We start from the raw sequence: 288,358 nt of genomic DNA, 5'->3' as shown, positions 1-288,358 counted from the left end.
AAATGTGAAGAGGTTTAAGTCTCCTCATTTATAAGATCTCCAGGCCCCTTAGTTTCCTAATTAGACACTCAAGTTTAAAATGTTCCTAAGTATTCTATGAAGATGCAATTTGTCTCCCAGCTTCATTCAGCGTGCCCCTCCCTGAAGTTACCAGAACAGAACTGGAACCTAGACAATCTGGTTCCCAGGGCTGTGCCCTGAACCTCAACACTATACCTTCTGGCTAAATCTCAAGCCCTTCCACAAGGGTCATGTCAGCTTCTCTACTCTTCACCTGAAGCCAGCTATTCAGATCTTGTTACTAACCAGCATCTTCTATAGAGAAGGTTTTTGAGGGTATTTGAAGATTCCAAGGATTGTAACAGGATACAGAAAACTACTGTTCTGAAATGAATCGTCTCCCCATATTTCATATGACATTATGAACAAATTCAATTATTTTAATGAAAGCCTGTTCAAGGAGCCGAGTTAGCTTTTCTTAAAAAAATTTTTTTAACCCCTCAGTCATTTTACCATTTTTGGAAAAAAAATTACATTTAATCTTTCCTTCTGAGAAAAAAAAATACCAATATTATTAATACAGAGATAATGCCCATACTTTCAAATGCTTGTGAAGTACAAAAAAGCCAAATGACTTCATAGTTAGAAAAACTCCCCTCCCCCAAATCTATAAACTTTCAGAAACAAGGCAGGAATTGTAATGTTTTCTTGTTAGACTCCATAAAGGTCACTTTAGTAAGTAACTTATAAGTTACAGGCACATATTACCGTTGAGGGAAAAGTAATTTGTTGTAATCGTTTTTAATTATAGTTATTTTTAATTATCTTTGCTGTATGTGTAAACATTAAAAATACAAACAGTGCTGCTATAGCACAGATGGTTGGTGCTTGTTACCCAGGCTGTCAGGCATCATTTGAACACCATTGCCTTCTTTTCCCTAATTGTAAGGAAAAGCAATAAAGTTGCTTCTTGGAAACAGTGTTCATGTTTGAGAAAACTGGCTGCTACTAAGGAGGGAAGAAAGAAGTTATGGAAAATTTTGTCACCCTTTCTCTCTATCTGGACAATGCTTTTGAACTCTTCTACATCTGAGACCCTCTGCACACTAAATGGTTGTGGGTCACCCAGTGTTCAAACTAGACATGTCCATTCTTGGTTTTGCTCTAACTCAATCAACTAAGAGCTGGAATAGTTAAAAAAAATAAAGTTCCCTTTTAAAACCTGAATATGAGCATTGAAGTGGCAAGATAAAGTGTGCATACGAACGAACATTCCAAATATCTGTTTCTATTCAGGTCCACATACAAAAACTAAAGTAACAATCTGACATTCCAAAGTTTAAGTGCTGTTAACTCACTGGATGTCAACATATGGTTAAGGAAAAATCTCAATTTTTTCAATTAACATGAGAAATATTATATCTATCACCTGGTGTTGCCAGCAACAGAGCAGGTTGAACTCTAGTTTGAATGCCCTCAAATAGAAGATGAATTTGCTCTGTGACAGAGGAGTCAAGTCAAAGACTTCATCATAATCCAAATGTTAAATCCCTCAGATCAATGCAAAGAAAAAACTGCTCTTGGCTTAGCTTGACGTTGGTCAATATATTATATTACCATTTACATATTTTTAAATGATTGTTCAATATTTAATATTGTCTATTCAGGCATGCTGGACTGCAGCCATGGCAAAAAAAGAAAAGAAAAGAGAAACAAAACTTTGATAATCAGTATTGCATAGAAAAAAATATTCTCTATAAACATGAAATTGTAACCGAAAGAATAATTCAGGTTTCTCAAAGAAGAATTCTATCTGTAAACATAAGCATAGGCATAAGATGCTAAAAAGAGTATGGTTTACTGGCAGTTTATATCAGCTTTGGAGGAAATAAATGGGGTAACTGCTGTCTACAGTGACCAACCAGCTTTACTACCAATCATTCTAATGATCTAGGAGAACAGAAATAACCTGGAATAAAACAATATAATATTTTCCCTAACATTTGGTAATTTTGAATGTCTGAGGGCATTTAAATATTAATATTGTCTGAATGTTTATGTCTCCCCAAATTCGTATGTTGAATCTAGTCACCAGTGTAATGGTATTAGGTGGGGGAAGTTCGAAGGTGATTAGGTCATGAGGATGAAGCCCTCATAAATGAAATCAGTGCCCTTATAAAAGCAGTCCCAGAGAGTTGCCTTGCCTTCCTCCACCATATAAAGACACAGTGAGAAGGTGTCATCTATGAAGCAGGAAGTGAGCCCTCGCTGGACACTGAATCTGCCATCACCTTGATCTTGGACTTCCCATCCTCCAGGAACTGGTCAAAATAAACTGTTGTTGTTTATAAGCTGCCCAGTCTATGGTATTTTGTCATGGCAGCCTAAACAGTCTAAGACAAATACTAATCTGTAAAAAGACACACAAAACACAAGATATATATGTATATATTTAGATAATATTTTTTCATACGCAGATATACGAGAAATGAATGTGATAGAACAACATTTACTCAGAAGTTGAGGAAGAAGACTCTAAACTTGAAATAAAATTGCATTCTTTTTAAAATTGTTAATGGTAACTATTGCAATAATTAAAAATCAAGTTTTAATTTGTCACTGAAGGTGCCAGATGGACAGTCCCGGAGTGCATGTCTGTTTTGATCACAGAAACAAGTTAACAAAGACTGCTATGCCATTTCATGCCAATTTTATATTTAATGATGAAATTGCCCTTATTAAAACCATAGTACTTTGCTGAGATGTGGATGAGTGATAGAGTGCTGTCCTCTTAACTTCAAGATTGCAACACACAGTGAAGTGCAGACAAGATTGTGGTTACTTTGAACACAGCACATAAAAGATAAGCCAGAAGCAAACAATTTCACATTCTCTGATATTAAGTTAGTGTCTACTACATAAGCCAGAATTTCTAGTTTGAAGTCTGTGCTGTAAAAGCTTACTTTCGTTTAAGAACAACTCTAGCAACATATTCTTTAGAAAACAATTAAAGGGCCTGACATGAAGTCTAAGGGCTTCTGACCTACAGTCTTTGATAATACAGCTACACATAATGCATACATTTTTTTAAGCAAAATAATATTTAAAAGCACCATTGAGTCTGTAAAAATATAAGAATAAAACAAAGTTGAATGGAAAATAGGAACTCAGAGAAATAAGTCACTACCAAATCTAATTTTGCCCTGAGGACAAAGGTCAAAATCCAGTGATGTGGAGCTTGCAAAGGAAAGTGTGAGACTTCCTTTAGTACCAGAACAGTCCTAGAACACTAGAACTATAAACAGTACAATGAAGAATGAAAGGGTAAATTTTTTCCCCACAGAAGGGTAAAACAAAGAAACTTTCTTGTCCTAAATTTTGAGCTAGATGGTGGAAAAGAAGAATCTCCCTTGAGAATGCATTACCACACACTATCACAGGAGATTATAACACCAATTCACACTTTCATTTGTGGTTCCAAAAATCCCTTAAGCTTCATATTTGTTGGTCATGTTTTAGGATCAGTTGTGTTCCCAGGATCTAGAAGAAGTAAATGTAAATCTTCATGGGAAAAACTTAACTTTCACTCATATGTAAAAAATTCTCAGAAATAACCAGGCACAGTGGCTCACACCTGTAATCCCAGCACTTTGGGAGGCTGAGGCGGGCGGATCGTGATGTCAGGAGTTCGAGACCAGCCTGACCAACAAGGTGAAACCCCGTCTCTACTAATAGATACAAAAAACTAGCTAGGCATGGTGGTGTGCCCCTGTAATCCCAGCTACATGGGAGGCTGAGGCAGGCGAATCGCTTGAACCCGGAAGGCAGAGGTTGCCGTGAGCCGAGATCGCACCATTGCACTCCAGCCTGGGCGTGACAGGGCGAGACTCCATCTCGAAAAAAAAAAATTCTCAGAAATGAAGCTCCAGAGATCATAAGCTCACACTGAAAAATAACAACATACACAAGTCAACACAGCACTTTTGTGCAAAATCCTACAGAAATACAAATTACATAATTAAATATTCAAAGACCTCCAAATGACAGGTACATAATGATAGGTATGATTACTATATATTCAAATATAATAAATTATGATAACAGCCTTTTCTTAAGCTGTTTCCTCATTTATGCTATTGTTCTCCAGAGCTCTGATAGTCACTAGGTTTGTATTAATACTTACACATCTGGCCCTCTTTGTGCTTGGAGTCCACTGAAGTACTATTTTCTAACCTACTATTTTCAGCTGGTCCCACTTCATATTTAACTCCAAATATTTCCCTGATCCAGTAAAAATGAAATTGCATGTAAGAAATTACTCTACTTTCCTAATGGCTGTGAACTTCTCATTGCAATTTTAGCTACATAACCCTTCCTTGACTAGCCTTCCAGCCAAGAAGGTTAAATGGCTTTACCATTATACATTAGCCTTGCTTTTTCATATCCACTCATTCTAGACTGCATTCACACCTTTGCTTAGACTTAACCAAATCCTAATCCCAGCTCCATCATTTGTTAGCTGTGTCTTGTTAGTCTCCTGACCTTAAATATGAATTATTTGCTGGTCATGCTCATATTTCTACTCCTGCCTAGAATTGTCTCCAAAATGTGACACTCATATATCCAACTATCTACTTAAGATCTCTATGTGGATATCTGATAAACAATTTAAACTGGATGTCCAAATGGGCTTTGTATGTTTGATTATGTTGTTTGTGTTGTCCAAATCTGAGCTCTTGATCTTCCTTCCAAAGCTGTTCTCCAAGTCTCTTCAGCTCACTTGATGTCCTCCCAGTGGCTCAGCCTAAAGCATGATTCAAGGATCATGCCTGAGTTTTCCTTTCTCTCACATCTCACATCTAATTCTTAAGGAATTTAGTGGGTTCTATCATTAAATTAAGAATTTAATTAAAAATTAAAATCTGACTAGTTTTATCTCTCAGTATTCTCTGCATAGACTGATGCTATTGAGGGTGTTTGCTTCATATTACTGTCTAGTGTTTCATTTCTCCCATTGGAAGTTCTGCTTTGAATCTCACCTTGTGGAGGCTGGGACTGGGGTATGTCTTTGAGCGTTCCCTAGCTTTACCAATTCTCTCCCGCAATAGAAACTTCTACTGAACATATATTTAATTTCTGGCTGGAATTCTAATCAGTTAGAAACATTGATATCCCCCTCCTGATCATGATGCAAACTTTGTATGTCTTATCTTCCATGTGCAGCTTCCTTGAATACCAGTGTCAGCTCAGAGTAAATATTAATTGGCTACTACACAATAGGCACCGCATATTAGACCACTGGCCTAAATGTCAAATGCCTGACATATAGTTAAGTCAAGACCCTAGACCCATTCTACTTAGTCTGGATTCTTCTACACAAACTCAGCTCACTATCTGTTTATTTTTTAATTTTTTAATTTTAATTTTTACTTTTTTATTATACTTTAAGTTCTAGGGTACATGTGCACAATGTGCAGGTTTGTTACATATATATATACATGTGCCATGTTGATGTGCTGCAGCAGTTAACTCGTCATTTACATCAGGTATATCTCCTATTGCTATCCCTCCCCTCTCCTCCCACCCCATGACAGGCCCCAGTGTGTGACGTTCCCCACCCTGTGTCCAAGTGTTCTCATTGTTCAATTCCCACCTATGAGTGAGAACAAGCTGTGTTTGGTTTTCTGTCCTTGCGATAGTTTGCTCAGAATGAAGGTTTCTAGCTGCATCTATGTTCCTACAAAAGACATGAACTCATCCTTTTTTATGGCTGCATAGTATTCCATGGTGTATATGTGCCACATTTTTTTAATCCAGTCTATCACTGATGGACATTTGGGTTGGTTCCAAGTCTTTGCTATTGTGAATAGTGTCACAATAAACATACGTGTGCATGTGTCTTTATAGCAGCATGATTTATAATCCTTTGGGTATATACCCACTAATGGGATGGCTGGGTCAAATGGTATTTCTAGTTCTAGATATTGGGGAATCACCACACTGTCTTCCACAATGGTTGAACTAGTTTACAGTTCCACCAACAGTGTAAAAGTGTTCCTATTTCTCCACGTCCTCTCCAGCACCTGTTGTTTCCTGACTTTTTAATGAGTTTGAGATGGCATCTCATTGTGGTTTTGATTTGCATTTCTCTGATGGCCAGTGATGATGAGCATTTTTTCATGTGTCTGTTGGCTCCATAAATGTCTTATTTTGAGAAGTGTCTGTTCATATCCTTTGCCCACTTTTTGATGGAGTTTTTTCTTGTAAATTTGTTTAAGTTCTTTGTAGATTCTGGATATTAGCCCTTTGTCAGATGGGTAGATTGTAAAAATTTTCTCCCATTCTGTAGGTTGCCTGTTCACACTGATGGTAGTTTCTTTTGCTGTGCAGAAGCTCTTTAGTTTAATTAGATCCCATTTGTCAATTTTGGCTTTTGTTGCCATTGCTTTTGGTGTTTTAGTCATGAAGTCCTTGTCCATGCCTATGTCCTGAATGGTATTGCCTAGGTTTTCTTCTAGGGTTTTTATGGTTTTAGGTCTAACATTTAAGTCTTTAATCCATCTTGAATTAATTTTTGTATAAGGTATAAGGAAGGGATCCAGTTTCAGCTTTCTACATACAGCTAGCCAGTTTTCCCAGCACCATTTATTAAATAGGGAATCCTTTCCTCACTACTTGTTTTTGTCAGGTTTGTCAAAGATCAGATGGTTGTAGATGTGTGGTATTATCTCCGAGGGCTCAATTCTGTTCCATTGGTCTATATCTCTGCTTTGGTACCAGTACCATACTGTTTTGGTTACTGTAGCCTTGTAGTATAGTTTGAAGTCAGGTAGTGTGATGCCTCCAGCTTTGTTTTTTTGGCTTAGGATTGTCTTGGCAATGTGGGCTCTTTTTTGGTTCCATATGAACTTTAAAGTAGTTTTTTCCAACTCCGTGAAGAAAGTCATTGGTAGCTTGATGGGGATGGCATTGAATCTATAAATTACCTTGGGCAGTATGGCCATTTTCACAATATTGATTCTTCCTACCCACGAGCATGGAATGTTCTTCCATTTGTTTGTGTCCTCTTTTAGTTCGTTGAGCAGTGGTTTGTAGTGTTCCTTGAAGAGGTCCTTCACATCCCTTGTAAGTTGGATTCCTAGGTATTTTATGCTCTTTGAAGCAATTGTGAATGGGAGTTCACTCATGATTTGGCTGTCTGTTATTGGTGTATAAGAATGCTTGTGATTTTTGCACATTGATTTTGTATCCTGAGACTTTGCTGAAGTTGCTTATCAGCTTAAGGAGATTTTGGGCTGAGACAATGGGGTTTTCTAAATATACAATCTTGTCATCTGCAAACAGGGACAATTTGACTTCCTCTTTTCCTAATTGAATAGCCTTTATTTCTTTCTCTTGCCTGATTGCCCTGGCCAGAAATTCCAACACTATATTGAATAGGAGTGGTGAGAGAAGTCATCCCTGTCTTGTGCCAGTTTTCAACGGGAATGCTTCCAGTTTTTGCCCATTCAGTATGATATTGGCTGTGGGTTTATCATAAAAAGCTCTTAATATTTTGAGATACGTCCCATCAATACCTAATTTGTTGAGAGTTTTTAGCATGAATGACTGTTTAATTTTGTCAAAGGCCTTTTCTGCATCTATTGAGATAATCATGTGGTTTTTGTCTTTGGTTCTGTTTATATGCTGGATTACATTTTTTGATTTGCGTATGTTGAACCAGCCTTGCATCCCAGGGATGAAGCCCACTTGATCATGGTGGATAAACTTTTTGGTGTGCTGCTGGATTTGTTTTACCAGTATTTTATTGAGGATTTTTGCATCGATGTTCATCAGGGATATTGGTCTAAAATTCACTCTTTTTTTTTTGTTGTGTTTCTGCCAGGCTTTGGTATCAGGATGACGTTGGCCTCATAAAATGCGTTAGGGAGGATTCCCTCTTTTTCTATTGATTGGAATAGTTTCTGAAGGAATGGTACAGCTCCTCTTTGTACCTCTGGTAGAATTCAGCTGTGAATCTGCCTGGTCCTGGACTTTTTTTGGTTGGTAGACTATTAATTATTGCCTCAATTTCAGAGCCTGTTATTGGTCTATTCAGTGATTCAACTTCCTCCTGGTTTAGTCTTGGGAGGGTGTATGTGTCTAGGAATTTATCCATTTCTTCTAGATTTTCTAGTTTATTTGCATAGAAGTGTGTATAATATTCTCTGATGGTAGTTTGTATTTCTGTGGGATCGGTGGTGAGATCCCCTTTATTATTTTTTATTCCATCTATTTGATTCTTCTCTCTTCTTCTTTATTAGTCTTGCTAGTGGTTTATCAGTTTTGTTGATCTTTTCAAAAAACTAGCTCCTGGATTCATTGATTTTTAGAAAGGTTTCTTGTGTCTCTATCTCCAGTTTTGCTCTGATCTTAGTTATTTCTTGCCTTCTGCTAGATTTTGAATGTGTTTGCTCTTGCTTCTCTAGTTCTTTTAATTGTGGTGTTAAGGTGTCAATTGTAGATCTTTCCTGCTTTCTCTTGTGGGCATTTAGTGCTATAAATTTCCCTCTACACACTGCTTTGAATTTGTCCCAGAGATTCTGGTATGTTGTGTATTTGTTCTCATTGGTTTCAAAGAACATCTTTACTTCTGCCTTCATTTCATTATGTACCCAGTAGTCATTCAGGAGCAGGTTAAGTTTCCATGTAGTTTAGCGGTTTTGAAACTCAGCTCACTTTCAACCATTCCAGCACATATAACTAAGATACTTTCATCACTCAAACATAAACCTTAAACCAACTGAAGTCCAGGAGTAGGCAGTCCAAGCCTCTTGTGATGGTTCAACAATTGCCATAGGAACCATGGCCTTTCTGCCTTTACCCTCCAATATGCAGATGTATGCCTTCATCTTCATGCCTGGGACCCCAAGGCTATAAAGTTATTGCTTGTCCTTCAGACAGCATAGCCACATTACAGGCATAAAGAAAAAAAGCACAGCCTCAGGAGCAATACCTGTACCATTAAAGTGACGGCTTACCCAGAAATCATCATCTTACCCTTTATGGACAGAAGTATGACATGTATTTATCCCAGTGCAAGGGAGCCTGGGAAACAAATATCTGTAGCTGATATGTTAGCTCTCTGAACACAATCAGGATTCTATTGGTAAGTAAAAAGAAGCAATGCATATAATATGTAGATAACCAGTTTCTGCTATATCTAGCAAAGAATACTGGGCCTGTTTCATACTCTATAAGAAAAATCACAAAAGTCAAATGAGTATTAAGCAATAGATTAAAAATAAGGTTCCCTTTTTGAACAAATAGCTCATACCATTAAAATTACAAAGATAATTGTTAATTGGATCATTCTTCCTTAGAGCCAACTAAATATTGAAAGACTATTTTATTCACTCTGATTACATGAAATTGGTCAGTTTACTTCAAAAATAGATGTCCAGAAGATTCAGGCATTCTGTTCCAATACATATTCCAATTCTTTTAAACTTTTTTGCCCCAGTGAGCTCCTTTTCATGGTTCAGAATTTGAAAACTAGAAACAGCCTAAGAACATTGGTCTAAGAATAGTTATATGTTTATAAATATGGCTATTAGACTATAAGTATAAGGAATACTACTTAGATATGCTATTCCTGAGCAGTTAGTTTGCTACTGTGTAGAATTTCCTCTACTTGTTGACTGCTAGAAAGCCCACAACCAAATTTGTGGTCTACTCTTATAAAGCCTATAGGACTTCAGTGATACATATTTTTTGGCAAACTTCTTTCTTGACTATATTTTTCAGAGATGCATATAATATACACCCTCATACCACATTATATATGTCTTCATAGGCCAAATACTTTTTCAAAAAGGTTAAATAAAAAGAAACTAAAATATTCATTTATATATAATGCATTAACATAGGCTGAATGCTTTCTGCACATAGTGCACTGTATTATGAACTCTGAAGGTACACAATAGAATTTGAACACATGTTATTTGTTTACAGGAATTAGAGACATGCATGCATGTCTTCCTTCCCCATGTCAAACAGTGAAGTTCAATTTGCAATGATGAAATCATCAGTGAGATTTAAGTTTACATTAAGAGTTAGTATCTATTAGAAGATGTCAAATGGGAAGTAAGTAAAGACAGGATTTTAACATGATACATATTTGATTACTTTTTGAAAAAAAGAGTGAGACATGGTTGAAGAAGTGGAGAGCCCTGTAGACAGAATGAAAGAGTGAAAGAGTGGGGCTGGGTGCAGTGGCTCACGCCTGTAATCCCAGCACTTTGGGAGGCAGAGGCGGGCGGATCACGAGGTCAGGAGATCAAGACCATCCTGGCTAACATGGTGAAACCCCATCTCCACTAAAAATACAAAAAAAAAAAATTAGCTGGGCGTAGAGGGGGCACCTGTAGTCCCAGCTACTCGAGAGGCTGAGGCAGGAGAATGGTGTGAATCCAGGAGGCAGAGTTTGCAGTAAGCCTAGATCATGCCACTGCACTCCAGCCTGGGTGACAGAGCGAGACTCCATCTCAAAAAACAAAAAGAAAAGAAAGAGTGAAAGAGTGAAAGGCACAGACATGGAAGTGAATATGTTGAAAGCGTGTAAGCCATAAAACTGCAAATCTTAAGCGTTCATGAAGATACTTTAGGCTGATAAAAGCAAGATTTAAAAGGAGAAAAGTGGATAGCCTTATATTTGATTCAGCAAGAAACCAGGAATCACATTATTCTGGAAAAGAAAAGAGAGATGATGAACCACTGTTTCAGGAAGATTTTGTAAGCACTATCAAGGATGGACTGGCGTAAAACTGAACTGAGGGACAACAGATAGGAGTCTGTTGAAATGATCCATGTATGAAGTTATGAGAAGCAGGACAAAAATGGTTAACTGCTGAAATGGAAAGAGGAAGAACAAGAAAAGAGTCATTACAGAAAGCACTGGCAGTCTCCAACTTTAAAGTGAATCCAGCTGAGAACCAGAGGTTAAACTGACCACGTGGCAGCACCAGGCATGCTTATAATAGTGCATGTGTCATTATCTAGTTCTACAGGCAGACAGGTTTACAAAAACTGAACCCCATGTCTACGATTCTCACCAATTTTAAAATAATCTCCCAATTGCTATAATTACATTGGTGCTTTCTGAAATAAATCACTGGTTGTATCAAATCTCTGAAATCTGTCTTGCATTTGACCTCTTCTTTGCAAAGTGTTTTGGTTTGTATGAAAGACTAATGGCAAGTCCAAAAAAGTTCAAGGTATTATGCCACTCTGCATAAAGGTCATAGTAATAGATATTTTTAAATGACACCAGATAATCATATCTGAAATCTCCAACAGCATTATACTTGCTAGGTATGGTGAAAGTGGCTATTTACCAAAATCCATGTTTTCCTCTGTTCCTGGAAACCAAACTTGATCATATTTCCCTTAAGTGTGGTTATGTGACTGAGTTCTTGCCAATAATTGTCCATAGAAGTGATGTTCACCATTTCTGGACTGCACCCATATAACCACCCACATCCACTCTTCCGTTCTATAAATTTCACAGAATTCATTCTATGGATTTCAACCACATATTGAAGTTGTCAGGACCTCAGTCACTCTGGGTCTCTGAAGGATTGTACAAACCCTCCCAAGGCAGATGTGTTACAATCTTGAATTTGTATGTGAATGACATACAAATTTCTCCTTGTGCTTAAGCTGTTATACATGTTAGCATATATCTGTTAGAGCAGTTAATTAACCACCCTTACACATTAACACCGAGGTATTAAGTTTTTCCATGAAAACATTATTTGGCATAACTGAAATCATGGCTGTGATTCAGTCCTTTGAGATGATAGTTCCAGATTTCACCTTGATACACAACGAATTTCAGCAAAACTGGAAATGATTTTTTTAAAAACTTATCTGATTTTCCAAATTTTGTGGATCTTTCCTCTGATCTTGCAGCTCAGGGGTGTTGTTGGGTAATTCACAGCACTGAAGGTCTTAGGAGTCACATCTAAAAAGCAGATCTCAAAACCACATACAAAAGATAAAGCTGGTAGGAAGAAGCAGATCCAAGGAAAGAAGCAAGAAGAATAAGGAGTAAGTGCATCGAACTGAACATGTTTAAATGGTGGATAATGGATTGGTAATGAAAGATGTTAGAGGAATGTATTGGAACATATGTGGGTCTCAAGATTGTGTGCTCAAAAAGAGGACTATTACTGATATCCTACCTCCTTTTTATTCTTTTGTAAATATTCCTGATGTATGGCATATATAAATACATAAAGTATAAAAGTATAGTTGGATGAATTCTTAAACTGTAACCTAGTCTCTTGACCACTTCAGTCATTCTCAGTCTCAGAGCTAATTACTCATCTACCTTACTATGTTGTTGGCTCCAAGGTGCTAATACATACATTTTATTCTTGATATTTGTGGAAGTTATGCTTCTTAAAATTGCCACAAATACTGAATTTGTGAATATGGAACCACTGCTATTAGAGGACAGAATTAGGTTCCTATAAACTGCTAGTCACTACATTTTCATCAACCAATCAACATTTAACCTTGTTTCATGTGTATTTCTGTTCACATATACATTGAACAAAATATACCTTGTTGGTTCATTAACAATGAACTCATGGCCAACAACACTATAACTCGCCTGACCAAAGCTTACCTAACATCTTTATCTTTTCCTGAAGTTACATCATAGACTTCTTGCACTCAGGAGCACTTGAGCACTATGTTTAGGAGCCATTTTAAATTGCAAAACTGTTAACAAAGAAACCACAAAAATGTGAAAAAATGTGGGACTAAATAGACTGTGAAAAAAAACCCTGGTTTACAGCAAGGGACCCCAACCACCAGGTCATGGACTAGTACCGGTCCCTGACCTGTTAGGAACCGGGGCACACAGCAAGAGGTGAGTGATGGGCAAGTGAGCTTTACCTGTCAGATCAGTGGCAGCATTAGATTATCGTAAGAGCACAGACCCTATTGTGAACTGCACATGCAAGGGATCTAGGTTGTGCGCTCCTTATGATCTGAGGTGGAACAGTTTCCTCCTGAATGCCCCCCTCGCTGCCACTCCCCATCCCTGTCCGTGGAAAAACTGTCTTCCACGAAACTGGTCCCTGGTGCCAAAAAGGTTGGGGACCACTGTTGTAGAGTATGAAACCTGAAATACAAAGGCAGCTGGGAACATGTGCATTTGGCGACTCAATTTTTTACTGTTCTATGCCCATCTGCAAATGACTATGAAAGCACCCGGAGTATTGATTTTGGAATTACAAAAAATTTTTGGCAAATAGAAAAATTCACAAATATGGAATCTGAATCATAAAAAAAGGATAAGCTGTATTTTGGTAAAAAATTTTTTGTTTAGGTTCATGAGTGACATCAATATAAAATTCTCTTTTCTTGTGATACTTTGGACAGAATTTAGTGTGAGGATTATGCTGGCTGCCAAAAATAATCCTTCTTTTGCCCCCTTTTCTTCTTTTTCCTGAGGGAGTTTTTATAGTGTATTATTTCTTCTTTGTTGATGGAAAAATAAAGTCCAACCAGTGCTATAATTGGACTTGAAGGTCTATTACTTGAAGTGCTGTTTCTTAACATGCTTTCAATTTCTTTAACAGACATGGCTAATTTTACTTTTAAAATGTCTTCTTGTGTTAATTTAGCTAATTGTTTTTTAAACAGAATTTATCTATTTTTTCTGATTTATTACCAATAATAGCATCAATTTATTCATATTTTCTTATCCTTTTGATATGAATAGAATCTACAGCAATGTTGTCACATTCAATCCTTTATTACTAATTTGTGTTTTCAGTTTTTTCATCAATCTTACTTTTGAATGTATTGATTAATGTTTCTTCTATTTCTGTTTTATTTTCATCATTATATTTCTTTCATTTAATTTAGGTTTAATTCATACTTATTTTTCTACCTTCTTAACATGGAAACTGGAATCATGGATTTTACATTACCTTTTACCAAGAGAAACATTTCTCTCACACATTCTAATATGCTGTGCTTTTATTTTCATTCAAATTAAAATATTTTTAAATTTCTTATAACCTATTTGTTATTCAAATTTTTGAAACATGTCCACATATGTTTCTGTTATTGGTTCCCAAATTAATACAATTGTTGTTAGGAAATATATTCTGAATTATACAGTCCTTTATCATTTATTTAGACTTGTTCTATGGACTTTCTGAATTTCAGCATATGCCTATTAGCTCAATTTTAATAAACTCTTGAAATTTTCTATATATTTTCCAAATTTAGGTTTACCTGTTCTAACCAGTTATTGAAAGGGTTCTATGAAATCTCTAATTAATGGATTTATTATGTGTTCTTTTATTTTTATGTTATGTGTCCTTTTAGTTTCTTTTCATTTGTTATGTGTCCTCCTGCTATGATTTTGTAAATTGTATCTATGCTTTGGCTTTCTCGTATTTTTCTGTTGAATTTCCCCTTTTATTACAATAAAATATTTCCTTTTACATTTAGTAATACTTTATTTGTTCTAATATTAGTATTGCTACAACATACTTACAACATACTTTGGACTAGCTTTTGCCTGGTATGTTTATCACATTATTTACTTTCAAACTTTCTGTGACCTTATATTGATAGCTTGTCCATTTCAAGCAGCAAACCCAGTGGTTCTTTATTCCTGTCTCAGAGTGTTGTCTCTTGTTTTGATTATTGAGATTATTCGGATTAAGTTTATTTTCGTTTATCTATCTACTGATATTTGTGGTTTTAAATCTCCTGCTTTACTATTTGTTTTTCACTTACCTCATTTCCTCTTTGTTCAGTTTTACTATCTTTTATTATTTTGTCTGCCTATTTCTATTACTTTCTTTTAATAGTTACATAAAAACATGCTTTCTTTTCTGCCTTAGACTAGCATTATTATCACAATCAGGCTAATTCAATGTCCTTAAAAACCTTTTGGGCAATTGTTTTAAAGTATGTTAAATCTCTCTCTATATATATATTTTTGAAACCCAAAAGATCTTTAAGGACTCCATATATATTTAGGTTTACTCAAAAGATTTTGGATTCTGGTGGGCTTCACTCCTTCTTGCTTTTCCAAACTTCCAGCTGGAATAATTTTGATTCTTTCTGAAGAACTTCTATTAGAATTTCTTTTAGTTTGATCTTGATGCTAACCAGTGATTTCACCTTTTATTTGTAGAAAAGCATCTTTCACCTTCCTTTTTGGAGATTTTGGTTGGGTTTTTGTTAGCAGTTATTTTTCCCCAGAATATTAAAGTGAATATTTTATTATATTATCTTTCTATTGAAAAATATGCCATCATATTGTTGCTCCTAGAAAACATAATGTCTTTCTCTGTTTTTCATTGAGATTTTTTTTCTTTAGTTTAGTAGTCAGTTTACTATGCTCTGTGCCTATGGGTATATTTCATTGCATTGATCAGTTTGATATGTTTCATCAGCTAGCAATATTTTAGCCCATTTTTGTTGAAATATTTTTTTTCCTCATTTTCTCACGTCTCTTACAGTAGGGAGTAATAGGGCATGGTATGCTTAATAATGTTATAATGTCCTATATGCCATTTATCTTCTTTTTAATATTTCTCAAGATATTTTTTGTTGATTTATCTTCCAGTTTGTCTTTTTCAATTTGTCCTGCTATAAGAGAATACCACGGAGTAGGTAATTTATAAAGAATAGAAATCTTCTCACAGTTCCAGAAACTGTGAAGTTTAAGATCAAGGCACGGGCATCTGGGGAAGACTGCTTTCTGCCTTCAAGATGGGACCTTAAATGCTGTGTCCTTCAGAGGGGAGAAACACTGTGTCCTCACATGGCAGAAGGTAGAAGGGCACAAAGGACCAAGCTTCCTCCACCAACTCCTTTTATAATGGCATTAGTCCATTCATGAGGGCACTCAGTCTTCATGACCTAAACATCTCACAAAAGGCCCGACGTCTTGACCTGTTTAGTGTTGCTGTGTTGCTATAACAGAATGCCTGAGGCTGAGGGTAATTTATAAAGAAAAGAGGATTATTTGGCTCAAGATTCTGGTGGCTGGAAGTTTCAAGATTGGGCTTCAGTATCTGGTGAGGTCCTCGTGTGCTTGCACGCATGGAGGAAGGTGAAGGAATTCTGGTATGTGCAGAGATCACATGAAGAGAGAAGAAGCAATAGAGAGAAACCAAAGAAGCCAGACTATTTTTAACAATCTGCTTTCCCAAGAACTAATACATTTTTTCAAGAGCCAGAACTCACTCATCCCCCACCTCCACAGAGAGTAATATATTCATTAAGGATCCACCCCATGACCCAAACACCTTTCAGTAGACTCCACCTCCAAACACTGCCACATTTTGGGAATCGAATTTCGACATGATTTTTCACAGGGATAAACCACACCCAAACTGTAGCATCCACATCCCAACTCTGATGCATTGGGAATTAAGTTTCTAACACAGGGATTTTCTGAGAAACGTTCAAGTCGTAACATAGTTCATTGATGATATATTTTTTTTTTTTTTTTGCTGTATCAAGTCTGCTTTTAATGTGTTTACTGAACTCTTAAATTCAAGTATTTTATTTTACAATTTTATATTTTTATTGTCTACTTTTTATAGATTCAAGAGGCTGTTGAAATTCTTATTTTACTCTATATTCTTAACCCTTTTCCCATTTGTTTCAAGAATACTCACTGGCGGCACTTGCAGCTGCGGCATTTATGCTAAGATAACTTTGCCACGAAATATCTCACTTTTATTAATTTTTTTGCATCGTTCCAGTATATAAACTTTGGAAACAAAAGACATCATTCTATTTATGAGCATTCTGTTTTTAGTGTTCATATCTCCATTTGCAAAATATAGTAATTCCTGATCACTGAAAATGTCAAATCCTAGACAATGTAGCATTCCTACACATGATGTTAACATCGTTCTCAAACAGTTGTTGGCCAAAAATTCATTTGATGAATCCAATTTTCCAAAATAGACAATTCTGATGATTCTGATATTATTTCTGTTTAGAAATAACTCCAAGAACAGTTTTTATATTTTATTTTCACAATGAAAATCACTCAGATTTGCTTCAGCCTCAAAGAGAGTGTTAATGTAAAATTAAGAGCACTGGCAGTGAGTTGCACTTTTGTTTCTAGATGGGAAAATGATTAAACATATTAATCACAGTTATTTTAAAGGCCATAATCTGATTTGCCTGTATTAAATGTCTGTTTTTTTCTCATGTTTTCTTTTGGTCCTCTTTATGTTTTAGTGAATGTTAATAATTTTATATAAAATAATTATAAGGCTATGAATGTTATTCTTTTCTCCACAAATAATTTGTTACTTCTGGACATCAGATTACATAAAAACAGTGCATATTGATACAATTGAGGCTAGTCTACCTCAAATGTGTTCTTTTTTCCTAGTCATGGCCTCTCTACTTTATTAACTAGAAGGGTTTCCCAGGGCCATGACACCTTGGAGAGTCCTGAACTCCAACCTTTGTCTCTCTATCCCCTTAAGCTTATTGAGTTTTTCCACTTAGCTTTTATCAATTTTGCCCTATCTGTGCTCATTTGAAAAGCCAGCAAATGTTCTATAGAGAAACTGCATACAGAATGTAGGCAAATATTTGTGTGTGTGTGTGTGTTTCTTCTGAGACCTTGGTGTTTCAAATCCTAGATACCTTAATAGTCTCAAATTTCAGTGTTTTTCTCCCCAGACCAGAGATTACTGAAAACTCTGGGCCACTAATTTCTGCTAGGTCTCTGTGCTTTATATTGTGAATCAGCAAATATCATGAGGGGAAAGCAGGTACAAACGTATGGCTGACCTCAATAAATTCTCCTTCTCATTAGAATGCTGGCCCTTTAAACCCTAAATGACTTAAATTTTCCTCATTTAAAAAAATCTAAGTATATAGTAAGTTTTGACAAGATTAATCTGACAAATACTACTTCATAATAATCAAATTGTTTTCTCTTTGGTTCCCTTCTCTCTTCCCTACTCTCACTCCTGTCCACATACCACCACTTTTCTGGGTACTACTATGACTTTTGTCTACTACTGCTACTGCAGCAGTAATATCACCTTTCTTGGTGGGCACCTTCATATCTCCAAGACAGCTCTTCTGCTACTACTAAGTACCACTGCTAATGCACCAGAAGAACTCTCAAAGTGACACAGGACAAAGCAAAGGATAATTTGTCTCATCTTTTTTTTTTTTTCAGTTCTACTAACCTTTGGTAGAGAAATGCTAAGACAAGAGAGATGGACACTGCCATCTCTTTAATGAAAATAAGTTTCTCTCTAATGCCCATGGGCATATGCTCAGAGACATAGGCCCAGGAAATAACATACTGTTTTTCTTTTATTCACCCTTAATATTAAGACCATCATAAATCATATTTTGTTGTCATATTCTCTCTTTCTCAAGTTAAGGTAAATATCCCAAGAATTTCCACAGACTTATGCAAACAGAGTTTTGGTAGCCTACTTTCTAAGTCAACTTGGGCTGCTATAATGTATTATTTAGACTGGGTAACTCATCAACAACAGGAATTTATTGCTGACAGTTCTGGAGGCTGGGAAACCCAAGATCAAAGTGCCAGAAGATTCAGGGGCTGCAGAGGGCCTGTTCCTCATAGATAATTCCTTCTATGTGTTCTTACATGGCAGGAAGGGTGAATGAGCTCTCTAGCCCCTCTTTTATAAGGGTACTAGTCCCATTCATGAAGACTTCATCCCCTAAAGGCCCCAACTCTTAATACTATTGCACTTGGGTTTGGGCTTCAACATACAAATTATGGTGAGGCACAAGCATCTAGACCATAACATTGATTATATAATTTTGCTAAACCTTAACAAACACATATAGCAATGGTTACAGCCTAGAATAGTGGCTCTCAACTGTGGGTGATTTTGACATCATATTCAGAAGAGATGTGGCACTCTCTGGAGACATTTTTTATTTTCTCACCTTGCGAGGAGAATGTTGCTACTAGCATCTAGTGAGGAGAAACCAAGGATACAGCTAAACATTTCCTAAACATCTATAGGCCAATTTCCAGCTCCTTCATTCTCTTCAAAGAGTGAGCTGACCTAAAATGTCAATAGTGCCAATATTTAGAATCCCTGGCCTAGAGTTAAGTTGGATTCTTTCTGCTTGATAGTAAACTGGCAGAGCTTTTTCAAAGGTAATTGGGAGCCAATTATCAAACGCTTTTGAATGACAAAGAAGAATAGTAATTACCAACATTTCAAATTGTCATATTACAGAGTACTAAGTGCATTTATATATAACAGTAGTGGTGTAGAATTCTAGGAGCTCAATGTTTGTCTATAAGTGACTGACAAGACTTGATAACTACTTGATGTTGGACATAGCAAATTTATAATATCCCCAACATTGAAATTTATGTATTGTTTTTCCAATATCATTCAGCATTTGAAATCTGTAGAAGGAAAGAATACTGATAGTTGGAATGATTCAAGTTTGAGAGCTTTTAGAGCAGATGTGATGAAAAGTAAGGCGGTTCAGAATGGTCAATGTGCTGACAGCGATTGAAATGATACACACTGGGATCAAGGTTTAAAAAAAGGAAAGCTTTGAAGTCAGATTGGAAAATAGACTAAGATTAAAAATGAAGGGAGGAAGTCTCAATGAGGTCAAACATCAAGCATTTTGAGGAAATTAAAAGTTGGAACAATAAGAACGTGTGATAAAAATTAATATATGGGAATTTAAGAAGTTAGAAGTGGTACAACTTATATGATAGCAGCATTCAATGTTTGGCCAGGAGACTAAATTGATAAAATTGAACAAAAATAAATGCTTATATTTATTTGAGATATCTTTGACTAGGTAGTTGTTAGATGGTGTATTTGTCAGAGAATGATCCATAATAAATCACCCTAAAATTTAGTGGCTTAAGCAGTAAGTGTTTTTCTCTGTCATATTGCTACAGTCATTTATGAGGCTCTGTTTCAGGTTGTAGATTGGTTGTGATTGGCTCAAAACTTTGGTTTTGAATCAGAAATCTTCACATCTTTTTTCCTTTTCATTGGTTCAACAGCTATCCAGGGTATATTCTCATGGAGAATGGCAACCACACAACAGGGCAAGCAGAAAAAAACTCAGTGTTTCATGATCCCTGCCCCAAACTAGCAAATTGCCATTTCTTCCCATATCCTATTGGCCAAAGCAAGATGCACACATAAAAAGTCCAATAATAATAGAAATAAGAAACATACACTACCCTAAATGCAAGGAATTGCAAAGGCAAAAAGAAAAGTGCATTTTGTTAGAGAAAGAGCTTTACATTTTCCAAAAAATGATTCACTGTATCACAGATAAGTAACCCCCCCAGGCTATCAAATGCACTATGTTAGACACTTAAGAATTTATTCGAAGAAATAACTATGAAGGGAAAGAGGAAGGGGAAAGAAGCAGGCATAGGTAAGAACTTCAGACCACAGTGCTGGTCTGACACATCTAGCAAGAGAAGGAAAAGGAAAAAGGATTAGGTCAGAAGAGTCTCACATTGCTGTAAGAAAGTCATGGCTGGAACAATGGGAAGTCCTTGAGCCAAAGCTTCCCAGATGAGTCTCACTTACCATGGGTATAGCTCAGTTTTTGCTTAGGAGTAGCCAGGGAAAAGCATAGCTTTAATATAAAGGCAATGATGGGCCGAAAGAGTTGATATCTGGGGCTGTCGGTCAACTCCACTTCCCCCATTAGAAAATCTAAATGGTGCAGTTTCACGACTGCCATAGTCCCACTATACATTGGTGTGTGGGAATCAACAAAGTTCTCAATGAATGAAGGAAAGGTACCACCAAGTAGATGAAGATAATAGTGCTGACAGTAATGAGAATGATTAAAGTACAGTGATTTGATATAGAGCACAGAGATTTTGAATAGTTTATTTGAATGAAACCCATGATGGCTGCAAGTGATCTCTTCTTAATAGTTCACGTTATCACTTTAATAATGCTTTACCATATTGCCAACAAATATTATCCATTTCACCAATTTTCATTTTTTGCCACCTTCTAGAAAAGTCAATATTGATCTTTCATTCATTTCTAAAAATCACACTTCTCTAGGAATACTTGAATATTAATCTTGAAAACTGTTGGACTAAATATTACAAATATTTCCCTAAGTTTAGCTATAATGTATTTGGATATAAAAACATGAGCTTATTTAAGCACAAATCCTTCTTAATAAATTAGAACTTTAGTTATTTGGTTGCCTTTGTATAAATTTCAATATTTTCTTCTCAGAGTTGGTTCATCCAATTGTAGTTCTTTGCTCCAAATTTAAACTTGCGTGACTGAATCATTAGCATTTTTCATAAGTCACAGCTCATTCTGAGAGTAATTTTTTAAATGTCTTATTGAATATATACTATTCTTTCTGTCTTTTAAATATGCTTAGCACAGGCCAGGCGTGGTGGCTTACGCCTGTAATCCCAGCACTTTGGGAAGCCGAGGCAGACGGATCACAAGGTCAGGAGATCGAGACCATCCTGGCTAACACGGTGAAACCCTGTCTCTACTAAAAATACAAAAAATCAGCCGGGCGTGGTGGCGGGTGCCTGTAGTCCCAGCTACTCTGGAGGCTAAGGCAGGAGAATGGCGTGAACCCGGGAGGCGGAGGTTACAGTGAGCCGAGATTGCGCCACTGCACTCCAGCCTGGGCGACAGAGCGAGACTCCGTTTCAAAAAAAAATGCTTAGCACAATGGATGAAGGACCACAATGGATGAAGGAGTACAATGGATGAAGAAGTGGGTTTTGGAGTCAGACAAACCTGTGCTTGATACCTGGCTCTGCCATTCGATAGGGCACGCTTCTATTGGTCCCTTATATCCCTTCATCGGAAGGGAATAGTGCTTGCTAGCACAACCCACACTCCTGGCCTCTTCTATAGGAGTAATTCAATTATTAAGTGGAAGGAGAAATCGAGGATCCACAGCCTAGCCTCTGCCTTTCTCCTTCATCTAGGGAAATGACCTGTCTCTCACATGTCTTAGTTAGCTCATCTTTGCCATGCAAAGGAATCGCATTCCTAAATGAACAGCCTGTGGTAGCCCAGTAATGCCTGTAATTTAGCCCAGTAATGCCTGTAATTGCCTGAATTTAAAATGTTGTGTCTAATTATAGGATTGAGTTTCACTAAGTTCACTCACTCACAGATATATTTTGCGTTCTTTAAAATTAGCTTAGCCAGTAATAAAAGTAAAAATTAAAATTTACTACTTGACATATTTCATTTATTCTAAACTACATATTATTTTGAGATTTTAATACCTCTAAAGTTAATTGAATCTTACCATCACTGCTAGCTACCCTATTTTTGTGTTTATTTACCTTTGAACTTCTCTAAAAATTGCATGAATCTTAACACTAATTGGGTCTTAAATTTGGTGAAAGATGCCAAATCACTATACACTTCTTGACGTTATTTCTCAATTGTCTCAGAATTCAGACAGAGGAATGCATGCTATTCATTGGCTCCTTATTAGCTACATCTCAAAACTTTAAGGAATATTAATTTATCTTCACCTCAATGTTCTCATATGCAAACAAAAATTTATTACTATTTGCCAGATACTATATCATGTGGTCTACATATTTTAGCAAATGTAATCCCTCATAGCATCACCATGAGGGAACTAAAGAAATGAAAAATTTAAACAATTGACTTGGGGGTCACATGGCTAGTAAGTAGAAAAGTCGGGATTGGAAACCAGGCTATCTAGTTTTAGATAAGAAACTTTTACCTAAGAAACTCTATCTCGTAGGGTTATCATAAAGCTTAAATGAAATAATTTATGGAAAGCATTTAACACATTTTACACAGCAAAGAGTAATTGTTTCATAAATGATATGATGCTTATTTTTGTTATCAGTCCTTTTATACATCGAGTTAATCAGACATCCTCTTGGTATAAAGGGAAAAATATGTTGAGGTAAGAGAAAGCAAAATCCAAATTCCAACTTTGCAATTAGTTACACTATAATCTTCAAAAATTATTTAAACTTTGTCTTTTTCAGTTTCTTCTGCAGTAAAAAAGAGTTATAAATGTTATAGGGTTGTCATGAAGATAGACATTTCTTTAGCAAATATTTACCAACTTGGATTATGTAGCACACACTACATAATTCTAGGCACTGATGGTAGAGGAAAACGTATATTCTAGTAATATAAAATAAAACAGACAAAAATCTGTTTTTCAACATTCCAGGGGTGATAATGTATGACATACAATAAGCACTCAGATTTACCTTTTAAATATTAAAATTTTAGGTTGCCCCTCTTACCGTAATGAATAGTAAATGTCCTAGTCTGTTAAAATATAAAAGGACAATATCCATCTACCTAAGTGATGTAGTCTTTTCTGATCTGCCTTTTAATTTTATAACTTTTATCTTTCAGATAAGGAAATAACACTCTATAATAATCTTTACCAGGTAATTTTACTTACTGATATTTTATTCTTTACTTTGTTTCCCAAAGGTTTATAGTTCTTGTTTTGCATATAGTCATATTTGTAAGCTTACTGAATAATCATTTTTATTTTTTCTCAATGGAGCTATGATTTGATATAAGAACTTCTGTGATAGCTACAATCATCTTTGAATATGTATTTTACCAAATACTTGATGTGACGTTTGCTCTAGGTACCTGCCAAGTTCTAATATGTTCTCTGATCATTCTATTGTGCCTGATTAGATATGCTTTGAGTAGTGTCACTTTAAACTTTAAAAAATGCCAGCCTTATTAGCATCAGCACTGACAAACTTCTTCATTAAGCTGCCGATCCCATCAATGATTTAGTTTACAGGAGCTTAAAAAGTATAAGTTGTAAACATTTTCCTTCTACTACATTTAAAAATTTTTAAATATTATAGACTCAATTGGTTATATATACACATATATATATATATATATATAATTTATTTATTTATTTTAATTTTGAAAGTACTTAGTTCTGAAAGTGACTTTTGGATGTCCGCTAATTTCACCTTCATTTTTTGCCATTGAACCGTGAGGCTCCTTGCAAGATCACCTAGGAAATAACAGGAACCGGGACTTGATCTGAGTTCCATGCCATTTTCTCTCTACACTCTGTACACGCTGTTCTTTTGTGGAGATCTACATTTTTCTCTCTTGCTGCCCTTTTCTTCTTTATTCTCTTTTGCCCTATTTCTGTTCTGTCTATGTAATTTTATTCTATGTTTTAAACTCAAAGCTTTGTGTCTCTTTTTCCCTCTCCTTTGTTTCTCTGTCCATAAATTATATTTATTTACAGTACCGTATATGTTGTGTGACAAATTAATTGCAAGACTATTATGAAGCAAATTGATTCCTTGTATATGAGTTACCAAAGTAGCATAAAATAGCTGTACAGGAAGTTTAAAATCAAACTAAAAAGACTGGATGCTTATAAAATTAGAAAATAGGAAGAGCATGAGTTAAGTAACGACGTAGGAAAACATCTTATATACAAAAGAAAAAAAGCAAAAAATAGAGGATCTTAGCTTTCAGCTACCTTATTAGCTCTTTGCAAAAACTATTTAATCAAATCCTTTTGTAACACTGTCAGGGAATTATTATTGAGGAAAATAATCTCAGAAAAGTCAGTAATAGATTACTTAATTCCATGAAACTACTTGTCAAGGCTGAGAATTAAATTCAAGTCTATGTGTCTCCAAAAATCCACATTCTTTTTGAGCTGCTTGCCCTTTCTAATGGTGGCCCTAATCATTTCCACAGGGAGAAATATAGTAAAGTTGGTTATTTGGCTAATTATATTGCCTAAATCATTTTCATTGAAAGTGAAGAGAAAAAAATCAAATCAGTTAAATCAAGTTGATCACTTTTTTTCTTTTGATCTTGATACACTGGCTTTATACCTAATTGGCTAGTTCTTAGAACTGATTGGCAGGTGTGATAAAGCTCATTAAATCAACTCTTGTTAAAAAAGAAATGATTGCTATCTAAATATGGTATCAAGTTTAAGGATTCTCATATGTGTCACAATTTCCTCAATCTTCAGGGATGTAAGCCAACTTTGCATATAAAAATTTGCACATGTCGCATGATGTCAATTTCCAGTCATTAGGCTCTGACACACTTTATATGATACTTTCTAACATATACAACATATAATGCATTGATAATGAGAATCCTGAATTGTGCATATGATTTTTTTAAGTAACAAATTAGAGGAGATTAGAGTATTCCTATAACAAAGTCACTTGCTTTCATTTGCAGTACTGAATCTTGAGAGACAATTCTCTTGTGTTTCTGCATATCTTGTGAGCAGACGAAAGATGATCTGACTGCTCTTTGCTCTGGACTATCATTTAAAGGGTAATTGTATAGTGAACAGCCATGGAGCATTATGATAGAATCTCTCCTTTTAGCAAAGGGCAGATTTACAGCCTTGGGAAACAGAATCAATGATTCCCTCTAAAGCAATGAGAAGGCATATTCATGGTGCAGTGTAAAGGATTCAGAGTCCATGAAAGCAGAAGCCCTCTCGTGAACCCTACTTGTGAGTGCAATTGTTAACTGACAGCCTTCTTGATGTTGTTCTGTAGGAATTAGGGATCAGGGAACCAGAGCAAAAATATAATAATGTGGCTATTTCTATTCTATGAGTAGTAATGTATCCTTTGTCTCTGACCCAGGAGACTTATGTCTTTTGCCAACATCCATGAAACTGTGGCAAGCTAACATGTTAGCTTACAAGTAGAGGAAGCCCTTGCCCTTTCACAGTTATAGACTGAACAGAAGACTTGCTCCTAAAAATACTTCTAGAAAATAATAGCAAGCCCTTGACAGAGGAAGCAGCTTGGAAAGGAGATAAGCTTAAAATTTTTTGATAGGGTTGTTTTGTATAGAGCTTGTGGCCCTAGACTTGTTTTACCTTACCTTGTCTGGAGGTAACTTAAAAATGATTCATTATTTAACATGCTGTTATTGCATTTCAAACTTTCTTTGGTTTAGTATTTTAGGGCCAAATTTAAGCATAAGTCTAAATTTCTTTCTTAAAATCTTCCCTTATAATTTTTTATTTTACCAAATTTATCATAGTTTAACCAATCTACCAAAGACTGTGTAACTCCTTTTCAGTAGAAAGACTTAGAAAAGTTCAGACTTCTATAAAAATAATTATTGTGAAACAATATTATAGTATAATAAAAGTAAATTAAACCTCTTGTTTGAAACTGCTATCTTCATTTTATATTTTACAATTCAGTAAAATTTTTACATATTTTAGTTCACTATTTTTTATTAGTCATTGTTTTTAAAAAGTAATTGGCTTATTCTTTAAAAATGTGTCATTTGATGCTTAGTTTTTAAGAAATATCATGGGAAGTCAGGATATTTAGAATATAAAATATAACAGGCCTAAAAAATCAGCATAAAAATTAAAATGTTAATTTTTTAAAACTAACATTAACATGGAACAGAAAAATAAAAGTTTGATTATTTATAATGTCAGATTGCATAGAATCTATGTTTTTCCTGTTTAGATCATTAACACTTAACATTCATTGACTTATGGTAGATTGTAGTCTCCAAATAAAGTCAATTGTATAGAGAAAATGTCACTCTTTTCTCTGATGTAAAGTTTTGTTAGAATTAGAAAAATTACAGATTTAAATATCTAATACCAAAAACAGCACGTAGTTTCAATCAAAAATTACCTTTCCTCATGTTGACATTTGAAATCTCAATGTACTTATAAGGAAGAATTTAATTATCTCCTTAACACTTTAACCCTAGTTTCTGCTGCATTTTTCTGTAGAATGGTTATATAACACTAGACATTAGTGAGTGTGAGCAGAACCTTAGAAAGTGTGAATATCACTTTCATAGATTTTTCTTACAGCCTTTCTTTGCTGCCTGCTATTAAACCCACTTAATCAGCACCCTGATAAATGGTGCATCCACTTAATTGGAACAATTTCCAAGGAGGAGAATTAGTGTAGTTCATTTCAATGACTCCAAACAATGGATAAATTGCACACAGAGTCCATTTAAATAGCACCCCTGATGTTGTCTGTAGGCCTAAAACAGGTGTGAATTGGTATTTGCCAGCATGAACTTCCCACTGTATAACCTTTTTTCTGGTGTCCTGCTGCTTTCCTGTTCTACTACAGCTGTTAAATTAGGTTATCTCACTTTGGATGAGATCGTTAAAGTTGCTGAAGCTCTCATTCCCCAGTAACATGGTCACATGAGCAATATGCCAATAATAAAGGAAAGTAAGCAAATTGAGACAGAATAATTGAGTAATTATATTCTGAACAAGAGAAATGAAATGCAGTCAACATACTTTTTTTTAAGCTCACAACACCACAATATTGGAATAATTCTCAAGCTAATGTGAAAAGAATATCAGGACCCTTACATCTCAATGTATACATCTTCTGAAAGTTGTAATAGAAGCTTGGAATAGGTTTTCAAATGAGGAGCTAGGTGGGAAAATATCTTGAATTTCTGGTTTACATGTTGTTGCATATATGGGTATGACCTTTTGGTAATCAAGACAAGTGATTAATTAACACATTTATTTTTTCAGAATCTGTGCTAATTAAACATATTCTATTTTTCCGGTTTCCTTTAAAACTAAATCCATATGCAAAATGTCTCTGTCTTCCTACATGTTTGTTTATTTATCTTGTGAATCTGTTTGTTGAAATCTGTTCATAAAAGAGGTTGAGACTAGAGATCTAAGAGTAGGAGTTAGGAGAATTAAGACTAATTTCCCCTAAATCCCTGATGTACATTCTCACTGTAAACTTTGGCACCCTTCGAAGTGATGAACTTCATGAAACTCTAGAAGGAAGGGGTAGATGACATGCTAGAGATCATTTTATGCGAGTTCTTATTTTGCACATGAGAAATTTAAATCCTAGACAGATTTAGGTTTGTTTCAAGTTGTCTCAGACAGTTAGTGGTGGAGCCAGACTTCTTGGGTCTTTTTCAAGACCTTTCTCATTCTCTCCTTCCTCCATATGACAGTGTCAGTTTTATCAAACATCAAGTAGATAATAGGAATTGATGAGTATAAACTGTTTACATGTTCATTGATCTATGGTAGTATTTCTGCAGGCTTTAGCATTCTAAGTAATTATTCTTGCATTCACCTACTCATTCATTTATTCACCCTTCCAGAAAAAAATGCATGAGTTCTTGCCATATGTCAAGACAGTGATAGGCCCCAGAGATTCTAAGAATTTCCATATCCCTGCCTTCAGGGATTTCACAGTGAGATCAGCCCTAGTATTTGGAGAATTATACATTTAATTACTACCCTTTATGACTTTGCTAAATAACAGGCATTGTTTACAGCCTTTGCATATCATCTCATTTAACCCTCACTACAAACTTAGGAAATAGGTATCGTTGACTACATTATGCAGGTGAGAAAAATTAGATTCAGAGAAGGTAAGCACCACCCTTTCAAACCTGCTCAGCCAGTAAGTCACATCTGAACTCAAGGTGCAGGCTCTTTCTGCTTCCTATTCCATCTCCCATAAAGAATGACTGGAATTTAATATGTATCTACCTCATGGCATTATAGGAAAATTTGGCCGTGGAAAATGAATGTGTTGATGCTGTGAGAAGCTAACCTCACTCATTCAAGAGTGGGAGTAGTCTGCCCTAACAGTACAGCAGTGCTTTAGCTCAGGACACAGAGCTAAAAGAAAAAGGGAACTCAGGTATTTCTTTCCACTCTAATTAATAAACTAAACCTGAGTATGTGCTTCTCTCAAACCTTTCCTTTTCAATTTTGGAAAAGCTAAAAAGATGACTCTGAAAATAGAGGCTTAACATTGAAGTAGGACATTACCCTGGCCATTTTGCAGGCAGAAACTGGAGTGCAGGGGCACTGGAACTAGCCAGCCACTCTGGCGCTGGCAGGGGCGAATTCCACTCACTCAGACCCTCTGTGCTTCACCCCTCTCAGGATGGGGAGTATGCAGGTGAGTGGGTGCAGAAGCCCGGGTGAGCACTTTTGGGTGCCAGCAGGAGGAAAACTCTGTGTTGGCCCCACAGCAGCATCTAGTGGCGACTGCCTATGACCCCAGAAGTCCCAGAGGGGAGTGTTACAGTCAGTATTCTTTTAGCTTTGTTGTCTGTGGATGGCTTAAGTGTTAACAGCTCAGTGGAGGGTCAGTGTGACAGCCTTCTGCACCCACACCCAAGTTCTTGTCCAGTATCCAGGAGGAACAAGGTCACACAAATGAATTGAAGACAGTAAATGTGGGGGATTTTATTGCTGATGAAAGTGGACCTCAGAGGGAAGGGAAGCTGAAAAGGGGACAGAGCGGTTGGGAGGTAATCTTCCCCTGAAGTCAGGCTGTCGCCAGCCAGACTCTTCTCCAAAGCTATAAGGCCAAGCCATCTCTCTGAAGTCAAGCTGCTTCTCTCTGATATCCAACCGTAGTGTCTGATGCCCAGCTGCTTCCCAACTCTCTCTGCTGGCCGAGCCTGGGGTTTATATGGGCACAGGATGGGGGGTGGTGCGGGCCATGGGTGGTTTTGGAAAGGCAACATTTGAGCAGGAAAACAGAGATGTAAGTTCTCCCGTTGGGCACTGGTTCTAGGCTTGAGGGTGGGGCCCTCACCAGGGACCTGCCCTCTTCTGTCTAGAATTTCCCTGCCTTCTGTCCCTATCAATATCACATCTTTTAGCCTTTCATTTGGATGTCACAGTTATTTCTTGAAGGTGTAGAAACTGAGATAAATCATCACTACTATTGCTGAGAACATTTATTCAGGTGAAAAACAAAGGCAACAATGCAAAAGAATTGGGCTAAGGCCAGGCAAGGTGGCTAACACCTGTAATCCCAACACTTTGAGAGGCCAAGGCGGGAGGATCACTTTCAAGACCAGCCTGGGCAACCTATTGAGACCCCATCTCTATGAAAAATAGACAAAACTAGCTGGGCGTGGTGGTGCACCCCTATAGTCCTAGCTACTCGGGAGGCTGAGATAGGAGGATTGCTTGAGCCCAGGAGGCAAAGGCTGCAGGGATTCAGGATCATGCCACTGCACTCCAGCTTGAGCCACAAAGTGAGACTCTGTCTCTAAAAGAACAACAACAACTAAACAACAACAAAAGGGCAACATGTACACCTGAGCAGAAAAAGTGGGCCTGGTTATAGGAACATGGCCCATTTACATGTATATATATGAAGATGAAGCCTTTGGAGGAAGAAATTGTCAGGCCTCTGAGCCCAAGCCAAGCCATCGCATCCCCTGTGACTTGCATGTATACATCCAGATGGCCTGAAGTAACTGAAGATCCACAAAAGAAGTAAAAATAGCCTTAACTGATGACATTCCACCATTGTGATTTGTTTCTGCCCCACCCTAACTGATCAATGTACTTTGTAATCTCCCCCATCCTTAAGAAGGTACTTTGTAATTCTCCCCACCCTTGAGAATGTACTTTGTGAGATCCACCCCTGCCCGCAAAACATTGCTCTTAACTTCACCACCTATCCCAAAACCTATAAGAACTAATGATAATCCACTACCCTTTGCTGACTCTCTTTTCGGACTCAGCCCGCCTGCCGCCAGGTGAAATAAACAGCCATGTTGCTCACACAAAGCCTGTTTGGTGGTCTCTTAACACGGACGCGCATGAAATTTGGTGCCGTGACTCGGATCGGGGGACCTCCCTTGGGAGATCAATCCCCCGTCCTCCTGCTCTTTGCTCTGTGAGAAAGATCCACCTATGACCTCAGGTCCTCAGACTGACCAGCCCAAGAAACATCTCACCAATTTCAAATCCGGTAAGTGGCCTCTTTTTACTCTCTCCTCTAACTTCCCTTACTATCCCTCAACCTCTTTCTCCTTTCAGTCTTGGCGCCACACTTCACTCTCTCCCTTCTCTTAATTTCAGTTCCTTTCATTTTCTGGTAGAGACAAAGGAGACACGTTTTATCCGTGGACCCAAAACTCCAGCGCCAGTCACAGACTGGGAAGGCAGCCTTCCCTTGGTGTTTAATCTTTTCAGGAATGCCTCTCTGATTATTCACTCACATTTCAAAGGTGTCAGACCACACAGGGACGCCTGCCTTGGTCCTTCACCCTTAGTGGCAAGTCCCACTTTTCTGGGGGAGGGGCAAGTACCCCAACCCCTTCTCTCCATGTCTCTACCCCTTCTCTGCTTTTCTGGGGGAGGGACAAGTACCCCTCAACCCCTTCTCCTTCACCCTTAGTGGCAAGTCCCGCTTTTGTAGTGGGCAAGAACCCCCGATCCCTTATTTCCACACCCCAACCTCTTATCTCTGCACCCTAATCCCTTATTTCCACACCCTGACCCCTTTCCCACTTTTCTGGAGGGTAAGAACCCCCGAACTACTTCCCTCCATGTCTCTACTCTTCCTTTTCTTTAAACTTGCCCCCTTCACTATGGGCAACCTTCCACCCTCCATTCCTCCTTCTTCTCCCTTAGCCTGTGTTCTCAAGAACTTAAAACCTCTTCAACTCACACCTGACCTAAAACCTAAATGCCTTATTTTCTTCTGCAATGCCGCTTGACCCCAATACAAACTTGACAGTAGTTCCAAATAGCCGGAAAACGGCACTTTCAATGTTTCCATCCTACAAGATCTAAATAATTCTTGTCGTAAAATGGGCAAATGGTCTGAGGTGCTTGATGTCCAGGCATTCTTTTACATGTTGGTCCCTTCCTAGTCTCTGTGCCCAATGCAACTCATCCCAAATCTTCCTTCTTTCCCTCCCGCCTGTCCCCTCAATCCCAACCCCAAGCGTCACTGAGTCTTTCTAATCTTCCTCTTCTACAGACCCATCTGACCTCTCCCCTCCTCGCCAGGCTGAGCTAGGTCCCAATTCTTCCTCAGCCTCTGCTCCTCCACCCTATAATCCTTTTATCACCTCCCCTCCTCACACTCCGTCCGGCTTACAGTTCTGTGACTAGCCCTCCCCCACCTGCCCAGCAATTTACTCTTAAAAAGGTGGCTACAGATAAAGGCGTAGTCATGGTTAATGCTCCTTTTCTTTATCCCAAATCAGATAGCGTTTAGGCTCTTTTTCATCAAATATAAAAACCCAGCCCAGTTCGTGGCTCGTTTGGCAGCAACCCTGAGACGCTTTACAGCCCTAGACCCTAAAAGGTCAAAAGGCCGTCTTATTCTCAATATACATTTTATTACCCAATCTGCTCCCGACATTAAATAAAACTCCAAAAATTGGAAGCTGGCCCTCAAACCCCACAACAGGACTTAATTAACCTCACCTTCCAGGTGTACAATAATAGAAAAAAGTTGCAATTCCTTGCCTCCACTGTGAGACAAACCCCAGCCACATCTCCAGCACACAAGAACTTCCAAACGCCTGAACCACAGCAGCCAGGCGTTCCTCCAGAACCTCCTCCCCCAGGAGCTTGCTACACATGCTGGAAATCTGGCCACTGGGCCAAGGAATGCCCGCAGCCCAGGATTCCTCCTAAGCCATGTCCCATCTGTGTGGGACCCCAATGAAAATCGGACTGTTCAACTCACCTGGCAGCCACTCCCAGAGCCCCTGGAACTCCGGCCCAAGGCTCTCTGACTGACTCCTTCTCGGCTTAGCAGCTGAAGACTGATGCTGCCCGATCGCCTCAGAAGCCCTGTAGCCCATCACAGATGCCGAGCTTCGGGTAACTATCACAGTGGAAGGTAAGTCTGTCCCCTTAATCAATATGGAGGCCACCCACTCCACAGTACCTTCTTTTCAAGGGCCTGTTTCCCTTGCCTCCATGCCTCCATAACTGTTGTGGGTATTGATGGCCAGGCTTCTAAACCTCTTAAAATTCCCCAACTCTGGTGCCAACTTAGACAATACTCTTTTAAGCACTCCTTTTTTAGTTATCCCCACCTGCCCAGTTCCCTTATTAGACTGAGACACTTTAACTAAATTATCTGCTTCCCTCACTATTCCTGGACTACAGCTACATCTCATTGCTGCCCTTCTTCCCAATCCAAAGCCTGTTATCACTCGCCTGCTACAGAATGGCCTTTTAAAGCCTATAAACTCTCCTTACAATTCCCCCATTTTACCTGTCCTAAAATCAGACAAGCCTTACAAATTAGTTCAGGATCTGCGCCTTATCAACCAAATTGTTTTGCCTATCCACCCTGTAGTGCCAAACCCATATACTCTCCTATCCTCAATACCTCCCTCTACAACCCATTATTCTGTTCTAGATCTCAAATATGCTTTCTTTACTATTCCTTTGCACCCTTCATTCCAGCGTCACTTCGCTTTCACTTGGACTGACCCTGACACCCATCAAGCTCAGCAAATTACCTAGGCTGTACTGCCGCAAACCTTCACAGACAGCCCCCATTACTTCAGTCAAGCCCAAATTTCATCCTCATCTGTTACCTATCTTGGCATAATTCTCATAAAAACACACGTGCTCTCCCTGCTGATCGTGTCCCATTAATCTCCCAAACCTCAATCCCTTACAAAACAACAACTCCTTTCCTTCCTAGGCATGGTTAGTGCAGTCAGAATTCTTACACAAGAGCCAGGACCACACCCTGTAGCCTTTCTGTCCAAACAACTTGACCTTACTGTTTTAGCCTAGCCCTCATGTCTGCATGCAGCGGCTGTCGCTGCTTTAATACTTTTAGAGGCCCTAAAAATCACAAACAATGCTCAACTCACTCTCTACATTTCTCATAACTTCCAAAATCTACTTTCTTCCTCATACCTGACGCATATACTTTCCACTCCCTGGCTCCTTCAGCTGTACTCACTCTTTGTTAAGTCCCACAATTACCATTGTTCCTGGCCCGGACTTCAATCTGACCTCCCACATTATTCCTGATACCACACCTGACCCCCATGACTGTATCTCTCTGATCCACCTGATATTCACCTCATTTCCCCATATTTCCTTCTTTCCTGTTCCTCACCCTGATCACGCTTGATTTATTGACGGCAGTTCCACCAGGCCTAATCGCCACCTACCAGCAAAGGCAGGCTATGCTATAGAACAAGCCACTAGCCCGTCTCTTAGAACCTCTCATTTCCTTTCCATCATGGAAATCTATCCTCAAGGAAGTAACTTCTCAGTGTTCCATCTGCTATTCTACTACTCCTCAGGGATTATTCAGGCCCCCTCCCTTCCCTACACATCAAGCTTGAAGATTTGCCCCCACCCAGGACTGGCAAATTAGCTTTACTCAACATGCCCCGAGTCAGATAACTAAAATGCCTCTTAGTCTAAGTAGACACTTTCGCTAGATAAGTAGAGGCCTTTCCTACAGGGTCTGAGAAGGCCACCGCAGTCATTTCTTCCCTTCTGTCAGACATAGTTCCTCAGTTTAGCCTTCCCACCTCTATACAGTCTGAAAACAGACCAGCCTTTATTAGTCAAATCAGCCAAGCAGTTTTTCAGGCTCTTAGTATTCAGTGAAACCTTTATATCCCTTACGGTCCTCCGTCTTCAAGAAAAGTAGAATGGACTAAAGGTCTTTTAACAACACACCTCACCAAGCTCAGCTACCAACTTAAAAAGGACTGGACAATACTTCTACCACTTTCCCTTCTCAGAAGTCAGACCTGTCCTCAGAATGCTATAAGGTACAGCCCATTTAAGCTCCTGTATAGACGCTCCTTTTTATTAGGCACCAGTCTCATTCCAGACACCAGACCAACTTAGTTAGACTGTGCCCCAAAAAAACTTGTCATCCCTATTATCTTCTGTCTAGTCATACTCCTATTCACCGTTCTCAACTACTCATACATGCCCTGCTCTTGTTTACACTGTTTCTCCAAGCCATCACAGATGATATCTCCTGGTGCTATCCCCAAAATGCAGCTCTAAACTCCTGAAGTAAATAAATAATCTTTGCTGGCAGGACTATGCGGAACCTCCTTAGGCACTCTCTAATTAGATGTCCTAGGTCCTCCCAATTCTTAGACCTTTTATACCTGTTTTTCTCCTTCTCTTATTCCATTTAGTTTCTCAATTCATACAAAACCATATCCAGGCCATCACCAATCATTCTATACGACAAATGCTTCTTCTAACATCCCCACAATATCACCCCTTACCACAAGATCTCCCTTCAGCTTAATCTCTCCCACTCTAGGTTCCCACGCCGCCCCTAATCCCGCTTGAAGCAGCCCTGAGAAACATCGCCCACTCTCTCTCCATACCACCTCCCAAAAATTTTCGCCGCCCCAACACTTCAACACTATTTTGTTTTATTTTTCTTATAAATATAAGAAGGCAGGAATGTCAGGCCTCTGAGCCCAAGCCAAGCCATCGCATCCCCTGTGACTTGCATGTATACATCCAGATGGCCTGAAGTAACTGAAGATCCACAAAAGAAGTAAAAATAGCCTTAACTGATGACATTCCACCATTGTGATTTGTTTCTGCCCCACCCTAATTGATCAATGTGCTTTGTAATCTCCCCCACCCTTAAGAAGGTACTTTGTAATTCTCCCCACTGTTGAGAATGTACTTTGTGAGATACACCCGTGCCCGCAAAACATTGCTCTTAACTTCACCGCCTATCCCAAAACCTATAAGAACTAATGATAATCCACCACCCTTCGCTGACTCTCTTTTCGGACTCAGCCCGCCTGCACCCAGGTGAAATAAACAGCCATGTTGCTCACACAAAGCCTGTTTGATGGTCTCTTAACACGGATGTGCATGAAAGAAATCACAAAATCTCAAGAAGTCACTGCATATCACCTAGAATGTGGCACAAGGTATAGGGGGCATGAAGTAAGAACTTGAGAGTCAGGACCCAAATAACACTTCTGATTGGCATTTTAAATGTAAACATGGAAACAACATTGTGGGTTTAATCATACAATCTATGGAACTGAACAAATATTTAATGCGTATAACATTGCACATGCCATCACCAAATCTAAATTTACACCCCTGGAACATATCCCTCCAAATTATACTTTATCTACTTTAAATATTGCCCCAAAGTATGCTGTATTGCCTTACAATATTTCCATTCTGATTCCTTAACTGTATATTATAATTTTGGTACACAAAGTGTATCTATAGTTTTAAAAAAGTGAAATAATAAAAAAGTATTAGGATTAAAAAGAAATTGTAAAAAACATCTAATGTAATGGTGTCTTTTTTGAACAGATGGCAAATCTTAACTTTTATTTTTGCAACGCACATATTGTTAACACTTGACCTGGTATGTTCCCTTTGGATGATTATAACATGTTAAAGCAAAGAAAAAACAACTAAAACTGTTATCCCGTTAGCAACTAAGATTCATTTGATATAGCCAAGCATTGCTAAATTATCTGGCAAAACGAGGTATTTTGTATATCTATTTTAGGAACATAAACTAGTCATTACAAAGGATAGTGACAAGCAGGTATGTTGCAAATTTCAGATTAATTAAAATGCTGTTTAACAAGCCCTATTAGAATGCAAATGTTTTTCATGATTGCTGTCACAAGCTGGCTTTTTTTTTTCCCCTGGATTTCCTATCCATTTACACCTTTCTATTCCCCCATCCCCAGCCTCCATTCATTTGCATTGAAGTGAACCCAAGCAAAGCAACATTAGCCTAATGCATGAGAACAATGAGGTGAAGAAAAAAAGACAGAAGAAGTAAGTCTAATTACTCTAGTTTCATAGAATAAGCTTTTAAGGCTAAGTTCACACTAGGGCAATTACCCACCTAATTGCTCTAGTTTGAAGCTAGTTTGAATAGATGTTTTCAGCAATGTGAGGAGAAAACATGCAAATTCAGTGGATTAGTTTGATCTCTATTGCCCTTTTTATTAAAGAAAAGCCCCTTGAAGTAGTGAGATGACATTCCTTGAACATACTTCTAATGTACCACAAAGCCTTTCCTGATAGACTGCAAACCAGTGGAATCACATCTAAATCCATGTACTAACTTTAATAACCCATCAGTGAACAGAAAAACAAAAGTGTTCCTAAAAATACATTGCCTCCATTTGCAGAGATGTATCTAGCAATGTGAAATGTAACAAATGCATTATTTTATATTTCAAAACACTTTTATTGTTTGTTTAAAAGAATTCTCAAAAGTGATGTCCTAATATAACTGGTTATAACATGAGCCCCTTAACTGCAAGCTTGATGTATTTATGAGTTAAAATTGATTGATAAAATATTCAATGAGATGCAGTTCTTAAATAACAGCTGATGAAAGAGTCTTTCATTAAAAGGCAGGAAGGGGGAAGGAAGGAAGGGAGGGAGGGAAGGAGGGAGAGACACAGGGAGGAAGGAGGGAGAATGGGTAAAGTGGGTTGAGTAAAGAGAAAATTAAAAATGGTGAGGGGAAGTGAGTCCTGAAGACAATAAAGTTCAGGCTTCTGGCAAAGCATATGCTGCTGCTATGGGTTGAAATCTCTTTCAGAAACTTCTTGGATGTGAAGGTAGAGAAAGATACAAAGAGAATCATTCAAAGCTTGAATTAAATTGTCTAAGCAAACGTCCTCATTGTAATAATAAGAAAACTACATTTCAGAGAACTGTCGGAGTCACAGAAATAATTAATTGTACCGCCTGCTCTTAAAGCTAGGTCTTCTGAATGCCAGTCTGTCTAGTAGAGGTTAACACATGGGAAGATCAAGTAGAAGCCCACCCAGATCAGTTTACCGGGCTAGGAAGAGAGCAGGGATGCCTCTTAACTGCAGCCTACCTTTAGGGGACCAGAAAGTGAATATCAAAAAAATAAAGCAGGGAACCTGAGTCCTATAAGTCAACAAGCAAGAAATGCTGAAGAAGACCTACAGAAGCAATGTTCCAGAGAATGAAGAAAGTATCAGGGGGTCCGTGATAGAGGGTTGAAGGATTCTGTTCTTGTCTAATGCTGCAGTTCTATTTTGTTTTGTTTTTTTGCACATTCTCAATACAAGGTTATCTGGATGTATTGGATGCTTTTAAAACGGTAAAGACAGGATGTTTAAAATATATACTTAATTCCACTCTGTCATGTTATCACTTTTCTTCCAATGTCCACCTCTGTAAGAAGTGGGAGAAAAAAAATAGATTGTGGCACCAGACAGACAGGAAAAGAAGTGTTTGGCTCTTTAATTCATAAAGCCATGTCTTTATAAAAAGTAACTAGAAAGGCATTTTGCTCAAATTTTAGAGTAAGGAGGAAACACATCTATCATTTATGGTTCATGGTAGTCAAGAAATCATGAGAAAGGCAACAAATTGATTTTTTTGTCCTAATTATATTATTTTAAAATGTGTCACTATGCTTAGCTCTTTCAAAGATTTAAGGAAAAGGAAATTAACTGACCTATTTTCTTTGACTCAGTTTGTAATTATTAAGGAAATACTATTTTTTTAGACAAAGGATGGCAAATATCTAGCCTAAATGTCCCCATAGCCTATTATTTCACCCATCACAGACATCATTAGTCACTGTAATAATGACATTCAATTGATTGCTGTTAGCTTATCATCCCTGCTTTAGACCAGCAGTCAGAAAACTTTCCTCTAAAAAGTCAGATATTATACATTTTAGACTTTGAAGGCCATAAGATGTCTGTTGCGATTACTCAATTCTGTTGCTGTAGCTCCAACACAGCCATAGATGCTATATAAAAGAATCCTATTTTATTGCCACAGAACTCGTTTACAAAAACAGGTGTTGGGCCAGATTTGGCCTGTAGCTCATAGTTTGTGGACCCTTGATTCAGAGGTATTAAGTATTACTATTCACCTGATAGAAGCAATATGTTCATTTCCATTAAAAAACTTATGAGAAAACCATCATAAAAACCAGATTCTATGAGGTGACTACAGCCTATCAGTTTCTCCTAATCAGCAGCCCAAAATTTAATGTGGTTAATGAGAGTGATGGAAATACTTCACCTATGACAATGTACCTATCCAATAAGCAGGGCCACATATGACTTGTAAACCGTAGCCACTTTTATCTTTGTGGGCTCTTTATCTGACTATCATATTCAAACTCATAAGAGAATCAGAAAGAGAACTGTCTTTCAGAGAACTAAAAGAGAGAAGTAGAAATGAAAAATAATCACCAATAAGATACATTCTTTGGAGACCTTTAAATCATTAGAGAAATAAATGGAATAACTGCTTTCCTTTCTTCTCAAGTAACCCTCACTGCAAATCAACTCACCTCACATATCATTAATTCAGCAGCTGATCATAATCCTGAAAGACACAGTCTCGATTACCATAATTATAAATGTTGAAATCCTGAAAGATCGAAATCCCAAAAATGTAATTCCGGAAGAAATAATTTTAAAATAGATACAAAGATACTTTTAAGAGGTGATTTATTTGACAGTTGTATAAAAATGACAGAACATGGACGGGCGCCATGGCTCACGCCTGTAATCCCAGCACTTTGGGAGGCCGAGGCAGGCGGATCACAAGGTCAGGAGATCGAGACCATCCTTGCTAACACGGTGAAACCCCATCTCTACTAAAAATACAAAAAATTAGTCGGGTGTGGTGGTGGGCGCCTGTAGTCCCAGCTACTCGGGAGGCTAAGGCAGGTGAATGGCGTGAACCCGGGAGGCAGAGCTTGCAGTGAGCCGAGACCGTGCCACTGCACTCCAGCCTGGGCGACAGAGGGAGACTCTGTCTCAAAAAACAAACATTAAAAAAAAAAATGACAGAACACTTTATAGGCTACTTTACACAATAAAATGGACGATAATAATATACATATTTTTGCAAACAAATGCTCAGGTATACTAAAAACAATCTCATGGGTGTGATGGTTATAAACAGACAAATCATATTCATAAAGAAATAGGTCAGCAAGTAAATGTATAAACATGTATCTCTATGATTGGTAATTTTGTGCTCCCAGCTTTATAACTGCAGTCGTCTGAAACACCATGACAGACAACCTAAGTCTTTTGATGAGATTGATCCAAAACCCACAATGAGTCACCGCCACATATGCCATCACTCAAAGGGCAGAGATCTTCAGAAATCATATCTTCACAAATGTAGATGTACGAAAAGAACATCTCTTTGTTTACTGAGGAAGTTTTAGCTTTTTACCTACATGCACAATGCTTACACACAAAGTCAACATTGTGATAATGCACTTTTGTGGAGTCAAATTCCTGATGTCTAAGGGAGCAGAAGAAAACTCCATTTCAGCTCTGAGAGAGAGACAAATTATCTTTCTGCATCTGTTCTCTCCATGTCCCTGGCCGATTGGATGGTGCCAGCCAACAATAAGGACACGTCTTCCTTCCTAGTCCACTCAGACTCACACGCTAATCTCCTCTGGAAATACCCTCATAGACCCAAAATGACACTTTATCAGTTTTCTAGGCATCCCTTAATCCAGTCAAGTTTTCATTTAAAATTTAGTCCACAAGTCCACTCGTTGTCAACTAGGCACTCAAATGCATCTCCTTAAACAATACTCAATTTCTAAATAAAGATAATAGTTGTTTTTTGGCTTTTTCCTCCAAAATGGTAGATTGGAAGCACCGTTAGCATGTTTCCCTACTTGGAAAAACAAAACAGTGTATAGTGATTCACACTGTGAACTTTTTTCCAAGAAGCAACACAGGAACTTAACACGGAAACTGAAAGAAACTGCAGACCCTTTGAAATAAGCAGCGGGCTACAGCCTACACTGTGATACAGGTGGAAAACTGAAAGTCCCAGAGTGTGAGAGGAGAATAACTGCCTCTGGCACATACACTCCCGCTGGGAAAACTGGCAATTCAATCCACAGGGAAAGGTCTTAACCGTACTCAGCATTGAAGCTGATTTAGTAAGCAGTGGCGAGGATATGAGAAGGGGACAATATGAGAAGGAGAAGCTCTGGATATGCTTTGCACGCACTCCTCCCCACCTCCAGTAGGGATGCAGAGAAGCCATTCCTGATCCTACCTCACAGAGGACCTCAGGGAAGTCTGCCAGCTTACTCAGACAGCAGTCACAGGTTGAGAGAAGCTCCCAAATGAGATTCACAATATAATCTTGCATGGGGATGAACCCCCTTGGCCAGAACAAAGGAGTAAGTAGGAACTGCACAATAGCCATTGGTGCAAGAGGTAGGCACCGTTGTTCTGCAGGCACACGGGGAGAAGCGTGGCCTAAAAGTTGTGGTTTCTGTCTCCATGGGGCAGTTTTGAGTTCTGAGTGCAAACTATTTGGAACCTAGCTAGCTGCAGCCCGTAGAACACTGTGGGTAAGAGGCCTGCCTTGACAAGTGCCTGGGAGCTGGGTGGGGCTCATTGCTGCCTACTAATCCCTACTTCCTGTATAGACTCTTCTGGGCATCAGAGGCAGCTGCACTCCTCCTTGGAGCATTACCTCAGCAACCAGAGAACTGCCCTCTGATGACCACTGAGGCCACTGCTTGCACCCACAAATAGAGAACCAGAGTGCAAATGGGCCTGAACCAGCCCACACTTGACTTTGCCTCTCTAACCACTCTGGTAGCTTAACACAAAGAACAGAAACTTTTGGGAGCTTTATGGCCCTGCCCATTGCCTGAAACAGCAGAGTACCTCCACTGGGTAACATAAGGCAAGCACAAATCCCACCACTACCACTGCAGCTGATGCTCCTTTGCAAATGCTGCCTCCTGGTTGGAGGCCAACTGACACAGCCTATTACAGCATCTGCAGATATAATAATACAGTGCCCAGGAAGGAGAAACCTCGTGGGGTGACCTCAGCTGTCACCATTGCCTATAGCACCCTGGATAATCAGGAGGTCCTGACTCTGTTCCTGTGACCAGTTCATTAATACTACAAATGGCATCTGATAAAGACAACCCACTAAGGCTATGTATAACCAAGGAATTTCACAGAGTCTGTCACTCCCCTGCCACACCCATCAGAGCTGGTACTGGTTAACCACTGCTGGGGGACTTGCAGACAGGTCACATCACTGGATCCCACACAGACATTCCCCAGCACCAGCCTGGAGAGTGACACTCACTGGATGGCTGGATCAAAGGAGTAGCAGGATTCACAGGAGTCTGGCCTTCAAGGACTCCTACTCCAAGGGTAAGGAGGAGCGCACCCACATCAAGGGAGTAAGTGACCCTTGGGATAAAAAAATTCAGCCCCAGAACTTTCTTGGTGGGAAGTTTCTTTCAGTAGAGGCACAGATGCAGCACTGTGCTTAGCAAAGTTCATGGCTATACCCTAACAGTCAAGCAGCCCTGGTGCTCATGAAGGATCTTGGAAAATGGTACTTCTTTTTCCATTTGCTGACCACTGCAGACATAGTTGGGGATTTTCCCATGGGCCCTTGGCATGGGTGCATCTATGGACAGCCCTTGTGGAGCACTTCAGGGTGACTATATCCTCACAGGAGGAGTGGCCTCCAGGTTCAGGCTTCCATAAGGGGTAGAACCACAACTCCTCAACATGAACATCAGAATTTCTGCAGATGAAAAACAGGGGCCTGTCTGAGCTGAACAGCCAGAACACTGGGTCAAGAGAGTAACTGGAAGATGCAATTCCTTTCCTCCCGGCCTGGCAGAGGAGCTGAAGTGGCTCCCTCACTTACCTCTGAAAAGACTTCAGTGCATTTCACCGAGAGCTCCCCCAGCTACTCTGTCAAGGCTGGGATCTCTGTCCACCCTTGGGTATTGCATTCACCCACCTACTTTAGCCACAGTTAGTTTTTACCCTAGGACACCTTCTCTACAGCCTGAAGCCTGAACTGTTCTATCCAGTAAATAAAATACTGGGGAAAAAGTAAATAAATAAAAAATGCAAACCAATGAGGAACAAGATAAGCTTCAAGAGACTTCTGGCATTACAACTCCACAGAAGACAGAGAAGCTGCACACACACCAAGCACATTGCTACCACAATCAGCATCTGAGAAAGTCATCATACAGAGAACATAATCAAGGAACTCTTAATGACTCTTCACCCCTAATAGCAACCAGAGCTAAATTAGGTTACAATAAACTATAATTATTAAATTCACATCTTTGAGGGGGAAAAATAAATCTTTTTAAAACACAGTTGAACAAAAATAAATTTAAAAATATTTTTTAAAAAATAGTCAACCAAAGTGAGAATAAACCAGAAAAATAATTCTGGCAGTAAGACAAAACAGGGTTCTCTAATACTCAAAAGAACACATAGCTCTCTAGCAATGGATCCAAACCAAGATTAAATCTTTGAAATACCAGATAAAGAATTTAAAAGTTGATTATTAAGTCAGTCAAAAAGATACAAAAGAAAGGTGAAAACTAATATAGAGAAATGAAAAAAAATCAGTATATGAACGCACACTTTCTATAGAGATAGATATTTTCAAGGAAAATCAATAAAAACTTCTGGAAATGAAAAATAACATTTAGGTAATTACAAAATGCAGCAGATAGCTTTAACAATAGATCAGACCAAGTAGAAGAAAGCTTTTTAAAGTTCAAAGGCAAAACTTTTGAATTAACCCAATCAGGCAAAAATAAAGAAAAAAGAATTGAAAGAAATAAAGTCTCCAAGAAATATGAGATTATGTAAAATAGCCAGACATATAAATCATTGTTGTTCCTGAGGGAGAAGAAAAATCAAAAAGTGTGGAAAACTCATTTGAGGAAATAATTGAGGAAAACTTCTCTGCCTTTGCTAGAGATGTAGACATCTAAGTACAACAGAAATCCTGGGTGATTCATTGCAAAAAGGACATCACCAAGGCATATAGCCATTAAGCTATCTAAAGCCAATGTGAAGAACTTCAAGAGCAGTGAGATAAAAAGCATCAGGTTACCTATAAAGAAAACCTATCAGATTAACAGCAGTCTTCTCAGTAGAAACCTTACAAGCCAGAAGGGACTAGGGTCATGTCTTTAGCCTCCCTAAACAGAATAACTATCAGCAAAGAATTCTGTATCCAACAAAACTAAGTTTCATAAATGAAAGATAAATAGTCTTTCAGATGAACACATGCTGAGGGAATTTGTCACTACCAAACAAGCACTATAGGAAATGATAAAAAAAAAAAAACCTAAATCTTGAAACAAAAGATTGATATGCACCAGAATAAAACTTCATGAAAGCATAAAATTCCCAAGCCTTATAAAACAATAACACAGCTGCTCTGCCTATGGAGTAGTTATTCTTTTATTCCTTTACATTCCCAATAAACTTACTTTCCCTTTACTCTAAAAAACAAACAAAAACCAGTAACACAATGAAGAAAACAAAGTATCTGGGTAACAATCAACATGATGACTGGAACCTCATATCTCATTAATAACATTGAATTTAAATGGGTCTAAATGTTCCACTGAAAAGACAGGGATTGGCAGAATGGATTAAAAATTTACAAACCAATATCTACTGTCTTCAAGAGTCACCTAACATGTAATGATTTTAATAGACTCAAGGTAAAGGAGTGGAAAAAGATATTTCATGAAAATGGAAACCAAAAACCAGCAGGAGTAGCTATTCTTATATCAGATAAAACAGACTTTAAAGCAACAGCAGTAAAAAGAGACAAAGAAGGTCATTATATAATGATAAAAGGATCAATCCAACAACAAGGTATTACAATCCTAAATATACATGCACCTAACTCTGGAGCTCCCAAATTTATAAAACAATTACTACTATACCTAGAAAAGAAATAGCAACACAGTCATAATAGGGAACTTCAATCCTCCACCGATAGCACTAGACAGATTATCGAGGCAGAAAGTAAGCAGGGAAACACTGGACTTAAACTGCACTCTAGAATAAATGTACCTAACAAAATTTACAGAATGTTCGACCCAAGAACTGCAGAATATACATTTTTCTCATTAGCATATGGAACACTCTCTAAGATAGATCCTATTATAGGCTGCAAAACAAGTCAATAAATTTTTTTTAAAAATCAAAATCATATCAAGTGTCTTTGCAGACCACAGTGGAGTATAAAACTATAAATAAATTCCATAAGGGATCTTTAAAACTACACAAATACATGCGAATTAAACAATCTGTTCCTGAGTGGTTTTGGAGTTTACAATAAAATCAAGATTGAAATTTTAAAATTCTTTGAAATGAATTATAATAGTGACACAAGTTGTCAAAACCCCTGAGATACAGCAAGAGCAGTGTTAAGAGAAAAGTTTATAGCACAAAATGCCTGCATCAAAAAGTCTGAAAGATCACGAATAAACAACCTAATGTCACACCTCAAGGAACTAGAGAAACAAGAACAAACCAAACCCAAAGCTAGCAGAAGAAAAGAAATAACAAAGATCAGAGCAGAACTAAATGAAATTGAAACACACAAATAATACAAAGGATCAATAAAACAAAAAGCTGGTTCTTTGAAAAGATAAACAAAATTGATCAACATTCACTAGATCAATCAAGAAAATAGGAGAGAAGATTCAAATAAACTAAAATAGAAATAAAAATGGAAACATTACTCCCAACACCACGGAAATGCAAAAGATTATTTGAAACTATTAGTACTTTTTCTTTTGAAACTACTAGTACTTTTTCCATTTGAAACTACTAGTACTTTCTCTTTTGTACTACTGGTAGGACCTAGTAGAACAAAAGATTATTTTAAACTACTGGTATAATTTGGCTGTGAATCCATCTTCCGTTCTTTTTTATTTTTGTTGTTGGTGGTGGTGATAATTTTTTTTATATTACTGATTGAATTTTTCTCATTCTATGAAGCTAGCATCACCCTGATACCAAAGCCAGAAAAGAACAAAACAAAAAAAAAGAAAACTGCTGACAAATATCCTTGATGAATATAGATGCAAAAATCCTCAACAAAAATCCTAGCAAACTGAATCCAACAGCTTATCAAAAAGATAACTCACCATGATCAAGTGGGTTTCATCCCAGGGATGCAGGGATGGTTCTGTGTCCGGAATTGGTGGGTTCTTGGTCTCACTGACTTCAAGAAAGAAGCCGCTGACCCTCGCAGTGAGTGTTACAGTTCTTAAGGTTGGCGTGTCCGGAGTTTGTTCCTTTTGATGTTTGGATGTGTTCAGAGTTTCTTCCTTCTTGTGGGTTCATAGTCTCGCTGGCTCAGGAGTGAAGCTGCAGACCTTCCAGGTGAGTGTTACAGCTCATAAAGACAGTGCAGACCCAAAGAGTGAGCAGCAACAAGATTTACTGCAAAGAGCAAAAGAACCACCCATCCACAGTGTGGAAAGGGACCCAAGCGGGTTGCCATTCCTGGCTGGGGCAGCCTGCTTTTATTCCCTTATCTGGCCCCACCCACATCCTGCTGATTTGTCCATTTTACAGAGAGCTGACTGGTCTGTTTTACAGAAAGCTGATTGGTCCGTTTTGACAGGGTGCTGACTGGTGCATTTACAATCCCTGAGCTAGACACAGAGTGCTGATTCCTGTATTTACAATCCCTTAGCTAGACATAAAGGTTCTCCTAGTCCCCACCAGACTCAGGAGCCCAGCTGGATTCACCCAGTGGATCCCAGTGGTATCTCTTCAAAGGAAAGGAAATTATATAAAAAAGACACCTGCACACATATGTTTGTTGCAACACAATTCACAATTGCAAAGAAATGGAACCAACCTAAGTGCCCATAAGCTGATGGGTAGATAAAGAAAATGTGTTTATACACACACACACACACACACACACACACACACACAGACACCCGCACACAGACACACACATACAATGGAATACTAATCAGCCATAACTAAGAATGAAATAATATCTTTTGCATCAACTTGGATGGAGCTGGAGGCCATTATTCTAAGTGAAATAACTCAAGATGAGAAAACCAAATACTGTATGTTCCCACTTAGAAGAGGGAGCTAAGCTATGGGTATGTAAAGGCATACAGAGTGGTATAACGGACACTGGAGAATCAGTAGGTGGGGAGGGGAGAAGAGGATAAAGGATAAAAAAAACTACATATTGAATAAATGTACACTACTACTCAGGTCATGGGAGCATTGAAATCTCAGACCTCTCCACTATACAATTTATTTAAGTAATCAAAAACCATTTGTACCACAAAAGCTATTGAAATAAAAAAAGAAACATTAAAAACAAAAACAAATAAAGACAATAATAATTTAATAGTTGTGCCTAACATGATGCAACTAACCTGAATACAACCTTAACCATCCGAACCTCTTTCCTGGAATTCAGTTTTCAGGATTTCAACATTTGGGATTTTAATCTTTTGGGATAGTAATTTTTGAGATTTTAGATGTTAGGAACTTTAGACTTTAGGGATTTTGACTGTTGGGAATTTCGACCTTTTGAGATTTCAACATTCAGGATTATGGTGTTTGGGGTTGTGTCTTTTAAGATTATGATCCAAATCCCATTCATTTATATTAATATAATGAAAGCATGTAATCTTTATCTCTAGCCAATATGGTGTCAAGTAAATGGCAAAAAGTTGTGAGCTGTTTCTATAATTCTGTGGATAATAGCTAAGGATTATTTAGATATACTCAGACTTGATTGAATTAATTGAATCACCTATTAAGCTGCAACATGCTAAATAAAAATATTATTTCATTATAACTCTGATTTGTTAATAGCAGCATGTTGTGGGCGGTGCACAGCTCACTAACAAGGCTCAAAGAAGCCAATCACTATATGCAATAACAAAAAAATAAGTTAGCACAAATGATAGTTGCTACTTTCACCAATACCTGGTTTACATTGTAGATAGCAGAAACAGTGATATTCCCTAACAGGTACCTTTGGAAGATCGGTACAAACTTGATGATCAGGCTGTATGTCTCTTAGGTTATTAGTGGTATATGAAGGAAAGTCAGCCACCACAGTGGGATTGACAAGAAAAAAATATAACAAGTAAAATAAAAAGAATCTTTCGGGAAATTTAGAGCAATGTATAGCCAAGAAATGAAGTGATGCTTGGCAATTATTAGCAGACTAACCTTAACTGATATCAGGTTAAACATACTAACTGCTTTTTTTGGTGTGTAGGAAGCTTACAGAAAGAGGAAGCATTTTTTTACCCATGCTTACTTTGAAAGCTGTTATGACATACCGTAGTCCTTGTATATTTCTGAAAAAAGCTAATTTTGTAATCAGTGGTCTGAAAAGCAAAAATTAGATAAATAAAAGGATAAAAATATAAGATTCTTTTATATTTAATAGAAGATCAATTCTATAAAACAAGAAACTAAAATAAAGCACAAGAATTAAAAAGGAAGAAAAATAGTCATTTACCAAAGAGAATAAAGTTGTTTCTGCAGAAAACTAAAGAAAAGCTAAGGACATAATGAGAACTAGTAAGAGAGTTCAGCAAGATTGCAAATGCAATATTAACATAACAAAGTTCCATTATAGAAACTGTGTAATGAAAAATGTAACTCCCTGTTACATTTTGTTCTTGGCAATCCCACTGAAGTGGTTGATTTTCCTTCAAATACCACTAATATACTAAGAGACATATAGCCTGATCATCAAGGTTATGTATATCATCAATAATGTTGCCGTGCAGAAAGCAATTATAAAGTAGCAAGTAGAATAATTATTTTTAAACCATCCAAAGAATAAAAATGATGTTATCTAAGAATAAATCTGAAAAATAAAGTTCAAAATTATATGAATAAAATTACAAAATTTTATTCAATATTATGAACAACACCTAAATAAATGGGGAGTTATACTATAGTCATATATGGGGTGCTTAGCGTTAGAAAATATCAATTCCCGCAAAAATAATCTGTAAATACAAGTAAAAATCCCATCAAAATGCCACCAGGGCTCTCCATAAAACATAAAATTTGATTAAAATTCACACAAGTTGAACACTGGACCAAGAATAGTAAAGAATATTTTGAAAAACAAGAATAAGATGGTGTGTCTGGAATTGGTGGGTTCTTGGTCTCACTGACTTCAAGAATGAAGCCGCCCACCCTCGCCATGAGTGTTACAGTTCTTAAAGGCGGCATATCCTGAGTTTGTTCCGTCTGATGTTCAGATGTGTTCGGAGCTTCTTCCTTCTGGTGGGCTCGTGGGCTCGCTGGCTTCAGGAGTGAAGCTGCAGACCTTCGTGGTGAGTGTTACAGCTCATAAAGGCAGTGTGGACCCAAAGAGTGAGCAGCAGCAAGATTTATTGCAAAGAGCTAAAGAACAAAGCTTCCACACTGTGCAAGGAGACCCCAGCGGATTGCCACTGCCGGCTTGGGCAGCCTGCTTTTATTCTCTTTTCTGGCCCCACCCACATCCTGCTGATTGGTAGAGCCCAGTGGTCTGTTTTGACAGGGCGCTGATTGGTGCGTTTACAATCCCTGAGCTAGACACAAAGGTTCTCCACCTCCCCACTAGATTAGCTAGATACAGAGTGTGGACACAAAGGTTCTCCAAGGCCCCACCAGAGTAGCTAGATACAGAGTGTCGATTGGTGCATTCACAAACCCTGTGCTAGACACAAGGTGCTGATTGTTGTGTTTACAAACCTTGAGCTAGATACAGAGTGCCAATTGGTGTACTTACAATCCCTGGGCTAGACATAAAGGTTCTCCACGTCCCCACCAGACTCAGGAGCCCAGCTGGCTTCACCCAGTGGATCCCGCACTGGGGCTACAGGTGGAGCTGCCTGTCAGTCCCGCGCCCTGCGCCCGCACTCCTCAGCCCTTGGGTGGTCGATGGGACTGGGCGCTGTGGAGCAGGCGGTGGCGCTCATCGGGGAGGCTCCGGCCGCTCCGGAGCCCACGGAGGGGGTGGGAGGCTCAGGCATGGCGGGCTGCAGGTCCCGAGCCCTGCCCCGCGGGAAGGCAGCTAAGGCCCGGTGAGAAACCGAGCACAGCGCCGGCGGGCTGGCACTGCTGGGGGACCCAGTACACCTACCGCAGCCGCTGGCCCAGGTGCTAAGCCCCTTATTGCTCCGGGCCGGCAGGGCCAGCTGGCTGCTCCGAGTGCGGGGCCGCCAAGCCCACGCCCACCCGGAAGTCCAGCTAGCCCTCAAGGGCCCTGCGCAGCCTCAGTTCCCGCTCGCGCCTCTCCCTCCACACCTCCATGCAAGCTGAGGGAGCCTGCTCCGGCCTTGGCCAGCCCAAAAACGGGCTCCCACAGTGCAGCGGTGGGCTGAAGGGCTCCTTAAGTGCCGCCAAAGTGGGAGCCCAGGCAGAGGAGGCGCCGAGAGCGAGCCAGGGCTGTGAGGACTGCCAGCACGCTGTCACCTCTCAATGGGAAGAAATGTTCTGTAGGTATTGAAAGTTATTGTAATTCTAAAGAAATTAGAGGTGATTAATAGTAAGAATAAGTAAAAATATGAAACATGATAGAAAATTCCGGAAGAGAGTCACGTAAATACTACATAGAAACTGGTGTAAGTTATACAGTGTTATAAAAAATGAGAAAGAAAAACAGACATTTTATAAGCCCTTAAATACTCATTCAGGAAAAATATAGACTTATGAATAAATTGCTATATCTATGAAAAGTAAACAAATGAATAAATTAGATTATCACAAATAGTTACAAATAGTAATTATTACAAATAGTTCTAACTAAAACTATTTAAAAATAAATTACAAATAAAGTAAAGGTAGATGTGGAGAACAGGAAAAAGAATAAATGAAATTAAGAAGAAAATTGTTTTTATGGCATAGAATTGCTCATTTTTAAAAAAAATCCATAAAAGAAAAATTGATTATATAACATTTTAAATTTCTGAAAGACAAACATATAAGAATATGTAAAAATTTACCATACACTGAGTTTATTAATAGAGCATATAATCCACAGAGGATTAGTACTCAGGATACACCATTAGTAAAATCAAAGCAAACAATAACCAAATGAGGAGATGATTTGACTTGGCAGTTCATGAGAGGTGAACATGAATAGTCTATAAATGTACAGAGATAATTACAAATTTATTAGAACTTAAAAATACAAATTGAAAAAATAATGAAGACTTTTAACACCCATTGGGTTAGCAAATGTGAAAGTCTCCTGATGTCAACAGTCTAAAGGTATATGAAAAAATGGAAATGTTCTGAGTAAGTAAATTGTTAAAAATCTATAGAGATCCATTACGCAAGATTTATTAAAGCTAAAAATGTATAAAAATCTAAAACTCAGGAAGCACATTGCTAGATATATAATCTAGGAAAAGATCTTGCTATGTACAAGAATGTTGGTTTTAATGGTGAAATCATGGAATTGACTTAATGTAGAATTATAGGGAAATGACGTATTCACACAACTGAATACAATACACTCAGCAAAAATGAAGTAGATTTACATTAATCAACAAGATAGATACTTATTGAAAAAATCCTAGGTAAATAAACTGCAGAATTATATGCTCTCTTTAGGTAATTTTAAAGCATAGATAGTAAAAATATGAAAAAAAAAGTTAAGATGATGGCTTCTGCCCAACAGAAACAGTGGGAAATCAGACAGTGGGGAATAAATGTATGTTTTAATTTCATCTATTGTGCTTTGTTATGGAAGGAAGAAATGAAGGAAGGCAGAGAGACTGGAATGAAGCAAAAGAAAATTATCTGTGTCATAGATACAGGAGTGCATATAATATTTTTTACATGTTTGAAGTATATCATTACTTTAAAAATCTTATACATAAGCCCTGTGTTCACAGTATTCACATACTAAAAGTGTAGTTAAGACAATGATGCAATAAACTGATACAAGTATTGGGGCTCAGAAAACAATATACCAAATTGAAGGACTCAAAAGCAAAAGTTTTCTCTGACCTTCTCCTGTCCCACTGTCTCTGTCACATTCCTTCTCAAGGCTAATCATAGAAGCTGGAATCTTTCTTGCCCAATACAGGTCATAGAAACCAGAACTCATTTTCCCCAAAGCTAGCCATTAATCCTAAAACTGTAACATTTTTATTTTCTATTTTTTCCTCCACCTTTCTGTGTAAAAACAGGCCATTAAAACTTATCTGACCAACTTTGTTTGACTGTAGGTCAAAAAACTCCATTCTGGAGAGGGTCCTGCCTCATACCCAGAAGGAAGAAATGCTGCACAGACAGACCTCACGGGGTTTCCCCACTCAGTCTATTGCATTAGACCACGCCCTTTTATTCCAATCATCTTTCTATATGGCTGTCCACGATTCATTGAACCTAAGCATACAAATGAACAATTTCCCCAGTATCTTTGAGTCTTCATTCTGAAGGTTCCCGTGCATGCAAATTAAATAAATTTATATGCTTTTTCTCTAATTAATCTGCCTTTTGCAACTTGATTTTTCAATGAAACTTTGGAGGGTCAAGGGGAACTTCCACTTTCCCCCTACACGATTGTATATTCAACATACCTACAAATGTGCTGGGAACGACAATATAAACCCAGACGGTAGACTGGTCCAGGCTTATTCAGGAATAAGAGCAAGAAGATCACAGGTTTTTCTCTAGGTTTTAAGGAAGTAAAAAAGTTTAAGTTGGTAGTAGAAAGATGTTCATCCTATAAATATTGAGATCAAAATGTCTAGCTTGGAAGAGTGATTATGGATGAACTGAATTATTAAGAGACACATTATAATAAAGGGTTTAATCGTATTATAATGTGTAGGTATTTATAAATAAAATGTGCTAGAAAATGTGTTAGAGGCTTTTTTCTTACCATAAATTTAGATTTTTTTCCTAGTAAATTTTAAAGAGCTCAAATCCTATTGCCAAGTGAATAGTATATTAAAAGTAGTTGTTACACTTTTTCTGTGTATTTTGAAACAAAGTAAAGAACTTGCATTATATGTAATTGGCATAGCTCATTACAAAAATATGCTTTACCTCTCAGGTACTATTGCCACTCGATTATTTATTTAAAACTTTATATTCTTTTTGTGGTATTTTTTATTCACTTTGTCATACTTTCTAACATTAAAATATTTTGAAATAAGAATCATTCCTACATTATCTGGAAATTTTTGATTCTGCAAAAGCAGGTGTTTTCAAGTAAATAATCATTTATGTTACATTGGTATGAATACTACAAATCTTGCACTTAAGATTATTCTGTTTATGGCTTAAATTATAAGCTTTATCTCAATACAATTTTGCTAAAAATTTGATTCATATTTTTATTTTGTCTTAATTCTAATGTATAAAGGAGAAAAGTTTTCCAAAGCTCTGAGTAAACTGTTTTTTTTTATTATTTTTATTTTATTTTATTTTATTTATTTTATTATTATTATACTTTAAGTTTTAGGGTACATGTGCACATTGTGCAGGTTAGTTACATATGTATACATGTCTCATGCTGGTGTGCTGCAACCATTAACTCGTCATTTAGCATTAGGTAAATCTCCTAATGCTATCCCTCGCCCCTTCCCCCACCCCACAACAGTCCCCAGAGTGTGATGTTCCCCTTCCTGTCTCTATGTGTTCTCATTGTTCAATTCCCACCTATGAGTGAGAACATGCGGTGTTTGGTTTTTTGTCCTTGCGATAGTTTACTGAGAATGATGATTTCCAATTTCATCCATGTCCCTACAAAGGACATGAACTCATCATTTTTTATGGCTGCATAGTATTCCATGGTGTATATGTGCCACATTTTATTAATCCAGTCTATCATTGTTGGACATTTGGGTTGGTTCCAAGTCTTTGCTATTGTGAATAGTGCCGCAATAAACATATGTGTGCATGTGTCTTTATAGCAGCATGATTTATAGTCCTTTGGGTATGTACCCAGTAATGGGATGGCTGGGTCAAATGGTATTTCTAGTTCTAGATCCCTGAGGAATCGCCACACTGACTTCCACAATGGTTGAACTAGTTTACAGTCCCACCAACAGTGTAAAAGTGTTCTGATTTCTCCACATCCTCTCCATCACCTGTTGTTTCCTGACTTTTTAATGATTGCCATTCTAACTGGTGTGAGATGGTATCTCATCGTGGTTTTGATTTGCATTTCTCTGATGGCCAGTGATGATGAGCATTTTTTCATGTGTTTTTTGGCTGCATAAATGTCTTCTTTTGAGAAGTGTCTGTTCATGTCCTTTGCCCACTTTTTGATGGGGTTCTTTGTTTTTTTCTTGTAAATTTGTTTGAGTTCATTGTAGATTCTGGATATCAGCCCTTTGTCAGATGAGTAGGTTGCGAAAATTTTCTCCCATTCTGTAGGTTGCCTGTTCACTCTGATGGTAGTTTCTTTTGCTGTGCAGAAGATCTTTAGTTTAATTAGATCCAATTTGTCAATTTTGTCTTTTGTTGCCATTGCTTTTAGTGTTTTAGACATGAAGTCCTTGCCTATGCCTATGTCCTGAATGGTAATGCCTAGGTTTTCTTCTAGGGTTTTTATGGTTTTAGGTCTAATGTTTAAGTCTTTAATCCATCTTGAATTAATTTTTGTATAAGGTGTCAGGAAGGGATCCAGTTTCAGCTTTCTACATATGGCTAGCCACTTTTCCCAGCACCATTTATTAAATAGGGAATCTTTCTCCATTGCTTGTTTTTCTCAGGTTTGTCAAAGATCAGATAGATGTAGATATGTGGCATTATTTCTGAGGGCTCTGTTCTGTTCCATTGATCTATATCTCTGTTTTGGTACCAGTACCATGCTGTTTTGGTTACTGTAGCCTAGTAGTATAGTTTGAAGTCAGGTAGCATGATGCCTCCAGCTTTCTTCTTTTGGCTTAGGATTGACTTGGCGATGCGGGCTCTTTTTTGGTTCCATATGAACTTTAAAGTAGTTTTTTCCAATTCTGTGAAGAAAGTCATTGGTAGCTTGATGGGGATGGCATTGAATCTATAAATTACCTTGGGCAATATGGCCATTTTCAAGATATTGATTCTTCCTACCTATGAGCATGGAATGTTCTTCCATTTGTTTGTATCCTCTTTTATTTCATTGAGCAGTGGTTTGTAGTTCTCCTTAAAGAGGTCCTTCACATCCCTTGCAAGTTGGATTCCTAGGTATTTTATTCTCTTTGAAGCAATTGTGAATGGGAGTTTACTCATGATTTGGCTCTCTGTTTGTCTGTTATTGGTGTATAAGAATGCTTGTGATTTTTGTACATTGATTTTGTATCCTGAGACTTTGCTGAAGTTGTTTATAAGCTTAAGGAGATTTTGGGCTGAGACAATGGGGTTTTCTAGATATGCAATCATGTCATCTGCAAACAGGGACAATTTGACTTTCTCTTTTCCTAATTGAATACCCTTTATTTCCTTCTACTGCCTACTTGCCCTGGCCAGAACTTCCAACACTATATTGAATAGGAGTGGTGAGAGAGGTCATCCCTGTCTTGTGCCAGTTTTCAAAGGGAATGCTTCCAGTTTTTGCCCATTCAGTATGATATTGGCTGTGGGTTTGTCATAGATAGCTCTTATTATTTTGAGATACGTCCCATCAATACCTAATTTATTGAGAGTTTTTAGCATGAAGGGCTGTTGAATTTTGTCAAAGGCCTTTTCTGCATCTATTGAGATAATCATGTGGTTTTTGTCTTTGGTTCTGTTTATACACTGGATTACATTTATTGATTTGCATATATTGCACCAGCCTTGCATCCCAGGGATGAAGCCCACTTGATCATGGTGGATAAGCTTTTTGATGTGCTGCTGGATTCGGTTTGCCAGTATTTTATTGAGGATTTTTGCATCAATGTTCATCGAGGATATTGGTCTAAAATTCTCTTTTTTGGTTGTGTCTCTGCCCGGCTTTGGTATCAGGATGATGCTGGTATCATAAAAGGAGTTAGGGAGGATTCCCTCTTTTTCTATTGTTTGGAATAGTTTCAGAAGGAATGGTACCAGTTCCTCCTTGTACCTGTGGTAGAATTCGGCTGTGAATCCATCTAGTCCTGGACTCTTTTTGATTGGTAAGCTATTGATTATTGCCACAATTTCAGAGCCTGTTATTGGTCTATTCAGAGATTCAACCTCTTCCCGTTTTAGTCTTAGGAGGGTGTATGTGTCGAGGAATTTATCCATTTCTTCTAGATTTTCTAATTTATTTGCGTAGAGGTGTTTGTAGTATTCTCTGATGGTAGTTTGTATTTCTGTGGGATCAGTGGTGATATCCCCTTTATCATTTTTTATTGCATCTATTTGATTCTTCTCTCTTTTCTTCTTTATTAGTCTTGCTAGCAGTCTATCAATTTTGTTGATCCTTTCAAAAAACCAGCTCCTGGATTCATTAATTTTTTGAAGGGTTTTTTGTGTCTCTATCTCCTTCAGTTCTGCTCTGATTTTAGTTATTTCTTGCCTTCTGCTAGCTGTTGAATGTGTTTGCTCTTGTTGCTTTTCTAGTTCTTTTAATTGTGATGTTAGGGTGCCAATTTTGGATCTTTCCTGCTTTCTCTTGTGGGCATTTAGTGCTATAAATTTCCCTCTACACACTGCTTTGAATGTGTCCCAGAGATTCTGGTATGTTGTGTCTTTGTTCTCATTGGTTTCAAAGAACATCTTTATTTCTGCCTTCATTTCATTATGTAACCAGTAGTCATTCAGGAGCAGGTTGTTCAGTTTCCATGTAGTTGAGCGGTTTTGAGTGAGTTTCTTAATCCTGAGTTCTAGTTTGATTACACTGTGGTCTGAGAGACGGTTTGTTATAATTTCTGTTGTTTTACATTTGCTGAGGAGAGCTTTACTTCCAAGTATGTGGTCAATTTTGGAATAGGTGTGGTGTGGTGCTGAAAAAAATGTATATTCTCTTGATTTGGGGTGGAGAGTTCTGTAGATGTCTACTAGGTCTGCTTGGTGCAGAGCTGAGTTCAATTCCTGGGTATCCTTGTTGACTTTCTGTCTCGTTGATCTGTCTAATGTTGACAGTGAGGTGTTAAAGTCTCCCATTATTAATGTGTGGGAGTCTAAGTCTCTTTGTAGGTCACTCAGGACTTGCTTTATGAATCTGGGTGCTCCTGTATTGGGTGCATATATATTTAGGATAGTTAGCTCTTCTTGTTGAATTGATCCCTTTACCATTATGTAATGGCCTTCTTTGTCTCTTTTGACTTTGTTGGTTTAAAGTCTGTTTTATCAGAGACTGGGATTGCAACCCCTGCCTTTTTTTGTTTTCCATTTGCTTGGTAGATCTTCCTCCATCCTTTTATTTTGAGCCTGTGTGCGTCTCTGCACATGAGATGGGTTTCCTGAATACAGCACACTGATGGGTCTTGACTCTTTATCCAATTTTCCAGTCTGTGTCTTTTAGTTGGAGAATTTAGTCCATTTACATTTAAAGTTAATATTGTTATGTGTGAATTTGATCCTGTCATTATGATGTTAGCTGGTTATTTTGCCTGTTAGTTGATGCAGTTTCTCCCTAGTCTTGATGGTGTTTACATTTTGGCATGATTTTGCAGTGGCTGGTACCGGTTGTTCCTTTCCATGTTTAGTGCTTCCTTCAGGAGCTCTTGTAGGGCAGGCCTGGTGGTGACAAAATCTCTCAGCATTTGCTTGTCTGTAAAGTATTTTATTTCTCCTTCGCTTATGAAGCTTAGTTTGGCTGGATATGAAATTCTGGGTTGAAAATTCTTTTCTTTAAGAATGTTGAAAATTGGCCCCCACTGTCTTCTGGCTTGTAGAGTTTCTTCCGAGAGATCCGCTGTTAGTCTGGTGGGCTTCCCTTTGTGGATAACCCGACCTTTCTCTCTGGCTACCCTTAACATTTTTTCCTTCATTTCAACTTTGGTGAATCTGACAATTATGTGTCTTGGAGTTGCTCTTCTTGAGGAGTATCTTTGTGGCGTTCTCTGTATTTCCTGAATCTGAATGTTGGCCTGCCTTGCTAGATTGGGGAAGTTCTCCTGGGTAATATCCTGCAGAGTGTTTTTCAACTTGGTTCCATTCTTCCCATCACTTTCAGGTACACTAATCAGACGTAGATTTGGTCTTTTCACATAGTCCATATTTCTTGGAGACTTTGTTCATTTCCTTTTATTCTTTTTTCTCTAAACTTCCCTTCTCACTTCATTTCATTCATTTCATCTTCCATCACTGATACCCTTTCTTCCAATTGATCGCATTTGCTCCTGAGGCTTCTGCATTCTTCACGTAGTTCTCGAGCCTTGGCTTTCAGCTCCATCAGCTCCTTTAAGCACGTCTTTGTATTGGTTATTCTAGTTATACATTCGTCTAAATTTTTTTCAAAGTTTTTAACTTCTTTGCCTTTGGTTTGAATTTCCTCCTGTAGCTCGGTGTAGTTTGATCGTCTGAAGCCTTCTTCTCTCAACTCGTCAAAGTCATTCTCCGTCCAGCTTTGTTCCGTTGCTGGTGAGAGACTGCGTTCCTTTGGAGAAGGAGAGGCACTCTGCTTTTTAGAGTTTCCAGTTTTTCTGCTCTGTTTTTTCCCCATCTTTGTGGTTTTTTCTACTTTTGGTCTTTGATGATGGTGATGTACAGATGGGTTTTTGGTGTGGATGTCCTTTCTGTTTGTTAGTTTTCCTTCTAACAGACAGGACCCTCAGCTGCAGGTCTGTTGGAGTTTGCTAGAGGTCCACTCCAGACGCTGTTTGCCTGGGTATCAGCAGCAGTGGCTGCAGAAGAGTGGATTTTTGTGAACCGCGAATGCTGCTGTCTGATCGTTCCTCTGGAAGTTTTGTCTTAGAGGAGTACCCGGCCATGTGAGGTGTCAGTCTGCCCCTACTGGGGGGTGCCTCCCAGTTAGGCTGCTCAGGAGTCAGGGGTCAGGGACCCACTTGAGGAGGCAGTCTGCTCGTTCTCAGATCTCCAGCTGCATGCTGGGAGAACCACTGCTCTCTTCAAAGCTGTCAGACAGGGACATTTAAGTCTGCAGAGGTTACTGCTGTCTTTTTGTTTGTCTGTGTCCTGCCCCCAGAGGTGGAGCCTACAGAGGCCGACAGGCCTCCTTGAGCTATGGTGGGCTCCACCCAGTTCGAGCTTCCAGGCTGCTTTGTTTACCGAAGCAAGCCTGGGCAATGGCGGGCGCCCCTCCCCCAGCCTCGCTGCTGCCTTGCAGTTTGATCTCAGACTGCTCTGCTAGCAATCAGTGAGACTCCGTGGGCGTAGGACCCTCCGAGCCAGGTGCGGGATATAATCTCCTGGCACGCCGCTTTTTAAGCCTGTTGGAAAATCGCAGTATTAGCGTGGGAGTGACCTGACTTTCCAGGTGCTGTCTGTCACCCCTTCCTTTGACTAGGAAAGGGAACTCCCTGACCCCTTGTGCTCCCCAACTAAGGCAATGCCTCACCCTACTTTGGCTCGCGCACGGTGCGCTGCACCCACTGTCCTGCGCCCACTATCTGGCAGTCCCTAGTGAGATGAACCCGGTACCTCAGATGGAAATGCAGAAATCACCCATCTTCTGCGTCGCTCGTGCTAGGAGCTGTAGACCAGAGCTGTTCCTATTCAGCCACCTTGGCTGCCCTGTAAACTGGTTATTTTAACAACTGTGTAACCTGTATAAAGTTTTTGGTTATTAAACTACCTAGTTGTATAATCCATTCTAGTAAATGTTTAATGACAAGATTTTAAAAAAATCATATTATATATAATTATTATTATAAAAATATATCTCTATATAAATACCTCTAGGTTTTATATACATGTCATTCTATGCACACATATATGCTTAAATATACACATATAATTTATGTATATGCTTTATTATAAATGTTAGTAATATTAAGAAATTATAAATAGCAATGTATATACACAATACAGCTGCCTTAAATTCCATATAGAAAATTAATTTTCATAGAATGTTTTCATCATTTTTTCTGAACTTTCATATGCCTAACCAGCCTATAATTACAACTGATAAATGTTGATTAATGTTATTGTTTCCATTCATGAGTAAGACAAACACGAATCAATAAAGGCATATGTCAAAACTACACTTTTGTCAATGATGCCAACAATTTCTTTGCTGAATCAGATAATAGTTTCAAATGCTGGAAGAATACTTACTCCGTTTTTTTGTGTTGTTGACAATGGAATGGCTATATCCACAGCACACTTTTAAATTTAGTCTGCATTATTAACATTTTCCCCATTACTTTAAGTTTAGTCAGTCAACAAAACTATTCCCCTAGTTTAGCATTTGCCTGTTTCCATGATGTATTTGTATTCTGTCCAGTTTCAAGCTATCAACTCAACTATACTGAAAATGGAGTTAGAAAGAGGTATGCCTTACCATTCCATAGTACTCCCACAATGCAATAAACAAATACCAAAAAATCTCAAGAGCATAGATAACCGTAAAATGTAGTAAAACATTTTGAGTACTTGTAATTACTTTGTTTTTACTTTATTTAATTAAAAACTTGTATGGTTTCATTTTTAATTGTACCTGAGTTTAATAACCACATTGCCAGATTCCTAAATACTTACCAATGAGTTCTTGCTAGATGGTATAAATTGGCTTTGTATGTATACCACACACACACACAGACACACACACACACACACACACACACACTCATGTATGTTTGCAGGAGCCTACAAACACACACATACAATATTGTGCTCATATAATATCATGGTCAGTAGTTACTGCTTCAATTTGTCTAAAATGTTATATTGATATTATCTTATTGGTATTTCAGTGTATTTGCTAACTAGGTTTGCAATGACATGGACAAATTAATTCATGAAAAAAATTGAATTGTCAGTTACCCCAGTTTGATTCAGGTTGATATGGACAAATTAGAGGATGTAGACTTTATTTCACTGTATATCATTAGGTCATCTTTAAAATATCCTCAAACATTGCTTTTCCCCCTTGCAATCTGCCGAAACCTTAGACACAAAGGAATTACCCCCATTGGAAAGGTAAGTTTCCCTACAGAGATATGTCCTCTTTCTGAAGTTTCAAATTGTGCCCTGCTGAACTGAATATTCTATGAACTATTAAGTATACCGTTATGATAAAAGAGCAATAGTCATTAAGGTCATTGCACTTGAGGCTTCCATTTGAACTTCTTTTGGGTTCAAGGCAAACAAAAATCTTTTGTTTTACCTACTTTCTTCCCCAGCCCAGAGGCAATGTAAGGGAGGATGAGAAAGAAAACCCTTTCTCCCTAGATTTTTGAAAACTTTAAAATCTAATGATGGAAAAGGGCTGCAGTTTAAAACATGAAAGGTCAAGGTAGCCTACTAGAGACACAGAGAATATATAACTTCTTATGGGAATCTCCCAGGCGTGAGATTATTCTGAGATTTCAATCTTATAGTTAAATAGTAATATATCAAAAAGATGGTGAAAATAGTTGCTTTATAAAATGTTGAGGAGTCAGTCATTTACCTCTCACAAAATGTCAGCAGCTTTATTCACAAACCTTAAACTTAGGAAACTTGAGATATGAGTATTTAAGAAAACACTTCAAAAATAAACAAACCTCCCTTAAGATTAACTTGGAATGAAACATTAACTGAGTAATTTTCTCAAAGCAACCATTTGCCTATTTTTAACCTCTGATAGAAACTATACAGAAACAAACGGGTTGTCATATTCTTGCATCTGCCACCAGACAGCTACGTGTGTACAGTCTCAGGGGATGTAATAAGAAATTCATCAGAGATTCTGAGAAGTTGAAATACAAACTAAAGCATCTTGGATTCCATTCATCAATAAGCCCTGAGCCATTGGCATCACTATTGGTGTCTGATGTATCTGATGCTCTGGCCCACTATCGGGCAACCCTGGACACTTTTGCGCAGGTTCTACTCACTTTTCACTAACAATGTTTTTCCTCAACTGTTGGCATCTTAGCTTTCTGCATTGAAGTCTTTTTACACATACTTGAATAGCTTATAAGTGTGGGGGAATTGATGGGATGGCCCTCAACCAGTGGTGAACTTGAGCTCTGCCTCCTGTCCTTTGGGTGGACAGTTCTAAAAGGCATGCTATACTCTTGTTTAGAGTGAGCTCAAGCACCAGTTGCCCACACTGGTCAACTTGATGAACTTTTCTTCCTTCCTTTATTCTCATCTCTCTTTTGACTCTCCTGCTCTTTAGTGTTACCTTCTAAATGCCATCTGGAAATAAATCAGACTCTGCTTTCAGGGGAACTCAAGCTAAAATACAATCAAACCATCATCTATGCATTTGTTACACAAGGTTTATCTCCAAAGGGAATTCATTTTTTTTTCCTGCACTCTCACCCTCACTGAGGAATAAAACCGTCCTTATTTTGGTACTATATGTCATTTCTTTTTGTTCAATAGTTGCACAGATTTCAGCTACTATTATGTTGACCCCAATCTATCCATGTATGAAACTATGGATTCACCTCAACTTGCCCTATTAAGAACGCACTTCATCCTTCAAACTTTTTTGACTACTCTCCCCATCCAAGTTTTTTAAGTCTGTGTCCCTGGCCCTAGAAACTTTCTTTGTATATGACACCATGCAGATAAAGAAGTAGAATAACAGGAGATAAAACTAGACCATTGGTACTATCAAAAGTATCAGTTACATTCTGAGGGCAATGCCCTTTTCTTTATGTCAAACATAAAGGAAAAATTCTAGTTGTAGAAATATTCTAAATCTTGTAAAACTTACTTAATCATTAACTCTGGAGAATAAATTGATCCCAGTGGCAAAACTAAAACATAAATTAACTGTAGAAAACTACAAAATATTTACCAGTAGTAAGCTATTTTTGTTTTTCTTAAGAAAAACTGACAACACATTTTTTAGTGACCTGGAAGCCTGTTCTCTCTCAGAGATGCTTTATTTCACATATGTCCTTCTTTTCAAGAAAATATTTATTACCATATTGATAATAAATTTATTATTATATATTATTTGCTAGAGTTTTTTGTCTTTTAGGCTAGTTTCTTTAGAATGTTATTATTCAGTTAACAAATATTAGTTGAGTGTCAGCTATGCGCTAGTAACTGTATTATGTATTGGAAAACACATATGAAAATAAATTTTGGATCTCAAGTCCTTCATGCTTTGGTAGGGGAGGCACGTAGCAAACAGGAAATTTGAATGTAACGTTTAAGGCCTCTACAATGTATAATGAAACCACATGTAAGGATAACAGAGCTGTGAGTTAAGCCACCCTACCTCTTTTTTCTCTCTGCCTTTTGAGAGATACATTCTAATAACTAGTAGCCATTAGTTATTTTTCCTGATTCTCCCTCCTCCCACCCTCCACCTTCTGAAAGGCCCCACTGTGTGTTGTTCCCCTTTATGTGTCCATATGTTCTCATCATTTCACTTCCACTTATAAGAAAAAAATGTGGTATTTGGTTTTCTGTTTCTGTGTTGTTCTTTTTTCATAAAAATAAATTTACATATTTCTAGACAATACTAAACAACTGTTTCTTTTCCATTTTGTTTACATTTGGGGTATCAGCTCAACTCAGCATACATAGTTCTATTCTTAAATGCAGTGAGGTAGACAAAATTACACATCTCCAATAGGGTAACAGTTTTCCTTGCATGGAGGAACTATGTTTCTGTTAAGCAATTATTAGAAAAGATCCTCATTAAGTACTTATGTACAAACATGGAAATATATGTGCATTTTAAACTCTTTAATTCTCATGCCAAACTGCTTGTTTATTTAGATGTATGAAAACAGATATGTTTTATTACCAAATATTATTTATTCAACACAATACATTTCTAAGTATAAAATGAAGATAATAGGACTAAAATATTTTTGAGGAGAAAATTTAAATGTTGGTGTAACTCAAAGCAATATCATACACACCTTGCTCTAAATGTAATTGACTTTGGATTTGGGATGCGGAGAGATAGTTTCTTAAAATCGCAGTAACTTTTAATAATTTTAATGCATTTTGAAAGGAGGAAATAGTATTATTATAATGGTGACAAGTATCGGATAATTTTTAGGAATAAAAATTCTCCTTAATGTTTTTGCCACTGTGAACATCTTTAAAGGTGAGGAGATAGAGAAATAGTGATGTTTAGAGAGACTCAGCAAATCTTATACAATAGTGCTGCAAATTTCTGAAAGAAGATGGTTGTAGTATCAGGTGTGCTTTGAGGGTTGGAAAAGTTTCTTTCTTGTTTCTTGCAACCCATTTCAACTACCAATTGTTCTTTTAAGACAATTTATAAAGGTAAACTGTGATATTTGATATTCCATACATAAGAAATTTGAAACATTGATAATTTTGCACAGGATATTTGTGGCTAAAAGTCAGACGTCATCTGCTGCAGGCTTGTTGGGTAGTGATCTCACATGTATACACGTATTTTGCCTTCACATTTATTTTCTAACAAGCAATCAAAGTAGAAAAATGGAAAACCAAATTAAAGAAGATTTATCTTCTACTATTCCAATAAGATAATTAAAACATTTACATTAAGGCAATGAAAGACACAGTTCATTGCCTCATTAGAGACTCAACAGAAAGCATAATGATAATGATTATTTTGATATGTATTCTTGATATAGATGAACAGAATAAATATTTACCATCTATTTTTCTATTTATTCTGTTTATATGTTGATGTAGGCATATACTTTCTTTGTTTATCTAAGTAATTGTTTTCTGTCTTGTATTGGACTGTAGTGAACACTTAATTGCTGAAGAAGGTTTTTTTTTTTTGTTTGGACCCAAGACAGAAGTCAATTTTCCTTAAAAAGAAGAAACATTTAAAAATCTCACCGTTTTGGCATATGTAGAAAATATTAACGGCAAAGGGAGGGATAAGAAAGAAATCAAGAGTAAACTGGGACAAGTAAGAGTAAAGATAATATTTGGTGGTAAGCAGATAGCTGAATGCATTACAGGCAATCAGTATCTTTCAAATAGTTAATAACTTCTCAAATAAAATATGAGTGTTGAGATATTACAGACAGATAATAGTAAAAATTTGACCTAATTTGAACAATTACCCTTTATACCAAGAAAGGATTAGTAGAAATATGGTGAGAGAGGGAGTTAGAGAAGTAAGAGAGAGAGAGAGAGAGAGAGAGAGAGAGAGAGAGAGAGGCTGAAACAGAGAGAAAGAAACATACTGATTAAAAATAGAGAATTAATTTTGAAGTCCATAAGCAAATCTTGTTAGTTCTGATTTCTTTTTTTTTCCTCTTAAACTTTGTTCTAATGGGTCTCAAAATTCTGTGACAGATTTTTCATCAAGTTGTTTCCATTAAAAAAGTACTGATTTTAGGCTGGGTGTGGTGGTTCATGCCTGTAATCCCAGCACTTTGGGAGGCCGAGGCGGGCGGATCACCAGAGGTCAGGAGTTCAAGACCAGCCTTGCCAACATGGTGAAATCCTGTCTCTACAAAAATACAAAAATTAGCTGGGCATGATGGCCGGTACCTGTAATCCCAGCTACTCAGGAGGCTGAGGCGGGAGAATCACTTGAACCTCGGAGGTGGAGGTTGCAGTGAGCTGAGATCATGCTGTTACACTCCAGCCTGGGCAACAGAGTGAGACTGTCTCAAAAAAAAAAAAAAAGTACTGATTTTAAAAACTAATAACTTAAAACTGCCACACACACACACACACACACACACACACATACACACATGGTCCACAAAACATTCTCCTCTCCTTCTGACGGTTTTACGATGCATTGTAATCATTAAACCATTCTTTTACTATTAAACTTAAATGGCCAATGGAAACAAACAGTTCTGAGACAGTTCTTTCACCACTGATTAAGACTGGGGTGGCAGGTACAAGGGATAATATTCACTAGGCTTTGGAGCTTTCTGGGCAGACTTAGTGACCTTGCCAACTCCAGCAGCCTTCCTGTCCTCTGCTTTGATGATACCCATGGCAACTGTCTGTCTCATATGACCAACAGCAAAGTGACCCAGAGGTGGATAGTCTGAGAAGCTCTCTACACACATGGGCTTGCCAGGAACCATATAAATGATGGCAGCATCACCAGACTTCAAGAATTTAGGGCCGTCTTCCAGCTTTTTACCAGAACAGCGATCAATCTTTTCCTTCAGCTCAGCAAACTTGCATGCAGTGTGAGCCGTGTGACAATCCAGTACAAGGGCATAGCCAGCACTTATTTGGCCTGGATGGTTCAGGATAATCACCTGAGCAGTGAAGCCAGCTGCTTCCATTGGTGGGTCGTTTTTGCTGTCACCAGCATTGTTGCCATGACGAACATCCTTGACAGACACGTTCTTGACATTGAAGCCCACATTGTCCCCAGGAAGAGCTTCACTCAAAGCTTCATGGTGTATTTCAACAGACTTTACTTCAGTTGTAACATTGACTGGAGCACCATACAGGGTTTGAGAACACCAGTCTCTACTCAGCCAACAGAAACAGTACCAATACCACCAATTTTTGTAGATATCCTAGAGAAGCAGGTGAAAGGGCTTGTTAGTTGGATGAGTTGGTGGTAGGATGCAGTCCAGAGCCTCAAGCAGTGAGGTTCCACTGGTATTGCCATCCTTACAGGTGACTTTCAGTCCCTTAAACCAAGGCATGTTAGCACTTGGCTACAGTATGTTGTCACCATTTCAACCAGAAATAAGCACAAATGCTGCTGTGTCAAGGTTGCAGCCAATTTTCATAATGTAAGTGTTGACTTCTTTAACGATTTCCTCATATGTCTTCTGGCTGTAGGGTTGCTCAGTGGAATCCATTTTGTTAACACCAACAATTAGTTGTTTCACACCTAGTGTGTAAGCCAGAAGGGCATGCTCATGGGTCTGTCCATTCTTGGAGATACCAGCTTCAAATTCACCAACACCAGCAGCAACAATCAGGACAGCACAGTCAGCCTGAGATGTCCCTGTAATCATGTTTTTGATGAAGTCTCTGTGTCCTGGGGCATCAATGATACTCACGTAGTACTTACTGGTCTCAAATTTCTACAGGGAGATACCAATGGTGATACCAGGTTCATGTTTAGCTTTCAGTTTATCCAAGACCCAAGCATACTTGAAGGAGCCCTTTCCCATCTAAGCAGCCTCCTTCTCAAATTTTTGAATGGTTCTTTTGTCGACGTCAATGCATTTGTAGATCAGATGGCCAGTAGTGGTGGACTTGCCTGAACCTACTTGTCCAGTGATGACAATGTTGATATTAGTCTTTTCCTTTCCCATTTTGGCTTTTAGAGGTAGTTTTCTCTCCCTCTTTTTTTTTTCCATAGGTGAAGTGTCTTTTTAATTGAAAAGCTAACAAACTGTCCAGTTACATTTCCCCAAAAAAACCATAAACTGGGTAGTAACTGAGTCTCTAGGCAATATATTTAAAGCCAAGAGGATTAAAAATAAAATTAAAGAAAGAGAAAACAAGTCCTCAGATGCAATGAAGGGAGCCCTGCTACATACAGGTTAATCAATACAGTGGTTCTCCTTGACTGCAGGAGGTTGGAAGACATTCTAGTAACTCCACTCAGAACATTTACTTCAAGAAGCCTTTTTCCAGTTTCCAACTCATGAATAAAAATAACATTTTGTTAATTCTAGTCCAGAAAACTTTTTTTGCAAGCTGGTTTATTTACAGTGCCAACTTTTAAAAGGTCACTAAAGTTAACTGGACAATAAACTAGGCAGACATTGCTTTACAAAAAAGAGGGAAAGGCCAAAATTCCACTTACAGAGAACCTACAGTTCAGTTTTATTCAAAGAAACTTTTGATCATACTGGAAGAAACTCAGCCATAGGTTTGGAATCTGTACTCAAACTACACATGCAACGAGGACAATATTCCGCTAATACCATTGACTTGCTGCTGCATTTGTCTACTGTTTGTCTAATACTAACAACTATAAATAGAGCAGTGCAACTAGTATTTGGAACAATCCTTACAGTGTTACAGTGTCAGGCATAACATTTCACTTCTCTTCACACTGCTGGTTCTCTTGGTGTACCTGGGCTTCCCACTCTTCAGTAAAGTAATTTTTTTTTTTTTTTTTTATTTTTAGACAGAGTCTCACTCTGTGGCCCAGGCCGGAGTGCAGTGGCGCCATCTTGGCTCCCTGCAAGCTCCCCCTCCCGGATTCACACCATTCTCCTGCCTCAGCTTCCCGAGTAGCTGGGACTACAGGCACCCGCCACCACGCCCGGCTAAATTTTTTGTATTTATTTAGTAGAGACGGAGTTTCACCGTGTTAGCCAGGATAGTCTCAATCTACTGACCTCGTGATCCGCCTGCCTCAGCCTCCCAAAGTGCTGGGATTACAGGCGTGAGCCACAGCTCCTGGCCCAGTAAAGTCATTTTTTAAATTGAAGGTCTTGTGAATCTCCTCAGGAGTTTTCCTGTTGACCATATTGGCAACAGTCTTGCATGTAACATCAAGCAAACCTTTGATGTCTAAGTAGTTTGCAGCCAGAATGAGTTCAAAAAGTGTTCCTTGGTCAACTTTCAGAAATTCTTGGTCCCAAACAGGGATATCGTCTGTTCGCTTTTCTTTGTTTTCATAAACTTTGGGAGGAGGTGAGTCATCCTCATGGTGGGTGCACCACTGAATGACCTTTTTTAATATTGCTGCATTAACATTTGGTAGAGGAACTGGGTCATGATCTCCTTCATCATTCATTCCCAAATCTTCCAACATGGTCTTGATAGTCACAGATTGTTTGACAATTTCCACATCAACTTCAAATATCTCTCCACCAGAACTCTGCAACTTAATTGAAGGCATGGTGTTCTGTGTTAAGGAGACGGCCGGCCGGAGGCTGACTAGAGTTGGGAGGCGACAGCGGAGGAAGAGAAAGGCAGAGGAAGAAGCCACTACAGTGGCGCGACACAGCATCTTTAGAGATAGTTTTCAAGACACCTGTGTTCTGCCAGCAACCTGTTGCAGAAAAAGTAGTTCTGTTTCCATATCTCACTGTTCTAGTCTTACTAGTTTTTCTTTCCAAAAATACTGCAATAGCATCCTAACTGGTCTTGTTGATTTATCACTTATTCTCCTGTGGTCTTTTATTTTCATTGTAACCAAAGGAATCTACTTACAACATAAATATATTGGCTACATCTAAATGCAAGGGTGGCTGAATATTAATGAGCACTGGTATTCTGATTCCATGTTCTCTTATCTCCTGGGAAATTATTTCGGGTTCTGTGTACCCATTCTCATAGCTTCTGTGTGCTTTCCACTTACGACCTTCTTCAGAGCGCTACCTTGTGTTCAGAAGTGCCAATGCCTGACTGCTGCAGAAGTGTGAAAGCTCATCTCTCTTACCTTAAAGCGGTACAGAATTTGCAATGTAATTTATATTACAGAACACCCAAAGAATTAGGATGAGGTGTTGATTTCCCCTGAACTTGCACTTTTGTTTAGCTTTTCTGCTTCCCCGTCCTCCTTATCAGCTTCTTAATAAATCGTTTGCACAAGAATCCACAGCTCAGGGGAATCGCACCTAAAGATGCACCCCTCTTTCCCCTCTTTCCTGATGCGTGAGTTTCCCTGCTCTTCCTTGAACCTGTGCCATGCCCCAACTTCCAGGACTTGTAGATGGTTTTCTTTCTGTCTGGAATGCCATTTTCCCACATGTCCACACAGTTCACATCTTTCCTCCTTCGTGTCTCCACTCAAATACCACTTTTGCAGGGATGTCTTTCATGACCACTCTGTTTTTTACCCTATCCCAGTCCAACATTCATCTTCATATATTTATGTTTGAGAACTAAGTGTTTTCCACACTTGAGTATACATCCCATGTGTCTTCATTCCCCAGCTGCATTCTAGCACACAGTGCAAGAGGCTGATTACATAAAAGGCATTCAGCACATGTTTTAAAATGAAATGTACAAATGAGTAACTATGCAAAACTTAACTACACAGTAAACTGAATAAAATTTTTATTCTATAATTAAGCATTATGTTGCCTGTCTAATGTCCAAAATTAAAGAAATCCTAAATGAACGATCACTGATAAATATCTGGACTAGTTGTGCCTTAACAATTTATTGCAGAAATAATTGTCATCTTCATTGTAGACCTGATAAGCACCACATGCTATAGAATGTTGCCTTAACTAAGCTTACATGGGAGCTGTGACAAATGTACTGCATAACAGTTTATGAAATCACAACTTCTGATAACAGTACTGAACATTAGTTAAATACTCTGCCTGAAACATGCCAATAAGTTGAATATATTTGCTGAAGATAAAATACATGGTATATGGGTCCTCTCACAGAGCTTTGCACTATTAAGAAAATAAAAACCTTTGTGACATAGAATAACCTTGAGAATTAAATTACAATACAAGGAATTGAAAGACAGTAAAACTTTCTCAATAGTTTTATGGGAATGAGCAAGCTTGGAAGGGAATGAGCTGTAAAGATAATGCTGAGGTAGTAAACGCATTAATAAATTAAAAGAGAAAGAGAATCAAAACATGAAATCAAGAGTGAATTTTAAAGGTAACTTGATCAGAACATCAGGAAAAGCTGATGGAGACAGGAGGCTGCTAGAGAATGCTCTGCAGTCAGACTGCAGCTCTAGGTATATATTATCCTTTCTTTCAATTTTGTTTTGTCCTGAAGAGACAGACGTCCTTTGTTACTGGTTTGACTGTCTCTTGGGAACACTAAAAACTGTATGGTAACCTGCAGTAAAGTTAAGTCAAGTTCTCTCTGAGTGACACAGAGTGACAGGGAGTCAGGCTGTCTGTCCATTATTATCCACAATGTGAGTGCCTAAGTTTTAATCTGAACAAGGGACTTATGACTGAACGTATATCACTATATTGGCATATCATATTGACTTTCTGATAATGTTCTAAAGCCAGTTGAGTAAGAGAGAGAAAATGCCACTGGGTACAAATTGTGGCATCAATTCTCTGCCAGACCGATCAATTGGATTTATATATTACCTCCAGCTACAATCTTAAAATCTATAGTTTTACTCTCTCTTCAGTGCACAGCTCACAGCTTAAATAATTGCAGATTCAAATGAATTTTAAAAGGATCGAACAGTCTTAAATTAAAAATGTGTGAACATTGTTGTTTTAACCACTCTTAATTATTTACTAATCTAACTCAATGGATTCACCTTTTCTCCCTTTCTCTCTCTCTCTCTCTTCATTCTTCTTTCTTCCTTTCATTCTCTAATTCCTCTAAGAGCAAAGATTCCATATTCATCCTTCAAATAATTTATAATGATTTTAATCAATAAAATTAATATAATATATACACAGATTTATAGATACTTTAAACTGGCTTATCAAAAACTATCAGAAGTTCTGAATTACAAATTGTTTGCCCTCAGACCTAACTGCCTCTCTCTTGTAATTATAATATTTGAAAATCCATTCATTAGACATCAAAGTTGTATAAGAAAAATTAAAAATACATTTACTGAAAAATGCTTCCAGCAGAATAGAACACTGTAGCCTTTTTTGCATGAAATCTTTGTACAAAATTGCAAAGCTCAGACAGTAACCCAAAACATAATGCCACTTGCAGGAAATTCAACATATATTAGAAAACTTAGGCAAAAGCAAATAACATAAAGGCAATTTTAATGTGTCTCAGAATTTTCCTCCACATTTTTGGATGTTAGGAAACTTTACATGAGAAACAATCTTTTGTTAGAAAAAATATAAAACGTGAATAATTTCAAATTGCTTCAAATGGTGAGTTTTGATAGCTTCATATGTCATAATTTAAACGGATGTTTTTTTAGAATTATATTAATGATTAATATTTACTGAATATTTATGATTCACCAGGAAATATGCTAAGTCATTAATATATGTTAATGTAAACTGCTTTCATGAACATCCAGTACATTAGGGATTCTTATCTCCATTTTACAGATCTATAAACAGAGACCTAAAGATATTAAATAGATTTCTACACTATATGGGACATTGGACTAACATGGAAGACTCTACTCCTTAATAAATGCTTAGAAATCCACAATTTTCAGAAACTAAACAGAATCTCACTAATGCCATGAGTCAATGACGAAACAAAAACAGCTCAATGGAGTCAATGGCTCTATGTTTATGAAATAGATTTCCTCCTCTTTAGAGATTAAGGATGAAATCCCTAAGGTCTATATCTGGTCAGAGATACAGACATAAAGCCTATTTTAATGTGTCTTAAAATTTTTCTCCACATTTTGGACATTAAGAAACATTACATGAGAAACAATCTTTAATTAGAAGATTGTTCCTCTATATCTAGTCAGAGCCAGCTGTAGACCTTAGGGGTTTCATCCTAAATCTCTAATCAGGAGGAAATCTATGTCATAAACCTGTAGGATTATGAACTCGATCTATTTACATTCAGTAGGCAATTATGAAGAGCTATGTTATTCATAAAAGGACAACTAGGAAAATTAAAAGAAAAATATCTGTCAATTTCCTTTGGCCAAATATAAATTGACAAAACAGAAATCTATTTCATAAACCTGTAGGATTATAAACTCGATCTATTTACATTAAGTAGATCATTAAGAAGACCTACCTTATTCATAAAAGGAGAACTAGGAAAATTAAAAGAAAATATCTGTCAATTTCCTTTGGCCACGAAAATACAAATAGGCAAAATGAAAAAATAAAATAGAACCCTCGGGTTAGTCCACTTCCTGTGTGGGATTCAAATTTACACAGACATATACTGCCTAGAGAGAAAGCAGGAAGGACAGTGAAGCCTCCCAGAATGAGTGCTTCCTAACCCAAGGAATGCAGGTTTCCTAAACCAAAACCAAAACCAAAACAAAATCTTCACAAGATAAACTCATACCAATAAAGTATATGAAGAAATGAACCATTATGAGAGAAAGTAAAATGATAAAAGAATCATAATATTTTCACACAACGAATAGAAATAACAATAAAAAGGGATCAAAATATCATGTAGAAAACACAGGACAATGTCAAATTAGACTAGAATGGTTTAAAAAAGAAGCAAAAAATAGTCATAGAAATTACAGAGTTTATTAGTCTGCTCAGGTTACCATGACAAAATACTACTGAATGGGTGGCTTAAGCAACAAACACTTACTTTATCGCAGTTATGAGTGCTGCCTGTCTACGACTATGTTGCCAACATGGTTGGTTTCTGGTGAGGCCTCTCTTTTCAGCTTTTAAATGGCACCTCCCATCTGTCATCACATGACCTTTCTGCGTTTGTGTCCAGAGAGAGAGAGAGCACTCTGGTTTCTCTTCCTCTTCTTATAAGGACACTAGCCTTATTGAGTTAGAAACCCACCCTCTAACCTCATTCAACATTAATTACCTCCTCACAAGTCCTATCTCTGAATATGGTTATATTGAGGAGTAAGGCTTCAAGATTAATTTTGAGGGCATGTAATTAAATTTTTAATAGTTCTCAAAATAAAAAAAAACAAACAAATATGTGACTTGAAACATAGATCTGAGTAAATCATCAACCATGCAGCATCAAATGATAAGTGATAGGTTATATGTAAAGAAGTCATAAAAAAGACATAAAATTACTCTTAAGATTTTGTTATTCCCTTTAATGTTCTGCATTTCCACTGCTTTGTGAAGTCTTTATTTCAAAAGTATCTTTACCTCATTCTCTCCAGTAATTCCTATGAAAATATATTGGTAAAATTATGCCCTCTGGGTTTCTTGTCCAAAAGCCAATTGAAGAAATGTCTGAATAAATAAGCAAATTTGCAGAGAATCATGGTGGCCCATGTCTTAGTAGCATAACTAAGCTAGAATTAGAATTAATATTATTACAATATTGATCTAAAAATGCTTAAAAACCAATACTATTACAACCTTGGTCAAAAATGCTTAAAAACCAAAAATTATTTTAAAGGATTAACTTGCCCAACAAGTATTTTCTTTTTTGTTTGTTTGTTTGTTTTTGTTTTGTTTTTTATTTATTATTATTATACTTTAAGTTTTAGGGTACATGTGCACAATGTGCAGGTTAGTTACGTATGTATACATGTGCCATGCTGGTTTCTAAAAAAGAAAATTCAATGTTATACAAAGAAAGACAAAATCTGAATGCATAATAATGTAATATTCATTATGTATTAGCCCATTTTTATTTTCATGTGAAGAAATACTTGACACTGGGTAATTTATAAAGAAAAAGAGGTTTAATGGATTCACAGATCCACATGGTTGGGGAGGCCTCACAATCATGGCGGAAGGCAAAGGAGGAGCAAAGGCACATCTTATGTGGCAACGGGCAAGAGAGCGTGTGCAGGGGAACTGCCCTTTAGAAAACCATCAGCTCTCATGAGACTTATTTACTATCATGAGAACAGCACGGGAAAAACCCTCCTCCATGATTCAATTACTTACCACTGGGTCCCTCCCACAACACATGGGGATTATGGAAGCTATAATTCAAGATAAGATTTGGGTAGGGATACAGACAAACCATATCACATTACATACAATATCAAGTCAAAAAATAGTAGAAATAAGAGACGATTCTGTGAAGATAGTGGAATTAAAGATACCAGTAATCTCTCTCCACTTAGATAACAGCTGCATGGCCAGAAGCTGTCTGACTAGACTCTGGAGTCTCATGAAGCTTCGCAACTTCCAGAGGAAGACTTAAATGGTAAATCGCCATTACTTTTGGTCAAATTCAGCTCCTTTCTCAGCAGCAGCTACGCATTCCTCACCCTCCAACCTCTTGGCAGACAGTCCTACGCGTGTTCCAGAGCAATTTTCACACAGTTAGCAGGAACCAAGGTGGGTGTGATGGTTAATTTTATGTGTCAAGTGGATGGGTCATGGGGTGTTCAGATATTTGGTCCAGCATTATTCTGGGTGTTTCTATGGAATGTTTGGAATTAGATTAACAATTAAGCTGGTAAAATAAGTAAAGCAGATTTCCCTCTTTAATGTGGGTGAGTCTTATTCAATAAGATCAGGGCTTAAGTACAACAGAAAGGCTGATGCTACTCCAATGAGAAAGAATTATACCTGCCTTACCATCTTCAAAGTAAAACATTGGACCTTCCTGGGTCTTGAACTTGCTGACTCACCCTTCAGATGTTAGGACTTGTCAGACTCTATAACTGTGAGCCAATTATATAGATAGGTAGATAGGTAGATAGACTATATATGTGTGTGTGTGTGTGTATATATATATATATATATACACACACATACATACACACCATAATATATTAGTTTAATATATGCTACATATTGTATATGTAATATTGCATATATACAGCATATAATTATATATAAAACTGATTCTGACTAATTCCATGGGCAATAAGTATTCTGCCTTCCATCTATCAGTGATTCTAACCTCATATCTGTATTCTAACCTCATGTTTCTGATCGTGGAGGTACAGATACAGAGGCAGGTAGACATTTTGTACCCCGTAACCTTGTTGTAAGCCTCTCTCCTTAAGCTGAAGTAATTTTCAGGGATTTAAAAGGCTAATGCATTATCCACTCTCCTTTCAGTTTTTTTTTTCTTTTTTCTTCTTTTGGGAATCAGTCATTTAATACTAGGATATTAAAAAAAAAACAGCATATAGGGAAAATGAGAAGGTCTCCATGCATGCCCAGGGAAAGGTGCAGGCTCAGAAAACACCTCAGAAGATTTCAGGTTTACACTTCAGATTGATCCTCAGTATAAAGACAGTTGATAACAATAAAAAACATAATACAATGAAAACAAAACCAAACAAAAAACATGAAAAAGGGGAAAAATCTGATTACCAGAGTTACATTATTAGATGGAACGTACTATTTTTATCAAAAATATTACAGAGCATGCAAAAAATGAGAAACTAAGGCCCATTCAAAGGAAAAATACAAAACCTACAGAAACTGTACCTTAGAAAGACCAGCTGGCAGAACTACAAGACAGACTTTAAAATAAGTGTCTTAAAGATGCTCAAAGGTCTAAAGGATAATGTAGAGAAAGTTAAGAAAATGATGTATGGGCAAAATGAAAATATAAATAAAATGATTGGAAACCTTAAAAAAATCAAAGAGAAATTTCAGAGCTAAAATATAAAAGTACTGAAATGAAAATTTCACTAGAGGGATTCAAGGGCATATATGAACAGAAGAAAGAATCAGTGAATTTGAAGATAGGACAATTGGAAATAATAGTCTTAAGATAACAGAAAGAAAAATAATTGAATAAAAGTGAACAAAGCCTAAGCTAGCTGAGGACATCATGAAATGGACAAACAGCCACAACCCAGTAGTTGCAGAAAAGAGAAAGAGAGAGAGAAGTAGTGTCGAGGTTATTTAAAGAAATAATGGTTAAAAACTTTGAAAGTTTGATGAAAGACATGAATATAAACATTCGAGAAACTTAATGAACTCTAGGTAGAATGAATACAGAGAACCACACTGAGAAACATTACAATCAAACTATTGAAAGACAAAAAAAGAGAGAGCCTTGAAAGCAAGAAGATGAATGACTTAATAACAAACAGGATTTTCGATGAGATCATCAGCAGATTTATCACCAGAAATTTTGGAGGATGAAAGGGAGTGGGCTAATATTTTCAAAGTGCTGAAACAAAAGAAAACCCTGTGGACAAAGAATCTTATATCCAGAAAAACTATCTTTCAAAATTGACAAAAAAAAAAAACCACTAAGAAAGTTTGCTAAAGAAAACAGCTATAGAAGTTAGCTAAAGAAGTTTGTTACCACTAGATCTGTCCTGTGAGAAATGCTAAAGGGATTACTGAAGGTTGAAATAAAAATAATGCTAAACAGTAACTCAAAGTCATGTGAAGAAATAAAGATCTCAGTAAAGGTAAATGCACAGGAAACTATAAAATCTAATATTATTTTAATAATGGTTTATAACTCAATCTTTTTGGTGTGTGATTTAGGAGACTAACACATTTTAAAAATTATTAGTCTAAAAGATAGTATTATTTTACCTTTGGTTTTTAATACCACATTTTGTTTTCCACGTAATTTAAGAGACTAATGCACTAAAAATGGCAGTTTCTGTTTCTGGACACAGAGTATATGAGGATGTAATATTGTGACATTAATAACTCAAAGGAGTGAGGAGAGGGCTGTGAAGCAGAAGAAAATTTGTATGTTATTGAAGTCAAATTGGTATACATTCAAATTAGAGTGCTTTAACTTTATGATAATAAATGTTGTCTCCAGGGCAACCACAAAAAAAAATCCTTATACAACATACACAAAAGGCAATGAGAAGGAAATTAAAATCTTTTCCTATGAAAAATCAGTTAAGCAAACAGAAAAGAAGATAGTAATGCAGAAGATGCAGGACAAAAAGCTATATGGCCTGCAAGAATCAAACAGCACAATAACAGCAGTAAGACCTTTCTTATCAGTAATTACTTTGAATAGAAATAGATTCAACTCTCCAATCAAAAGAAAGTTGATAGAATTGATTTTTTAAAAACATAATCACTAGATGCTACTGTATATGGTGTCTATAAGTGATTCATTTTAGATCCAAAGGCCACAATTAAAGTGGAAGGATGTAAAAAGTTATTTCATGCCAATAGGAACTAAAGGTGAACAGAGGTGGTCATGCTAATATCAGACAGAATGGGCTTTAAATTTAAAAAGTTACAAGAGACTGAAAAAGATATCATATATTAATAAAATATTTGATACAGCAGGAAAATACAAAAATTATACACACATATATAACTAATAACAGACCATCAAAATATATGAAGAATAATTGAAAAAAAATTGAATGGAGAAATAAAACATTCTAATAAATAGTTCTAATAATAATAGTCAAAGACTTCAATCATGGACAGAATAATAATACAGATGAATAGCTCAATAAATGAACTATACCTAAGATGTAGAGACATATACAAACACTCTACCAAACAGCAACAGAAAACACATTCTTTTCAGGTGCATAAGGTATATTTTCTGATTGGATATTAGACCACAAATTCAGTCTCTATGGATTTTATTTATTTATTTATTCATTTGAGACAGAATCTCAAAAAAGACAGAGTCTATCACTCAGGCTGGAGTGCAGTGGCACCATCTCGGCTCACTGCAGCCTCTGCCTCATGGTTGTAGTGATCCTCGCCTCAGTCACTGTAATAGCTGGGATTACAGGCTTGAGCCACCACATCCATCCAATTTTTGTATTTTTAGTAGAGACAGTGTTTTGCCATATTGCCTAGGCTGGTTTCAAACTCCTGATCTCAAATGATCTGCCCGCCTCAGCCTCCCAAAGGATTGGAATTACAGGCGTGAGTCACTGCACTTGGCCTCTATAGATTTTAAAAGATTAATGTTGTACGAACTATCTACTTTTACAACTATAGGATGAAATTAGAACTGAATAATAGAAGAAAAAAATGGAAAATTTACACGTTTGGGGAAATTAAACCATAAATTTTTAAACAATCAATGGATAAAATAAATAACAAGAGAAATGAGAAAATGTTTAGATGAATGATAATGAAAACGTAACATACCAAAACTTATGAGATGCAACACAAGCAGTGCTAAGGGGGAAATTTATAGCTATACATGCTTACATTTAAAAAAGAGAACGACTGCCAACAACCTAATGTTACAACATAAGGAACTAGGAAAATAACAAAATAATCCAAAGCTAGCAAAAAAAATGAGATAACAATGATTAGAGAAAACGTAAATTAAATAGGAGATAGAAAAAATTGAAGGCAGTCAATTACTAAAATCAGAAATAAAAGTATGTAAAATAAAATATTAAAATTGTAAAAATCAGTACAAATTCTACTGAAATAAAAAAGTATTATGAAAGAGTACCATAAACAACTTATGATAAAATGTTGGATAACTTAGACAAATTGCACAAACTTCTACACATACGAAACCTACAAAAACTGAACCATGAAGAAATGGAAAACCTAAATAGACATACCTAACAGGGAGATTGAATCTGTAATTTAAAAAAATGAACCATGAAGAAATGGACCTAAACAGACATACCTAACAGGGAGATTGAATCTGTAATTTAAAAAAATGAACAGTTCTGATAATTTCACTCATGAATCCTATCAAATATTTAAAAATTAAAAAGAAGGAAATAGTAATTCATTCCATGAGGCCAACACTGTTTACATATGAGAGCCAGATAAGAACACTGCAAGAATAGAAAGAAACAAACACAAAAACAGACCAATATACCACATTAACATTGATGCAAAATTCCTCAATAAGATACTAGCAAACGAAATTCAGCAGCATATTAAAGCAATTATACATTATAGCCAAGTATGATTTATTCCTGGAATGCTGCCAGATGATTCAACATCAAAAAATCAATTATTCTAATATATCACATTAACAGGATGAATGGGAAAAACACATGGTTTTCTTAATTTATGCAGGAAAAAATTCAAAATGCTTTCATCATAAAACCTCTCAACAATCTAGGAACAGAAGGAAATTTCATCCATATAATAAAATCCATGTATAAACAACCCACAGTGATCCTCATACTCAATGATTGAAGACAAAATCATTTTCTCTAAAATCAAGAGCAAGGCAAGGATGCCTGCTTTCATCATTTCTATTTAACAGATACTGAAAATCCTAGCTAGAGCAATAATGCAAGGAAAAGAAATAAAAGTCATACAAATTAGAAATAAAGAAGTAAAATTATTTTTATTCACAGATAATATAATATGTAGAAACCCTAAATATTGCACAAAAAATTGTTAGAACTAATAAATGAATTCAGCAAAGTAGCAGAGTACAAAGCCCAAATCAATGGCATTTCTACACACTAACAATTAAAAATCTAAACAGAAAATTATGAGAACAATTTCATTCATAATCACCTTAAAAAGAATGCAATACTTGGGAATAACCAAGGACGTGAAAGACTTGTATAATAAAAACTAAAAAACACTGTTGAAAAAAAATTTTTTAAATAAGAACTGGAAATATAGCACTTTTTCATAGATTGTAAGGCTTAATATTGTTAAAGATGCCAATACTACCCAGTTATCTACAGATACAATGAAATCCCTATTAATATCCCAACAATGTTCTTTAGTTCAAAACTTAATTAAAACAGTGATACCAGAATTACAGACAGACAGATGGACTAATGGATTAGAATAAGGAGCCCAGAAATAAGTCCTCACATAACATGGTCAAAGGATTTTTAACAAGAATGCTAAGGCCATTCAATGGGGGAAAGGCCAGTTTTTTTCAGCTAATGGTGCTATAAAATTGAATATTATCTCAAAAAAATAAAGTTGGATCCTTACCTGCAACCATATACAAAATTAACTAGAAATGTATTAAACATTTAAACATAAAAGCTAAAACTAAAAATCCTAGAAAAAAACAGAAAAAATATTCATGATATTAGATGTGGCAGTGATTTCTTGATTATGACACCCAAGGCACAGGCAAGAAAAGAAAAAAAAAGTTTAAAAAGCTACATTTGTGTATCAAAGAACATGTCTATCCACAGACTGAAAAGGCAGCCTAGAGAATGGGAGAAAATATTTGCAAACCATGTATCCAATAAGGAAACAATATCTAGAATATTTAGAGAATTTCTAAAATTCAACAACAAAAAATGAAACAACCCAATTAAGAAAAGAACAAAGGACTTGACTGACATTTCTCCAAAGGTGATATACAATTTTAGTATATGTACTGCCGAAGCGAGCACCAAAGGGGATATACATATAGTCTTTTTGACACAAGAAAATATGCTCAATATCACTAATCATTAGGGAAATACATATCAATACCACAAGATACCATCTCACAGTTATTAGAATAGCTAGTATTAAAAAAAAGAAACAAAATAATAAATATTGGTGTGGATGTGGAGAAATTGGAACTCTTGTGCACTGTTAATTGGAAGGTATAATGGCTTAGAAATAACAGATGATGAAATTATAAACACTAAATAATAAACATTAAAATAACAATTTTAAAGACCCTCAATAATGTAAAGAAAACAAAATACGTGATGAAAAATTAAAGACCAAAAATTTAAACTTCAAGAGATTAAAAAACACAAAATCTGAAGTGATCAGTTCACTAGACAGACAAGGATAGATTAGATATTCAGAAATAAAGATGAATGAAGTTAAAGAATTAATGTTAGAAACTGTTTTAAATAAAGAACAGAGAGCACAAAGACTAGGAAAAAAGTCTCTATGATCTGTGAACAATTTAGGCAATTGCACCAATGTGTAATATGTATTCTAGAAAAGGACTAAGGATCATATATTTGATGATACAACTGCCAAATTGTTTGAAAACCCATATTCCTAAGAAGCTCAACAAACCCCAAGCAGAATAAAACAACAACAAAATACCAAAATATATTACAATGAAATTGCTGAAAACCAATATTTAATTGAAAAATTATAAGCACACTCAAAGAAAACATATATTTATGAATAGCAGCAATTTTCTCAACAGAAATTATGCAAACAAGAAGACAAATCATATCAACAGTGCTGAAAAAATACTGTAGATCTACAATTGCATATCTAGCCAAAATATCTTTCAAAAATAAAGGAAAATGAAAACTTTTTAAAAGGAAGGCTGGAATAATTAATGATGCAGTCTTACCTTATAAGACACGCTAAAAGAAGTGGAAATAGTGATACTAGTGGAAAATTGAATTTACACAAAGAAAGAAAAGTCCTGGAAATGGTGAAAATGGGGTTAATGTGGCATATTTAAAATCATTTTTAAATTATTTAAAGGATAATTAACTGTGCAAAGCAAAACACAGTGGTAACATTTTGCAGGATTTATAAAGAATGAAACAATACAAGGCATTAAAATGACAGCATAAATGATGAGATGGGGAAATTTCAGTATAATGTAGGGTGATATGTGAACTTGTATAATGCTATTGAAAGATGTACTCTCATAAATTAAAGGTATATGTTATAATCCCAACAGTATCCATTAAACAAAACAAGCAAAGAAAATAAAAACAAGGAGAGATAGCAAATAAGCCAATAGAGGAGATAAAATAAAATGCATAAAAATATTAATAATTTAAAAAGGGGAAAATTTACAAAAACAGATGAGAAAAACAGATGAGAAACAGCAAGATGAGATATTTAAATAAAACAGATTTATATTATATTAAATAGAGTCCAAACAAAAAAATTAAAAGAAATAAATTGTTAAACTGAATAGAAAGCAAGGCCCAATTACATGCTGTCTACAAGAAACTTGGCTTGACTACTGACAAAAATAAATTAAGAGAAAAAGAATAAAAATATTTTATTATGCAATATTTGCTCACAAGAAATGTGGAATAATTATATTGACATCTAAATAAACTTCAGAAAAAGAGATATTACCAAAGATAAGGAGGAAAATTTCATAATGATAAGGAGTCAATGCTTTGAAAGAGATAATTCTAAAAGTGTATATATTAAACAACTGAGCTCAAAAAATAGTGCAAAAATAAATAGAAATTAAAAGAGAAATAGATAAATCACAATCAGATTTGGAGAATTGAAACATCTCTCTTTCTCTCTGGAATTTTTTTTAAGTAGAAAGAAAATTACTAAGATTATAAAAACCTAGATAGCATTATAATATAACTTGATCTAATTGACATATTCAAAATACTATACCCAAAAGTAAGAGAATACTCATGTTTTCCAACTTTACATGAAACATTTACTAAGATATATTCTAAAACAGTACATAAGTCTCAAACAATATAGAAAAATTGAAAATATATAAAGTATATTCACTTATCATAATGAAATAAAAAAAAACAGTAAGGGAAAATGTTTGAAAAATCCCAGATTTACAGAACAGTCTTCTAAATATTCCATGGTGAAAGCCCCAAGAGAATAAGAAAATACTTTGTATTGACTGATAAAGAAAACACAATGTATCTCTAATTGAAGAATGCACCTAAAGTTTAGGAAAAAAATATGGCTATAAATGATTATATGGGAAAAAAGAAATTTAAATATTAATGAATTGTCTACCAAACAATTAAAGAAGAAATAATACCAATTATACACAAATTCTTCCAGGTTAAATTGGAGGGGATATTTCCCAAATTATTCTATAAGGTCCTAATTATCCTGATGCCAAAAACCAACAGTACTAAAATTAAAAAAAAAAAAAATCCCTTATACACCTAGATGTAAAATAACCTTGACAATGATTTAGCAAATTAAACTCAATAATATACAAAAAGGATAAAGACCAGGCGTGGTGGCACACGCCTGTAATCCCAGCACTTTGGGAGGCCGAGGCGAGCGGATCACCTGAGGTCGGGAGTTTGAGACCACCCTGAGCAACGTGGAGAAACCCTGTCTCTACTACAAATACAAAATTAGCCAGGCATTGTGGCTCATGCCTGTAATTCCAGCTACTCCGCAGGCTGAGGCAAGAGAATTGCTTGAACCTGGGAGGTGGAGGTTGCGGTGAGCTGAGGTTGCGGTGAGCTGAGATCGCGCCATTGCACTCCAGCCTGGGCAACAAGAGAAAAACTCCGTCTCTCAAAAAAAAAAAAAAAAAAAGGATAAAATATAAATAAGTGGGAGATTATCTCATTAATGCATGGGTGATAGCATTTAAAAATCAATCAGTGAAATTCTTCCTACTAAAAGACTAAAAAATGACAATCATCTTCATAGACATAACAAAAGCATTTGACAAAATCCATAAGACATTTATCATAAAACTCCAGCAAAGCTGGTATGAAAAGAAGCTTTCTCAACTTGATAAAAAGGTCATCTATGAAAAAATACCGTAGATATTATCATAACTAAGAATAAAATACTAAATCTGTTTTCCCTAATATCAGGAACAAGAAAAATGTCTACTTTAAGCACTTTTTTTTCAACATTGTATCAAAAACTGAAGGGTCAAAGATTTACTCCACTTGAAAGCTACTCAGCTTCTACAATTTTATTGATGATGGCAAAAGATATGAGACTCTGGGTCAGAGACAAAGAACTTTATTCCTCAAAACACAATGACCAGAATTGTTATCATCAAGATGGCTAATTAGAAGTGTTCAATGCTCTTCTTCACAAAGATAAAACAAAACAACAAATAGATAACTTCATTTTGAATGGAGTGTTTAAGAGAGAACACTGGAATTTTGCAAAGAAGTGACAAAGACTCTCTGAAACATGGAAACATAGGGTGGCATCATAGAGAGGAAAGCAAAGCACTCAGCAGGGATTGGCCCAGAGCCATTAGGGACTCCTCATTGTGGTAAATAGGTAAATGGGAGATCTCCAGCAGTCCCCATGACTAATTATTAATACCACCACAGATGCCTGCAATTCTAACTACAGAAGAGTCATACAATTTTCACGGGCCCTGAGCTTACTATACAGGGGGCCACCTGGGGCCCATATGATGAATTGCTCCAGACAGAAAACAGCTGGTTCCCCCTACTCCCCAGGACCCAAGCTGCTGTAGCATGGTATCATTTGGAGAATGGAGCCACTGCTGAAAAGCATGCTGTCCTGGGGGCTAGTAGCCCCCGCATCTCTATATCTGTGGGGCCCAGCCATCATCCCACCATGTGCACACAATAAGCTGTAACACCATGACTCCAGCTGGATCCAGCAGTATAGCTATATTCCTTGTACCTCAGCCTGTGCAACACGCTGTGTCCCCCAAACCAGGTGATCTAACATAGCAGAGAGCTGCCTCCAAAACCATAAAAACTGAAATGTGTGCTTTCCAAGGCCTCGGAGCTGGCTTCCTGGCATCTACCACCGCTAGCTAACCTACATGATTAGCTAGTGGAGCTATTTAGCAACATGCACACACTGCCTAGGGCTCAAGAACTGGCCTGTCAGGCACCTACTGTCAGTGACTTCATCTCCAGAAAAGTCACACCACTGCCTCCATAAACACCTTCAGTCTAGTCCACTAAAGTACTTGCAAATATCAATGACACTGATTACAGATGAAAAAATTACACAAAGATTACACTACTGAATCCACATAGAAGCAAATCTTAAGGAACTCACCCAACTGACACTATAGGTCACATATAGGAAAAAGTATTTCCCTACAAAGGCTGCTTCCTAAAATTGAAAGAAGCAACTGTTTCACCGGAGGCACAGATTTTAATGTTGTGACACAAGAAACATGAAAAAGCAAGGAAACAACACCCCAAAAGAACACAATAATTCCTCAGTAGTAGACCCTAAAGAAAATAATTATGAAATGCTTAAAAGAAATTCAAAATAATAATCTTAAGAAAACTCAGCAAGATATAAGAGAGTATAGATAGATAATTCACTGAAATCAGGAACACAATTCATTATCTGAATGAGATTCAACAGAGATAGATATAAAAGGAAACAAACAGAAATCTTGGAGCTGAATAATTCAATGAATGAAATTTTAAAATATAATAGTGATCTTCAACAATAGTCTAGATCAAGAAGAAAAATTTCTGACCTTGAAGGCAAGTATTCTAAAATACTCCAGTAGCCAAAAAGCAAAAAAAAAAAGAATAAAAGAAAAGTGTTCAGGACTTATGGGACATCATTAAGCCAGCAAATACTAGCATTATGAAAGGTTCAGAAAAAGAAAAGATGGAAAAAGCATAAAGAAAGTATTTAATGAGATAATAGCTAAAAAAATTCCAAAGTCTTGGGAGAAATATAGACACCTAGATCCAGAAATCTCAAAGATCCCGAAGAGATTCAACAGAAAAAGGTCCTTTCCAATGCACACTATAGTCAAACTGTCAAAAGTCAAGGAAAAAGACAGAATTCTAAAAATAGCATGAGAAAAGCATCAAGTAACACATAAGGAAATACCCACTAGATTGACAGTACATTCCTCAGCAGAAACCTTCCTGTCCAGGAGAGAAAAGGAAAATATATTAAAAGAGCTGAAAGGATAAAAAAAAAAAAGAAAAAGAAAAAGAAAAAAAACAGCCTACCAAGATTATTAGTCTCAGCAAAACTACACTTCAGAAATGAAGGAGAAATAGTCTTTTCCACACAAGCAAAATCTGAGGGTATTCATCACCACTAGACTAATCTTACAATAAATGCTTAAGGGAGTCTTAGATCTGAAAGCAAATGAAAGATAACTATCACAATTTAAACATGTGAAAATATAAAACTCACTAGTAGAGCAAATACACAAATGAGAATGAGAAATGATGCAAATGTAATTATGACAGAAAACCACCAAACCACAAAGATAAGCAATAAAAGGAGGAAAGATAAAAACAACAAGAAGACATTTTTTTAAAATTACAGCAGTAAATCCTCACCTATTAATAATAACCTTGAATGTGCATGAATTATTTTCCTCATTTAACGGTTAGGCTTACTGAATGAATTAAAAAAGCTAGATCCAACTGTATGCCTACAAGAAACTCACTTTACCTGGAAAGACAAACATAGATTTAAAGAGACAAAATGGAAAAAGCTATTCCACACAAACATAAATTTAAAATGAGCAGGATTAGTTATATTTACATGAGATAAAATAGACTTCAAGTTAAAAACTGTAAAAAGAAACAAGGAGCATCATTATATAATAATAAATGGATTAATTTAGCAAAAGTATATAGTAATTATAAATATATATATATATACACACCAAACACTGGAACACCCAGATATATAAAGCAAATAATATTCAATTAAAACAAAGAGATAGATTCCAATACAATAACAGCTAAGAACTTCAACACCCCACTCTCAGCATTGGCCAGATCATACAAACAAGAAATCAACAAAGAAATATTATATTTAAACTGCAATATAGACCAAATGGACCCAACAAACATTAACAAAATACTTCACCCAACTGCTCTAGAATACACATTCTTCTCATCAGCAAGTTAAACATTATTCAGGATAGGCCGTATATTCAGCCACAAATCAAGTCTCAACAAATTTTAAAAATTAAAAATCATATCTAGTATTTTTTTCCTGACCATAATGGAATAAGACTAAAAATCAATAACCAAGAGAAACTTTGGAAACTTTACAAACACATGGAAATTAAACCAAATACTCTGAATGACCAATGGGTCAAAGAAGAAATCAAGAAGGAAATTAAATATTTTTTGAAAAACTGAAAAGAGAAACACAGCACACCAAAACCTATGAGACACAGCAAAAGAAGTATTATGAGAGAAGTTAAAAGAGATAAATGCGTACATAAAACGGTAGAAAGACTTCAAATAAACAACCTAACAATTCACACCAAGGAAACTAGAAAATAAAAAACAAATTAAACACAAAATTAGTAGAAGAAAAGAAATAATACTGACGAGAGCAGAAATAAAATTGATACAAAAAACAGAAAAATCAATGAAATAAAAGTTGGTTTGTTGAAAAACAAAATAAAAACCTTAGCTAGACTAAGAAAGAAAAGGAAAATACTCAAAGTTAGAAATGAAGAAGGAAGCATTACATTTGAAACCACAGTAATACAAAGAATTATTAGAGACTGCTATAAACAATTATATACAACCAAATTGAAAAACCTAGAGGAAATGGGTAAGTTCCTGGGCACATAAAAACCTACTAAGATTGAATTCATTTTTGGTTTGTTTTGTTTTTCTATTTCAGGAAAATAGAAAACCTAAACAAAACAAAAAATGAGTTAGGCCACAAATCAAGTTGTCTAATGAGTATTGAGATTGAAACAACAATAAAAAGTCCCCCAACAAAGAAAAACCCAGTACTGGATGGCTTCACTGATGAAGAAAGAGGTTTAATTGACTCAGAGCTCTGCATGGCTGGGGAGGCCTCAGGAAACTTACAATCATGGCAGAAGGGGAAGCAGGCATGTCTTACATGGTGGCAGGTGAGAGAGAGCATGAGAGAGGGGACCTTCCAAACACTTATAAACCATCAGATGTCGTGAGAACTCACTCACTATCATGAGAACAACATGGGGGGACTGCCTACATGATTCAATCACCTCTCACCAGGTCCCTCTGTTATCATGTGGGGATTATGGGGATTACAATTCAAGATGAGATTTGGGTGGGTCCCAAGAGCAAATTTTAATCCAATCGACTTTTTGCTGGAATTCCACCCATAACATGTAACCAACTAGGCTGGCCTAGAGTTAGTGTTAGGAGAAAAAAGATTCATCATTCCCGGAAAATAACAGGGTGAAATTACTAATTTAAAAAATAAATACATACAACTTTCTTCCCTCTTTTTCTTGATGCTAACACAGAAAGCAGCTGAGAGGAGATGATCCCTTTCTGGAAACATGCACATTAAGTGACCCAAATACATTACTAAGATATATCAAACAGGGTTAGTTGAAGGAGGTAGACAGATTTTTTTTATTCTAATAGGTTAGAAGGTTATTTCAGTGCTTCCCAATATCAGATTCATGTTGATGGTATGAAGTGTGAAGGATCCATTAAATATCTTAACTATCAGGTCATTGTAGATATCTCTGAAAAAAATACTATTGTCAGCCGGGCACAGTGGCTCACACCTGCAATCCCAGCACTTTGGAGGGCCGAGGCAGGCGGATCACGAGGTCAGGAGATGGAGACCATCTGGCTAACACGGTGAAACGCCGTCTCTACTAAAAATACAAAAAATTAGCCAGGCGTGGTGGTGGGCGCCTGTAGTCTCAGCTACTCAGGAGACAGGCAAGAGAATGGCATGAACCCGGGAGGCGGAGCTTGCAGTGAGCTGAGATCGAGCCACTGCCCTCCAGCCTGGGCGACAGAGCAAGACTCCGTCTCAAAAAAAAAAAAAGAAAAAAAATACCATTGTCAAACAACAATTGATCTAGAAAACAAATGCATAACACAAATTAGTTTTAAGGGCTATAAACATCTGTCTATTTAGTCTTCTATTTTACTTTATAATGTTTTATAGGTTTCAATATACACATCTTAACACAACTTTGGGTACATTTGTTTCTACGTATTTTATTTTCATTTTTAATGGGATTGGTAAATTTCTTTTTCTAATTGTTCATTACTAATATTAACATAGAACTAATTTTTGCATAGTGAACTTATATTCTGTGAGCTTACTAAATTGACTCAGCCAAGAAGATTTTATGTAGATCCTTAGTGTTTGTATGTACATAATCATGTTGCCTGAAAATATGAACAGTTATACTCTTTGCACTATAAACTTTGTACCTCTTTTTCTTTTGCTTGCCTTCTTTCACTGGCTAGGATCACTAGTATAATGTTGAGGAGAGGTAATACACCATTATTGTTGTTTTCTCTCTGGTCTTAGGTATACCACTAAGATAAAAGTGTAATTTTATCTATGGTTTTGTGGGATTTTTCCTTTCTAACAACATCCATAGTCAGTTTAAGATGTTTTCCTTCTATCCCCATATTCCTATTTTGCTGAGAGGTTATTTTATTATCCTTACTTTCCTTTTTAAAATGTGAATGGGCAGAGACTTTTATTAAAATATTTATTTGGATCTTTTAAAGTCCTCTTAGGGTTTTTCTGTTTTCTCTTTTATTTTATCATGTGATGAATCACATTGTTTGATATCTTGGACTTTAAACCAGCCTTGCATTGATAGAATAAATCCACTTGTTTATTATGTATTACCTTTTACATATATCATTGACTTAAATTGGCTTAAATTTTAAAGTGATTTTCACATCTATGATTATGACAGATTTATAATTCTCTTCTCTTGTTAATTACCTCATTTTAGTATAAGGAAATACCAGCCTTGTAAATATAGTTGAAACATGTTTCCTAATCATAGTTTCTTTTTTTTTGAGGGAGGAGGTGTTTGTATTGGTAATGCTCTCTCTTAAAAGTTTGATAGAATTCATCTGTTAATCTATATAGCATTTTCTTTATGAAAGCTATAATTTCAATTTGCTTAATAGGGAAAGGAGTTTTCAAGTTTTAAATTTTTTCATTGGTCATATTTGGTAATCTGTGTGTTTCAAGAAATTTATCAATTTTAATTTTGCCATCTAATTCATTGGAATAAAGTTGGTTTATATGTCTCTGTTTTGTTATTAAAGTCTGTAGAATCTGTAATATGACCACTCATTTTGTCCTGATATTAGTAATTTATACTTCCCCCTGTATTCTTGGCAATCTACCTACAGGCATATACATTTTATTAATCTTTTCTAAGAGCCTGCTTTAGGGTTCATTGATATTCTTTATTTTTAACTTTTTTAATCTCATTGAATTATACTCATCTTTATTATTTTCTTCCTTCTACTTACTTTAAACTTTGATTTTTTTTTCTAATTTCCTAAGGAAGAGTTTCAATCATTGATTTTAAATTGTTCTTATTTTATTTCATTTAACAGTATGTCTTGCCCTCTAGGTACTTCTTTAGCTGTGTCTCAAAAAGTCCTATATGCTGTATCTTTATTATTATTTTGTTCCCATCTTTTAAAATTTTCATATCATTCCATTTTCAGCTACTAGATTTTTAGAAGTGTGATGTTTAATTTTCAAATATTTTGGGATTTATGGTTATATTATTGTTACTGATTTCTAATTTATTTCTGGTGATTCTGAAAGTTACCTTTCTTTGCTGTTTCAATTTTATGATTGTTCTCTGCAGATGGTAATCTTAAAAGGTCTGTACATTGAATGGAAATTATAAAGTTATGAGAGATTTTTAAAGAAAATAATCTTGTAGATAGTGAAAACTAAACATCAAAAATATGAAAAGTTTTAAATCTAAAAATATTAATAGAAAGTCATTCATATGTTTTTCATATTATAAACTTCAGGTCACTAATCCAAATATACTAAATAATAACGGTTATTATTGAACTTTGGTGCCTGTATTTATTTTTTATTTTATTTTATTTATTTTTTTGAGACGGAATCTTGCTCTGTTGCCCAGGCTGGAGTGCAGTAGTGCGATCTCAGCTCACTGCAGCTCCGCCTTCCTGGTTCACGCCGTTCTCCTGCCTCAGCCTCCTGAGTAGCTGGGACTACAGGCACCTGCCACCATGCCTGGCTAATTTTTTTTATTTTTAGTAGAGATGGAGTTTCACCGTGTTAGCCAGGATGATCTCAATCTCCTGACCTCGTGATCCACCTGCCTCGGCCTCCCAAAGTGCTGGGATTACAGGCGTGAGCCATCTGGCCCGGCCTGGTGTCTGTCTTAAAGGTACTATACATTTGTTATAGAAAGTTTTCTATTAATTATTAGAAAGATTGGGAAGGATCAAAGATAGATTAAAATTTAGAAAATATAGGGCCAGGTGCAGTGGCTCATGCCTGTAATCCCAGCACTTTGGGAGGCCAAGGCGATAGATCACCTGAGGTCAGGAGTTCAAGACCAGCCTGGCCAACACTGTGAAACTCCGTCTCTACTAAAAATACAAAAATTAGCCTGGTGTGGTGGCATGCACCTGTAATCCCAGCTACTTGGGAGACTGAGAAAGGAGAGTCACTTAAACCCGGGAGGCGAGAGCTGCAGTGAGCCAAGACCACGCCACTGCACTCTAGCCTGGGCAACACAATGAGAATCTAAAAGAAAAAATAAGAAAATATCTCTTCCTCTTTTATATTTCATGTTACTGTGCCTAAATCAAATATATTCAGCTCTCCACATCTGTGGGTGTTGTACCCACAGCTTCAACCAACTGCAGATTGAAAAATTTTTTTTAAATGCGGGCTTGCATCTGTATTAAACATGCGCAGACATTTTTCTTATCATTATTCCCTAAAGAATACAATGAAACAACTATTTACATAGCATTTACATTGTATTAGGTACTATAAGTAATTTAGAGATGACAAAGCATATGGGAAGATGTACATAGGTTATGTGCAATTACTGTGCCATTTTATATAAGAGACTTGAGCATTTGCAGATATTTGTATCTGTGGGGTTTTCTAGAAACAATCCCAAGTGAATAAGGATGAAGAACTGGATTGGACTGCTATAATTTCATTTGAATAACACTTGGTAGTGGAAAAGAATAAGAAATATATTCTATGTAAATTTATTTTAGTTAAGTTGTATTTTATTAGCATTAAAGTAGCACACACATGCACACCAGATCATACAGAAAACTTCTCTGATAGTTGTGTTTTCCACCTTCTGCAACTAAATAAAACTGGCTCAGAGTTAAGAATCTTAAAAAAGAAAAACAACCTGGTGCAGGGTGATTTTGTGGTATTTTTTTTGTTTGATTTCCATTATCTGTACCCCATTACTGATTCCATAGGGTGTGCTTATGACACTTATGACATTTAAAATGCAAAATACTAAAATATTAAGATAAAAGAGCCATTGTACATTACAACTTGAATATTAGTGCCATGAACCAAAATACAATTTTAGTTTCTACTGGTAGTCAAATTGTGTGTAAGCAATTTTTGAAATTTCTCTTTTCTGTCTTAATTAATATAGTGTAATAAATGTGCCTTTTTATGATTTAACAACTTTGTGTTCTGAGAACATATTATAAACAAAAATGCTTCTTTTCTGCTTTATTATAAAAAGAGAAATATACTAGATTTCTCTGTTTTATAAAGTTTTAATTTTTTTAACTTTTATTTTAAGTTTAGGTGTACAAGTGCAGATTTGTTACATAGGTAAACTTGTGTCATAGGGGTTTGTTGTACAGATTATTTCATTGTCCAGGTATTAAACCTAGTAGGTAAAATACTAATAGGTATTTACCTAATAGGTAAAAACCCATTAGGTGTTTTTCCTGATTCTCCCTCCTCCCACCCTCTACCCTCTGAAAGACCCCACTGTGTGTTGTTCCCCTCTATGTGTCCATGTTTTCTCATCATTTAGCTCCCACTTATAAGTGAGAACATGTGGTATTTACTTTTCTGTGTCTGTGTTAGTTTACGAAGGATCATGGCCTCCAACTCCATCCATGTCCCTGCAAAGGACATAATCTCGTTTTTTCATGGCTGCCTAGTATTCTCTGGTGTATACATACCATATTTTTTTTTTATCCAGTCTATCATTGATGGGTATTTAGGTGGATTCCATGCCTTTGCTATTGTGAATAGTGCTGCAGTGAACATGCACGTGCATGGAACTTTAGAACAGAATGGTTTATATTCCTTTGGGTACATAACCAGTAATGGGATTGCTGGACCAAATGATATTTCTGTCTTTAGGTCTTTGAGGAATTGGCACACTGTCTTCCACAATGGTTGAACTAATTTACCCTCCCACCAACAGTGTGAAAGCATTCTTTTTTCTCCACAACCTTGCCAGTAATTGTTATTTGTTTACTTTTTAATAGTAGCCATTCTGACTGGTGTTAGATAGTATCTAATTGTGATTTTGATTTGCATTTCTCTAGTGATCAGTGATGTCAGGCTTTTTTTTCACATGATTGTTGGCCACATGTATGTCTTCTTTTGAAAAGTGTCTGTTCAAGAATTCCCCCTGAAAACCAGCACAAGGCAAGGATGCCCTCTCTCATCACTCCTGTTTCTTTAGTATTGGAAGTTCTGGCCAGGGCAATCAGGCAAAAGAAAGAAATAAAGGGCAAACAAATAGGAAGAAAGGAAGTCAAACTATCTCTGTTTGCAGGTGACATTATGTTATATCTAGAAAACCCCATTGTCTGAGCTTCTTAAGCTGATAAGTAACTTCGTCAAAGTCTCAGGATACAAAATCGATGTGGAAAAATCACAAGCATACCTATGTGCCAAGAACAGGCAAGGGGAGAGCCAAATCATGAATAAACTCCCGTTCACAAGTGCCGCAAAAGAATAAAATACCTAGGAATACAGCTAAATGGGGAGGCAAAAGATCTCTACCAGGAGAGCTACAAACAACTGCTCAAAGAAATCAGAGATGACACAAACAAATGGAAAAAACATTTCATGCTCATGGATAGGAAGAATATCATTCAAATGGCCATACCACCCAAAGCAATGTATAGATGCAATGCTAGTCCCATTAAACTACCACTGACTTTCATCACAGAACTAAAAAAAAAAGACTATTTTAACATTTAAGTGGAACCAAAAATAAGCCTGAATATCCAAGGCTATCCTAAGCCAAAAGAACAAAGCTGGAGGCATAATGCTACCTGACTTCAAACTATACTACAGGGCTACAGTAACCAAAACAACATGGTACTAGTACAAAAATAGGCACATACAGCAATGGAATAGAGTAGAGAACACAGAAATAATACCACACACCCTACAACTATCTGATCTTTAACAAAGATCAAAACCTGACAAAAACAAGCAATGGATAAAGGATTCTCTGTTCAATAAGTGGCACTGAGATAACTGGCTAGCCACATGCAGAAGATTGAAACTGGACCCCTTCCTTACACTATATACAAAAATTAACTCAAGATGGATTAAAGACTTAAATGTAAACCCCAAACTATGAAAACCCTGGAAGACAACCTAGGCAGTACCATTTAGGACATAGGCATGTGCAAAGATTTCATGATGAAGATACCAAAAGTAATTGAAACAAAAGCAAAAATTGATGAGTGGGATCTAATTAAACTAAACAGTTTTTGCACATCAAAAGAAACTATCAACAGAATAAATGGACAACCCATAGATGGGAGAAAATTTTTGCAAACTATGCATCTGACCAAGGTCTAATATCCAGAATCTATAAGGAACTTAAACAAATTTACAAGAAAAAAAAACCTCATAATATGTTTTTTACATATTTTATCATATTATTGGCTTCTTTCTTTTAACATGAAATATACAAAATTTTGTTCATCACTTATGGTTAGCACAGTGCTCAAGTGGGATTAATTTTGTCTTTCAGGGGACATTTGGCAATGTCAAGACACTTTTGGTTGTCACAACTGGCAAAGTGCTATACTGGCTTCTAGTGGTTAGAGGTTATGAATGCTGCTAAACATTTTATAATGTGCAGGAGCGCTCCTCACAACAAATTGTCGCCAAAAATGTCAATAGTGCTGCTGATGAAAAACAAGTAAATTCTGGTTGTTATTATTTCTAACATAAGACATATTATGATGTAAAACTTGTTGGTGTAATATGGTCCTCCTGTGATATATGAGTAGACAAAATTATTTCAAAAAGTTAATTATTTTCCTAGGTTTAATGAGAAGGTATTCAAATACTGATCAAATTTATTAATCAAATTATAATATATTATGAAACAACAATATTTTCTTCATCAAAAGGATAAAGAAATATTTACATTTACAATGACAACTTCATTGTCTGCCTTAGTTAACTTAGGGACACAATTTTCAGTAAATAAATTTTAATAATATTACAAAAAATATGGGGGTTCTTTTTTATACGTAGTATTTTCAATACCTGATTCATAAACATATTGTTGCTTTTGTATTATTTTTACAGGAAAATCATTCATTTATAGAAGGTTGTAGTATTTCATTAGCCTATTCTCTAAAATGAAACTCAAGAAATAGAAACCTTGCTGATTAAAGGACAGAAAATAATGTCACAAAATAAATGGTTCATTAAAGTTCATGAGGTACTTCAAACTCTCATAACAGATTATTACACAATTACTACAAGTTTCTAGATGTGTCTTATTTGTAAATTTGGGAGCTGTCTTTCCTCCGTCTTCTTTTATTCCTCTAATGCCCATATTTTCATACGCCTCTTTGAAATCTATAAATTTTATATTCCAAGCCCATCAACAAAGCTCTTTGTAGCTATCAGAATTTTTGTTTGTATTTCCTGAACTATTACCGATCGTCTGAAGCCTACTCCTGTCAACTCGTCATGTGTTTCCTGAACTATATATAAAAATATTTAATAAGTAATAGTGGACTATCATATCTAATAATTTAAAATCTTAGTGATGGAATTGATAGAATTTTGATAAACATACAAATTTTAACTAGAATTTTACCTTTAGAATTTTATTTTCTTTAGCTTGGTGACCCACTTTGGATAGGATAATTGAATTGTGTGACTGCCTTCCCCATAGAAATTTTAAAAGATTATTTTTGTTTGTAATTAAATTTGAGTATTCAATGTGGAAGATTCTGAGGATGCTGACATTTCAGTAATTATACATTATAGGACATCCTTGTAGATTTACTTTAATTATAGGCTTTCAGACTTAGTTAATAATAAGTCATTTGACCATAAAAACATCAAATTTATAATTAACTATATACTAATTAAGATGAATACCTCTTGACACAAGACTTTGAAAAACATTAATTCAGATTATTTTATGTGAATAACATTTTGTTCATAAAAAATCATATTTTGTATGAATAATATTTTGTTATATTCAAATTTAATAGCAAGAAGTAAGCCAATAATATGTTTATTTCATGTTGATTTTGCCATAGAATGATATAGTGAGTATAATTTTTGCTTCAAAAATTGATAATATGTATTTTATTTATCTACTTTTGTACCTGAAATATTTTTCCAAATATATTATTTCTAACAATAATGATTTTATAAATCCTGTTTTTAGAGAAATTTTGATATTTTACTCTTCCACAGAAATTAACTGTAATTTCAAATTATGTTTTGGGAGACATGAATATATATATATATATATAGTAAACTGTTTAATATAGTAAACATTAATCATCAGTGTATATAACCCCCATTCATAGTACCCAGTTCAGACAAGTTAATCTATAATATATGAAAAAATTCTGTGAAATAGTAAGAATAATGGTTTCATGTGTATTTCAAAGTGAAAACAATGAATCACTAGCAAAAATTCTGCATGAACAAATAGCATTTGCTGCTCTTTCTGAATTAAAAGTCTCTGATAACTATAAAAAATATTGGCACTAAAGTCAATTATTTTTTTTAAAAAGAAAGCAATTTAAATCTTTCATAGTTAATCCACGTAGCAGGAAAGGTTCGTGCTTAGGGAGGGGCCATCTGGCCTTCCTACAAATGGGAAGATTTGTACATATGGGCTATAACGTATGCATAGCTAGCTGAACCAACCCCTGCAACTAAATAGTAATTAGCATGGGGCAGGTTTTTATGGCTACTAACACACTAGCAAGTCCTTCCTGACCTACATCCAACTGGACATATGATTTCATAAAATGGGTAGTTTCTCTCTCAAGCATTTATTTATGTGTAAAAATGTAGGATTTGTTTAACTGCCGCCAACTAAAGAACTGAGACCCATATGTTACCCCATAAACTTACCGGTTAGCAATTTGTTATAAGCAAGATGCAAATATTATGGTAAGCATTCAGAACATTTATTCAATGAACCTTATGTTGTAAATGGAAACAACAGTATGTCGGAAAATTTTGTAATCACAATTTCACCACTGGTCCCATTTTATGTGTAATTCAATGTTTCTGAATTCTACAGTTTTCAATTCAAGATGTAAAGGTCAACAGAGTTTTAAATATACAGTAATACATGATCCAATTTTGGGGGAGGGCCATAAATAGTAAAAAATATTCTGAGAGTCTGAGTGTACAATTTTAAGTAGCTCGTAGTAGACGTATTAGGTATGGCAGACAAAATACATTCTTGAATATGTGGTCAACTTTTGTTTGGATCTGCAAGGGATTTAATGAGGCACTAACATACAGGTGAGCTTTAGACTATAGACAGGCCAGAGAATTGTAGAACTTAATATTAAATCAAAGTTTTAACCATGTGTATGTATCTAAAAGTAGTTAATTTAGGCAACAATATTTTACAGGTGTAATTTGAATCTCGCTATTTTATTCTAGGTGCAAAGATATGGAAAGGTGGATGACTTTTAAATTTTTAAGAGCTTTAATTTTGCCAACACAAACCACAGATTTAGAATAAATAATCGGAAATTGTACAACGCAACAGGAATTTAAACACTGAAGTTTATTATAATTTTGAGTGGTTAAATTCTAGTTTGACGAATTGTTCCTCTTGCTTATAAATAGTCGAAAGAAATTTCCAATGCTTTTCACTCAATTTTCACATGTGAAAATGAAAATAAAATATAGTTGATTTCTAAATATATTCTTATTCCATGAATAGTTATTTTTATTATTATAAATATTAACACAAATAATATAGATGAACTTTTCTCATAAACTCAGACATCAACAAGATGTTGATCAACATTTTCATCTGTATCTTAAAATTTAAAAAATATTTCCGCAGAAATTAAGATTCTTTCACTTACAAGTGTTAGAAAACCTAGTTTGTAATAGCCTAAAAATGAAATTTCCTGACTCACATATCTTCAAGAATAATTCCAGCTTTAGCCACAGCTTAATTTAGAATATCAGAAAATGCCGTAAGTTTTTCTTTTTTGGTTTGTCTGTTTTCACCTGAATTTTTTAGCTCTGTCTTCTTTCTTCCATATTTTCCTTATTACTGGGCTAGCTCCTTCCATGATTGTAAGATGGCTGATGAAGCTCCAGTCTTCACATCTCAACACTTTAAAATCCAGTGGAAGAATCTCTCTTACTCATATACTCCATCAAACATCACCTTTTACCTTGCAAGCTCTTATCACCCATGGGGAAAGAGATAGGGCTTTTTTTCATCTGCCATTCATTTCTATATCTTCTGATTGTATAACACTGCCTGGCACCTGTAAATCGCTCAGTAATTCTTAAATGGGTGAATAAATTGTGTCCAAACAGTGTGGCTAAGAATAAGGATGAATGACGTCCCAAAGAAAATTTTGCTCTATTTTTAGAACTAGTGGAAATGAATACAGAAGCCAAATCAGCAAATACTAGACATCCAGTCTAGTATGTCCAATCTGTAGTTTGTAAAATCTGCCTTTCCTGGGTTATATTTGAAATTAACTCTATGTTTCTAAAACTTTATTTTATTATTGCTATAGTGGTCACTGGCAATGTTTCTTGGAAAAAAATTATTGATTCAATTTTTAAGAGAAAACGTGAAATGCTAAATTTTCAATCTATTAAACAAAACATGGGAATATTTTATGCCAAAACACTAAAAAATGAGGTTTATTTTATTTTATTCCATTTTCCTAGGATTATACTTCCATATGCCTGATAGAAATAATTTTGCAGCTATGTATTATCCAACCAACACACGGCTGGAGTTCTTAACCTACATCAGTATTTAGCTGATTTTTGTGTTCGTTCCTAAAAGCATTCTATGAAACTCATTGATAAAATATTTTTGAACTTTTCATGGCTCTATCAAGGTATCATGGGTTACATGGAGCTTTGGAGATCAATTCAAGAACAGAGTTCGTGAATCTGTCCCTGCTACCAAAGCAAAAGACCCTATTTACTCTGTTATATTAAATAAATGAGCACTTTATACAAACATCTGATGCTTAAATTAGCTTTAGAGCCTACCACAGTGAAAGCTGAGTAGAGTTATACTGACATTTTTGAAATAAGTAAATAAGACCTTGAACCTGATCAAGGGAATTTGATTTTCTTTTAAGTTTCTCTTATGTAATGATTACAGATACTAGAAATCTGTAAACATGTTCGCTCTCCACTTAGAAGAAATTGTACTATATATGCTTGTAATTTCAAAAAAAAAAAACCCTTTGCATAAACGTTTGTGAGATGTGTCTGCTTATTTTTAGAATATATGGAAACTCTCAGAATAATTATTGTTACATAGAAAATGATGAATAATTGATGTCCATGTTAATATATAGTATTATTACTATGTGACAAATATTATTTGTAGAAAGGGGAATATAGCTTGTTTAAACTTACAGAGAAAATGATCAGTGCAATCTACTGGCCCAAAATATTTAACACATTTCACCAAAGGGTGACCGTTTTGCTGTTCTACCTGAAGGAGTAGACAGTTGTCAATAAAGTTTTTGATCGCCATCAACATGACATCTACTCAATAGTCTGAAAGTTAAGCCTATAATGGTATTTTAACAATCTCAATTTCTCATGCTAATAATAAAAATATTACCCCTATAATATTTGTATTATATTTATCATTGCTATTTTCTATATTCTATTTTAAAAAAAAACTTTACCCGTCTATGAAGTGGTTCATACTTGTCCTAGTCACATATTTAATTTAGTAACCAATATTATGAAAATGTTGTCTTTGTCTGCTTGTGCTGCTATAATAAAATATTAATACCATAGACTGGGTATTAATAACTGGGTAAATTACTGACATGTATTTCTCACAGTTCCAGAGGCTGGGAGGTCCAAGATCAAGTTGCTAGAAAAACTTAGGTTCTAATGAAGGCCCTTCTGACTTGCCAGCCATCTTCTTACTGTGTACTCAGGGGCATGGCCTTTCCTTGGTGCATGTAGATAGAAAGAGAGAGATCTCAGATTTCTTCTTCTTTTGATAAGGGCGTTAATCTAATCATAAGGACTTCACTCTCATAATCTAATCTAATCCTATTTATCTCCCGAAGACCTCACTTCCAAATCACACTGGGTATGAGGACTTCAACTACAAAATTTGGGGGAATACAAACATCCAGTCCATAGTAGGTATTCAGAAATTAGCAGACTTCAATAATGAAAAAAGATAATGTTGAAAAAAGGAAACAAGGAAGGAAGGGAGGGCAGGCAGGCAAGAGGAAGGAAAGGGGAAGAAAAATGGAAAGAGAAAAAAGGAGGGAGATATGAGAGAAGGAGAGAAGTGGGGAAAGATAAAAGCAGATAAATAAAGAAAAAGGAGGCTGGGCATGGTGGCTTATGTATGTAATCCCAGCACTTTAGGAAGCCGAGGCAGGCAGATCACGAGGTCAGGAGTTCGAGACCAGCCTGGTCAACGTAGTGAAGCCTCATCTCTTCAAAAAATACAAAAATTAGCTGGGCCTGGTGGCACGTGCCTATAGTCCCAACTACTCAGACGGCTGAGGCAGGAGAGCTTGAACCCCGGAGATGGAGGTTGCAGTGAACCGAGATTGTGCCACTGCACTCCAGCCTTGGCAACAGAGCTAGACTCTGTCTCAAAAAAAAAAAAAAAAAGAAAAAAAGAAACAGGAAGAATGAAGGAAAGAAAGAAATGAAGGAAGTGAAAAAGGAAGGAAGGAAAGGGTGGGCTGCTCAACTACATATTGTACTAGGGGAGTAAAGGTACAAAGCCCTTCATAATTATGATGATTTTAAAAGTGTCATTTTTTTATAACTAAAGAATGTCTCATAGTATAATTTCCTATATATAAAATAGTGGTTTAAAAAAGTCTTGCATGAAATAACATTGTGTTTTATTTCTATTTGTTATCTTATTATTGGAATTACTTCTGACTATGGTTCTCTATCCCTACTTTTGGTAAGCATGACACTGGTTTGAAATTGAGCCATCATATCCTAGGGTTGCTACCTGCCTACCTGCAAGCAGTGTCTCTTTTCCTGTTTGTTGAAAATGCTAATCACAAAATGGCTAGCAAACCACTAAATTAATGTAAGCTTGTAAATGCAATTTACGTTAATGGACATCATACAGTTTAAAAGCAAAGATTCAAGGTTTTCAGACAAATCTCATTCTTGAGCACAAGCTATTACTTTTCAGAAAAAACATTTGTGATATAATTCAGCAAAATGCAATAAATGCATTTGGGTTTTGGAATAAATAAGTTTTTTTTTTTTTACATTGTACTCTAACCAGAAGATTATTTTTTCTCATCTGAGTCTGCAGAAATCTATAGTATCCTTCTCCATCTACCTCTTCCCTTTTCCACCATGTGGGAGAGTGTTTGTACTTAAAAGAAACATATCGTAAAGAACATATTTCATTTTCAGTTCCTGCTTGCTTGGATTTGTGCATTAGTGTTTAGGAATTTAGGTAAACATGAGAACAAGAGAAAAGTATATGCTAACAACGCAGTGAGGTAGAGGTAGAAAGTCTAGTGGTAAAGTGATGAAAACTATAATCAGAAAAGCGAAGAACTAGTTAAATTAGCCTTACCTTTGGTGATTCCAGAAAATGGGGACTGCAGAAACATGAACTATGTTTAGTAATATGAAAATGAGATAACAAAAGAAAGATGATATCTGGGCTTAGATCAGGATGAATTCAGGAACTCTATCATAGTTATTCCTAATTAAAGAGGGCCTATAGATTTTATTCCATATGATGCAACTATTTGTCCTTAAAGTACATATTTTTAAACTTGGTATCATTTATTTCAGAATATGGGCTTCATTTTTTTTTAAATTTTCTTAACTCTCATTTACTACTGAACTCACTCTGATTATGACATTTTCTTCTCTACTTTTTTCTTGTATATATCAGCACTTCCTCACTAAAACTATGCTCAAAATGGCCCAAAACAATACACTGTTACTAAATCCGATAAGTAATTTTAAGTCCATATTTTATTTGGAGTCCTGCATCATTTAGGTTCTGTCTGCTTTCTCAGGGACCAGTCTCCTGTGGTTTTCCTACTCTCTGGTGCTCCTTTTCAGTCTCTTTTGTAATTTATTTTATCCTTAGCTAGTCACTTAATGTTGGAATTACTCAACACTTCTTCATATGACTCACCCTCCCTAGACAGTCTTATTCACCCTGTAGTTTTCAGTCACTATCTTTATAGATCAACTCTGAAACATACATAGCTCCTCAATGATTAACAGCCTCCAACAAAGTGGTACATTTGTTACAATTCATGAACCTACAATGACATATCATCATCCAGAGTCCAGAGTTTACAACAGGGCTCGCTCTTGATATTGTACATTTTATAGGTTTGTGCAAACGTGTAATGACATATATTCACCACGATAGCATCATACAGAGTAGTTCCACTGCCGTAAAATTTCTCTGTGCTCAACCTATCCATCCTTCCCATACTTCCCACTAACACTTGGCACTCACTGATCTTTTTACTGTCTCCATAGATTTGCTTTTCCCAAGTTGCCATATAGTTGGAATCATGTAGTGTGTAGCCTTTACCGTTTGCCCTCTTTAAATTAGTAATATGCATTTATGTTTCCTTTATGTGTTTTCCTGCCTTGATAGATCATTTCTTTATAGCACTGAATAACATGCCGTTGTCTGCATGTACCACAGTTTATTTATGCATTCTCTTACTGAAGAACATCTAGGTTGCTTTTATGTTTTGGCAATTATAAATAACACTATAAACATTGTGTGCAGGTTTTTGTGTGGGCATAAGTTTTCAACTTTTGGAGGTAAATACCAAGGAGCACCATTGCTGGATGTTACGGTAAAAGTACATTTACTTTTGTAAGAAACTGCCAAACTGTCCTGTTGGACATAAAATTGGTTGTACCATTTTGTTTTTCTATAAGTAGTGAATCAAAGTACCTGTTTCTGCACATCCTCACTAGCATTTGGTGTTGTAAGTGTTCTGATTTGGGCCATTCTAATAAGTATATGGTAGTATCTTGTTTTTGTTTTCATTTGCATTTTCCTGATGACATATGATCTGGAGTATCTTTTCATATGCCTATTTGCCATCTTTACATCTTCTTTGGTGAGGTATCTTTTAAGGTGTTTGGCCTACATTTTAATCGAGTTCTTTTCTTACTGTTGAGTTTTAAGAATGTTTTCTATATTTCGAATACTAGTCCTTAATCAGATAGGTCTTTTGTAAATATTTTCTGTCAGAGTGTGTCTTGTCTTTATTATCTTGGCAGTGTCTTTCACAGAGTAGAAAATTTTAATTTTAATAAAGTCCAACTTCTCATTTTTTGGGATCATGGATTAATGCAAGGATGTCCAATCTTTTGGCTTCCCTGGGTCACATGGGAAGAAGAACTGTCCTGGGCCACACATAAAATACACTAACAATAGCTGACGACCAAAAAAAAAAAAAAAATCACACAAAAAAAATCAATGTTTTTAAAAAGTTTACGAATTTGTGCTGGGCTGCATTCAAAGCCCTCCTGGGCTGCCTGGGGCCCATGGGCCACAGGTTGGATAAGCTTATATTAATACCTTTGGTGTCACATCTAAAAAGTCACCACCAAACCCAAGACCATCCAGGTTTTTCTCTTATGTGATCTTCTGGGAGTTTTACAGGTTTATTTATTTACGTATTTAGGTCTGCAATACAATTTGAGTTAATTTTTGTGAAGGAGGTAAGGTCTGTGTTTATATTCATTTTCTTAATGTGGATGTCCAGTTGTTCCAGCACCATTTGTTGAAAAATCTGTCTTTTCTCCATTGTATTGCCTTTGCTTCTTTGTCAAAGGTCAGGTGATTATATTTATGTGGATCTATTTCTGGGCTCTGTATTTTGTTCCAATTATCTATTTTTCCATTCTTTTACTAACACCACACTACCTTGACTGCTATGACTTTACTGTAAATCTCGAAATCTGGTAGTGTCATTCCTCCAACTTTGTCCTAATTTTTCAATATCGTGTTCGCTATTCTGTATGTTTTGCTTCTCCATACAAACTTTAGAATCATTTTGTTGCTATTTACAAAATAACTTGCTGGTATTGTAGTTTTAATTTCAAATCCCTCTTGTTCATTTTTGGTATATCAAAAAGCAACTGGCTTTTGTATATTAACTTTGTATCCTGCAACCTTGCTATAATTACTCATTCAGATTTCCTCTTTTGAGATTCAGACTTACATATATAACTGCTTACTGAATGTTTTGAATGGTATTACACAAAGACTTCAAACTTAATCTAAGACATAATTATTATCTCACCCACATATTTTTGCCCAACACACCCTTTTTCCTATTTATTTCCTGATTCAGCAAGATAAATAACCACCCACTTATATAATCCATATAAAAAAAAACCTAAAAATCCTGTTTGCTCTCTGTAGCAGACATTGTCAGTGCTCTGCTGAGATCTTTAAATTAGGTTTCTGGCTTTGTTTCTTTGTGTCCCCTTCCAGGATCTTTGTACTTTTGTGTCCAATAGCCCACACCCCAATTTTTAAGAGAGCTGTCCTTGGACTACTAAAGCTGTTTTGCCTGAAATTTAGAGTTACCTGGGAATAATTCTGGGCCTATAGTCAATGCTTGGTTATACAGAAATATGATATTTTCACTAGATTTAGTTGACCTGTTATATGATTCCATAATACTTCAGATTTCTCTTTTGATAGTACTGTCACAAATATTTGTGCAATGGCTTTCTTTTTTCTTTTCTTTCCTTTTTTTTTTTTTTTTTTTTTGATGGAGTCTCACTCTGTTGCCCGTGCTGGAGTGCAGTGCCGCCATCTCAGCTCACTGCAACCTCCACCTCCCGGGTTCAACCGATTCCCCTGCCTCAGTCTTCCGAGTAGCTGGAATTATAGGTGCGCACCACCAGGTCCAGCTAATTTTTTGTATTTTAGTAGAGACGCGGCCATGTTGGTCAGGATGGTCTCAACCTCCTGACCTCGTGATCTGCCCGCTTTGGCCTCCCAAAGTGCTGGGATTACAGGCATGAGACACCGCGCCTGGCCGCAATGGCTTTCTTTTTCATTAGACTCTGAGTCTATGAGAGCAGGAGACACGTGTGTGTTTTCTTTTTCATCTTTGTGGTCTCAGCAAGTGACATAATATCTGACATATAATAGGTGCCTTATAAATATTTGTTCAATTAATAAGTTAAGAATTCCTTTAACTATCAACTATTGAAGGATTTTCTGAGAGATACCTAAATTGGACAGGTACAATTAGAATAAATAATTGTATTCCTTTGTTGTCAGGATCAGATAATTCTGTATAGGTGGGGGCATGTATGCACATGTACACAAATATCTACAGCCATCAGATATGCTGAGTTCTATTTTATATACGTATAAATGGAAGAGTTCTAGACAGATGGTTTATAAAATACCAAATGGCACTAAGTATTGTCTTGTGTAATTTTATAAAGAAAATCCTAAATTTGAAGCATTTAAAAGTATGATATTACATATGTCACTTCTTCCCATGTGTCTTACTTCCACAATCTTTCCCAACAAAAACAACAACAACTCAATTCAGATCACACTCATTTTTAATTTAGCAAACACACAAACTTCTACCTCTAACACACATTTCAAAAAGCATAATGTTAGGTTATAAAAGAAAACTATCATACATTAACTATACTAGATGTCTTTTAGAGTTTTATCATTGTGTTCATAAAAACCACAAAGAAGTAATACTGTTTCTACCATCTTTTTTTCTAAAAGATTTAACATCTTTAAAACTTTCCTGAAAATATATTCATTGTTTTTAGCATTGCTTCTTTGATTTCATACCAAACTTATGTTTATCACATGATTGCTCACCCAATTATACAACAAAATAAAAAGCATCATCAAATAGTTTAATAGGAATAGGAAAATGTAGTTTGGTTCATCAAATGATGCAGAAAATAATGTAACAACAAAAAAATCTGATTGCAAGTAAGATATTAGTTGTACTAGAATCTGTATCCCCACACTTGCTAAGAAAAGAAAATACTGGGCCTTGAGAATATAGATGATATATTATATATTGAGAATATAGATTACAATATAGACTAGAAGTGTGGGAACACAGTGAAATCATCAAGTTTTTTGAAAAAGTACAATGGAAACATAAAGTATTAATGGCAAAATGTTTAATGTGACATATTCTAGGTCATGTGAAGAGAAGACTATACCTTGTTCACATTGGTGGTTATGATATCATTTTGCGAAATTTTGTGTTCATATTAATTTCCACATGATTTTAAGGAAAAATTTGGTGCATAAGGAGAGGAAATAACCAATCTAAGGTCACTGCCTTCCTAAAAAAAAAAATAAGAAAAATATACCTTCACATGTGTATGAAAACATATGTATGCATACATGTATCTAAAATTTCTGCAAAGTTTCTGATTCTGAACTTTCATCTAATAAATTCTATCCCTAAATTATTTTGTTAGTGTTTATCATTGAAACCACATAGTTATAACATGATTTTTTAAACAATGTAGACATCCCTAGCTGAATCCTTCAAACAAAATTTAACGTATTTTCTTATGTTAGCACAGATAGTTAAGTATGCTGTTTCTTGGTGAACTTGAAGCATATGCTTTCAAAAATAGGATCAGAAATCTTTACTTTTTCTCTTCTATTTATGGAGCCAAGCAGGCCAGCAAACTATCCCTCAGTCTAATTAGGTCTCTTTAAGGCAAGACAAAATGCAAACTGGGGGAAGGGTGAATACCAAGGACTGCATAGACCCTCCAAGCAGCTGGGCTGGCCCAGGGAAACAGTGATAGGCCTCCAAGCAGCACAGCAAACAAACTAACATTATGTCCACGGGTTATCATTATCATCGTTTTTTTTTTTTTAAAAAAAAACAAAAACCTGATGGGTCTCTCCCTACTGCAATGATGCTTCAGGGCATGTCTCTCACTGCTGGGGAGTGATTGACCATCAGGTATCATTAAAGATGGTAGGCAGAAAGGAGGTGGGGAGAGGAGAGTGGGGAGATGGGAGAAGGGAGACAGGAAAGGCAGGGTCGGAGGCAGCCACAAGCTCTAGCTCCTCCTGGTGTCTTTTCCTCCCTCCTGGACTCTACTGACCTTTCACTCCAGAGCCAGCTGGAGCCGAGAGGGATTTAATTGAATGGATTCCTCAGATGTGTTTGGAGTGTGGGTGATGAAGAAAGGAGGAGGAGGGAAGGAAGGCTGGATACTGTGGTGAAAAGAGAGAAGGGAGGAGGGAACTTACCATGACCTTCAAAGGCTAATTGCCTGGCTTTTCCTAGGCCCTTATTGGAGCTAGACTTGCACAGGGCTCCTGTTGTCTGGTTTAGCCAAAGCTCTCCAGCCCCCTCCCTGAACCCCAGCTTCAGAAATGCAGCAGTACTCCCCCGTGACCTCCAGTCCAATCAATAGCAGGCCAGCCAAAGTGGCTGCGGCTCCCCTCTGCCCCTCTTGGGCAGAGCTACATTAATAGGCTCTGCTCATCCTAGTTTACAAAACCTCCCTCATTAATCTGAGCCCAAGAAAAATACAACAACAACCAAAAACAACAGAGGGGTACAGATTGACCACAAGCACTGACGTATGTGTTTGTGTGTGTATGTGTGTTTGTTTCGGTCTTCTTCAGTGTTAGTTTAATGGAATAAAATCAAAGCCAGCAAGAGAAATCCAGCCTCTCCTCTGGCACTTTCTCTCTATCTTGTTTCTGTTGTTTGTTTCTGAAATTATAAATCATGGATTAACCAGATTAAGAGTTTATCCACGAACACTGTCCCTCCCTACTTCTCCCAGCTCTCTAAACCCTGTCTTTATGGGGCTTTTGTGTGTGTGCATATGGGTTTTTTTTCTTTCTTTTTTTTTTTTGAACATAAGTAAAAAGGAGTCAGTGAATGTCAGCTGAGTTAAATGGGTGACAAGGGAGATGGAAACAAGAAAATTCATCCCTTCTTGTCTTTGAGAGCAATTTAATTAGGCCTGAGCCCCATGTGAGTGGGTAAGAAAAGGCTGGGGGTAGCTTGTCTAGGCTTCCTCTGAAGGCAGAAGCAGCCTTGGATGCTGCATAGATGCCTGTATACACACACAAAGGGTTTTTAAAGGATCATGTAGGAAGATCAACTGATAAGCAGCTAATTTTGTGTACTTAGGGAGCAAACGAGCGGGCACACTCCCACTGGAATACCTAGGGTAACAGGATTAAAAAAAAAAAAAAAGAAAGGAGGAAAGATCTTAAGTACTTTACTATTAACGCTGATCACTAAAATTAAAGATTTACACCACATGACAGGGTGGCTAGCTGTAGCTATTTGGAAGCCTGTGTGTGTGTGTGTGTGTGTGTGTGTGTGTGTGTATGTAAGTGCATGTATAGGGGCATGTATATATGAAATATGAGTTGATATAGTCAAATACATAAAAATATAAAGTTGTTTTTCATGAACTGCTCAGTTATTTTGAAAATTTTCATCAGAAACCACTTTTAAACTAATTGGAGTCTGCAGAAATGAAACCTCATTTTTGGTTCAAGTGAATTTTCTGAAATGTCATTTGATTCGGGAAATATGACTGATCTGCCCGATTTCTTGATAAGAAATGAAATGAGCCGTTGTCCTTCAGGATATCATAGACTTGAAATGGGGGATTTTATGGCTAATGCCATCAGATAGAAGTGTCCTACTTTGAAAGGAGAAGTCCATCAGCCTCAGGGAAAGGCTGAAGTCTGAATTCATCTTTAAATCCGCAACTGCAGTTAAAGCAGTATGGAGCAATAATAGATATTTTTTTCTTAAGTAATTATTGCAAAATAAATGGCAATAAATAATGAGATGGTTGGTATCAAAAAGTTAATAGTTTTGTACTTTCACATTTTCTATTCCACTTTTAGATCATAATGTTGGTGCCTGATATGGAAGTCAGGAGTGAACATAGAGGCTAAATTAGTATATTTGGGCCACAGTATAAGATATTAAATTTTTAGTGGTATGATTAATATAGTCATTCTTATAAAATGCTAATGTCACAATGGAGAGGGAAAACAATAAGAGAATAAAATTGGTAACAGTATACATGAAAAAGTACACATAGCCAGAAGCAAGAAGAAGAATATCTGGGTCATTGACCTCAGGCACAGATGAATAAAAAAGTATGTAGCCATGCTTAAGAAAAAGAAAGCAATGGAATAGACAGTCATCCCACATTGAGGTGGGTGTTTTAAATAGATTGCAACAGACAGGAGAAAACCATTGCAATAAATTTATCCCATATGAAGAAAACTCCTTGTGAACAAAGCTTGTATCTGCTAGCTCACAAAACTACTGACCACTATCTTTACTTTTACCAATCCCACTCTGCACTCCTGGACTGGGTGTTGATATCTTCTCTGTATATGCTTATACGGAGAGACTGGATACCATAAACAGGTATATTTAGAGTTCGGCAACAAATAAAGATTCCCATGAAACTTAGTCAAAATGCAATAGAAAAGGGCTGTGAGAAAGAAAAGATAAAATATAAGATAAGAACAAGCTATGTTTCAAAGTAGTATACTTCAATGCAGAGGGAAAGAGTGGGGGAGATAAGGGAAGAAAAACGTAAAGAGAGCCAGTAGGGATGCAAAATGAAAGAATAAAGAGAATGAAAGCAGCAAAATACACTTGAGAGAAAGGAGAGTGGGGATGGGGATAATGTATTTAACATGTTTTATATTACCTAACTCTTTATTTTTTTAAAAATACTAGCCTAATTACCACCTAGAAATGTGAACACTTTACTCTGAAAATCATATATCAATGTGTTAATGCTAGTCAGTATTTGCTTACATGTGAAAAACAAAATGCTTTACATTTTATCAATAAAATTGACATGCACATAGTTATGATATCAAATTTTATGCACTGACTATTTGTAAATGCTCGCATGTCACAGCTTTCTCATCACTTTCTTAGATATAAAATCTACTTTCTTCAAGGAAAATTACTTTTGGAAACTCAAAACTTCCTTGAAAACAGGCAATCAAAATTCTCAAATATTTAGGAGAGTCACTTATAGTCTAATCCTATATAAACCTAGAATAAGAGTTTTGCAGTTGGTTTGCTGATTAAGATGTGGCTATTCCACAAAATGAAAATATAGGCAAAATTTCAGCACCTCTGTGATGGCTAGATTCTTTTTTAAATGCAATCCCTCTTTTCCTGACTAATAATTTGTATATAGTTAAGACTTAACTACATCTGAGTTTTTTTTGTAATATTTATTCCCTGGCATGTATTTTTATGCCAAAAGCATACATATAAAAGAATGCTAGAAAAGAAGAGTACACAGGTGATTTGTAAATGATTTATTGTGGAAAAGAGATGATTTTTCCATTTTAAAATGTTTAATGTTAATAAGAAGGCATTAACTTCATGAATTTCAATTCCTTAAGCTAAATCAGCAAGTATGTATAAAACATAATAGGAGTGAATTTATTTGCCTTAATTTAAACCAGCCAAAAATGAAAATTGCATTTAGGACTTATATGTAAAGAGACATGCTGTACATTTTCTTTTTTTAACTCTTGGTAAATACATATGACATACAGTAGTCTTAGAGCATGACATACATTTATTTTGTCCCCCATTTTGTACAGCAACCACTGAATAAAGAGTAGCCCAGGAAGAATTACAATCTCATAGGCACTGATATAGCAGTGCTAAGAAGAGATGACATAACTCAGCTTTAGATTGCACCCTCAAGAAATCATGCTGAATTTCACAACAGGTAAGCATCTTGACAAATCCTTCTGAGTATGATGAAAGCAGCTTGCAAAAATAGCATGAGAGTACATCCTGGATAACATCTCAGATACATCAATTTTGTTCCAGGGACCTTTACAGCCCTGCACTTAACTAGAGGTACAGCAAGGTACTTCTTCAACCACATCATTGATCCTACTAAGCCCAGGCAAATAATCTTTTTTTATGCCCAATTTAACTTTTGTTTAAAGGTTTAATATTACACTTTTTTACTTTGGAAATTTTGTCAACTGTATATTGATTTACATGGAAAAATTATTCTGACTTTCACAAATACTGCACATCAGCTAAACCATAGAGGCTCCTTAGAGAGACACTATTTTCAAATTTAGATATTCTGTATGGTTTTTCTTCTAAGTATGATTATTTAAGTGTGCTTATTTGGAGCAGAACAGAAACTTGTTTTATTCCACAAATACCATTATCAAATATTCTAAAGTCTGCACTGAGTTATTCATTTATTTATTTTTTCCATTCAACATCTATTAAGTGAACCTTTTCTATATGCCTAATTGTGTGTAGTTTCTTCACTATTATATTACCAGCAGTTAGCATAATCCCTGACATATAGTAGGCACACAGCAAATGTATTAAATTATTGATTCAAATTTTGGGTACTGTTAAGTAATAGCAGCACAAAAATTGTACTTAAAAAACTAAAATTCTGTATGTTCTTTTTTTTTACTTTTTTGTTTGTACAAATTTATAGGATACATGTGCAATTTTGTTACATGTATAGATTTCATAGTCGTTAAGTCAGGGTTTTAGGTAGAAATTCCATATGTGTCTTATCTGAATTCTAACAGGAAATTATCACTCAAGCAAAGACACAATTATGTGGATAATAAGCACATATATTTACCATACACTGGATGAAAATGTATATTATCCTGTTGCTGAACTAAGCCTCAGGTGGACAAAATTATATATAATAGGGTTTAGAAATACGGCAAAATCCCAGATGTAACCCAGATCAAGAGATTACTCCATCGTTTTACAAAGAGTAGGGGAGGAAAATTAAAGAGTCCTGGTCAGAGAGAATGACAGAGACTAGAAAAGATGGTTCTAAGGACAGAGGCAGCACTGTTTGCTGAGCAAAGATCCTCTTATAGATGGAAGAAACAACTTTGGAGAACCACTAGGAGATATGAAATACTAACAACAGGCAAGTAGCTCATTAATTTCTACATCCTATGTCCTTGGATTAGGAAACAGTGGTTAAAGAATTCAATTGAGATGGCCCCCTCCATATATGTGCTGTTCAAACCTGCTGGTGTCAGAATGTCCACACTTATCAGGAGTACTCTCTGCACAAACCATCAGTATCTACCATAAAGGAGCAAGCAGCCCATTGAGTCTGTAACATAGACAGTGCTTGTTGACATTTCTACTACCATAACTCAGTCTCGACACTACTTCTGACCACTACAAATTCATGGTTAGAAATAAGGAAGTTTAAGGAAATTAAGGTAACTGGAAGGCCATATCACCCCCAAATTTTTCAACATTCTCTGAAGCCGATGAAGGCAGAAATCAGATTTATCCATGTAGATAGAAGTGGGAGAAATAGACCTTTACATTCTTTTCACTATTTTCAAATTATGGAGGCCACAATGATCATTTAAGACACTAACCAATTTAAAGTGAAAAAAAAGATGTGATATAATTTAAATTGATATTATATTTTCTTACATTTTTCTCTAGGACTATATACAAAAATAGTAGTTGGAAAAATGAATATGTAAGTGAATGAATGTGAATAAAAATACATCTGTTTATAAGAGACAATTTTGTGAAAAAACGAATTACTATTGAATGCTAAATATATTATTTCCTATAACATTACATATTTCATAATTTAAAAATTCTAATGTGATGATCCCTATATCTACGCTAATACTTTTTAAAATCAGGGCGAGAATGTTTACTGACCAGAGAACTTTTAAAGTATCAAACTACAGCTTTAAGAGACTCTTCACAATTTATTGATTACATAAATTAGGTTTTTAAATCATTAGAAAATGTACTGCACAAGACAATCCAAATAACTTGTGACCGTAAGTTGCAAAATCAAGTTATTTGTACTTATTTGCATAAGTGTTGCTCTCCCTAGATAAATCTGGCAGTGCTAATATAACCTAAGAATGTTGCATCAAATATAAATATTACAGTCATTTATTCTTATTATTGTGAATAATGTACAGGAAAAATAAACCTGAAAAATATAATTACAAAAAAAACGTTCAAAATTATTTGTGGCTTCAGCTTCTAAATATGGTAGAGTAACAGACTGAATTTATTTTCCCATCTTCAACACCTAGAAAATAAAATAAAATATATCAAATGATAATTTTCAAACGCTGGAAATAAAGAGAATGAGATTGAGAGAAGAAAAACAAATGAGTTGAGCCTTCTTATTGTGCCAGTGTATTGCCTGAAAGCAATTTCCAATCTAAGGGGTGGGAAAGGAGATTCCAAACAGCCCAGGACCCTTTGTGTTGTTGAGATAAAATGGAATTTGGGAAGAGCAAAGTGGCTGTAATTTGTAACAATAATGAAGAATATGTACTGAGAGAGAGAGAGAGAGAAAGAGAGAATGTCCAGAAAGCTTCAGTTTAATCCTTCCCTGGACATTTATTAGAAAAATCATGAATTTACCTAAAGTTGCAAAAGAAAACTACTGGGAAAGGGGGGCTGAACAATTATTATAGTTCACAGAAGCCTATATATTTGTTTGCTCACCAGCCAGAGAGAAAAGACCTATAATACAAGCAGCAGGAGTAGAGATTTTTAAAACGTAATGCATAAGCAGTGGGGCTAAAATAGTCCTAGATTAAAGGGTGCTCTGCATTTGTCATAAAAAACCTTAAGGGCAAGGCTCTAAAGAATGTATTAGATTTCTCATTCCACGACCAAATCAAAAAGTGTTTAAAGGAATACAACAAAATCTATCACCCTGCAATATAAAATACACATCGTACTCATCCAGTAAAAAATCAAATGTTCTATTAAATTGCATAGTTAAAATTTGCTTAAATGTTCTCAATCTAAAACAAAACAAAAAGGGTACTAGGTGAGGTGACATATTTTAACTAACTTCATAGTGGTAATCATTTCACAAAATATATGCATATATTAAATTATCATATTCCCCTTAAAACCATACAATTTGTCAGTTATACTTCAATAACGCTAATTTTTAAAATTCAAGTTTCAATACTACTTTCTGAGCAATTCAAAGAGCAATTAGAAAATCAGTAAGGTACAATAGAATCCAATAACACAATATTCTTGACCAAATAAATTGATATTTATGGAACACTACAGCAATTAGCAGCAGGTATGGATTACATTCAAGTGCAAATGCAACATACACCTAGTCTAAGCAATAAAAGTACCCACAAATTTAAAAGAAAAAAAAAAACTATGCAAAATATATTAGCTGACCCCAGTAAAATTAAACTAGAATCAATAGCAAACAATGTCTGAAAATCAAATATTTAGAAATTAAACAATGTATTTCTAAATAATCCACAGGTCAATAACAAAACCACAAGGGAAATGAGACAATACAATTGAATATAAATGAGTGCATAACATACTAATTATTGTGAGATGAAGGTAGAGCAGTTCGAAAGGGTACTTTATAGCAGACAAAGCAAGAAAGTTCTCAAATTATTGGTGTATGATTTGACTTTTAAAGACTAGAGAAAAAGGCTGGGTGCGGTGGCTCACGCCTGTAATCCCAACACTTTGGGAGGCGGAGGCAGGTGGATCACAAGGTCAAGAGTTCAAGATCAGCCTGGCCAAGATGGTGAAACCCCATTTCTACTAAAAATACAAAAATTAGCAAGGTGTGGTGGCGGGTACCTGTAATCCCAGCTACTCAGCAGGCTGAGGCAGAGAATTGCTTGAACCCGGGAGGCAGAAGTTGTAATGAGCTGAGATTGTGCTACTGCACTCCAGCCTGGGTGACAGAGCAAGACTCCATCTCAATTAAAAAAAAAAAAAAAAAAGACTAGAGAAAAAGAATAATTAAATAAAAAAACAATTAAAACAGTGAGAATAAATCAAATAGAAAACAGAAAAATAAGCCCAGGAAGCTCAAAATTGCTCTTTTTAAAGTTCAATAAAATTGCTAAATATCAAGTAGGATGGCCCCCTCCATATACATGCTGTTCAAACTTGCTGATGCCAGAATGTCCACACTTATCAGGAGTACTTTCTGCACAAACCATCAATATCTACCATGAAGAAACAGCTAAACTGTTGAGAAGAAATAAAGGGAAGACACAGATGACCAATCAGAATTTTAAAATAAAACAACAGTGCAGAACCCACAATATTTAAATGGTGAGAGAATATTATGAGCGATTTACTCAAATCAAGCAAACCACCAAAGCTCACTCATTAAAGAGCAACAAAAAAAACTAAATATTCCTATATTTAAAAGTAATTACATTTGCAGCAAAACTTTTCACAAAGAAACTCTAAGCCCATAAGATTGTAGTGGTAAATTCTAGCAAACACTTAAAAAAATACAAGTCTAGACAAGCTCTTCTGGAAAATAAAACAAGAGGGTACACATCTCTACTCCTTGTATGATGGAGTATTAATAAGATGCTTAGAATGGTTATTGCAACAAAATTACAAATAAATTACAAATATCTCTAAACATGGATTCAAAAATAATATCTCAAATTTAGCTTATTGAAGTTAGCCACATAAAAAGGTAACACATCATAACCAGGTTGAATTTGTCCTGGGAATACAAGGTGGTTTAACATTCATAAATCAATCATTGTAATTCACTCTAGTAAGAGACTAAAATATAAAAATATATAAGCATCACAATAGATTCAGAATAGATTTGTAAATGGCAATTATCAAAATTCAACACACATATTTTTGAAAAAGAAAACATTTCTTATCCAACTACATAAAGCACAACTCTATAACTTTCATCACATGTACAGGTGAATAACTAATTATTTTTCCCTAAGATCTTAAATACAGCACAATAATATCCATTATTCCCACTTCTAGAAAATATTTTAGTGGAAATCCTCATCAGAAAAATAAGAGAAAAGAAGAAAAAAGTAAAACTATAAGAAGGAAATAAAATATCTTGATTCAGATTATGAGACTGACGCGCTGCTGGCTGCACTAATAGGGCTCGTAAAATATCTTGATTGAAATGACTGACTAGACGTAGCCACAATACATCTCTTCCAGAGAGAGCAACCAAAATATCAAGTATACCTCACACTTTGAACAGATCTTTTGAGCAAAAGCATTGAAATCTGATAGGTAATGAAAGACACTGGAGATATACCTAATGTAAATGACGAGTTAATGGGTGCAGCACACCAACATGGCACATGTATACATATGTAACAAAACTGCAAGTTGTGCACATGTACCCTAGAACTTAAAGTATTTAAAAAAAAAAAAAAGAAATTGTGGTTGAAAAGGGAGGAAGAAGGGCAGCCTGTTTGGAGTCTTCAGGTGCCAGACTGGCCCCCAGACCAGGACTGGACCCAGGGTACAGATAAATGAAGAAATCCAGGGAACTACATTTCCACCGTGGACCTCTGAGATCATAGCTACAGGAGTTCCCATGAACCCTGCAGACCTCTGGACTGGCAAGAGGAGCTGCCTGGAGAACACACAGAGGTACTGCTTGAACTTGGTGGAGCCTAGAAGGCTTGGCTGTGAGAGGCAGCTGCAACAAAAGATGACTCTGGGCACTCATCCCCCAAGGCCCTACATCCTGCAATGAGTGGTTGCAGCTCATGCTGTTTTCCTTGCCAGAAAAGAGTGGGTCCAGGCATGCTCAGATGCCCCAGAAAGGACCTATAGCCATTGCCATGGGACCAAGGTGCATATGAACCAGGCACACCTTTCCCTGCCAACCCCTACCAAGGCTGCCTGCCTGGCTGTTCCCAGGGGAGTGGGGGCACCGAATTCCCTTCATTGTCCCATCTGAGTGGCCTGGGAGCAGCTTCCCCCTATCAAAGCTGGTGCTTGACCCCAATGGACAAGAGGACAAAATCGCTGGCCCAGTCCCAGTTCCTTAGGACTGGAGCACACCATCCAGGGGTATAGAGATGAGATTTATGGCCTAATCTTCAGCAAAGAAGGAGTTCCCACTGTTAGGACACAGAGAATAGTGTGACATGGGTTTGTGTGGTGGTATGGGAGCTGGGCGCCCTTCCATTAGTGAGATCAGACTGGGGACGATGTGGCTTGATAGTCCTTGTTTCTCCCCCAGGGAGTCCCATAGTCCAGAATGCCTGAAGTGGCTTAGTGATCTGGGTGTAGACAGTTTGGGACAAATCTAGCTGGTTGGGCCTGTTGCTGGGGCCAGAGGCTTGGAGAGAGACCCCTGGGTACAGGAACTGAGCTTATCACACTTCGTGGTCACCATTTAGGTTAAAAATCCCCAGGTTGCCACTCCTCCACTAAGTTAGATATGTGGCAAAGGAATAGCAACTTTGCCTCTCCTAGGAGGGTTGTTCCAGTCACCTGAAAGCTGCCGCTAAACTCCCAGCAAGATCAGTGCTTTCACCAGCCTTGGAGAGCCTAGTCATGAGCTTGTCCAACCCAGCCCCACCCAATTTGGCCCGATTCAGTCACCATGGTGGCAGAGTGTGAAACAGTAACCCTGGGATCCTCAGGTCCTACCCATTGCCAGGAACACCCAGGTACTTCCGGTAATCAACAAAGGCCAAGTAAATATTCCAATGCCAATATTGCAATTGCCTCTTGCCTGCAAGCACCACCTTGTGGCTGAGACGTTAACCTGCAGAGTCTGTCACAACTTCTGACGTATTTGTACAGCACTCAGCCAGCTCTCACCCACAATTGCCACCTACTGTCCAGTAGCATGTACTGCACAACCAAATATAATTTTTGCTGACAGAGAAAACGCTGGGAAAGGACACAAGCCTCCAGAGACCTCCACTACCTTTTTCCTGTAAAAGACAGTGAGCCTGACCACAAGTGCACCCCATCACTACTACAGCCACAAACAATTAACATTTAAGAAAGCCACTACACTATAGCTCTCTACAACCAAGGAATTCCAACAGACCCTTCTGGAGGATAAGGGTCTGTAGGAATTCCTAGAAGCAAAGCCAAAAGACCCTTTGCAGCATACACAATAGTTACATCCTCAAGGGTTGGGGAAGTGAATCCCACTCAAACAAAAATAAATTAAAAAATAAGAAGTAACGGTTTCTACAGGTGAGAAGAGACCAGCACAAGAATTCCAGCACCATGAAGAAACAAAATGTTGTGACACGCACAAACAACCACACTAGTTCTCTATTAATGGATGATAACCAAAATGAAAACTTTGAAATGACACATAAAGAATTGAAAATATGGATTGTAAGGAGCTCAAAGAGAACCAAGAGAAAGTTGAAAATCATCACAAAGAAATCAGAAGAGTAATGCAGGAGATGAAAGATGAGATAGCTATATTAAAAAATAGACCAAACAGAACTTTTAAAAATAAAAAATTCACTGAAGAAATTTCAAACACAGTTGAAAGCTTTAACAACAGACTAGACCAAGCAGAGGAAAGAATTTCAAAGGCTGTAGCCCAGAATTTAAAGTTAACCCCATCATACAAAAATGAAGACAAATAATTTTTTAAATGAACAAAGCTTTTGAAAAATTTGAGATTATGCTAATGGATCAAACTTATAACTCACTGGCATTTCTGAGAAAGAAGAAGGAAATGTGGAAAAGATATTTGGGGAAATAATTTAGAAAATATCCCTAATCTTGCTAGAGAGGTAGACATTCAGATATAAGAAATTTGGAGAACACCTGTAAGATACTATACAAAATTAGCATCACCAAGGCATATAGTTATCAGATTATCTAAGTTCTATGCTAAAGAAAAAAATCCTAAAGGCACCTAAGGAAAAAGACCAAATCACTGAGGAAGGTAATCCCATCAGACTAATAGTAAACTTCTCAGCAGAAACTTTTTCAAGACAGAAGAGATTGGGGGCCTATTTTTAGCCTTCTTTAAAAAAAAATTGCCAGACGAGAATTTTGCATCCTGCAAAACTAAGCTTCATAAATAAAGGAGAAATAAAATCTTTCCCAGAAAAACAAACCTAAAGGAAATGAAAGCACAATACTTCTGTTACCATAAAAAGCATATGTAAGCACATGTAAGTAAAAAGTTAACAGATTCTATAAAGCAATTATGCAATTGAAACTACAAAGCAACTAGCTAACAGCACTAGGACAGGAACAAAACCTCACATGTCAATATCAACTTTGAATGTAAATGGACAGAATACTTCATTTAAAGAATATACTATGGCAAATTGGATTTAATATATAAGACCCAATCAGGAGTTCGAGACCAGCCTGGCCAACATGGTGAAACCCCATCTCTATTAAAAATATAAGAATTAGCCAGGCGTGGTGAAGTGCATCTGTAGTCCCAGCTACTCAGGAGGCTGAGGCAGGAGAATTGCTTGAACCCGGTAGGCGGAGGTTGAGGTGAGCTGAGACCGTGCCACTGCACTCAATCCTGGGTGACAGAGCGAGACTCTATCTCAAAAATAATAATAATAATAATAATAATAATAATATACATATATGACCCAATCATCTGTTGCTCTCAAGAGACTCACCTAACCTGTAATGACACTCACATACTTAAAGAGACAGAGAAATACATGTCACACAAATGGAAACCAAAAAACAGCAGGGGTTGCTATTACTGTATCAGATAAAACAGACATTAAACGAACAACAGTTTTAAAAAAGACAAAAAGGGCATTATATTATGATAAAGACTTCAAGTCAACAAGATTTAACTATTTTAAATACATACACACTCAACACCAGAGCACCCACATTTATAAAACAGTTTCTACTGGACCTACAGAAAGAGGCAGGCAGCTATACAATAATAATGGGAGATTTCAACACCCTACTGACAACACTAGACAGATGATTGAGGCAGAAAACTAGCAAAGAAGCTTTGGGTTCAAATTGGACTTTTGACCAAATGGACCTTAGGCATCTACAGCACATTTCACCCAATGATGGCAGAATACATGTTCTTTACATCTATGCATGGAACATTCTCCAAAATTGACCATATGCTTGATCATTAACAAAGTCTCAATAAATTCCAAAATCAAAATCATATCAAGCATCTTCTCAGACCGCAGTGGAATAAAATTAGAAATAAACCCAAAAAGGAGCTCTGAAAACCACACAAATACATGGAAACTAAACAACCTGCCCCAGAATGACTTTGGGTAAACAACAAAATTAACGCAGAAATCAAAAACAAATTTTGAAATAAATGAAAGTAGAGGCACAGCACACCAAAACTTCTGGGATACAGCACAAATAGTGTTAAGAGGAAAGCTTACAGTGCTAAATGCCTATATCAAAATCAGAAAGGCCTCTTATTAACAACTTGATGTTGCACTTTAAGGAACTATGAAAACAAGAACAAACCAAACCAAAAGCTAGCAAAAGAAATGAGATAACAAAGATCAGAGCTAAACTAAATGAAATTGAGGCAAAAACGTCATGCAAAGGATTGATGAAACAAAAAGCAGGTTATTTGAAAGAATAAATAGAACTGATGATCTGCTAGCTAGATGAACCAAGAAAATAAGAGACTGGTTGGGTGCGATGGCTCATTCCTGTAACCCTAGCACTTTGGGAGACTGAGGCAGGAAGATCACTTGAGCTCAGGAGTTCGAGCCCAGCCTGGGCAACATGTTGAAACCCCATCTCTATAAAAAATACAAAAAAAAAAAAATAGCCAGGTCCAGTAGTGCATGCCTGTAACCTCAGCTACTTGGGCAGGTGAGACAGGAGGATTGCTTAAACTCAGGAGGTCAAGGCTGCAATGACCTGAGATCACACCACTGCACTCAAGCCTGGGTGACAAAGTGAGACCATGTCTCAAAAAAAAAAAAAAGAGAGAGAGAGAATTCAAATAAGCACAATCAGAAATGATAAAGGTGATGTGACAAATGATACCACAGAAATACAAAAGATCTTCAGAGACTACTGTGAACATCTCTATGAGCACAAGCTAGAAAACCTAGAGAAAATAGACACATTCTTGGAAACATGTAATTGCTCCTTATTGAACCAGGAGTACACTGAAATACCAAATGGACTGAATTAAGATTTATGAAATTAAATCAGCAATAAAAAAACCTATCAACCAAAAAATCTAAGACCAGATGGATTCACAGTCAAATCTACCATACATACTACGAATCTTACTGAACCAATTCCAAAAAATCAAGGAGGACAGATACTCATTTTATGAAATCAGTATCATCCTGATACCAAAACCTGATAAGAACATAACAACAAAAAATACTACAAGCCAATATCTCTGATGGACATAGATGCAAAAGTTTTCAATAAAATACAAACAAAATTTAGCAGCACATTAAAGAGATAATTCATCATGGTCAAATGCATTTTATTCCAGGGATGCAAGGATGATTCAACGTATGCAAATCAACAAATGTGTCACCACCCAAACAGAATTAAAAATAAAAACCAGACAGACACGGTGGCTCACGCCTGTAATCCCAGCATTTTGGGAGGCTGAGGTGGGTGGATCACGAGGTCAAGAGATTGAGACCGCCCTGGCCAACATGGTGAAACCCCATCTCTACAAAAAAATACAAAAACTTAGCTGGGCATGGTGACGCAAATCCGAGCTACTCAGGAAGCTGAGGCAGGAGAATCGCTTGAACCTGGGAGGTGGAGGTTGCAGTGAGCCAAGATCACTCTACTGCACTCCAGCCTGGTGACAGAGCAAGACTCCATCTCAAAAAAAAAAAAAAAAAAAAAAAAGATAAATAAATAAATAAAATAAAAGCCATATGATTATCTCAAAAGATAAAAGAAAATAATTCAATAAAATCCAACATCTCTTCATGATAAAAACCCTCAACAAATTAGGCATCAAAGGAACATACCCCAAAATAACAAGAGCCAACTATGACAGACCCATGGGCAACATCATACTGAATATGGGGAAAAGACGAAATCATTTTCTCTAACAATTAGAATAAGACAAGGAGATCCATGCTCCTCACTCCTGTTCAACATAGTATTAGAAGTCCTAGCCAGAGTAATCAGGCAAAAGAAAAAAATTAATGAATCCAAATAGGAAAAGAGGAAGTCAGATTATCTCTGTTCACTGATTACACAATCTTATACCAAGAAAACCCTAAAGATTCCTTCCAAAGACTCCTGATAAGTGACTTTAGTAATGTTTCAAGATACAAAATTAATGCACAAAGATCATTTGCATTTCTTTACACCAACAATGCTCAAACTGACAATCAAATCAGGAACTCAATCACACTTAAAATAGCCACAAAAATAATAAAATATCTAGGAATACATTTAACCAAGGAGGTGAAAGACTTCTACAAAGAGAACTATAAAGTACTGATGAAAATATCATAGATGACACAAACAAATGCAAAAATACCCCATGTTCATGGACAGGAAGAATTAATATCATTAAAATGACTGTACTGCCCAAAGCAGTCCACAGCTTCAAAATAATTCCTATAAAAATATCAATGTCATTTTTCACAGAAATAGAAAAAAATTATATGTATATGGACTGAAAAAAGAGCCTAAATAGTGAAAACAATAAACAACAATAACAACAACAACAAAGTCAGAGGCATCACATTACCCAACTTTAAACTATATTACAAGGCTATAGTAACCAAAATAGGATGGTACTGGTACAAAAATAGACACATAGGTCAATGGAACAGAAAAGAGAACCCAGGAATAAGGCCACACACCTACAGGCAACTGGTGTTTGTCAGAGCTGACCAAAATAAACAATGGGGAAAGAACACCCTATTCAGTAAATAGTGCGGGGAAAACTGGCTATCAGAACAGTGAAACTGGACTCCTACTTCTCACTATAAACAAAAAGTAATGAAAGATGGTTTAAAGGCTTAAATGTAAGACCTCAAACTATACAACCTTATACCCATTAAGCAACATGTCCTCATATCCCATTCCATCCCTGGTAACCACCACTTTATTGTTTACTTCTATACCTATGACTATTCATTTATAGATGCCTCATTTAAGAGGAATCATTCACTATTTATGCTTCCGTGACTGACTTATTTCACTTAGTGTAATGCTCACTTTTAATGTACAGACTTACCCAAACATTAACTCAAGATGGATTAAAGATTTAAACATAAGAACTGAAACTATAAAATTCTACAAGAAAACCTAGAAGAAACTTTTCTGGACATTGACCTTGTCAAATAATTTATGACTAAGACCTCAAAAGCAAATACAAGAAAAATAAAAATAGACAAAAGAGACTTATTAAACTAAAGAGCTGCTGCACAGCAAAAGGAACCATCAACAAAGCAAACAGTCAGCCTACAGAATGGGACAAAATATTCGCAAGCTATGCATCTAACAAAGATCTAACATCCCGGATCTATAAGGTAAAGAACCAACAAGGAGAAAACAACTCCATTAAAAAGTGGGCAAAAGACGTGAACTGACAATTCTCAAAGATGATATATAAATGGCCAACAAACATATGAAAAACTTCTCATCACTAATCATCAGATAAATAAAAATTAAAACCACAATGGGATATTATCCTACACCAGCCAGAATGGCTATTATTAAAAAGTCAAAAAATAAAGAGGTACGGTGAGGATGTGGAGAAAATGGAACACTTATACACTGTTGGGGTGAATGTAAATTAATTCATCCTCTATGGAAAACAGTATGGAGAGTTCGCAAAGAACTAAAAATAAATCTGCCATTCAACCCAGCAATCCCACTACTAGGTATCTACCTAAAGGAAATCATTTTATCAAAAAGATAAAATTCCGCAGAAATTAACAATGGAACTACTAACTATATGATTCAGTAATCCCACTTCTGAGTATATGTCTGAAAGTATTGAAATCACCACCTCAAAAAAGATATCTGTTCTTCTATGTTCACTGTAGTATCATTTACAATAGCCCAGATATGTAAACAACACAAATGTCCATTGACAACTGAATGGATAAAGAAATTATGGTATATGTAATCAAAGGAATATTATTCCTCACTTAAAAAATGAAGGAAATCCCATCACTTGCAACAACATGGATGGACCTGGAATACATTATGCTAAGTGAAGTAAGTCAGTCACAGAAGAACGAATGGTGCATGATTCCTCTTAAATGAGGCAAAAATATAAAGGTATCATCATATGTATAGAAGTAGACAATAAAATGGTGGTTAACAGGGATGGACATGTTGCTCAATAAGTATAAAGTTACAGTTACAAAAAATGAGAAAGTTCCAGAGATCTGCTGTACCACATGGTGCCTACAGTGAATGAAAAAGTATTTTGTATTTAAACACTTTTCAAAATTGTAGATCTCATGTTAAAGTGTTCTTACCCCACAACCCGACCCCCACACACAAGGAGCAATGGGACACAAGGAATCTTCTGGAGGTCATGTCTATGTTTATTAATTGGATTGTGCTGACAGTAATACAAGTGAATACATATGTCCAAACTCACAATATTGTATACCTTAACTATGGACAATTAGCTGTACATCAATTATATCTCAATAAACTGGAAAATTGTACTAAACCTCAAAATAAAAATTCCTTCAAAAAATAAATAAAAATATACGACATTCAGTGGGATTAAAAAATTATGAAATCCTTAGAGAAAAATTTTAGTAAAACATGTGCAAGACCAATATACTGAAGAATACTATATATTGCTGATATATATTAAGGGAACCAAATAAATGGAGAGAAATTCTATGCTCACGCATTGGAATACAATTATCTTAACATGTCAATTATCTCCTATTTGATATTTAAGTTCAGTTAAGTACAATCAACTCTTAGTATGTTTTTTTAAAATTGGCAAACTGATTCTATAATTTATGTGAAAACTTAGGGCACCCATATTACTTAAAAATAACTGATCCATGAACCACAGATGAATCTCAATATGTTATGCTAATTGAAAAAGCTAGAAAAAGCTAGATATAAAAGAATAGATATCATTATTCCATTTATATAAAGTTCTAGAAAGGGAAAAATTATAGTGACAGAAATTATATCAGTGGTTGTGAGACACTAGGATTGAAAGGATGGTATTGATTACCCAGCAACATGGGTGAACATTTGAGGATATAGTAATGGTGTATATTATGATTTTGTTGATTTGTCAAAATTTATCGAGTAGAACATATAAAGTAGATACATTTGTACTATATTGATAGCTCTCATAAAAAAACAATTAAAATTTTGTACAGGAAAACCAATTTTCTCCCTATTCAAGATTCAGTCTTAAAATTGATGGTCATATTTACTTTGATAGATGATTTAAGAATGTTGTGGTAGTGATTCAAGAAGGTAAATCTAACATAAAGCTTTCTAAAACTATACGATCCTGGGTAAATAATTTAATAAATGAGTGAACAAATGAATGTAACAATGAATAAAAATTTAGAATATGCAAATGAGCAGGAGCAATACTGATTGTTTCACAATTAAAAGACTATAAGTGGCCGGGCATGCTGGCTCACACCTGTAATTCCAGCACTTTGGGAGGCCAAGGCGGGTGGATCACTTGAGGTCAGGAGTTCGAGACCAGCCTGACCAACATGACGAAACCCCATCTCTACTAAAAATACAAAAATTAGCTGGGCATGGTGGCTTGAACCTGTAGTCCCAGATACCCAAGAAGCGGAGGCATGAGAATGGCTTGAGCCTAGGAGGTGGAGATTGCGGTGAGCAGAGATCATGGCACTGTACTGTAGCCTAGGTGATACAGCAAGACTCTATCTCAAAAAAAAAAAAAAGATAATAAGTATTTGTATCTTTGAGGTGGTCATAAACTGGAGTTATATAAACTAAGAATTTGTGAATGTACATGCAATTGTGTATGAGAGAGTGCTAAAGAGAGGTTTTCGGTGAAAAACAATGTTATTGACAGAACAAACAGATTCAAGCAAGTTCCCTGAGTATGTTCAAAAGACGTAGAATAGAAGACATTGAATTTACTCTTTTTGTGTTTCACTTACGGCCAAAACTTCTAGTATTGTAATATTACAGAGGGCTAAAATTTCATATGGGGAAAAATAGCTTCCCAAAATACCAATGCAGCTACATTTGTATTAAAATGCTAATAACAAAATATATTTCATAAATGCAAGATGTCCCAAACATAGACACTGATGTCAAAGTTTTCACATGGCAAGCAAAACCAGAAATGCTTGATACTATAATGGAAAGTAATACAATCCTTTAACAGGGAGACCACTTAGACATGGTTCTTTCAAACACCACCACCATTTCCACCTATTCCTTTTACAGATTATACAATGAAAATTTATAAGTGTGCATTAACTTACCTAAACTCACAGAGTGACAGAGCCTAACCAGGAAGCCAAAACTCTGGATTTTTACCAGTGTTCCTTTTACAATGCCACAAAGCCTCATATTCATCAAGACGTTTTTCAATTGGGAATAGGTAATGCTAAGGTTATAAAAAACATCTCGAAGTGCCTCTTGGGAAATCACAAACTTACTCCTCAGATTTAGAGCAGTCCCTCAGGGCAGATTTGTAGTTTTCTGTCAAAAGCAACAAGTCTTTCACCAGTCAAATTTCACCTATCTCATGCATTTTCAAAGTCAAAAAATCATGGATTCCAGCAATGAATGACAACACGAATGGATTGTAAAACACGCTCATGACCAATGTTGAAACTAGGTGTTGAAATGATAAAATGCCAGGATTGCAAGGCATGGATAACAGATATATAGTAGGCTTTCATCACTTGTTAAACGATATATAATTTATCTGGATAAAATGCTTTTTAATGCATTTACAGAAGTAACCAAATTGTTATCTAAATATCACTGACATGTTTGGTTACATACAAATGTAGTACAATATACTCTTTTGAAAGAACAAATTCAGACCATATGATCAGTGTAATCACTTTATAAAATATTTACTTTAGCCATACAGTACAATGAAGGGAAGATGTTTTGCCAACAGTATAGTTTATTAGTCTTTTAAAAAAATTCTTCACTTACCCACTTTCTGTAGGAGAGTTTAAATGCAAAGTAAGATATTCTTAATAAATAGTTTATTTTATTCAAAATATTTTAGTGATAATTTTGAAGGTGTTGAGAGTAGACTATATGAACTAAATTTTCTTGAATAGATCATTTTGTTTTTGTTATTCAGATTACTTTGGTAAATGATTTTGAGTGGGATGTGAAGAAAGCAATGTGTTCAAATCAATGGACACTAAATATTTTTATATGTGATACATTGCATATAATCTTTATAAAATTTCTAAAAGGATATATTCTTATACAATTTACATATGAAGAAACAGAGAGTTGGAAGAGAAACTTACTAAGATAATCAAAGAATATACAAAAGCTGGAATTCTGAATGAAGCCTCTCCTAGTTCTGACATGACAATGTCCTACAGAGGTATCAGAGAAGATCTATGTGGACAAGTTTCTTTGGTGGAAAAGAGTTCCCGTGATGGTTAATTTTGTGTGTCAATTTGGCTAGGCCACAATACCCAGATATTTGGTCACACGTTAGTCTTGATGCTGTTACAAATGTATTGTTTTAGATAACATTCACATTTAAATCAGGAGTTTTGAATAAAACATACTACCCTCTACAATGTTGGTGGGCTTCATCCAATAAATTGAAGGCCTTAAGGAAAAAAGACTGACTCACCCAAAGAAGAGGAAGTTTTCCCTGCAGTCTGCCTTTGGACTTGAGCTACAACATCAACTCTTCCCTTGGTCTCGTCTGCTGGCCTATCCTGCAGAAGTTGGACTTGCTAATCTCCACAATTGCATGAGTCAGTTCCTTTATTTTCTTAAAATAAATTAGGTAAATGATGGATAGATAGGTAGATATAGATCTATTGTTTCTCTTTCTGTGAAGAACCCAGACTAATACAGTTCCTCATTTATTATCAAAGCCAACTGAATAGCTTTTCCAATCACCCAACGGCCTGCCTAAATTTTCATGAGCTAATTCATAGAACAAACCATAGGCAGCCACACATAGAATCAATATATGAAATACACATAACATCATAATGCCAGGAAATGTCCTGCGAGCTAAACGGTAACATAAATTACTAAAAGTCTCTTCGAAATTGGTCTATGTAACATAAGGTTTGGAAATTCTGAAAGTCCTTGACAATGTAAAAATTAATTGGTCAATATAGGAAGCAAATGCCTTTTAGAGTTAACTACTTGGAGTTTTCTTAATCCACTTACTTTTTGGCAAAAGTTTAATTATGCATGAATATTCCCTGAAAATATATATTTAGGTGAGCAAGCATTTTTGTCTTTCAGTTACAAAAGAATCCCATGAGCTATATCCACATAATAAAACTTTCAAAGAGAACAAAGTTTCATTAAACTGAATACATTAGAAATTTGACCCATAATTGATATTATACTAAAATCAATTCTTATTTATTTGTCCAAGATTATGTGAAAATGAAGTTAAAAGAATTTAAATGTAAACCTGAGGACAGGGAGCAGGTTCAGACTATATGAGAAAATAAGCTAAAGTATGAACATAGGTTAGTTACCACCTAGAGTTTGGTCACAGTGTCTTTTTGCATGCCCTATTTGACTTTCCACCCTCTCAGTCCTATTTACTCTCCCCTAAGGTTACCACACCGTGAACTATAAACACACTAGGCTCAGTATTCTCTATATAAAATAACATCATCATACATTGAGGAGCTAGCTAGTCATCTAATAAATAGCCTTTTGACTTATTGCTAATGCTTGGTCCTTTTTTTGTGTCCAGTTCTAACACAAGATTGTGCATATGTGTGCTTTTAGTTTTTTGTTTTTTTACTTTTCCCTTTCTGACAGCAACTAGATTTCATTTTAGAAAATTCACCCTGTGCCACTGGGGACAGTACTGGTAGGAGAGTAAATTCAAACACCATGTTTTTCTGCTGTGAAAACAAATGGCCTTCGAAGGTTCTAATAAAGTCTTTCTTTCAGACTTTTATTAGTCATATGGCCAAGGAGTAGGTCTGTGACCTAATTTTAGCCAAATAAACTACTCTCAGTAATTGAATCTTGAGCTAAATCACATATGAAAGTAAAAAATAATTGGAGAACATTTATTTTTGTGATAGTGGCACAAGAGTTTTGGTGTTCTAGTTTTTTCCTGTCCTAACTCTATATGTAGTTCTCTAGCCTTTTATCAATACAGTAAGATACAAAATTACTTTGTGATGAATTCTTAAACTAGTTTATTGTGGAATTTAAATTCACTAGGGAATAAATATGAATTGGTTTTATTATTTAACAATAACTGCCACCCCAAATAAGTTATGCCTAATCCTCTCTCTCACTGGGTAGTAGGTCACTTAATAACATCTTGATCAGATTCCGTAACTTTAAAAAGTGTTTAATTTCTTAAACTTAAATTTCAGGCATGCCCCTGTGGACGCAGACACCATGTTCACCCCAGAGTCAGACTGATCTTTGCAGACTCAGGCTCAAAGCCAACACCAGCAGAAAGCCAGCTACTGTGGACCCAGATTTTAAGTTGGTCTCAACAAACACAGCTGCAGGTTGGCCCTTATGGATCCAGTTGACAGGCTCCTACCTTTAGGACCTAATGAAACCAGGCCAGATTATATGGGATCAGGATTCATGCCTATCCTAGGGGACCCAATCTCCAGGCTTGCCCTGGGGGAGCCAGGTTCCAGGTCTGACTCCACATTCCCAAGCACCTAGTTGGTGCCTTTGGATCTAGGTGCCAGTCCTGCCTACCCGCTGACCCAGAAACCAAACCAAGACACCCTGTTTTCATGTTACAGCAGCAGGTCTGCCTGCAGACCTCACCACATGGCCCACTAAGAATCTATGACAGGCTGTGTGGTGAAGAGCTTTCTCGTCAAAGCCAGTCTGTAAAGATTAGAATAGGTATCCACTTCTTCAAAAGCTCAAACACCAATGTAAAGCCACAAGAATCAGTAATAATAAGGGAAACATGACACTACCAAAGGAGCAATATAATGCAACAGATATAGACCCTAAAGAAATGAAGATCTATGAACCACCAGATAAAGAATTCAAAATAGTCATCTAGAAGAAACTCAGTGAGGTATAAGAAATACAACTAAAAAGAGCAAAAAGAAAAATATTTATTAACAAAAACGGAAGTTTAACAAAGATAGAAGCTATAAAAATTAATAAAACAGAAATTCTGGAGTTAAAGAATATGAGGGCTGAGCCAAAAAGTTTCACAGAGAGCTTGAACAGCAGACTTGATCAGGCAGAGGAAAGAATGAGTGAATCCAGAGACAGAACATTTGAAATGACACAGTTAAAGGAACAGAAACTAAAAAGAAAACAAAAAGAGTGAAGAAAGCTTACAGGACCTACAAGGCAACATCAAGGAAATGCATATATGTATTATGGAAATTACATAAAGGATTAGAGAGAGAAAGAGACGGAAAGCTTACTTGAATAAATAATTACAGAAAACTCTTCAAGTATGGAGATAAACATCAAAATCCATGAAGTTCCCAAAACCCAAATAAAATGGATATAAAGAGATTTTCACCAAGACATTTTATAATCAATTTCTCAGAAATCAAATGCAGTGAGAGAATTTTGAAAACAGCAAGAGAAAAGCAGCTCACCACATACCAGGGAACACTTATAAGACTACCAGTAGATTTCTCAACAGAAACCTTGCAGGCAAGGGATAGTAGTATAATATACTTAACACACTGAAGGAAAATAATGCAAACCAAGAACACTATAAATAGTAAGGCTGTCTTTCAGAAAAGAGACGAGGACTTTTTCAGACAAAAACACATTCCAAAGAAGTTTATTATCAATAGAACTGCTTTATAAAAATGCTAAAAGTATAAAACACACTATAAAAGTAAGAATATAGTCAAATTCAGAATACTCAAATACTGTATTGATAATGCATAAATCACTTTTAACTCTAATAAAAAAGTAGAAGAAAAAGTATCAAAAATAACAGCTACAATAATTTGTTAAATGATCTATGCTATATAAAATATGGATAAATTGTGGCATCAATAACATAAAATATGGGAAGAGAAGAATGTATAGAGTTTTTGTATGCAAAACTAAAATAATATCAAAATCAAATTGCTATCAGCTTAAAATAGACTGCTATAAATATAACATATTTTACGTAAGTCTCATAGTAACCTCAGTGAAAGAACCTGCAGTAGGTGTATAAAATATAGAAGGGAATCAAAGCTTACCACTACAAAAAATCATTAAATTACAAAGGCAGACAGTAAAAGAGAAAGAACGAAACAAAAGAATAACACAAAATTAATTGACCACAAATATGTGGGTTTATTTCTGGGCTTTCTATCCTAACACATTGTTTAATATGTCTATTTTTATTCAAGCACCATGCTGTTTTGATTACTGTAACTTTGTAAATTTTGAAATCACGTAGAGTGATGTCTCCAGCCTTTTTTCCTCAAGATTCATTTGGCTATTTGGAGTTTTTTTGTGGTTCTATACAAATTTTAAAATTATTTTTTCTATTTCAATGAAAATATGCCATAGGAATTTTGATAGGGATTGCATTGAATATGTAGATTACTTGGGATAGTACCAACACTTTTATAACATCAATTTCTATACACTAACAACAAACTATCCACAAAAGACATTAATAACACCATTTACAATAGCATCAAAAAATAAAATACTTAACAAAGAATGTGAAAGTTGCTATAAACTGTAAAACATTGATAGAAGAAATAGAAGATGATAGAAATAAATGGAAAGATAGTCAATGTTCATGAGTTGGAAGAATTAATATTCTACTTCTAACTGTAAAAAAAAAAAAAAAAAACAGAGGCATATTGATAGGAAACAACTGAACTGAAGAGTTCAGGGAAATCAAATGTTACCAGAAATAAAGTAGAAGATCAATACGAGTAAGAAAGATTTAATATTCTCATTCTCTGTTTTTCCTGAACATTAAAATGCAGTATTGGCTGAGGATGCCCATCATTACAGTTCAAAACTGTGCAATTCAAAATCCCTTAGTTAGAGAAGTACACTTTTAAAGGTATTAGTAACAACTTCATTGACTGGAAGAAGGGAGTGGGGTCAGGAATTATAAATGGAAATTGATCTTGTTCTGGGACAGTATGTAGAGCTGGGGGTCCCTAACTCTTAGGCTGTGGACCAGTACTGAGCACCCTATTAAGAACTGGGCCACAAGAGGGAGGTGAGCATCAGGTGAGAGTGCATCACCACCTAAGCTTCACCTCCTGTCTGATCAGTGGCGGCATGAGATTCTTATAAGAGCGTGAACCATATTGTGAACTGCACATGTGAGGGATCTAGGTTCCATGATCCTTATTAGACTCTAAAGCCTGATAATCTGAGGTGGAACAGTTTCACCACGAAACCGTCCACTACCATCACCACCCTCCCACCCCACTCCGTCCATGGAAAAATTGTCTTCCACAAAACTGGTCCCTGGTGCCAAAAAGCTTGGAGACTGCTCACTTAGAGCACCTAACTTATTTGTTTGGCTTGATGTAAATTAAGAAGAAATGTGGTCTGAGAAGAAAAATTAATGAACAATGTTTTAGAATACTTCAAATAGATATCCTTTCATACTTTTGCTGCTTCCAATTCTTCAAACAAGGCTGTTCCTTTATTCTACTGTAATTCATGCCCATGACTATACAATCACTCTGGTTTGCATTTTGTTGTTGCTGTTATTTTATGTTTTTAAATAATATAGCATTTCTTTTTTATATTGCAGATATATGAATCAGTATGGATTTTCCCCCTTATTTTACTTTTCCAGTATAATCTATATCTTGCTCTCATATTATGGCTATATACAGGCCTAAAGTTACCCAGACATAGTTCTATATCTGGAACCTTTAAGACAAGATTCAGTGACCACCTGAAGGTCCCTTGGGGTCTAGGTTAACATGATAAAAAGCATAGATTTTGGCATCAATGTAGTTATACAAAAGTAATGGTTTCATATTTATGTAACCTTAGCAAGTTTACTTTACTAAGCCTTATTCTCTAAATATACACAATGAATGAAAGTATCTAATCATCAAAGTTGTCCACAAGGAGGAAAATACATGGAATTGCTTAAAAATTTAAATACTGTAAAATATAAATAAATATATGGCAGGATGTGTGGTGTGGGAGTATATGTGTGTAGTGTGGATGTGCGTATATATGTGTGTGTCTGTTGTTTATGTAAAAATGAGGTAGACACATCAATAGAAATTCCATTGGTTTTTGGGGGATTGTGGGGGGGGGTGTAGGTATGATAGCAACTTTGTAACTAGGACTAAAATTAGACTCTAAGATCCAAACAGAGAAGCTAATGGAGATGACTACTTTTTCAATTTTTTTCTATTGTGATAGACAGCAATAAAATTAACAAAAGCCTAGAGCAACACTGTGGATACATATTCTTATATATCCTATGTAAATGCAAACAGCTTTGATCTTTCTCCTGATGGGTATGGAAAAGAACACATATATAAGATTAAAAGCCGCATATAATGTTTCTGAAGGCTGTGCCAGATCTGCTCAAGAAAATATGTTACATCCAGCACAACAACTGTTATCGGGGCTACAACTTACGTAAAGTTATGGTGTTGTATAAGTCACCTTCTATAATCTAACTAGGATTTTCATAGGCTAGATGGCTAAATTAAATGAGGATACATAATGAATGTCATTACATCTTTGAAGGTGGTACTAATTTTACCATTTTCCTTGAAACACAGTATCATTTTTAATGTATCTTTTACAAAAGGGAACAATCTCAAGAGATTCCACTTGGTCTTTCTTTCCAACATAGCTTTTAGAACACATAGTAAGGAATAGATGTGAGGGATTTTCCTACTGCTTAATATGTTCATTACTATTTTACATTTGGAAACTAGGGATATCAGCATTTGATGGGTTTGAGGACTTGAAGGGCCCAGTGCAAGATGAACCTGGGTGTTAAATCATTTATTATCTGACCCCAATATGTCCCTCCTCTAACAGAGACCATTATGGTATTTGAGTCCCTGGTTATCAGTGTCAACTCAGGCTCTATCTTCAACAGTCCTTAAAACATCTGATAATTTAATTTTCCCCAGTTTATGGCTACAGATCCCTGTGAGGATACACTGATGAGATCATTATTGCATACATTTTTTTAGTATTGTTTTACTTAAGAGAAAAGTTTTTTTTCTTAAGGGGATATAATTTCTCCTTCAGGTGATAGGTAACGTGTCTGAGAACTTGCTAGATCCAGAAAGTGTGTAAGTGATTGTGACACCCATGTTAGCTGCTGGAATATCTTGCCTAGGAACTCTTAGTAATATTATCTCCCTGCAAGTGAAGATGCCTAGCAGCCATTCAAACCTTGCTGCTCATTACAGTGATTATGCCCATCTTGCTTCTGATGGTTAAGTGCCTCCTTGTTATTCTATAATCCTATCATGCCCTATTGCTACTAGGAAGGCAAGTCCTATAATATCATCTTTTTTGTTTAACCCACAGAGGACGTGCATTATGAAGTTTCTCAAAAATGCTGGTCTTCTCCTCAACAGCATACTCCTTAGTGGCCCCCAAACATACTGTGGGCTCTGTTGGCCTCTGTACCTCTGAAAACATACTCATTTGAGAGCTTCATTTGGTTTCTTTAGGAGACCCATTGGACCATGTCCACTTCTCTGAGTCTTTTGATCCTTTTTCATAGTCTTACATGACATTTTTGGCACTTCTATTTTATTTAATATCATGTTTCCCACAAATTGCCTCAAAATTTATATTGGAACCAACTCTTCTAAAAGTGGCCAAAAAAGATGATCCCCATATCAACAATGTTTTTCTTATCCAACTCTAGGGCCAATATTCCTGAATCTGGTTCCCTCAGGATCCACAACCAGGAATATTTCTCTTATATTTCACACTATATGTTAGCCAACTACTATAACTCCTTAGCATACACCCCTTATATTTCTTTACTAGGTCCAGCACTTCTATATTTTAAACATGCTAATCACCTTTGTTACGGATCTGGTAACTACAGAGAGTCAAGGGAAGATACTGAGGAGAGAACTCATCATTTATTAAGGCACCTGACCCTATGGTGCTTCTACATAATCTTCAAAAAAAGAGAACGTCCATCTTCCAACAAGGGAGAATAGGCCAGTTCTCCAAGCTCCAAGAGTTCCGGATAGCTTTGGTTCACTTCAAGGTTCTTTAGTAGTCTTTACCAGGGTCTAACTCATTTTATATTAGAAGAATAAATTTGTCATTGTAGACATGCTGAAGCTGAGAATTCTACCTTTTATTCCAATCTTACCAAAAAAAAAAATCCTGAAGTCAAACTTTTATTCTTTCTACTGTCCAGTTATAGTAGATAAATGTCACCTTAAATTCTGCCAAGTACACTGTCTGATTGACATTTTACTTTACATTTGTGATTAATAAGCCTAAGCCCATTATTTTCTTTCTTCAAATCGTCAAATATACTCACCCAAAGCAACTCAATTTCATAGGATTTCTAATCATTCTAATCACTCACATACTTATTACTACCACAAAGATTGCACAAGTCAGTATATTTCCTGCTTTATCTCACACAAGTTTACCACAGTTGAAATCCTTTACAATTGCATTCATACAGCTCCACTTTCCACCAGTAATGGAGTCATAACTCTCACATACTACTGGGTGTTCCAACTCCAGAATTCCATTTTTACAGTCTACTTATTAGGATTACTTCTGCTACCAAATATCTAAGGCTGGATTCTCTAGAAGAAGAGATGTGACAAGGACTTATATGCACATGAATTGAAGAAATACTTTTCAGGAAAACCTGCAAAGAACTGAAAAATAAGAAAAAAAGTAAGAATGAGGTCTCAAGTAACATCAAATAACATCTGATCTTTTCTTGCTTCACAAGGTACCCTGGAGCATAAGTCATATTACACAATTATTCCTCTTTGAGAAAAAAGGGTACAACTCTATCACTATATCTGTCAGTCATTACTCAGGGATCCTCACTGGTGATGAAGCTTTTATCAGCAGAGAGCAATTCTCAAGAGAAGAAAGGAAATACGAGTCATTATCAACAAATCCTCATAGCATCTGGGTAATGAGAGATCTGAACAAAACACGTGACAGCATCTATTGCACTGACACATAGTAAATACTCAGTGTTAATTGAAATAAAAATTATATATGCCAACCTCTATTAATTATACATAGTTATCATTTTAACAATAATATTATCAGAGTTACTTGAGAAGCTTTTTTCAAAATGTATATACCCACAAATTATTAGCATTTCTTTGAGGATGTTGGTGGAGAACACAAACATATTTTGAAAATAAGTCCCAGTTGTTACTAATATATACCAACATACACACACACACACATACATACACATACACACCCATACACACACACATACACCCTGTGAATAATTATGATAAGATGTCCTTTAGAATTTGACCTTGCTTACTATTTTAATTTTCATCTCTTCCAACTCCTACATTTGATGTTATTTTCATTCATCAATGTATATTTCTCTAAATATATAAAGTTGTTTTATACTTCCATTCATTGGAAATGGTCTTCACTTCTCCCTCAGTCAGTTTCATATACCAATGCATGCACAAGCATGCTCTGTTCTCTCTCACACACACACATACAAATATACACACCCCCCCACACAAATATTTCTGATATTTTGGGGCCTTTTTGAATATACCTGCCTTTGCTATATTCTACTTATATGCCACTATTATTGTGAGGCTGTCATTTATACTTCCATACATAATTTACTATTCCATTCTTAGAGCTCCTACAGGTAAATTCACTTCAACTGACTCTATTGTATTTAAACGTTTATTATTCTAAACTATGAAATCAACAAAAGGACAGTTTGAGTCTAATTATTTGAGGGAGATTTTATTAAGTACAGAATTTGAGGTTGGTAGTTATTTTCTTTTAGCTCCTTGAAAATAGCATTCCATAGTCATCAGCATCCATTGTTTCTGTTGGGCAGTCTGATGTCCCTCTTATTACTGACCTTTTGGAAGTAATCTTCTTCTCCTTCCCCCATTCCTGGAGCTCTTGCAATTTTTGTTTTCTTTATCTTTGGTTTTTCAATGGTTTTATATGTTATGCTAGGTGTTGATTTCATTTAATTACTACTACTTAAGATTTTTAGTGATCATTGAACTTATGATGTTGAAATCTTTCAAAGACTGTGACCTTTTAATTCAGTAATTATTTATCCAGCCATGGCTAATATACTCCTAAATGTATATTCTTAATTTTGGTTATTATGTTTTTAGTTCTAAAATTTTATTTATTTTATTTTTTTAGAAACAGATTTAAGATATAATTCATATAATTCACCCTTCTAAAGTGTAGAACTTTCTAATTTTTAGTATATTTAGAATTGTGCAACCACCACCACAATCAACTTTGGGACATTTTCAGCACCACAAAAAGAAATCTAGTGCCCATTAGCAATCACTCTTCATTTTTCTCTAAATTGTGCAGCCCTGGTAATCACTCAATCTATTTTATGCCTCTATAGATTTGCCTTTTCTGGATATTTTCTACACAGGGAATTATACAATATGTAGTCTTTTGTGATGGCCTTCTTCACTTCACATATTTTCAAGGTTTATTCATGTTGTAAAATGCGTCGGTACTTTATTGTTTTTTATTGCTCTATAATAGTTCATTGTACGGATATATCTCATTTCCTTATTCATTCATCAGTTGATGTAAATTTGGGTTGTTTTTATTTTTGGTTATTATGAATAATGTTTCTATGAACATTTTTGTACAAAAGTTTTTATGTGAACATAAGTCTTAATTTCCTTTGAGTATATAATTAGTCATAGAATTGCTTGGCCATATGGTAACTGGATATTTTGGAGAAACTGCCAGACTGTTTTCCAAAATGGCTGCACTATTTTACATTTACACCAGCAGCATATGAGGCTCCAATTTCTTTGCATCTTTGACAAAACTTGCTATCATTTGATATTTTCATTATTGCCCTCCTAGGGCATGTGAAGTGGTATCTCATTGAGATTTTGATTTTTGTTTCTCTAATAAATAATAATGTTGAACATAGTTTCATGTGCTTACTATTTCTATATCTTTTTTGGAGAAAGGTCTGTTTAAATCCTTTGTTCATTTTTCAATTGGGAATTTCGTCTTCCTAATGTGGAGTTTTAAGAGCTTTAAACACACACACACATGCATGCACACACACACACACACACACACACACATTCTGGGTAAAAGTCCTTTATCAGATATATAATTTGCAAATATTTTCTCTCAATCAGTGAACACTCTGTTTAACTTATTGATGGTATATGCTGAAGCACAAAAGTTTTTTTTTATTTTGATGAAGTCTAATTTATTTGTTTTTTATTTTGTTTCCTTAAGCTTTTGGTGTCATATATAAGAAACCATTTACTAATATAAGGTCAAGAAGATATATGCTTATGTTTTCTTCTAAGATTGTTACAATTTGAGATTTTACATGCAGGTTATTTATTCATTTTGAGTTAATTTATATGTGTGGTAAGAGGTGGAGGCTCCAAATTCTTTCTTTTTGATCAAGATATTTGTTGTACCAGAATCATTTGTTTAAAAGACTATTCTTTACCCATCAGGTTGACTTAACACCTTATTAAAAATCATTTAATAGTCAGAGGTGGAGCAAGATGGCTAAATAGAATTCTGCAGCAATTGTTCCCACAGGAACACCAAATTGAACAACTATTCACACAAGAAAGCACCTTCATAAGAACCAAAAATCAGGTGAGTGATCACAGTACCTGGTTTTAACATCAAAGCAAGAAAAGGCACCAAAGAGGGTAAGAAAGACATTCTTGAATTGCCAACACCACCCTTCTCCCTTACTCCAGCAGTAGCTGTGTGGCACAGAGATGGAATCTGTTTGCTTCAGGGAGACAGACAGCAGTTATTGTGGGACTGTGACTTGGAAATTAGTGCTACCTGTCACAGTGGAAAGCAACACAGGGCAGAATTTGGCCAGCCCTCTAAAGGGACCATTTACACCAGCCCTGGCTACAGGGGAATCATCCATCCCAGTGTTCAGAACTTGAGCTCCAGCTAGCTCCAGCACTATGAGCTAAAGTTCCCTGGGGTTCTAAATAAATGCAAAAGGCAGTCTAGGGCACAAAGACTGCAATTTTGGGGAAAGTCTCTGTGCTCTACTGGGCTCAAGACCAGTGAAATTGGGGTGCATAAAAATTAGTGAGATACACAACCTGGGACAGCCAAGGGAGTGCTTGTGTCACCCCTCCCCCAACCCCAGGCAGCGGAGCTCACAGTTCCAGAAGAGACTGTTTCTTTTTGCTTAAGGAGAGGAAAGTATAGTGTAAAAAAGACTTTGTCTTGCAATTTGGACACCAGCTCAGCCACAGTAGGATACAGCATGAGGCAGAGTCCTGAAACTCGTATTCCAGGCCCTGGCTCCTGGATGATATTTCTAAACTGAATCTGAAGAGAACATGGTGCCTTGAAGGGCGGCACCCAATTCTGGAAAGATTCATCACCTGCTAATTAGAGAGAGCTTGGGCCTTGAATCAACACCAGTGGTAGCCAGGCAACACTTGCTGTGGACCTTGGGTGAGACCCAGTGCTGTGATGGCTGCAGGTGTAACTCAACACATTCCCAGCTGTTGTAGTCATGGGAGTAGACTCCTTTTGCTTGAGAAAAGAAGAGGGAAAAGTAAAGGAGACTTCATCTTGTAGCCTGTGTACCAGCTCAGTAACAGTGGGGTAGGGTAATATGTGAGTTCTTAGAGTCCCCAATTCCAGGACTTGGTTCCTGGATGGTATTTCTGGACTTACCCAAGGCCAGAGGGGCGATCACTGCCCTAAAGGGAGAGTTCGAGGCCTGGTAGTGTTAACCATAAGCAGACTGAAGAAATCTTGGGCTTCGAATTGTCATTGGTGGTAGCCAGGTAGCACTTGCCATGGGCCTGGGGTTGGGGAGGCCATGGGGAGAGACTCCTTCTGCTTGAGGAAAGAAGAAAGAAGAGTGTAAAGGTCATCGTCTCATGGCTTGAGGGCCAGTTCAGCCACAGTAGAATAGAGCACCAAGTAGATTCCTAAGGTTTCTGACTCCAGGCCCTGGCTCCTGCATGACATTTCTGGACCTACCTTGGGCTGCATGGGAGTGCACCACCCTGAATGGAAGGACAAAAGTCTGGCTGGATTCACCACCTTCTAACTGAAGAGCCCTTGGTCCTTGAGTGAAATTGGTAGTAGTTAGGCAGTGGTTGCCACAGACCTTGGCCAAGACTCACTGCTCTGTTGGCTTCAGTTCTGACCCAGCAAAGTCCCAGTTGTGGTGGCTACAGATGGGCTTGTGTCAATCCTTTCCCAGCTTCAGGCAACTCAGCATGGAGACATATATTCCATTTGTCTGGGGTAAAGTAAGGGAAGAGAACAAGAGTCTCTGTCTGGTAGCCTAGAGAATTCTCTCAGATCTTACCCAAGACCGCCAAGGTGGAACATCTACAAGCCTTCAAGAGTCATAGTTTTACTGGGCTTGGGGTGTCCTCTAATGTACATACAGCTACAGTGACTAAGGACTTAGATCACAACACTCAATTTTCTGTGGATACATGGAAAGCTTTTTCAAGAAAGATGAGTGCAAATCCCAGACTGTGAAGACTACAATTAATACCTTACTCTTGAATACCCAGACATTAATGAACATCCACAAGCATCAAGACCATCTGAAAAATATGACCTCACCAAATAAACAAATTCAGGCAACAGTGATAAATCCCAGAATAACAGATAAGTGATCTTTCAAACAGATAATTCAAAAGACACACTTGCAGGAAGATCAGTAATATTCAAGGCAACAGAGAGAAGGAATTCAGAATTCTACTAGATAAATTTAACAGAGATTGAAATAATTTTTAAAAATGTAGCAGAAATTCTAGAGCTAAAAAAATTGATTGACACAATGAAGAATGCATCAGTCTCTCAACAGTGTATTGATCAAGCAAAATAAACAATTAGTGAGCTTGAAGGCAGACTGTTTGAAAATACACAGAGGAGATAAAAGAAAAAAAAAGGAATAAAGCATGCCTACAACTTGTAGAAAATAACCTCAAAATGGTCAAATCTAAGAGTTGTTGGCCTTAAAAAGGACGTAGAGAGATATATTGGGGTAGAAACTTTATTCAAAGGGAAAGTAACAGAGAACTTTCCAAATCTAGAGAAAGACATGAATATTCAAATATATGAAGGTTATAGATCACCAAGCAGATTTAACGCATATAGCACCACTACAAGACATTTAATAATCAAACTCCCAAAAGTCAAAGGAAAAAGAAAGATCCTAAAATCAATAAGAGAAAAAAACAAGCAATATACAAAAGAACTTCAATATGTCTGGCAACAGACTTCTCAGTGGAAACATTATGGGCCAGGAGAGAGTGGAATAATATATTTAAAATGCTGAAGAAAAAACATTTTATCTTTGAATAGTGTATCCAGTGAAAATGTCCTTCAGACATGGAGGAGAAATGAAGACTTTCCCAGATTTATAGAAGCTAAGGGATATTATCAATACCAGCACTGTTCTACAAAAATGTTAAAGAAAGTTTATCAATTTGGAAGAAAAATACATTAACAGGCAATAAGAAATCACCTGAAAGTACAAAACTTATTTGTAATAGTAAGTACACAGACAAGCACAGAATATTATAACATTGTAATTGTAGGTTTTAAACTCTTATATTTTGAGGAGAAAGACTAAAAGATGAATTTATCAAAATAATAACTAAAACAACTTTTTAAGACAGTATAATAAGATATGACTATTAACAACAAGATGTTAAAAAATGGGGAGGTGAAGTTAAAGTGTAGAGTTTTTATTGGTTTTCTCTTTGCTTATTTGTTAGTCTGTTTCCTTTTACAATCAGTGTTAAGTGGTCATGAATTGAAAATAATTACGTACAATGCATCTACAAGCCTCATGGTATCCTCAAATCAGAAAACCTACAACAGACACATAAAATACAAAGAGCAAGAAATTTAAACATACCAGCAGGAAAAAAATTACCTTCACAAAAAGGGAGACAGGAATAAAGAAGGGAAGAGAGGACCAGAAAACAAATAAGAAAATGGCAGGAATAAGTTCCTACTGATTAATAATAAAATCAAATTTAAATGAACTGAACTGTAATCAAAAGACAAAGAGTGGCTGAATGGATAGAAAAACAAAACACAATAATCTGTTGCCTATATGAAACACACTTCACCTATAAAGACACACATAGACTGAAAACAAAAACGATGGAAAAAGTTATTCCATGCAAATCAAAACCAAAAAAACAAGCAAGAGTACATAACACTTATATAGAAAAAATAGATTTCAAGTTAAAACCTGTAAAAAGAAACATGGAGATCAGTATATAATAGTACATGGGTCAATTCAGCAAAAGGATATAACAATTATATGTGCACCCAATGCTCGAGGACCCAGACATATAAAGAAAATATTATTAGAGCTAAACAGAAAAATAGACCCTAATACAATAATATCTGGAGACTTAAACACCCCACTTCAGCACTGGACAGATCACCCAGACAGAAAGTCAACAAACAAACATTTGACATATCTGCACTATAGACCAAATGGTCCTAATAGATTTCTATTCTTCTCAGCACATGGATCATTCTCAAGGATAGACCATATATTTGGCCACAACATCAGTCTTAAAAAATTTATAAAAATTGAAATTATGGAAAATATCTTTTCTGACCATATGGAGTAAAAATAGAAAGCAATAATAACAGGAATTTTAGAGATTATACAAATACATGTAAATTAAACAATATGCTGCTGGATGGCCAGTGGGTGAATGAAAAAAAAAGAAATTTTAAAAATTTCTTGAAATAAATGAAAATGAAAACCCAACACACCAGAACCTATGGGATAGAGTAAAAGCAGTATTAAGAGGCAAGTTTATGCTAATAAGTGACTACATCTGAAAAGTAGAAAATCTTCAAATAAACAACCTAATGATGGATCTTAAAGAATTTAAAAAGCAATAGAAAACCACATACAAAATTATTAGAAGAAAAATAATAAAGATGAAAACAGAAATAAAATTGAAACAAAGAAAACAATAAAAAGATAAATAAAACAAAACCTTGGTTTTTTTGAAAAGTTAAAGAAAATCTACAAACCACTTGCCAGATGTAATGGTTAATTTTGGGTGTCAACTTGATGGGATTGAAGAATGCAAAGTATTGGTCTTGGGTGTGTCTGTGAGGGTGTTGCCAAAGGAGACTAACATCTGAGTCAGTGGACTGGAAGAGGCAGACACACGCTCAATATGAGTGGACACTATCTAATCAGCTGCAAGTGCAGCTAGGATAAAAGCAGGCAGAGGAATGTGGAAGGACTAAACTTAGTCTTAGTCTTCTGCCTGCATCTTTCTCCCATGCTGGATGCTTCCTGCCCCTGAACATCAGACTCCAGGTTCTTCAGCTTTGGGACTCCCAGGCCTTTGACCACAGTCTGAAGTCTGCACTGTCAGCTTTCCTACTTTTGAGATGTTGGGACTTGGACTGACTTCCTTGCTCCTCAGCTTGCAGATGGCATATTGTGCAACTTTACCATGTGATTCTGTGAGTCAATACTCCTTAATAAATTCCCCTTTATATATACATCTTTACTATTAGTTTTGTTCCTCTAGAGAACCCTGACTAATACACCATGCAAGGATAAAACCAGAGAATACTCATAAATAAAATCAAAGGTGAAAAGGGAGACATTGTAACTGATACTATAGAAATTCAAGGGATCATTAGAGACTACTAGGAGCAACTATATGCCAATGAATTTGAAAGCCTAGAAGAATTTGTTAAATTCCTTGACACATCCAACCTACCAAGATTGAACCATGAAGAAATACAGAATCTGGATAGACCAATAACAATTGAAGCCATAATTCAAAGTCTCCAGGCAAACAAAGCCCAGGACCTGATGGCTTCACTGCTGGATTTTACCAAACATTTAAAAAAGAACTTAATACCAGTTCTACTCAAACCATTCCAAAACACAGATGAGGAGAGACTATTTCCAAACTAATTATGTTAGGTCAGTATGACTCTGATAACAAAACCAGATAAAGACACATTAAAAAGGATAAGTACAGTCTAAAATCCCTGATAAACATTGATGCAAAAATCCTCAACAAAATACTAGCAAACAAATTTCAACCACACATTAAAAAGATCTTTCATTATCACCAACTGTAATTTATCCCAAGGATGTAAAGATGTTCCAACATATGCAAATCAATCAATGTGATACATCATATCAACAGAATGAAGAATAAAATCCATATTACTTCAATTGATGCCAAAAAAGCATTCGATAAAATTCAACATCCCTTCATGATAAAACTCTCAAAAATGGTGTAGAAGAAACATTCCTTAATACAATAAAAGCCATATATGACAGACCTACAGCTAGTATCATACTGAAAGGGGAAAAACTAAAAGCCTTTCTTCTAGGATCTGGAACATGACAAGGATGCCCACTTTCGCCACTGTTATTCAACATAGTACTGGAAGTCCTAGCTAGAGCAATCAGAGAAGACACAGAAATAAAGGGAATCCAGATTGGAAAGAAATAAGTCAAATTAATCTTGTTTGTAGATGATATGATCTTATATTTGAAAGAACCTAAGGATTCCACAAGAAAACTGATAGAACTAATAAGCAAATTCAGTAAATTTGCAGGATACAAAATCAACATAGAAAAATCAGCCACATTTCTATATTTGAACAATGAACAATCTGAAAAAGGTATCAGCAACAGATAAATTTCACCAAAGAAGTGAAAGAGTGCTACAGTGGAAACTATAAATCATTGATGAAAGAAATTGCAGAGGACACAAAAAATGAAAGGATATCCCATGTTCAATGGTTAGAAAAATCAATATTGTTAAATTGTTCATATTACCCAAAGCAATCTACAGATTCAATGCAATCCCTATCAAAATACCAATGATATGTTTCATTGAAATAGAAAAAAATCATCCTAACATTAATATGGAACCACAAAAGACCCAGAATAGCCACAACCATCTCAAGAAAAAAGAACGAAACTGGAGGAATCACATTATCTGACTTCAAATTATATTACAAAGCTGTAGTAACCAAAATAGCATGATACTGGCATAAAAACAGACACACAGACCAATGGAGCAGAATAGAAAACACAGAAATAAATCTACAGTGAACTCATTTTTGACAAAGTTGCCAAGAATATACAATGGGTAAAGGACAAGTCTCTTCAGTCAATTTTTCTGGGAAAACTGGATATCTATATGCAGAAGAATGAAACTACACCCCTATCTCTCACATAAAAAAATCAAATCAAAGTAGATTTAAGACTTAAGTCTACAACCTGAAAATATGAAACTACTACAAAGAAAGCATTGGGGAAACTCTCTAGGAAATCAATCTGGGCAAAGATTTCTTGAGTCATACCCCAAGAGCACAGGAAACTGAAGCAAGAATGGACAAATGGGATCACATCAAGTTAAAAACTTTCTGCATAGCAAAGTAAAGAATCAACAAAGTGATGAGACAACCCACAGAATGGGAGAAAATATTTGCAAACTATCCATCTGACAAGGAAGTAACTGACAGAATATATAAGGAGCTCAAACAACTCAATAGAAAAATAAATCAAATAAACCGATTAACAAATGTGCCAAAGATCTTAATAGACATTTCTTTAAAAAAGACATACAAATGGCAAACGGGTATATTAAAAAGTGGGGTATATTAAAAAGTGCTCACCATCATTGATTATTAGAGAAATGCAAATCAAAACTACAATGAGATATCATCTTACTCCAGTTAAAATGGCTTTTATCCAAAAGACTGGCAATAATGAATGCTGACAAAGATATGGACAAAGGGAAATCCTCATACACTCTTGGTAGAAATGTGCAGCCACTATGGAAAACAGTGTGGATATTCCTCAAAAAACTAAAAATAGAACTACCATATGAACCAGCAACTCCACTGCTAGGTATATGTCCAAAGGAAAGGACATCTGTATGTTGAAGAGATATCTATATTCCTATGTTTATTGCAGTACTGTTTACAATAGCCAAAATTCAGAAGCAACCAAGTGTTCATCAACAGACTAATGGATAAAGATGTGGTACATATACAAATGGAGTGCTATCCAGCCATAAAGAAGAATGAGAACCTGTCATTTGCAGCAACATAGCTGGAACTGGAGGACATTATGTAAAGTGAAATAAGTCAGACACAGAAAGACAAACTTCACATGTTCTCACTCACATGTGGAAGCTAAAAATTAAAACAATTAAACATATGGAGGTAGAAGGTAGAATGATGGTTATCAGAGGCTGGGAAGGGTAGTGGGGTAGAGGAAGTCGGGATGGTTAAAGGGTACAAAAATATCATTAGATTGAATGAATACGATCTAGTAATTTATAGCACAATAGGATGATTAAAGTTAATAATAATTGTACATTTTTAAATAACCAAAAAGGTATTATTTAAATGTTTGTAACACAAAGAAATGATAAATGCCTCCCATTGATTAGAAGGATAAGAAAAAAAGAAGAAACGATAAATGTTCAAGGTGATACATACCCCATTTACCCTGATGTGATTATTACACATTGTGTATCTTTATCAAAATATCTCACGTACCCCATAAATAAATACACTTACTGTGTACTCACAAAATTTTTTAAAAATCAATTAACTGTAAATATAATTATTAATTTCTGTACTTTGAATTCTGTTTCATCAGTGTGTCTCACTATCATTACAGTTAGCATATTATTTTGATTACTGTAGTTTTATAGTATATTTTGAAATAAGGAAGTATGAGTCTTCATTGTTCATATTTGACATCATTTTTTACATTCTAGGCCCCTTACATTTCCTTGTTAATTATAGTATCTCTTGTCAATTTCTGAAAAAAACCCTGGATTTATTTTGTTTTGCTTTCTTTTTTCTATATTATTTTTAATATTTATTTATTGTATTTTAAATTAATACATAATAATGTATACATTTATAGATACATGTAATATTTTGATGCATGCGTACAATATGTAATGATCAAATGAGGGTATTTTGGATATTCATCACCTCAATTATTTATCATTACTTTGCATTGGAAACATTTAAAATATTCTCTTCTAGCTAGTTTGAAATATACAATAGTGTGTTGAATCTGTAGATCAACTTGAAGAGTATCTCCATCTTAAAAATATTGCCTTCCCATACATAAATATAGTTTGTCTTTCCATTTATTTATGTCTTTTTAATTTTTTCAACAACACATTGTAGTTTTCATATCGCTCACTTCTCAATTTTATTTCTAAGTATTTTATTCTTTCTGAAGTTATTATAAGTGAAATAATTTTCTTAATTTTTAGATATTTACCTTGACTATTCCAACATTTCTCAATTAATTTATTAGTTCAAAATTTAATAATTGGTTCTAATCTTTTGTAAATTTCTTAGAATTTTTTTTATACCCAGGTTCATGTCATCTGAAAATAAAGTGTTATTTCTTCCATTCAGATGTAAACACATTCTGTTTATTTTTCTTAATTGCCTTGATTGTACCACCAGTACAATGTTGAATAGAATTGGCAACAAGCATCCTTGTCTTTTTTACTTCTGATCTTTTGAGTAAAGCATTGTCTCTCATCATTAAGCAGGATGGTGGCTGTAGGTTTTTCATATAATTCTTTTAACATGTTTAGGAAGTTTCCTTAATTTTCTAGTTTGTTGAGTGCTTTTATCATGAAAAGTTGAATTTGGTCAAATGTGTTTTCTTCATCTATTGAAATTATCTTGTGGCTTATGTCCTTTATAATATTGATAGGGTGTTTTTTATATTAATTGACATTTGGATGTTAAATCAACCTTGCTTTCCTGGGGTAAATCCTACTTCATTATACTGTATATTTCTGTTTGTATTACTGAATTTGGCTTCCTTGAGGAGTTTTGTATCTATAATAATAAGGAGAACTGGTCTGATATTTTCTTTTCTTATGGATAGCTTTCTTTGGTTTTGGTGCCAGATTAATACTAGCCTCATAAAATGAATTGATAAAATCTCTGTTCTATTTTTTTGAAAGAGTTTGTGAGTAATTGGTATTAATCAAGTTGGTAAAAACCATGAATGAAGCAATTTGAACCAAGGGTTTTCCTTTTAGGGAGATTTTTGGTCACTGATCTTATCTCTTGTAATAGGTTTATTCAGATTTTCTGTTTATTATAAAGAAAATTTTGGTAGTTTGTGCTTAGGAATTTGTCCACTTCCCCTACATATCTAATTTCTTGTTAAACACTTGTTCATAGTATTGTCTTATAATTCTTTTTATTTCTGTAATATTAGTAGTGATGTCTCCTCTTTCATTCCTGCTTTTAGCAATTTGAGTCTTCTCTTTTCTCATCCTAGTCAATCTATCTAGATATTTGTTGTTTGTTGATGTTTCCAGGCAACTAACTTTTGATCATGTTAATTTTCTGTTTTTTTCTTATTTTTTATTTATTTTCACTTAATATTTATTTATTTTTCTTCTGCTGATTTGGGGTTTCATTTGCTCTTAATTTTTCAGTGTCTTAATTTGGAAAGTTAAGCTATTGATATGAGGTCTTTCTTTTTTATATAGGCACTTACAGTAATAAATTTCCATCTAAATCTTGCTTTAGCTGCATCCCATAAGTTTTGGTATGTTGTATTCTCACTTTTGTTCATAAAAAAGGAAATTTTCTAACTTTCTCTCCATTTTTTTTTGTTTGACGCATTGGTTATTTAGAGGTGTGTTATTTCATTTTTATTTATTTAAGAATTTCTCAAATTTCTTTTTGTTTTTTATTTTTTAATGTATTGCATCATGGTTGGAGAATACACTTTGCATTTAAGCAAGCATGGGGCCTATTGAGGCTTGTTTAGTGACTTAACATATGGTCTACTGAGTTGAATGTTTCATTCACCCTTGAGAAGAATGTGTCTGCAGCTGTTGTTAGAAGGAGTGTTCCACAGATGTCTCTTAGGCCTGGTGGATTTATAATATTTAAGTTTTCTATTTCCTTGTTTATCTTCTACCTAGTGGTTCTATCCATTATAGAAAGCTGGGTATTGAAGTCTCAATTACTATTGTTAAATGGTTTCTTACTTTATTTTTGCAGTTATTGTTTTATATATTTTGGAACTCTCTTGTTAGGTGCAAATATGTTTGTAATTGTCATATTTTCCTGATTGATGGATCCTTTTATCATTACAAATTATCTCTTTTTTTCTAGTGTATTATTTATTTTAAAGCTTATTTTGTCAGAGATTAATTAGTATAGCCACTTCCTTTTCCTTGTGTATATGTGTTTATATTATATGTATAATTTATTTGGGTACGTAATAGGTGTATATATTTATGGGATACATGAGATGTTTTGATACAGGTACGCAAAATGAAGTAAGCAGATAATGGAGAATGGGGTATCCAAGCCACTTTAGTTTCTTATGTTTGCTTTTTTGCATGATAAGTCTTTTTGATCCTTTTACTTTCAATCTATTTGTATCATCAACCTGTTTCTCTATAGACAACATATAGTCAGATTTTGTACTTTAATCTTACAGTCTCTTTTTATTGGATTACTTAATTCATATTAATGTTATTATTAATATACTTGTCTATATGTCGATTTTGTTTTGTTTCGATATGTCTATCTACTTTGTTCCCCATCTTTCCCATTACTGATTTCTTTTGCATTATGTGAATATTTTCTGGTATAATGTTTAAATTTCTTTAGTAATTTTGTATTATATTTTTTACTTATTTTCTTAATGTTCACTCTAGGGCTTATAATACATATACCTTGACTTACCAGATCTACTTCTTATTTATCATATTTTAAGCTGAGGGGTAGGTAGGAAATATCACTCTTCTTCCCCTTTATTGTGCTGCTATTATTATATATATTATATCTGTATATTTGCTATGCCAAAAAATAGCTTGTTGTCACTGTTACTTTATATAATTGTATGTTGTTTGAAGAAGCTGGGAGAAAGGGGAGCAACTTTATGTTCATAAAGTTAATTATAATAATCTTTTTATTTACCTCTTCTTTATTTGTTTCTATGGATTTATCTACTGTCATCTCCTTACTCCAATAAAACTTTGCCTCCTTCTGCCTCCTTTTTTCTATTGTAGTCAAATATATTACATTTATGTATGTTAAAGAAACAGTATACAATTGTATTTACATTGTTTTATACTATTGTTTTTTAAATAATAGAAGAGAAGAAATATGTAATTAAACTGTCTTAGATAATTACGTACATAATTCCTTTTGTTGATGGTTTTTGTTTTTTCATGTGGATTTCAATTACTTTCTAGAATTACTTATTTCAAACTAGAAAGTTTTTTAGTATTGCTTATGAGGCCGGCCTGCTGGCAAACAAACAAAAATCATTTTTGTTTTTCTAGGAATGTCAGTTTTATCCTTATTTTTAAAAGGCAATTTTGCTGAATATGTGATTCTTGATGACAGTATTTATTTTCTTTTAGCACTATGAATATACCACCTGACTTGCTTCTCTTTTCCATTGTTTTAGATGAGAAGTCTGATGTTATACTTATTACAGTTTTCTTGTATATAATGAGTTGTTTTTCTCTGGTTGCTTTTAAAATTTATCTCTTTGTCTTTATTCCTCAACATTTGTATGTGAGATGTCTGGGTGTTGGTCTCTGTGTTTATTCTATTTGGATTTTGTTAAGCTTCTTGGATGCACAGATAAATATTTTTATTGAATTTGGGGAGTTTTCAGACATTATTTCTTTAATACATTTTCTGATTTTTTTCTCTATCTTCTTTCTTTCTGGTGCTGCCATGTGTGTATGGTTGTATGCTTATTCATGTTCCGTATTTATTCAAAGTTTTGTTCTATTATTTATTTATTTATTTTATTTTATTTTGTTTTGTTTTATTATATCTTGAGGCAGAGTCTCCCTCTGTCACCGAAGCTGGAGTACAGTGGAGTGATCTTGGCTCACTGCCACTTCCACCTCCTGGGCTCAAGCGATTCTTGTGCCTCACCCTCCTGACTAGCTGGGATTACAGGCGCCCACCACCACACTTGGCTGATTTTTTGTATCTTTAATAGAGATGGAGTTTTGCCATGTTGCCCAGGCTGGTCTCAAACTCGTGAGCTCAGGTAGTCTGCCTGCTTCAGCTTCCCAAAGTGCTAGGATTACAGATGTGAGCCACCACTGCTGGCTGTGTTCTATTTTCTTTATTCTTTTTCTGATCTTCAGAATATTTAATTTCTATCAATCTTTGTTCAAGTTGACTAACTTTAGCATCACAAATCTGTTGAGCACTTCTAGTAAATTTTTCATTTTACTTATTTAAATTTTCAACTTTAGAATTTTCACTACTTTTTAAAATAAACTTTACCTCTTTATTATTATAATCTAGTTGATGAGATAATGTCATCATACTTTTACTTCTTTAAGTATAGTTTCCTTTAGTTCTGTGAACATGTTTATAACAGCTGTTTTAAAGTCTTTTGCTCACATCTCTATTCTCTCTAAATTCTCTCAGAGGCATTTTTGTTGCCTGCTTTTTTTTTTCTGTGAAAACATTACACTTTACTATTTCTGCATGTCTTGTAATTCCTTTTGAAAACTGAACATTTTAGATAATATTTTGTAGCAATATTGGATACTGATCCTTCCCTCTCCTACCATCCAAGTTTTTTGTTTCTTTGTTTAGTGATGTGAGTGGATGATTTTAGTGATGTCTATTTGCCCTACAGTGTATAGACTCTGATGTTTTTCTTGCCTTTCATTCATGTAATCTTCTCTCCTCATTTGCTTGTACTTTTGACTGAGTGTCAGATGTGGTATATAAAAATTGTAAAGCTCTCCTCAGAGAGAGGGCTCAGCCTTGAGCATGCGCACAGTCACCCTGTGATGACAGTACTTTTATCATTGCCCTCTTGGACTGTCTCTTTATGAGATTTCTCTATTAAGCTGTGTGTCTCTGTTGGTTTTATTCCAATCTGTTAGCTTCCACTAAACACCAGACGATTGCTCTATTGTTTTCAACAATGTCTTGGGGCATAAATTGCTCCTGAGTCTGTTCCAATTTAATGTTTGTCCCTTTAGGTTCGTCTTTGCCACAAGAGTTGGAACTTGTTACTTCATGAGGGCTCATCTTAGCCATCTCCTTTGATGAACTTTATTTTGAAATACCTAGTTGGTCTATGGGTTAGCTAACTTGTTCTCATGAGGCTACTGCACATTTCTTAATTGCTTGACAAGAAAACCTCCATTGTTTTCAACAGCACCCTTAAGTTTGAACTTACTTATGCTCTTTTACAAATAAAGTCAATACCCTTGAGGATAGCTACGGAGCTCTCTCTTCCTAGAAAAAACCTCTGTGCCATTTCTCCAGAGCTGTGGGCATGAACAGTGGCCTACTTCTCTCAGATAGGCATGCCTGATTAATGAGCTGGGTGCTGAAAATACATTACCTTTTGGTCTTCTCATTTTTCTTTTTCAAGTATGAAACCTAAATTTCAAGAACAAGTGGATGGCAGGGCAATGCAGTACCCAGTACTCTTGGCCTGCTGTGCCTGAGGTAGAGATTCTATCCTATTACTGGTGCTAGATGTAGGAAGAGAGCTCCACAATTCCCAGCCACTCTTGCCTGGAATAGAGCTTTTGCAACACAGAGCTGGAAAGGATAAGAAATACTGAGAAGCTATTCCTTCATGAAAACTTTGTAGGGGAATACTGTAAGACAATACTAAGCCAGAGAATAGGTAACCCTGTATTCTTAGCTATAGCCACCCAGATTAGAATTTCTATCACACTGTACTGGGGATAGGGGAAGGGAACATGTTGGGCTCAAGTGTCACAGACTGTCAATACTCATATTGAGATTTATTACATGTTCTTAAGTAACTATTTCATTTACTGTATGCCTTCAAGATAATCTCTATAATTGTAAATGGTTGGGTTTCTTTTTTAATTTCACCAGTAAAACTTCAATGAAAGATGGGTCTGTGGACTTCCTCACACCATCTCAGGCGTCTACACTCTAGAATATAAATTTAGTTCCTTATTTTAATATTGCGTTCTCTGCCAAAATTCAAACTTCTATCCTTTATTTCCCTGAACATGTTTGAACATTTTTTTTTTTTTGAGACAGAGTCTTGCTCTATCACTCAGGCTGGAGAGCAGTGATGCCATCTCTGCTCACTGCAACCTCTGCCTCCCAGGTTCAAGCAGTTCTCCTGCCTCAGCCTCCCAAGTAGCTGGAACTACATGCGTGCACCATCATGCCTGTCTAATTTTTGTGTTTTTTAGTAGAGACAGGGTTTCGCCATGTTGGCCGCCGCTGGTCTTGAACTCCTGACCTCAAGTGATCCACCCACCTCAGCCTTCCAAAGCTCTGGGATTATAGGATTATAGGCATGAGCCACCGCACCCAGCCTGAACATTTATTTTTAATTATGTGTCTCTGAAATGCATTATCTAGATATTCTTCTATTGTTGAATGTTTTTCTTGCCTTTCATTCATCTGATCTTGTCTCCTTACTTGCTTGGTTACTGTTGACTGAGTGTCAGATGTGGTATATAAGAATTGTAAAACACCCCCTGACATGCACAAACACATAATACTTGGAGTCCTGGGATGATGTTGATGTGTTGTCTTCTTTTAGAGTGCTCTACAATTGCTGCAGTCAGGTAATTACACAAACTAGCAATCCAGGAAAACTTCATTCTGATTTCATAAACCAAGTCATTTCAAAGTATGCTTCATTTCCTGAAAATGCTGATGTACATTGTGTTTAATCTTACTCGTTTGGCACATCCATCAAACATTTCTTGTCAGCTTTTCAATCTTTCAGTTAGTGTTTCCAGATTTGGTAACTACTTCTATGATAAGAAGGGGTCCAATGCCAGGTTTACTTCCTGGATTATTTTCTCCTCAAATATTGTTCTCATCATTCTTAACTGTTTTATTAGCTCTTTGCTGCCATTAAGAATTTTTTTTAATGTTTCATTTAGACAGTCTAGGTGTCCTCAGCAGGAAGGTTGAATCAATATCCTAGCTCACTCCTCATCATTGGGTCTTATTCATCTTTCCATCTTAATAATAGGCCCAGGAGCCAGCAGAAAAAAAGTGCTCAATCAATAAATATTTTTATGAGTGATTACAGTTAGGATTTATTTAGCAAATCTAGTCTGGACAATTACTTATTTAGAGGAATGGCAAAAATATTTCTAATTACCTTCATGTTTCAACATGACTATCTTTTTTGCATATTCGTTAAAGACTGTACCAATTCAGGTTTACGTCTGATCGAGATAAACATGCAGGATAACATATCCGTCCCAGTCTCTAATTGTGTCATGTTCCTGTTCCTGTTTAGTTGTGGTGACACAAAATCTGCCAGGAAGTTTCCATGTGTAAGGAGTTTGGAAGTTGCCACTCCATCCTAACAAATAAATCACTCAACAAAAAAAAAATCAACAACTTATTTGGATTCAAAAGAAGGGGGAGGACATAGGAGAAACTGCTGCCCACCCCTCCACCCCTAGAGTAGACAGGTTAATACAGGGAGCCACCAATTAATTACCAGAGTAGAGACTCAGAAGTGGAAAACACTGTGGGAACCAATGCCAGGGTAAGAAAAGCTGAACTATAATTGATGAATTACTGGAGGTTCAGTGTGGACAAATCTTAGAGCCGAAAATTCCAGGGGTATCCAGTCATGGAGAGCCCTCACAATTTTGTGAGATTTTGTGAGCTATTGGTTTAGGAACTCAACCAGGTTCTCATATAAATATTAAAGAAAAATCCCCTTATGCTTCTGGCAGGAGAGGAAAATGAGCATTTTGAAATATTCCAAAATTTGCCAAGAATAAGCTCAATCTTATCAATTATAAGACTAATAAAAACCCAACCTGGGAGAATAATAGGATCTGAATCCTAACAAAAAAGAAATAAAAATCATGTATTGCTCTATGCCAAATAGGTATTTGTGGGCTTGAATTGGTCAGTAAGCATTCGATTTCATCTTCTTGACTTAATCCTTTCATTTTTAGATAGTCTGTCTTAGTGGCCCAATACCTTGTTTCTGGGAAATCCATGGTCGGTTGGGTAGTGTGTTTGGTCCTCTGTTTACTCTCCTTGTGAGTCATGGATCTCCCTAAATTCAGGCTTCTTTTGTCTAATTGCTGCCTAAAACAAACATGTCTGGTGTGTTACCTGGACATAGATTTGGATTGTGAGGTCTCCTCCTAAAGGTTATCAGAAGCATCAAAATCTTTTCAAATGATGTACTTTGCTGTGCTTTCCTTCTTGGCGAGAATTCTTAACATATCATCTCTGAGTCTTGATTGTTCTCAAGGATTTCATACATTCGTTCATCCATATTCACCAGACATTTGTTGATTGCACCATATGTGCTAGGCACTAGGAATATAGAAATAAATGAAATAAAGGCAGTCTTTTCCCTCATGCAGTGGAAAGAAAATATAACAGGGAGAGCTTCTATTGACATAAACTCTATATTTGAATATAGATGGATTTCTATATTAAACAATCGAGCAAACTGATGACATCTTCCTCCTTTTTAAACAGTATAAATTCAATATATCAAAGAGGACCAGTTATATATTTTTTAAGCAATGACTATTAGTTCTTTTGTAAGCAAGACAAAAATGCCAACAATCCAAAGCCCCACATGAACCCAGTTCACTATTTCTTCAAATCAAAATGCTCAAGGCACACTCACTGAAGGTCTGTCATATGTTCCTTAGAGTATAGCGTATGTAGTTATTTCAAAGTTCAACTCACTTCTTTCTAATGCTTAAAAAAAAATCCAGAAATACTTCCAACTCTGCTTTTTTACTGCGAGAATTCTCATAGGTAGATCCCAAATATAAATGCCTAGTATCTTTGAAGTTTATTTCATGCACTATGGCCACTGCCTCAATGCTCAGCCTCTAACATTCTAGTCTCTTACACATTCTATATACACCACTTAATCCATTTACACTTATGGGTGTTTGCAGAATGTCTCAAAATTTACTTCCCACTTCTTAGTAACTCTTTCATCAAAATATTTTATCTTTGCATTTATTTGAAGTTGCACTGACAAGACAGGATTTCTTGATGCCATGCTTTGTTTTTTGTTTGTTTGTTTGTTTGTTTTGGTCAGTTTTACCCCAATTATTTAACACTCCTCTGTCCTTACCATCAATAGAGGGTCGCTGTCACTAACAAGTTTCACAATCCTCACCTGCCATTATCTTTGCTTTGCTGGGTGAGAAGACTCTTTTTCAAGGGTCGCATATTAAAACTAGAGTCCTACATGGATATTGGGATCACTAAATAATGAGCTCAAAGAAACCATACCTGAGCACATACAAAACAGTATTTTAAAGTACATGCCTGGGAATGGCAGTGCTCCATCTGCTTATTAAGTAGGAATTACAGAACAACAACAACTACTTCATGTCAGTCTTTTATTACTTGCTAGACACTGTGTTAAGAGTTACTATAAGCTCCTATAATTTATTCCTTACCAAAAATCTTACCAGACAGATACTATTACAGATGAATAAATTGAGTTTTAGAGATAATAAGAAATTTGCAGAAAACCATACTTTTACTCAGGAAATATGTGAATGCTTAATTCTTGGCTGTCATGTGAAAACACCCTGCTATAAATCACGGTTCTGCAAAATTTTTCTCTGAAGGGCCAAATAGTAAGTATCTCAGGTTTTGTAGGTCATACTGTCTCTGTCATAACTATTAAACTACTCACAATGTACTGCAAAAGTAACCATAAACAATAAGTAAAAATGGATCTGTGTTCCAATAAAACTTTATTTACACAAACTCACCGCCAAATTTTTCAGGACTGGCAAGATTGGGCCCAGGGACTACAGTGTGCCAACCTCTGTTAACACATTGTACTATATGGCTTGATTTAAACTTATACAGTGAATAACTAAATTATTTCAGAGTATGGGAAAATTAAATGCACAATATCCTTTTTGAGATAGTCACACCAACATAAATCTTTATTTAAAAAGAATCAACTCTACTTTGTCATTTTTCTTCAAAATAGGTTAAACTGCAAAACTTGTCCCATCCTCATTCTTACATAATCTATCATAACAAAAACACTGTTCTCTATTTAGCCATTTTCTGTGAAGGAGCTCAATCTCTTTTAGAAAGTTATTTCATTAATCCTGCCTATGACCCTGTAAAGGAAGGAGATGACAATTATGAAGAAATGTTCATAGCCTATTAGATCAATTCAAAAGTTGAGCAAATCCAAGTGAGAAGTGCTTGCTACCCTAATAGTTATTCAATATCCTTAAAATACATGCTTTGAATCTTTCAGAGTTATGCTGTTCCCCAGCTGGATGATTCTGGGAAAAGGAATCCAGCACAAAAAAATCTACGTTTCAAAAATGTCCTTATTTGAGGCCATATCACCCACAAGGATTTGGTTTCCATAGAGTTTTTCATCACGCCTTGCCTAATAAAGATCCTCTGTTCTACAAACCAACTGTTCTCTTTCTTCTGGTTGATGACTGTATTTTAGTAGTGGAAAAAAGTAATTCAAAAATATAAAATATTCGGGGGTCTTTATGTCTTAAAGGTAACAAATATGTTGGTGCTCTAACTTCCCCATGAAATCAAACTATGGATTTTTCCCTTGTTATCATCTGTCATATGTCTTGGGAATGTGAACCCATACACACATAAAAGCAAATGACATTATTTTTAATTTTATCTATTATTGAGATTATATTATGTTGAATTTGTTACTATATAAAAGCATGTGTGTGTTTTCAGTAGTGCCTGGTAAGAATTTAGGCGTAAAATAAGGCAATAAATTTTGACCTTTTAGGTCATGAGTGATAATCATCAGTAAAGGTAATATTTAAAAATATTCAAATTTTAAAATAATATTTTTCAGTTTCTACTTTCATCAGGCTCTGCTCCTTCTGTGGTACCTATAAGGGGCTCCTATTATCAACCTTCTGAAATCCAGCTATTTTGACCTATTCTTTTGCCAGCTCAAACGTGGACCACTAACCACATTTCTCAGGCTCCCTGACGTATGTCTTTATACAGCCTAAGCAAACCCTCCTAATACCATTCACAGATTAGTTATGTATTTATGGAAATACTAATCTTAACATGAAGTGCTTCCCACCTACAATTCCTGGCTTATCTTTTTCCATTATTTGATATTCCTCATTTTAGTAAAAACCTGGATTCAAGCTCCCTTTCTTTATGAAGTCTTTCACGACTAAATCAACTGAAGGCTCCATTCATTCAAAAAATGTTTATAGGGTACCCATTACATGCAAGACACAATGCTAGAGACTCTGGGGCTTGTTTCGACAAATTAGTATCTCTTTAAAGGGGTATAAGATATAAATAGGTAAAGCATAAATAAAGGTGTATTATATATATAAAAGCATAAAGGAGTATTATATGTCTTAAAATAGATAAAATATTCACAGGTGCACACATACATGCACACTTAAGAATAACACAAAGAATAAAATTTATATTGCTGTAAGTAGCGTACTTTGGGAGATTACATGGAGACATTTATTTCATGGGTATATTGGGAAAGATTTATCTAGAAGATGTTTGCAGGAAAGCAGAGTATACATGTAGAATTTGCATCTGTAGAAATAAGGTACTTGAGGGCAGATGTTCTGAGTTTTACAAAACGATGAACAAATTAGCTTGAATTAAATGTATACTGTTCGCCCTTGAATAACGTGGGGATTAGGAGCGCCGATAACACTTATTCAAAAATCCACCTGCAACTTTTGACTCCTCCAAAACTTAACTACTTAATAGCCTACCATTGAACAGAAGCCTTACAGATAACATAAACAGCTGATTAACACATATTTTTATGTTACATGTAGTATATAATGTATTCTTACAATAAAGTAAGCTAGAGAAAAGAAAATGTTATTAAGACAATTATAAGGAAGAGAAAATGCATCTGAAGTCCTATACTGTATTTATGGATACTGTAAGTTTTTGTTTGTTTACAAGATGAATCGTCCTTCTGAAATGGCAGGCAACCATAGACACAGACTTCAATCTATGGTACATATCAAGAAATTTTATTTTTTTTCCTCGTATTTTCAAGACTTATTTCGCCCCTTGGGAGCATCTCCAGCATCATTAGTAGGACTTTGTATATGGGTCCTATGGTGTTATTCAAGGTGTATGGTATTGCACTAAGCAGCATAATCCATGAGACCCGGGAAAGATCACTATTTACTGTAATACACAATTTAGTGGAGAGACAAATCGCTCACTCAGAGATGATTCCTGTAATACAACACTTGAGCTCACCACAATAGCAACAGGAATTGTTTGCAAAATTATTACAGTAGTACAGTATATAATATAGTTAATTTTATGCAGTTAGGATTTAATACTTCATCTTTATGTGTGTTTGTTTATATTTCTCTGGCATGCAAACAACACCATGTAGATCTTGTGTTCATATAAGTCTTGATAAATTTTAACTTCTTATAATACATTTATGTGTATTCTACAGCAGTAAATAATAAAAATAGACTAATATCTACATGTATGTTATGCATACCTAACTTTTCTTAATTTTTTTCCATATGTCTGGGCTACAAGGTTTGTATGCAAATTTTTTCAAATTATCACAAATCTCCAAAATTTATTCTGATGTATTTATTGAAAAAAATTCCCATATAAGTAGACCCATACAGTTTAAATCCATGTTGCTTAATGGTCAACTAAGTATATGGGAGAAAGTAGGAAATAATAGGTTGGTCACAGGTTATGGAAAATTAAGATATTTGGATGTGCCTCTGAATATAGGAACCAGTGAACATTTTGTGCAATAGAGAGCCATAAGAGCTGTGATTTAGAAAGATTAATCTGAGACAATATAAGATAGGTAAGATAGATTGGAGACGGAAGGATATCAGAGCTAAAAGACTAAAGTTTTTGTACAAGTTCAGTAAAGAGATTGTGAGATCTTGGATTAGGATAATGGCATTTAAAATGAAGAAGTAATGAAAACATACAAAAGATTGTATAGATGTAGCGTTGAAGCAATAGAAGAAAAGGAAATCTCAGTCAGTCTCATGCTTTTAAAACCATCTCCCATAACCTTATGCTGAACCTTATGCTAACCCGACACTCTTTTGCTATAGAAGGTATACGGAGGTAGGTGGTTTTATGGGAATGAAATGTAGAAGGATGGTGACAAGTGGACCGTCATTGAAATTCAGGGGTTGAAAAAATTGCCAAAAATGCATAGAAAGCAAGACAGGTAAATAAACAGCATAATGTATGTACATGTAGGTAGCAGGAATTTAACCAGAAGAGTACATTTTCATGGAAGCCATGAAGGATTGTAAGAATGGTTTATTAGCTTTGTTATACATGGTAAATGATTGGTATCAAGAACTCTGAGATTACTGTGACTTTTTGAAAGGAAATATTTTTAAATAGAGTGTGAAGAGAACTAAGTTTTCAGGGTCCCAGCATGTGTTAAATAATGAAAAATGGGAGCACCAAATATAGATTACACTAAGAATTTCTTCATTCTATTATTCAATAAATATGACTGAATGCATAATACGTGCCTAGAGTAATGGGGATAAGATAGTATATAAAAATGAATCATATGCGGATTCTTACCTTGTGAAAATTAATCAAAAAAACATGAATGCTCAGCAATGTACCCGAGTCTTAGCTAGGCTAAGACTGGGAATTAAAAGGAGGACATGACTCTCCCTTCAGTTGAACATTCATTCGTTCAACAAACATTACTATCTTGTTAAACCGGAATCACAAGAAACAAATAAAACATGATCCTTCCCTATTTTCATAATAAGTTTCTATTTTCATAATAAGTTTCTATTTTCATAATAAGGAAGATTCTATTTTCATAATAAGGAAGGCCAGTGGCTAAAAATAATTAAAATTCAGCACAAATGGTTGAATAATGGCACATAGATAATGCTATAGGGCATAATGGAGGAAAGAATTAACTTTTCCAATAATGATAAGTTTAAATATCCCTTTAGAGTTCAAGAGTGATGAAAAATAATACATACAGAATTATGAGATTATGAGAGAATTGTCAAAACAATTTTTTTTAAATGAGATGACTTAAGCACATTTGTAAACTCTGAGAATGTATCCAGAGAAGGACAACCAGAGGGAAAAAAAGATAAAAATCATAAATGAAGTAATAAATTATTTTAATCTACATTTATCTGTGGCTGATATAATCAGCTTTGAATTTATATGTTTGTAATTAAGGTAATAACTCAATATAATTCTAATGGTATATTGGCAAAACTTAATGTATTTAATATTTACTTGTTGTGTGGACAGCTCCATCCACATATTATACAACAAATTTGAATGTTTAACATTGTTAATAAATGGGAATTTTGAGCTATCACATGGGAGCACTGTCTCCCAGACAACAGTTCAATGTCAATAGAGTCACAATTTTTATCTTTAAACAGTGCTCATGTAATTATTTAAGTATTTTATACATTTTATATTTATTATTTCATAAAAATGAGTTTACAATAGAAAAGTGAAAGTAATGATACAAGTATAAAGAAAAGTAATTCTTATACAATTTTGATAAAATTGAGATAACTTTAATAAAAGAGATACAAATCAATAGAGAAAACAATGTGACAATTACCTACACTCAGAAACTCTGAAATTAGGTACATTAATTGGATATTTAATTATGAGAAATAAGGAAAAAAATGTGAAATGTACACAAAATACTTAAAATATATGATTGATTTGTATTTACAAGACAGGCGTTGGCGGGGGGGAGGGGGGGATCTTTGTAATAAGTAACTTTCCAGGAAAAGAATCTTTCCTCTACATGAATATTTTAATATTTAACATTTATAAATGTGTTCAAATGCATTGTGATTTAATGAGTTGCTTTTATTGTATAATAATTGCTATTTTCCAAAACTAATATTCCAAGGAACACTTCAGGTTGCAAATAGTATACTGGAAAAGTGCTCTCTTGTAAATTAGGTTCAGAGAGTGTTGAGTTATTCCAAGTTAAACAGGATTTTTTACACAAAGCTCAGAACTTTTGCTATGCAAATGTGCATTTTTATTCTCCAAGAACAGCATATTATATATAATGCCCCCCAAACTAATTTGACTACAGAGTCATATTTTTCAATCAAAGCACCTATTAACATCTACCAGAACCAGTGATTTGCAAAATATGACTTGGAAAAAGTTCTACAGATTCTTTAGCAGAATTCTCATGGCCAGAATAATAGAAAACGAACTCATAAGATTTCAAGCTGGAAGTGATCCTAGAGGTCATCTAGCACAATTTTCCTGCAAAAAAAATCATTCAAGAGCACCTCTGACAGATGATCATCCAAGTTTTCTTTTAAGTGTATCTCAAGATAATACATTCTGTGTGAATCCTATCTATTCTTAATAAATAGGATAATTTATTAAGACCACATATAACTCATTTGTCCTCATTCTGTTTGCTCCCTCTTCTATATGACAACACTTTGAATATTTGAAGATAGCTTACATGTGTACTACTAGATTCTTCTAGATAAACACACCCCATTCTGACAATGTACCACATGTAAAGAAGTTATCAAATTCTTCCTTATTTCAGCTCTCTTTTCCTGTGAGCATTAGACTCAGACAATGCCCCTTTTAAAATGTATTATTTGATAAAACATGATTCTTCAACTTTTCCTTCTGAAATTTGCACACTGATATTAATTCTTATTTGGGCTCTGTTATTAATTGGAGAAGTATATTGCTGGCTGCTAGCAAGCTTGCTTATGATCAAGGAAAATGACAACGGTAGCCGAACAAATTTCCACACTTACACTTACACAGTTAATTTTTTTTTCAGTTAAGTTACATGGGTAATTGTTTATCCTTACAGCCAAAATAATTCCATTTTCTACATGGCCTTGAAGAAATGCAACTTTCTATCCCTCTGTAATGATGAAATTATTTGTTAGCTACAAAAAGATAGGCACTTGTTTCCACATCTGAAATAGCTGATTATTGGTGTTAAATGGTTGTTTGCTCCACTTTATGCTTGCAAAACAAAACAAAAATATATTTATATAATATGCATAGGTACATGTATTTTGTGGGCATACATATATACAAATATATTTTTAAATTTAAAAAGAAGTAATAAACGTTTAATTGATAAGATTTGTATTATTGAAAAAAATAATCAATTTCTGTATTTCAGTTGGGTTTTTCTTTCCCTCTTGCCATCACCTAAAAATAAGAAGTCTAATTTTTAAATTCAGGACTAGATGAACAATTGTCAGCGTTGCTTTGCTTTAAGCAGTAGAGTGTTATTTATAAAATAAGACTGAAGCAGGAAAAAATGTTTACTTTGGAAGAGGGCCAACATATTTGCAGAAACTACAAAGATTTGCTCAATATTATATCACTAAATAATTATTTCTTCTATGCCCTTATAAATCCTCCTTTTGACAAAAATCATGGTTAATGAGATTGTGATGTTACAGGAGTAGTGCAAAAACAATGCAGGTAAACGAGTAGAGAAATTAGTTCTGAAGTGTGGGATAATTGTAGAGGGCCTTGGGCAAAAAACAAAACATAGATGTGCAGGAAACATAGCGCATCTTGTCTTCACTTGTCTTTGTTAGTGCAAGTGAAAAGGTTAATGCCGTTCGGTTCCATCAACACAGAGTGAGGAACTGTGACACCTTTGAATTCTAAAGTTACCCACAGTGCTACTGATTTAATTCCTGTGAGAACAGTACTATTTACAAGTTTGCTCAGGAATATGTCAATTAACCATGTGCTCCTGGTCTTGTACAGTCAATCTCTGTCTCGCGCGCGCACGCGCGCGCGTGTGTGTGTCTGTCTTTCGTTATAGAGAAATTGTTTTTCAAATCACTATCACATGGAATGATTCACTGTTATTTGAAGCTATCTTTTGATTGGAAGAAAAATTGTCAGATGCACACTGGGCCGAAGCATTGTCTTCTCCAGGCTCCAGATCATCAAATATTACATTCTCACGTGTCCTTAAAACCTAAAACCTCAGATAATCTTTGGCATGTTTGAGTTTTCTGCCCCAATATATTGTAGCTAGTGTTTGCATTAGTAGCTTTCAATATTCTAACAAAATGTGCCATTTTAAGGTATCCAAATACCAATATGTCTGTATATGCATGTGTGTACAGGCAGTATGTTATTCCAGACATTTAGCCATCAGGCAACAGCTTTATTTACCCTTCTTGATTCAGTTTCCTGTTTCTACACCTTTCCTCTTTGCTAGCACCCACTCTATTCTCAAAACGTCCTCTCTGCATGTCCCCTAACCTTTTAATACTATCCAGTTTCTTCTACTACCATCCCTCTATCCTTCTACAACTCACCCCCCGCTTTGACTGATTTGGTCTCATGTGATTCACCTTGATACTTTGTCTCTTCTTTCACATCCTTGAGCTCTGCTAATTGGAGGTTCGTTTAAATATCCTTCCAATCTTCTGGGTTACTGATGATACAATTTAAAAAAAAAAAAACTTTTTGTGGAAAAGTGAATAGTTGAATGGAATGAGGAAAGGAAGATTACAGCCATGGGGACTGTAGTGAGGTCACTCCTTTCCCCTTTCTCTATACTTCTGAATTGGAATCCATTTATTCTCAAGTTTGAAAAGCCAAAAATTCCCACTGGGGTTACAGTGCCCTGGAGCATGATGCGTACTTTCTACCAAGAATTCTGATTCAAGCGTGATTGAAAAACTTTGAAAGCCCTTGATAGTTTTTAACAACGTGGTAAGAAATACTGACTCAGCCGTTAAACAATTCTTAGAGACTCAGGAGAAGTGGAATGGAACAGTCTGGACCTTTGTTACTGTAAGGAATATGGTCTTATGTTATTATAAAGGGAATGTAACTTTTATTACATTCCGTTTTATTTTTTTTCTCTCAAATGAATCAATAATATTCTAGTGGGAATTGATTTCCATTATTCTCAGGTTAACACTTACCCACATCGTCTTAGTTGTCAGGAGGTAACAGGCTAGGGTCATCTTCTTGGATTCTAATCCTGGTTGCATTGCACTCTGGCCATGTCACCTTGGGTCAAAGTCATACCTCTCTGAGCTTTAATTTCTTCATCTCTATAATGGGGATAATAATAGTAACTACATTATAGGTCTATTAGAAGGATTAAATAAGTTAATATCTATTAAATGCTCATACTAGGGCCTGACACAGAGTTAAGTATTCAATAAATGTTCATCACAATTTTCTCTAATCATATGAGTGATTGTTTGACACCTTCCCATATTAATAGCAAATAAAAAATTCAGCTTCTAAAGCATCCAAATCCTGCCCCGACGGTTAGCTCTCAACTATTGAAATATTGTAGTCAATATTCTCCATTTCTAGTAATTTTCTCACATTTTTACCTTAAGCCTTTACATGCAGCAATTTTCCTCCTCCCATCCATAAAACATTATTTGACCTTTCCTTTAAATTGGAGTCAAAATTGCATCTTTTTCTAATGATGAATGTAGGTTCAGAGAGAGTGAGTTTTGAAACTGGCACCAAGTGCTAGAGGTGCTCCTCCAGTCAAGTTCAGTCAAGTTCTTCAGCATTTTTTGCAACTTAGTATCCTCATTGTAACTTGAGTCTAATATTACATAATTCACAGGATATTCTGAGCTACACACATATATATATATATACACAATTATTTATAAAATATTTCTACAAAATAGTCACAGATAAATGTTGGTACTACACTGCTACACTGCTATACCCAATTCACATCTTCTCTGGACCTCAATTCATATTTAGACAAGGCACAATGGTGAAATGATGTGAATACTCATTTTGCAAGTATATGTTGAAGATTACATATTAATATATAATAATTTTCACATGATCATTACAACATTTTAAATCTTTCTCCACATAATTCTAATACGTGTTGGAATTATTTTACATAAAAGTTCACATTTATATTGATTAGTTCTATATGGTCCAACTCTTTTAGATAAGTGTAGTCCTTTTTTCAACTATCAAAATTAAAAAGACCAGCATCTCAGGTATGGCACCCATATAGATCTTCATTAACTTAACTAGAGAAAATACATTGAAAAGAGAAGCAAATCAAGCAGAAATTATGCAGATCATGAAAAAGATGTCATGGAAGGAAGAAGCTATGTCAATTCTGGAAGAATAGAAAGAGAAAGATTTTTAAAAGATATTAGGTGTGCTTAAAAATGACTGACAGAGTCAGGGCAATGAAAAAATATAAGTGAAGACTAGGCAGTCAACAGGTTTTAACATACAATTTTTTTTCTTTTTCAGTTACTTTTTAAATGTATTTTTAATTGACATAATAATTGTAGATATTCATGAGGCACATAAGATATGTTTCAATACTTATAATATGTAGTGATCAAATCAGGACAACTCACACATCTATTTCATCATGTCAAATATTTATCATTTATCATTTCTTTGTGTTGGGAACATTCAATAACCTCCTTCTAGTTATTTGAAACTACATGTTATTAACTATAGTGATCCTACAGTGCTAGAAGACTAGAACTTATTCCTCCTATGCAGCTGTAATTGTGTATGCTTTAACAAATCTCTCCCTATTCCCCGCCTCTTCCCCCTACTTTTCCAGTCTCTGTTATGGTCTGTTCTACTTTTTACTTCTATGAGATAAACTTTTTTAGCTTCCACATATGAATGAGAACATGCAGCATTTAACTTTCTGTTCTTGGCTTATTTCACTTAACATAATGTCCTCCAGTTTTATCCATGTTACCAGAAATAAAAGGATTTTATTCTTTTTATGGCTGAGTAGTATTCCATGGTGTGTACATACCATATTTCTTTACCCATTCATCTGTTTCTGGACACCTAGGTTGATCTTGCCTATTGTAAATAATGCTGCAATAAATATGGGAGTGCAGATGTCCCTTTAATATAATTATTTCCTTCTCTGTGGATAAATGCCTGGTAGTGAGATTGCTGGATCATATGGTAATTATATTTGTAGTTTTTTGAGGAACTTCCATATTGTTATCCAGAATGGTTGTATTAGTTTACATTCACACCAACAGTGTCTGAGTTCCCTTTCCTCTACATCTTTGCCAGCATGTTATTTTTTGTCTTTCTGATAGTAGCCATTCTAACTCGGGTGAGATGATACTTAATTGTAATTTTGAGTTGCATTTCCCTGATGATCAGTGATGTTGAACATTTTTCATGTAATATTTGTTGGCTTTTTGTATGTCTTCTGTTGAGAAATGTCTGTTCAGATTATTTGCCCATTCTTAATTTAAATTTTATAATTTTTTGCTGTTGAGATGTTTCAGTTCATTGTATATTCTGGATATTAATCTCCTATCAGATGAGTACTTTTCAAATATTTTCTCCCATTTTTTTCACTCTCTTGTTTTGTTTTGTTCCTGTTTTTGCTGTTCAGGAGTTATTTACTGTGATATAATTCAATTTGTTTCTTTGTTGTTGTTGTTGTTGCCTGTGCTTTTGAGGTCTTATTCATAAATTTTTTTCTCAGACCAATGTGTTGAAACATTTCCCATATTTTCCTCTAGTAATTTTATTTTTTCAGATCTTACATTTAGGTAGTTGATTCATTTTGATTTAATTTTTGTATGAAATGAGAGGCAGGGTCTAGTTTCATTCTTCTGTATATGGATGTGCATTTCCCAGCACCATTTACTGAAGAGACTGTCCTTTCCCCAATGAGTGTTCATGGCACCTTTGTCAAAAGCCATGTGGCTGTAAATATATGGATTTATTTCTGTATCCTCGGTTCTGTTCCTTTGATCTATATGTCTTTTTTATGCCAGTACCATGCTGTTTGGGTTACAATAGTTTTGTAGTATATTTTGAGGCTTGATAGTGTGATGCTTCCAGCTTTATTATTTTTGCTCAGGATTGTTTTGGCTATTTGGGGTCTTTTGTAGTTCCTTACAAGTTTTAAGATTTTTCTTCGTTTCTGTGAAGAATATCATTTGTATTTTGATAGCAATTGCATCAAATCTGTAGATTGCTTTGAGTAATATTATCTTAACAATATTAATTCTTCTAATCCATGAGCATTGGTTGTCTTCATATTTCATTTTCTTTTCATTTTTTTCATCAATGTTTTGTAGTTTTCTTTGTCAAAGTCTTTTACCTCTTTGGCTAAATTTATTTCTCTCTTTCTCTCTCTCTGTGTGTGCGTGTGTGTGTGCATCTGTTGTAAATAGGATTGCTTTCTTGATTTCTTTTTCAGCCAGTTCATTGATCATGCATAGAAATGCTACTAATTTTTGTATGTTAATTTTGTATCCTGCAACTTTAATAAATTCATTAATCAGTTCTAACAGTTTTTAGATAGAGTCTTAGGATTTTAAATATAAAATCATATCATCTGCAAAAAGGGACAATTTGACTTACTCCTTTCTAATTTGGATGCCCTTTTTTTCTTACTGTTGCCTAATTACTCCAGTTAGTACTTCTAGTACTATGTTGAATAAGAGTAGTAAGAGTGGGAATTCTTGTTTTATTCCATTTCTTAGATGAAAAGTTGGATTTTCCTCATTCAGTAAGATGTAGGCTTTGGGTTGAACTAGGCTGACAGACTTTTACTTGAGCCAAGTTTCTTAGGACAGTAGTTAACTTTCATTGATCTCCCTTTTATATTTTCATTGACCTCTCAATCCACTGCATAATGACATCTGCCTCCACATTTTATTGAAAATTCTTGTTCTAAGGTCACTAATGGCTACCTCACTACAAAATTAAATCAGTGAACTTTTTAAAAATGTTTATTTATTTTTGTCCACATTTACTAATGCTTCCTATTGCATTTAACCTAGAGAATATTCTTGAAAATTTTCACTCCCTTATTTCCATGGAAATCTTATTTTTTTGGTTTTCCAGTGTCTCTGGCATCTCAAACCATTGTATCCTGGTCTCTCCATGAGCTCTACCATTCATGATCAAATCACACTGATCCAATGGCACACTAATCTTCTTCTGCATGTTTTCCTTGAGTAATCACATCCACTCTAATGACATTTATCCTCCTATGTACTGAGGAATTCAGTAATCTAGATCAGGGTCAGCAAACAGTGGCTTGTCAGTTGGATTTCACTTGCTGCTTGTTTTTGTAAATAAAGATTTATTAGGACAAGCCATGCCTATTTGTTTATGGTGGTTTTCTTGCTACAAAGGCAGAGTTGAAGCAAATAATTATTATCTGGCACTATACAGAAAAAAAGTCAACATCTTAGCTCCATCTTAAGATGAAGTTTTCAGGCTAATATAACAAGTTATTTAAAAGACATACACATTTCGATGTACTGGAAGTAGCTAAGTCCAGATTTTTAAAACTGCTTTTCTTTCTCCACTCTTATTTTCTCTTATTAGGTATCTATATTTAGCAAAAACAGAAACCTGGGAATCATTCTAGATTTTGCTCTTTCCTTCATCTCACAATACATTGATCACCAAGCCTTGATCAATATCATTCATATTTGTCTTCTCTCCATATCTATGACCACAGTCATAATTGAGGATCTTAACTGAACTTCTCATGGCTGTAGGCAAAGGCTTTCCATCAAAAATAGGCTGTGTGTTAATTATCACTTCTCCAGGTAAAGGACATGTTATTTATCTTGCCTCCCATAATGATCTAAGAGTCGAGTGAACTAAGCCCCATCAAAATTGTTCTGTGTGGATACCCACAGTGTTTCAATGATTCAGGACTTTTGTAACTCCCAATCATAGAGTGAGATACTAATTCCCACAAAGCTGTGATCATGGTATAGAAAGGAAAGCTCACTGTCTGCACTGGTGAGTGGAACTTGATTGTGGTGGAACATACTTACAGTGAAAATATAATATTATTAACACCTAAGTTAGGGATGCCAACTATCTGTTAGAGTCAGGAAAGCCTTTGCAGGGCAAATGGCATCTAAAATAAGTCTTACAAGATAAGGAATTGTCAGTTCAGTAAATGGGATGCATTCTAGGCAATCAAGAAGTCTTATGAAGGCTAGAATGAAAGGAAGACCTGTACGTATTTGGAGAATGGCAAGCATCCTATAAAATTGACACAAGGGCTGGTTGGGGTATTTGCAAAGAGGTAGGCTAGAAAGAAAATGTAAGCCTGGATTTGAAGGTTTTGTTTTGCTTTGTTTTTACCTCCATGCTTGAATGATTAGACTCATAATAATGAGGGCCGGGCGCGGTGGCTCATGCTTGTAATCCCAGCACTTTGGGAGGCCGAGGCGGGCAGATCACAAGGTCAGGAGATCGAGACCATCCTGGCTAACACGGTGAAACCCCGTCTCTACTAAAAATACAAAAATATTAGCCGGGCGTGGTGGCGGGCGCCTGTAGTCCCAGCTACTCGGGAGGCTGAGGCAGGAGAATGACGTGAACCTGGGAGGCGGAGCTTGCAGTGAGCCGAGATCGCACCACTGCACTCCAGCCTGGGCGACAGATCGAGACTCTGTCTCAAAAAATAATAATAATAATAAATAAATAAAAATAAAAATAAAAAATAAATAATGAGAAGGCTAGATTTCAAATGGAGTTATATACAGAATTAGCATTTATAAGAAGGATTTATAGTGACAGATTATGGGGCGACAGCACATCACACAGTGAAGAAAAAAATTGTCACAGGCAAAATTAAGATTATTACAATAATTTATTAAAAGAAGTTACTTGCCTAAATGAAGTCACTGTCCACGGGAGCAGGTAGAAGGAGCCAGGTTCAAGATACAATTCTGTAATGAATCTACAAGATTTAGTTGAAAGTGGGTGACAGCTGCAGAAGAGGAAGGTAAGTAAGGGACACAGCTGGCAAAAGCAAGCAATAGTGCTATTAATTAAGAAATTAACCTTCCACACAAGGCAGAAAAGATTTTGGGGGCAAAAGAATGAGCTTGTTTGGGGGTATGTTCAACTTGAAATGCCAACACAATGGAGATAGCACATGAAAATATCCGGGAGACAGTTGGAAATACTAGAGTGGATCTCACAGTAGAAATAAGAATATTGAGGAATATTGGTATCAGTATGGGGACAAACTTATCCAACCACTAGTTCATCCCTGTTCCTGAAACGGTAGCATTAAGTATTTATTTTTTGAGAGAAACCACACATATTCTTAATAGATTCACTGTCAAAATGCTAAGCTGTTGTAGGAGTAATATATTAATTAATTCACACTCATAGATTATCTTGGATTTTTTACTGGCAGAGTTTAGATATTTAATGAAGGCTTTAAAAACACAGAATCTAGGACACAGAGTATGGTACATAAAGAAAAAAATAAGTCAGAAATATGAGGAACTACCAGGCAAGATGAATATGACAGCATACCAAAACAGAAAGGCTCAGCATGGTAGTGGGTGAGGGGAAGGGAGCAGAAAAACTGGGAAGAAAGTCAGAAAAAAGTGAAGAAGGAAAGTAAAGGAAGGCCAAGTCTAGTCATTTCCCAGTTTGGACCAGAGTTATCTGAATGTATCAAGTGTTCTTTTTGTTTTTATCATCGCTCCTTTTTAAAATGCCTTAGGCAGCCTGTGATACACTTATGCTTCTACACATTCAAAAATTAAAAGCCAACCAGTCCAGTCCTCTTAATTATTCTTTCAGTTTTATAAGTAATATATTGAATAACGGATGTTTAGGGAGAAAATGTTTTATGGTAGTTTTAAATAATGCAGAAGGCTCTCCAAACATTGCCTATAATACACAATTCATTGCATTTTAGTTCCTTACAAATACTTTAAAATCCCATCTATCCTAGTTGTTTTTCCTTAATAACTTTTTCTGTGTATGCATTTTCTTCAGCCCTTAAGAGATAAGGGAAAGGTTTAGATAGTAACCATTTGATTGCACCAGTCTGATGTTTCCTGAATCACCAACTGATACTTGAATGCTCAAACTGTAAGGAAACACTTTATGTGATTGTATTCATTTACAAATTGTCCATTATTGCCCTCCATGCTTTAAAATGTTTCCTTCATTGGCATATTCAGAAATATAATATTGATAGAAATAAGCATGAATTTGGCCCCTTTTTGAGACTACTGTATGGAGAGGGGATGGGAATGGAGGGAGGAAATACCAAAAAAAAAAAGAAGAAAAGAAGAAAGAAATCTTGTGGACATGAAAAGCAGACAAATAGTATTTAGATTAGATATTCAAATTTTTCAATTTTGTCTCCTAATTGGTAAGTTATTATGTGCCAATAATTTTACATTTTTATTTATTCAATTTATTTATCAGTATGGATGTATTAAACTAAGTACTGACACTTGGTTTATTACATTAAAGTTTACCTTCAAAAATCTGTGACAAAGTATATACTTTTGTACATGTACATATATATTTGTATTGTATACACACGCATATATAAGTGTATATGCATACATTTGTGTGTGTTTGTAATGTTACGTCATCTGATGGCAATAAGAAAAAATATAGTTTATAATTTGAGATCAGAAGCATAATTTAGATAATTGTATTTTTCTTGTAAAGTATTACTTACAATGAGTGTGTATATATGTATATACATATATATTTATACACACACATATATATAAAAGGCCACAATGTATTTTATATATAAAGCTTAACAATTTATTTTTTGGTGATAATGTTGACTTCAATGCATTCCTGAAAAGTACAATGCTTTTTATGTCATTAAGTTTATATGGTATTTTTATGCTGCCTTGTTTCAGGGAAGCTAAGGATTACATTTTTTCAGATTCTAATATCTTTTATTTGGAATATGAGCTACAGTTGATGGCAGCATTTTTTTCCCTCTTAGTGATATATAATAGTGTTTCTAAACATTTCAGATTCAATAAAATTCTATATTAATTTATTTCATTTCTTTGAAAGTAGAGAAAATAATGTGGAATTGTAACAGTTAAAAGAATATCCCTCTTTTATTATGGGGAAACAGGAATGTATTTTAGGCATTATGTTTTTCATCTAAGTTTGTGTAAACCTTGCAAGAACTACACAAGGATACAAGGAACCCATTTCAAAAAGTTTTTCTGAGGCACTAGTCATTTTATTTAACATAAGATGAAAATGTAGGGACAGGTCAGGTGAGTCACATGTCATCTAAGGTCATCACCCCAGTCACCAGCAAAGCCATTCAGCCAGTTCTGAGTCAATTCAAAGTATCACACACCCACACATTGTGATTTTTGTTTTTTCTTCTTCTTTCAGCTCTCTCATGACACCATATAGGCTTTACCAAGATTTTTCTTTGCTCTTTTGAGTTTTCTCTGCTTACCCTGCCAGCAGTAACCATGATGAAAGAACTGTATGACGACAGGTGCTTTTCTAGTCTGGTTGGAAATAAGAATGTCATCTAATCCTATGCATAAGTATTGTAGGCAAGTTTTATAGGTTTTAAAGTAATTTTTCTTTCTCTGTTCTTACTGTTTTCTTAATCTATTACAATTTACTTTTTGATAGATCCTTTTGATCTCCTTTAGAGATTTGGGAATATACACTCCATAAAAGAACTGCTAAGGAAGGCAACTCAAGAGAATATTTTAGGAAGCAAGAAATTTATCTTCTGTGTTATCATCCACTGAAAAATGTACAATGGGAAAACAACAAATGAGGCATTATCCTGTGTCTTCCATATACATGAAGGGAGGGACAGCAAAATTATGATTGCTCAGATGGTTCTAAGGGAAGATTAGTGAGTGGATTCCATTCAAAAGAGCTTGATCTAAATAATCCCAAACTGATAAAATAGCACATCAGGATTTTAGTTCTCACTTTACAAAGTTTTATTTCACAAATAAATTTATAAATGATATCTTTATCCGGAAACAAACATTGACATTTTTGCTTGTAACTCACATTATTGGAAGACCATGGAAAAATAAATGCACAGTTAATATACTGAAGAGTGCTATTAAGTGGAAAGCAATAAATATAAAAAGATTGCATACCAAAAATTATGTATTAAATAAAGAAAATTTGATTTTCAAAGTTAGAATGTATTTTTAAGGATATATATGCCATGTTATATAAATATTTTATAATACAATCACACACTCAACCTTAGAAACTTTGATTCTCTTATCAGTGCAACTTCTCTTTAAGTGAAAATTTATTTCTGGTTTCACTTTTACCAGCTGAAAATGTAATATTAGTATATCCAGACATGCATCCACACTTATTCCATGCCAAAAGCAAATTATGAGAAATTAAAAACAGCAGGGCAGCATTCTGTTATGTGACATAAAGAATGACATTTCTCCTGGGTATGTTTTTAAAATAAAATTTGATGGATGCTAAAGAAATATTTAGAAGATTCTACTCGAGTATAATTAGAAAGGACTTAGGTGGTGAGTGAACCAGGGCCAGTGAATGGAAGGGCAGAATCCTGGTAAACATTGGTTCAGTCCCACAGTTTCTAACACAGGGCTCATGGATCAACTTATGTTGAAATGTTTCACATATGGCAGACACATACACGTCTGTAATGTTTGTCGTTACAGGATGACTTTGATTTTGTAATACAGTTTATACATAGCCAGGCTCTTGAGAACACTCAAAATCTGTGCTAATCAAAGCTTAGGTGGTTGCTTGAGCTGGAGCTAAACATAATCCTTAAAAAGGGGCTCCCTACACTGTGCTCCGCTTTTCCTCTTAGCCTCTTCCCCTCAACGAAATGGTAGGAGTTCAGCTGACAACAGGGTAAACAGATTATTGTGTTATTGCTGGCTGATTGCCGGAGTTATTTTGGAGCTTCATAATTCATTTAAAGAGATTTTTGACATTTATGAAATGACTTCTATAATCAACTGACAGTGCAATATCCTATAATTGTTCAATTAAAAATGACTACTAGTGCAGTCATTTATTAGTAGAATCAGATAATTGTCTTGCCACTAAAGAGTACTTCTCACTTTGCACATCAAATGAAAATGTTTGAGTCTAAATCTGTGACACAGCAGCCAAAGTCCTGGGGATTTTCAAGTGCATATGTAATTATTACAGACCTCTGAAGTAAATATGGTTTAATGTGATAATCTTAAATGGATTGTGTGTGAGCCTTACAAAATACTTTTCTGTATAAACCAGAGCATCTGTCAGAATGGATAGGAGTTCATTTCTAACCATTATGAAGTTCATGATATTCTTTCCAACATGTAGTTTAACATGTGTAGTTAGAACACAGGACAGCATGCCTTTCCCTTGATTCTCATTTATCTTTTTTTCCCCCTTGCAGATGAAACTGATTACCAAGGTAAGGAGCCAGGAATGATTGCATTGATAAATCAGTTTCATATGGAATACTACCCTACTGGGGTCAGCACTCAGAAGCTCTGACTTCCAGATACGTACACAGATAGAATGCAGATCCACAAAAACAGAAACACTTTCATACACATGCGTGTGCATGCACACACACACGCGCACATAAAGCACAAATTTCAAATGCTGGATTTCTCTGAAATAAAACACTTTGACTCACATTATCACAAACCATCTGTTAAGCTAAATCATAAATCAGTCTTTGATTAAATAATTAAAAAAAGAAACCCTTACCACACTGAACACAGAGAAGGCACAGATCATTTAAATACCAATATAAAGAAATAACTAAATGGAGGAAACAGCAGCAGTCCCCTTACAGATAATGATTTATTTTTATTTTAAATTAGCATTGTGCTTCTTTGGACAAACTGGCTAAAACTCAAAATTTACATTCAAATAATGATAATTAAGGAAATTCAGAGCAGGCTCAACAGATGGAACATGTTACTTAATTTGAGGTTGCTACAAAATAGAATTTAGTGGTGTCATTTCAAAGTTGCAGCTTAATTTTAATTTTTAAATAAATAATCTGATTTAGTTGTTTTTTCTTTTTCCATTTTGTTTGCAGGAAAATGTTGAAAAATTGCTGTCAGATTCAATCGCTATCTCCCTCTTTCTTTCTAACCCATCAGCAAGAATAGGGCATTTGAATCACAGCTGCTCAGGGCTTTTTGTTTTTGTTTCTCTTCAAAAAAATTTTTTTCAAGCCCGTTTTTCTTCTTCTTGTATGGATTTTAGAAAGAGTTTTGATAAAGACAGTCCTGGCAGCTGGATGATAAATATTATTTTCTTAACCTGCCTAGCTTTGTCAGCCACCTGCGACTGCAGCCTGCCACACGTTGGAAGCAGCTCATTAACTTTCCCACAGCTTCCCAGGAGTTTTCCTTGTTTGCTTTCACCTTGGGTGTGTGCTGCCTTCTCACTGAACGGTTAACTATCCGAGTAGGCCGAGTGGGCTTTGGCACCGCGAGCAGAGCACGCTTCAGGCAGCCTCCCTGCTAAGGCTCAAAATCTCTCTTAAACACATTAAGCAGCCCATTTTGGATTGATAGTGCAGTAATTATTCTGCTTCACCCTAAAAACCATCCTGGGGTAATTGGCGCAGAGGAAAATTACCCAGAGTCCTCCACCACCTGGTAGTTAAGGAACGAATCCAGGGAAAGATAAGTGAAGCAGGAAAAAAAATCGGCACTTATTTGATTTTAATCTCACCACTTTGCAAGCATTTAAATTGCCTTAATCAGGTGGTTGGCTTCCAGCCTAGCTGGTAATCTGTTATCAAATTTGAAACTAGATTTTTTAAAATGTCAGTGTAGGCTGAGAATTGAAGTCTATTAACAGTTATGAGCCTCCCTCCTAAACTTCCATAATCTATGTATTAATAATACTTTTTACAAAGCTGTCAAATATTACTTTATTACAACTCTACATTAATAATATAGATGTAAAGGCAAGATTTAATTATTTATTTTTTATTTTTATTTTAAAATTGAGGGAACACACAATGCTAACATTCCTAGCACTAAAATCCATTTTCTTAAAGCAATAGCTTGAATCTATGGAATAACCTTGATAAATGTAATTGAATTTTTCTATGATAAGATTAACTAGTTGTAATTGTGAATGGGGAGGTCTGACCCACTCCAAATGAGATGTATGACAAGCTGAAAATAATCAATTTTTTTCTTTATTTGAGCCCAGATTTTTTAAAATGGAAAGAGAAAATCGGGGCCTTGTAGGATGAAATATTTGTGTCTGAAATGTTTTTATATACACCACTTATCTCCCATCTCCTCAGTGTGTCTAATTGTGCTGAGCTTGGTTTAAAATGAGATCAACACATTGAAACCCCAGAAGGCTTAATTAAGGGAGGGACTTAATATGTACCAAAAAGGGTTTTTTTTTTTTGACAAATGTGGCATAAATTTTACCTGTAACATCCTTATCTAAAAGCATCCCAAAATTGTTAAGCCCATTAAATTGCCTCTTTTTAAAAAAAAAAAAAAAAAAAAAAAAAAGGAGAGACAGAGAAGAGAAAAAGGAAGAAAATAATTTTACTTTGAAAATCTTAATTACTGTGATAGCAGGGTTGGGTTGTGCCTTTTTACGATTCCTGTATGATTTGCATTTTGAGTTGAAGTTTTGTTCTTCACAGCACACAAGCCAGCAATCAGGAGCATATAGAAATGGCTTGATAGATTCCCCTTTTAAACATGCTTATAAAACATTTTGCCTATGTAGCTTTTTGTATTACACATTCCATGGGGTTTCTCACATACCAATCAAGAAAGCATATCCCTTTTAATTCATTTTCTCAGAAGTTTAAAAGCTTAGAAATATATATTAATGCAGAACAAATAAAATATTTCAAAAAACTACAGCAGTATTGTAAGGAGTTTCATTTGAAAAGCAAAAAATGCTGTCATTATTTTTATTCTTCTTTCGTGGTCTTTATCTGACCATAGAATTTGAGTGAGTAGATCAGACTACAATAGAGACTGCTCCAACAACTTGGATTCCTAATTCCCTTCCTGGTTCCTGACTAGGTTCAGAAAAAGACTCTTTCAGAAACATCAAATCTAGTGACAATGAAATTAATCACAATGTACAAAAGAAAAGCAGCTGGCAACCAAACACTGAATAAAGCCAAGCGTGAATTTAACTAGCTGTCAACCTCAATGTATATAATATGTACACATTATGTACTTCTTTATATTCTTTAGCTAGGCACAATCAGTATTGATGTATTTTTATTGTGTGTGTGTGTGTGTGTATATATATATATGGATTTCCTATATTACCTCTGAAAGTTTTAAAATTACTATTAGTTATTACTACTTTAGGGCTTAGTAACTGCTACTAAACACAAGTAGAATATCTTGCCTCTAGTTGAAGACGAGTCTCTTTAAAACTGGTCATCACAGATATGCAGATAAATTCTATATCTGCTGGTTGGAACATTTCACTTTTGAAGTAAGATAAGTTTTAACATATGCCTTTGCCAAAAACTAACTCCAAGAAATAATTTAGGAAGAGCTATAACGGATGTTTTCTTCCTTCCACATAGGAGCATGCTCGGCACCAAAAATAGAAAGAGAATATTTGAGCTTTAAGCTAATGTCATAGGAACTAATGTACATTGTATATGAGTAATAATTTCTTAAGGTCAACATCAGTCAATTCTTGTATGAAATTATGTTCAAATTCATAGTTCTTCTGGTTCGTTGTGGCATAGGGTGGTCTCTAGCTGAAACCGTTCATTACTATCTGCATTAGTAAGGTCACTTGCTTGATCTGGTTCTCTCACTTACCAACTTTGATGCCTTGGGAATGACTTGCAATCCAAGCAGATTTCTCACTGACCACTATCTAAGTCAGTGTGTATCATATGATATTTAAATTAGTAGAATACTTAGGACCAAAAGTATTTCTTGGCATACAGATTTAGAGAAGTAAAAGCCACAGTCAATTATTTGTTCTTTTTTTTAAACCTGAATTTCAGAACTATTTTGAAAGGCATAAAAATAGATTCTCTGTGAAATTAGAATACAAAATGTTTGTTAAAAGTTTACACAGTCCAGGCCGGGATTGGAATTGCACTCAGTGTGTACTTTAAGGGAGTTACAGAACGCACCTATGCAAACCATTTTTTAATTTCCAACCTTGTTATCCTATTAAATCAAATTTTAAAAACTTGACTTCTGTGAGCATAGAGAACTTGAAAATGATACTTCGTTATACATACAGAGGTCAGGAAAAATGGAAGTCCAAGTAGGAAAAACACTAGATTCCATTTCATTTCAAGCACTCTTTGCTAAGCCCTCTCCTCAGTCCTGGAGGTGAAAATAATAATAAAATATTGCCCTTGCATTTAAAAGATCAACATTCTACTTGGGGGAATAGATATGAGGACAGACAAGTTGGGATATAATGCAGTAAGTGCCATGAAATAGTATGAGCTCAGTCCTTTGAGACAACAAATGAGGGAACTCTACTTTGCCTGGAAAAATTGAGGCTAGTTTGATGAAATAGATAAGTTATTTCTCGAATCAGAGAAAGTAGACAATTAATGATATTCTATGAGTTAAATGTGTTGCTTATTTCAAAAGAAAAATACAGAAATAAGGCTAAATGTATATGCCTCTACTTACAGAATTGTGTATAGGCAATTCCTTTGTAACTAATTATAATAGCAGAAACAATAGCTAGCATTTATTACACACTTATTATGCACCAGGCAATGTTCTAAATGCTTGCATGCATTATCTCTATTGCTCCCCATAACAATCATAGATGCATTATTATTATTTGCATTTTATAGCTGAGGAACCCAAGGCACTGGCAGGGTAAATGACTTGTTCAAGATCAGGCCACAGAACTAGGAAGGAGCAGAGAGAAGATATGAACTGAAACAGTCTGTCTCTAGAGCCTGATATCATAAGGTTTTTATTTTCAATAAAGTACTTCATGATGGACAAATATAAAACATTCTATTTTGAATAATATTTTTTGTAAAATTTTTCTTTGATATTTCAAATGTTTAAAAGAGTGGCTTTCTGCCCAGAACCACTTCACTGTGTCCATTACGAAGTTAGCTGGTTCTAAGCTCCATAGCAATATATTCTTGACAGCAAACAAGAACCTGGCTTACTTTATTCCTCAGCTTTTGACAACCTTTATTATTTCATTTATCTGCTATTCATAGCGAGATGTAAACATCTTACTTCCCAGTGTGATCCTCATATCAACAGTGGGTGAGTTTAAAATATTGGGAATCAATATGTTATAAAACATCAGCCAGTACTAAAAAGGCAGACCCAGAGAAAATTCATTGAATGTCAAATAAAAAATAAACATCAACAGTTAAAAATGTAATAAGATAATAAATAAAGGCAGGGAATTAAAAAAATTTCTTAACCCCAAAAGCAATTTGACAAGTAAGATATACCTGTGTTAAACACAAAGCCACTTACAGTACAGGGAGCAATGAATTTTTCATGCAGGTAAACAGAACAATTCTTTTCTAAATTTAATAGACAGAATACATGACATTAGTGCCATTGATAGTAGGGTTGGGGACTCAGAAAGAGAGAGAACACTACAGTCTCTGTGAAAACATTAGTTAGCACAGGCTCTACATATTTTATTGATTTATGTAGACACTTAAGACTAAACGTTTTTAGACTGAGGATCTCCTTTTCATCCCAGATACGTATGCATATATTTCTCATGTGCAGGTACTCAGCTCTGCTATATACTTCTAACTCTCAGGCCCTCTTATCCCTCTCCTCCAAACTTGCACAATCTGATCCTACGGTCAGTCAGTCAGTCTGCATTTGCCTGTGAGACATCTTTTTATTGACCTGTCATTGAATCCACACTTCTATAGAAAGCCCTATAAGAACTGAGAGAGAAGTAGGGCATTGCATTCCTTTTGGGATGTTTAAAATTTAATGTGCAACAGCTAACAATCAAAAAGAAACAAATAATAGTCTTGAAACTTGTTGCCTAGATAAAATAGATAGGAAGACAATCGTCTAGGAGGAGATGTGATTGGGGTCTTGCAGTCCTTTCAATTCACCCAGTGAAAACATGCACTACCTACCATACTTTCACAAACACTGGAACTTAACAAATATTTTCTTCCTCCATTGCTGTTGCTTTTAGGAGTGGCACATATCTCCAAAGAGCCACAGCCTTCCAGGTGGGCACCTCCTTTCCCCAGCTTCTCTTCCTTCTGACCGTAAGTACCTATAGCACTCATGAGGCTCTTAGCATGAATTAAAAGTATAAGCTAAAAAAAAAAAAAAAACTCTCTAATTGTGAAAGGGCAAAGATCAGTTAGTACATAGAAAATATTTTTGTTTTTGTTGGTATTTTTGACAGATTGTTTTCCCAGAGCCCTAGCAACCATATATATACATTCATTTATTGGTGTGTCTATTGAATGAATATTTTTGAGTCTCTTGCATATCCTAGGCATTATGCAAATTTCTAGGGAAAATGCGCAACTCCTACTCTCAAGGTCCTTCCATTCTAATGGGGGAAATATGTATGTGCAAGTGTGTGTGTAATGTGTGTATTACATATTTATCATATGGTGAATAATACAGTTCTCCAGAGGGTAGAATTATTTTCTGGGAAATACAGAGAAGAGGCCCCAACAAACCTGGAATATTATACGAAAGGATGAAAAATTGTCTTGGAAATGATATTAGAACTCTGACCTATACAAAGAGTAGGAAGTAGTTTTTTAAAGAGTGGAAAAACCATAAGCAACAATGGTAGAGTACCCTCTGTGAGGAACACAGGCAGCTGAGATTGTGGCAACATAGAGAGTAAGGAAGAGAGTTGCAAAATACAAAGGTACAATCGGAGGCCTGGGTCAAACCACAGGGAGCCTTAAAAGCTCTGATGTGTTAAACAGAACCAACGACAAAAACCGCATGATTATCTCCATAGATGCAGAAAAGGCCTTCAACAAAATTCAACAGCCCTTCATGCTAAAAACTCTCAATAAACTGGGTATTGATGGAATGTATCTCAAAATAATAAAAGCTATATATGACAAAACCACAGCCAGTATCATACTAAATGGGCAAAAACTGGAAGCATTCCCTTTGAAAACTGGCACAAGACAAGGATGCCCTCTCTCACCACTCCTACTCAACAAAGTGTTGGAAGTTCTGGCCATGACAATCAGGCAAGAGAAAGAAATAAATAGTATTCAATTAGGAAATGAGGAAGTCAAATTGTCCCTGTTTGCAGGTGACATGATTGTGTATTTAGAAAACCCCATCGTCTCAGCCCAAAATCTCCTTAAGCTGATAAGCAACTTCAGCAAAGTCTCAGGATACAAAATGAATGTGCAAAAATCACAAGCGTTCCTATACACCAATAACAGACAAACAGAGAGCCAAATCATGAGTGAACTCCCATTCACAATTGCTACAAAGAGCATAAAATACCTAGGAATCCAATTTACAAGGGATGTGAAGGACCTCTTCAAGGAGAACTACAAACCACTGCTCAACGAAATAAAAGAGGACCCAAACAAATGGAAGAACATTCCATGCTCATGGATAGGAAGAATCAATATTGTGAAAATGGCCATACTGCCCAAAGTAATTTATAGATTCAATGCCATCCCCATCAAGCTACCAGTGACTTTCTTCACAGAATTGGAAAAAACCACTTTAAAGTTCATATGGAACCAAAAAAGAGCCTGCATTGCCAAGAAAATCCTAAGCAAAAAGAAAAAGCTGGAGGCATCGCACTACCTGACTTCAAAGTATACTACAATGCTACAGTAACCAAAACAGCATGGTACTGGTACCGAAACAGATATATAGACCAATGGAACAGAACAGAGGCCTCAGAAATAACACCACACATCTACAACCATCTGATCTTTGACAAACCTGACAAAAACAAGAGATGGGGAAAGGATTCCCTATTTAATAAATGGTGCTGGGAAAACAGGCTAGCCATATATAGAAAGCTGAAACTGGATCCCTTCGTTACACCTTATACAAAAATTAATTCAAGATGGATTAAAGACTTAAATGTTAGACCTAAAATCATAAAATCCCTAGAAGAAAACCTAGGCAATACCATTCAGGACATAGGCTTAGGCAAGGACTTCATGACTAAAACATCAAAAGCAATGGCAACAAAAGCCAAAATAGACAAATGGGATCTAACTAAACTAAAGAACTTCTGCATGGCCAAAGAAACTACCATCAGAGTGAAGAGGCAACCTACAGAATGGGAGAAAATTTTTGCAATCTACCCATCTGACGAACGGCTAATATCCAGAATCTACAAAGAACTCAAACAAATTTACAAGAAAAAAACAAACTCATCAAAAATTGGGCAAAGGATATGAACAGACACTTCTCAAAAGAAGACATCTATGCAGCCAACAGACACATGAAAAAATGTTCATCATCACTGGTCATCAGAGAAATGCAAATCAAAACCACAATGAGACACCATCTCACACCAGTTAGAATGGCGATCATTAAGAAGTCAGGAAACAACAGATGCTAGAGAGGATGTGGAGAAACAGGAATGCTTTTACACTGTTGGTGGTACTGTAAATTAGTTCAAGCATTGTGGAAGACGGTGTGGCAGTTCCTCAAGGATCTAGAACTAGAATTACCATTTGATCCAGCAATCCCATTAGTGGGTATATACCCAAAGGATTATAAATCATGCTACTATAAAGACACATGCACACTTATGTTTATTGTGGCACTATTCACAATAGCAAAGACTTGGAACCAACCCGAATGTCCATCAGTCATAGATTGGATTAAGAAAATGTGGCACATATATACCATGGAATACTTCAGCCATAGAAAGGATGAGTTCATGTCCTTTGCAGGGACATGGATGAAGCTGGAAACCATCATTCTCAGCAAACTATCACAAGGACACAAACCCAAACACAGCATGCTCTCACTCATAGGTGGGAATTGAACAATGAGATCACTTGGACACAGGGTGGGAGCATCACACACTGGGGCCTGTTGGGGAGTGGGGGCCTGGGGAGGGATAGCATTAGGAGAAATACCTAATGTAAATGATGAGTTGATGGGTGCAGCAAACCAACATGACACATGTATACCTATGTATCAAACCTGCATGTTGTGCACATGTACCCTAGAACTTAAAGTATAATTTTTTTAAAAAAGGTCATCCTTCAGCATCAAAAGTAAAGCCATTGTTTAGGCCCTAATTCTACTACCGCCTCCCCTGTTCTGATGTAATTCTCTGATATCACTTACCACCACCTATTTTTTTCTAGTTCATTTCTTCCTTTGTTTATGTATTCATTTATTGTTTCCCTATTAAAATGTAAGCCTGGGGGAATAAAAATAAAAAGCTCTGATGTGTAAGCCATGGATAAGGTATGCTCTGGGTGGTGGGGAAGGCTGGGGATGCGATAGACCATCCAGGAAAAGGAAGAAAGTGAGAAAGACTAGACCTAAGAATCATAGGAGGCTCTTACACTAGCTGGAGATAATAAAGGCCTGACCTAGACTTGTGGTCGTGGGGATGGGAAGAAGGAGACAATGCCAATACATAGGCAGTAGAAATTCCTGCATGCGGTGAAAGAAAAGGCAGAGGGAGAAATCAAGACTTGCTCTCTAATATCACTGGAAAGACCATCAGTTGAGATAGTATCCATATATAGGATACAGTAGGTTTATTATACAAGATGTTATGTTCAGATATAATGAATATGAAATTAATATATACTAAGACAGTAAGGCCCACTGAAATTCTAAACATTAAGGGAGTAGATTATATATGATTTGGGAGTTAATTAGGGTATCTCTGAGATTACACAAAGTAACCCAAAGATAATACGTAAAAATAAAAAAGAAACATGATTTAATTTTGGGAGCATCAACATTTGATGGACATACTAAAAGTGAGGTGCCTAAAGAGGAGCCTGAAAAATTTGATTATGTGGCATAGAATACAAGGACTGCAATAATTTCAAATTGCAGGGAGATGGTCTGTAGAGTCAAGCATTTGCAACAAATAAAGAGAAAAGATAGAATAAGGGCTACAAACTACTATATTACATCTGATAATTGGGAACCTCTATTGATTGTATGAAGACTAGCTGTGGTTATGAGCAGGAAAAAAAGTGCAGCAGGCTGTGGATGAAATGAGTACCGATATCTCTCAAAATTTGTAGGTGAGCATTGAGGCAATTAATTGACTTAAGGGAAGAGGTTGTTACCGTTGATGAGAAAGGCTTCCCATGATTATTGTTTGAAGAGCAGGGGCAGGCAGAGACTGGCCTTTAAAGATAAAAGGGAGAGGAGATGACAGTTGGAAAATATCTGAAAGAGAACAGGAGGTGGAAGAGTTAAGGACAAAATCGAGATGCTACTTTGAACAAGAGAAAGAACATATTAGCCTCTCAGACTACAGGGAAGGATGAGATAATGTGTCTGCTACAGATAATTTTATAATTAGTGAGGTGAGAAATTTACCAGCATTAGACCTGAAGACCTCAGGTGTGGATCTTCAACAGCAAGAGGAAAGAAAGTTGAGTAGGGAGATTAAGAAAATAGGAGAAATTTTGGAATAGTCTGAAGAAAATGAGAGAGGGAGCTGATTAAGAAAAACACTCATGAGCAGAGATGGGGTCAAATAGATGTCTTAAACCATAGATTTGTGTAATAGTACTAAGTGGTAATACAGTGTTTTCCACCATCCCTCAAATATTCATGTGTGAGGTTGAAGAAAGCCCATTAGAGTATTTATTTTGTGCTGGAATTCTGGGTAGATGTGCAGGGAGGTATTTATCCATTCAACCATTCATGAGGATGACCCTCCACCACCATGTGTAGATGGTTAGCCTGTTTCTTAGAAGCCGCAGTTTCACCTCTTCTTCAGCCATCTCCATGGCCTCCATTGTGTTGCCTTGGTCTCTATCTTGAAACTCTTGCCCAGGCCAGGCATGGCACTCTGCCTCCTGGTTATTCTTTAATGTTTTATAAATTGAGATTTCTTAACCTGACATATAAATCTCTACATGGTGGAGTCCCCACCTACTCCTGACCTCCTCTCCCATCACCTGCTCCCTAATCTACAATGCTCCTACCCAACTCACCGAGTACATTCCTAGGGCCTTTGCACTAATCTTTCCCTCATCCCATAATGCCCTATCACCTGATCTTCTCATGGCTGGCTCTTTCTCATGCTTCAACACCCAGCTTAAAAGTTACCTCCCGAAAGAAAATATTATGTATCTTCCTATCTGTTGTACCTGACCTCTCTATCCCTTCAGAACTCTATTATTTCATACTTTTTCTTACTAAATGTATTCTTTCATAAGTTTTAGAAATAAAACAAATATTGTCATTAATGCATTTCACTACTCATTTTTTTTCACTACTCATTATTTTATCTTGTTTTTACTAGACTGCAGAATCTTTGAGTGCATGAGCACGTCTGTCTTGTATAGTAATATTGTCACCCCAACCCTTCCCTAGCAAAATGCTGAACTAAATGCCTGTCTGGTACATAGTAAAAAATGCTGACTCATTAAATGAATCAAGATGAAAGAGTAGATGAATGAACCTCCTAACTGCCATATATATAGCAAATTTTGCTGTTTCTATTTTGGGCATTGATCACTATTGTTCAACTTTGCCTTTGTGAAACCCTTTTACCTTGAATCTCTACAACATCATGTATCCCAGTGTTCTTACTTTCTTGGGAGACTTGCTCTCATTAGTAACTTCCTTTTCCCCTAAACACTCCTTAAATATTAGCATTCCTTAAAGATTTACCCTTGGCCCTTGGCTCTTCCTAGTCACCATATTTTTCCAAGATAATCTGAATCATGGTCACCACTTTAACCGTCCTATATGCTAACAATCCCCCAATTTTTCAGCTCAAACTTTTATTTGTCATGCAGTTTAAAGCTGTTTATCCAAAAGCCCAGAAAGAATTTCTAAATTAATATTTCCAAGTTGCCAAAAACTTAAGATTTCTAAAATTACACATTCCATTTTTCTCACATCCTCACCCTGTTTCTGCTTTTATACCTCTCCATTTATAGCACCACCATCCAGCTAGTTTTACCTAGGCCACCTACTCAGTCATTTATTCTTTCAGTAAATATTTATTGAGTGTTTCCTACAGGCCAGACACCATTCTGAACACTTAGAATAGGTACATCAATGTATGAAACAGGTAAAAATAAGCAAACAAAACACCTACTTATATTTGTCCTAGAATCCTTAGTCAATTTAGAATCTTCTTTTCCACTTCCTATTTCTATTTGGTAACCCAGTTTTGTAAATACTTTAATTTACAAACTCTTCATCTCATTTTTTCCATTCCTTCTCTACCACCTTAGCCCAAGTTCCTGTGACCTCTTACATTACAGTAACTTTTTAACTGGTCAGCCTGTCTTCAGTCTACCCCTAGGATACACTTCCTAATTGCAACAAAACAAATCTTTCCAAAATACTAATCCTGTCCTGATTTTTCCCTAGATTAAAATCTTTTAGAGAATGTCTGTCCTGTCCCTACAAGATGAGTGTCTTGTCCATATGTCTATGAAAATCAAGTCCAGAGGACTAAAGGCAGACTAAGACAAAATCAAAATTATGTAAAGGAAGGAGAGGAGAGAGCCCTAGGTGAATGCCCCAAATATTCTAAAGTTTTCATTACAGCACATCATCATAATATGAAATGTGCTGGCACCAGCTGGAAGAGACCAAGCAAATCCAATCAATTTATGCATGTATTTTTTCATCATAGAAAATACAGCTTTCATTTTCTCTTTATCATTCCTTGTGCTTGTTATACAATCTTATTTTATACAATTTGTTAAATTATAAAGTTTAATTTTAACTTCCAATTCTGGATAATTGATTGAATACTCTGAACAAAACAGTCTCCTAATGTAGATTTCTATGAGCCATACTAGCTATTTGTACTAAATATATAAGTGCTATAATAAAGCAAGATTCATTTTTATATATAATTCTCATTTCAACTTCAGTTTTCTTTTTAAAAAAACTTTTTAGCAAATAACAATTTATCTATCGAGCCAATGTAGAAATTCATCTTGATGGTTACTTAATGAATAGGGCAAACCAAATCACTCCACTTTTCTTTGAGTAATTTTTGGAATGAGGTGTTATTTATAAAATCATAACTTCCTTTGAACCAGAAATAATCTTACACTTCAGTAAGCTTGATATTTTTTAATTGGAGCTAAAAACTGATATTAAAGGCATGGATTGTCTAATTTGAGGGAAGCCATATTAGTCATTGTTTTTCTTGGTTGACAGAATCAATCAATTCACCTATCAATCAAATATTTATTAGGTGCCAACCTTGGACCTGGCATTGATCCAGTACTGGTCATTGATGAAACAATAAGTCCAAAAAGGGGAATATAAGATTATAAATTCTGAACTAGAAAATATGTTGATTAAGATATTTTTATTTCCAACAATATGAACTGTGTGTGTGTGTATACACACATATATATATGTAAAAGATCTTTGTAAAAAGCATTATTTTTAGTTTGAGGGATGAAAGGTATTATTTAAACTCTGATATAATATAAACATACATGGTATTCAGATCTCTTCTTCAGCGAAATGCTTTTTCCTAAAGGATTTGTGATATTGGGTAGTTTTTTTTTTTTTTTTTTTTTTTTGAGACGGAGTCTCGCTCTGTCGCCCAGGCTGGAGTGCAGTGGCGGGATCTCGGCTCACTGCAAGCTCCGCCTCCCGGGTTCACGCCATTCTCCTGCCTCAGCCTCCCAAGTAGCTGGGACTACAGGCGCCCGCCACTACGCCCGGCTAATTTTTTTGTATTTTTAGTAGAGACGGGGTTTCACCGTGTTAGCCAGGATGGTCTCAATCTCCTGACCTCGTGATCCGCCCGCCTCGGCCTCCCAAAGTGCTGGGATTACAGGCGTGAGCCACCGCGCCCGGCCTTGGGTAGTTTTTTATAATTACTCTCTTTTAAAGCAATGAACCAGTGTCTCTGCTCTACAGAGGCACTGCACTGGGTCACTGTGCCATCTTAGGTGGTCTCTCAAGGGGCTTGTTGGGAATAAAATAATTCTGAGCTCAGGGCCCTTCCCGGTAGACTCGAAGACCCCATTGTTCCATGTCAGTCTGTATTTACAGGCAATATCCACTTGATCTCTGAACTTGAGAGTTCAAGTAATCCCTGTAGAGCTTAGTCCCAAGAGAACAAATAGAAAGTCAAAGGAGCGATGCTTCTCTAAGTCAACAAAGAACAATTATTGAAGTCTAGGCAAGATCTTTATATATAAAATAACCTCTTCATCTAGATTCTCAGGTTGTACTTATTATGGATTCAAAATATGAATTAGATGAGGAAATATAGAGTAAAAGAAGCCACTTTAATGTTTTTTTCGGGCTCTTTGTCACTATATGAGTTAGTTAATAGATACAAGTCATTGTATCCCAAAAGACTTGCATTAGGGAAAATCTTCCATACATCTAATTATTTCAACAGTAATCAATCAGCCTTTAAACATGACAATATAGGGCAATTGAATAAGTGCAAAATACATTTAGCTAATAATGTGTTAATTTAGGGGATAATTTGAAATAGCAGCTATCACTTATTTTTGTCATCCCAGAAAATTATTTGAGCGCTTTATACGGAGATCAGATGTTCTGAAGAATTTTTCTCAGGTCATTGTGGCCCTGAGTTTTTTTTAACACTTGCAGAACCAGCCTCATCAACAAGTACTTCCAGAGAAAACAGCACCTGGATGGTATCTGCTCCTCAGAGTTCTGGGTCCCAGCCCAACAAAACTCATTCTTTATGATGAAAAACATTGAAACCAGCTGAGCATTGCCTTCTGCTCAGAGGTCTGGGTTTCAGAACCACAGAGCCCTTTCCGTAAGTTTTTAGGTTGTAATAATTCCAACATCTTCCCTTTGTTTCCTCAGTTCTAAGGGTGGTGCCTGTTTCCTCCATGTGTTATTTGCCTGATACCTTAGAACACTCTTTTTACCCTGTTAGTTACTTAGGAAACAGCTTATCCAGGTAACACCTCTTTATGTTAACTTCTCTAAGTTCAAATAACTAGTCTATGGTTTTGCCTTCTGATTGTACCCTGACGTAAAAAATAAATCATGTACTTCCACTTACTGACTAGCCAAAATTCTTAACCTTCCTAAGCATCAGTTTCCTAGCCTGCAAAATAGGGCTAATATTAGTACCTACCTCATATAGTTGTTGTGAAGATTACATTAAATAGTACATGTAAGTGTAAATAAAATACCTGCCAAAACTTAAATATCCAATATTATACAGCTTCAAGGGGATTATAATCTGGCCAATAAAGTAAAACAAATATGTTCTAATTCATAAGCTATAAAAGCTATAGAGTGGGTCCATGAATGTTTATTTATGTCTTTAAATTGTATGTATCCATTCTTTTGTATTAGCATTTATTTTACAATATAAAAAGGATACTAAAACAAAGTGAGCCTGAGAAAATTATATGAAAAAGTGTATACCATGCAAACACAGCAACTAAAAACCCTTAGAACAAAGAGTGCAAGAATCTATATTTGGTTATATTTTTCTCCAACTGTCAAATTTCTTAAAGTGAGCATGTATAATTCTCATAACAAAAAAAAATTAAATTTGAAAATTTAAAGACATGAGAATATTTTTTTTTTCGGTTAAATGGAGAAAGTTTTTAATTGCAGGTAATTTCAAGAGGTTCAGAAAGAACTTCCCTGTTGGGTGCAGAAAGAAATATGTGTACCTGGTCTTTAAGCCACGTTTCCCACAGCATCCCCTACCCTCCCATTTCCAAAGGCTGGCCATGTCCATCAAAAGCTGAGCTCTGTCTCCCAGGGTCTGTTATCAGAAAGCTCTTTGGTAAAATGTTGCAGATTTAATGAGGTCTTTATCTTTTCTTTCATCATAACCCATAAATTGACAGTAATAGAATAAAAATATATATATAGACAAACAACTTCTGTGAAAGAGGAAGGAAGTTTCAGCAGAAGGATTATGTCCACAAAATTTTGAAGATGTTGACAGAATGTAGGAGCCATGACTGAATGAAAACCAAGGATGCTGAGACCTGAACGTCTACAGGAGGGAACACCAATGAGAACCAAGGCAATTTACATCACAGAACTCAGAACTTACTGTTGAAGATGGAGCTACAACCTGTTAGATTATTGAAAATGTGTATAAACAGACTTCAGATCTACTCTTTCTCAAAATGCACAGCCTGACAGAAGTCAGACTTTTCTGGAGATCTAGCATGAGAGAGTGTCTTGATTCTAGGGACATGGGGCAAAAAATTTCCCAACGCTTTTCATACTGGCAGCTTTCAGAAAGCTGACTGACATTTCACCTCTCTGTTTCTCTACTCCTACTAGCTAAGAATTAAGATTCCCTGTTGGGGAAATTGATCAGATGAGGAGAAATGGCAACAGAGATGACAATTTGAAGTCGCAAACAAAACAGCTAGGTTCTTATTCAATTATCTTTCTGTCAGACCCCCCAAGAAATAAGTTTCCTTCATTTATGCTGACCTTAAAATTAGCTTTTTACCACTCCAATCTTAAACATGAATGAAAAACCAAAAATCACTACATAATTTAAGAAACATAAAACAGGAAGAAGGGAAACAATATACAAACTGAAAGGATTACTAATGAAACAGATACTATACAGGGAATAGAAGAAAACTTAAAAGAAAAATAAACTGTGATTATTCCTAGAGTAGCATGTATGCATATATGTATATATAATGTTTTATGGAAGATATATATACATATATATCTTGACAGTAATAGAATAAAAAATACATAGACAAACAAGTTCAGAGAAAGGGGAAGGAAGTTTCAGCAGAAGGATGATGTCAACAACATTTTGAACATGTTGAAAGAATGGCAGAGCCATGATTGAATTACAACCAAGATATACACACACACACACACACACACACGCACATGCACTATCACTAGAGTAGTATACATATATTATGTTTTATGGAAGATATATATATGTTATTTTTATATATTTATATACAATATATGTATACTGCTCCAGGGATAGTGCATATATATTTATTATATTTTATGGAAAACATATATATAGATAGCTATCTTCCATAAAACAAGAACAAAATGCTATACTCCAGTGGTCACATACAATGATAGAACTGAGGTAATTAAAATTAAATTTCTTCATTTTTGTAATCACTATGCAATCATTATTTATTTTGAATCTTATATTTAAATCCAGGAATATGTAGTACAATAGGGACTGAAAACAGAAGCTACACCCAAAGACAGCTCAAATGATTCTGAAGTATTATGAACTTATCTCAAATGAGTGTACTGTGTCAGGAGGGAGGGAGCTAACTCTATAATTCAGAGTTCTCCACATTAATTTTTATGCATAATACAATATTTAATATGGGATCAGTAACATAGCATGTGCTAGTTTGAAGTTCACATATATATTATTAAAAGTCAACAGTAATCCTAGCAGTTGTTGAGAACTTTAAATAATAGTAGATTTAGGTGGACAATTGCTGGCACACTAGTCAAAATAAGAGTATCTTTTAGTAAGTTTTAATATGATTTAAAAATTCTCTTCAGACCATTCCTTATTGCCTGCACTGAGGAAGACGGCCCCATTGACCCACTCTTGGTACTCCAGCTCCTAGAACTAAAACATATGAGTTTCCAGATTGAAACGATTTACCAAATGCTCTGCAAAAATGAATGAAAAAAAATCCACTCTAAGACATCTCATTTTGAAATTACAGAATGCTTATGATAAAAAAAACTTTAACATTTAAGAGAGAAAATGCAGCCCATATACTAACAGATTGCTCAATAGCAACAATGAAAACTAGAAAATAATAGAAAAAATCCTTTAAAATTTTAAGAGAAATGTATTTCCAATCAGGATTCATAATCAAGCTGAAATATAGAAAGTATGAAGGAAGAATAATGACATTTTAATATAGCCATGTCAAAAAACATATTTTCAACGCACTTTTCTCAAGAAGCTATTAGAGGATGCTCTATGTACAAAATGAGGAAAGAAACAAAAAAAAAATAGGAAATGAGACGCAATACATAAAAGAAGAAAAAGGAATTCCCGAGTTGGTGAAGGGTGAGATCATATCTGAATGCCACTGGTTTAGAATAACAAACTGAGAAAAGTAGACGAGGGTCTTATGGAAGGAATTACCTAACAAATACTTGGAGTGAGTGTTTATCAGGTATACTTGACAGCATTTGCCTCAGCTCTCCTATTAGAGCATAGGCTACATGAAGTCATGAAACTGGTCTGCCTTATTAAACTATTGAGTCTCTAGAACATAGGCAGGCACTTCTTAATTATTTGCTGAAATTTAAGGGAACACTGACTTTTTAAAACCTTTGTTATCTTTCTGTTAGAAATATCTCCTTGAAAGGAGGATGAAAAAGGACATGCCTAACAGTGCATTTTCAAATCTGATTAAGCCTGCCATGAAAAAGGAAGAAAAGAAAATTGCAATTGTAAATGATACTGCAAATGATGCCAAATTGTACCCTTAAAGTATGAGTGCAAATTAAGCATATCTATCCAAACTTAAAATGCACCTACAGGTTGACTCAGCAATTTTCCTGTATCTGTATATAAAAGTGGTTTATACAAAGGTGCAATGTAAAAAAAATGGTCAGTGCAGCATTCTTTATTATAGCTAAAAACTGGAAACTTTTTTCATCTAAAGGGATCTGAGTAAATAAACTTTGGTACAGTGGGTTGTAATGTAGCTGTTAACACAAAATGAAGTAGATTTGAATGTGTTAACTTGGGAAGATCTCCCAAGATTTATCAATAAGTCAGGAAAGTAAGACGATAAAAAATAGAAATGGACTGATCCAATTTGTGCAAAGGAAAATATACACAACCAAAGTTGGACAATATATAGGTATCTTCTCCCACTATTAAATACAAATTATCAGTCACACATACCATGTGATGAATTAAAATAATTAGTACATTTAGATTATTCAGAGAGGTAACTACTGTTGTGCTGGCAAATGGTTAACTGACTCCTCAAGAAAAAATGTTGGAAAAAGATGTTCACTATGTGCTCTCCCAAGCCAGGCTGAGCCAGCACCAGAACATCTCTGGAGGTAACCCCAAGATAAGGGGTTTGTATTGCCAGAGCATATACGATCTCCACTCTCAGCCCTCGTAGCTCATTTTTATCTCTCCTGTTATCCAATAGTAAGGCCAGAAAGACCATTCAGCAGGGCAAAGTTTTCTGTGATGTTTAATTTCCCTATGAAGTTGGATGAGCAGAGCTGCTAAACAGCTTTTGCACTGAACAAAGATCAGGCAATTTACATGATTTTCCTTTGCCCCTTTTGGGCTGTTGGATGTGTTTGCATGTAGAGTAAAGAAAATATTAGGTATAACAAGAATGAGCTATCAAATTGATATTCCCTGACCTTTTGAAATGGAAAACACACCTTAAATTAACAACATGTATGGAATAAATGCAATGAGTTATGCCCTTTGACTTCAAACTATTTGCTTTCCAGATATGTGTGTATGACCATCAACTTTCTGACAGAAACCCTAATACTAGGTCTTTGAAAATCCCCACAGTAAATGCTTGGCTAAATAGCAAGAAAGGAGAAATGATCTTTCCTCTTAAGTGAGTGCTGATCCAGGCTGCAGTTTCTTCATTTGCTCAATGCAATGTCATCTACCTACCATCACATCTGGGCAAAGGTCATGCATCAACAATGTTTATCTATGTCTATGTTTATTCACAGCTGGAAGTAGGCAGGAAGGGTAGTTATGAAGAAGAAACTTGAGAAAAATTGCAAAAGGAGAAAGAAGGAGGATTTCTGTCATAATATATAAATCTTACCCCCTTTGATGAGTTCCTGACAGGCCCCACATAGGTGATCCTGTCATTGAAACTAGGATGTTTTTATAGGGGAGTAGGTAAATAATTGATAATTAAGGCTGAACAAAAAATATAAACCAAGGCTGTCCTGGACTACATAGGATATATGCTCACTTATCAATAAATGATATTACAATTAAGCACATAAAGTACATAAAGTTAAGAGTTGTAATTTGGTTCTTTCACTTAACAGTACAAAATCAGTGTCCCAAAGAAAATGATAATAGAATTTGGAAAGATGATTTGGAAAGAAAAAAATCTAATTACATGTGTAGTTAATACAAGGAAAATCAAATTCGTAGCATATGAAGTTAAAATATTTTTACCAAGTTGCAGAGCTACTCTAGGATGTTTTTAGAGAAAGGCAGACAGATAGGTGATAGATAGATAGATAGATAGATAGATAGATAGATAGATAGATAGACAGTTGAATTTTATTTTGCCAAAATAAATGCATTTCTAAAAAGATATTAACACAATGTTTATTGAATTTAATTATCCTTCAATTTTAATCATGAAACTAGATATGTGAGCCTTGAAAACATCTAGTGCCACACATGTAGTCAAATTACTTCTATAAATGCCACAATGTTAAAAATAGTATACTGAAAATGTAACCGAATTAATGTTAAAAGTCAATATTGTGCAAAGTTTTCTAAGTTTTTTCGAATATTTTAAACATTATTTTAAAGGCATAAAGCAAACGAAAGACATTTTAATCAAACAAACCACACTGTTCCAAATTGTAAGTTCTACATTCTCTCCGTCCTAACATCCTACAACAGAATAACCTTTCTTCTTTTTGGTTTATGAGACTGCATTTCACTATAATTTGTGGAAAGCTCTGACACAAAGAAATAAAAGAGTTTGATGGAGAATACACATTGGAAAATATTCAAAAATAAGAGATAGTCTCTCAAAATACAGCAATAAATTTATTTTGCTCCATCCCCATTTGTTGGAACTTATACAACTGTAAATAAACTAATAGACAATTATATTTGCCCTATATGCTGATGTAAGCAGAAGATTTTTAGGTCTCTCTATTCAATGAGGAAAACAGAAATTCTCTGATGTGATAATTCATTTAATTCATGTCAGAACAATGCCCTGAATTATCAATTTTGTAATGGTATATTTCTGTACATAGAGTTTCTGCATTACAACATGTACCTGTAAAACTTAAAAGGACTGTCAGTTTTCCCATTAGACAAAACTCTGTTCAGATCCTAGCCTGAGTAAAATGTCAGGTTCTGATCTCTAAAACCAAAGAGGAATGTGTAGTGCATAATCAAACTAAGTTTTACTTTGCTAAAGGCAGTAATAATTCATTTCAAGCGACTTCTTTGTCCAGGTCATGCAATCCCAACCAACCATGGCCAATTCTAGGGCTTCGGTGCAAACTGTGTTAGAAACACTATAGGATGATTTAAAAATATACTTGACTATTCAACATTCTTTCATTTCAAATGAAATTTTAATGTGCATAAATTAAGGACTAGAGTTTATAAATGCCCCAATGCTATTAACTGTAATATTTGTGAAAGATTATTCTATAATTATGTTTAAATTGATGGAACAAGTATATCTATAGACTCAAACCAGAATGGGGAAAAAATCATGACTTGAATGTAAATCTTAATTGACCTTATTAAAATAGTATCTGAGGAATTGAACAGGCAGATGAAACAGAAACTTTGTTTAATAAATAAATGCAGTGCTGCACTTAATAAAAAATGATTGTAAAGAAAATTTTTAGCCATCGTATTACTCACCTATTCATTCCAAAGTGTAATTGTCAGCTTTATTTTCCTATGCCAGAGTTAGTGGCTGCATCTTTGGGATATTTACAATTTGTGCAATTTATTGAGACAGATCCAATTCCTTTTTTATTTGTTTTCCCAAAGCACCTATTTTTTTACCTTTGCTGACCAGTGCAAAATCATCCTCACTAATGTTTATAAAATACCACATTATTGTTAGATATCGAATCCAAATGCAAGCACTGCAGGTTCTAACAGATAGGAGCTTGATGGAATCTGTCTTTAGATTGTGGCTTTCCAGACTGCCTAAGCATAGATTCTGTAAAATCAGTGACATGAAAGAATGGAATAAAAGAAAGACAGGTGTGTGTGTGTGTGTGTGTGTGTGTGTGTGTGTGTGTGTGTGTTCAGGGACAGATATGTGTTTGGGGGAAAGAGGCAGATGGATTAAAAAATAACAGAGGGAAAGAAAGGGAAATTCTAGTAAAGAAAACATTCTAAAACTCGAATGCAAAAATATTGCAGCATCTCATTTTCCCAATGGTTATTAGCCCATGTTAAGCCAGACATAAGAATAATTAAAATTTACATTAAGAAATAGGTTAAATTCATAATTTGAATATTTAAAGATATTTATAGCCATTTGTAGTCCAAATTCTTAGTGTTTATAAAGAATACTACATGTAATAGAAAATATCAACTACAAAAAAAGGAATTTAATTTTGTGTCTCCTAACTAAAATACGAAGAGGCGCCATTTCCCAGTAGTTAAGGGGCAATGGAATATTTTATTGCTATCCCATCATTCACTACTGAATTTCTACCTTCCTCTCCCACAGTGAAAATAAACTTAAGGACACTGGATGTTTGCTGGGCAGGGGCAGGGATTCCCTCTATTCTCTGCCCAGCAACATAGAAAAATGAGAACCAGATCTGCTTATTCTTCACACATGACCCATCTCCTATTTTAAAGAAGGAAATATACCAAAGAAAGAAGGAAACCAACACTGATTATATTGGTACCATATGCTAGGGATTATTCTAAGATCTTTACCTACATGAGCTCCTTTAATCCTCTCAATACCTTTCTGATGTAGTAATTACTCCCATTTCACTAATGAGAAAATTGAAGCTCTGAGAAGGTAAGCAAATTATCCAAGGTTATAGAGGAAGTAGGTGTAGACTAGAGAACACCCCATTAAGGATACCTTGCAAGCATCTAGATTGTTTCATATGTAAAGCTTAGAAGTAGATTATAATAAACACCTTATAATAGGACTTATAAGAAATTCAGAATATTTGAACATTATTAATGCATTGCTGCTTCATGTGAGTTTTATTTGTGTTACCATGAAATCAATATATAAATGTATTATTGGGGAAAAACGGGTTTATGAACATTTTATCTGCAAAAATCAGCTAAATGAATTATCTATGTAAAGGAGCAATTGAAATCCAGTTTGGGTTAAACAGCGATGGCCTAAAAACCACCAGATGTACCTGTTGATAAAGCATAGCTAAGTTTCCTAGATCTACTGCACAAAGGGCTAACTTTATGAAATTTCAGTTGCATCTTCATTTGGGGAATTAAGGGACAGGGATGGTTATAGGTTTTTTAAGATCTACATTGGATAACTTTAAGGCAAGTATGGATAGGTGGAGAACTGGTTGGGAATGGGTGGAATTTATGACATGATAGATTTGGATTTGTGGGCACAGCAAAGAGAGGTTCTCACCTAAATTGAGTCTTGATGAGCAAATTATTATACAATTTTCACTGGGTCACAGACTTATCTTCCAGTAGCAAGTATTTTCTAGAGCACACAACTGGGTTAAATTTTCTTTTTTCCGGGGTTGTTTACCACTGGGGCAGGAAATTATGATGGTTCCAGTTTTCACTTGTGTCATGCAAAATATAAAATGTTACAGTTTAACACTGAAGCCCATGCTCCTCTTGCTTTCTCATGCGTCTTCTGAAGAAGAGAGTAAAGCTCTCCAAGGGATGAGCCCTCAACACTCTGGCTTTACCTCAGTCTTTATAACCAGTTTCTCTGAGCTTTCATTCTTCCACTCATAGAAGAGACAAAAACATTCTTTCTTTTAAAAATAAGCTTACGGCTGGGCGCTGTGGCTCACGCCTGTAATCCCAGCACTTTGGGAGGCCGAGGCGGGTGGATCACAAGGTCAGGAGTTTGAGACCAACCTGGCCAAGATGGTGAAACCCCGTCTCTACTAAAAATAAAAAAAATTAGCCGGGCATGGTGGTGGTGCCTGTAGATCCAGCTGCTCAGGAGGCTGAGGCAGGAGAATTCCTTGAATCTGGGAGGCAGAGGTTGCAGTGAGCCGAGATCATGCCACTACACTCTAGCCTGGGTGATAGAGTGAGACTCCATCTCAAAAAATAAAAATAAAAACAAGCTTACTTCTCTGAGGACTAGAATGTGTATCTTCATTATTTTTTCAGGACTAGGCTTATTCCCAGTGACTTTTCTTTCTCCCTTTGCCTTGCCCTTGGAGTTTTAACATAAATAAACCTGTGGTCTGTTTTGTTTTGTTTTTTTCTTTTTAAAAAGATCTAACAAACAAACCTTTTTTAAACCAAAGACATCAAAACATATGAGTTTGAATGCACTAGTTCTCTAGCAGAGAAAAATCTAGGAAGTTCATGTCAATATTCCATATATTTTCCCAAAAGCCTGGAACAGTAAGGAAAGTGAGTTCTCAAAATCTTTATAGAGCAGTATCCCTACTAGTTATGGAAAAACAGAAACAAAAAAACAACTATCCATTTGGATGGTGGAGGCAGGTGCCTTTTTCATGAAAAGAGACTTCTAAGAAATAAGGGATCATAAACTTATTTTATGTTGCTTAGTATGAACCCTGGATGAATTACATAGTTATAGGCAAATATAAATACTACTGAGTTAGGCCCAGAGTCGGTCCTGAAAGAGACAGAAAGTCCTGCAGAGCAAACTGTTTAGATAACTAGAATTAAGGCCAAACTCAAGGGTGACTTTCTCCCAGTGCTATAGCACCAAGAGGGGTGATGACTCTATATTGCTTAAACACATGGGAAGGAGTGTGTCTGTGTGTGTGTGTGCATGTGTGTGTGTGTGTGTATTAGAGACAGAGAGAGAATGCCAGGATGAGGAGAAGTTTCCACAGATCAAAAAAGCTTGTATTTTTCCACCATCACAGTTTCTGGGGGTAGTCCAGAAGCTTTCAAAATAATAACCAGTTTCTGTTCCCCTTTCTGAGGGAAGCTGCTACAGGTAGTTTTCTCAGCTATTCTGGTGTTAGATGATTATACCAGAAAACTGTGACTGAATTGAAAGCAGCCCAATAGGGATATTCCATTTTGAATGATTATTAATCTACCTAGTTAGCAATCTGTGCTTAAAAAGTTGACAGAAGAACCAAATTATACTAGCATGACAGGACCAGGTGGGCAGAGTGGCTAAGGCTGCTGCAGTATCCTCAAACTTCCCTGTAATTAGCTTTCAAACCTCCAAGATCCAAGTTAATTCATTTCCTTCGTGAGCCACGCCTGTGTAAGTAGCTTAATGTAAAAACAAACAAAACAAAAGGAAAGCACAATACTCAGGGAAGACTACAGAGCCATCAGTTGGCATAAAACTGGGCCCCAGCCTCTCCTGAACAGCTTGACAGGCCCTCGTTCAACCAACTTGTCCAGCACAATCAAAGGCCAGGTTACAAGTAGATTGCTAAGGTAGCAAAACATCCAAAGACATTTTCCCTACTGTAGATCCGGCTGAAGCAGAAAAGTTTTGTAAATATCCATGACCAGGGGCAACCAGTGTGTTTTCCCACACCAGAAAAACATACAAAAGCCTGAAGAAAAAAGGTGCATTTAGGGCAAGGTGAGGAGAAGCAAGAGCAATAGATTCTGAGCATTGATGTAAGTCTGAAAAAACTCCAAATTCTCTGTAAGCTGCTCTCTTTTTCCTATTGTTTCCCAGAGGGGAAAAGCAGAGAAATTTCAGCTAGATTTGTAAATTCAAGAGCAGAGTTTTACCTTCCCAAAATGTAGTCTGGAAGGACAATATGTTTGGGGAAAAAGTATCTAATAGGGTACCTGAGAGGTAGATTAGCAATGAGTCTACATGAAGTCCAAAGGAGCTCAGGGTGGTCTCCCAAACAGATGCAAATCTCAGCCTGTTGCCAAGAGACAGTCACATTTTCACACGTCCGTGAGAAGGCAAATATATTTCAGCTGGTAGAAAGATTTTGTGAAGAGATAGGAAAGGCTTGGTCAGGGTAAGAAGATGCCACCACCCCATGGAAGATTCAGCCTGGATTACCCCACAGAACATGTTTACACATCAGCCAGTGCGCGCATGGCGGACGGCAAGCACTCCGGGGACAGACAAGAGAACAAATCCCAATGGATGCCAATGATGAACAAACTGACCATGGACTAAACGCCTGACCCAGAAGCCAAGAGACATCTGTGGGATCTTTGAAGTTACACTGAGGAAAATGTGTGAAGACGTAAATCACGAGTTTACCTGGGTTTAATCGTAAAATGTCTAAGAAAACTAAACTGTTGGGTTCATCTGGAAATGAGTAAATTTTCTGCCATCAGTAGAGATGGGAGCTGAAGACAAAGCTTAATTATAGAACATCCAATTTCATCTTCTGTGTGGTTGAGTGTTTGGTTTGTAAAGACCACATTCACTGAAAGGGAAATTTGAGACAAAAGAAACCAGTACCCTTGTCTACTCCTGGTGAATCCTAACAATCACACTATGCAGCAAATACCACTTGGTACATTTCAGACCGGAGAAAACTGAGGTTAAGAGAGGTTAAGTAACTCACATGCATAGCTAGTCAATAGAACCAAAGTTAAAAATGAGAGATCTATGAATCCACAGCCTATTTTTTCTAACATATTGGGAGTTATTAATATCCTGTTTTAAAATTACCCCATAATCCTTGGCAGCACTCATCTAGTATTTTTTAATTGATTTCCAAAATTCTAGAGCAGATTATTAAGTGTTTGTTTTATTTTAGCATAAAGCACCTCTTCCGATAAAATATATGAAATTCTTAAATCTATATATGTGTGAACACACACATACACACAGGCGCATCTGCTCACATACATATACATATAATATAAAATGGAGCTACTCTGGATGACTGAGGGGTTTGGGGACATCGGGGTCTACTGCAGCACTCCATCAATTTCAGCGGTGATCACTAAAGTACTTTCTCAGGGCTATCTTAGAAATTCTAATATACTCTCCTTCAGAGAGAGTTGGGCATATTTATACACCAACTATCTCTCTACCTGGTGCCTTCATTCTCATCTACTACCACTTCACTGAAATTGATCTCTGAAAGGTTTAAAATCATCTCCTTTTGGTCAAATTCAATGGACTTTTATATATTTTATTTATTCAAAACTTTTACTGCAATTAAATCTTATGCTCCTTGCAGTTTTCTTCTCTTTTTTGTTTCAGAGCATGTCAATTCATTAGTTCCCCAAATGCTCTGGCCAGTTATTCTACCTTTTAGGCAGTCTCGATGGCTCCTCCTGATTTCTAACTGGAAATGCCCCTTAAGACTTAAACCCTCACTCTGATCCTCTGTACTTCCACACATTTTCTCAAAGAGCTTTTTTTTTTTCCCCAAAGCTTCATTTATGACCTTTTGGTGATAATCCAAATTATAAACCTCTATCCTTTCTCCCTATAGACTTGAAATGCCAAAAACCTACCAATAATATTCACTGCTGTCCCACCAAACTTCAAAAAGCCCCAATCTGCCTTGCTTTCACAGATGTTTTATTTCAACGTCAGCATCATTTTTCTATCTCCCAGAAGTAAAAACCTAAAGGCACATGTTACTCTTTTCTTTCCTCCCAATCAATATCCAATCTGTCACATTATTTTAGCAAATCTTCCTTCAGAATATCTCTCAGATTCATCCCTTTCTCTTTACTCTGGCACTGGCATTACTCTTGCATAACCTCACATCTGGTTTGCTGCAACCGTTTCCTGCCTTATTATTTTTCTATTTCTATTATCTCCACACTCTCCTTCATCCTGCAGGTAAATACCTAATTAATCTTCATGCACCTCCATCCTTTCTACCAGTGCTCTATACTCTGGTTCTTTCCTATCTATTCAGTCATGTTGCCTTCCTCTTCCCATCACTCATTTCCTCTACTATCTCATGATCTCCCAACTAGCTGGTGTGCATGCCATGCTCATGCTGGGTTCTGTTGCTTCCTACAATCTGTTCCTCTGTTTATCCAAATAATGCATAAAGCTTTTCTCAATGTCTTTACTGCCCCCTCTCCAATTCTTACCTAGGACTTTTATTATGCTTTTCAGCAAATCATAGTTTAACTCAAAAAGATTCCCTTACCCTTATAGGTTTGAGAGAGAGAGTGTGTGTGTGTCTGTGTGTGTGTGTGTGTGTGTGTGTGTGTGTGTGTTTCCCTTTGAGGGCAGGAATCACATGATACATATTTTATATCCCCTACAGCACCTAGCACAGTGTTGAGCACATGATTGATACAGTCATCTGACCCCACTCTCACTCCACGTTGTTGTCTGTCCTTTTCCCCAGTAGGAATTGCTGAATGATCACCATCCTTCTCACATCATATTTTACAGAGAAAACAAAAGCTATTGAGTGAGAATACTCTCTCAGGTCTTCAGCACCCTTCAAAATCTCCCTCTACCATTTATCAATATGTTCCTCCTTTCTGTCTATTCAAAGAAAAGTATATTCTTAACCAAGTTTAATCTGTCTACATACATTTGATCCCGTTCTTTCCTGGTTGCCTGAATTTTGCTTTGTCAATTATTTCCTTTTGTCTTTTATGTTTTCAGTTCCATTCTTTCCTCTTATATCTTCCCCTCAATCTGCATACAAACTCAGGCAGGTCTTCAAATCCCCAAAGTGTCATTGCCACCCATTCCAGCCCATTGCTTTTCTACCTTCCCCCACAAGGTTTGTCTAAGTGCAGCAAACCACACACACCGCTTCCATACTTCCCTGTCACTGCCTAATCTGCCTTCTATGCCCCTCTACTACTCAAACTGCCTCTAACGCAAAACCAGGGAGGACATTGCCCTAACCAGTGCCCTCTCCTTAGCTCCCACACAATTGGAATTCTCAATAGCTGTCAAGTCTTTTTGGTTCACTCCCTCTTTAAAAAGGTTCTTCCTTCACTTAGAATACCGTACTCTTCTGCTTCTATTCTTCTTTTGTCTTCTTTTTGTCCCCTTTTCTCCCTTTTCTTCATCAATTCCTGTTCTCCTTTCTTTCCCAATGGCAGGATATTTCCCAAAAGAGATACCAGGAACTTTGCTGTGGAGCTGATGGGTTCGAGTGAGAGAGATATTGAGTCTCTTAGCCTTTAGGGAGGTGCAGAGGAGCAGGTCTCAGGGAGCTGGTGACCCACAGCCATAAACAGTGTTGTCAGCTTGGCACAGTGTACCCTGCAAAAGTTAACATTTCATGACTTATTGTTAGGTATTTGGAAAGCACTGCCCTAAGATTCCATTCTAAACACTTTTCTCATCTCCAATCAAAGTAAAGTTTCCTAACTAAAATAAATAGTTTTTCATTTATTTTTCTTAAAAAATTAATTAAAAACTCTTTGTTGCCTTCAAAGACAGCCAAAATCTTTAGTGTGAAATTCCAAGCTATTCATAATCAAACCCAATTCCACTTTTTAAGTTGGATTTTCTATTATTTTCTTCCATGCAACTTACCATGTAGCAGACTGTCAACCGTAATGTGCAATTTTACATTTGAGTGCTTTTATTTATGGTCTTACTCATTTCTCTATTGAACTCTTAAGACGCACCTCTTTTGTGCAAACTTCCCTTAATCCCTTTGTTAGAATGGGTAACTTTATTTTATATATTCCCATGGTATTTTTACAAGACTTGGGCATATTTATACACCACACTGGTCTCTTTACTTGATGCCTTCATTCTTGTCTACTCCTATGACTGAAACTGAAACTGATCTCTCTGAAAGATTTAAAATCATCTCCATTTGGCTAAATTCAAATTTTATATATTCACAATCTTTACTGCAATTAAATCTTTTAATCCTGTAAGCCACCATTTTAAATGTCTGATTCATATTTTCAACTACTTGGCAACATTAAGTGAACAAGTTCCATGTGTATACAAATAGGTTTGCCATGATTACAAATTTTACCTTCATTTTAGAACAAACTTATATACACAAGAGGCTTTTGTGCAAGCTATTTAGGTATTTGCAAAAAAAATCCATATATATATATATCAAATATAATCCTGTCTTTTATCTCTATAAAGTATTTCTCCTACTTTTCTCACAGTTTCTCTGCCTCCATTTCCCCTACCTGAGAACTAAATAAAATAATTTATGTAAAAGCACTTTTATGTAAGTAGAAGGCACTATACAGATGTCTGATATTACTATTGCATGCAGCCTAGCTGTTACAATTTCAAAAAGATTTGTTTCATTGTAGCTAAGTCCACAGATGCTAAAGGAAATATAGCACTGAGGCAATCATTGGATATTTCAAGCCAAATCAATAGTTATACCCTAAATCGATAGAAAATTGAAGCAAATGTGTTTTGTTTTAAATTATTCAGACAGTTGTTTCAATTCTAAACTTTGTATAGGTAAAAATTATGTCAGATAACCTTGCTTTTAATACAATCATAACTTCACTTCAAATATACAATCATAACTTCACTTCAAAAATAAAATACTGTGGAAAATTACATTCTAAACTTTCTAAAATGTATTTCTTTGCCAGTTAAAAAATGTTTGCTCTTTTCTTTTAATATCATTACCCTGAATAATGGTTTACATGTTTAAGTTTTTGGATATGTAAATGCAATTCAATTAAAACCAAACACATTTAACAAATATTTAGTAAATGACAATGTGCAAAGTCGCTTTGCTATGTGCCATGTATTAAAACAAATTATCACAAGATCTCTATCACTTGAGAGCATTCAAAAGAAACAGGAATATAAATAAACTGTAATTGAAGGGATGATAAAATAAGGCCTATAGTCAAATTATAACCAAAGACAGTGTGATCAGTGCTGATTAGATGGGGCAATAGATGGGGCCAAGTATATTGCAAGGAAGATATCATAGAGGAGATAGCCTTTGAATTTGTCCACATATTTTACTTTGGGTCTATAAAAATGTTCAAGGTCAGAAGGAGAGCAACTTTTGCTTTTCCCATTATAACCATATTTTTCAACTTAGATGGAAACAGTTCCAGGGCAATTCACCCCCTCGTGGCTTTATATCTATGTGTGTGTATCTTTGAGAAGTGGGATTAGAGAGAAACCTGCAGGCATATTAATAAATAAATTTCACATGCTGTTAGATATTAAGTAAACATACAGATAAATATTCCTCTAGGGGTTATGATCTTATAACCTGGAGATTTCCAATTTGGCACCAGTGACATATAGTTACTTCCCATGGGGGTTTTCAGTATATTAATTCTCATATTTTCAATTTAAAAATCCATTCTATCCAGGTTTACTTGATGTACTTCATAGATGATTTAATGTATTACTTCTATATAAACAAAGTAAATTACAAGAAGTTTGCACTTTTCATGTCGGTTCTTATTTTCTATCATTTGAAACATACCACAATGTCCAGTATAAATACTCAGCACCAAACCATTGAAAACACTAACGATCATCTATGTAGCTAAAAGGGCTTAGGCTTTTGAAATGTACACATTGGGCAATAGGCAATCATTCAAAGCTCCAATATTAATTAATTACATATTTGAAATTTTCAATAGGGATACAGAAAAGTCTGCCAAATTGATTATTAAAAAGTTTCAGTCGAGCGCTAGTATGCCAATTTAATATTGTGAAAGATATATATGGTTTTGTCGCTGTCCGCTAACATACAACTACTTATATTCTTGGAATCTCCAAAGTGATAAATGTCTTTTGCATGCTAATGAGTCGACTGGTGGCTGGCAGCCCCCTAGGTTGCTTCTGGATCTGATCGAGCTGGTTACCAAGACCAAGGCAGGATTAGAAGGGTGGGACTTTCAGCCCCACACTCCAACATCATAGAGAAGAGGAGCTAAAGATTAAGTTGATCACCAATGGCCAATGGTTTAATCAATCATACCTAAGTAATAAAGCTTCCATAAAAATCCAAAAGGACAGGTTCAGGGAGCTTCCCGATAGCTCACCAAGTGGAGGTTCCTGGAGGGTGGCACACCAAGAGAGGGCATGGAAACTCCACACCCCTTCCCCCATACCTCATCCCATGTGACTCTTCATCTCTATCCTTTATAATACCCTTTATAATAAACTGGTAAATGCATTTCCAGGAGTTTTCTGAGCTGCTTTAGCAAAATAATCAAACCCCAGGAGGAAATTGTGGGATCTCCAATTTACCGCTGGTCAGTCAGAAGCACACGTAAAACAATCTGGAGCTTGCGATTGGCATCAGAAGCGGAGGCAGTCCTGTGAGACTGAGACCTCAACCTGTGCACGATCTATCTTCATACGCTGTCTTAATGTGGGTAGTTTTGGAATCAAACTAGGTTGGAGGAGACCAACCGGTGTCCACTACAGAATTGATTGCTTGCTTGATGAGTGGGAAGAAACCCTTCCACATTTGGTCACAGAAATCTTCTGTGTTGATTGTTGTATAAGAGCAGAAGAAAGCCAGTTTTGTTTGTTGTTCATTTTTTCTTTTGTTTTGTGTTTTTTTCTCAGAGTTCTGAAACTGGCTGGTTTAGAAAAGTGATTTCAGCATACAATGACTTTAAATATGAACTTAATTTTCTTGGGTATATTTACTATGAGTATGTTATAAACTATTCTTAGATTTAAAGAACAGCAAACTGTACCTAAGGTAGAATGAATTCCATAGAAGGTAATAAATGCTTTTCAGAGATATTACTTCATCCAATTATTTTAAACTTAACTAAGTTTATGCATTGGTAAGAATATTTTCTTCTTTAAAAAACAAAGAAAGAGAACCAGACTATATGAATTATTAACAATGATCTAATCTAGTTATTAACCACAGGCATAATTGTACCTGGCATAATTATGCCTGTACAGACATAATTAGGGTGAATACTAATAAAATATATTGTGTTATGGGGCCAGATGAAGAGAAGGGTAAAGAGCAGAGTCAACTGTTATCTCCTGCCATTCCACTATTCTTCCGGCACATGCATAGACAAGAAAGATAAGCAAGAGAATGTGTCCAATAGCCAGGCAAAACAGGACAGAAGGGCCAGGAAAAGGGCAAATGTGAAACAAACCAACCAACAGAAACATGGCAGAGAGTGGCCAAATATCAGTAGTTAAGAGATACTGAGGAACGACTTTCTGAGGCAAATTCCTGCAGAAAATATTATTTGTATTTAGAAAGAAAAAGTATTAAACTTATAATCAAAGAGCTGAGTTCTACTCCCAGTTTTGCCATTTAGTTGGACAAATTACTTACTTCTTATATCTCTTTATTTCATCAAGAAGGAAGGGATAATAATACTTGCTCTTGTAAAATGTCATAATACAAATATGAGCACTTAACAGACTATTATGTACTATACAAATGTAAACTATTATTTTTCTTAGAGTTAATATATATTTGCTAATATAAATCCCCCAAATATGCTTAAGCATGACAGTTTTTGAAATTGGAAGTTTGATACTTCTAACTTACCATTAATATGTGGAAGATTATTTGTTCAGTGGTATAGGGAGCTCCAAAGTATCAAATTATATGCTGTAAACCATGGAAACTCATTTAAAAATAATGAGCAAGGGCTTAAACAGATTTACATACTAGAAACTTTGGGGGATGAATTGAAAATGAGCAACATTAAAAGAAAATAGATCAATCAAAATAATGAGAGAGAACAGAGGCCAGAAACAGGACAGTATCAGGTACAGAGAAAACCAATAGAAAATGCACTTAGAAATAAGAGCTCTTAATGACCATTTGTATATACAAACTGAGCATGGGACAGGGAAGTATTTAGAATGGCTTTCATTCAGTTGTGAGTTACTAAGACTTTTATCATGAATAGAAGTTGAATTTATCACAACTGGAAGATGCATTTTTTTCTTCACCTGTTGAGAGAATTATAAGATTTGTCTATTTTAGTCTGTTATTGTAGTAAATTATATTGATTGGCTTAGCAGTGCACCAACCTCTCTTTGGTCTCTATGGGTCTTTATATCTGGCTGATTCTCCTAATCTGTATACCTTACAAAAAAAAAAAACTGTGATTTTAAGTATAGTACTTTCTTGAGTTCTTTGAGATGTTCCAGCAAGTGATCAAAACTGAAAGGCCTGGGAGAACCCCTGAATTTATAGCCAGCTGGTCAGAAGTGTGAGTTTGGAAACGTGGGAGCCTCAAAGTGTTGCTGGTGTCGGCAGTAAGAGCAGTCTTGTTGGGAACTCTGCCTTTTAAACCTGCGGGGTCTGTGCTGATTCTAAGCAATTAGTGCAAAACTGAATTGCAGTATGTTCTTGGGTTTTTACGAGAGATGACCTATTATTTTTTCTTCAGATTTTTCTAGATTTCATTTGCAAATATTTGGCTTAGGAGTTTTACACTTATATCCATGAGTCAAAGTGGTATGTATTTAGGGTTTTTTGAAATACATACTCTTTTCAGTTTTTTCAAGGTTATACTAACCTCACAAAATGAGTTGGGAAGTATTTTCTTTATTTCTAGTTTCAGAAAGTTTGAGAAGATAGAATTATTTCTTCCTTGAATATTTGGCAGAACCTATTAATGAAGCCATCTGGGACTGGAGTTTCTTTGTGGGAAGGCTTTTGATTAATGATTTAATTTCTTAATGTCTATGTATATACTATTTATGTATTCTCTTCCTTCTGGAGTCACTTTTGGATGATTAGATGTTTCTAGAAATTTATCTATGTTATCTAAATGTGTAAATTTATTACTAAAAGGTTCTTCATATTATCCTATTAATATCTCTTTCATATCTTTAGAATCTGGAGATATGTCTCCATTTAGTTCTAGATATAGTTTGCTTGGGACTTCTTTCTTTTGTCATAACTAGTCTAATCTGAGGAATAATCAATTTAAGCAGTCTTTTTAAAATCAATTTTTTATTTTTATGATTCTCTTTATTATATATTTTTCTGATATATAATAATAATTTCTGACTCTATTTTTGATTTTGCCTGTTCTGTTTCTAATGCATCAGGATTGCTAGTTCATTAATTTCCAACACTTTCTGTCTCTGTCTAAAATGTTATACATAAATATATTTAAAACTTTATATATATGTATATAAACTGTGTTCCTGTGTGGCTTTAGCTGCCTTCCATGTGTTTTGTTATGTGCTAACATTTTCATTATCATTCAGCTTTTTCTACTTTCTTCTTTTACACTAATATTACTTAGTCTTGATATTCAAATAAGTAGACATATGTCTAGCTATTTTTATTTAATTCTAGCTTAATTGTCATTATTTTTACTCTTAACTATTAGATAATATTCATTTTATGACCCAGAAAAAGAACACTTTTGACAACTGTTTCATGTGTGCTTAAAACAATTGTGTATTATCCAGTTGCCAGAGAGAGCATTTACATATATATATATTATATACATATATATATATATGTCTGTGTGTGACATATATATACACACATACATACATATAGATGTATGTGTATCTGTGTATGTTTGGGGGGTGTATACATATATACACACATACACATATTTGTGTGTATATTACATATATGTATTTTATTTATATAGATAGATGGATACAGTGATAGCAATGTGTAGTCAATATGGTTTTTTTATTCAAATCTATATCTTTAATGATTTTGTGATTATCTTTCTTACTATTTATTGGGAAAAGTATTTTAAAATATCCCATTATGTTTATCCTTATATTTCCATTATGTTTAGTTCACATATTTTCACAGTTACTATTGATAATATTTTCTTGGTCAATCAAAAATTTTTACATTAAAGTCTTTATTTCCGATATAACACAACCATTTTAATTGTATTTAATTAGTATTTGCATGGCCTATGTCCTTTATTCTTTTTCTTTCTTTCTGTGTTTTAGATGTGACTCTTGTTAATATCATGCAATCTTTTAAAATCAAGTTATGTAATCTTTATTTTTAAAGTAGACACTGGTTTCTTTAAATGTAATGTAACTACTTGTTCTGTTGTATCAATTTATATGCTTCACTTAATCTATTTCCTTCTATTGCCTTCCTTTTCTTCTTTCAGATTAATTGATGTTATCATTTCATATTTTTTTTGGTAGCATGTTTACAATACTATTCTCCTGTCTTCTGGCTTCCATTATCCATTGAGAAGTTAGTCTCCAATCTTTTGAAGGTATCATTTCTCTTCCTCTAGGTGTTTTTAATTTCAATTTTTTTAACTTTGGGATTTTCTATTCCACTACACTGTGTCTAGTATGAATCTCTTTATTCTGCTGCAGAGCAGATTTGTTGACTTCATGAATCTGGATGGATACATTAGCATCTTTCATTAATTCCAGACATTCTAAGCTTTTATCTCTACCAATGTTGCTTCTACCCCATTATGTCTCTTAGCTCCTTCTAGAGCTTTGTTGGAGGCATATTAAAGTTTCTCATTCTATCTACCAAGTCTCCTATTTTTTTCAAGATGAATTCCATTTTGTTTGTTTCTCTGTATTGCCTCTATACTGTGTATACTATTTCCCATCTTCCAGGTCACTAATTATCTCTTCAGCTGTGCTTCATCTGGTGCAAATATGTGTATTAAATGTAAAATTTTAATTATTTTATATTTTTATCTCAGGAAATTATATTTGAATATTTTTCAACTCTGTTATGTAATTTTTGTTTCTTTTCATGTACCCTGGTGATATTTTAAAGCTTATCTTTTTATCTTTTTATTCTTTAAACCTTTTTTTTTTTTTTTTGAGACAGAGTCTTGCTCTGTCACCCAGGCTGGAGTGCAGTGGTGCAATCTCAGCTCACTGCAACTTCTGCCTACCAGGTTCAAGCCATTCTCCTGCCTCAGCCTCCCAGGTAGCTGGGATTACAGGTGTGTGCCACCAAACCCAGCTAATTTTTGTATTTTTTTTAGTAGAGATGGGGTTTCATCACCTTGACCACGCTCATCTCGAACTCCTGATGTCAGGTGATCCACCCACCTCGGCCTCCCAGAGTGCTGGGATTACAGGCGTGAGCCACTGCGCCCTGCCATTTAAACCTTGTAAATATAATTTTTGAAATGTTTATTTATATTGATACTTCCAATATCTGGAATATCTTTTCAAGTTTGTTTCTGTTGTTTCTCATTCAGATGCCTTTTATTCTTGATTTTTTTTTCTTTTTTGAGACAGAGTCTCGTTCTGTCGCCCGCGCTAAAGCAACCTCCGCCCCCAGTTCAAGTGATTCTCCTGCCTCAGCCTCCATAGTAGCTGAGATTACAGATGCCCGCCACCACGCCCGGCTAATTTTTGTATTTTTAGTAGAAATGGGGTTTCACCATGTTGGCCAGGCTGGTCTCGAACTCCTGACCTCAGATGATCTGCCCGCCTTGGCCTCCCGAAGTGCTGGGATTACAGGAGTGAGCCACCGTGCCCGGCCATATTCTTGATACTTAATTAGTTTTTACTTTGCCTTGTTACTGCCCTCATGAAGTTTTTCGAAGATTCAAAAGTAGAATACAGACTGAGCTTAACTCTCAAGGATTTGCATTTGCTTCTGCTGGGCACTAGGGGGTACCACCAATCTGGGAGCCCCACAAACAAAGGAAAGGCGTGAACTCTCGCTGTTGGGAACAAGGCTGCAAACCCTTGTGAGGGCCAGCCCATAATCACAACTTCTTCAGGACATTAGTTTTTTTTTTTTTCTCACTGGCTGTTTAGTGCCAAGGTACCCTTATGCTTTCTTGCAGTCATCTTCAAAAGGGGTTATAGTGTTTTGTTTCATTTATATTTGGTTTTGCTTTGGTTTGCAAAGACCTCCTCTGAAATCCCTCCTTAACATGAGAAATTCTTATATTAGACTGTCTACTTTGTAAAGGTACTGCACCTTGTTTCTGCTCACCACCACACCTGAGAAGTAGCCAAAACCAAAGCCCAGGCTAGCCCAGATCAGCCTATAATCCAGGCATTTATATTCTGGATAAGGAATATAAACACCTGGATTATAGGAATACACACACACACACACACACACACACACACACACACACACACACACACACATATATTCCTCCATGTAAAATCCCATGTATTTAACTGCTATGACTAAAACTATGTAAATTTATTTTCTCTGCAGTATAAGGCACTTTCTTAGCTTGAAAGAGCTTGCTTCTTTTTTCGAGAAAATCTATTTTATTATCTCAGCAGCTGCCATCTTCACATAGATTATTACTAAAACATTTTGTTTTACAAGGTAACTTTTCAAAGTTTTGGATGCACAGATATGTTCACTAGTATTTGGTGATCAAAGCCAAATACAACAGCTACAAGGCATTTACACACACTAGTAGAATCAAGAATTTTAACTCTATAGAAAATATGCATTTTTAAAAACAACAAAAAACATATTCTAAAATTTAGTACCTTAGCATTTTAAAGAATGGAGTCAAAATTTACATGTAAATTATGATTCATTAAAAAGTAATGAATTTTTGAGTGAGTATGATACTAGCTGGAGGAAGATGACTAAGCCAGAAGAATTACTAGATGATATTAACACTAGTAAATATAAAGAAAAAAACGCTTTGATCAGCCTAACCTCCTAATTTCCTTGATAAGTTCGAAATCATCACTTTTCTAGACCTATGGAGTCTACTTGGACTCTATGAGGCATGTTTAATGATTCCACATTATAATGTTTGAACACATTTAATTATTCCTACTCCTCTACTTTACTAACTTGATATGAGGATTTAGTGAAATTATACACTATCTCTATTTTCGCTACTTAAAAATTGAGTAGGACATAGTAATACAAGGAGATGTTCTAGAGGGATTCATTATTTAATGTTTTTAAAGTCCTACACAAATGCCAAACTCATTACACTCTGCATGCTGGCAAGTGGCTAGGGTTTAGGAGATAATGCAAGAGCACACATAAATCAAAATTTCAACATGAACGACCTTCTTTTTGGACCAGGGAATGATTAATCACATCACTGGCACTGTGTATGCAGGTTCTTGTTCAATAAGTAAGAGTTGACACCCTTAGGTTGTACCTTCAGCCCCCTCCCTTTGCTTTCACACAGCGGTGGCAGGGGGTTGGGGGAAAGCTAACAATTCTGTGTAGTAGCTGAGTGCCTTTCAAATAACAATCTGGAAAGCACCCAGACTGTCTAACTTTCAACCTCCAGGAAAAAAAGGTGGAATTGCTGTGTCATAGTAAGTTGGTCCCAGACTTCAGTTGGATTACTTCCGAAGATGATACTTAGAGTATTTTCTGTAGATATCAGTTCCATGTCTTGGTAAATGTTATACATAGAAAGTTTCCTTGGACATTTCTTACTGTCTTCTGATTTCTGCTAATACAACTACGACTCTCTTTCACAGTGTTATTTAATAGATCTTAACTTCAAAAATAAAGGAAAGCATCTATATTTGAAAACGTTAACTTCCTTTTTAGTAACTGGATTTTAGAATAAGATATTTAATCATCCAAATAAGGACTTCATTTGGGCCTTAATGATTTATACCAATTCTGCCTTTTCCTAAATTCTGGATGCTTTTTAAGAACAGTGGCTATATGTGTATAATTGATTTTGTATGTATCAATAACACAAGTCACACCTGAGAAGGCTTCATCTGTCCAAGAAAATGGGACACAATACAAATTTTATATTTAATAAAACCAATTGTGAACATTGATAAGCCACTTCTTCCTCATGTTCATAGAAGAGTGGCCTAATTAACCTCTAATCATACATCCAACACAAGATTAACTTTAAAAAGATGATGGAAATGTTTTCCTGCTTCCCTGCTTACCCAGGGCATAAATGCAGCAATAAGAGGCTCTCAATGTTCACCTTCAGCAACCAATTTAAAAGAGGGCCTGACCTGATAGAAGTGAGTGTAGTGGTTCACAGTATAATGGATATTGTGGTGTGCCACCCACAAAAAGTCCTTTATCCAAGAAAATTATCCACTCAGATTTTGGAAGTGTTGACTTCTGAAACCCATGGATATATTCCTGTGTGAGTCAGGATTCTTCAGAGAAACAGAACTGATAGTATGGAAGGATGGATGGAAAGATAGATGCCAGATAGAAAAATAGATAGATAGATAATAGTAATTGGCTCAAATGATTCATTATGGAGGCTGAGAAGTCCCATGATCTGCCATCTGCAAGCTGAAGAGTGAGGAAAGCCTATAGTGTAATTCAGTCCTAGTCCAAAAGCTTGAGAACTAAGAGTGGGGTGCCCATGGTGTAAGTCCTGGGCCCAGTCTAAATGTCAGAAAGTCAGGAGCCCTGATGTCCAGGTGCCAAAGATGAATGTCCTCGCTCAAACAGGAAAAGGAAATTACCCTTTCCTCTGCCTTTTTGTTCTTTATTTTTATTATTATTTTTTAAGAGACAGGGTCTTGCTCTGTCAGCCAGACTGGAGGGCAGTGGCATGATCATAGCTCATAGCAGCCTTCTGAGCTCAAGCAATCCTCCTGCCTCAGCCTCCTAAGTAGTTGGACTTCAGGTGCACACCATTGTCCCTGGCTAATTTTTTGGTTTTTTGTTCAGAGACAGAGTCTCGCTGTGTTGCCCAGGTTGGTCTTGAATTCCTGATCTTAAGTGATCCTCTCACTGAGGCCTTCCAAGGTGCTGCGATTACAGGCATGAGCCACCACACCTGGCCCTGCCTTTTTGTTCTACTTGGACCCCCATGGTTGGATAATGTCACTTACATTGGTGAGGGTAGATCTTCTTTATTCAGTCTATCAATTTGAATCCTAATCTCTTCCAGAAACACCCTCATAGACACAGTCAGAAATAATGTATTCAAAGCTACCTGGGAATCTCTTAGCCCAGACAAGTTGACACATCCTATTAACCAGCGCCTCCCACTTTCAGACTTGCTCTCTAACTAGAGGGAGCTGCCTTACCAAAGTTTATATGCCAAAGATTAACACCCTGGGAGCAGCCCTCATCCAGTGACTAGATGGACATTTCTTGTGTTAACTCTTAATTACCCAGTATTGTGTGTACTTGGTACAATTTGATATTCAGTAATGGAATAATACAAATACTTTTTAAATGGTTTATTAAGAACTTATTATCAGGCTCTGTGCAAAATAACTTGCAAGTATCATCAGTTTTAAGTTTCATCAATCTGAGTGAGCCTGGCATTTTTTTTGCCTACTTTTCATCAGGTGAGAAAAGTTAGCCTTATAGTTAATTAATTTGCCGAAGTTTACATCATTCTATTATTGAGTACAAGAATATCTTCCTTCATGATACCCAAATAGGTATTTTTCAAGTTAAATAAATGCTAGTCATGATAGTCACACCTAAATTGATCATTTCCTGATGTCCCTGGATTCAGGAATAAAGTTGACTCAGGCACAGGCAGAAAACCTTAGAACCCTCCTTGATTTTTCTCTTTCTCTTACATTTCATCCCAACCTGTCTGGAAATTCTGAAGTAAATAAATCCAGAATCAAATGATTCTCACTACCTGCACTATTACCATCCTGCTCCCAGCCACCATTCTATTTTGCAACATTGTTGCAATAGCCTCCTTTATCAGTCAAGATTGTCCAGAGAAACAGAATAGGCTATGTGTATATGGCTGTGTGTATATGGGTATGTGCATATATACACATTATAAACATGTATATACACATGTGTGTGCATACATCATCATATATTTATAAACATATATATACATACATATTAGGTGAGGCCCACCCACATTACTGAGGATAATCTCCATTAATTAAAGTAAACTGATTATAGGTATTAACCACATCTACAATATGTCTTCTCGGCAACATCTAGATTAGTGATTGAATAAATAAATTGGCACTATAGCTTAGACAAGTTTACATATAAAACCAACCATTGTATCTCCTACCTGGTCTCCTTGCTTCGCCTTATGTCCTACTACCCACAATCTATTTTTCAACATAGGACCACAGTGATTCTTTAAGATATAAGCCATATCATGTTATTCTTCTGCTTCAAACTTTCCAATAGCCCTTCATACTACTCTCAGTAAAACCCGAGGTCCTTACAAAGGCACCCAAGGCCTTGAATGATCTGGTTCTCTATTCTCTACGCCCTGTTTTCATCTCCTGCTATTCCGACCCTGGTCACACTCTCCTCTCTCCTGTTTTCTCAACACACCAGGTACATTCTCAATGCCTTTGAGGTATTTATTCTGTTTACAATATCCTTCCCCTAAGATGTAAACATGACTAATTTCTTTCTTCTTCAAGTTTTTATACTCTCAATGTAGTGTATTCTTACTAAGTATTTAAAATTCTACCTGATGCATTCCTTCTCTGATATTGCCTATCCCTGTATTCTGTTCTACCTTTTGTCCTCATAGCATTTAAACCTTTGTAATATAGCTGTTATATATTGACTTTGCCAGAAGAATGCATCCCCGACAAAGAAAGTAATCTTTGTTTATTGGTCTCTACACTAGCCCAAATGCCTAGACTGGTATCTGGCAAATAATAGCTATTAAATAAACATTTGTTTAATGAATGAATTTAGGCTAGTAATGTATTAATAACTTGCCAATTTACTATAATACATCTAAAAACAGCAATTTTGTATTCTCTCCCTTTCCGAACCTCACACTGCTGTATATTTTTTTATTTTTAGGTGGATAATACCATCTTTTTTCTTTTTATTTTAGCACTATTTCTACTTTTAAGGGAAATGATGTAAGAATATAATATACATGTCACACGTGTATTAACTAGTTAGAATGGAAATAAGAATGTGTAATTAATATTTTACTTTTATTTTAAGTTCAGGGACATATGCGCAGGTTTGTTACATAGGTAAACTTGTGTCATGGGCATTTGTTGTACAGATTATTTTAGCACCCAGGTATTAAACCTAGTACCTCTTAGTTATTTTTCCTGATACCCTCCCTCCTCCCACCCTCCACCCAGTAGGCCTCAATATCTGTTGTTCTCCTCTATGTGTCCACGTATTCTCAACATTTTCTCCCACTTATAAGTGAGAACATGTGGTATTTGGTTTTCTGTTTCTGTATTAGTCTGCTAAGGATAATGGCTTCCAGCTCTATCCATGTTTCTACCAAGGACGTGATCTTGTTCTTTTTATGGCTGTCTTCCATGGTGTATATGTACTACATTATCTTTATCCAGTCTACCACTGATGGGCATTTAGGTTAATTCTATGGGTATATTCCTTTGGGTATACCCAGTAATGGGATCGCTGGATTAAATGGTAGTTCTGTTCTTAGGTCTTTGAGGAATCGCCACATTGTTTTCCACAATGGTTGAACCAATTTAAGAATGTATAATTAATTAAATAATTGGATTAGGGAAATCAGGCTTCTTAGATTATAAGTGAAAAACACCCATGGACTGCCGAGGTAACCATGCCCAGGAGTATACATTTTCAAGGCTATAATTTTAGGAACTCTTTGTTTCAGGTATGGTACTTAACCTAGTATCTATTATATAATATGTTTATCAGATTGGTTTAAATGGTGATAATCTTCTTTTTCACTGACAACTCATTTTGATTGATGATAATTGTAATAGCTGGAGCTAAAGAGAAGACAAGATTTGCAAAGTTGAAGGTTACCTAATATCTTTTCCTTTATGGCTTATTTTTTCCCTTGTATCTTCATTCTCATGGTATTTCAAACTAAAAGTAGAAGCAACAAACCCATTTGATGGACTTTGTATCACAATGCAGTCTTAAGTTCTTCTTTGCCCTACAAGAAACACCTTTGGAAGATGCTCCTCAGCTTCAAATTTGAAAAAGAAAGCATCTCTCAGATTCCACAAAGTTTCTTGAGTCATGCCAACCAGGAGAAACTGAAATAACCTTGGTCTTGCAAAATTCCCTCATCTCTGTACCTCTCTGATAGGGGTTACATAGAAATATGTCTGCTATGGAGAAGATAAGTAACATCTAGGAAATAACATTTCATCCTATTCACAGGTATCTACTGTCTAATTTTTCTCTCTCTGTCACAATATATATATTTTTGAATTGATTATCATACACATAAAGTTGCTGATATTAAAAAATATAGCAATAAGAATTAAGGTCTTAAAACCTCTGGCCCACATTCACTCTCCTAGAGCTCTTATTTAGGTCTTTAAATGTGCCAGGCTTTTTCTCAACTCAGGGCCTCTGCACATCATATTTTTTTCTGGCTGAAACACTCTTCTTCATTTGGCTAAAATAATCTGACATTAGCATAGATTTAAATTTCCTAAGAAAGCCTTCTTAGACTCCTCTGCCTGGGTGCAGTCTTTTATTTTTTTTTCTTCCCAAAAACCATTTTCCTCTTTCTTATAATTGAATATTTATGCAATACAGGTGCTTGTGGAACAAATTCCTGGGTCTCTGTTGGGTATTAATTGAAACTGTTCCTATGACTGAAGGACATAAGATAATCTTGAAATCTGAAACACCCACAATGTCTTGGGAGATGATGAAGAAACGTTTTTATAAAGAGGGTAGTGTCCAGAAGAGTTTCATAATAAAATAAGTATGGTTTGTGCAGAAACATGTTACTGAGGGAATGCAGGATGGTAATTATTGAGCCTTTTTTCCCATAGGTCTGACTTGGAACCACATGAGTAACTGACACATCCTATGGTCACATGGACAGTGCCCTATGAACAGCTCTCTGTTGACCAACAAAAAGATGCTTCGTTTATAGATGGCATTTTCAAGGTGGAAACACAGCATCCTATTTGGAAGACTGCTGCACTAAGACCAGCATATGAAATGACTGATTGAAGAAGGTAAGAACAAACCAGTTCAATGAGTTTATTTGCATACCGTTTTCCTTGCTGTGATGAAAGAATTGAATGGTGATAAAAGTCCACTATGTTTGGGCCTTTACTGACCCATGAGTGGTAGCCAGTGGTTTGGCCATATGGTCAGGCAGATGGGCAATGGAAAACTGCATTAGAAAAGGGATGCCTATGTGGGGGATGGCCCTATGAAAATCACTATGGGAATTTAAGGAGCACATTAGAGAAGGAGGTACTGAAGAGAGTATTCGGTAAATGACACATGGGGAAAAGAGTGAAAAGAATATTAAGGGCAAAGGGAATAACAAGTTCAAAATTCCTAAGACAGATACATGCTTAAAATAGTCAAGGAAAGCCAGTTGGGCTGTAGCTGTTATCTTGCCAGGAAAAATAGTTGGCTCTGAGATCAGGCAGTTTGCAAAAGACTGTATTATATATGTCCTTTGTAATCCACGTTAACAAATCTGGTTTTTATCCTATAAACTGAAAAATCATTGGAGAGGTTTGAGCAGAAAGGTAAAATGACGTACTTTTTAGAGAATTTCTCTAGCTGGTAGTTGGAAAATAGATTGTGGAGGACAGTGGCACACACAGTAATGTTCACCAATATTTACTTGCCCCACGTTTCTTAGCCCCTGAAAAGTTAGAGAGTTCCCATGCCCACTCTCTCTGACAAGACCTGCAAGGTCGGGGTTTCCCAAAAACCAATGATTTGCTAAAATGACTAGCAGAACTGATGGAAATTATTATACTCATGGTTACAGTTTATTGCAGTGAAAGAGTACAGATTAAAATTAATCAAGGGAAGAGGTACATAAGGCATATTCGAGAGCTCCACATGCAGATTTTCCAGCGTCCTCTCCCAGTGTATCTTGAACAACACTGTCTTCTCCCAGAAATGATTTTTGACAATATGTATGGGGTATTGCCAACCAGGTAAGCTTACTTGAGCTTTGGAAGACAAAATTCAGCCTACAAAGTAGGAGCTTTGATTTGCTCATTCCAATGACTGGAAGAATTCCTTACAAATAATAACTACTTAATCAGTATTTGCTGAATGAATGAATTCAAGTCAAGCATAAAATTGCTGTTGAAGACAAAGATTTAAGACACAATCCTCACTATCAAAAAGCTCACATCATGCTGGAAGAAATGAGTACAATGGGCATCATATTATAATATTATGAGTGCTGTGCTGAAGGTATACACTAGCTGTTATAGAGAAACCAAAATTCATAGCATGGAGATCTGGGAACACTCCTCTATGGAGTGTTCATCTCACTGTGTTAAGTGAAATGTTGAAATTGATCATGGGGAAAAGGAAGATAACATTCTATGTAGAGGAAATAGTACATATAAATGGAAAGAGGCAAGAAAAAGTATGGAACGTTTGAGGAACTGCAAGTAGTTTGGTAAGGATCCAATAAGGATACAGGGAAAGGTAATACTGCAAAGGCATAAGAAGGCAGATCAGGAAGGGCCTTGCGTAAGCTAAAGAGTTCAGATTTTATATTTAATGAGCTGGTAAACCATTGATACCTTTAAAATAGATGAGTGACATACTAGTGTGAAATTTTGGAAAGATCATTGATAATTGTGTACAGAATAAATTAGAAAGAAATGAAGAAGACCAAAAAAGGTAAACTTTTGAAATATAATCAAATGAAATAATCAGTAACCAAAGGGAAAAACACTGAAAGTCTAAACTTAAGGGGTGCCAGGATGGTGAGGAATAATGAATGGAATTGAGAGCTATATCAGATGGAAAATTACTAGGTCAAAATGACTTGATTTGCAGTAGAGTATGGAGAATAAATCCAGGATGGCATCCAAGTGGCTATTGTCAGCAGTAGATAAATGGTGGTACCATTCACTGAAAAAAATATATATCTGTTGGCAGAGTTCAGATGAAGAGAGGCAGGAGTTTTAGTGCATAAGTAAATGCAAGAGTAAGAATTATTATTGGAGATTTTTTTTTTTTTGAGACAGGGTCACTGTTTGCCCAAACTGGAGTGCAGTGGTGTGATCTTGGCTCACTGCAACCCCAGCATCCCCAGCAGCTGGACTACAAGTGCACACCACCATGTCCAGCTAATTTGTAGAGACAGGATCTCGTCATGTTGCCCAGGCTGGTTTCAAAGTCCTGAGCTCAAGCAAGTCACCTACCTCAGCCTCCCAAAGTGCTGGGATTACAGGTATGGGCCACCATGCCCAGCCTATTATTGGATGTCTTAATTCTGAGCTAGATCATCTAAGAGTAATATTCCATAAGCAATTAATGGGAAATTTTGGAATTCAGGGCAATTCTGGTTGGAAAACAATGATAATGTGTTTTGAATATCTACAGAGTGTCAGATATTTTTAGATTGTAGGAAACCCAGAACTTCACCTTGTAGAATTTAGAAAGGTAGCTCAAGTATTATCATTATTCAATAATTTCTTATTTTCAGTGAATTTACTGCATTCTTTATATTTTTCTTGTGCTTCTTTGCATATATTGCCCCTCTTATTAATACGGATGCCCAGGGCAACATAATTTCAAAAGTTTAAGTTTCATCATTTAAAAGTTTTAGCCTTGAAATATCTTCTATTCTATTCTTTCAGGTGGGTTTATAGAAGCTGTCAAATCACACAGACATATGCACACACACACACACACACAGAAACACATACACACACACACACACACACAGAGAGAGAATGAACTAACTTCAATAGACCTGGCTGTTCATTTAGGCCACCTTAGCAATGAAAGTGAATTGCTGCATGAATGATTTGGCAGTGACAACCAGTGTCATGTCATGCCAACAGCTGAAACAAACAGGTTAATTGGATGGGATTCTAGCTCAGCACTATGGTTTTATAGTTTGACAAAATATTAATTGTACCTTTGTAGAGAGCTTTGTATATATTTTCTTAATCAAGTAAAGGAAAGAATGATTGAGATTTCCATTCCTTTAGCAGGTTCTCCATCATATCACTAAAGGCTGTGAGAGTTTCTAATGGCCGAGATTCCTGAAATATTAGGATTCACTGCCACAGATGCCTTTGGAAGTACCTATCTCAAACTCTTCCTTTTTATTTGAAATTTCCATTGTACGTTTTAAATTACAGCATAGCACCACAGTGGCAAATGGAAGGCCATGGTTCTTGGAAAAAAAATAATAAAAAGAAAGGGCCACAAGGTCAAAAGATATTTTTCTGGAGAATCTTGCAATATACCAAGTGATGCCTTGGGAAAAAAAGCAAAGCTGTTTAAAAAGACAGCAGCTGCTATAATGCTGCTTCATTACAGACCCAGTGGAGCAGAAGCAATGCATCCATTTTGCCTTTTTCTTCATTGATGATATCAATGGAGCATTAATGGAATTCTTATAGTCTACTGGTACAGTATAAATTTAGCCTGACTAAATCTTATATTGTCTATATTATAATACTTTTTTATACTAGAGAAGAGCCTCACTAGTTTCCTTTTTATATAAAAAAAGTCACAATTAGGATATATTTTCAGATCCACAATAAATAAGTCATTGATACAATTTTTTTAAAAAATGTATTTTACCATTAGGAGAATAGGTAGAATTTCAGTCTAAATTAAAACCCTTATTAACAAGCTTGTTTCACAGAAATGTCACACAGCCTTTCTCCAGTTAACAAAGTCAAAGTGCTTTTATTGTTGTTTATTGATTTCACTTATTTAATTCTCCTTTAACAGAAAAAGGTTAGTTTCTCTTTGTTCTTTTATTTTGTTAACAAAATAGGTTGTGCTTTCGAAACCAACAAATTATGCAAATTACTTAGCATTTATCTTGATTTTTAAAAAATCGTGTCCAAACTATGATCTTAGGGTTGTCCATTTATATAAGAATTTTAGGGCTAGACAGGAACCCAGATGTTTCAAGTGGATTTGCAAATGGCAAAGTGCTGCTTGTTGGATCTGCCTGTAAATCTATTTGCAAATGCAAATCCTCTTTCCAAACAGATCAGAGTTTTTTTAGGTCCAACAAAAATCCTTGAGCAAAGCAAAAATGCTGATGGAATGTACATGTGTCACTTCTGTGGATTTCTATCCAAATGCTTTTGCATCTTCCTAGTGTACTTTCTAGGATGGTAGCATAAAAGAGAATGCAATGACACTTATTTTCAGGGGATTCTGAATGCATCCTACTGCTATTTAAGGGACAGCAGAAGCTGTGGTTAATCCAAACATCTCCCTTTTTTCTGCATGAAGTGACTCAGAGCACTCCCTACTTCCGTTGTGTCCCCTTGATGCATTGATACAGCTTGAAAGGTAGTTTCCATTTGTCTACAGCTACTGAGACTCTCTCATAGTTTCCATTTGTCAGCAGCTACTGAGACTCTCCCTTTTGCATGCCTTATCTTCTCTGTTCATGACTCTCTAAAAGATCCATGTCCCCAGGATCTAGACCATAAGTGCAGCTTTCCACTGATGCCTGTATGTTAAGGTCAGTAAATCATTCTGAGTTTTACTCTCCCTTGCCCCCAATAATAATAATAGCAAACACTTTTATAGTACTGATCATGTGTATTAACTCATTTAATCTTCAGCACTACTCCATCACATGCACATGGGTCTCCTTCTCCATGTCCTGTGCTCCTCTAATATAAAAGGTTAATGGTGGGAATAAAAGGCATGGATAGCTTTTTTTGCTCTCAAATATGTCATCTTCTCTCCTTACATTTTACCGCTGCCCTTAATCAAGGCTGCACTGTTGCCATAGCCTCCTACCCGTTACCTGCCACATTGCAGACTTGCCCTCTTTGAAGTCCATTCCTCTGAGCTTTTGCTAAAATGACTACTCTGAACTGTAGACCTAACCTTGTCATTATTCTGCTTTAATGTTACTCTACCACCTACAGAATAAAGGCCATGATCCTTAGGATGGAATATAAAGCCTGTTATGCCCTGACCACATCTACTTATCTAGTTTCTTTTCTCACTACTTTCTTCTTATCCCCGAGTGACTTTTGAATTCAATCCCTTGTACACAATATTATTTCCATGCCTTTTTAAACATGTTAATATAAGTTACATGGACTTGGCTGAAATGTCTTTCATCTCCCTACCATCCATTGGCCCATTCTCCATGCCCCCAACACACACATGCATGTGCACAGACACACACATAAACACACATACACACACACATACAGACAACACACACACACACACACACACACACACACACACACACATACTCTGATACCAGGCTAGCATGTGCTCACCCTTTAAGAGCCCAGATAATGGTCATATCATCTACTGTCTTCCCCAGGGCTGTCCCCAGCCCCAGATTACAGTAAGTGGTTGATATGGTTTTGGTTCCCACCCAAATCTCATCTCAAATCCCCACTTGTTAAGGGCAGGACCTGGTGGAAGGTGATTGGATCATGGGGGCGGTTTTCCCCATGCTGTTCTCATGATAGTGAGTGAGTTCTCACAAGATCTAACGGTTTTATAAGGGCTCTTACCCCTTTGCTCATTCACTCTTCTCTCTCTTGCCACCATGTGAAGAAGCTTTCTTTCTGCTTGGTCTTCCGCCATGATTATAAGTTTCCTGAGGCCTCCCCAGCAATGCAGAACTGTAAGTCAATGAAATCTTTTTCCTTTATAAATTACCCAGGCATTGGTATTTATTTAAAGCAGTGTGAAAACGGACTAATACAGTGAGTTTCCTCTGTGTTCCCTTAGTACATATGCAAATATTTAAATTTCCATTTAAAGATTTGCCTTCCTCATTACATTGTGAGCTCTTTAAGGGCAGAATCTGTGTCATTCTTTCCTTCCCCACAGCTCTCAACACATGTTTATTGAAGTAAACTAAATTCCCACATGTATGTACCTGATAACAAATAGTTCTCAGAGGCTTTGACCCACAAAGAGGAATTTGTGAATGAGAAACAAGAGGTCTATAGCTAGGGGTAAACAAGATACTTTGAGCCAATGGTATCTTTTCCTCATGTCTTCACAACATCTTAGTAGATTATTTAGTCAGTTTGTGAATAAGGCTGATTAGAAGTGAAAGTTGAGACTATAACTACCCAGGCAAAATTATAATGAAAAAGAAAAATAGGGAAAACAATCTGAAATCTGCCGATTAGAAGACTAGTATCCTGAGGAAGAGTTGAAAAGTGCAGATTTATTTTTAAGTAAGCAACCCTGAGGCTAGGTTTAACATGATGCCAAAATAACTTGTGTGTTCAATCAAAATAATATTCTGTTCATCTGTAAAAAATCATTTAAACCGATATTTTCTTATAATAAAGAAAAAAACAAGCAATTGATTGAATTGTTTATCTTTGAACTCCCTTGATGAGCCACCAAGGAACCAAAGCCTGAGTGTATTTATTTAGAGAGGCAGGTGCTTTTATTCTCTTGTAATGCAGAGATCAGTGCAATAAGATGGAGTTGCTCAGGGGCAATGGGAGAGAACGATAATTGTAGATATGGTATTTAAATGTTATGTATTTAAGATAAAAATACTGTACTGAGTTTATGATTTGGGGAAAGTTTCCAAGGCATTTAACATAGTAAGAACTTTTTCCATCATCCTTGCTAAGGCTGAATTGCAATGTTATGATCTTTTGAGCCCCAAAAGTAAATAATTGTGTCCACAGATTTTTGATGCTTTAATCTCATGTGTTTCATTAGACAGTGAATATTTACTTAAAATAAACCCCTGCCATTTTCCAACTTGACTCACAAATTGGAAAAAAAAAGTTATATATGCTTTTATTATCTTTAAGCCTACTTTAAAAGAGAGACTTAAATTTAGAAATACCAGAATGTATTTACATGTTCGTAATTCAAATCTGACTGGCTGCAAATACTTATTTCCAAATTATATCAATGATATTTAAATAGATTCTAATTGAAATGTAATGATGGGGTAATAATCATAATGCAACTTGCTTAAAAAATTTATGACTATGTTCAAATATTACTGTCTTATAAATTACTTCTCTTATAAACGTTATGCCAAAGTTTTGACACCCATTTAAAATTCAGTTTTTTAGAGATTTAAGCATTATCAGGAAATAAGAATACTCTCTTCTTGCATAAATGTTAAATAAAATAACTTGTTTCCCTTAAAGATCCAAGAAATTTAAATAGACAGCATTTTATAAACATGACTTATGCTAGTTAACAATCATGTCTTTTTTTAAATAAAATTCCAAAAGTTATTTGAATCCAGGAATGTTTGCTTCTCTCATTTTTCCAAAGCGATATTAGACTAATTTTTGAAGGTCAAAGTTGATCCATCACGTAGTTCTGAATATTAAAGGTAAAACTAATAGAAGTAAACATTCTATGGTAATAAAATGTATAGGTGAGAATTGAACAATGAGATCACATGGACACAGGAAGGGGAACATCACACTCTGGGGACTGCTGTGGGGTGGGGGGAGGGGGGAGGGATAGCATTGGGAGATATACCTAATACTAGATGATGAGTTAGTGGGTGCAGTGCGCCAGCATGGCACATGTATACATATGTAACTAACCTGCACAATGTGCACATGTACCCTAAAACTTAAAGTATAATAATAAAAGAAAAAAATTAAACTGAAACTGAAAAAAAAAATACACACTGGCCAAACGTCTTAAATTTATTTTCTAAGTTATTATTAACTCCTCCACATGAAATAGTAGTCAGTTATACCACAGGAGTTTTACTTAAGTAAAACTCTGAAGTAGGATCTTACTGAAGTAGGATCGTTAACAACAGAGTAAGCTCTGCTAACTTACTGGTAGACATAATCTTTGGTTTTGATGGTTTCTTACCCATTTTTTTTAGCCGTTTCACAGTACGTATCTACAGAGCAAATATCACTAAATGTCTTTTTTTACCTGTAAGTGGTCCCTGTTCTCCAGAAAACACGAAATTGTCCAACAAACACATGAGTAAACAAAGGGCAGACATTTTGTGGAGCAGAAATAGCTCTGAAATGCCTGTTTTAGTGCCCTCTCAATCATGAGAAATATTAAATAGCTGGCAGAAATAATTTTGAGATACATTAAAATACATCTATTCCACAAGAAAATGCTTTAAAAATACATGGCACAATTAAAAGTGTTGAATTTTTTTTTAAAGATCAATGCTATAATCCAAATTCTTTATTAATTTCTGAAATGTAGACAAAATTAAAATACCTGATTTTTATCTTACCAGGAATAATGTAGTATTTCCAAAAGATTCATTTGCATTAATTAAAAAAATTAAAACCACACAGTTTACTAAACTGCAAACCTACTGGTACAAAAGAACAACTCCATCAATGGCTGCTTGAAAAAGATTGCAGCTATTATAAGCAAATTACAGGGCAAACGTAATATTTTTAAATGCAACATCCAAAAATAATGACTTATTTCTCAGTACAAGAGAAATAACACGTCTCCTACACCAACCCCCAGAGTACTATGTGTTCAAAAACAAAAGTTCAGGAACTAAGTACTTCAGTGACACCTTTACCTTAAGGATCAGAATTGGAGTTATACTTGAGGTCTTAGGTGAAATGAGTTTGACGGATTAGGTTCGGTTACTGGCTGTCAGTGCACTACATAAAAAACACCACACATACAGAGCTTAGTGAAACTAGCTGTTTTCTGCACAGGAAAATTCCTTGATAGAGTTAGCATGAAGACAAATGAACTGTTATCCCCCAAGAAAGGTGTCCCTTTAGGTTAGGATTGAGGTGAGCAATACCAAACAGTAAGAGCACTTGACTTCCCATGGCTGACAGACTCATTACCTTTGTAAATATCGAGGCTTAGCTTTGAATCCTGGAACTCTTCTTTGAGTTTCTGGAGAGTGCTAGTAACTAACCAATTACCAAAACAATAAAGACATTAAAATGGGAGAAGACAAGAGTAGTGTAAACAAATTTCCTTCATTTTCCACCATCAAACAAAGTTGTTTAAATTTTCTCTCTCCTTTATTTTTACATCCTTATCCCTTCAATTTATCCAAAGCACTTAAAATATATTCTTCTTATTCACCATAATAGGTGTCCTGTGATATACCGAGTTTTATTATTATTATTATTATTAACAGGCAAGAAAACGAGATCCTAAGCAGGATTAACTCCAGAAGAGCAATGGCATGACTCAAAATTTGTATTTGTCAGTGTCCAAAACCACTGCTCTTCCGCAAGTCTTTTTCATATACATTATTTCTCTGTAATCTATTTCACTTATGATAGCTATACATTTGGTGTCACGTATATTAGGTATTTTCCCTTATTCCTTTTATACTATTTTTTTCTCTTTGTACATTCTAATCAATTTATTCACATGGTCAAACACTAACAGAGGATATTTATGAAAATTTCTATTTAAAAACTTTAAACATCTAATACGTTCTCAATTATTTTCTTTATACAGGCATACTTCAGAAATATTGTGGGTTCAGTCCCAAACCACGACAGTAAAGTGAATATTGCAATAAATTGAGTCACACAGGCTTTTTGGTTTCCTACACATATAAAAATTATGTTTACACTATACTATAATATATTAAGTGTGCAATAGTATTATGTCTAAAATTCAATGTACATAACTTCGTTAAACATACTTTATTGCTAAAAATGCTAACAATCATCTGAACGTTCAGCAAGTCATAACCTTTTTGTTGGCGGAGGATCTTGCCTCAATTTTAATGGCTGCTTACTAATCGGGGTGGTGGTTGCTAAAGGTTGGAGTGGCTGTGGCAATTTCTTAAAATAAGACAACAATGAGGTTTGCTGCATTGACTGACATCTCATAATGAAAGATTTCTCTGTAGCATGCAGTGCTGTTTGATAGCATTTTACCCCACAGTAGAATTTCATTCAAAGTTGGGGTTAATCCTATCACACCCTGCCACTGCTTCATTAACTAAATTTATGTAATATTCTAAATCCTTTGTTGTCATCTCAACAATGTTAATAGCATCTTCACCAAGAGTAGCTTCCATCTCAAAAAAAAAAAACATTTTCTTTGCTCATCCATACAAAATAACTCCTATCCATTAAAATTTTATTATGATATTGCAGCAATTCAGTCACAACTTAAGGCTCCACTGCTAATTCTAGTTCTCTTGCCATTTCTACCACATCAGCAGTTCTTTCTTCAAATAAAGTCTTCAGTCCCTTTGGGTATATACCCAGTAATGGGATTGCTGGGTTGAATGGTAATTCTGCCTCTAGGTTTTTGAGGAATCACCACATTGTCTTTATGTGGCTGAACTAATTTACACTCCCAGCAACAGTGTAAAAGTGTTCCTTTTCCTCCACAACCTCACCAGCATCTGTAGTTTTATGAGTTTTGAATAATAGCCATTCTGACTGGTGTAAGATGGTATCTCATTGTGATTTGGATTTGTATTTCATTCTGTTATAAAATGCATGCATGCCTATTTTCATAGCAGCACTATTCACAATAGCAAAGACATGGAATCAAGCTAAATGCCCATCAATGATAGACTAAATAAAGAAAATGTGATACATATATACCATGGAATACTATGCAGCCATAAAAAGGAATGAGATTGTGTCCTTTGTAGGGACATGGATCAAGCTGGAAGTCATTATCCTCAGCAAACTAACACAGAAACAAAAAACTAAATACTGCGTATTCTCACTTGTAAGGGGGAGCTAAGTGTTGAAAACACATGGACACATGATGGGGAATAATACACACTGGGGCCTGTCAGGGGGTGGGGAGGTGGGAGGAGGGAGAACATCAGGAAGAATAGCTAAGGGATGCTGATGTTAATACCTAGGTGATGGGATGATCCATGCAGCAAACCACCATGGCACACATTTAACTATGTAACAAACCTGCACATCCTGTACATGTACCCCTGAACTTAAAAGTTGAAAATTAAATAAATATATAAGTAAATAAAGAGTAAAACAGTCTTGAATCCCTCAAAATCATCCTTGAGGGTTGGAAACAATTTCATCCAAAATCCTATTAATGTTGATATTTTGACCTCCTTCCATGTATCACAAATGTTATTTGTAGAGATGGGGTCTCACTATGTTGCCAGGGCTAATCTCAAACTCCTGGGCTCAAGTGATCCTTCTGTCTCAGACACCCTAAGTGAGGGGATTACAGGCATGAGCCATGATGCCTAGCAAATTACAAATGTTCTTAAACACATCTAGAACAGTAAATTCTTTCTAGAAATTTTTCAATTTGCTTTGCCAGATCTATCTGAGGAATCACTAACTATGGCAGCTATAGACTTATAACCTACTCTTCTTTCTTTCTTTCTTTCTTTCTTTCTTTCTTTCTTTCTTTCTTCTTTCTTTCTTTCTTTCTTTTTAATTTTTGTGGGTATATAGTTGGTGTATATATTTATGGAGTTCATGAGATGTTTTGATACAGGCATGCAATGCGTAATAATCACATCATGAAGAATGGAGTATTCATTTCCTCAAGCATTTATCCTTCGTATTACAAACAATCCAATTATACTCTGTTATTTTAAAATGTACAATTCAGTTATTATTGAGTGTAGTCACCGTGTTATGCTATCAAATACTTGAAATTTATTTATTAAATAATACAACCTGAAAGTCAAATTTACTTGTTGATCCATGGGCTGTAGAATGGATATTGTGTTAGCAGGCGTGAAACAATACTAATCTCCTTGAACATCTCCATCACAGCTCTTGGGTAACTAGGTACATTATCAATGAACAGTAATATTTTGAAATGAATCTTTCTTTTCTGAGTGGTAGATCTCAACAGTGGGCTCAAAATATTCAGTAAACCATGCTGTAAATGGATATGCTATCATCAGGCTTCATTGTCCTGTTTATAGAGCATAGGCAGAGTAGATTTAACATCATTCCTTGAGGGTCATAGGTTTTCCTGAATGGTAAATGAGTACTGGCTTCAACTTAAAGTCTTCAACTGCAATACTGCCTAATAAGAGAGTCAGTCTGTGCTTTGAAACTATGAAACCAGTTATTGACTTCTCCTCTCAGCTATGAAAGTCATAGGAGTGATCTTATTCCAATACAAGGCTGTTTGGGCTACATTGAAAATCTGTCATTTGGTGTAGTCGCCTTCCTCAGTGATCTTAGCTAGATCAAGATAATTTGCTGCAACTTCTACATCGGCTCTTTCCGCATCACCTTGCACTTCTTTGTTATGGAGGTGACTTTTTCCTTAAACCTCATGAACCAACCTCTGCTAACTTCAAACTTTCTTCTGTAGCTTCCTTACCTCTCTTAGCCTTTACAGAATTGAAGAGAGTTAGGGCCTTGCTCTGGATTAGGCTTTGGCTTAAGGAAGTATTATGGCTTGTTTGATCTATCCAGACAACTAAAACTTTCTCCATAACAGCAATAAGACTGTTTTACTTTCTTATCATTTGTTCATTCACTGGGGTAGCACTTTCAATTTTTTTCAGGAACTTTTCTTTTGCATTCATAGCTTAGCTAACTGTTTGGTGCAAGAAGCCTACCTTTAAGCCTGTCTCAGTTTTTGACATGCCTGCCTCACTAAGCTTAATCATTTCCAGCTTTTGACTTAAAATGAAAGAAATGCAACTCTTTCTTTTATTTGAATACTTAGAGGCCATTTTAGTGGTATTAATTGGCCTAAGGTTAAAATTGTTGTGTGTCTGGAAATAGGGAGGCTGAGGGAGGGAGACAGATGAACGAGAAGAATGGCTAGTCAGTGTAGCAGGCAGAAGACACACAACACTTAGCAACTAAGCCTTACATGGGCTGTCTTACATGGGCACAGATCATGGTACCCCCAAACAATTACAGTAATGACATCAAAAATCACTAATTACAGATCACTGTAACAAATATAATAATGAAAAATTTGAAATATTGTGAGAATTACCAAAATGTGACACAAAGCCATCAGGTGCATACATGCTGTTGAAAAGTTGGTTCCAAGAGACTTGTTCAATGCAGAGTTTCTAGAAAACTTCGATTTGTAAAACACTCAGCATCTACAAAGCACATTAAAATGAGGTATGCCTGTATACTATTTAATATTTTTTTAACTCAATATATCATGGGCACAATGCTTTTTTATATAATTAAACTTTTTCAAGATGTATCTAGAGTTCATCATAGGGATATACAATAATTTATTTAATGTGACGATTATTTTTAATTTTTCCAAAATATACACTAATTTTTTTAATTTCCCATAATATCATTACTAAAAATCATGTAAAGCAGTAAAAGCCCTTTCTCCTGCTCTTGCTGTAATATTCCCAAAGTTTAATCTTCTTCTGTGGATCTTTCTCAATAATTTTCTAAATAGATAATTATATATCAATCGGTATATATGTAGATCTAACACAGATCTCACTCAACAGCTCTATTTTCTTTGATGCTACCTGTCTCATGTATCCTTGGCCACCTACTCTGCCATAGCCACCAGTCATAACCTGTGGTACCTTGTTCAGGCCCAAATAGCTCTGCTGCTGTGACAACCAGTAAGCTGTCTTAGGAATATAGCCTCTGATACATAGCCAGGTCCAGCAGTGATTGCCCAGAGACTCCAGCTCTTTCCTCCACTAGGAACCCACAGCTGACATGGGGCTCTGGCATTCCATCTCACCATTAAAGGGGCAAAATGATACAGTCTGGAGGTATGAGGGAGTTAATGCCCTCTGGGGAATGCTTTGTCGGGGGAAAAGAAGACAGAAGGAAGCTGAAGAAATAAATTCCTCTCTCCATAATCTACTCTGAGGCTGGGTATCTATTTTTGGCTCACCTGGAAGTGTTTCATTTCAAGCAGATATTCCTTCTAACTAATTCACTATAGTTTCGTGGCTTCTTATAAAGTAATAACTATTGTCTCCCCTTTCTAGCCACCCTTAGTTCTCTTTTTTCTTACCCATGCTGCCCTTTGTTTCATCTTCAAAACAAAACATCTAATATTTGTATCAGAAAACCCAGTCTAAAATAATAGATATGTCTATATATGTGTTGAAAAATTAAACAGAACAAATATTAAACAAAATAGCTCTGAATCATCCATTTTTCCAACAACAAATCACAAGGGAAATTAGAAAATAACTTAAGTACATGGAAAATAATAACAGAATAAATCAAAATATATGAAAAGAAGCTAAAATAATGTTTGGAGAGAAACTTATAGATTCAAATGTTTTACTAGAAAAGAAAGTCTCAAATCAATTATTTACCTTTGAACTTAAGAAACTAAAAAAAGGAAGCAAGGAAATAGAAGAGAAGAAATAATAACAATCAGAACAATAATTAATGAAACAGGAAACAAAACGAATAGAGAAAACAATAGAACTCATAGTTGTATATTTGAAATAATCAATAAAATTTGCAAATATTTTACTAGAATCATCAAGATGAAAAAGAGAAGACACAGATTTTTACTCTCAGGAATGAAAGATAGAACCTCACAACAGATTGAACAGAAATATAAAAAGAATTCAAGGTAATGTAATGAACAACTTACATTAACAAGTTTAAAAACAGAAATGAAATAATCAAATTCCTAGGAAGTTATTAAGTAGCAAAATTGACTTACAAATAGGAAATCTTAGTAGATCTATATAAAGTAAAAACAATGGAATTAGTAATTAAATATATTCCCATGAAGAAGAGCATAGTACCAGATGGCTTAACCTGTGAATTCCATCAAACATTTAAAGAATAAAGTATGTGAGTCATACACAAACATTTTCAGCAAATAGAGAATAGAACATATGCCAAAGCATTTTAGAGGGCCAGTATTAGCTTGGTATAAAAGCAAGATGGAGACATCAGAAGAAAAAAGTGCCAAACAATCTCTCTCATAACTATAAATGCAAATGTTTAACAAAATGGAAGCAAATTAAATCCAACAATATCTATAATTGTAATACATCATAACTCTCTAGATTTAATCCTAGTAATGCAAATTTGGTTTATTATCTGAAACCCAATGAACATAGTACATCATATAAATAAAATAAAGTAGAAAATCCCTAGAATCATCTTGAAAGACTTGTAAAAGAATTTTCACAAAATTCAACACTAATTCCTGATTACTTACAACAAACGTGCTGGAAAAAATATATGTGACAAAACTAGCATAATAGACAGAGGAGAATTATTGGGATTATGCCATTTTTAGGTTCTTACCTGAACAAAAATGTTAAAATATTAACTCAAGGTATACTGTGATAAAGATACATATTGTAATCTTGCAACTAACAATTTAAAAATTAAAACAAAGAGGTATAGTTAAAAAGCCAGTAGAAGAGATAAAACACAATATTAAAAAACAATCACACTAAAGAAAAACTAGAGAAAAAAAGAAACAGAAACAAACATAAAACAAATAGCAATAGGGTACACTGAAACCTAATCATCTCAACAACCACATTAAGTATAAAAGTATAAAAAGTTACATTAAGTATAAAAGGGCCTGGGCTTGGTGGCTCACACCTGTAATCCCAGCACTCTGGGAGCATGAGGGTGGAGGATGACTTGCCACCAGGAGTTTAAGACCAGCCTTGGCAAGAGATGGGTAGTGAGATCACATCTCTGCAAATATTTTTTTAAAAATTAAAAATTAGCTGGGCACAGTGGCATGTGCCTGCAGTCCCAGCTACTCAGGAGGCCAATGTGAGAGGATCCCTTAAGACCAGTAGATATGATCATGCCACTGCACCCCAGACTGTGTGACAGAGCAAGATCTTGTTTCTAATACATAAAAAATATAGAAGAACTGGAAACCATACAAACCCTAGAAGAAAACCTAGGCAATACCATCCAGGACATATGCGTGGGCAAAGACTTCATGACAAAAACTCCAAAAGCAATGACAACAAAAGCCAAAATTGACAAATGAGATCTAATTAAACTGAAGAGTTTCTGCACAGCAAAAGAAAGTAACATCAAAGTGAACAGACAACCTACAGAATGGGAGAAAATTTTTGTAATCTACACATCTGACAAAGGTCTAATATTAAGAATCTACAAGAAACTTAAACAAATTTACAAGAAAAAACAGACAACCCCATCAAAAAGTGGGCAAAAGATATGAACGGACACTTCTCAAAAGAAGACATTTATGTGGCCAACAAATATATGAAAGAAAGCTCATCATCACTGACCATTAGAGAAATGCAAATCAAAACCACAATGAGATACAATCTCACACCAGTCAGAATGGCAATTATTAAAAAGTCAAGAAACAATAGGTGCTGGCAAGGCTGTGGAGAAATAGGAACACTTTTACCCTGTTGGTGGAAATGTAAATTAGTTCAACCATTGTGGAAGATAGTGTGGTGATTCCTCAAGGATCTAGAACCAGAAATACCATTTGACCCAGCAATCTCATTACTGGGTATATACCCAAAGGAATATAAATCATTCTACTATAATGACACATGCACATGTATGTTTATTGCAGCACTATTTACAATAGCAGAGACATGGAACCAACTCAAATGCCCACCAATGGTAGACTGGATAAAGAAAATATGTTATATATACACCAGGAATACTATGCAGCCATGAAAAAGAATGAGATCATGTCCTTTGCAGGGACATCGATGAAGCTGGAAGCCATCATCCTCAGCAAACTAACACAGGAACAGAAAACCAAACACCATATGTTCTTACTCATAAGTGGGAGCTGAACAATGAAAACACATGGACACAGGGAGGGGTACAACACACACTGGGGCCTGTCGGGAGGTGGGGAGCAAGGAGAGGGAGAGCATTAGGACAAATACCTAATGCAGGTGAGGTTTAAAACCTAGATGATGGGTACAGCAAACAACCAAGGCATATGTATACGTATGTAACAAACCTACGTGTTCTGCACATGTATCCCGGAACTTAAAGTAAAATAAGATAAAATAAATTTTTTTAAGAAGTACAGATTTTCAGATGAGATTAAATAAATAAATAAACAAACCAACAAGACCCAACACTATGCTGTTCACAAGAAACACACTTTGGAGATAGACACAACATTTAAGCAAAAGTGTGGATATAAATGTGCCATACTAATACTAATCCTAAAACAGTCTGTGTGTGCATATTAATATTAGATAAAGTGGTCTTTAAACTACGAGTACTACTACTAAAGATAACGGTGTCAAGTCATAATCAAAATAGGGTCAGTTCAGGCCGGGCGCGGTGGCTCACGCCTGTAATCCCAACACTTTGGGAGGCCGAGGCAGGCGAATCACGAGGTCAGGAGATCGAGACCATCCTGGCTAACGTGGTGAAACCCCGTTTCTACTAAAAATACAAAAAAATTAGCCGGGCGTGGTGGCGGGCGCCTGTAGTCCCAGCTACTCGAGAGGCTGAGGCAGGAGAATGGCGTGAACCCGGGAGGCGGAGCTTGCAGTGAGCCGAGATCGCGCCACTGCAGTTCAGCCTGGACGACTGAGGGAAACTCCATCTCAAAAAACAAACAAACAAACAGAAAAGTAGGGTCAGTTCAGAAAATTAACAGTCTTAAAGGGGTGCGCATAATGAAACTTCAAAATGTGTGAAAGAGACATCAAAAGACTAAAGGTGGCAATAATCAAATCTACTTTTCAAGTGGCCATGGAACATTAATCAAGATGGAGCAAATACTGGACCATAAAATAATTCTCAATAAATATAAAAGGATTTAAACCATACAGAGTTTGTACTCTGACCAATACAGAAATAAATTAAAAATCAGTAATAAAATTATGTGCAGAAAAACCTTACTATTAGGCAATTAAGCAAAGAACTTTTAAATAACCATGGATATAAGAATAATTATTAGAAAATATAAGAATATCTCATATTTTAAATTTTTTATGGTATTAAAATTTCAACAACTTTACACAATTCAGTAGCATTAAGTACATTCATAGTGTTGTACAACCATCATCTCTATTTCCAGAAGTTTCTTGTCATCACAAACAGAAACGAAGTACCCATGAAGCAATAACTCACCATTCCTTCCTCTCCCCAGTCTCTGGTAAACACTAATCTATGTTCTGTCTTCAGAAATTTGCCTGTTCTAGATATTTCATATAAGTGGAATGATTTTTTTTTTGGCTGTGTCCCCACCCAAATCTCACTTTGAATTTTAATAAACCCCATGTGTCAAGAGCAGGGACAGGTGGAGATAATTGAATCATGGGGCAGTTTCCCCCATACTGTTGTCCTGGTAGTGAATAAGTCTCATGAGATCTGATGGTTTTATAAATATGAGTTCTCCCGCACAAGCTCTCTTGCCTGCGGCTACGTAAGACTTGACTTTGCTCCTCATCAGCCCTCTGCCATGATGGTGAGGTCTCCCCAGCCATGTGGAACTGTGAATCTATTAAACCTCTTTCCTTTATAAGTTACATAGTTGGGGTCATGTCTTTATTAGCAGTGTGAGAACAGACTAATGCATGGAATCATACAGTATTTGTCCTTTTGTGTCTGGCTTACTTAGCAACATGTTTTCAAGTTTTATCCAGGTTGTAACATGTATCAGAACTTTATTCCCTTTAATGGCTCGATAATATTCTATTATATACATGCACCATATTTTGTTTATCCATTCACTTGCTAATGGACACAGATTGTTTCTGTCTTTTAACTATGGTGAGTAATGCTGCAATGAACTTTGGTGTAAAAATATCTGTTCCAGACCCTACTGTCAACTTTTTTTTTGGGAGGGGGCATAATATTTAGGAGTGGAATTTCTGGAAATTCCAGCGGAAGGTTAGAATTATGTCTAATTTTGTGAGGAACCACCAAATGTTTCCCACAGCAACTGCATCATTTTATATTCCCAGCAGCCAATTCATGAGCGTTCCAATTTCTCCACACCCATACCAACACATTTTCTGTTTCACGGTTGTTATGATAGCCACAGTACTAGATGCAAAGTGGTATCTCATTTTGATTTTGATTTGCATTTTATTAATGAATAATTGAGTTTAGCATCTTTTCTTGTCCTTATTGGCCATTTGTATATCTTTTTTAGAGAAATATCTGTTCAAGTCTTTTGCCTATTTTTACTTGGAATTTTAGGCTTTTGTCGTTATACAAAAAGTTGCAGAAGTTGCAGGAGTTGCAGGAGTTCACCATATATTCTAGATATTAAGCCTTTATCCAGATATATGTTTTGCAAATATTTTCTCACATTGTCTTTTCATTCTCTTGATGGTGTCTTTTGATGCATAAAAGTTTTTGATTTTGATTAAATCTTATTTACATATTTTTTCTTTTGCTATCTGTGCTTTTGTGTCATATCTCAAAAATCATTTAAAAATCAAAGGTCATAAAGATTTGTCTGTGTATTTTCTTCTAAGAGATACATAGTTCTAGTCTTTAAGTATTTTATTAATTTTGAGTTAATATTTTTACATAATGCAAGGTAGGGGTCTAACTTCACTCTGTGCATGTGCATACCCAGCTCTCCTGGCATTATTTATTGAAGACATTGTTCTTTCCTCCATTAAATGGTCTTGGCCCTTTTGTTGAAAAGTCATTGACCATATATGTGAGGACTACTTCCTAGGATCTCATATGGTTCTCCATTTTACTATTGTGGTATATTACATTGATTGATTTTTTAATATGTTGAAACACCCTCACATTTTTAGGATAAATCTTACTTGCTGACAGTATACAATCCTTTGATTATACAGTATTGCTGCTAGTATTTTGCTAGTACTTGCTGAGATTTTTTGCGTATATAATTATAAGGGATATTGGGTCATAGCTTTCTTTTTTTTTTTAACTGTCTTTGGCTTTGGTATCAGGGTAATGCTGTTATCAAAGAATGAATTAACAAGTATTCCTTCTTCATATGTTTTGTTGGAAGGGTTTGAGAAAAAATACTAATAATTATTCTTTAAATGCTCGGTAGACTCACCAGTTAATGTGGCTATTTGGTCATAAATCTTTCTTTGTTGAATTGTTTTTAATTACTGATTCAATCTCCTTGTTTGTTATAGGTCTTCTTAGATCTTCTATTTCTTCTGGAGTCATTTTGGTAGTTTGTGTCTTTCTAGAAATTTGTCCATTTCATCCAGGGTACCTAATTTGTTGGTATACAGTTGTTCACAGTATTCTCCTATAAACCTTTTTCATTTCTGTAAAGTTGGTAGTAATGTGTCCACTTTCATTTATGATTTTATAATGAGAGTCTTCTATCTTTTGCTAAGTCAATATAGTGAAAGGTTTGATCTTTTTAAATAATTGTTAGCTATATATATTTCCTCTATTGTTTTTCAACCTTCTATTTTACTGATTTATGCTCTAGTCTTTATCATTTTTTTCCTTCTGTTAGCTTTGGATTTCATTTTCTCTGTTTTTTCTGCTTCCTTAAATTATAGAGTGAGGTTGTTGATTTGAGGTTTTGTTAATGAGGTTGTTTATACATTTTTCTCTGAGATCTGATTTCACTGCATTCAATAAGTTTTGTTATCTTGCGTTTTTATTTTCATTTGTCACAAGCAATTCTCTAATTTCCCTTGTGATTTATTCTTGCATTCACTGGTAGTTGAAGAGTGTACTGTTTAATTTCCACATATTTGTGAATTTTCCAGTTCTCATTCTTTATTGATATGTTTCTTCCATTGTGGTTGTAAATTATATTTTGTTTAAATTCAGACTTTTTAAAAAGATTAGGAGATATTTTGTGGACTAAGATATGGCTGATATTAGAGAAAGTTCCATATCCACTTGAAAAGAATGTATATTCCGCTGTTGTTGGGTGGACTGTTCTTTATATGTCTATTAGATCTAATTGCCTTATACTGTTTTTCAAGTCTTCTATTTTTTGTTACAATTCTGTCTAGTTTTTCTATTTGTCATTTAAAATGAATTATTGAAGTGTCCAACTATTATTATAGAACTGTATGTTTCTCTTTTCAATCCTGTCATTTTTTCAGCTTTATTGAGGTACAAGTTCTGTCTCCAGAACTTATTCCTATTGTCATTGCCTTTGACAAACATCTCCCCATTTTCCCTGCCCTGTCAACCACCTTTCTTCTCTCTGTTCCCATGAGTTCACCTTTTCTAGGTTCCACATATAAGCGACATCATGCAGCATTTGTCTTTCTGTTTCTAGCTTATTTAAATTAGCTTGATGTCTTCCAAGTTCTTTCATAGTGCCACAAATGATGGAATTTTTCTTTTTAAAAAATAAATAGTAGTCCATTACATATATAATATGTATGTATATTTTCTTTATCTATTCATCTGTTGGTAGACAGTTAAATTGTTTCCAAATCCTGGCTATTGTGAATAGTGATACAATGAACATGAGAGTGCAGATATCTCTTTGATATAATACCTTTATTTCTTTTAGATATATATTCAGAAGTGGGATTGCTGAATCATATGATAATTCTATTTTTAATTCATTGAGAAACCTCACTGTTTTTCATAATGACTATACCAATTTACATTTCCTTCAACAATGTATAAGGATTCCCCTTTCTTCACATCCTGGCCAACACTTGCTATCTTTTGACATTTTGATAATAGCCCTCCCAACAATTATAAGTGGCTATCACACTGTGGCTTTTATTTGTGTTATTCTGATGATTGCTGATGTTGAGTGCCTTTAATATATCTGTTTGACATTGGTAAGTCTCTGGGAAAATATCTATTTTGGTCGTTGGCCCATTGATTAATAAGGTTAACATTATTATTACTATTATTTTTACTATTGAGTGGTATGGTTTCCTTATACATTTTGGATATTATTCCCTTATCAGCTACATGGTTTGCAAATATTTTCTCCAATTGCATGCTTTGTCTTTTTATTTTGATTATTGCTTCGTTGGCTGTGAAGAAGATGTTTAGTTTGATGTAGTCCCACTTATTTATTTTTGCTTTTATTGCTTGTGTTTTTGGTGTCATATCCAAAAACTCATTGCCAGGACCAACACCATGGAAATTTGCCACTTTGTTTTCTTCTAGAAATTGTATGGTTGTAGGTCTTATGTTTAAGTCTTTAATTCATGTTGCATTGATTTTTGTATATGTAAAAGATAAGGATTGAGGTTTTTTTTTCATTTTGATATCCAATTTTCCCAACACCATTTGTTGAAAAGACTATCCTTGGCCCATTGTGTTTCTTGGTGCTGCTTTTGAAAATTAATTGGTCACATGTGTGGTTTTATGTTCCATTGGTCTGTTTCTGTTTTTATGCCATTATCATACTGTTTTGATTAGTATAGTTTTATAATGTCGTTTGAAAATAGGAAGTGTGATGCCTCCAGCTTTGCTCTTCTTGTTTAAGATTACTTTGGCTATTTGGGGTTTTTCGGAGTTCCATACAAATTTTAGGATTTTTTTTTTTTTTTTTTTTTTTTTTTTTTTTGCTATTTCTGCAAAAATTGCCCTTGGAATTTTCATAGAAAATGCATTGAATCTGTAGATTACTTTGGGTAGTGTGGACATTTTAACAATAATGATTCTTCTAATCTATGAACACTGGTTTTCTTTCCATTTCTTTTTGTCCTCTTCCAATTCTGTCAATTTTTTTTTTTTATATATTTTGAGGGTCTGTTGTTAGATGAGTATGCGTTTGTAATGTTATATCTCATGGATGACTGAACCTTTACCAATATATAATATCCTTCCCTAACTCTTGTAAATTTTTGACTCAAATTCTATTTTGTTCATTAATTATATAGCCACCCATACTCCTTTTGGTTGCTATTTGCATGAAATATCTTTGTCTATCCTTTTACGTGCATCTTTTTTTGTGTCTTTCTATCTACGTATACAGCATGTATATATAGACAGCATATAGATGGGTCTTGTTTTCTGTAATACATTCTACCTTTTAATTGAAGAGTTAGTTGATTTACACTTTAATTACTAAAGAAGGACTTACTTCTGCCATTTAGCTATTGTTTTCTGAATATCTTATATTTTTTCTCAATTCTTCCATTACTGTCTTCTTTTTGTATCTGGTTTATTTTTGTAGTATACATTTTGTTCTCCTTTTTTCTGCATATTTTATGGTTATTACTTTACTGGTTTCCTTGAGTATTACAATTACATCTTATAACAACTTACAACAAATCTATTTTGAATAATGCAAGTTTAGTTTAAATAGTACGTAAGCCCTCTGCTCTTATACATCGTGGTACCTCTCCCTTAATATTGCTATATTCACAAATTACATTTGTACACATTGTGTGCCCATTAATATAAATTTATAATTGTTTTTCTGTGCATCTAAATTTTAAATTACATTGAAAAAAGAAGTTATAAACCAAAATACAATAAAGTACAATAATGCTGGTTTTCATGTTTACCAATGTAGTTACTTTTACCAGTGTTCTTTGTTTTGTCACATGGCTTCAAGCAATGATTGTCACTTCATTTCACCCTGAGGGATGATCTTTAGCAATTTTTGTAGAGCAAGTCTACTTGTAACAAACTCCTTTAGATTTTGCGTATCTGGTTATGTCTTAATTTATCTTTCGTTCTTGAAAGATAGTTTTGGAGATACAGAATTCTTGGTTAACACATTTTTTTCCTTTTAGTATTTTAAACATGTCTTCCCACTGCCTTCTGGCTTCCATGACTTCAGATAAAAAACAAACAAAAAAAATCAGATGAAAATCGTATTGATTCTCCCTTGTATAAAACAAGTTACTTCTGAGGCCGGGTGCAGTAGCTCATGCCTGTAATCCCAGCATTTTGGAAGGCCAAGGTGAGCAGATCACTTGAGGTCCAGAGTTTGAGACCAGCCTGGCCAACATGGTGAAGCCCTGTCTCTACTAAAAATACAAAAATTAGCCAGGTATGGTGGCACACACCTGTGGTCCCAGCTACTCAAGAGGCTGAGGCAGGAGAATTGCTTGAACTTGGGAGATAGAAATTGCAGTGAGCTGAGATCATGTCACTGTATTCCAGCTGGAGCTACAGAGCAACAGAGCAAGAAAGAAAAAGAGAAAAAAAAGGAGGGAAAGAAGGAAGGAAGAAGGAAGGAAGGAAGGAGAGAGAGAGAGAGAAAGGAAGGAAGGAAGGAAGGAAGGAAGGAAGGAAGGAAGGAAGGAAGGAAAAAAATGAGTTACTTTTTTCTTGCTGCTTTCAAAATTTTCTCCTTGTCTTGCGCCTTTAACAATTTAACTATAATTTCTCTCAGTGTTAATCTCTTTGGATTTATCCTGCTTGAAGTTTATTGAGATTCCTGGATGGATTGATGGATAGATAGATCTGTCATCAAACTGGGAAAATTTTAGCCATAATTTCTTCAAACACTTTTTTCTAATCCTTTCTATCTTCTTCTCCTGGAACTCCCATGACACATATGTTGGTACGCTCAATGATGTTCCACAGTTCAGTTAGACTTTATTTTTCTTTCTTTTATTTCTTCTTTCTACTCTTAAAACTGGATAAATTCACTTGCCTTATCTTCACATTAACTGATTCTTTTTTCTGCCTGTTCAAATATGCCATTAAACCATTCTAGTGAATTTTTTAGCCCTTGTACTTTTTATCTCCTGAATATCTACTTGGTTCCCTTTTATAATTTTTATCACTTTATTGACATTCGTTATTTGTTCAACACTATATACATATGTTTTGGGCAGCATATTCATAATAACCAAGTGCCTATTAATGAATGAAAGGAAAAACTGGGGTATATACATATAATGAAATATTATTAAGTCATAAAAAATGAATGAAGTGCTGATACATGCTACTCTTTGCATGAAACTTAAAAACATTCTTTGAATTGAAAGAAATCAGACAAAAAGGTCCTATTTTGTAGGATTCCATTCCTATGAAATATTCAGAGTGGGCAAATTCATAATGACAGGAAGCAGATTAATCATTACCAGGAATGAAAGGAGGTAGAATAGGAAATAATTACTTAATGGGTTCTGGGTGTTTTTTGGAGTGATAAAAGATTTTTAAAACTGAAAGAGGTGGTGGCTGTACAACATTGTGAATACACTAAATATTATACCACTACATTGTACAGTTTTAAATGGTTAATTTTATGCTATAAGATTTTCATCTCAATTTTAAAAATAAAGAAGGCTAAAAAACGTAATTACATTAAACCTAAGAGACAAATGAAAAAACCTTGAACCCCCAAATGACAGAATACATATTCGTTTCGGGTACATATGAGATATTTACTAGAGCTGACAATATGGTGGACCATTATGCAAGCCCACAGTGGAGTTTAGGTAGAAACCCATAAGAAAAAATATAGAAAAGGCTTTGAAATAAATCCATATACTCCTAAATAACCAAATAAAGTAACTTCTAAATAAAATATGGTTTTATGTGGGTGTCTCACATAATATCCATATTTGCATGTAACAAATTGATGCTCAGAGAGAGGCTGAATAAGTAACATTTCCAGATTACCTAAGTAGTAAGTAGTCGAGTCAGAATTTGATCCCAAGTCTATGGTACTTAATCAGTGCATTACTGACTATACTGACAATCAGTTGTTTGGAGAAAGACACAAATAAAGGTAAAGTGATATTTATAATCCCCATATAAGCCTGTTAGTTAAAGTTTGTTCAGTATCAGGGTTAGAACATTTAATTCAAGCCAACTATATTATGTGTGTCATTGCTCTAAGGGGAACCAGGTTAAACTATAAGTGTGGATTAGTGTAATGTAAAAAACTGATACCAAAAAAAATACACTTTGAAAGACATACATTTCCTGTGAGCCATGAATAAAAAGATTTTCAGAGAACACTGCAAATTACAAACTGGAGGTTTCATATTTATATTAGAAAATGTGTTGAAAGTGGAAAGGGTATTGTAATTGAATACATAAGCAGGTAACTTCATTCAGAGAAGCTATAATGGTTCCGAAAGAGGAAGTTACATCCAATCCTTAGAAATCATTGAAGAAACATGTCTGTAAATGAAAATACCTAGTGAATTTATTTATTTACACTTAAAAATTATTGACTAAAATTATAACTAATTGTTAAAATTTTTTATAAAGTCAACTAGGTATTAGGGAAGAATTTTAATCATAGGTTTGGCACTAATTATGAAATAGGAAATAATATAAGCTAACAATATATACATACTGCTTTCCATCAGTGCTCTCAACCAAGTTTTCCTACTTTGATCATGATGCTGATGCTGATTGCTCTAAAATCTCTATCAAGCTCCAACTTAGAGATTTATTTCTGACTACCTATATGTATCTCCTTCATACAAACTTTTCAAACACAATGTGTCTAGTGAAAGTTCACTTTTTCTACTCATATCACACTTACGCTAACTCTTTTATATTGGTTAAAGCAGTAACATCTAAACCATCTCCTTCAACATTAAAATTCCAGAAGCAGCCTAGAAATTTTGCTCTCTTGTTCTCCCTGTATTCAAGTGGTAATGAAACCCTATCTAAATTTTTTCTTTTCCTCACCCCTCCCACACTTTTACCATCTCCCTTAAGATCCTCATGATCTTTTACCTTGTCTATTCCAATAGCTTCCTAATTGATATACTTCCACTAATCTCTTAAACTTAATTAAGTTTCCAAATGGATTCCAAAGTTATCTCCCTTTAAAAAAATATAATCACGTCACTCTACATTGAAATTTCTATTAATTCTGCATTAGTAAGGATTAAATCCAAGGCAAACTGTAAGATCTCCTCAGCCAAGCCATATCTTCTTCTTCAGCTTCTCCTCAGGACAATCCTTTCCAGGATTTCCATGTTGCATTCACACTGAAATTTTTACCATTTCCAAAATTCTCCTTTACTTTTTACGTCCCAATACCTTTATACAGTTACACATTGTTTCTCCAGCATGTATCCTATCCTACCCTTCTGCTTCATGAATTTACCCTCATATTTTAAGATCAGGCCATCTCCTTTGCAAAGTCTTTGCTAGCATCTCCTGGGAGAATTTGGCATTTCCATGCCTATATGCCATCAGCATTTTGTTCATTCTTAATCATAACATTTATATCAATAGCATGTTTTAATAATTTATGTTTGTCTATCTCCTCTACACAATAACTCTCTGCCATAGGCATTTTATTTACCTTTGTACCCTAACGTGGTTGATAATATAATAGGTTCTCAATAAATATGGTTGATCAAAAAATTGATGGATTGATGTTGTAACCTCAAAAACTGGTATTAAAATTGAAGAACATTATCTTATATTAATATCTACACATTTCCAGATGGCATCGGATTTTTCACGGTGTTGAAATTGTAAGATGACAAATACAATGAGTGAAGGATTATGAAGCTCTGATTAACCAAATTTGGAAAGCACAAAATGAATCAAAAAGTAAAAGGCATAAAGAAAACAAACAAGATTCTCTTAGCCTGCAAAAGGAATATAAAAGGAAGAGAATGGGGAAGGCAATCATAGAGCAGTATTTTGAAAATCATGGAGGATAAAAATGTAGTTACCATAGACTTGATCTTAAAAACCCGGAATATTGAACAGTTTGAGGCTTGGATAAAGACATTTTAGAATGATTTCACCTAGCAGTTACACTAATGGAACCATCTAACTCTTAGACTTGGATGAAACTAAAAATAAAAGCTATTTCAATATGATCATAAATTACAAAATGAACACAGAGAGGGCGGCAACCTGTTTTTACATTTAAGAGTTGTCATCCATTCCTAATCCACTTTTCCTCAAAGCCCAAAATAAAATTCCCTAATTTTGTGTCAGAAAAAAATACTGCTGTACTCTAATATGGCATTTATTGTTGATCACCTTGCTTTTTTTTTTTTTTTTTTTTTTTTTACTAATCTATCCTAGTCACAATACAGTTTCACAAAAGAAAGTTCCTGTTTTGTCAAAACTCTACGTCAAAATCTTGCACTGACTTGCCCTAATGCTTATTAAATTGAGTTTAAAAAATATTTTTACAAAGCTTCTCAATGTCATCTACCTCTTCCTTGCTTGACTCAAACCAAGCAAAGGCATTTTAGGATCTGTAAGCAATCCTCATGCTTTCTCATCTCTTACTGCTTGATTTTTCTCCTTCTTTCTAAAACTTTGTCCAGGTTTTTCTCCTTTCATATTCTTTATTATATCACATACAAAGCTTTTCAAAAATTATCTCCCAAAGTATAAGTTTTCTATTCTGGTTTCAGACTCAGTTTGTATACTTACTCTGCCACTTCAGAGTGGACAGTCGCAAAGTCCCTAGTTTTACTTCAATGTTTAATTCAATGTTTATACTTCTCCACACACAAGAATTCAACAAATATGCGTTGAATTTTAAAAATATCTACTAAATATTTAATAACTGAAGTATGGCTTTCTTTGTCATCAACATCCTAATAAGAAACATGAATGTCTACACAAACTCATGGTTTTCCTGGTGTATGTTATAACGCCAGACACCGTGTAATAACAATGCTAACATCATTTTATTATTTGGCCTCATAGGATGAACCCAAGTTAATCAAATTACTCAGGTTAAAATACTAAACGTTAAAATCTAACTTACTTTGCTAAATTACCTTCATGGTTCTCACTTCTTCATGTTTGTGATGTCTATGTTCAAATCACCTCTTCTGAGAGATCTTCTGCAATCACTCTGTGGATCACAGAATTTTTCATATCATTTCACCACTTGTAATATAGATTTATTGATTTATTTTATATTTCTTACCTCTAGAATGTAACTCCATGAAAGCAGAGACTTTGTTTTATCTCTGCATCCCAGCACTTAGAAGTGTGGTTGGATTGTGATAGGCATTCAAAAATTATCATTAAGTTAATGAATGAGTGAAAACAAAGATGTCTACATGAACACATTTTTGGTATATAGAACACGACAGAACTATTAGAATGATTCAAGAGGCTTTAATTTAAATTACAGAAACAGAAAAAAAAGAAATCAACATGGCAATTAATAAGTCAGCTAGTTAATTTTTTTAGCTAATCCAGTCCTTACTGTGAATTTAATTTTTAATTTGTTTAAATTATTCATAATAATAAATTAAATTAAATTAATTTAATAAAGCGAATGGGTTTTTTGCAGCTTATCAGAAAAGAAAAAATGGAAATAGCAACATGACTTCTACATCATTGCTAGTTACTTGTTCAAAATATTTGAATTTAGGGCTATGGTATAAGTGCTGAGAGGAAGAAAGGAGGGAGCATATGCAGTTAGGAAGCTGCATTTTGTTTAGCCCTCTCGGAATGGCATATGATCCGCACCAGAACTGACCTTCTAAGGGTCTTACCTACATATAAATTGGAGAAAATGGTACTCAAAATACAACTCTAAGCTACTTAAGCTTGCTCCTCTTAAGGCACTAGGCATATACATTTAAAGGCATGAAAAGACCCAATGATCGATTCCTGTGTGCTTACACTCTACATATGTTAGATCTCTACAAGTTGACTATAAACTAATTTTCTGATTACCTAGGTCAGTGGTCCCCAACCTTTTTTGCACCAGGGACTGGTTTCACGAAGACAATTTTTCCATGGAGGGGGTTGGCAGGGGCATGGTTTCCGGATGAAACTGTTCCATCTCAGATCATCAGGTACTAGTTAGATTCTCATAAGGAGCATGCAACCTAGATCTCTGGCATGAACAGTTTACAATAGGGTTCCCGCTTCTATGAGAATCTAATGCTGCAGCTGATCTGTCAGGAGGCGGGGCTCAGGCCATGAAACTTGCTCACCTGTCACTCACCTCCTGCTGTGCAGCCAGTTTCTAACAGGCTACAGACCAGTACAGGTCCATGGCTTGGGGTTGGGGACCCCGACCTAGATGATATTTATTATATATAGACAACACATCCAGCAACCAAGCTGCATCATTTCTTAAGTCCTTCAAATTCAATAACTTATTTTTAAGTTAACAAGAATTTCAGGTACTGACTCCTATGTGCAAAGAACTGTGTCACACTAGAGATTTACCAATACACAAGATGCTATCTTTTTATAAGTAAAATGCTGACTAGTGGAAAAATGTACAAGGTAACAGAAAATATAACGCAACACAAATAGTGTGATAGAACTAAGCAAAGTATGGTACACAAACGCATAAGAAAAGTACAATTTTTAAGATAGCATCAGGGAAAATTATGAGGAGTAGTGTGTAGACAAGAATAGTTGGACAATGCACGGTATATATACCACCATTCTCCCAAACTGTTGGACTTTGATAGTCCAATAGACCCTAGACTTGTTCTTACCCTCCTTTGCTTAGTTCTTTGGGAAGCCATGGCCAGTTTATTAGACTTGTCATAGATTGTGAAATCCACCTGCCATCACTCTGATTTAAGCAGATATGTGTAGGACAATAACAAATGGTGCGAAACAAAAAGAAACACGCATTCACTCACGTGTTCATTGTGGCACTTTTCACAATCACAGAGACATGGAATCAACCTAGGTGCCCAGCAACAGTGGATTGGATAAATAAAGTGTGGTGTACATAAACCATGGAATACTATGCAACCATAAAAAAGACAAAATCATATCCATGGCAACAACATGGATGCACCTGGAAGCCATTATCCTAAGTGAATTAACGTAGAAAGAGAAAACCAAATACCTCATGTTCTCACTTGTAAGTGGGAGCAGACCACTGGGCACTCATGGACATATAAATGCCATCAATAGAAACTGGGGGCTACTAGGTGGGGGAGGTAGGGAGGAAGCCAAGAGTTAAAAAACTAACTATTGGGTACTATGCTCACCACTTAAGTGGTGGGATCATCACCTCAGATCTCAGCATCATACAGTATACCCAGGTAACAAACTTGCCCACGTAAACCATGAATCAAAAAGTTGAAAAAAATGGTGTTAAAGAAAGTTGGGGGGGCAAAGGGATGACAGATAAATAATGGTCCAAAGTCAGTGTAGATGCTCATATGAAGGAAAAAGAATGACACAGGAAATTTCAGGTAGTTCAGTATATCTGGAGCATAAAGTCTGAAGAAAAAAAATGCTGAGATGAAGCTAGAGAACTAAGCTAAACAAGTTGATGAAGGGCATTGTAACTGATATTAAGAAGGTTGGATTTGATAATGAGGGCAATGAGGAGTGAACCAACTCTTGTGTCCTTCTGGTTTTCACTCATTCTAATCACACCAGCTCTTTGACCTGAAGTATACTTTTAGTTTCCTTTTTCTCCCAATTCATTGCCACACCCATGATTTGGCCTTTGTCTTGAAGCCATGCTTCACTAGATTGGCTTTTTCCTAAAGGCTGCATTTTAGTGCTCTTACTTTTAAATTGATGTTAACAATTTCATTTTTCAACCTCCTATTTCTGGTCTTTCTGTAGGACTTGTATATTATACTTAAAAACGAACTCCTTCTCTTGCAGAATCATCAATTTCTTATCGTAACTAATCAATTGCAGTATGACCAGAGTCATGCTTTCAACATTTAGCTTTGATAAATTGTCCCCCTGCATTACTTCAGATCAGGTATATTTTCTACGTTCTAGACTTAGACCATAGCTTTGACAAATGTTTTGCAACCAGATTTCAAGGGTTGATATTGCCCTAACCTCTTATACCCAGTTTCCTCATTTTTTCCAGGGTCCACTAACAGTTTCCTCCCTGACTAGCAACCTGACCCAGTCAATGCTATACAGTTTAACTGTTTCTGCGCATGCTCCCTCAATTTTGCATCATCAGGATCCAGCCCATGTGCACTCTCCCAGCTTCCGCTAATACATGTTGATTAGGTTCTACAACTCCTTTGGAGTTACTTTCTATCCTTAATAGGCCCAGTACTTTCTCAGCTGAATTATATAGTACTTTAACTCTACTTAGTGGTCTGGTAACCAAGGAGGGAGGTGAATGCAGGTAGATCCTGAGATGGGAAGCACTGATTTTCTTGCAAAGCGGAGTCCCCTGCAACTACCTCAAGCAAGGTAAATCGAAGGGAAAGTTGACCTTTAATATGAACTAGTGAGCGACTTTTAAAACACAAATGGTTTGGGGAGATCTTGAAAATCAAGGTTTATGATTGCATTGGCTAAGATATTGTAATCACAATTCTCAGGGCCAATTCTTAAAGAAGGTTGAATTCTCAAGACCCCACTCTTCCCCCACCATAGTTAGCAGACTTTCTAGAGCTGAGAATTCAACCTTCTTTGGAGCTATGCCACTGTCACGGTTAATTCCCAGGCTTTTTCCTCACCTTGCTCCACTCCGGTTTCAGATGAATCCCTTTATATGCCATTAAGGAGGCCTTCTGACTTCCATACCTTTCCTTCAATTGCTAAATGGTCACCCGCAACCTTTGCTGTCTTTTTGTTTTGTTTGGTTTGGTTTGGTTTGGTTTGGTTTGGTTTTCAGACGGAGTCTCACTCTGCCGCCCAGGCTGGAGTGCAGTGGCGCCATCTCGGCTCACTGCAAGCTCCGCCTCCCGGGTTCACGCCATTCTCCTGCCCCAGCCTCCCGAGTAGCTGGGACTATAGGCGCCCACCACCACGCCCGGCTAATTTTTTGTATTTTTAGTAGAGACGGGGTTTCACCGTGGTCTCGATCTCCTGACCTTGTGATCTGCCCGCCTCGGCCTCCCAAAGTGCCAGGATTACAAGAGTGAGCCACCGAGCCTTTGCTGTCTTTTTTGAGTGACCTCACTGGCCCTCAGAAAGGGCCTCCGATTCCATTGTTCTTGTAATTACCGCTCCCTTCACTGTCTCAAAATCCGGAGACATTTCACTCACCAGTGAGTCGTCTTTCACTGCTCTCTCATCGGTGTTTTTCAGCAACTGCACTGCTACAGCATGTGTTCTCTCCCCAGTGCTCCACCTCCAACATCTTGTTTTATGGTTTTCTTCCCTAAACAATTCTTCATGCCAACTGTCTTATATTGACTCCCCAGAGAAACAAACTCTGTGTTAAGATTTGCAAAGTGAACTTTTTGGGGGAGCACCTGAAAGAGTAAAGGTAGTAGGATCTTCCTTTAGGAGTACACTCTTGGCCGGTGTGGTGGCTCACGTCTGTAATCTCAGCACTTTGGGGGGCCGAGGCAGGCAGATCACTTGAGGTCAGGAGTTCGAGATCAGCCTGGCCAACATGGCGAAACCCCGTCTCTACTAAAAATACAAAAATTAGACAGGTGTGGTGCGCGTCTGTAATTCCAGCTACTTGGGAGGCTGAGGCACAAGAATCGCTTGAACCCAGGAGGCAGAGGCTGCAGTGAGCTGAGATCGTGCCACTGCACCCCACACTGCATGATAGAGCAAGAATCTGTCTCAATTAAAAAAAAAAGTACAATCTTATTTGCAAAACCTAGTTGGCAAACGACAAGCCTATAGAGAGGGGAGATGAATTGGGAATACTAAAGCAATCTATCACAATGCAGTATCTAGAGTTGGTAAATAAAATTTCTGAAAGAACCAGGGCATAAAATATACTTGATCATAGGGGAATAAAGTATGATGTGTTGCTGGTTCTTGGCAAAACACATCACATTTTTGTCTGTTTCCTTAATCCATTTATTAAATAAGCTATAATATTTCTACTTTTGCTAATTTTAAATTGATCCCAGAGCAGGAGAAGTCTCTGTAACAGATTTAAGCATACAAGCTGACTTCCCATGTAAACCTTATGATCTAGCAGATACCAGTAATGCTCAAGGTTTGGCATTCGATAAAGATGTTATGTGGATCCTCTGGTAAGCCTCGAAAGGAGAATCACAATGCACACTCCTAAGATTCTGGAGTAAAGTCACAGCCTCCTTTTGTTGTTAATGCTGTTCTTCTTAGAAGCAACTTCTGGCCTCTAGTGGACCTTTTTAAAGAGTAATCATGAGATGCCAAGTGATTTGGGCTGTCCAACAAGAATGTTATTAGAGGGTCAAAGAGAGGATGTAGTTTAGATTTCCCTGGGAGAAATTGACAGCAGTTTTCTCTTTATGACAGAGCACTAAGTCATTTTTTAATTGACCCATTTACGCTAAATTATGAAGTTTGTATGAAATGCAAGTGTGGGTAGAAAACTGAGAATCCATCCCGAGTAGTAGAAGAAATGCCTAGTACTGATCCTGGACATACACCTAGGAAGATCTTTCTCACTCTCCCCTCACTGGACTCTGTATCATGGGAAGGCTGACATCTATGGGTTTTATTCCCACGATTCCAAATGAGCTGGCTTCTAGTTAAAGTCAGTCAATGAGCATCCTTGGCTGAATAACGGTGAGTAGAAGGAAAGGAGGAGTCAGGGTTTTCCTCCTTTCTCTCTGCCAGAAGTGTCTCTAGCAGCACCTGCATCTTCTCAGTGGCTCGTGCTCCTGCCAGACAAGCCCACTGTTGAAGCCGTTGCAGGTGAACCTTGTCCCGAGGCTCTAACACCATGTCTTCCCTTTAATGCTTAGTGGTGGCTTCTGTTCCTAATCTGTAGATGGTCTTACCATTTTCTATTTGGCTTTTCATCTCTTCCCTCACTTTTAAATCCATTCATCGCTTTACACTTCTCATGTTGGAATAATTGAGGTGATTTCAGATTTACTGGAGAGATCTCTCAAGGGTAAAATAGCTATTGATAAAGTGTTTTGATACCCAGGAGTGACTTTCACAGTGTAACAAGAGAGGATCCTTATTAGTTGGGAAAGTGTTAACATAAGAAAAACTGATTTAATATTACTTTCATTCTCATAATTTCCTTTTCCAGAAATAAAAGTTTTTCCTAAAGTCTTAGGCAGGGTACAAGATTAAAAGGTAGCATTATGTGGTTATTATAACTTCAATGACTGAAGCAGAAGGTTAAGAACAACACTATAGAGATAGGATTTCTACTTGCAAAAGTAAAAATTTGCTTAATTCAAATGTATTCATTCAATTCAAGCACTTTTGTTTTCTTTTGTTTCTAATGATAAACAAGTTGATAAAAAAGCATTACATTCCTTATTTTTTGACATATAACATAGGCCAAATTATGTATTGACTAATATTCAAAAGGTTATTCTAGATTGCATTGGTACTATGTAGATAAAAAAAAGTATGTAAAACAGCAAAGTACATTATTGCTGTAATGAAGTATCTAATAAAGGAACCACCTTTTCTTGATTTTAGATAAAGATCTATGAGTGTGAGACATGTCTAATTTCACATGTGTTTCTTTCTAAATTAACTAGAAAAGAATTAAAGAGTGAGTATCTTTCTTGCCAAAAATCATCCATTAAGTGGAAGAGCATTTATGGTATTCCATGATTCTACTTGTTTTGGGATCGACAAAGTTTTTGTGTCACTATATTTTTTTCTTTTTACATTTTACTAGATTTTTCAGCCAGTATGGTGTACTGTATGTGTAAAAACACCTTCTTTCTCTATTTTCTATTAGAGTCATGCAGAATGTTAAAACATACATACCTCCCACTAACCTCACAAAGCATCTAGATAGCTGGAAGTAGGGTGCAAAATTCAGAGACAGAGTATAGCAAAGACTGCACCCAAAGAAGAGAAGGAAGTTGCTGAGGCCAGAATTAATTGTAGCTGTTTTACTTCTAACCAAAGCAGGAAATGATTAAAGAAGCTAAGGGAGATGAAAGTACAAAGAGCACTCAACAAATAGCAATATGTCCCTATTATCCATAGAATTAATTGTATCTCATTTATGTACAATTAGCAATTGTAATAAGAATATTTTTAACTTTAAATACATTCTGTTTACTTGTCTTTTAACATTGAATTCTATTTCAGAATTCTACTTATATATTATTTGTATTGTTTTATTTGAATTACCACCAACCAAAATGTTTTTATAAAGATGAAAGTCTACAAAACATAAAGGGTAAAAGTAAAGGGCATACCCCGATTTTGAAATATTCACATTTATTAAAGATAAAGAAACTGAATTTAAAACTAACCTTTAAACATTCTTTCTCCAGACCAAAAAAAAAGTAAAACAAGAAAAATTGTAAGTTTCTTACTACCAGTACAAAGTTTTCTTGACCCTGAGTTAAAAAAAAAATTAAGTAAACAGTAATCAAGATAAGGAATTAGTGCCATGAGGGCAGTTTTTAGGACATGCAGAGACATTCATTCCACAGAGGGCTGTTGTTGTCTTTTATCACTTTTAGATACACACTGTGATGATGTGGTTCAGACATACAGCTTTGTGATGCTAAAGTATAGAAAATACTGAGAAAGAATAACTCTCTTAGGCTTCCTTTTTCATAAATGCTTTGTCTCAGCTAAGACTTAACAATATTGATTTTTCTCATTACAAAATTAATACTTGGGACTTCCAATTCAATATGGTTGATTGGACACTGTTTCTTAAAATTTATTACCTTCCAAAAGTCTAAACTAATAAAAATCTTAAAAATATTAAGGAGGTGCTCAGGGAAAAGACAATAGCAAATGAGAGTGGTCAACAAATTTTTGGAACATAAAAGTAAATATAAGGGTGCTAACTGGCTAAGTAGATAAGAGAATGCTGAAACCTATGTGTATACAGAGAAGAGAGTGGAGAGAAACAAGCCCATTCTCCCTGTAGGATGTTGAAAAATATCAAGTATAACGAAACCCAAGGGCTATAATGGTTTGTAGCCTGAGAACTGGCTGAGAGTTTATATAAGAAGCAGTTGGACTCTTGGGTAGGTCCTAATCACTTTGCACGTATCCAGTCTCCCAAGCATTAATCTCCACCCAGACAGTCAGCCCACCGTTATCCCCCATTCTCCCCAGACATGGAACCAGAGAGTTTCAGGGCCAAGAGAAAAAGTAGTCAGAGTGAGGGGGGCTGATAAAGAAAACAAAGAAACAAAAAAAAAACCAGATGGGCGAATCAATCTTTGAAGTTCTCCAAACAACATTCAGACTCTTGACCTGCTTACCCCAGAGCAGGGGTTCTTGAGGGAGTGGTTGGAAATGGTAGGGTGCCATGATGTTTGGGGGAGCACTGCTGCATTAAATAGGTAAGAGTCTCTGATGCCAGACATTCTCTCATGTACAAAACTCCCTCACAATGAAGAGTTTTTCCACAATGAAGAGTTATTCCATCCCTAAAGACTTTCTGATAGCAAAGTAGACAATAATATAGAAAAAAGAAAAAATAAGTTATATGAATCTAAGAGCGAACTGCATTTTACATATAAACATACAGATTTTGACATATAAAATATATATTTTGACATATCCTTAACATAGACTACATTTTTTAAGATTGCAATTTTTAAATTGAAGCAAGATTGTATATTGTTTGGTTTCGAGTTTAACCAAGAGTTTTTCGCCATTTCATAAAATCACATCACATGAACAATGCTACATTGCCTCTCCTGGGTATATACCCAAATGAAATGAAATCACCACTTTGTAAAGATATTTGCGCTTCCATGTTTATTGCATTATTATTCACAATAGCCAAGCTATGAAAACAACCTAGGTTGTTTTTATTTAACATAATGAATATCAATAGGCAAATGAATAAAGAAACTGTGGTGTTTATTCATATAGTGAAATATTATTCAGCCTTTAAAAAAGAGGTGATCCTGCCATTTATCACAACAAGATTGACAATTTATGCTAAATAAAATAAACCAGACCTGGAAAGAAAAATACTGCATGATCTCATTTATGTGTGGAACCGAAACAAACAAATAAAAAAAGGTCAAGTATACAGAGATAGAGAATAAAACAGTGGTTAGTAGGGTCAAAGACGGCGGGCAGGAAATAGGAAGATGTAGGTCAAAGGATGTAAAGTAAGTAGCAAATATGCAGGATGAACAAGTCTAGAGATCCAATGTACAACATGATAGAATGTAGGTAATAAAATTGTAGTGTATATGGGATTCATACTAAATGAGTAGATTTTAGCTGCTTTTGCCAGAAAAAAAAAAAAGAAATGGCTAACTATGCGAGATAATTGATATGTTAAATTGTTTCACTATAGGAATCATTTTGCCATCTGTATGTATCCCATAACATCATATTGAACACCATAAATATACACAGTAAGATTTATTTTTAAAAAACAGCAATGCTAATCAAGATATTTAAGATGTCATTATTAACCATCAGCACACCTATATCAGCCTATATTTATAGCTGCCACCCGCACAGAGATTCTGCATGCATATGCAAGCATCTATTTCATTATAGCCACAGTAAAGCATAAAGTAGTTATGCCTGATGATTTACAAATTGAAATCATATTATTTTATTATAAGTCACTTTTTGCTTATTTCCTTTTTACATTACAACTGTGGCATGATATTGTTGTTGGTGAAATTATATGTGTTGGTATGTTAAGAGTATGCTATGATTAACATCTCAGGGTAATAAATACAGATTTATAAAATATTGGCCTTTTTTTAAAAAAAAATTGAGCATTATGTTTAAATGGGATTGAGAACCACTGCCCCAGAATGAACTCACTCCTTGAAAATTCTTTCTCTAAACACAGTGTTCAATTACTATTTTATTCTAAAATGTGGGCTGTCAGGCAACTGCTATCAAATTTGAGAAGTCTCTAATGAAAAAGAGAGACCGAAACAAAACCAACAAAAGCCTTTAAAAAAATAGTGGAGAGAAAAATAAAACAAAAGAAAATGAAGACTAGATAACTTTTTTAGAAGGGCATGTGTCCACGCACATGTGATCGTACAAACAGGTTCAGATCCTAAACTGTGTGGTCTGGAGATCCTAGGGAGTCCCTGAGGCCTTTTCAGGGAGCCTGCAAGGTCAAAACTATTTTCATAATAATACTAAGATATTCTTTTCTTATTCACTCTCATACTCTCCTGGGTGTACAGAGGAGTTTTTCAGAGGCAACACAATATGTGATAACACAACAAATTGAATACAGAAGTAGCTATGAGAATCCAGCCCTTTTCTGTTAAGCCAGATATTCAAGAGATTTGCAAAAATATATATATTCAAAAAGCTACTCTTCTCATGATATTCTTTTTGTATTAGAAAATATAGTTAGATTATAGAAGTAATATTTATGTTAGCATGTAATGGGTTTGTTATGTTTAAATGAATAACTATTTTACATACTGCTCAGCTTTAATTTCTAATATATTAAATATAAATATATATAACCTACATAAATAAAAGCTCTTTGAAATCCTTAAGAATTTTTGGTATTTGGGTTCTTAAGACCAAAATATTTGAGGACCATTGATATATAGCATATAAAGTATATATCATTCATATGTATCTATACCCATAATATATGTATAGATTTGTGTACATATATACAATGCATACACACATATCTATTTACAATTTTAAAAAAAGTTATTTCAAACATGAAATAAAAACAGAATATCATAATAGAGAAACAACCAGAGATAAATATGTATATTTCTTGTATATTCAAGATAAAGTAACTAAAAAAAATTCTTTTTAAAAAGTGAGAGTTGAAAACCATGATTAAACTTCTCATAATAAATAGAAAAGATGAAGTGATGGAATACATGAGGGGTGAGATAAGGAAATTAGAGAATAAGTCCAGAGGTTCCAAGTATCCAGTAATGAAAATTTCAGAAAGAAAATGCAGACCAAGAATTCAAAGATCCATACGTAAGATTCAAATAACCAAAGGACACAAGTAGCCAGATCAAGTGCCAAACACAATAAATGAAAAAATATCACCCATATGCATTATCATTCAGGCTCACACATTGAGAATAAAAAGATCCTAAATCTTCCAGAAGGAAAAAATGTGAAAGATCAGAAATAAAAGTGGCAATATTTGAAACTAGAACAAAATGGAGAAATAGCATAACCTTTGGATTGAATATGGTTTCATGCTGGAATTGTGTATTCAAACTGTCAATCAACTGTTTAGATAAAATAATGACATTTTTACACAGGCAGTATTACCAAAATTTCACCTTGTGTACCTATTTCTAAGTAATATTCTGGAGGAACAGGTAGCAAACCCAGAAACAGGAAGGTAATGAATTTAGAAAATCAAGGAATCACCTCAGGAGTGGCACACACTTCCAGGGTCTGCAGCAGGCTGGGCAGAAACCTGGTCAGAGAAACCAGGACATGGAGCTCCAGGAAACTGCCTCAAGGAAAAGTAATTCAACCTGTGAACTTTCTGTAACCAGGTGCAAAATCGTACTGAGAAGATATTTGCAGGGTGGGAAGAATATTGTCTTCTATAGAAAATTAAACACATTTAGAAATGAGAAAATAATTAGCCAAAGAAGGAAAGGTTGAAATGAAAGAGAAAGCAATCATAATACAGCACTCTCAACTTATGGGGACTGTAATTTAACAAAAAAGGAGTATACCCTTTCAAGTCTATTTCAGCCAAAGTCTTGTAAACTTTCTGGACAATAGAAATGCGGACAAGGTCTATAGACAGAAATAAGAGCAGCTAACGTGAATGCCTGGAGACCTAGATTCAAACATGTACCAATCTGTGTGTATGAATTTCAGAATATTTTAAGTGAAAGTAGCAAGGTATAATTTCATATTTATGAAATTAAAATAAAATTTTACATACTCTTTTATAGTATAATAATGATGATACTTCATACTTTTAATCAGACAATCTGAAGCACTTTATAAACATTAGCAAATTAAGTCTCACAATACCCCATGCAGTAGTTAAGAATAATCATTCATTATATACTCAATAGTTAAAATGAGACATCAAGAGATTAAGTGATTTATTTCAAGATCATACATTCCCTGAGTTCTAGAGAGAATATTCAGCTACAATTTTCCCTCTTTTGCTATAGCTCTTAATATTCTCTTGCCATTTGTATCATTATAGAGAATATGCTGTGCTCTCTATTTAGTGTAATTATCTAGGTGCAAGGTCACCTGCTCATCTTATTGCTTTATTTGTGAAGTTTCCATATCTCCCCATTGGTAGGATACAAATTAAACACACTTCTTACCAATTTCTCCTCTAGAGTAGTTTTCAGTGTATTTCTTAATATAAGTTTTTCCCACATAAGCATATTACCAGGATAGAAATCTATATTTAACAATTTCTGCTTTGGAAAATCCATTCAACATTTATTAACCAAATATTTATTAAGTGATTTTCTATGCCAAGCCCAGCAGACTGGATTCTTACCATCACAGGTCTTAGTGTCTACTAGGAAAGAAAGAATATTTTTAAAAGCAATTATAGTCAAGTCAGCCAAGAGCTACGAAGAGGTAGTATAATACCAAACAACTAGGAACACTGTACCTAGATTAGAAGTTACTTCAGAATAGTCTTCCTAAAGCAAATGACTTCAAAGCTGAGGTCTGAAAGATGAATAAAAATTAGCCAAGCCAAAGCAGACAAGAGAGCTCCAGTTAGAAGGGAATACTCACGTAGCAGCCCAGAGATGAAACAGCCTGCTGTGTTCAAGAAGTTGAAAGATACTCAGAGCAACTGGAAACAGAATGAACATGAGAAGTGGGTGGAAACAAGGCTGTAGAAATGGAGATAACAGCATGTTAAGACATGTTAAGGAATTTAGATTTTTCTAAAAGCAATGGGCACCTCTGAATGATTTTAGGCAAGAGGTCATGTTTGTGTTATGAAGTACCATTCTGGCTGCTGTGTGGGTACAATGGGTTAGAAATGTGCATACTGGTGGCAATTAAGCGCCCCCACTGTGCTCTGGGCTAGAAATAATGGCAGCCTTTACTTCTGTGAAAGAGAGTAAAATGACAGTGGAGAAAAAGAAAATATATTCAAGAGATATAAAGAAATTGAATCAAGAGTGATTGATTAAATATGAGAATAAAAGAGAAAAGAGAGGCTCAGAAAACTTTCAATTATTCCCAACAGAATAAAAGACTACAGAAGAAAAGAGAAGCTTCTATCTTTGACTATGAAACAAAAGTTAGTTCTGTGAAGTTCAGAAAACAGGAAGAAATTGAAATGCTACATAAAAACACTAAAGATGAAAGAGGGGTATTGGAGTTAAATATTTAAGGATTTGACATTGTTTGTGGGGAGAATAGAATGGGAATGAATGATTTTGGACTTAAATATACATGTTAAAATGTAAGGAGAAGCATTAAAATAATTGAAACATAATGATTAACTTTCAAACCACAACTGATAAATATGTAATCAAAATTGTTAATTTTTCTTACACCGTAATCAATGAATAGAGACTATACAATTTTTTTCAAGTCTACTTAGGACATTCATAAAAATTGGCCATCTGCTATGTAAACTCAACAGGATACTCACAATGAATTCAAAGAGAGAGCAGAGTAAGCTCAACGTTGAAGAAAGAGAGCATAACATTTCAGATAAAAAAATTCAAAAAGTAAAAAATGCCAAATAAAAACCAACAAAATAATTATTAAAACTAAAGATGTTTCTTTGAATGTTAGTAAAATATGTATTTTTAAAAATGCTAGTAAAACTGATTCAGAAAAAGGGAGAAAAGTCGCATTAACGATAATTGTGTATATACCTCTATACTTCGCTTTGCTTTAAGAAAGATGAAGTCCTTTGGAATTCTTTTGTGATGTGGCTTTGAAGTTGTTTTGTATAGTTTTGGCTGTCCTCAGACAAGGTTAAGGAGAGTGTCTCTGTAGTGTTTATATTCTTATCACAGGAAGCAAAATATTGGTTCACCTTACCTCTCAATCCACAACCCATCGTTCAACAGATACAGGAAATAATCAGGTTTATATGGTAGAAATACAAATGAACTATACTACCACTGTCTGGGTCACCAGGAAGAAATGAATGTCTTTAAAAAAAAAAAAAAAACTGACACAAAGGGTTAAGAAACCTGAGCAGTATCCCAGATTATAAAGGCGTGCCACAACATACGAGAGTGTTCTGATTACATTACCCTTTCTTGCACAAACCTCAATTCCTTCCCTTCTCATGAAACACTGCATAGAGGAAAGAGTATCATTGTTCAGACACCCACATGAACTGCTTTAGTTTCTCTCACCTTTTCCAAAGTTACAGGCAAAAACCCATAGTACTTCTATAGTACTATAGTACATTGCGTTTTTTTGTTGTTATCTTCCCAACTTTCTATTTTTCTACTTCTAAGAATTTGTAACACAGATGCTGAGAAAGAAGGATAAAACTCAACCGGGATATGTGAGGTGATATTAGAGCAGGGGTCAGCAACGTTTTCTGGAAAAAAAACTCGTTTGTAAATACCTTAGTCTTTGCATGTCACATAGCCTTTATTGTAACTACTCAACTCTGCCACTGTAGTGCAAAAGCAGCTTTGGACAATATGTAAACAAATTGGTGTGGCTGTGTTCCAATAAAATTTTATTTACGAAAACAGGTGGTGGGACAGATTTGGCCCAGAGGCCCTAGTTTGCCCGCTCCTGTATTAGAGGCGTCTCAAAAGTCCTCTGGTTTTTAGAAAACAAAAATACCTTTTTCTTCTGAATTTCTGAGATCAACATTTCCTTTATCAAAGACAAAAGTTTTATTTCAAAACCGTGGATAATATTTGAATTGCTAACACTCACAGTAAGGTATGTGTGACTAATAGCCAAATTTTTCCTGAAAGAAGGCTTCTGTATTCAAGAGGACTGTACCCTTAAGCTGGGAGAAGGGACTGCTAAATGGTGCAGCACCACTCAGATAGGGGAGGTTCAAGAGCCCTGAAGTCCAAGTAGTGAATACTTAGACCAAAACTCATGTAAGTGATGCATGATGGACAAAGGATCTTATCAAAATAAGATCTAAGGGCCAAGTAATTTCTAATTGCAACCTCCTATCTTTTCAGCTTACTCTCATGAGTAACCACTTCTTAGGAACCTTCCTAAGAAGTGAGGAAGCCTCACTGAGATGTTCAGCTGGTGGAACACAAGTTTTCACTGCATATTACCCTGTCTGCTCCTCACTTCCCTGCTATCTGTTTAAATAACTTGGTTTAACATAATCATCATTACTTTGCATATAACTTTCTCTCCCTTGCCTCCTTCTCTTTACATGTGTTCAACTGGCTAATCCGCTGAGTTAAATCTAACTCCTAACCTATTCTGTGTCTTTATCTAAGCTCCCAATTCTAACGAATCTCACTTTAAATTTTCAACTGCAAACTTTGAATGGGTTCCCTATCCTGCCCAGTATTCTCCATATTCTTCAGTCAGCTTTTTCTCCTTTCTCTGAGATGCGTTTTTCTTTGTATTTACACCTCTAACACCCTGTATTAGTTTTTCTATGGTTATGTAACAAATTACCACAACCCTAGAGGCTTAAAACAACACATGTTTATTATCTCACAGTTTTTGTAGTCAAAAATTCAGGTATGGCCTGGCTGAATTCTCTGGTCAGGATCTTACTGAACTGATATGAGGGTGTTGGCCAGGGCTGCGGTTCTCATCTGAAACTGAGGGCATCTTTCAAGGTCACTGGTGTTGGCAGAATTCATTTCCTTGCAGATGTAGGATGGAGGTCCACATTTCAGCGCTGTCTCTTGGCCAGGGACCACTTTCAGCTCCTAGAGGCCATACACAGTGCCTTACCATGTGGCCACCATAGGCAGCTCATGACATGAATGTTTATTTTCTTAGAGATCAGCTAAAATACATCACTCTAATTTTCTCTTCTGTGACAAAATGGGGAGGAAAAAAAATTCTGCTTGTAAAGAGCTAACTACATTAGGTCAAGGTCCACTCCAGACAATCTCCTTTTTGCCCTGTAACAACAGAGTGACAGGAGTGGTATCTCCTCATATTACTGGTTCCACCCATGCTCAAAGAGGAGAGTATTATGCAAGGGTAAGCGTCACTGGGTATCATCTTAGAATTCTGTCTACCGCATACCTCTTCCTCACTCTTAGCTGATGATTTTACTCCTTAATTCTTTAATTAAAAAAATAAGCACTATGAAGGAAGGAAACTTTATTGTTTTACTAGCGAGTCTACCAACGTACCTTCATTTAACCCCCTCTGTACTTTGCCTTCAGACCTGTAGCTATGGCTGAATTGCTCATTAAGCCCATCTCCTGTTTATTGGATCTTATTCCAGTTTACCTACTCAAAATTTCAGTTATTCTATAATAATTGTCTCTGTTTTCTTCTGTGTCATCTCTTTTATTCCCTCCTTGAATTAAATGATTTCTATCTACATATAAACAGTCAATAATAGAACCATCTAAAACAAAATAGAACCATCTAAAACAAAACTCTTTTTGTGGATTCACATCCCCTTCCAAGCATGAGCCCATTTCTCCACTGCCCATTAGAGCAAAAATCACTATTCTTAATTATCTTAACTTACTCACCTACCCTTTTCTCTACAGTTTACTTGAATTAGGTTCTTTCAACACTTTTAATGAAGGCAATAACAAAATCCATTTGCCAAATAATCCATCCTCAGCATTCATCTTACATGAACTCAGTAGAATTTGTCACAGTGGATCACTTCCTTCTTCTTGAAACATTTTCACCTCCTGGGTTTCTGAACCCTATTTGTCTTGGCTTTCCTCAATGTGGTTTCTTCAGTATCCTTTGTGAATCTTCCTTCTTGTCCAGATCTCTAAATACTACAGTACTCCTCATGTATCAGTTATATGTTGCTACAATAATGCTCATTGAATACCATTCTAAAACTCAGACTCAATAATCAATAAACAGTTATATCTCACTTACCTGTAGGGTTTAGTTGATCTCTAAGACTGCACTCAGCTGGGCTCACTCATGCACCTGTGGGTTGACCTTGTATCTACCTTCCCCCTTCTGGGATCAGAGGGGCTAGCCCAGGCATATCTTCTCATGGTAAGGGCAGAGTATAAGGAGCATGAGCAGAAATGTACAACCCTCTGCTTGCATAACTTGGCAATGTCAAAGCAAGTTGCAACTCTAAGCTCAGAGTTAGGATGGAAGGGTCCCACAAAATACATGGTGAAGATTGTGTATAGGAGAAGGGATGATGATCTGAGATCTTTAATGCAACCAATCAGTTACAGTGAGGCTCACTCTTTGTGTCTCTTTTTCTTCTTTGCCTATACTAACCATTTAGGTGATTTCATCTAATCCCATTCCCTTAAGTATCAACTCAACTGTTGACTTCCAATATAAATTTAAATCTCCATCTCTGAGCTCTACTCTCAACTCCAGACTAACTTATCTAATATTTACTTGACAGCTCACTCCAATTGCACATCTGTCTAATAGATACCTATATCTAAAATGTATGTCCAAAACAAACACTTGATTTTTCTTCCTTAACTTGCCCCTACTTCATTGTTCTCCATCTGTATTTGTAATATCATCTTTAACTACTTGCTCAGGCTAAAAAATGTGGAGTTATTCCTGACTTCTCCCTCTAATGTATTTACAAGCAATCTACGAACAAACCTTTTGGCTCTGCTTTCAAAATGTATCCCTTATCTGATTATTTCTTACCAGCTCCACTGCAACCACATATCCCAAGCCCCTTCTTGTCTCATCTAATGACAGTCATGCCTATCCAAGCTGCTTCCACTCTTGTCCCACTACAGATTTTCTTCCACATATAAATCAATATGTTTTTGAAACACAAAATATATACAACCTCAAGTGGTAACCTTTCATTCACACCCAGAATAAATGGCAAAGTCCAGAAAGGCCTAGAAAAACCCTTTGCAATCTGGGCTTGGCCTAACTTTCCAAAATTATATCTGATCCTTCTTTCTCTTACTAATTCCATTTTATCTACAATAATATCCTTATTTCTTTTCTAAATCAGTAAAAATATACTTGAACCTTATCGTCTTTGATTAGAACTCTTCTTTGAGATAAACACATGAGCTCTTCCCTGCCTTCACTGATATTTCTATTTAAATGCCATCTCCACAGACAGATCTTTCCTGTCTATGCCATCCTAACTAGAAATGCCTTTATTCTCCATTCTTTTATTTTGCTTTGTATTTATCTATAGATCTATAGTGAGGTAATGTAGGTACTACTACCTCATAGAATGCTGCTTATTTGTATATTTAATGTCTATGTCCTATAATAGAATGAAGGCCTCATAATAGCAGCCACTTCTGTTTTATTCACTGCTATATTCCCTACAAACAGAACAGTCTTTGATACCTGAAGAGTACTCAAAAAATATTTATTGAATTTTGAATGCTAAATAATTTAGATAACATCGAACTAATGATCCTTTTCAATCTGCAGGGCATCTCTACAACCTTTCTAAACCCTCTTATTTACACTATTGATCATGTTGGTTGTAACAATAATATGTAATTATTAAAGATTAATTACAAACCATAATTAAGGGATAATGCACTTATAAACATTCTACTATAAAGACATTTCTATATATTTCTAATGAAATTGCTGGGTTATAAGACGTGTGCATTCTCAGTTTTAGGACAATGCAAATTGCTTTCCAAGTGATCAACAAAGGAGTAGATACATGAAGTTTATCCATGCACAGGAACGTTGTTCAGTGTGAGAGTATATGCATTAATGCTATCTGCAGCAACGTAGATGAGTCTTGGAAAAGTTATGTTAGGTGAAATAAAGCAATCTTCTAAAGGCTATCTATAGCCAGTATTCATTATAATATGTTAATTTAGTTAACAAAACTAAGTAATCTCTTTCAGTGGTACACACATGTGTGATAAAGAATGATAAATATAAAATCCAGGGTAGTGTCTAACTAGTTGAGCTGGGGTAGAAAGCAGGGCAATGGGATGAGTGATGTACAGATAACTTCAATGCTATCAGCCATGTTTAGCTCCTAAGCTTTGTGGTGGATTAATGAGGGATTATTTTCTGCTTTATCACATATATATGTTAATCCTACTCTTTTACATATAGCAAGTATAGCATAATAGGTTAAAAATATATAACTTATCATCATTGAGTATAGAATTGTGCTAACCTGTCCACATTTAGTTTGTTATCAGCTTTTACAACCAATTAATGAATTTAAAAAAAATTAAAAAAGGAAAAAATCAAAGTGAAGGCAGAAGAACCAGATGTGAGAAGACCTACTCAATCATGCTTCACTTTTCCAAACCAAACTTCCATAGAAAAAATTTTGATATTAGGTGCAATGCCATCACAGGGCACAAAACAGGAAGATTTATTTGTAGGATTGTAAAATATGAGCCATATATATAAGAATGAAAGCTTCAGAAAAGTCATTGAACAATAAACTGTTCATATTCTCATCTCTTCTTCTTGTTCAAAGCTAAAAGATAGATACTATGTTTTGAAATATTTGCCATATATGGCCAGTAGCTGATATTATGTCTTCTGAAGCCATCAGAAAGCAGGGCAGGTTTTTATACAATTCATGTATACATGGAAGAATGAGTTCTCTGGTATCTTTAGCTCTCTTCTGGTCAAAAAAGTTCTGTGATTTGGAAAGTCCCAGGGCCACAGCAGCTTAAAATTAACCTGGTTTTGGGTTTGTGGGTGCTGACCAGCACCGAAAGTGCTGAAATGATAGAGAAAGCCTGATTTGACTACATTTCTTCAGCATTGTGGAGGAAAGGTCCTTGACAGTCCATGAAAAGACTTTCTATTATTATTATTTTATTACTATTCTTAGTCTCATTTCTCAGCATCAAAAATTTAGCTTAAGAAAGTCTTCAGATCTTGTAGAATGGCACCTGATTTGCATCTCGATTCAGTGCCACCAGCGCACGCTACGTTTCAGCACCGTCAGGCTCAGAAGCGGCTCTGCTATCTAAGCCATTTTTACATGTCCCTTGGCAGTGATTACGGAACCACACATACAGTACAGTGTAAATTAAACTAAGTGAAAAATTAACTTCCTGAAGAAAAACCACATGCTGTCCTCCTCCAAAATATGTGTTCGCCCTGACCTTTTGGAGGCATCAAGACGTCCCAGCCCTTTAACTTCATGAAAATCTCTTCAGATAGCTTACTCCGAGGGCAGATTTATGTCTGGAAAATTTGGAGTTGCTTACCAAAAGGATGAGAGTCATTTATTTTCCTGTTACTGGTCTGCCACATGAATGAGATAACATCAGCTAAAATATTCAGCAGAAGCTATTCCTGGTTTTTTCCCTTTCCCTCTTTGAGACCAGTTACCTATTTAACTCCATCCTGTCAATTAAACCAGAGAAAAAACGCAAAGAACTAATTAGGGAACTGTGTAATTTTAATTAGCTGTTTTGATAATTAAACTAATTAGTTCCCCTGTGTTTCCACAATATGTGGTGGACTGGTTTTGATATCACAGCTTCAGAGTTCCATTCCATTAGTTAATTAGTCACTTTTGCATTAGAAAGCTTTATTAATGGCCTTAATTTGCAGTTGAAATGAGAAATCTGCTGTCAATAATTTGGATAATTGCCTACTGTTTGATTATAAAGTACAAAAGTAGCAGCACACCATTACATATGCAAATCCCAAGGGTTATTTCCTGGATGCTTAGCTTTCTTGATCTACATTTCATCCTCTCTCGCTTTCTGTTTTTTCTTGACCCTGTTAGGGGGAAGAGAATCCAGCTTATTAAGAAAATGAAGGCCTGTTTTTTTCTTCCCCTTGTCCTGTACTGCATGTATGCTTGTGCCTGCAATTGTTAAAGTTATTGCTTGCTTTGTACCTAATTAGTGTCCTTGGAATTAAATGAACAGCTCTGTATACACCTCTAGCTCCTGCAGCCATGTTTGTGCATTGAATAATTGATTCTACTCTGCTAATCAGATAGGGACATAATGAGCCAGTTTAATTAAATGGGGATCTAACCTGGTGAACACTGGGAAAATATTTGCTCATTTACTTAGTAAAAGGCCACAGTTGCTTTTCATTGGATAGAAAGGAAGGTTATGGAAAGTAAAGTAGGCTCTCCAAGCAGAAACAGTTCACTGGTTGTCTACCACTACTTGAATAGCAAAAAGCTTTAGTTAGTTTGGGAGTGGGGGTGGGAAGAGTTTAATCAAAGGGCCAGAAGACGCTGAAACTGCTGACAGGTTCCCCATCTTCTCCCAAAGGTGTCAGCATCACTGCTCTGCTATCCTTTAAGAGGCAGATTTCCTGGTCGTACATGGTCTTTAGTGATTTGCAGGAAGAATTTCAACTCACTTCACTGCCAGTTGGTGCCCGTGTAACTGCATAAAGGTAAGATACAGTTGTAGTTTATCTTCTTGGCAAGTGACGGGACTTACTTGTTTGTTCTCCAAGGATCATGTGGACTTATGTTGAGGATTACTGCTAGAAACTAGAAACCAAATATCTAACTTGTGCAACCTTATTCCTGTGCTGTGAAAATAGACCAAGGCATGGGAGGAGTTATACAAATGTAAAGTTCTCTGAATTTTAAAAAGCTAACTTAGGACTTCAGGAATAACAGCTGATCATTTTCAAACTGCAAACTGACTGGAGGAATAATTGTGCTTTCACACAGGTGAAATCTTTGAAATGGGAAGATGATTATGTCTTTAAATGTAAAAGATTACCCACATCTTCAATGACAGCTTAAGTGAAACACACCGCATTCAATATAATCTGGAAAACCCAGCTCTAGTTCACTGCAGATGCGTACCATCTCCTGTAATTCTAATTGCACATCAGACTAAGTTTACCTGCAGGGATCAAGAAGTATGGCAAGGCCAATATAGCAACAACATGGTGCTCATCTGCTCTGGTGTACTAGGATGAAATAGCGTATTGACCCTGAATCTATACTCTGAGTAAAAGCAATTGTCATTCTGCCACTGTAACACCTTGTTGCCAGTGGCGATGTAATTAAAGCTGTGAGGACTCATTTTCCATTCTTATCTCTTAAGCTTCTCTGAATCAGAAACTGTTTGTCTGTGGTAACTGAGAAAACCTACTACAAGGCTACATGTTTATGTATGAATTTTTGGTAGCTTTTCCTTTTTTAGGGGCTGAAGTTATATGCATAATTACCTACATTCATCCAAATAATGTGTATATACAAATGTTGATGTGTATGTGTCTATACGCATATGCATGTGTATACTGTGTGTATATTTATATTTATGCACACAACCTCACAGATACAGATATATATATAAATACACACACACACACGCACAGAGTCTAAATTTTACTCACCCCCTTTTCTCCTCTATTAAAATTCCAAATGGCTAAGAGGATTTTCTCAATTTAGTCATACTTTTAATCTTCACTGAAATGAGTGATGACTTCTTATAATAAAAAGTTGACAGGCTTACATTGCGCACCGGTGGATTAGTTTCCCTTGGTGATGAGGTTTTCTTTTGTGCGCCGTGTGTCTGTTTGATGGAGGTTTAACAGAAAGCATTTTGGCAGAAATTGGATGCAGCAGGGATCATCTGGAGATGGCTGCTGTTCGATATTAACTGCACACAGCAACTTTTTTCTTCTTCCCTTTTTTTTTTTTTTTATTCTTCAGCCAGGTGACAGAGAGTGCCAAAACATTTTTCCTCTTGAAAGTAAATTTTTTTTTCTTTTTAAGAATAAAGTATATGCCCATTCTGCAAACACCTCAAAAATTTAATGTGCTTAGGCCGTTGTTTAATGTAAGCATGGTAAAAAGCTTTCTCTGCAAAGAGGTATTAATGCACAATTATCTGAAAGGTGTATTTCTAATAATCAAATACCTTTGATCATTCAGAAATTAGCACATAAACAGGAGTTGGTTCAATATTAGAATTAGATGTTTTACAGCAGATACATACTTGACACTTGCCTAAATTCAAAGAAAGAGGCTCGTGGGCCATGATTTGCATTATTTACTCGCCATCTTCACCCTCTTCTTGTAATTCCATTTTATTACTCATTGGAAGCCTTAAAAGTCTCATAATAGAGACTTGCCAGATGTCAAATGTGGTGGAACATGCTCCAAGCATATGTATATATTTCTACTTGTGAATATATGCACACAGAGCAAATAAATAACTGAAAAGACACATCTCATTCCACAGGAAAGCTCTGGCCAGGTGGGTGGGAGCTAATAACATTCACTAGCCCCTAAGCACTACATCCAATGATTCAATGCATGTTGATCTCTATCTGATATGAATGCACTAAACCTGCAATCTAGTATGCAGAACAAATGAATATTTCCTTTAATAAAGGGATATATCTGTGTGTATGTACATTTCATACATATTATGCTGTTCTGCCTAATAACAAATATTTATTGCTAAAAGAGTAATCTTACTTGGAAAATGTGAAATTTTAATTATTGCTTTAACTTTCCAATAATAAAGAAAACCTTAAGTCTGTTCATAGTGTTAAGTTCTTGGATCCTGGCAAAATGCTTATGATAAAGATAGGACAAGCCTAATCTGTACTTACCTCTGCTTCAGACAGCAGCAGTGACAATCCTGCCTGGCTTGTCAAGTTTCAAGAACTTGCAATCCTTAATTTAAACACTTGAGAGATCTATGGAGCCTGTCAGTCTGGTTAATTAAGCTCTGTCTTCTTTCACCCCTCCTCTCGACCAAAACAAAATCTGGCTTTAAAAAAAAAAATGCCACTTAAGACTTTATCTACTGATTAAGCAGATTCTAGTTTAAGTAGTATGATCTTAGAAGACTTAAGTGGAACAGTTTTTATTATTAAAGAGAACATACTTCCAAATCTTCACTGGGAAGTATATATAGGTCGGCTACAGTGTACTCCACTTTTTCTTTTTCAGAACTAATTTTTAAAAACTTTGGATAACCCAGAGCAAGAAATAATGCAAAAATGATGTTTGTATTAGAATATATGTCAGTGCTTAATTTTTTAACATGAGTGTATTTCATTTAAGAATATGTAGCATTTCAAAGTCGGTATTATTAGTTCTTTCTCCAGAAGAACTGGGTTTGTGACAGTCTTTAGTATGAGAATTTGTGAATGAGGAACTTAGTATCCTATGGGAGAAATGGAGTTGGGAGATTAAGGATCTCAAGTATCTCTGTGAAAATCTATAAATGTTTAAAACATAAAATTCACTAATATAGCACAGTAAAGAAAGCACACTGAGTAAAGAGCCTACTAGTTGCCAAATACCAACTTATGTATCTTCAATTAATGTTAATGAATATTGTATAATCAATTTCAATTTACCTTTCCTAGATGGCCAAATTTGTTTCAGGATCTCACTGTCTGTGTTTCAACAATATATTCAGAAATTCGTGTGGTTTGTTACGGATAATATTTATAACAGCAGATGTTTTTCCCCATTTTTTCTTCATCAAATATTTAATGGCTACCTGATTTTAGAAATTGAAGGTCATACTCTCTGTGTCTTATTGTTGTCCCAGAGGCAAAGCGGCAGACTTTGCTGTTTCAGATGCCTCAGTTTTCTGTTTCCTTCCCCTAGAACACAAAATGATTGCCCTAGATAAGCTACTGTAGGCCAACCTCTCAGCTTCTCCTACCTAAATTATATGGGAATGTATGTGTATCATCTCCTATGGCCACCTTTATCCCAAGGCTCCACTTCTAAATATTTGTTTTTTTCATTTTATCTTTATTCCAATCTCTCCTCATTTTCCAATTATTATCCACAGAAATTAGTCACAGTTCATAGATATAGGAATTCAAATTCTTAAGGATAGAAGAATTATATACAATACTAAGTCTTGTATACTAAACTTTCTAGCAAAGTAATCATGTGATTTGGGAGGGGTTGCTGAGCAAGAGAATTCTAATTGTTCCAAAATAACTAAGAGGAATCCTTTTTTTCTGATTTAAGCCAAGGTAAAAATAAAGTTTATTAATTAGAATTTTACAACAGAGATCCACATGGAGGTGGTTGTTTTTCCCCTTCCCCAGCAGCCCCCTCCAGTTCTCTGTGCAGAGAACCAGGAGTCATTGAACAGGCATAATAGGTGTATTTGTAACAGTTGGAAACATGCTTATGGGTAGTCTGCACAATTTAGATACTGTTACTACTCTTACACTTTCTTCAATATGTACAAAGCTATTCTCATATTCACCTTACCTGTTATCTTGCTTTCACTCATGGCAGATATTTGTAAGCTACTTACTCTTTAGAGGACAGATGTTAATGTGCAACATTAGTCAATCTTCAATTAGAAAGGATTCTACCAAACATTGCAATAGCAGTACTTAGGTAATTTCTGAGGCTAGATCCACCACAACTGAGATTGGACCAGACAAATCAATGTCTTAAGATAAGGCCACAATGAACTTTTTTCTTTCTGTATGTACATTAAAAAAGTAACCAGACTTTCACACTCTCCTCATTTTAAGTTAACAGAGAGAAAGCAAGTCAGAATTATATTAGTAGTACTTAAATTTGCAAGCTCACAGGGTCATTCCTAGGGTGTGATTTTATCCTAATGATGCAAGATGCTTACTAATGTTTCAGCATCACATATGATTTCTATGAGTAGGATGAAAGATGGGTAAATAGTGTGCAGTCGATGTCTTTTATCATTGAAAGGGCACTTCGATAACCTCCTTTGCTAGAACTTAGTCATAAGATCACAAACGTCATGGAGGTTGGGACATGTAGGCTTCATTCTGGACTGCCATTTGCCAAGCTAAAAACTGGAGTTCTTTTGCTAAAGAAGGGAGATATTGAGACTAGTAAGTAGAAATCTCTGGCAGAACTCATAATCTCTCATTCTTGATAATTTCCAAAAGAGTGAAATAAACTATTCTGCAGCTACCACATCTGCCATGTTTTGACATAGTCAACATTCAATTGGGCCTTGAATTGTGAATCTGGTTTGTAACAAATTTGCAGCAGCAATATTTTTACCACATTCTCAAACCAATGCTGAAACTTATTTCTGAATTGAATTGAATTGAATTGAACAGGTAGCAAACATTGACGCTAAAACTTTGGTCGACATCCGAAATAAATTTTTTCATTAATTAATCTTTTTTTCTAGTTTCTTTCATGATTTACCACTTGTCCTTCAGAGTCATATCTGCTATTAAATTATGTATTCCATAGCCTTGCAAAACATTTGTCTTCTCATCAATTTTATTTTCAATTATTTTAATGTTTCTCCTTTTAATAATGTGCTCTTTCAACTAATAAATTAAATAACTCACTGATTTTTCACTTATCAAATATAATACACTTCAAAACTAGGTGCAAATGAAATGAGCATATTCCTAACTAATAAATCACTCTATGACCCTGTCTATTTTATTCATAAGATAGCCATGTATGACCATTCACTCCATCTCTTAATCAATAGCTACCTTACTTTCTTTAAATCATAGCTTTATTCAAGTGAAAGAAATTTTGTAACTTGAAATTTCATAAGTAGGTAAGTTTATCTGCTTACAAAAATTAAAATGATTGTGTTTAATTGGGGATATTTTTGCCTGCATGTATTGGTAAAACCATCCAAGAAAAGATTAGGTAATAAAGCTATTTAGTTATCTCACATTGCAAGAAGCTTGGAAGAGCAATTTGGGGTGCAACTGCTTCTTGATGGCGTCAATGGCCCAGGATCTTCATGTCTTTCTGATCTGCCATCCTTAGCACATCGATCTTTCTTATATATCTTTTTGCCTAGCCTCATACCAACAATATAGTTGCTGCAGGTCAAATTAACATGCCCAAGTACAAGGCAGGGAGAAGGAGGATAGTATAGAAGCAAGATTTATCCCTTTCATTAGAAAATATTTTTAAAAACCAATCTGTTTTGTCTCATTGTCTGAAAATATGTGACATGGTTACTTCTTTTCATGTAGGCTGAGAAAACAAATATGAACATCCCTGCCTCTCTTTTGACAAAGGAGATTGAAAATGAAGCCAGCCCAGCTAATCAAAACAGTCTGCCACAGTAGAATTTAAAACAATTTCACAATTATCAGACAAGAAAACCCACAAAAGTACATTAAATAGAATCCAATATTGTAAAAAAAAAAAAAAAACAATTTCACAATTATCAGACAAGAAAACCCACAAAACTACATTAAATAGAATCCAATATTGTAAAAAAAAAAAAAAAACAATGTATCCCATCTTTACTTATTACCCTACTACTGATGATTTTGCAGTGACAGAAGCTTACATTGAGCCTTGTCTGGTCTATAAGCACTACATGAAAGTACTCATTCATAAAATATTAGTGTGCAGATACATGCAGGCAAAAATCGGGAATGGGGGAAGACTAGGGAAGATCTACAAGCTTACCAAATAAGTAATGAAATTACCTAGGTTTTTTGTTTTGTTTTGTTTTCGAGATGGAGTTTTGCTCTGTTGCCCAGGCTGGAGTACAGTGGCACAATCTCAGCTCACTGCAACCTCTGCCTCCTGAGTTCAAGCGATTCTCCTGCCTCAGCCTCTCGAGTAGCTGGGATTAGTGATGCCTGGCTAATTTTTGTATTTGTAGTAGAGACGGGGTTTCACCGTGTTAGCCAGGGTGGTCTCAATCTCCTGACTTTGTGCTCTGCCCGACTCAGCCTCCCAAAGTGCTGGGATTACAGGTGTGAGCCACCGTGCCTAGCCTTACCTAAGTTTTAAATATATGCAAAGATAGCTGAGGAAGCTTTAATATCAGGCTATCATAAAAATTAGTTAACCTCATAGTTTATTTTAATATCTTGATTGTCAGGGATGCATTCCAACTTGATGTAGAGCATATCTAAATGTGAATGTATTGAAGGTTGTAATCACCACCTACATTTTGGTGAGGATAAAGGACTACTTACTCAAGACCTATGCTTGGGCTTGGTGATTTTGTATCATATTTGTCACAATGAATATCTTATTTTATTTTTATTGTTGCAATTTCTGTATTTTTTAACTCTTATTTTAGAATCAGGGGCTACATGTGCAGGTGTGTTACCTGTGTATGTTGTGTGATGCTGTAATTTGGAGAACTAATGATCCTATCACTCAGGTACTGGGCATAGTACCAAACACTTAATTTTCAACCCTTGTCCCTCTCCCTACCTCTCCCGTCTAGTAGACCCCAGTGTCTATTGTTTCCATCTTTATGTCCATGATTACCTGATATTTGGCTCCCACTTATAAGTGAAAAACATGGAGTCGTTTGTTTTTCATTTCTGCATTAATTCACACAGTATAGTGGCCTCCAGCTGCATCCATGTTGCTGCAAATAACATGATTTTGTTTTTTTTTATGGATGTGCAGTATTCCATGGTGTATATATATGATATTTTCTTTAATCCACTGTTGATGAGCATATATGTTGATTTCATGTCTGTCATTGTGAATAGTGCTGTGACGAACATGCAAGTGTATGCATCTTTCTTGGTGGAAACATTTGTTTTCCTTTGCGTATATACACAGTAATGGGATTGCTGAGTCAAATGATAGTTCTGTTTTCAGTCGAGAAAACTCCAAACTGCTTTCCACAGTGTCTGAACTAATTTTTATTCCCACTAACAGCGTATAAGCATTTCCTTTTCTACGTAGCCTCACCAACATCTGCTTCTGTTTTTTGTTTTTTACTTTTTAATAGTAGCCATTCTGACTGTTGTGAAATGGTATCTCATTGTTTTGATTTGCATTTCTCTGATGATTAGTCATGCTTTGTGTTTTCTGCATTTTCTCATACGTTTGTTGGCTGCTTGTATGTCTTCTTTTGAAAAGTGTCTGTTCATGTCTTTTGCCCATTTTTAAATGGGGTTATTTGTAGTTTGCTTGTTCAATTGTCAAATGTCTTATAGATTCTGCATATTGGACCATTGTCAAATGCAGTTTGCAAATATTTTCTCCCATTCTGTAGGATGTCTGTTAACTCTGTTGATAGTTTCTTTTGCTGTGCTGAAGCTCTTTTGCTTAATTAGGTCTCATGTGTCAATTTTTGGTTTTGTTGCAATTGCTTCTGAGGACTTAGTCATAAATTATTTCCTATGGCCCATGCCCAGAATGGTGTTTCCTAGGTTTTCTTCCAGAATTCTTGTAGTTTGAGATCTTACATTTAAACCTTTAGTCCATCTTGAGTTCATTTTTGTGTGTGGTGAAAGGTAGGGGTCTAGTTTCATTCTTCTGCACATGGCTAACCAGCTATCCTAGCACCATTTATTGAATAGGGAGTATAAGGATTCCTTTCCCCCATTGCTTTCAGTTGCAGACTTTGTTGATAATTAGGTGGCTGTAGGTGTGTGGCGTTATTTCTGGGTTCTCTTTTCTGTATGATGAATATTTTAATAATCATCATTATTCATGTTGGCTTTTTCAGGGCAACTTTTTCATTCCCCCAAGTCATTTTGATTTGTATTTAGTGTTGTTAGAGGTCATTGTTATATGATTTTTCTTTATATTGAGATTTTTTTCACTTGCATTTGACATAAATCCCAAATTCAAAAGAACCAGTAAAATGTGTGTTTATATTAGAATAACAACATTCAACTACAAAAGCAGATTAAAAGAAACTTTCCATGAATGACATTTGAAGATTATTGTTACTTGCTAGATTCAATCAACTGCAAAATCAAAATTACTACATTGCACAGTGTAACTCTGGAATGATGCTTAGACCATGATGGAAAAATCCAGATGATGAATAGGAAAAAATTACTATGGGGATGTGTGGTGCATTTATATGTTCCTCACTTGGTGAACATTTTCAGATGAACTCATTACTACTGCTTTTACTCAAATGTATCACTTGAGATTTGAAATAATCACCAATTATATGCTTACTTCTAAAATGCTAAGAGCTCTGTAGATGAAACTTCCTATATTATTATATCAAACTAAATGTGAACTAAGTTGCACTGGACAACTTCTTATTAAATTGATGACTTTCATCAACACTTGCAGGATGCAAGTAAAGTGGAGAATTCACTGGAGGTTTTAGTATTCACTAGGGTATTATATATCACATTAAACACTAAGGAAATAAAGTTTATAAACCTTTTTGCCTTGTTTGGTGGATTTAACCCATCAGTAAAAGCATAACATCTCCTAATATATTTTTCCTAATGAGATGACTGATGATAATTATATACAAGAGTACTAGCATTCCTCTAAATAAAAATTACATTCTGTTTTTTATTGTTAACCATCCTTATGATTCTTATGCTCCATTCAAATTGGGAGACACCTGACTATATCTTCAAAGAACCCCAGGGGAAATAAGAATTATAACCTGAGTGAGAAGAATCCATAAATACAATGGACTTAGATTATGTCCATCAGGTTATACAATACCAAAAAGCAAATAATTACAGTTGACATTCAAAATATAAATAGAAGATGTTTATGTAGGTAGGTAGGAAGAGAGGAGGGAGGGAGAGAGAGGAGAAAGGAGGGAAGGAGGGAGGGATGAGGCGAGGAAGGAAGGAAGGAAAGAACGAAAGAAGGAAGGAAGGAAGGAAGGAAGGAAGGAAGGAAGGAAGGGAACAGTTCTTAAGGTGAGAACATCAAGTGACTGGAAGCCACATGGAGAGTAATAAAAGTCAGAGCATATACTAATACACAGCATCAGGAAATGGTGGGAAAATTCACTGAAAGGAAGAGCTAATACTAAGACTAGCAATAATCCTTCACTTTAGAAGGCTTACTAGAAGTGAACAATGAGAACAGTAAAGAAATACAGATTTATGTGTCCAGAAATCTTTATATGCTAAACTACTCTTTAGGCAATATAATAAAGTTGTATTTTGAAATTCTATCTTTTTCTTTCTTTTCCACATATTAATATTTTCTCATTGGATTCTGAGTAAAATAATTTTTGGACAGTCCAAACCTTAAGTGACCTGACACCTAGGCCCAGGAAAAACAAGGAGAGCAAAATACCCTAAATTTTAATGATATCATTGCCTATCTACTATTTAGGGAATTGGGAAAAATAACAAGTAGAAAGTTACAAGCCAGGAAAGAAAAGAAAGGAAAAGGTAAATTAAATACAAATGTCCAAATAAAATGCTTAGCCCAATACCCAGCACAATAATATATAAAAATTAAGAAATAGAAAACAGTAAGAATTGCTGGTGATTCCAGCAATAAGCTCTCCTCAGATTCTGATAACTTTGGAAAAGCAAAGTCCCTTAAGGAAGAACTCAGGAAATAAACATACAAAATTTTGACTTTCCAGGTGTATAAAGAACATGAAAAAGAACAATAGATCAAACTAATCTCAATAATAATGAGATAAAATTGGCATATAGTAAACTTTACCTATTTAGTGTTCAATTCTATACATTTTTAACAGATGTATATACATGAGAAACCATCATCACAGTAAAGGAACTGAGTATATCTATCATTCCTCATAATATTCCCTCCCTCCTAAGCTTTCTCATCTGCAGGCAAACGGATGAGTTTTCTGTCATGATAGATCAGTTTTGATCTTGCAGAATTTTTTATAAATGAAATTCTATGGGAGATACTGTTTTATGTTTGGCTTTTCTTCACTCAGCATAATTATTTTGAAATTTGTTCTTGTTGTTGCACGAATTTATTGCTTTTTAGCGTTAAATAGAATTTCATTTTATGAATACATCGCAAGTCATTTATCCCTTCACCTATTGATGGATAATTTGGTTGTTCCCAGTTTGGCATTGTTATAAATAAAGCTACTGTGAACATTCATGTACAAGTATTTGGACATAGGTTTTCATTTCTCATGGGCAGATATCTATGAGTGGAATGACTGGATCATATGGGTGATGTTTAACTTTCTAATAAAATATCAAACTGATTTACAAAGTGATTGTGTCATTTATATTCCCGCCAGCAATGTAAGAGAATTTCAGTTGCAACATAGCCTAACCAACCCTCAGTCTTTTTAATGTTAGCCATTTTAATGTGTCTAGTGATATCTCATTATGATTTAAATTTACATTTTCCTGAAAAGTAATGATGTTGAGAATCTTTGCATATGCTTATTTGTCATCTATATATCCTATTTGGTAAAATGCCCATTCCAACTTTCATAAATTTTGGAGTTGTTTGTATTCTTTCTGAGTTGTCAGCATTTGCTCTCTATTCCAGATACAAGTTTTACATCAGATAAATGTTTTTCAAATATTTCCTTCCAGACTCTGGCTTATATTTTCATTCTTTTAATCGTGTCTTTCAAAAAACAAAACATTTTGTTTGTGATATAGTTTAATTAATCATTGTTTAATCAATTGTGCTTCCGTTGTCATGTTTAAGAAATATTTGCTTAGGCCGGGCATGGTGGCTCACGCCTCTACTCCCAACACTTTCGGAGGCCGAGGTGGGTGGAACACAGAGTCATGAGATTGAGACCATCCTGGCTAACATGGTGAAACCCCGTCTCTACTAAAAATACAAAAATTAGCCAGGCGTGGTAGCACAAGCCTGTAGTCCCAGCTACTCGGTAGGCTGAGACAGGAGAATCGCTTGAACCTGGGAGGCAGAGGTTTCAGTGAGTCGAGGTGGCACCTCTGCACTCTAGCTTGGGCGACAGAGCGAGCGAGACTCCCTATTAAAAAAAAAGAAAGAAAGAAAAGAAAAAGAAACAAATATTTGCTTAATTCAAAGGCAAAAATTTTTCTCCTGTCTTCTAGAAACTTTAGATTTTAAATTCATACCTGTAATGCATTATGAGCTAATTTTTGTATATTGTATTAAGTATGGTTCAGGTTCATAATTTTGCATATCAATATTCCAATCCTTTTAGCACCATTTGTTGAAAAGACTCTACTCTCTTTCTGATTGCTTTTGCATCTTTGTCAAAAATGACCTCTTCTTATGTGTGCTTTATTAATGAATTTGCTATGCTGTTTTCAGTGATCCCTGTTTATTGCAGCATTACTATAACACTGTCTTGATTATGGTAGCTTTATAAGCTTGAAAATCAGATAATGTCAGCCTTCCAACTGTGATTTCCTTTTTCAAAATTATTTTGGCTATTCTAGATCTTTTGCGTTTCCATTTAAATTTTAAAATCAGCTTGTCAACTTCTACAAAAACAATTGGTCAGATTTTGATTGAGATTATGTGCAATCAATAGATCAATCTGGAGCAAATTGGAATCTTAACTATATTTTGTCTCCTGACCCATAAATATGGGATATATGTACAATTATTTAGGTCTTCTTTAATTTTCTCAGCCACATTTTATAGTTTTCAGTGTTCAGGTCTCACACATATTTTTTAGATTTACTCCTATTTCATTTTTGTAATGCTATTATAAGCGGTAATTTAAAAATGTCATTTTATGATTTTAGTTGTTGCTAGTATATAGAAACACTGCTTTTTCTTGTAAGTTGATCTTGTGCTGTGTCTGGCAATCTTGCTAAACTAACTTAATAGTTCTATTAGCATTCTGGTTGATTTCTTCAGATTTCTAAATAGACAGTCATATTGTCTATGAATAAAGATGCTGTTATCTCTTCCTTTCTAATCTGGATTCCTTTTATTTTTTGTGTGATGACTTAAAATATAGGCCAGAACTTTCCTTGCAAAATTGAATAGAAGTGGTCAGAGTGACTATCTGGGTCTTATTGTTCATCTTAGGGAAAATGCATTTAATATTTCACTATTAAGTATGATGTTAGCTGTAAGGTTTTTGTAAATGGCCTTTAACAGGTTCAGGAAGTTCCTCGTCTTCATAATTTGCTGGGAGTTTTGAACAGAAGCAAATGTTCGAGTTTACAAAATGCTTTTCCCACATCTATTCAGACGGTCATCTATGTTCTTTTTTTTTTTTCTTAGTCTACAACTTTGATGAATTACATTGATTTATAGAGATTGTTGTCACATGTTAAATCATTCCTAGAATAAAACCCATTTGGTCATGAGGTATCTATATTCTTATATAATGTTGAATTTGGTTTGCTAAAAATTTGTTTAGAATATTCACACCTGTACTCATCAATAATATTATTCTGTCCTTTTGTTTTTGAAATGTCTTTGTCAGGATAATCGTGACCTCATAGAATGAGTTCAGCATATTTCCTCTTTAATTTTTTTGGAAATTATGTGAAATTAGCATTATTTCTTCCTGAAGTTTGGGGTAAAATTCACTAGTGAATCATCTGGGTCTGGAATTTTTTGTGGCAAAATTTGTTAATATAATTTTGAACTTTAATGGATGTATGCTTATTTATTTTTTCTTAAGTGAGATTTGACAGTTTCATTCAAATAATTGTTCATTTTATCTATGTTGTGAATTTATTAGCATAAGGCTGGATGTAGTGGCTCACACCTGTAATCCTAGCATTTTGGGAGGCCAAGGCAGGTTAATCACTTGAGGCCAGGAGGTCAAGACCAGTCTGGCCAACATAGTGGAACCCTGTATGTACTGAAAATACAAAAATTAGCCAACTGTGGCGTGTGCCTGTAGTCCCAGCTACTTGGAAAGCTAAGGCGGGAGAATCGAACCCAGGAGGTGGAGGCTGTAGTAAGCCAAGACTGCACCACCGCATTGCAGCCTGGGTGACAGAGCAAGATCCTGTCTCGCAAAAAAAAAAAAAAAAAAAAAAAAAAAAAAAACATAAACTTGCTTAAAATATTCTCTTATTATTCTTTTAATTTCTGTATAATCCTGTTATTAGCAATGTCACTTCTCTAATCCCTGATAATAGTAATTTGTGTCTTCTCTTCTTATGATTAATCTGGCTACAGGTTATCAATTTTATGTATCTTCTCAAAGAACTGGCTTTTGGTTTGATTTTTTTCACTATAGCTTCTCTGTTTTTTATTTTATTGTCTTTCACTTTGATCTTTATTTTTTCTTTGTTTACTTTGTGTTTCATTTGCTTTACTTTTCTCTGGCTTCTTAAGGCAGAGGAGAGACTACTGAGTTGAGACTTCTTTAATGTAGACATTTCTAGCTGTAAATTTCCCTCTAATATTGCTTTAGAAGAATAATACAAATTTTGATGCTGTTTATATTTTCATTTCATATAAAATACTCTCTAGTTCCCACTTGATTTCTCTTCAAGGATTATTTAGAAGTATATTTAGTGGGCATTTTTAATGAATTATCTTTTTAAGAGATTTAAATTTTAAAAAGTAAAGTTTTTTATATTTATTTATGTAGTCACCATTTTTATTTTTCATTTGTGTATTTCCATTACATATTATTTTTCTTCTTCCTGATAGAAATTCTTTGACATTTATCACATTGTAGATCTGCTACTGATAAATTAATTCTGCCTTTTGATGTCTGAAAATATATTTATTTTGCATTTATTTTTGAAATATATAAAAGAATGAAAAGGAATGAACAAAGCCTCCAAGAAATATGGGACTATATGAAAAGACCAAACCTACATTTGATTGTTGTACCTGAAAGTGATGGGGAGAATGGAACCAAGTTGGAAAACACTCTTCAGGATATTATCCAGGAGAACTTCCCCAACCTAGCAAGACAGGCCAACATTCACATTCAGGAAATAAAGAGAACACCACAAATATACTTCTTTTTTTGTTTTGTTTCGTTTTCTCTGTCTTTTTTTTTTTTTTATATACTTTAAGTTTTAGGGTGCATGTCCTTTGTAGGGACATAGATGAAGCTGGAAACCATCATTCTCAGCAAACTATCGCAAGGACAAAAAACCAAACACTGCATGTTCTCACTCATAGGTGGGAATTAAACAACAAATATACTTCTTGAGAAGAGCAACCCCAAGACACATAATCATCAGATTCACCAAGGTTGAAATGAAGGAAAAACATTGTTAAGGGCAGCCAGAGAGAAAGGTCGGGTTACCCACAAAAGGTAGCCATCAGACTAACAGCAGATCTCTCTGCAGAAACCCTGTAAGCCAGAAGAGAGTAAGGGGTGGGGGGCAATATTCAACATGCTTAAAGAAAAAAATTTCAACCCAGAATTTCATATCCAGCCAAACTAAGCTTCATAAGCAAAGGAGAAATAAAATTCTTTACGGACAAGCAAATGCTGAGATATTTTCTCACCACCAGGCCTGCCTTACAGGAGCTCCTGAAAGAAGCACCAAATATGGAAAGGAAAAACTGGTACCAGCCACTGAAAAACATACCAAATTGTAAATACCATCAACACTATGAAGAAACTGCATCAACTAATGGGCAAAATAACCAGCTAGCATCATAATGACAGGATCAAATTCACACATAACAATATTAACCTTAAATGTAAATGGTCTAAATGCCCAGTTAAAAGACACAGACTGGCAAATTGGATAAAGAGTCCAGATCTATCAGTGTGCTGTATTCAGGATACACATCTAACGTGCAAAGACACACATAGGCTCAAAATAAAGGGATGGAAGAATATTTACCAAACAAATGGAAAGCAATAATAATAATAATAATAATAATAATAATAATAATCAGGGATCACAATCCTAGTCTCTGATAAAACAGACTTTAAAACTAACAAAGATCAAAAAAGATGAAGTGTGTTACATAATGGCAAAGGGATCAATGCAACAAGAAGAGCTAACTATCCTAAATATATATGCACCCAATACAGGAGAACTCAGATTCATAAAGCAAGTTCTTAGAGATCTAAAAGGAAACTTAGACTCCCACACAATATTAGTGGGAGACTATAACATCCCACTGTCAATATTAGACAGATCAACAAGACAGAAAATTAGGAAGGATATTCAGAACTTGAAGTCAGCTCTGGACCAAGTGGACCTAATAGACATCTACAGAACTCTCCACCTGAAATCAACAGAATATACATTCTTCTCAGCACTGCATTGCACTTATTCTAAAACTGACCACATAATTGGAAGTAAAACACTCCTCAGCAAATGCAAAAGAATGGAAATCATAAAAAACAGTCTCTCAAACCACAATGCAATCAAATTAGAACTCAGGATTAAAAAAACTCACTCAAAACCACACAACTACATGGAAACTGAACAGCCTGCTCCTGAATGACTACTAGGTAAATAACAAAATTAAGGCAGAAATAAATAAGTTCTTTAAAACCAATGACACAATGTACCAGAATCTCTGGGACACAGCTAAAGTGGTGTTTAGGGAGAAATTTATAGCACTAAGTGCCCACAGGAGAAAGTGGGAAAGGTCTAAAATCAACACCCTAACATCACAATTAAAAGAACTAGAGAAGCTAGAGCAAACCAATTCAAAAGCTAGCAGAAGACAAGAAATAACTAATATCAGAGCAGAAGTGAAGGAGAGACATGAAGAATCCTTCAAGAAAATCAGTGAATCCAGGAGCTGGTTTTTTGAAAAGATTAACAAAATAGACTGCTAGCCAGACTAATAAAGAAGAAAAAATAGAAGAATCAAATAGACACAATAAAAAATGATAAAGGGCAGATCACCATTGATCCCACAGAAATACAAACTATCATCAGAGATTACTAGAAACACCTCTATGTAAATAAACTAGAAAATCTAGAAGAAATTGATATATTCCTGGACACATACACCCTCCCAAGACTAAACCAGGAAGAAGTCGAATCCCTGAATAGACCAATAACAAGTTCTGAAATTGAGGCAGTAATTAGTAGCCTACCAACCAAAAAAAAGCCCAGGACAAGACGGATTCACAGCCGAATTCCACCAGAGGTACAAAGAGGAGCTGGTACCATTCTTTCTGAAACTCCTCCAAACAATAGAAAAAAAGGGACTCTTCCCTAGTTCATTTTATGAGGCCAGCATCATCCTGATACCAAAACCTGGCAGAGACACAACAAAAAAAGAAAATTTCAGACCAATATCCCTGATGACCATCAGTGCGAAAATCCTCAATAAAATACTGGCAAACTGAATCCAGCAACACATCAAAAAGCTTATCCACCACGATCAAGTTGGCTTCCTCCCTGGAATGCAAGGCTGGTTCAACATATGCAAATCAATAAAGATAATCCATCACATAAACAGAACAAATGACAAACACCACATGATTATCCCAATAGATGCAGAAAAAGCCTTCAATAAAATTCAACACCTATTCATGCTAAAAACTCTCAATAAACTGGGTATTGATGGAATGTATCTCAAAATAATAAGAGCTATTTATGACAATCCCACAGCCAATATCATACTGAATGGGCAAAAGCTGGAAGCATTCCCTTTGAAAACCAGCACAAGACAAGGATTCCCTCTCTCACTACTTCTATTCAACATAGTATTGGAAGTTCTGACCAGGGCAATCAGGCAAGAGAAAGAAATAAAGAGTATTCAAATAGGAATAGGGGAAATCAAATTGTCTCTGTTTGCAGATGACATGATTTTATATTTAGAAAACCCCATTGTCTCAGCCCAAAATCTCCTTAAGCTGATAAGCAAATTCAGCAAAGTCTGGGGATACAAAATCAATGTGCAAAAATCACAAGCATTCCTATACACCAATAATAGGCAAACAGAGAGCCAAATCATGCGTAAACTCCCATTCACAAGTGCTGCAAAGAGAATAAAATACCTAGGAATACAACTTACAAGGGATGTGAAAGAGCTCTTCAAGAAGAACTACAAACCACTGCTCAGCGAAATCAGAGAGGACATAAACAAGTGGATAAACATTCCATGCTCATGGAGAGGAAGAATCAATATCATAAAAATGGCTATATTGCCCAAAGTAATTTATAGATTCAATGCTATCCACTTCAAGCTACTATTGACTTTCTTCACAGAATTAGAAAAAAACTACTTTAACTTTCATATGGAACCAGAAAAGAGCCCATATAGCCAAGATAATCCTAAGCAAAAAGAACAAATCTGGAGGCATCATGCTACCTGACTTCAAACTATACTACAAGACTACAGTAACCAAAACAGCATGGTACTGATACCAAAATAGATATATAGACCAATGGAACAGAACACAGGCCTCAGAAACAACACCACACATCTACAACTGTCTGATCTTTGACAAATTTGACAAAAACAAGCAATGGGGAAAGGATTCCCTATTTAATAAATGGTGTTGGGAAAACTGGCTAGCTATATGCAGAAAACTGAAACTGGACCCCTTCCTTATGCTTTATACAAAAATTAACTGAAGATGGATTAAAGACTTAAACGTAAGACCTAAAACCATAAAAACCCTAGAAGAAAACCTAGGCAATATTATTTAGGACATAGGCATGGGCAAAGACTTCATGACAAAAACACCAAAAGCAATGGCAACAAAAGCCAAAATTGACAAATGGGAACTAATTAAACTAAAGAGCTTCTGCCCACCAAAAGAAACTATCATCAGAATGGACAGGCAACCTACAGAACGGGAGAAAATTTTCATGATCTATTCATCTGACAAAGGGCTAATATCTGGAATCTACAAGGAACTTAAACAAATTTGCAAGAAAAAAACAAACAGTCCCATCAAAAAGTAGGCAAAGGATATGAACAGACATTTCTCAAAAGAAGACATTTATGAGGCCAACAAATATGTGAAAGTAAAAGCTCATCATCATTCGTCATTAGAGAAATGCAAATAAAACCACAATGAGATATCATCTCGCACCAGTTTGAATGGCGATCATTAAAAAGTCAGGAAACAACAGATGCTGGAGAGGATGTGGAGAAATGGAAATGCTTTTACACTGTTGATGGGAGTGTAAATTAGTTAAACCATTGTGGAAGACAGTGTGGCAATTACTAAAGGATCTAGAATCAGAAATACCATTTGACCCAGCACTCCCATTACTGGGTATATAACCAAAGGATGATAAATTATTCTACTATAAAGACACATGCACATGTATGTTTATTGCAGCACCATTCACAATAGCAAAGACTTGGAACCAACACAAATGCCCGTCAATGATAGACTGGATAAAGAAAATGTGGCACATATATACCATGGAATACTATGCAGCCATAAAAAAGGATGAATTCATGTCCTTTGCAGGGACATGGATGAAGCTGGAAACCATCATTCTCAGCAAACTAACACAGGAACAGAAAAGCAAGCACTG

General features: G+C 35.6%; 1 long non-coding RNA gene and 2 pseudogenes across 2 annotated transcripts, besides 6 other annotated features; 1 reads left to right on the top strand and 2 right to left on the bottom strand.

Moving 5' to 3' along the window:
• Positions 26,818 to 27,319: an enhancer, noted in NCBI's record as "NANOG hESC enhancer chr12:17183246-17183747 (GRCh37/hg19 assembly coordinates)". NCBI's record gives its function as "activates a minimal SCP1, AML or CMV promoter by ChIP-STARR-seq in primed H9 embryonic stem cells {active_cell/tissue: H9 hESC(primed)}" and the evidence as "EXISTENCE:reporter gene assay evidence [ECO:0000049][PMID:30033119]".
• Positions 32,493 to 32,994: an enhancer, noted in NCBI's record as "H3K4me1 hESC enhancer chr12:17177571-17178072 (GRCh37/hg19 assembly coordinates)". NCBI's record gives its function as "activates a minimal SCP1, AML or CMV promoter by ChIP-STARR-seq in primed H9 embryonic stem cells {active_cell/tissue: H9 hESC(primed)}" and the evidence as "EXISTENCE:reporter gene assay evidence [ECO:0000049][PMID:30033119]".
• Positions 34,538 to 35,080: an enhancer, noted in NCBI's record as "H3K27ac hESC enhancer chr12:17175485-17176027 (GRCh37/hg19 assembly coordinates)". NCBI's record gives its function as "activates a minimal SCP1, AML or CMV promoter by ChIP-STARR-seq in primed H9 embryonic stem cells {active_cell/tissue: H9 hESC(primed)}" and the evidence as "EXISTENCE:reporter gene assay evidence [ECO:0000049][PMID:30033119]".
• Positions 35,789 to 38,854: an enhancer, noted in NCBI's record as "VISTA enhancer hs1532". NCBI's record gives its function as "enhancer in: forebrain[11/11] | eye[8/11]" and the evidence as "EXISTENCE:transgenic organism evidence [ECO:0001131][PMID:17130149]".
• On the bottom strand, positions 65,350 to 66,984 carry EEF1A1P16 (eukaryotic translation elongation factor 1 alpha 1 pseudogene 16; annotated as a pseudogene).
• On the bottom strand, positions 67,003 to 68,884 carry SKP1P2 (S-phase kinase associated protein 1 pseudogene 2; annotated as a pseudogene). Its single transcript, NR_036619.1, has one exon. The product of NR_036619.1 is annotated as an S-phase kinase associated protein 1 pseudogene 2 (transcript).
• A 113-nt stretch (positions 68,885 to 68,997) lies between these two features.
• On the top strand, positions 68,998 to 269,710 carry LOC105369677 (uncharacterized). Its single transcript, XR_931397.3, has 6 exons — positions 68,998 to 69,057; positions 74,296 to 74,512; positions 110,625 to 110,755; positions 181,189 to 181,264; positions 219,590 to 219,778; positions 269,584 to 269,710. It is a non-coding gene; the product is annotated as an uncharacterized LOC105369677 (long non-coding RNA).
• Positions 73,645 to 74,844: an enhancer, noted in NCBI's record as "MED14-independent group 3 enhancer chr12:17135721-17136920 (GRCh37/hg19 assembly coordinates)". NCBI's record gives its function as "activates an origin of replication core promoter dependent on BRD2, BRD4, P300/CBP and CDK7 cofactors, and independent of MED14, by STARR-seq in HCT116 cells {active_cell/tissue: HCT116}" and the evidence as "EXISTENCE:reporter gene assay evidence [ECO:0000049][PMID:35650434]".
• Positions 268,243 to 269,857: an enhancer, noted in NCBI's record as "VISTA enhancer hs661". NCBI's record gives its function as "enhancer in: midbrain (mesencephalon)[8/10]" and the evidence as "EXISTENCE:transgenic organism evidence [ECO:0001131][PMID:17130149]".

This window comes from Homo sapiens, chromosome 12, assembly GCF_000001405.40.
Source record: "Homo sapiens chromosome 12, GRCh38.p14 Primary Assembly".
Classification (NCBI taxonomy): Eukaryota; Metazoa; Chordata; class Mammalia; order Primates; family Hominidae; genus Homo; species Homo sapiens.
Note: the sequence above shows the minus strand (reverse complement) of the source record. Positions and strands in the feature narration are given on the sequence as shown.